Source organism: Ovis canadensis, chromosome 23, assembly GCF_042477335.2.
Source record: "Ovis canadensis isolate MfBH-ARS-UI-01 breed Bighorn chromosome 23, ARS-UI_OviCan_v2, whole genome shotgun sequence".
Lineage (NCBI taxonomy): Eukaryota > Metazoa > Chordata > Mammalia > Artiodactyla > Bovidae > Ovis > Ovis canadensis.
In genome coordinates this window covers 24240644-24529001 of record NC_091267.1, presented here as the reverse complement: position 1 = coordinate 24529001, position 288358 = coordinate 24240644, and the positions used below count along the sequence as shown (strand labels likewise).

Here is a 288358-nt window from a genome sequence, read left to right as displayed (position 1 = left end):
TATCTTAGGCAGGAAGTCAACAGGAAAGCATTTTGGCCTGGATTTTGTGGGCAGTTATCCTAAGACCACCAACAGAAACTAGTCTTGAAATGAGGCTGATGTGAACAGGAAAAAAAAAAAAGACAGAACAATGTTGAGTTCTAGAGGTCATTGTTGAAAGGCTCCACCTTCCAGCCCTGCAGGCTGTCATGTGAGATGATGGGCTTATTTGCTTTGAAGACTGAGGTTTCATGGTTTCTGCTACTTATAACAGAAGATATCTAAATTCAGACAGTATTTTAAATCAGCCCCTTATATTCTGTCTTATTCCCAGTTGCTTTATTAAAGCTACTTCATTTCTTTCAACTTTTTATCTTTTCCCCCAGTAGGCAGGACTAGAAATCTTGAAGTGAATCTTGAACACTTCCCTTCCTGTATCTTGTAAATCCTACTATACAAGGCAACCAAGTACTGCTTCCCCTTAAACATCCATAAAATGTCTTCATATCTGATCTTTTACTCAAGTAGAAGTTACAGAAAACCTCCTAGGTATGCAGTGTATTTGGGGTCTGTCTATCTTTACTGGAGTAATACGATGCTGCCTATAGAATTCTACCAGTCTGATCTTCTAATGTCCCTAACTAATATAATCCCCATTTACAGTTTCTATTTATTTCCAACCACTCAATTAGGACACTGTTAGTGGAAACAGAGTTAATGATGTGATCTTGGGAATGAGTTAGATAACAGGGCTCAGGTTCCATCAGACAGAACAGTTCATTTTACGGTTGTGATTCTCCTGAGCACTTTTCTCAATTTGTGGCAAACAATGAAAACATTTCAATATTTCTTTTGTGACTCTTTGCCTTTCTGGCTGTATTCTGGGATTTCTTGAAGGTTCAAACCATGGTCTACCTTTTGCTTTTTTTGTATCACTTATAACACTAGTGACCACATTACGTATTCATGGAACAATCTACATATTGAATAATAATGACAACTAGGAAAAAACATGTCTCAGTTTTCTACTACTGAGTAACAAGCTGCCAGAATAACTTGAAACACCATTTATCATTTTGTATTTCCTATTTGTTAGAAGTCTAGCATGATGTGTCTGAATCTTCTACTAAGGCTCTCCTTGGGCTAAAATCAGGTCGTCAGTCCAAGTCAAGGGTGCTGTTCTTGTCTGGAGTTCTGGATGCTCTTCTGGTGCAGTGAGTTTTGATAGAATGTATGTATTTCTCATATTTTCCTTGTGGACCCCTCCATCTTCAAGCACATCAACCACTTCTCTTGCTTCATATATCTTTAACTTTCTCTCCTGCTCTTAAGCACTCATGTGATTACATTGGGCCCACCAGAATATCCAGGACAATCTTCTTATCTTAAATTCAACTGAATTGTAAACTATATGTAGAGTTCCTTTGTTCAGGTAATGTAACAATTTCATGGGTTTCTCAGTTGGCTTAGTGGTAAGGAAACCATCTGCAAATGGAGGGGATGTAAGTTTGATCCCTGGATCAGGAAGATCCCCTGGAGAAGGAAATGGCAACCTGCTGCAGTATTCTTACCTGGAAAATTCCATGGACAGAGGAGGCTGTCAGGCTATATAGTCCATGAGGTCACAAAAGAATCAGACACGACTTTGCCACTAAGCAACAACAACATTTTCATAGACACAGCACCAGGGGACAATGTTACTGGGGGCCAGGATCCTGCCAGTGACAGCAGGCATAAAGCATATATCAGTTGAGCATAGCAGAATATAAAATGTTTTACAATATAATTGAAAATGTGTAAAAAAAAATATGGGCAGGCAGAGTCAGAAAATTATTCTAAAATAATAAGATTGATATAAATTTTTTTTCTATGTATAAAAGTCTTTCATCTTTTATAACATAAAGTAGAAGAAATATAAACACCAACATAAAATTTATGTTTAAAGGGTTAAGTGAAAAGTCACTCAGTTTGACTCTTTGCAGCCCCATGGACCATATAGTCCATGGAATTTTCCAAGCCAGAATACTGGGATGGGTAGCCTTCTTCTCCAGAGGATCTTCCCAATCCAGGGATCGAACCCAGGTCTCCCGCATTGCAGGCGGATTCTTTGCCAGTTGAGCCACAAGAGGAGCCTTTAAAGGGTTAAAAAATGCATCTAAATATTTGTTAGTGGCAAGCCTTATTAGTGAATTTTATCTCATTTTATTACATAAGGTTGAAATTTTTCCTTGATTTACAAAAGCTTATAGGTTATTTTTCATTTTATTAGGTAATGATAAATAACCTATATGTCAGAATCACCCAATACATCAAGTATCTAATTTGTGTAGCTGATGGAGGGCGGGGGAAAAAAAAGAATGATTACAGTGTTAATGGAAGAAATGCAATTATATATTAACTCAGCATATGTACCCTGGAAAGAGAATAGGTGATACTGTGGCATGTTCAGAGATGCCTGTGAGTAAGAACAGTTGCCTTTCATTCTAATCTTACGATTATGAAGCAAATTTTAAAATGAAGCAAGTACTCATATTAGGGTAAAAGGTATGTTTAACAACTATTGTGGAGAAACATTATTTTATTTTTATCAACTTTTAACATTTTAATCATTAGCTGTTAATATCTAATAGAGGGTATTATGCAAATACAGACAATAATCTGAGAATCTTCCAAATGAAACATGTCTGTACAGATGGTATGAAATGCTGAATTGTTTTCAGTGTCCTTTAGTTTAACAACTGTCCAAACAGAAGTACACTTACAGGCCTGCTCTCATTTTCACTGGTAAATCGTGAATTATTTTGAGACATATTAATTTAAGTTGGATTACACTCAGGAAAAACATAGCTGTTTCTACATTGTAAATAAACTTAGAAAATACACATGAAAAAGCAGAGAGCCCTTGGGATGTGTGTGACTGTAGATTTGTGAACATAGTTTTAAATAACATCTTTTTTTTAATAAATTTGAAGATTTTCCACATTTTTCTCCTCCCTTCCTCCCACTTTTCAACATCCAAATGCACTTGTGGTTTTGTGTAAAAATGTAATACACACCCCTTCCTGGTGGCTAAGGATGAAAAGACTGCATTGATCATGATAGATTAGTTTTATTCCCCAAGCTGCTTGGAGCTGTTGAGATGATCGCAGGAGTTGACAGGGTTGATACTGTGTAGTGTAACTCGAGATAATCAAGAGATTTTTTATACATTATTCACACATTGTTTCTCTCAATTCAACAGCCCTCAAAAGAGTCTATCCATTTTATAGCAATCTAGTTCTCTGACTGCAGGTAAGGTTAAGGCAAATATATTTCTATACAGTATAGAAGAAATTGTATAAAATTCATAGATTCATTTTTAATGGATCATGATTTAAAATTGTAGAATACTATTTTTAATTGTAAAAAATAGCCCTAAGTGAAGCATTTCTTGTTCTAAATAAAATAATTGTTCCTATTTATTTATTAAGTATTGTTTATCCTTATATTATTTTACCATAAAATTGATAAAATAGATAAAAATCATTTTAAAAGCAACATAAAGTTTGTGTCATTTGGTACTCTTTTTTAAAAAACTATAAAATTATCTTTATTCAGTTCCTGTCTATCAACTAAATCTTTTCTTATTTTATAACTCCAGTTGGAAGGTTGACAACAGGAAAAGCCAACACTCATGCTAAAAAGGTGCTGTTGAGAGCTCATTTGAAGAAACTGTGAGAAAAAAAGGAAAACATATATAGAGTAAAAAAAATTACTAATTTCCTAGGCAGCAATGTGATTAAATATTGGAATGGTCACCTATAATTAAGCCAAACTTAAAAGTAACTAGTGAGATAAAACCAAAAGTAAGAGTGCAATTGTGCAGATAGGTTAAGGAAACATTTTTCCCAAGTAACAGTATATCGTAATTGCCTTTGTCTACACTTACTATAACTCTTCTTCAATTCTTGATCTACTTCTCCATTGATATATATGTAGTTTATAAGAGGAGATTTTATTCATTCTTATAAACTTTTTATTTTCCCCTTTCCTCTTTATCGATGGGCAGATAGACAGATAGGTAGATAGATAAATATACATTAAAACCTCCCATATGCTAGGCACTAGGAACAGAGAGATGTGAAATCTAATAGCCATGTTAGAATAGGGAGTTAAACAAATAAATAAAGTGTTACATAAATATGGGAAGAGTTCTAAAGTGTAGAGAGTGAAGGAAATACACTAAGAGGCTAATAGGAAGCATCTAACTGCCTGGAATGGTCTGGGGGTATCAAGGATGAATGTGTTCACTAATGACCAAGTGGATAGGTGAGCAAAGTATCAGAAATAAAACATGTGCTTCACTTAGGGAAAATATGATTTGAAATATCCAAAAGAGACTGTGAGAACAATCCATCAGGTCAAGCATACAAAGATTGTGATTAAGATTTTTCCCCACAAATGACTAGGAGCTGCTCTGTCTTGACCCAGACCATCATTTAGGTTTAAGTGAGCTAAAATAACTGAACAAAACCTGTGTGTCACCCTCCCGATTTCCTTGCCCAGACACATAGGTAAAACATATTTGTATCTTGATGGATCTTGCATCCCATCAGCCTCCCAAACTAGATTGTTAGATTAAGATGAGGTAGTATATTTAAACATTGAGCCCTAGTGGCTCAGTGGCAAAGAATCTGCCCGCAGTGCAGGAGACACAAGAGACGTAGGTTCAATCCCTGGGTCAGGAAGATCCCCTGGAGGAGGAAATGACAACCCACTCCAGTATTCTTGCCTGGGAAATCCCTTGGACAGAGGAACCTGATGGGCTACAGTCTAACAGGTCGCAAAGCGTTCGACATGAGTAGTGACTGAACACACACACACACGGTATATTTAAAAGCCCTTGATTCAAGAAAAAATAGTAATATTTACAAGAGTCAATATATTTATAGTGGAAAATGTTAGCTGCTCAGTTGTGTCTCTTTGCGACCCCATGGACTGTAGCCCGCCAGGCTCCTCTGTCCATGGGATCCTCCAGGCAGGAATACTGGAATGGGTAGCCTTTTCCTTCTACAGGAGACCTTTAAGACCGGGGGATCAAACCCAAGTCTACTGCATTGCAGGCAGATTCTTTACTGTCTGAGTCATCAGGGAAGTCCTCAATATATTTATAGGGCTTCAGTTTACGCATTACGACACAAAATCTAAAGAGTAAATTCTTCCTAAATCCTAGCACAAATGAAAGATAAGTTCTCTCTGGGCTCTTTCATAGCATTCTAGAAGTTCTAAGTTTACAAGAACACAGCTAAGAAGCAGGCTGAACGAGTTAAGGGTGGTGAATGTGGCTTATATCCACAGGTGTGGGGCCAGGAAGCTAAAATGAATGATAAACCGAGGCTTTAATGGTGGAAGTGAACAATTAAGCACCAAGTAAATGTAAAAGTAGAGTGATAAGTTCTGGCAAAATGTATGTCGAGGGTCTTGCAACTCTATTTCTGCATTGTGGCAAGACAATTAATGAAGGTGGCGGGAAAGCCAGCAAGTAATGCATTATAATTATCAATCAATAAGTGCAATGAATGCATTGATCAAAGTCTAAATATCTCCTGCATTAAGTAGGGGCATAATGGAACTATAATTACTAGTATCGGTGGACTCCCAGAACAGTTTCTTCAAGGTCAGTCATAATACTGAAATGTGGAAATATTGGGCAAATAGCCCAATTATAGACATTTATAAGTTTGAGGTAAAGGAAGCTGAAAGACAGCTGAATCAGTAAAAGATAAGAAGAATTTTCCATGCTTAGTACTTGCTGGGCTTCTGATTAGCCAACTGAGATTAGAACATAACCAAAGGGGCAAAAAGTAATAGAATACTCTCATTTATCAGGATGAAGTTGTATATTATATATATACTGTGTGCGTTGAGAAATATACAAAATTACATGTTAAGTCATTTATCCCTCAAATGGGAAAAACAACAGCAAAATAATTTACTTGTTACAACTAAAGAGAACATGAAACTATATAAATATTACTTTAAATTCTATTTATCAGGGCTTTAAAAGGGCAAAAATATGATTCATGACAAAAATTCATATGATTCCTTGTTTTAAAAATCGCTATGTCCATCTCTTTGGTGTGTCAGTGTTATTGATTAGATTAGATTTGGTTTACTCAGGTTGCCTCAAACCAATTTAGCTGGCTAGCCTTAAGTGTTCTAGCTGACAGATCACTCTTCCCTGTGTCAGTTAGGGAATTGCAATGATTTTTTTTGAACTCCGTAAAAAGTGGCATTAAGGATTTCCTCCATGCCAGGCATGACTATTGCCTTCAACCCTGCTTTGACATATCATTTATTCAAGGGTGTCCTTGTTGCCTTTCCCTCCTCTAAACTCAGTAATTATGGTGCCACACTATTTAGCCTTAGAGAAAAATTTCCAGAACAATTCCAGATAGTTCAGAACTCAGCAAGCTGTCAGTCCATTTGCTCCAGCAATGATACAACCATTTATATTGCAGAAGAATTCTATAGCCTTATGAAGCAGTATGAACTCAAAATGATATTTTAAATGAAATTTAAAATATCCTCTTCCCTTTTGCAAAAATGTCTACCTGAACTGCTTTCAGTGATGTATCTCTTTAAATATTCATGTCAATATTTATTATAATATCAATTTTAAATGAATTACATGAGTGAAAGTTTTAATTCTGCATCAGTACAGACAAATGAAACAATAATCAGAGGTGTTAAATATTAACTGACGTAACTTCAAATATTTCTCTTCCATCTCCAAATAATTCTTTCTAAATTCTTGACCTTAGATAGTACCATTTGCTATTTTCATTCATTATGTTTAGCTACCAATCAACTAGTTAGACTGGTTTCTGTTCCACCACTTCTGGGATCATCCCTGACAACTTCAGCATCACAGTAGCAGAAGGTCTCTGTGGCAGTTGCTTTACTCCTTGATCTGTTCACCGTGTCGTGTAGGCCCTTTTCATGCTCACCTCTAATATGTATTTTCTCTACCTCCTTCAGCTACCTACTTCCTTGGGATTGGCTTAAACCTTTATATTACCAGTAGCTTCCTCTCCAAGTACAGCACATTACCCCATGTTCCTAACTCATTAACTCAATCATTCTCATGTCAAGGTTCCAGCACTCCAGAAAATTTTTCTTTTCCAAAAATCCTTGTATTAACTTTTTATTTTTTTTAAGTATCCAGTATTTTTTTTTTTTTAATTTTGACCTCTCTGCATATGAGATCTCAATCCCCTGACCAGGGATCAAATCAGAGCCCCTTGCATTGGAAATATGGAGTCTTAACCACTGGACTTCCAGGGAAGTGCCCAGAAAAGCTTTTTTTCCAGAGGAGTTTCAACTGAATGCATCACAGTTTTAACTGAATGCATCACAGTTTTGTTTTTTTTTTTTTTAAAGAAAACATATGTAAAAGGGGGAACTTTTAAAATCCTAAAGCATATTCTAATATACAAAAATACATTTTAAAAGCTAGTGAGGGGTGATTTATTTCTAAGGTTAATGATATGTGAAGGACTGGAGAGCACAATGATTGGGGAGGAAAGTGAGAGAAGCGCGTTTTGGTATTCTATGTTTTAGTTGCTTATTGTATGTCTGAATGAATCTATCAAGTCACCACTGCATTATATTGCAAATATACGTGTGCGTAATCTTAATATTATACAAATATTCATCATTTTTAGATTTCACTCCAGCTTCCATCCCATTTTTTTGTTTTCCTTCCTAGTAAAATTCTCCACAAGCTGCTTGCTGACTCTGCTTCCTTTCTTCCTTGGTCTCTTCTGCCCACTCGAGGCTGGAGGAGTCTCCCTGAGTCCACGGTGACAATCCATAAACTTTTTGTTGTTCAGTCGTGAAGTCATGTCCCGACTGTTTGCAACCCCATGGACTGTAACCCACCAGGCTCCACTGTCCATGGAATTCTCCAGGCAAGAATACCGGAGTGAGTTGCTGTTTCCTTCTCCAGGGAATCTTCCCAACCCAGGGATCGAACCCATTTCCTGCTTGGCAGGGTGGACTCTTTCTCACTGAGCCACCGGGGAAGATATACAAAGGTTGTTCACTATCAAATCAGTAGTGTAATCGCTGCAATTCCCTGGAACGCAGATGCATATAGTGCAATAGCTACTTGACAACTTTATAGGATGTTTTATAATCAGCCACAATTAAGCATGGCAAAACATAACTGTCATTTTCTCCCCAAATATTTTTCTTTTTAGTCTTTCTCATATTAGTAATTTTAATAAATCTACTATCATTGTCTATTTTTATTTAATTAAAATTTACTAAAATTTTATGTAAACATACACAGTATGTTGATTTGAACCAAGGCAAATTGGAAGTGGTCAAACAAGAGATGGCAAGGGTGAACGTCAACATTCTAGGAATCAGTGAACTAAAATGGACTGGAATGGGTGAATTTAACTCAGGTGACCATTATATCTACTACTGCGGGCAGGAATCCCTCAGAAGAAATGGAGTAGCTATCATGGTCAACAAAAGAGTCCGAAATGCAGTACTTGGATGCAATCTCAAAAATGACAGAATGATCTCTGTTCGTCTCCAAGGCAAACCATTCAATATCACAGTTATCCAAGTCTATGCCCCAACTAGTAACTCTGAAGAAACTGAAGTTGAATGGTTCTATGAAGACCTACAAGATCTTTTAGAACTAACACCCAAAAAGGGTGTCCTTTTCATTATAGGACACTGGAATGCAAAAGTAGGAAGTCAAGAAACACCTGGAGTAACAGGCAAACTTGGCCTTGGAATGCGGAATGAAGCAGGGCAAAGACTAATAGAGTTTTGCCAAGAAAATTCACTGGTCATAGCAAACACCCTCTTCCAACAAGACAAGAGAAGATTCTACACATGGACATCACCAGATGGTCAACACCGAAATCAGATTGGTTATATTCTTTGCAGCAAAAGATGGAGAAGCTCTTTACAGTCAACAAAAACAAGACCAGGAGCTGACTGTGGCTCAGATCATGGACTCCTTATTGTCAAATTCAGACTTAAAGAAAGTAGGGAAAACCACTAGACCATTCAGGTATGACCTAAATCAAATCCCTTATGATTATACAGTGGAAGTGAGAAATAGATTTAAGGGCCTAGATCTGATAGATAGAGTGCCTGATGAACTATGGAATGAGGTTCATGACATTGTACAGGAGACAGGGATCAAGACCATCCCCATGGAAAAGAAATGCAAAAAAGCAAAATGGCTGTCTGGGGAAGCCTTACAAATAGCTGTGAAAAGAAGAGAGGTGAAAAGCAAAGGAGAAAAGGAAAGATATAAGCATCTGAATGCAGAGTTCCAAAGAATAGCAAAAAGAGATAAGAAAGCCTTCTTCAGCAATCAATGCAAAGAAATAGAGGAAAACAACAGAATGGGAAAGACTAGAGATCTCTTCAAGAAAATGAGAGATACCAAGGGAACATTTCATGCAAAGATGGGCTCGATAAAAGACAGAAATGGTCTGGACCTAACAGAAGCAGAAGATATTAAGAAGAGGTGGCAAGAATACATGGAAGAACTGTACAAAAAGGATCTTCACAACCCAGATAATCATGATGATGTGATCACTAACCTAGAGCCAGACATCTTGGAATGTGAAGCCAAGTGGGCCTTAGAAAGCATCACTACAAACAAAGCTAGTAGAGGTGATGGAATTCCAGTTGAGCTGTTTCAAACCCTGAAAGATGATGCTGTGAAAGTGCTGCACTCAATATGCAAGCAAATTTGGAAAACTCAGCAGTGGCCATAGGACTGGAAAAGGTCAGTTTTCATTCTAACTCCAAAGAAAGGCAATGCCAAAGAATGGTCAAACAACCGCACAATTGTACTCATCTCACATGCTAGTAAAGTAATACTCAAAATTCTCCAAGCCAGACTTCAACAATACGTGAACCGTGAACTCCCTGATGTTCAAGCTGGTTTTAGAAAAGGCAGAGGAACCAGAGATCACATTGCCAACTTCCGCTGGATCATGGAAAAAGCAAGAGAGTTCCAGAAAAACATCTATTTCTGCTTTCTTGACTATGCCAAAGCCTTTGACTGTGTGGATCACAAGAAACTGTGGACAATTCTGAAAGAGATGGGAATAGGAGACCACCTGACCTGCCTCTTGAGAAATCTGTATGCAGGTCAGGAAGCAACAGTTAGAACTGGACATGGAACAACAGACTGGTTCCAAATAGGAAAAGGAGTACATCAAGGCTGCATATTGTCACCCTGCTTATTTAACTTATATGCAGAGTACCTCATGAGAAACGGTGGACTGGAAGAAACACAAGCTGGAATCAAGATTGCCAGGAGAAATATCAATAACCTCAGATATGCAGATGACACCACCCTTATGGCCGAAAGTGAAGAGGAACTAAAAAGCCTCTTGATGCAAGTGAAAGAGGAGAGAGAAAAAGTTGGCTTAAAGCTCAACATTCAGAAAACGAAGATCATGGCATCCGGTCCCATCAATTCATGGGAAATAGATGGGGAATCAGTAGAAACAGTGTCAGACTTAATTTTTTGGGGCTCCAAAATCACTGCAGATGGTGACTGCAGCCATGAAACTAAAAGACACTTACTCCTTGGAAGAAAAGTTATGACCAACCAACCTAGATAGTATATTCAAGAGCAGAGACATTACTTTGCTGACTAAGGTCCGTCTAGTCAAGGCTATGGTTTTTCCTGTGGTCATGTATGGATGTGAGAGTTGGACTGTGAAGAAGGCTGAGCACCGAAGAACTGATGCTTTTGAACTGTGGTGTTGGAGAAGACTCTTGAGGGTCCCTTGGACTGCAAAGAGATCCAACCAGTCCATTCTGAAGGAGATGAGCCCTGGGATTTCTTTGGAAAGAATGATGCTAAAGCTGAAACTCCAATACTTTGGCCACCTCATGCGAAGAGTTGACTCATTGGAAAAGACTCTGATGCCGGGAGAGATTGAGGGCAGGAGGAGAAGGGGACGACTGAGGATGAGATGGCTGGATGGCATCACTGACTCGATGGACGTGAGTCTGAGTGAACTCCGGGAGATGGTGATGGACAGGGAGGCCTGTCGTGCTGCGATCCATGGGGTCGAAAAGAGTCGGACACAACTGAGCGACTGAACTGAACTGAACTGAGACATAATCTTGATGTACATCTTTTTTCATTATACCCAACAGCAAGATCTGCAACTTTGTCTCCAAAACATAAATGAACTTTTCCTATTTTTCTCCATATCCACAGTTGTTACTGTAGTCCTATCACTCAGCTTTCATGGTTCCCATACAACAGCTAGAATGGCCTTTTAATATACATTAGATCATGTAACTCTACTATAGAACATTGTGCAATGATCTGTTAAGCATTCAGAATTAAATCCAAAAAAAAAAAAAAAGAATGAAATCCAGTATCTATATATACCGTGACTTACAAGCCTTTCATAACTTGGTCTTTGCTTATTACAACAATCCCTCTCTCCCCGAATACAACGCAGCCGCCTTGCACTTTCTGTTCCTTGTCCTAGCTATAGTTTGGACCACTCTGCATATGGAAATTTCCATAGCCAAATTTCTTAGTACTCCAGATGCCAATTAAGTCAGATAAGTTTTAGAAAGTGAGTGAAGAGCTACTTAATGTTAATTTGTTCAGAGGCTACATCTGTACCGCTTCTTAGTTTCATTGGTTTTGTAGAACTTGTGACTGCTTGAAGCTATCTTACTTATTGACTTGCTTTTTTTCCCCTCTTTCTGCCAACTAGAATTTATGCTTCAGGAGAAAAAGGTCATTGTAAATATCGCTCATCACCTGGAACACCCAGCTATCGGATAAGATCCATAAGTATTATATTTAATGAATAAACCAAACAAATGAACACAATTGTGAATATTTTCTCATTATAGAATCAAGTTAAAGTTTTGCTCTAGGCCTTTAACATCCATTTATCTTTGTCGTGTGTTTTTAATTTGATAAGCCCCTTTACATGTAAATGTATAGATCCAGTGTTTTCTATCATTCCTAAAGTCAACAAGAAAATGAGGAAATAATAAATTGTGGGTGCTCAGTCCAACAAGCTGGCTCTTCTCATTCCAACTTCCAAATATGACTCATATTTCCCGAGTTTCTTAACAATTATGTGATTTTTCTTTTCTGAAAAAAAAATGCCCTAAGGCATTAAATCTCGGCACCTGTTGGCAGCAGTGGCTCTCCACACCTGCTGTCCTCAGCAGCTCCTATTCCCGCTTCTGGCTCTGCTCCCCTGACCAGAACGCCTGTGCTTAGTCACTGTGGCATCCGTCCCTCTTGGAGTGCCCAGACAACGCGAGCCGTTCCCCTGGGGCGTCCTCTCTCACTTCGTTGGATCTGTGGCTCCTTTGTCTTCTTTGCGCTCCACTCTAGTGTCAGCCTCTCATCCTCAGCCTCGCAGCCCTTTGGAGTGGATGGTTAACCTGCTGTGACAGCCTTTCCTTTGTATTGTTGGATATTTAGCAGCATCCCTGGCCTCTTCCCACTAGATCCAGTGGCTCCTCCCAGCTGTGACAACCGCAGATGTTCCCAGATAATGACAAGTTTCCTTAGGACCCCGAGTCACCCGCCCACCCATGAGAAACACCGCTCTCATGGACAAGCCACTGAATGAGACTTTCTACGAAATATCTCTTCCCTTGACTTCCATGGACTGATTGTCTCTTATTCACTACCTTCTTGCTGCTGCTTCTTTGTCATTTATGAGAAATGATGTCCTGGAATTCCTAAGGTTCAGTTCTTCGTTTTTCTCTTTGCATTCTATATGTATCCTATAAAAGTTATGGGCGACCGGGGAAATCTGGTGGCCCATAATTTCAACATTACCTTAAAAGCTGTTTTCTCTGGCAAGAGCCCTAAAGTCCCAGTAGAGGTCCTATGTCTTTGTTAACACACTCTTTCAAGACTGTGGCATTCCTTCAGAGTGCTAATCTCAGATTGTAACACTTATGTAATGCATTCATAGTTTTCCTACTGTTTTTATTAATGTCTGTCTCCTACATAAGACTATAAGCTCCTGAGAGCTGGATCAGTTATATATTTTGTTTGCCATGTATTCCAATAAGGCTCAAAATACCCTCAACCGAATTCTAGGAACAACTTGGATTTCCCCAGGCTAGACATAAAATATACTCTTTGAATAGCTTTCTTAACTAAGATTATCTCTGACAATACCCACTTAGGTATTTTCAATAAACCCAGTACATTCCAGTTCTGTAGATTCAGTCTTCTCTCACTTACAAGATTTGTCTTGACATAAGGCTTTCAGTACTATCAATAACTTCATTCAGGAAAATGTAGTTACTGTCTGTTAGGTTTAACCGGGACATATGAACCGTTGCTCATTTGTTTCATTTTTGTTCCCTGGGAATACGGCACTTTTCATGCACTTTCTTTTTAGGTTTTTTATTCTAGTTTTTTGGGTTTTTTTTAAGAAGATTTTCTTCTTGTCTCTTTTTTTAGAAGCTGGTTTGATTTTGGCCAGTTTTCTTCTTTGGGCCTGAAGCCTTTGTTCGTGCTCTCTTGCCCGTGGACCAATAACCTTGTAGGCTAACGGCCAGTATCACGAGCATGGATCCTATCCTGACAACACACTTAACCTATTAGCAAACATTTCTTATGGTTCAAGCTGCGTGACATGAACTTTTTAACCTTATCTCAACATAAGCTGAAGTCAGGACATGGCAGCCCCCATTGGACCTTATAAGGTACAGACAAGTCTAAAACTGAGTCCTGAACCATGCCTGATGCTTTACTACAAAAAAGCACATACCCCCTCAAAAACAAGTGCCAAATATGATGATCATCTTCACGTATATGTTGTCAGAGATATACCATTATCAAGAAACAGAGATAGCGATGGAAATGCAGTTTAATTCAGCATCAAAAATATCTTACCCCTTCAGCAAATGTTAACTGAGGGATGATGCTTATCTGGCACTCTTCTAGACTTTCAGTATATCAATGCACAAAACACACACACACACAAAGTTCAAATAGAAAAATTGTTGTTCTAAAGGATTTTCTCCACATGTAACACACAGTGAGGATGTGGTTGAGTGATTTTTATTTTTAATTTCTGAGCTTCAGTATTCCCATTATAAAGAGCAGGTTGATAATATCAAATTAATCCTTGGAAAGTCTAAATTAGAAGGAGGACTGGTACAGTGCTTGGAATAAGAAAATATCAGTTGTTCGTGGTTTTTCTTTTTTTTTTTTTTTTAGATTATTCCTACAGTCTCTCCCAAAATAACACATGAAATTCTGAGCTATGCATTATCAATCTCATGACCCTAACTTTCGTATGTTCTAAATAGATATGATGCAAGCCGCCTCAGAAAACGTGGTATAATGATGATTTATTCAAACCTGATACAAACTAACTACAGTAATAATCATTTTACAACTGAAAATCTTTAAACTTTTTGTGTGTGTTGTTTTTTTTTCTTTTTAAAGGAAGAATTAAAGTTCAGTTGTAGGGATGGCTGTACTTCTGAAACAGAGGGGTAAATCCTAAAAATGATCCTCTCACAGTTACGTTCAGGTGCTTCCCTGTTAGGCACCCTCCTGCGGGGATGCTCGCCATCAGGGTCTGCACATGAGAACAGGGGCTGCCTCCTGACATTTCCCAACCTCGGATACTGTGTCTACCCCACCCACTCCTGATGTTCCCATTCACCTTGGTGCCTATAGTCTTGGCTCCAGCAAGGAAGCAAAAGATCAAGAAGAAAGTCACCAGGCAACTTGTGTGTATAAGAGAGGAGGGATTCAAAGAAAGATGGCTTGCAGAGTGAGTTGGGTGACAACAGTCAGTCTGTGGGAATTTCTTTTCCGTGGGTTACGAGATTTTGTCCAAAGGAAGTATTTATCCCAAAATTGGGAGCATGCAAACTACTAATCAGTTTAGCTTTGTGTTGTATGCTAGTTTAAAAAAGAAAATATAATGTTGAAAGAAAAGCCTTTATGATGGATTTTGTAAATAGATTGTCACAGGGTAACCTGTTCTCTAGGCTTTCTTGGTGGCTCAGTGGTAAAGAATCCTCCTGCCAATGGAGGAGCTACAGGACATGCAGGTTCAATCCCTTGGTCAGGAAGATCCCCTGGAGGAGGGCATGGCAACCCACTCCAGCATTCCCATGGAGAATCCCATGGACAGAGGAGCCCAGCAGTCCATGGGGTCACAAAGAGTTGGACACCACTGAGCAACTAAACAACAACAACCTCTTCTCCAGCTGTGATCTCATCACTTCATATGGGTGTAGTCTGTATAAACTGTGTATGGTAGATGATCAATAAAAGGATGTTTTAAGGAAAAAGAAAGAACTCACAAGGATTGGAAAGAGTAAAACTTTTACTTGCAGATGATTAATTGTGTATGATTCCTAAGAAATTATTAGGAATAATAAAGAATTAGATAAGGTTACAGACTGCAAGAGCAAGAAAATAATAGATTAATTGTGTAGTAAGCAAAAGAAAAAATGTCATCAATATTTAATGTAGGAGACCTGGGTTAGATCCCTGGGTTGGGAAGATCCTCTGGAGAAGGAAATGGCAACTCACTCCAGTATTCTTGCCTGGAGAATCCCATGGACAGAGGAGCCTGGCAGGCTACAGTCCACGGGGTCACAAAGAGTTGGACATGACTGAGCAACTTCACTTTCTTTCACTTTCACAAAATATAGGATGTGTAACAGCATTGGTGGGTACACTGAGACTAAGAGACATTGCTGAAAATTAATGAAGACAAAGAAATGGAAAACATGTCACCTTCATGACTGGATGACTTAATGTTGTCAGGTTAGCAATACTTTCCAAATGAATCTTTACTTTCAGTGAAGCGCCAATCAGTATTGCAGCAGGCATATTCAAAAATTAAGAGAGAAGTGAAAAGGCCCTGCTGCTGCTGCTGCTAAGTCACTTCAGTCGTGTCCGACTCTGTGTGACCCCATAGACAGAAGCCCACCAGGCTCCGCCGTCCCTGAGATTCTCCAGGCAAGAACACTGGAATGGGTTGCCATTTCCTTCTCCAATGCATGAAAGTGAAAAGTCAAAGGGAAGCCGCTCAGTCGTGTCTGACTCTTCGCGACCGCATGGACTGCAGCCGACCAGGCTCCTCTGCCCATGGGATTTTCCAGGCAAGAGTACTGGAGTGGGGTGCCATGAAAAGGCCCTAGACAGTCAAAATAATCTTTAAAGCGATGAACAAATTTGTGGAACTTGCTATGTCATTTCAGGACTTTCTCAAAAGCTACAAAAATGGGGAAACTGTGTAAGAATAGACAGATCAATCAATGTGATTGATAACAATTTAAAAAATAGAAAAGCAATTAAAATAGAAAAAAAAAACTATAAGGGCAAAAAAAAAATTTTTAAATAAGAGGCCTGAATTTTCCTGTTGAAAATAAGGGAAGAAATTCCTCCTCACTCTCTTTTTTTAAGCCTGTACTTTAGAAAACTTGCAATTATAACTTCTTTCTCAGTCTCTTTGAAATGTATGTAAATCTTTTCAAAAGCTAAATAAGTCTCTCACTAGCTTAGCAACATAGGAATATCTTTCTCAAAGAACTGGGAACCATCTCTTTCAAATGTCATCATCAAAGAAGTGAACACCCGGTTTCTGGGAGGTGAGGCTGCGGGAGGGGTGGTAGGAGTCTAACCTGGACCGAGGCTGAGGCCTTGCTCCAAAGCTACATACATCCTGTCATTAAGACAGAAGTAAAAGAAAGGAAAAGGTGAACTCCACTTAAAATCCTTCACCTAATACGTTAGGTTAAGAATTATGTCTACACAAGTATAAACTGCAAAGTACTGAGTTCTCCTAAGTGCACAATTGAAGAATTTAGACTTCCATTCAAATCCCACCTGTCTTAACCTCCATCCTTTCAGAAGTAAATTAATAATTGAGTAGAGCATGCAAGGGTCTCTCAGGTGAGACTGTAAAACCTTATCTTGTCTGCCGTGTGTAGACATTAAACATCCCGTGGCACTCTTTTACAAATATAGAGTTAATCCTGATATGACCTTGGTCAAACTCCTTTTTTCTTTTTCATTTGTAGGTTGTAGCAGGCTCCAACAGCAGCTCATTGAAATCTGTATCATGTGGCCATCACTTTCATGTAGTAATCTTAAGCTTTAAAAAACATTTAGATATCAGTCAGAATTTTTTAAAATATGTACATTATACTGGTTTCTTATACAGCATTTAATAAAATGCTACAATGTTATATATATGGCCATGCATACATATTATATTTGTATACTTACCTATGCTGTATGTAATAGATAGACATAGGTTTTCATTTGAGATTACTGGAGGGATGAGCAATGCATTAAATACCTGCTTAACTACAAATCAAATCAATGTCTCTCCATAAATGGAAATGGTTTCATAGCTTTATCTTGAAGGAAATTAATAACTAGCCATGCAAGTTTTAATAAGTGTTGTGTTAGTCACTCAATCATGTCTGACGCTTTGTGACCCATGGACTGTAAACCCACCAGGTTTGTCTGTCCATGGAATTCTGCATGGCAAGAATACTGGAGTGGGTAGCCATTCTCGTCTCCAGAAAATCTTCCTGACCCTGGGATTGAACCCGGGTCTCCAGCATTTCAGGCAGATTCTTTACCATCTAAGCGACCAGGGAACCGTATATGATGTAATAGAATAATATCCATATATTGAAGAAACATTAAGTCAAATCGCATAGAGGAATTGAGTATCTTTGTGGGAGGAGGGTTATGAAACGAGAACATTTTGAATAGTAAATGATCTATGATCACAAACCTGTGATTTTAGGCACTAGCCACATTTAACTTTTTCAGATTAAGAAAAAAATATAACCTATCTGCTTAAAACAGAAAAATAAATTTCCAAGAATATGCCTATGATCCCTGAAAGATGACACTTTGACAAGCTATATGTTGTTTAATGGCCAGTGAGCCAATAAAGTTTTCAGTAGTTCTTCCATTCACTTGTCAAATTATATTCAATTTTTACTTAATTTTATAGATACGGTACTGTGAGTAATTACTAATTCTATCCATAAAAGAGAAGGTACAACTTTGAAAAAAGTAACATCACTGAGCAACAGTTGTTAGTTAATTTTATTTGAAGCTATCACTAGAAATTGGAGGTTTGCAAATACCTGATTAAGCCTTTTCCAAGAAGTTACTTTATTAATGTTAATTCTATAATGTTTATTACATGCTTCTTTGGATTAACAAGTTGTTAATTTTGTTATAAAATGTAACCATCCTCATGATGAAATGTTCTTCTGGTATAGATGATAAATTATGGGCTCAGAAGAATTTACCTTTTCTTATTTGAAATATTGTTATTCATTACTCTTAATTTCTTTACAGTATCTTTATTCTCACTATAATTCATAGAAGGTGCTCCAAAAAGGCATATAGATGAGTTATCGAACTCTACTGGCAACTTCACAAGAACCTTTGCAAACAGTAATATAGCACAGATTCACACTTTATTCTGTTATAATCTCTATAATTTATACTAAATAACAAATTGAAACTATTTTGTATTAAATAAGTTGTACATGACATTTGTTCAAAGTAAAAAAAAAATCCTTCTCTAAGGTTTTATAATATTCTGAAGTGTCAGATAACTTAGTCTGACAGTTTGCTGCCGCTGCTAAGTCACTTCAGTTGTGTCTGACTCTGTGCAACCCTATAGACGGCAGCACACCAGGCTCCTCTGTCCATGGGATTCTCTAGGCAAGAATACTGGAGTGGGTTGCCAGTTCCTTCTCCAGTCTGACAGTTTGGGATTAGTTAAAAAAAAGAAAACTGAGTCATGACTATTTGTTTCCCATCCCCTGATGCATTCAGGATTGCACAGCAAGTTTTCAGGACCTAAATCTATGGATGTTCCAGGCCTATTTTGTAGAGATCATATTTGTTCTTCACTAACTAACCTGCTTTACATCAAATTCTGATGTGTATTATTGTAAATTGTAGCATGGCTGGAAAGGAATGACTATATAAAGTAGTTGCTTGGTGATCCCATATCAGAAAGGGAAGTCTGGGTGATAAAATGGAAAGCTTATAAACTTAAAATTAACTGAGTCTTCCGCCCCAAATATTCTTTCCCATGTAACCTGCTTTCACCATCAACTTGTCTTCCCTAAACTCTGCATTCTCTGTATGGCTTTTTCTGAGGTTTTAGTTTAAATTTAAACCATATCACTCCTTTTCCTCATTCTCTTCTCCCTCCCTGCTTTTTTTTTTTTTTTCTGTAAGCCATTTATCAGTTTCTAATTAGTTACTGTATCCTGCTTCACATGTAGCACACACGGCTTTTAACTGAGTGTTCTCACTGCTTCTCTGTAATCCCTCCTAGCATTGACGTCGTTCATTTTGCTGTCTATATGCTTCATTTATCCTATGCTGTAGTATGTTGTTAATATCAGTAGTTTAATCCAGTAGCTATCTCTTTTCTCTTGTCCAGTTCCCAAGTCGTGTCAGATTCTTTGAGACCCCATGGACTGCAGCACGCCAGGCTTTCCTGTCCTTCACTATCTCCTGGAGTTTGCTCAAACTCATGTCCATTGAGTCGGTGATGCCATCCAACCATCTCATCTTCTGCTGCCCTCTTCTCCTCTTAACCTCAATCCTTCCCAGCAGTAGGATGTTTTACAATGAGTCGGTTCTTTGCATCAGGTGTCCAAAGTATTGGAACTTCAGCTGCAATCCTTCCAACGAATATTCAGAGTTGATTTCCCTTAGGATACAACAGATGGCAAGGGTGAACGTCGACATTCTAGGAATCAGCGAACAAAAATGAATTGGAATGGGTGAATTTAACTCAGATGACCATTACATCTACTACTAAGGGCAGGAATCTGTCAGAAGAAATGGAGTAGCTATCATGGTCAACAAAAGAGTCCGAAATGCAGTACATGGATACAATCTCAAAAATGACAGAATGATCTCTGTTCGTCTCCAAGGCAAACCATTCAATATCACACTAATCCAAGTCTATGCCCCAACCAGTAATGCTGAAGAAGCTGAAGTTGAATGGTTCTATGAAGACCTACAAGACCTTTTAGAACTAACACCCAAAAAAGATGTCCGTTTCATTACCAGTTCAGTTCAGCTCAGTCGCTCAGTCATGTCCGATTCTTTGCCACCCCATGAATCGCAGCACGCCAGGCCTCCCTGTCCATCACCAACTCCTGGAGGTCACTCAGACTCACTTCCATCGAGTCAGTGATGCCATCCAGCCATCTCATCTTCGGTCGTCCCCTTCTCCTCCAGCCCCCAATCCCTCCCAACATCAAAGTCTTTTCCAATGAGTCAACTCTTCGCATGAGGTGGCCAAAGTACTGGAGTTTCAGCTTTAGCATCATTCCTTCCAAAGAAATCCCAGGGCTGATTTCCTTCAGAATGGACTGGTTGGATCTCCTTGCAATCCAAGGGATTCCCAAGAGTCTTCTCCAACACCACTGTTCAAAAGCATCAATTCTTCGGCACTCAGCCTTCTTCACAGTCCAGCTCTCACATCCATACGTGACTACTGGAAAAACCATAGCCTTGACTAGATGGACCTTAGTCAGCAAAGTAATGGGGACTGGAATGCAAAAGTAGGAAGTCAAGAAACACCTGGAGTAACAGGCAAATTTGGCCTTGGAATGTGGAATGAAGCAGGGCAAAGACTAATAGAGTTTTGCCAAAAAAATGCACTGGTCACAGCAAACACCCTCTTCCAACAACACAAGGGAAGACTCTACACATGGACATCACGAGATGGTCAAGCCCAAAATCAGATTGATTATATTCTTTGTGGCCAAAGATGGAGAAGCTGTATACAGTCAACAAAAACAAGACCAGGAGCTGACTGTGGCTCAGATCATGGACTCCTTATTACCAAATTCAGACTCAAATTGAAGAAAGCAGGGAAAACCGCTAGACCATTCAGGTATGACCTAAATAAAATCCCTTATGATTATACAGTGGAAGTGAGAAATAGATTTAAGGGCCTAGATCTGATAGATAGAGTGCGTGATGAACTCTGGAATGAGGTTCATGACATTGTACAGGAGACAGGGATCAAGACCATCCCCATGGAAAAGAAATGCAAAAAAGCAAAATGGCTGTCTGGAGAGGCCTCACTAATAGCTGAGAAAAGAAGAGAGGTGAAAAGCAAAGGAGAAAAGGAAAGATATAAGCATCTGAATGCAGAGTTCCAAAGAATAGCAAGAAGAGATAAGAAAGCCTTCTTCAGCAATCAATGCAAAGAAATAGAGGAAAACAACAGAATGGAAAAGACTAGAGATCTCTACAAGAAAATGAGAGATACCAAGGGAACATTTCATGCAAAGATGGGCTTGATAAAGGACAGAAATGGTCTGGACCTAACAGAAGCAGAAGATATTAAGAAGAGATGGCAAGAATACACAGAAGAACTGTACAAAAAGGGTCTTCACGACCCGGATAATCACAATGGTGTGATCACTTATCTAGAGCCAGACATCTTGGAATGTGAAGCCAAGTGGGCCTTAGAAAGCGTCACTACGAACAAAGCTAGTGGAGGTGATGGAAGTCCAGTAGAAATATTTCAAATCCTGAAAGATGATGTTGTGAAAGTGCTGCACTCAATATGCCAGCAAATTTGGAAAACTCAGCAGTGGCCACAGGACTGGAAAAGGCCTGTTTTCATTCCAATCCCAAAGAAAGGCAATGCGAAAGAATGCTCAAACTACCACACAATTGTACTCATCTCACATGCTAGTAAAGTAATGCTCAAAATTCTCCAAGCCAGACTTCAGCAATATGTGAACCGTGAACTTCCTGATGTTCAAGCTGGTTTTCGAAAAGGCAGAGGAATCAGAGATCAAACTGCTAACATCTGCTGGATCATGGAAAAAGCAAGAGAGTTCCAGAAAAACATCTATTTCTGCTTTCTTGACTATGCCAAAGCTTTTGACTGTGTGGACCACAATAAACTGTGGCAAATTCTGAAAGAGTTGGGGATACCAGACCACCTGACCTGCCTCTTGAGAAATCTATATGTAGTCAGGAAGCAACTGGTTTCAAATAGGAAAAGGAGTGTGTCAAGGCTGTATATTGTCACCCTGCTTATTTAACTTATATGCAGAGTACATCATGAGAAATGCTGGACTGGAAGAAACACAAGCTGGAATCAAGATTGCCAGGAGAAATATCAATAACCTCAGATATGCAGATGACACCACCCTTCTGGCAGAAAGTGAAGAGGAACTAAAAAGCCTCTTGATGAAAGTGAAAGAGGAGAGAGAAGAAGTTGGCTTAAAGCTCAACATTCAGAAAACGATGATCATGGCATCTGGTCCCATCACTTCATGGGAAATAGATGGGGAAACAGTGGAAACAATGGCTGACTTTACTTTTCTGGGCTCCAAAATCACTGCAGGTGGTGACTGCAGCCATGAAACTAAAAGACGCTTACTCTTTGGGAGAAAAGTTATGACCCACCTAGATAGTATATTCAAAAGTAGAGACATTTCTTTACCGACTAAGGTCCGTCTAGTCAAGGCTATGGTTTTTCCTGTGGTCATGTATGGATGTGAGAGTTGGACTCTAAAGAAGGCTGAGCGCAAAAGAATTGATGCTTTTGAAGTGTGGTGTTGGAGAAGACTCTTGAGAGTCCCTTGGACTGCAAGGAGATCCAACCAGGCCATTCTGAAGGAGATGAGCCCTGGGATTTCTTTGGAAGGAATGATGCTAAAGCTGAAACTCCAATACTTTGGCCACCTCATGCGAAGAGTTGACTCATTGGAAAAGACTTTGATGCTGGGAGGGATTGGAGGCAGGAGGAGAAGGGGACGACCGAAGATGAGATGGCTGGATGGCATCACTGACTCGATGGACGTGAGTCTGAGTGACCTCCAGGAGTTGGTGATGGACAGGGAGGCCTGGCGTGCTGCGATTCATGGGGTCGCAAAGAGTCGGACACGACTGAGCGACTGAACTGAACTGAACTTGTGCATGTTTCCGTGTGGGTTGGTGAGCGTGTGCCATGAAACATGACAGCACAAACACCAAACACTGAGTGTGTCCCCTCCTCGAGATCAGCCCTGGGTTCACATACACTGTGAAATCACATTTTGAAATGCAATTTGACAATCATTAATTGGGAACCAATAATTTTACTCTGAAAGTTTTCTCAATCTTTTTATTTAATACTTGAGTCATTACTGTGAAATTTTCCAAGTTTTCCAGATGGACAAACAGGGGTCTGATACCTGCATTGCTAGTTTCATTAAACTACCATTCTCCATCGTCTTAATCAAGTGAAGTCACTGAGTCCTGTCGGACTCTTTGCAACTCCATGGATTGCAACCTATCAATCAGGCTCCTCCATCCATGGGATTCTCCAGGCAAGAGTACTGGAGTGGATGCCATTTCCTTCTCCAGGGGATCTTCCCGACCCCGGCATCGATCCTGGGTCTCCTGAATTGCAAGCAGATGCTTTACCATCTTGAGCCACCAGGGAAGCCCTCTCCTCCATCCTCTTAGTAACACAGTAACATAAACATCAGTGGGCACATATGTGTGTTTGCATATTCTTAAACACTGTTTCCTATACTGTAAAGTAAATCTTTCCTAGGGTATTTATTTTGCAAAATGGTGCCTTGCAAAAATTAGAAGGTGAAAGTTGAATAAGAAATTGGTGTATTACTCTTTCCAAAAGCATATTGACAAAATCATCTCAAAATATTATTAGGAATAAAGTTTTGCTGACATGGCTGTTTTGTCTAGTTAAAATAATTACATTTTACTTCATTAAAAATAACCAAATGCTAATTTGGTTTTCTCTTTCTTTATTGAATTATACAAAGCTTTATTTTTCATTTTGTTCACCAGCATGTTCAGTGCTACAAGAAATTTCAAACCAAACAATTTTGCAAGTGCTAAAATTATTTTTTCCATTTGTAACTCCTTAATCTAATTTAGATGTATGCAGTTTAAAATGTGAAGATTGCAAAACACATACTGAATTTGGTCTTTGGAGCAAGACTGCCAGCTGAAAATGACCATAGACTGAGAAAAGTCTTTTTCTTTTCTTTTTTTTTTTTTTTGCATACTGATGAGAGTTTATGGTTTCTACTTCTGCAAATGGTAGTCTATCTTATTTCATAACCATTCTAGAGGTAAAGAAATTTTGCCATGTTTCTCCCTAGCACATATTTGTTAGACCAAGAAAAGAAATCCTAGCTCTATTTCTTACTTTTTCGCTCTTCACCTCTCTGGAATAAGTGGAGTATCTTTCTTAGGTGCCAAAAATAAAATTAATAACTCTACCTTCTTACTCTCATAGATGACAGAAACTTTATTGCTTCAGAGAAAGAAAAGAGTGTTACATTTGATTTCACTGATTTCATAATTTTCTAGTTACTGTTTCCAGATGTCTCTTATCAGACTGTTCTGAAGAGAATCCGGAAGGACTTAAAGGGACACACAGTCTGACCCCTGGGATGCTGGGCCACCTTCCCTCACAGAGAAATGTGGGACTTCTCTGCATGCTTCAGTTTTCATCCTTCGGATGCGTTATGGAATTCTGTAGCTCATTATTGGCCATAAACCATGACAAAGTGGAAAAGGAGCCTGTTGGCAGCAACAGAACCTCAGACAGCTTGGAAAAAGAACGGGAGCCTCTATAGCGCAAAATGCAGTTTGGGAACAAATAGCTCTCTGATTGGAAACTATCCTGGGAAGAATCTCAAGAACAAGGACAGCCCTCATATGAGCTTTTAGTACATGTGGATGTTTTGTTCTACAAGTGTTAGAAAGACTAATAATTGGACTCAGCTATAAAAGCATGTTTTCTAACTAGGGCAGACATATTAAGAGGTGTTTGGGGTCTAGATTAATATTCTGTCATCAAATGGCGATGTATTTAGGATTGTTGAATCGTTTTGAGGCCCAAGGGATTTATTATGTTTAAAAAAAAGCAACTCTTTCTTTCAAATGACCTTTGACAAATGTTGCTTTCTCTCATAATGAACTGAAGGAGTTAATAGCAAATGCAAACATATGGCAACTTTTAACCTGGCATACTGATTTTCACTTCTCTGAGTGGTCCTACAGAGCCCACTGGGATATTGATGTCTAGGCCAGCAATTTGCTAGCTTATGGAGTGTGTGTGTTAGTTGTTAAGTCATGTCTGACTCTTTGTGACCCCATGGACTATAGCTTGCCAGGCTCCTCTGTCCAAGGAGTTCTCCAGGCAGAATACTAGAGTGTGTAGACATTCCCTTCTCCAGGGGATCTTCCTGACCCAAAGGTCAAACCCAGGTCTCCTCCATTGCGGGAAGATTGTTTACCATCTGAGCCACCAAGGAGAGTGTTCATAAAGTCCAGGGCCCCATCAGTCAGAGCTTCCAGTGGAGCAGGACAGGTTTTGGGGTTTATTTGTTTTTTTGTTTGGTTGGTACATTGGTTTCTTGGGATTTTTTTGGCTGCACTGGGTCTTCATTGCTGTGTGCTAACTTTCTCAAGTTGTGCCAAGTGGGGGCTACTCTCTAGCTGTGGGGAACAGGCTTCTGAGTGGCGTCTCTTCTTGCAGAGCACGGCTCTGGGTGCACAGGTTTCAATAGTTGTGGCACATGAGCTTAGTTGCTCCACAGTATGTGGGATCCTCCCAGACCAGGGATCACATCCATGTCCCCTGCCCTGGGAGGTGGATTCTTATCCACTAGACCGCCAAGGGAGCCCAGGACAGTACGATGGGCACTTGTCTGCACCAGGTACCCGGAAAGTCAGGCTGCCCCACTCCAAGCAGCCACTCTGGGAGCCCCAGAGGAGTGTGGCACATGATGCTCTTGGTGTAAAACTTAGTAGCAACTGATCACAAGGGACAGAAGCCTGGCAGTGTGTGTGCACGGTGGTGTCCGACTCTTTGTGACCCCACGGACTGTAACTCTCCAGGCTCTTCTGTGCATGGAATTTTTCAGGCAAGAATAATAGAGTGAGTCACCATTTCCTCTTCCAGGGGATCTCCCCAACCCAAGGATGGCAGCCGCCTCTCCTGTGTCTCCTGCGTTGCAGGCAGATTCCGCTGAGCCACTGGGAAAGCCCTAACAGTCTGGTAGCTGCTGCTGCTGCTGCTAAGTCACTTCAGTCATGTCCGACTCTCTGCGACCCCATAGACGGCAGCCCACCAGGCTCCCCGTCCCTGGGATTCTCCAGGCAAGAACACTGGAGCTAGTCTTGGTAGCTAGTCTTTGTCAAATGTTCGCTCTTAGAACAAGCATCTAAGTGTTAAGGTAAGACTGAGCGACTTGACAAAGACAGAGTGAAACAACTTCCAAGTAATCCTGTAGGAACGAGAAAGAGAGCAATCTCTTCTGTTCTTTTGCTCAAATTCCTAACAAGTTGCGTGGGAAGCATTTATTCTTTGTGGTCTATCGTCTTCTAACATCTGAGGACAAAGTAACTTCTATATACACAAATTATACAATGTGGGGGAAAATGACAATAGTGTCAGGTACAGAGTGACAAGGACTAAGTAATTCAGAAACTAGTTTCTTTTCTTTCGTCTCCTTATAAAGTACTTTTGGCATGTGATTGATAGATATTGTGTTAAATCTAGGAGGAAAAGTTCCAAGAGAAAACTTAGATGTAAACTTTATCCTTTTTTTCATATCCAAAACATACATACAGAAAGCAGCAAGTGAAGTCTCAAGGTCATACTGCTCCAGCATTCAAAAGGACAGAGTTCAGTGTCCTGTAGGGCGCACAGGCTTTAAACCCAATTCATTATGTGAAGGGCTAGAAGGAAATAAAAGGCTTCTTCCATCTGTGTGCGTGCTAAGTTGCTTCAGATGTGTCCTATTCTTTGGGATCGTATGGGCTGTAGCCCACCAGCCTACTCTGTCCATGGGATTCCCCAGGCAAGAATGTTGGAGTGGGTTGATATGCCGTTTCATCTGTAAGTCATTCTAAGGCCTGGGTAGAATCATATGGTAAAGGCAGAGTCGTGGTTTTGAATTTAAAAATTTTAAAGCCATTTGTGTTTTATCCAAGAACATTTTTTATTTTGTTTAATTGGAGCCTGATTGCAGTTGCTAAGATTAGAAATACTACATTATTTGTACTCATGGGCATATTGCATCAATTTTCAACTAGTTTCTACATATGTGGTCCTTACAAATCCCCATGTTAATGTTTTTAAGGCCTCTCTCTGACACAAAAATCATATACAAGATGTGTTCAATAAACAATATCAATTAATAATGTAATTGCTCATCTAGAATTAAAATATCATTCTTATGTATATATTCTGTTTTAGTAGATACCATTGTTGTGAGAAGTAGAAAGTGTTACTTGATAGAAACTATATGTACTATTGCATTTTTTATTCTTTAAAGCCCCTAAGGGCTAAGAGCAGAAATGATATCATACAGATATTTGATTTTAATTATTATTACAAATGTTTCATATTATTATTTTGCCTATTGTATTGCATGCAATGGCTGTTACCAAAACTCTTGAACATCACTTCAATTAATGGTTGAATTGCTACTCTTGGCAAGATGTAAATGATGGATGCTGCTGGATATTAGAATGAATGCTGCAGATTAACTTACTGTTTTACCTTTGTCCTTTAGCTACATATATAGGTATACGTACGTAGCTACATAGGTAGCCTTTCTACTCATTTAGCTTCCTATGATAAATTTTTTAACCCAAGAGAATCCTTCTTTCTTTGCTCATGATTGTCCTTGTGCTCACCTCTGTTTCTCATATGGAAGTTGCCCCCCAATCTTTGATGATTGTTTGGTAGTCAATTAATGACTAATAATTAGCTATACAGGTACATAATATTACCAAGATCTTAATTTATATAAAAACTTAAGAAAATTCATAAGTGGGCCCATAGGGCTTCCATTTCTGCATGTCATAGCTCAGCACATTTGCCTTGCTTTCTAGCTAGAGCCGCCCTTGCCAAGGTGAGCTCCATCACCTGGGTCTTTGGGATAAGACTCTGCTTCTCCATCACTGCCGCAAACCTGCACTTCACCTCCCTGCGGGGGTTTCCCTATCCACTGAGACCCTAGATTGTTGCTGTCCTCACTCGATGATCTTACCCCAGAGGTGAAAAGAATTATAGGAGCAACTCTTCTGCTTCCTAAATACCAAAAAGATTTAGGAACCTGCAACATCGGTACGTTTTTAGGAATCCAGAAATTTGAAACACCCTTGAATATCTTCTCTGAGACAAAAGATAAAGTGTTGCTTCTCACATTCTGTCACATTCAGTTCAGTTCAGTTGCTCAGTTGTGTCCGACTCTTTCTGACCCCATGAATCACAGCACGCCAGGCCTCCCTGTGCATCGCCAACTCCCAGAGTTCACTCAAACTCATGTCCATTGAGTCGGTGATGCCATCCAGCCATCTCATCCTCTGTCATCCCCTTCTCCTCCTGACCCCAATCCCTCCCAGGATCAGGGTCTTTTCCAATGAGTCAACTCTTCGCATGAGGTGGCCAAAGTATTGGAGTTTCAGCTTCAGCATCAGTCCTTCCAAAGAACACCCAGGACTGATCTCCTTTAAGATGGACTGGTTGGATCTCCTTGCAGTCCAAGGGATTGTCAAGAGTCTTCTCTAACACCACAGTTCAAAAGCATCAATTCTTCGGTGCTCAGCTTTCTTCACAGTCCAGCTCTCACATCACATGACCACTGGAAAAACCATAGTCTTGACTAGACGGACCTTTAGGACTTAATGGTTTGACTTGGGTTTCCCAGGTGGTGCTAAGTGGTTAAGAACCTGCCTGCCAATGCAGGAGACATAAGAGACACAGGTTCGATCCCTGGGTTGGGAAGAATCCCTGGAGGAAGGCATGGCAACCCACTCCAGTATTCTTGCCTGGAGAATCCCATGGACAGAGAAGCCTGATGGGCTACAGTCCATAGGATCGCAGAGTCAGACATGACTGAAGCGATTTTAGCATGCAGGCATGCAATGGTTCTACATATATTGTCTCAGACCATGAAACTTTGTGGCAGATGACAACAGGACTCATTGGTCCTGTGTATTATTAGCCACACACACCCAATCTGGAAACTCAGCTCCAAGTGCCAGCTCAAGGAAAGTAATTTGCAGATTTGGGACACTCTCCTCCATCATGCGGTGTAGGCACTGACCCAGTGGCTGATATGAAGTACTGCATCCCCTTGACCTGCAGCATACAGGAACCGGCGTCTGTCACCCCTGAGCTCGGGGACTGAATTGTGAAACTTATGCTTTTCAGTCTACCATCTTAAACTCTGCCAGTTAGAAGTTCTGGCTGCTGGGGGCAGCTAGCTTCTGTCAGGTTCCGTTGAGTTGATTGCTTTGACCACCATCTGATCACTTTAGGATCCTCTTGCCAAAGTACCAGAAGGCAAGTAAGGGAGTTACAGGACCGGCAGGGATAATCAAATCAACTCTGATCATCATAAGCTTCCAGGGTGGCTGCCAAACAGGAGCCGAGAGGCGGAAGTCTGGAAACAAGTACCGTCACTGGGATGTAGCATGGTGCCCAGTGACAGCTATAAATAGTTCATTTCAGCAACTATGCCCCAACAAGGCAAGACAGCTAAGGACAGACCACTTCATGAAGAGACCGTTTGCTCATTGTATTATATTAGATCCTTTGTCAAAGATCAGTTGGCATATTGGTGACATATTAGTTGGGTAGGAGTCTTTTTCTGGCTCTCTATTCTGTTTCTCTATTCTATTCTGTTTCATTGATTTATTTTTCTCTTCTCCCACTAATACCACCGTGTCTTCACTACTTCAGCTTTATAAGAAGTCTTCAAGTTGACTAGTGTCAGTCCTCTGTCTCCATCAGTTTGTGTCTCCAAGTCTTTTTGCCTCTGCATATAAAGTTTAGAGTCATTTTGCCAATATTCACAAAATAATTTTCTAGGATTTTGATTGACACTGCATTGAATCTGTAGGCCAAGTTGGGAAGAACTGATAACCTGAACAATAGTGAATCTTCCCATTTATGGCCACAGACTCTCTCTTCCTTTATTTAGATTTTCTTTGAATTTGTTCTCAGAATTTTGCAGTTTTCCTCATATAGATCCTGTATGTATTTTGTTAGATTTATACCTAGCTATTTAATTTTGGCGGGTGATAATGTAAGTGGTATTATGTTTTTAATTTCAAATTCCACTTGTCTTGCTAGTATACAAGAAAGTGTTTGACCTCCCTCTTTGGGGAGTGTTTGTCTTAGAAAGCCTTTAATTATAAACTCTCAGTTCCTTTGACATGTATATCTTTTAAAAACCTCTTTCCAGTTTTATACCTCAGGAGTGTATTTGTCAAGGACATGGTAACCATCCTTTTGAAAGGTAACTATTAATATCAAGGAAGATAGTGCAGGAGCCTCACTTAGATAAGTACCTTGCTCCAAAGTGTAAAACTACCTCCTGTCATGAAGATATGAAAAGCTTACTTTTCCTTTGGGTAAAACCAATTAGTAAACACGGATGGTCTATGATCTCTCTTCCCATGAAATCCCTGTTCCTTTTATTTCACTCAGACTCACTTGTGGCCTTTCTCTCCTACCTCAATATCCTCAAACAAAGGCCTTCCTTGCCAGCTTAGCTTTGTCCAATGCAAATGTTTACTTTGAAAAAGATCATACTGTTTGGGGTAAAGAAGTCAAGAAAACCTCTCCTAAGAAGGTGACATATAATCAGAGACATGAATCATGTGAAGGACTAACTGTTATAAAACATCAGGAAATATACTCCAGGGGGAGGAGGAAGCAGATATTCTCCGGGGGCCGAAGTGGGCTCGGTTTGTTTTAGGAGCACCATAAGCACAGTGCAGTTAAAATAGATGGAGAGGAGAATAGCAACTGAGATGTACATGTTTCACCTAGGTGTTGAAGCCCTTGTAAAACATTTAACAAGGGCCATTTAAAACATTTAACACCTTGTCTTTATGAGATAAGAGGCCATTTTTCACTAGGAGAACTGGCATACTCTGATCCATTTGTAAAAAGAGATTCTGGAGTCTAAGCAGGGAGCAGACTGAATGAAAATCAAGAACGTAAGCATACAGACCATTTAGGAAGTGGTCCAGACAAGTGTCAGATCACGGAGGACTGTGCCAGAGTATTAGCAGTTAACGTGGAGTCTGATTCAGCTGTGGTTTCAAGTTAAATGTAGCAAGATTTGCTGAAAGGCAATGTTGGATGAGAAGGAAAAATGTGAACCTAAGACACTGCTTGGTCTTCTAACTCAGGAATTGGTCAAGTGGATCAATGATTTGGAACACAAAGCAACCTTTTGTGGAGGGAGCAGAGAATCAAGAGTATTATTGTGAACAAAACTGATTTTCAATGCCTGCTAGATATTCACATGGGATTTTCTAGTCAAAAGTTCCATCTATGCATCTGTGGAAACAGTGACAGATTTTATTTTCTTGGGCTCCAAAATCACTGCAGATGGTGACTGCAGCCATGAAATGGCTTGCACGGATGCTTGCTCCGTGGAAGAAAGGCTGTGACAAACCTAGAGAGCAGAGACATTACTTTGCCAACAAAAGTCCGTCAAGGCAAAGCTATTGTTTTTCCAGTAGTCATGTATGGATGTTGAGAGTTGGACAATAAAGAAGGCTGAGTGTCAAAGAATTAATGCTTTTGAACTGTGGAGTTGAGAAGACTCTTGAGAGTCCCTTAGATAACAACGAAATCAGTCCTGAATATTCACTGGAAGGATTGATGCTGAAGCTGAAAATCCAATACTTTGGCCACCAGATGCAAACAACTGACTCAATGGAGAAGACCCTGATGCTGGGAAAGATTGAAGGCAGGAGGAGAAGGGGACAACAGAGGATGAAATGGTTGGATGGCATCACTAACTCGATGGACATGAGTTTGAGCAAACTCTGGAAGTTGGTGTTGGACAGGGAAGCCTGGCATGCTGCCGTCCATGGGGTCAGAAAGAGTCAGACACAACTGAGCGACTGAACTGAACCGATGCACCTGTAATCAATGAGAGCTCATGACTGGAACATGCTGCTGCTGCTGCTGCTAAGTCACGTCAGTCATGTCCAACTCTGTGCGACCCCATAGACGGCAGCCCACCAGGCTCCCCAGTCCCTGGGATTCTCCAGGCAAGAACACTGGAGTGGGTTGCCATTTCCTTCTCCAATGCATGAAAGTGAAAAGTGAAAGTGAAGTCGCTCAGTCGTGTCCAACTCTGTGCGACCTCATGGAGTGCAGCCTACCAGGCTCCTCCGTCCATGGGATTTTCCAGGCAAGCGTCCTGGAGTGGGGTGTCATTGCCTTCTCTGACTGGTACATGAACTTGATGTAATTGGCTCCATGGCTTCCCAACAGTGGTGTGGGGCGGGGAGGGAGGAGGCACAGAGGCAGTGAGGTAGATTCAACGAGTTATAGGTAATGTGGGAGATAAATTATGCAAGGAGATTATCTAAAGATAAAGGAGTAACTTGTTAATTAGTCACTTTTTTATACATAAGTAGTCAACTCTAACTTCTTTTCTAGAACTCAGATATTTTAGGAGAAAGAAATTTAAAACATGTATTTAAAAAAAACACCTGAGATTATAACTGGAAAGAAAATAAGTGAATGACTATTAAACATCTAAAAGTCTGTACATTATTTTCTCAAAATGAAATGTTAGTGTATTAAAATTATGTGGTAAATATTGTATGATATATTTCATATATCCTCTAAGCAAAATGTCTATTTTCTAATCAAGTTTGAGCTTTTCCTTCCTTCAATATCCTCATAAACTGAATTGTAGATTTGGACACTAATAGCATCTTGAGTCTGTCCACTTAAATTACATTTAATATGTGAAGAAAAAGACTAAATCTTCCTCAGTCAATCAAAAAGGATATTTTCTAAATAGATGTCATGTCTCCAGTTATTTAGCCAGCTTGAAATCTGTATTTTCAAAATTATATACAGGCAGATCATTTTGGATTGAACATAAGATATATATCTGAAAAAATTTTTGTTCTCTCTTTAGCATATCAAGAAATGTGACCAATATGTTTAAATAGGATTTAGAATATTCATTTAAAAAATCTTTGTTTTTAAGAAATAGCCACCTAAAATCTAATTTCCAAGTATAATGCATTTTGGCTATCTTGATTAACAGTCTTCCTGTTTTATTCCCCACCAGATTCCATTAGGAGAAATAAAATATGAGAAATTACAGATTTTTATGATGTTTTAAACATTATTTATACTGATTAAACTGCTGCAGTAAATCTGCTTGGAGGATGAATCTTAAAAGTACTCATCACAAGAAAAGCATTTTATAACTGGTGACAGATGTTCACTAGACATTTTAGTGATCGTTTTGCAATAAATACAAATATTGAAACATTATTGTGCACCTGAAAGTAATATAATGTTATATGTCAATTACATCTCTATAAAAAGAAAAAACTCAGATACAATCTACATTTGCGTGTGGAATCCCTCTCACAAGCTTTCTGCACCAGCACCCTTACTCGACAGAAATCATAAATTCTGTAAAGTCAGTGCTCTGTTACTATCTTGTCAGAAAAGCCTTAAATAGATGTGACATTTGATAGTGATTATTAACCTGGCATTGAACCAGTAATTAAACAATACTGTCTGAGTGAAGGGGGGTGGGGTGGGGTGCATTGTCTGCTCTTGTTCAGTGGTCCTTCTGACTCTAGTTCCCTAATCTGACCTTGTTTAGGCTCATTATTATTTTCGGTCAGAGCTTAAGATCTAAATCATCACGTAGGACATTTCTTTCTCCTATATTCTTATTTTATTCTCAGATAGATTTGTTGTATTCTTCAGAAGTAATAAAATAAAAAGTAAAACAAAACAAAAACCAGATTCAATTCAGGTCTCAACTACCTTTATTACACTAGTTTGACAAATTCCCCAAATGGATTGGAATGTCAAATAAAACACGTTCTTTGCGTTTGAGTCCTTCCATGAGTTTTAGAGGCTTCCTATTTTCACTGTCAGTGTATATTTTTTTGTCTTGGCTCATTTAAGATATGCAGGTGATGAGGAGGTCAGGAGGGACCAGAGGGAGATTCATTAAGTGAGTGCATTTAAGTGCAATGCATTCTTTTTTTTTTTTTTGTCTTCTTTTTTTTTTTTTAATTTTTTTTCTTCTTACTACTTTATTCTTATTGGCCCACTTAATCCTCCTTAATACTCGCACTGTCATTTTCATTAAAAAAACAAAACAAAAAACTGAAGCTCAAAGTGTTTATGTCGCTCTGTCAAAATTACAGGTTCCATTTTACAATTCTGTCTCTCCAGGGACTTTTAAAAAAGTTTACATTCTGTAGTGGACAATGAGTGATAAAGCCAGGATTTGCTGGATGAAGAGAAACTAGACATAAATTACAACCTCACTATGAATATTTGATATCAGCTCATGAAAATAAAACCACCTAAAAGTACAGTAAATAATCATGATTTATTAAATAACTAATAAATAGTGTGCTCCTGATTTCTATAATTTAAATATTCTGAAAATCTACAATGATACACATTACCATTCGCTGACCCCCCAAAAATGCTGATGAAGTGCCTTCTGCAGGCCAGACCTGACACAGGAACTCGGGGACTGATAACGGCCCTTTCAGGGGGGTTGCCAAGTGTAGCACGTAAACATACAGGATGCCTAGTTAAATTTGAAATCCAGATCAAGAACATATAATATTTTAGTATGTTTCCTGAAATATTGGAACATTCTTACACTTAAAAAAAAAAAAGAAAATTCTGCATTCTTTATCCGAAGTTTAGCTTTAACTGGGCATCTCACATTTTATCTGGCAACGGTATCAAACGACCTAAGCTAGAATCAGGGAAAATGAGAAATAATAGAATAAATGTCAAATCCAAAAGATGAGTAAGAGTTAAATATGCAAAGACAGAAGGGAAGGGCTTCTTGGGAAGGGATACGAACAATGATGCTATGGCAGGAGGCATAGCGAAGAGAAGGCACTGCAAGTCAGGCAGGAATGGAGAGAGTGAGAGGGTGGGTTTTAAGGGGAACCTGCTAAGCAGAGGCGGAGAAGGCGATGGCACCCTACTCCAGGACTCTTGCCTGGAAAATCCCATGGACAGAGGAGCCTGGTAGGCTGCAGTCCATGGGGTCGCGAAGAGTTGGACAGGACTGAGCGACTTCACTTTTACTTTTCACTTTCACGCATTGGAGAAGGAAATGGCAACCCACTCCAGTGTTCTTGCCTGGAGAATCCCAGGGATGGGGGAGCCTGGTGGGCTGCCATCTGTGAGATCGCACAGAGTCGGACACAACTGAAGCAACTTAGCAGCAGCAGCAGCAGCTAAGCAGAGGGCTTCCCAGGTGGCTGAGCAGTACAGAATCCACCTGCCAATGCAGGAGACACAGGAGATGCAGGTTTGAATCCCTGGGATGGGAAGATCCCCTGGAGAAGGAAATGGCAACCCACTTGCGTTCTTGCCTGGAGAATTCCATGGACAGAGGAGCCTGGCGGGCTATAATCCCTGGGGTCGCAGAGAGTCAGACATGACTTTAACTGTGAAGGTCCATGGTAGGCCTGAGGTAGGCAGCCTCTAGAGGGCCTGCAGCGATTCCTGCCTCCTTGTGTTAAAGCCCTTGGATTGTTTCGATTGCTCATAAGGAATGGAATATGCAGATGTGACCGTGGGTCTCTTCTGAGATTAGGGACAAAAAAACTGTGACTTCCCTCTCACTGGGCCTTTCTCTCCTCTTCTCAACCCCTTCCCTCTCCTCTCCCTTCTCTCCCCTCCTCCTCCTTCCCTTCTCTCCTCTCTTCCCCTTTCTTCTCTGCCCAGCAGAACCAGTCCATCCCACCCTTGAGTTCAGTTAGCACTTGTGTTAACTTGCATACCAGCTCTCTTCTCAGGGAACTCTGCTTCTGGCTGCCAGGCCACCAGGAGTTAATGGTATTCCCAGAGCACATATAATTAGTTTGGAGGCACGTCACAGTCTGACAACTTACTTTCTGTAGATTTGACTTCCCATTTAGAGGACTGCTTGAACTAATAAAATTAGCTTGCACACATCACCTGAAAGTGCGAAGCAGGCTCTGAGATGACACAAGCATAACCTAGCAGAGAATCCATGTTCTACCACAAATGATCTATAAAGTATTCCTCAACCTTAAAAAAATAAAATAAAATAAAACTATCTTTCCCCTAAGTAGCCTTTTAAGGAATACTTTTTTCTCTAATGGCCTTACCCCATGAAATTTAGTGCCACAATATATTGTACCTCTGTTTACATAGCATGCTTGGAAGCTCCGCATACTATTGTCATATCTAAGTTTTTTTCACTCCTGCAAGAACTGATCTTTTATCTCACTGGAAACATTAGTCCCATTGAGTCTGTCTAATATACAGAGTGGTGACTCTCAATCGAAGCAAGCAAATAAAAGGCAGCAGTCTTTCAGTAAATTACACACTCCTCATGACAGAAACATTTCCACTGTATTATGTGTGCATGCATGCTGTTGCTTCAGTCATGTCCAGCTCTTGCGACCCCATGGATTGTAGTCCACCAGGCTCCTCTGCCCATGGGATTCTCCAGACAAAAATATGGGAGTGGTTTGCCATGCCCTCCTCTAGGGGGTCTTCCAGACCCAGGGATTGAACCCATGTCTCATGTCTCTGGCATTGGCAGGTAGGTTGTTTACCACAAGCGGCCCCTGGAAAGCCCCTCCATTGTATTATGCATGTACTTTAAAAAGCATTTTTATGATGTGAAAAGTAAAGTTATATTTCTGCCATTACTGCTTGCTTTAAACTTCCTGACATTATTTCCATGACATGAAGCCTTCACTGTGGCCAGGAGACTGTCATGATGTGACTGGGGCCTTTGGTCAGCCCAATAGAATAATTTGCTGGGTAAGAAGGATGAGATTTTATATATTTTATGTCAGGCCCATCCCTGCAGTGGAGGGAAAGGTTAATCTCATCCAAACTGTTAGATTGCCAGGGACTTCCCTAGTGGTCCAGTGGTTAAGACTCTACACTCCAGTGTAAGGGGTGCAGGTTCAATCCCTGGTCAGGGAACTAAGATACCATGTGCAGCACAGTATAGACAAAAAATATATTAAAAAGGAAAAGGTTGCCCTATAGATGCTGCTGGGGATTAGGAGTATCTCCTCTGGGTCACATTCTCCATCTTTGAGAGTCCTTAAGTTTGCTTATCAATGGATTAACCAAGGACCTGATACCGCAGACCTGCCCTGAGTCACAGCCTCAGAAAGCTCTCTTTCCACCTGAGGCCTGAGTCAGCCACTCCATCAGCTGGTGCCATAGGTAAGTTCCATGGGGAGCAGAGAATCCCAAGCTGAAGTTAACAAAAATTAACCCCTGCTGCCTGGAAAGTGATTCCTTACTGGAAAATTGAATCCTTAAATCTGCTAGAAAACAAAAGTTCATAACAAGTTCATGTACGTTTAAAGAAAACTGTTTGGAGAAACTCTAGATTCTTACCAAGTCATGTCCTTTAAGATAGACACTGTTTATTTTGTACACATTTATTCATTCAACTAATATTTATTGTGTGACTTCTGATTGCTCAGAACACTGTTGAGCATAAAGGATACAAAGAAGGGAATAAAACATTGGCCTCTCTGAGCTTGCGAACTAAGGCAAGTACAGATAAGCACACATCATTTGTGGAACAGAGGAACAGCTCAGTATCAGGGAGCAGCATCTGTGCCCGGATATCAGGCAAGACCTCACGTAAGAGGTAACAGTAAAGCTAAGAAATGAAACCTGACAAAAATAAACAAGGGGGACTACATCAAACTAAAAAGCTGCTGCACAGCAAAAGAAACAGTCAACAAAATGAAAAAGCAGCTTACAGAATAGAGAAAATATTTGAGAACTACCTATCAGATAAGACCCACTCCCAGTGGCTCAGACAGTAAAGAACCTGCCTGCAACACAGGAGAACCTATTTGGATCCCTGGGTCAGGAAGATCCCCTGGAGAAGGGAATGGCTACTCACTCCAATATTCTTGCCTGGAGAATTCCATGGACAAAAGAGCCTGGCTGACTACAGTCCATGAGGTTGCAAAGAATCAGACACGACTAAGCGACTAACAGTTTTCACTGTCAGATGAGGGGTTAATATCCTCATATACAAGAAACTCACACAATACAATGGTAGAGCAACAAGTAACCCAGTTTATTTATTTATTTTTTTTATAACCCAGTTTAAAACTGGGCAAAGGTCCGGAATAAACATCTTTTCAAAGAAGATATACAGATACATAGAAAGGTATGAAAAGGCAAACAGGTATATAAAAAGATGTTTAACATCACTCATCATCAGGAATTGCTGATCAAAATCAAAATCACAGTTAGATATCACTTCATACCTGATAAGATGGCTATCAACTAAGAGAGCAGTAAATTCTGGCGAGAATGTGGAGAAAAGGAATCTTTGTGCACTGCTGTTGAGAATCTAACCTGGTGCAGCCACTATGGAAAACAGCACAGAGGTTTTGGTTTGTTTGTTTTTGTTTTTTTAAATAGAACTACCGCACAGCCCAGCAATCCCAATGCTGGATAGATACACACACACACACACACACACACATATATATCTCCAAAGGGAACGAAATCAGGATTTCAGAGAGATATCTATTCCCTTGTTCATTGCAGCATTATTTACAATAACCCAAGTATAGAAATGCTTGTACCTGCTGGTGGATGAATGGATAAAGAAAATGCAGAATTCATCCTTAAAAAAGAATAACATACTTCCATTTGCAACAACATGAATGAATTTGGAGGACATTTTTTAAAGTAAAATATGTCAGATAGAATACTGCAGGGTGTAACTTTATGTGGAATCTGGAAAAAAAATGTTGAATGTATAGGCACAGAGAGTAGAACTTTGATTGCCAGGGCCTAGGGGTGATCGGAGAAGGCAATGGCACCCCACTCCAGTACTCTTGCCTGGAAAATCCCATGGACGGAGGAGCCTGGTAGGCTGCAGTCCATGGGGTCCCTAAGAGTTGGACACAACTGAGTGACTTCACTTTCACTTTTCACTTTCATGCATTGGAGAAGGAAATGGCAACCCACTCCAGTATTCTTGCCTGGAGAATCCCAGAGACAGAGGAGCCTAGTGGGCTGCCGTCTATGGGGTCGCACAGAGTCGGACACGACTGAAGCGACTTAGCAGCAGCAGCAGGGGTGATAGAAATGTGGAGAGGTGGGAAAAAGGTACAAACTTTCAGTTATAAGATGAATAAGGCCTGAGATCAAATGGTGACTTGAGTTAAAAATACTATTTTGTATAAATGAAATTTGCCAAGAGAATAGAACTTCACCTTTCCCAACAACAACAAAAAACACAGAAGTAAATGTATGAGGTGATGGATGTGTTAACTAACTTCACCACCAGAATCCTTTCACAATGCATGTTTGTGCAATACTTTAAATATATTACAATTTTCTATATCAATTATAACTCAATAAAGTTTAAAAAAAAAGAGAGCTTGAGTCACATTGTCCCTAAAAAGTGTGAAAGAGTCAAATATATACCAAAATATCTCCCATAGAGATTAGAATTCTCAAATTATCCATTCCTGTAAATAAAGATCTATTTATTTAAAGATTGTATGGCATTAAAATAGTATCTAGGAAATTACCCTGATTTAAATGCATTGATCACATCAGTTATTTAGCCACGTTATAAAGTCCAAGAAAAATGAGTAACAAAGTGACCTAGTAGAAACGCCTGGAAGGCAACTGGTCTTGGAACTTACCCAGATTAAGAGGCCAAGGGAGTCACTAAAATTGGCAATCCAGCTGCCTCACTGCTGTAGGGAGGACATAAAGAGAATTTAGACCTCTGTAGAAACACTGCTTCTTTCATTATTTTTCCTTTAACCTGTTCTGATCTTCTGTTCTGTTTCCTGGGCAAAAAGGAACTCAGTTCTTTATGTTTCCATTGCTTAGACTGGCTTGTACTGCTTTGCTACGCTCTGCTCAACTTCTCCCACCAAGCCAGGCTGATGAACGCTTAATTATCTTCTAAGTTATAAATGACATTTCCCCCTGCGGTTTAGTCTCTTCCATCCCTCCTTGATACAGGTACACGCAGTTCATCCTCCCGTGTAACATGAGAGGTCTTCATCAATATAGAGCACTTTACTTCCATGCATTGTTGATTCACTCATCTCAGAAACATTTAGTGACTGTTGCTTACTACAGAAAACATTTTCACGTGGGCCAGGAATAGGCACATTCAATGTAAGTTCTGCTACTGAGTATGGCAATTTATGTCTCAACAGGTATTATTATTTATTTTTTAATATTATTAACTTGAGCACTCAGAGATGTTAAGTAATTTTTCCAAAGCCACAGAGACCAGATATTGTACTGCCAATATTCAAACCCAAACCTATCAGACTCTAAAGCTCAAATGATTAGACCTTCACCACCTTCCTCAGGCTGAGCACCAAAGAACTGATGGTTTTGAGCTGTTGTACTGGGAAGACTCTTGAGGGTCCCTTGGACAGCAGGAAGATCAAACCAGTCTGTCCTAAAGAAAATCAACCCTGAATATTCATTGGAAGGACTGATGCTGAAGCTGAAGCTCCAAAACTTTGGCCAATTGATGTGAAGAGCCAACTCATTGGAAAAGACCTTGATGCTGGGAAAGATGGAGGGCAGGAAGAGAAGAGGGTAACAGAGGATGAGATGGTTGGATGGCATCACTGACTCAATGGACATAAGTTTGAACAAACTGCAGGAGATTGTGATGGACAGAGAAGTCAGGCGTGCTGCAGTCCATGGGGTCCCTAACAGTCAGGCATGACTGAGAGACTGAACGACCACCTGCCTCACAGTGCATTGTTGTGAAAACTGTAATAACTGTCATTTGTCGTCTGAATTCACTGTTGGTTTTCTCTAGGTCTGTCTCTTAAAACTCCTGGTAATATATAATTGAATGCTGATGTGTTTATTTCCCAAGACTGCTATAACAAACTACCAAAAAGTGGGTATGTTTTGCAGACGCCAAAAACAATGAAAAATTGTTCTCTCACAGTTCTGAAAGCCAGGAGTCTGATGTCAAGGTGTCTGCAAGGCTGTGGCCCCTCTGAAGGCTTCAGGGACGAACCATTCCTTGTCTGCCTCCGCTTCTGGGGGCTACTGGAGATCCTTGGTGTGCCTTGGCTTGCAGCTGCTCGATTCCAACCTCTGATTCCATCATCACCTTGTTTTCTCTTATAGTGTGTGTCCTCTCCTCTTCTCATAAGGACTCCAGCCATTGGATGTAGGTCCCACTTTAACCTAGCATGATGTCAAAGAAGCTTGATTACATCTGCAAAGACCCTATGTCCAAGAAGGTTGCATACACAGGTATCAGAGTTAGGGCTTGAATGTGTGTTTTTTGAATACACAATTCAGCCCACTGTAGCTGGATACTACATATGGAATGTTTTTGAGAATTTGATAATATTATTTTTCTTTAAAATGAGTTTAGCCTATTTTTTTCACACATACAAACATTTTCCAGATGTATTGCTCTACTTATTTTTTTAGTAGAGCCGAGACTGAGCTCACTCAAGTTTGAGTACAGTTTCTGTACAATTGTCCTTCTGATTAATCTCAAATATTTGGTTTTGTATACCACAGGTCCTTACTGAGAGCTGGGGATAGTATTTAGCATATTCTAGATTCCTTCCTTTCTAGCAGATTCTTCTTCCAACTTTTGTGTCCCTAGCACTGTAAGACTGATTAAAACACACACACACACACACACACACACACACACACACACACTGCTTTTTAGAGACTTTTAACTTACCATTTTATTTCTTTGCTTTATGCAGCTTAAGAAATTGGCATGTGTATCCAGTGGAAAACTGGAATGTCAGGTTGATTTCTCTATACCTCATTTTCTCTGAAATTGAACCCCTAAGTTCGGAGTTCCTTGGTACTTCCAAACTAAAAAATTTGTCTCTATAATATTGTGAGTTTGCCAGAAACTCTGATGATTTGTCTACTCTTGATGGCTGAAATGTTTTCAATGTGTTTTCAACAGCCCTAGCTTGTACCTTGTGGGTCAGAGATAAACTAAGTAGTTGGTCATTTCCTAAATTCTTCATAATTTTTTGAAAATTAAATTTGACAATCAAATGAAATTGTTATCCTAAACCACTAGATTCTGAGATGGCTTGTTCTACCATAGCAAAAAATAACAAACAACAAAAAGCAAAGGAATTGACGATGTTAATTCACTAAACATCTATTATCAACTTTCTTCTCACTTGACTTTTTTCACTGTAAGGGCTAGTAAATCAAATACTCCATCAAATAACATCCCTTCCAACTGGGGGTTCACACAACATAAAACTGTTTAACAAAAAAATATAGGTACAAATCCCTGAATATGGAGCTTCTGCCTAAATCAAAAAAAAAAAAAAAAAGCGAGAGAGAGAAGAAAAGTCTTGGTATATGGGAACTTTTTACCCCTTAAACATTCATTCTTTTCTTCCTTCCTGGAACATGCTCATGAATAGCAGAAATCTTACTTCCATTTCATTCACAAACATGGTGATAGAGGTCTCCCTGCTGTGAATAGCAGATATAAAAGGTAGAAAAGCTTGAATAGTCACACCAGCCCTGGACTCCCATATTTCAACTTATTTTTGTTCAGTCCTAAGTTGTGTCCTACTCTTTGCAACACCGTGGACTGTAGCCCTGTCCTCCATTATCTCCCAGAGTTTGCTCAAAGTCATGTCTATTGAGTTGGTGATGTTATGCAACCATTTCATTCTCTACTGCCCCCTTCTCCTCCTGCCCTCAATCTTTCCCAGCATCAGGGTTTTTTCCCACGAACTGGCTCTTTGAATCAGGTGGCCAAAGTATTTGAGCTTTAGCTATAGCATTAGTCCTTCCAATGGGTATTTAGGGTTGATTTTCTTTAGGATTAACTGGTTTGATCTCCTTGCAGTCCAAGGGACTCTCAAGAGTCTTCTCCAGCACCGCAATTCAAAAGAATCAATTCATTGCCACTCAGCCTTCTTTATGGTCCAACTCTCAACATCCATACATGACTACTGGAAAAACCATAGCTTTGACTATACGGACCTTTGTAGGCAAAGTGATGTCTCTGCACCTTAATATGCTGCTGAGATTTGTCACAGATTCTTTTCCAAGGAGCAAGCAACTTTTAATTTCATGGCTGCAGTCACCATCTGCAGTGATTTTTCGAGCCCAAGAGAAGAAAATCTGTCACTGCTTCCACTTTTTTCCCTTCTATTTGTCATGACATGATGGAACTGGACACCATGATCTTAGTTTTTTGAATGTTAAGTTTTAAGCCAGCTTTTTCACTCTCCTCTTTGATCCTCATCAAGAGGCTCTTTAGTTAATTTATACTTTCTGCCATTAGAGTGGTATCATCTGCATATGTGAGGTTGTTGATGTTTCTCCTGGCAATCTTGATTCTAGCTTGTGTTTCATCCAGTCCAGCATTTTATATGATGTACTCTGCATATAAGTTAAATAAGCAGGGTGACAATATACAGCCTTGTTGTACTCCTTCCCCAATTTTGAACTAGTCATTTGTTCCAAGTCTGGTTCTAGCTGTTGTTTCTTGACCTGCTTACAGGTTTCTCAGGAGATAGGTCAAGGGGTCTGGTACTCCCATCTCTTTAAGAATTTTCCATAGTTTGTTGTGATCCACACAGTCAAAGGCTTTAGCAGAGTCAATGAAGGAGGAGTAGACATTTTTCTGGAATTCATTTGCTTTCTCTGTGATCCAGTGAATGTTGGCAATTTGATCTCTGGCTCCTCTGCCTTTTGTAAACCCAGCTTGTACATCTGGAAGTTCTCAGTTCGTGTATTGCTGAAACCTAGCTTGAAGAATTTTGATACAGTTGTATAGTAGTTTGAACATTCTTTGGCATTGCCCTTCTTTGGGATTGGAATGAAAACTGACATTTTCCAGTCCTGAGGCCAAGTATGTATATACATACATATATATACACACACACATATATATATATATATATACTATATATATATATAGTAGGACTACAAAGAAAGCTGAGCACAGAAGAATTGATGCTTTTGAATTGTGGTGTTGGAGAAGACTCTTGAGAGTCCCTTGGACTACGAGGAGATCCAACCAGTCCATTCTAAAGGAGATCAGTCCTGGATGTTCATTGGTAGGACTGATGTTGAAGTTGAAACTCCAATACTTTGGCCACCTGAGGCAAAGAGCTGACTCATTGGAAAAGACCCTGATGCTGGGAAAGATTGAGGGCAGGAGGAGAAGAGGATGACAGAGGATGAGATGGCTGGATGGCATCACTGACTCAGTGGACGTGGGTTTGGGTGGACTCTGGGAGTTGGTGATGGACAAGGAGGCCTGGTGTGCTGCGGTTCATGGGGTCGCAAAGAGTCGGACAAGACTGAGTAACTGAACTGAACTGATATATGCCCTTTCCCAGTTTGTCATTTTTAAAACGTTCATTACGTTTCAGACTCTCATTAAAATGAATAACTGGCGAATGTGTTTCATATACTAAGGTCATTAGTTTTTCTTCAAAGAGAGATTGTGAATGTTTTCTCCACATACAGAGTCACCCACAATAAAATTACTTCTTGATAATTTATAAAATATTAGATCCCAAACCATACACTGACAAAGTATTGTGTTGTAGGCTACAGATACTTACTCTTTCAGAAACCTAACATATAACTATTTGAACTTGATAAGGTTATGAAGTAGTAACCTAATTTACTTTATGAAACCGTAACACTCAATCATAAAGAATTTTGAGGTGAAATAGAGTGAAATTCCTTTAGGCAATAAACACTATTATAAAACAGGAAGAGGAAATCAATTTTCTAAGATTAGAATCAGAGGCTCATTAAAATATTCATTATGTATATGAGATACTCTCGTGGTCCACAAGAGTACCAGACTGAGTGACAGAAAAGACACTGAGGCCAAAAACTTGATTTTATGTAAGTGACAACTCTCAGTAGCTCAAATCAACTTTTGTGTAACATTATGCCACATGCCAGAAAACCTCTGTCATATCACTCTTTTTTCTAAAGCTTCTTACTTAATCTTAATTTCATAGTAAAATCACATTGATATTGTGTGGAATAAGACAATTATCTATATGATCTATCTATAATTCATAGCAAATTTGCTGGAATCTGCTTAATTCACAAACTACATGATGCATATATAACTATGAATTGTGCCAAAAGATTTCTATCATCGTCTCTGTAGCAGAGAGAAAATTATTTCTTGAAGAATTTTTACTTTGTTTCTTAAGTTTTATTCCATTTAACATGCCTAGAAAAGAAATAGGGCTGACTGTATTATAAGGAGACAGCCTTGAGTGCCACTGGGGAAGAATTTTCTTCCACTAGACTGTTTGAAAAAAATCGATGTAATGGATCTTAACCAGAACCAATATAAGAAGCAAAGGAAATGATTTTCCCTTCTCTTGATAAAAGTCAATGGAAACATCCTATGAAAAAAAACTTAAGTTCTTTTTAAGAAATAGTGCTGGAAGAACTGGACATCCATATGCAAAAAAAAAAAAAAATAGCCATGAATTTACACAATTCAAAAGCATTAATTCAAGATGGATCACAAACTTACATGTAAAGTGTAAAACTAAAACTCCTAGCAAACAGCATATGAGAAAATTCAGATGGCCTTGGTTTTGGCAATGACATTTAAGATATAACATCTAAGAATGAAATAATTGGTGAACTTGACTTAATTAACATTAAAAAAATTGCTCTACAAAAGACATTGTCAAAAAAATAAAAAGACAAGACATAGATTGGGAGAAAACATTTGCAAAAGAAACATCTGATGAAAGACTACTATCTAACATATATAAGGCCTCTTAAACTTTAACATAAGAAAAAAACAACCCTATTTAAAAATGGGTTCCATATCATATGCCATCAGGAGAATGTAATTTAAAACAACAATGAGATACCACTACTAATGCATACCTATTAGAATACCAAATGCAGAGTACTGGTAATGCCACACGCTGGTGAGGATGTGGAGCAATAAGAGCTCTCATATATTGCAAGTGGGAATGAAAAACAGTACAGCCACTTAGCAAGACAGTCTGGTTGTTTCTTACGGAATGAACATACTCTTACCATATGATCCAGCAACTGTATTCATTGCTGTTTACCCAAATGAACTGAAAATTATGTCCACACGAAAACCTGCACATGGATGTCAATAGCAGAATTATTCATAAATGCCCAAACTTAGAAACTAGCAGGATGTCCTTCAATAGGTAAAAGATACATAAACTGTTGCTCATCCAAACAACAGAATATTTTTCTGTACTAAAAAGAAATGAACTGTCAAGTGAGGAAAAAACATGGAGAAAATTTAAATGCATATTACAAAGTGAAAGAAACTGATTTGAAAAGGCTATATACTGTATAATTACAACTCTAGACATTCTGAAAAAGGCAAAACTATAGAGACAGTGCTGGAGAAGACTTCTGAGAGTCCCTTAGGCAGCAAGGAGATCACACCAGTCAATCCTAAAGGAAATTAACCCTGAATATTCATTGGAAGGACTGGTGCTGAAGCTGACGCTCCAATACTTAGGCCACCTGATGCAAAGAGCCGACCCACTGGAAAAGATCCCGATGCTGGGAAAGACTGAGGGCCAGAGGAGAGGGGACGACAGAGGATGAGATAGTTGGATGGCATCACTGACTCAGTGGACATGAGTTTGAGGAAACCCAGGGAGATAGTGAAGGACAGGGAAGCTGGGCGTGCTGCAGTCCCTGGGGTCGCAATAAGTCAGACACGACTTAGAGACGAAACAACAAAATTTGCCATGAAGTGATGGGACCAGAAGCCATGATCTTAGTTTCTTGAATGCTGAGTTTTAAGCCAGCTTTTTAACTCTCCTCTTTCACTTTCATCAGGAGGCTTTTTAGTTCCTCTTCACTTTCTGCCATAACGGTGGTGTTATCTGCATATCTGAGGTTATTGATATTTCTCCCGGCAATCTTGATTCCAGCTTGTGTTTCTTCCAGCCCAATGTTTCTCATGATGTACTCTGCATATAAGTTAAATAAGCAGGGTGACAATATACAGCCTGGATGTATTCCTTTTACTATTTGGAACCAGTCTGTTGTTTCATGTCCAGTTCTAACTGTTGCTTCCTGATCTGCATACAGGTTTCTCAAGAGGCAGGTCAGGTGCTCTGGTATTCCCATCTCTTTCAGAATTTTCCAGTTTGTTGTGATCCACCCAGTCAAAGGATTTGGCATAGTCAATATAGCAGAAATAGATGTTTTTCTGGAACTCTCTTGTTTTTTCGATGATCCAAAGTATGTTGGCAATTTGATCTCTTCTTCCTCTGCCTTTTCTAAAACTAGCTTGAACATCTGGAAGTTCATGGTTCATGTACTGTTGAAGCCTGGCTTGGAGAATTTTAATGGCATCACATTTAGTTTATTCTAAACCTTTATATATATACAAACATACATATATATATATGGAGAAAAAGAGAGACTTATATGTAACCAAAGGAATAGAAAGAGATCATAATTAATACCATAGACTGAAGGCATCATGTTTCACCAAAGCACCAGCAAATGGTTTATTTCCACTTTTTCCGTTTATTGGAGTTGTGTGAAACAGATAAAGTAATAGGAAATCTAATATTTTAAAAAATCGGTCCAAATAATAATGATAACAGAAGCTATTATTTACAAAGCTCTATGTTAAATATTGGAGCAGGAAATGGCAACCCACTCCAATACTCTTGTCTGGGAAATCCCATGGATGGAGGAGCCTGGTAGGCTGCAGTCCATGGGGTCACTAAGAGTCAGACAGGACTGAGCGACTTCACTTTCACTTTTCACTTTTATGCATTGGAGAAGGTAATGGCAACCCACTCCAGTGTTCTTGCCTGGAGAATCCCAGGGACGGAGGAGCCTGGTGAGCTGCCATCTATGAGGTCCCACAGAGTCAGACACGACTGAAGCGATTTACCAACAGCATGTTAAATATTATTGTAATTGTTTTACTGTTAGGAAAACTGAGGTGTAAAAAGTTTAAATGGGTGTTCAAGGTTAAAGAGTCGGTAAGTGAAAGAACAGGGATTTTAACTTAGACCCCTGAAATATCACTCTGACCCCATGACCAAGACAAAGTGCATATTAATAGACTTCATGCAGACTATTATTCTCACAGTGTGCTTTTCTATTTCAGATTTCTTTGGTTATTCAAATTCATTACATCCTTCCAAATGGTATCCTTTATTTGTCTGTCCTTAAATGAAATCACTTTATAGGATATATTATCAATTATGAAGGTGATGAATTGCTGCATTACTTTTCAAAGAGCTGCTTCAGCAGACTGTCAAGTACAACATTTCTTCAACAAGCACTGAGGGTCACGAGTCGTCTTGTCTCAGCCCTAACAAGGACTCTTTCTTTGCTAGTGATGCAATTAATTGTCAGGTCTCATCACACGTTGTTTCCTCATAAGTAATTCAAGACAAATATCAAGTTGCATGGAAGCTCATTTTAAACAGGATTTCAGCAGTCTTTTGAGACTTACTCATTGAAGCATGCATAGATGGTGAGCAAAACTGGATGTCCAGTTGGTACTCCTCAACATATTTAAGTATATTTCATGAAAAATATTAGACAGAGGGAGTATTATGAAAATCTGCTTAATTAAAACCAAATAAGAAAGGAGCTTATGAAGAAGTTGACATAAAACTTATAATACCAAATATTGTTATAAACTTTGTATCTCCTCTTTCCTTTGCATGAATTTCTTCCTGAGATCTTTTTCATACCTATGTCCTTCTCATCGTTTAGCTGTAACATTTTTAAAAATATTTATTTATTTGGCCTCATCTGGTTTCCAGGGCTTCCCTGGTGGCCCAGATTGTAAAGAATCTGCCTGAAATGGAAGAGACCCAGGTTTGATCCCTGGGTTGAGAAAATCCACTGGAGACGGGAATGGCTACCCACTCCAGTATTCTTGCCTGGAGAATTCCATGGACAGAGGAGCCTGGCGGGCCATAGTCCATGGGGTCTCAAAGAATCAGACTCGACTGAGTAACTAACACTTTCACTTTTTATCTTTGGTTGAGGCCCAGGGATTCTCTGGTTGTGGCCAGAGGGCTCAGTAGTTGCAGCCCATGGGTTTAGTTGCCTCATCATGTGGGGGGATCTTAGTTCCCCAAGCAGGGATCAAACCTACGTTTGATCAAATCCCTCACACTGCAAGGCAAACCCTCAGCCACTGGACTGCCACGTGTAACATTTAATGCTCATTCTTAGGGAGATTTCCTTATCACCTTACCTAAAATAATGTTCCTTTCTCCTATTATTCTCTATCACATGACTCTTTATTTCATTCCTTATGTACCATTAAGGATGGAAAGTTTGTGTCCCCCTAAAATTCATGTGTTGAGATACTAACCCCCAATGCGATAGCATTAGGAGGTTGAGCCTTCTGAAGATGATTTGGTCATGAGGACTGGGCCCTCAGAGATGGGATTAGTGCCCACAGAAGAAGAAGCGACTCCGGGAGCTGGTTCATTTTTCCTGTGATGCACTGGGGAGCCAGGAGCAGGCCCTCATCAGACACTGAATATGCCAGCTCCTTGAACATGAAGTCCTCAGCCTCCAAAACTGTGAGATATAAATGTTAAGATGTATGATTCAGGGCACTTCTATTTCCTTCTATGATATCTGAATCTTAAACACTCTTTGAACTGATAAGTCATTAGCCAACTTGTCAATAATGTTCTGGTTTTCACGCAGTGTTGTGATTTTTATGTAATCTGTGTCCATATCAGTATTTCATGACACATTAGCAAGAAATTAAATATTTTTCCAACATGTTTATATGATTCATGCCACTTCATTAATTGGATTATCAAGCAATGCAAATCTTAGTCACTCAGTCATATCTGATTCTTTGCAATTTCATGGACTGTAGCCCACCAGTCTCCTCTGTCCATGGGATTCTCCAGGCAAGAATACTGGAGTAGCCATTCCCTTCTCCAGCAGATCTTCCTGATCCAGGATTGAACCTCGGTCTTCCACATTGCCGGCAGATTCTTTACCACCTGAGACACGAGGGAAGCCCCAAACAATGTAAAAGCCTGTGAATTATTTGAATCAAAATGTATTGCTTCCTTTAATTAGTTGCTGCTTATGGTGTGATCTGAAATCATTCTTCATTGCAATTAGTGTCTCAGTGACAGAATTATCTTAATTTATTATTTTTTGCTTTGTATTTTATTAATTTTACCTATTTTCCTCTCAGGTCTTTACTAAATGAATTTAATATTCATATGTACTTTGAATTCAGAAGTTTGCAGTTTCTCTATTTCAATGGTACTTTTACTATTTTTTTTTTCAAATTGTAGCTCTCCCAGCCTGTTTTCATTCACATGTTACTTTGGTCCATTCTAGTGAAATCCCAAATAGGAGGAGTGTCATGGAGGAAAGTCATAATGGAAGGAGACACCAATCTTGAATAATTTTGGTAAAATTACATAATTTTTTTAAAAAATTTTTAATTGTATATGACCACATGTATACATCAACAGGTTCACCTGAGGTAGCAGAAGCAAGAGGCCTGCAACTGAAGCTTCCTTAATTCTATGGAAAGTCCATTGCTGTCAAAGGTATTTTTTATTTATTTATTTATTTTTAATTGAAGGATAATTGCTTTACAATATTATGTTGGTTTCTGCCATATATCAACATGAATCAGCCATAGATGTATATATATATATATATATATATATATATATATATGTCCCCTCCTTCTAGAACTTTCCTCTCACCTTCTACCCCATCCCACCCTTCTAGGTTGTCACAGAGCGCAGGATTTGAGCTGCCTGAGTCATATAGCAAAATTCTCACTGGCTATTTTACGTATGGCAGTGTATATGATTCTATGCTACTGTCAACATTCCTCCCATCCTCTCCTTCCTCCTGGTCAAATGTATCAAAGAGAAAAACTACAGGCCCAAAACGGCATCACTTGTTCTATAGCGCATGATACCAAAACTAGATTTAATACCTACCTAATTGCAGTTCCAGCCTTCACCAGAAATGGAGTCTTAATCAACCAGTCTGGAATTTTCTGATCAGCACCAAGAAGGTAATCTGCCAGTGAGACCCTCTACTTCTCCTCTCAGGGAAAAGAGGCAGTCTACACAAATGCTTGTGATTCCTTCCCATTTCCCTCAGAAAAGGTGTCCTGCCCTAAAAATAACTCTTTATTTTCTTTTGCTAATAGTACCCTTGCCCCACCCTTCTTCCTATAAAAGTCTTTCATTTTGCACAACTCCCTGGAGCATCCTGCTAGTTGCAAGATTGGACACTGAGCAAATCATGAATTGCCTAGTGAAACCAACTAGATCTTCAAATTTACCTGGTTGAATTTTGTTTTTTTTAACAAAAGTAAAACTAAGACTAGCATCCTGTTCAGTGTATTTGATAGATAGGTATATGCTCTCAATGCTAAGCTTGAAAGAAGATAAGACACACACTTTATTTTTTTTTAATCTGTATTTTATAAACAAGTTGGAGAGAAACTTTAAGAAGATAGATCAGGGCATCCCCAGAGAAAGATATTCAGACCTGGCTTTCTTGAAGTAGGAGAACCCATTTGGCCTAAGCCATTTTGTGACCTGAGCTTAGCCACAATGCTCGCCCTTGAACAGGTGTTGGCAATTAATGATCTATGGTGATGGACAGGTAGGCCTGGCCTGCTGCAATTCATGGGGCCACAAAGAGTCGGACACAACTGAGTGACTGAACTGAACTGAACTGAACTGAAGGTAACAAAGGAATGTGGAACAGAGAAAAGGCAATGAAACAAATGCTGTTGTTGCTCAGTCACCCAATCATGTCCAACTCTTTGCAACCCCATGGACTGCAGCAAACCAGGCCTCCCTGTCCCTTACCATCTGTTTGCCCGAGTTCATGTTCACTGCATTGATGCTGTCATCCAGTGAAACAATAGTACAGTGATAAACAGGGTCCTATTTACCCCTCAAGGGATAGACATAAGATATCTTTGAGTTCTGCAGGAACGAAGGCCCCCACCCAGGTGGAGGATGGAATTATGTTGACCATCCTGGCTTCAAACAACAAAGACTTGGATTCTGTTGACCTTTACCCCAATAATGTGCTGAATTCTCCTCTGCTTACACCTCTTTATACATATGTATGTCCCCTTAGCTTAAACCTTCCCCAGTTTTGCTGCTCACGGAAACATTGCTTTAATAAAGATCCAGTGTTCTTACTGAAGACAAATTGTGCCTCCATACCCCAACACCAAATTAAATTGTTAGGTAGTTAGAATAGGAAAAAGGAGTCCAGAATGGCAATGGCTAAAAGACAAAGAAGGGAAAAGTCCATGAAAATAGGACAAAGGAAGGTCTGAGAACCAGAGTGAGGACTTCAGGTAAAACAAACAGCCCTTCTGGCTAGCCCAATTTACATAGGGCAGGCTCAAGAGGAGAAGAAAAAACATATAAAAGGAGGAGCCAAAATTGAGCCAAGGGGCTTGGCTTCTCTTTGCTTCTCTTTGCATCTTTTGGTTCACCCCACCCTCACTCCTTTGCTTGTCAAATAAAACTGAGCTGTAACACAGAACTGTAACACTGGTCCATCCGTTGCTTCAAATTTTTGCTGTGGCAAGACAGAATGAAGGAAATTACAAACTCCCCCAACAAAATCTCGGAGACAACAGTTTTGGCTAAAGTCGAAAAGAATAACATTTTGCTTTCCCAGGCAAAGGGGGCCACAGTGGGCTAGTGCCCTCAGAATTGTGTCCCAAAGGATTTAGTGAGAAGTATTTTAGAAGTGGATCAAGAGCCCATGATCAGCTCTTGGACATTCTTCTGTTTGGTTGATGGTGAAGTAATTGGAACATTATTAACTGGCTCTGCCAGCCAGTCTGGGGTCTACATGGGCAGCCTACAGTTAACTTCTTCCACCTGGTGGGGCTTTCAGTATCTGCAAAACAGCTCAAAGATATTGCTATTTATATCCGTTGAGCGGGAAGGAACCAGGACCCGCCCCAAGGCCACACTAATGTTTCTTTTGATTCCATCCCTTCTCTAATTAGCAACTGCTTGAACAGCCCCTTGCAACTCAGGGAAGGTTTTGGAGACTGAATAAAACTTATTTCCTGCAATCCAGAAATGCAGGACCCAGGAAGGAGGTGTGTCCAGGAGCCCCACAGGGTTCTGCTGGGTATCATTACTTGTTGCAATAAACTCTTAACAAATTTTGCTTAATTTATTACAGATTCTTAATGCCTACCATGCAGATGGAGCTCAATAAATATTTGTGATTGAGCACATTAATGAGTAAATGAACTACAGCATTTGAAATAATTAAGAATCTAACAACCTAATTTTTAATGGGCAGGAGGAGCAGACAACATGATAGAAGGAAAATATTCTCCTGATTGAGAAAAAATATAATGTGGGAATATAATATATTCACAGTAATATCAATTTTCATTTAAAATTTTCCTTCACATAAGGGAGGGATAATGATGTATAAAGTTGTGCTGTTCAAGAAAAGAGATTCAGTGCTGGGGCTGAATAATTCCAGTGTACAATACAAATAGAAAGCTATCAAAAAGCTAATCAGTGGCCAAAGCAGAGATGAAAGGTATCAGCATCTCTGGTAAACCAAGATGTCTCCATAGGAAACAGCTCTACATTTTTTCAATTATAGTAAGTCTCCTGCATATGAATGAGTTTTGTCCCAAGAGTGCCTGCATAAGTCCAATTTGTTTGTAAACCCAACAGAATTAGCCTATGTACCCAACAAACACAATTAGCTGTGCAGTCCTGTACAATGCCGTGCTCAGCTGCTCAGTCATGTCCGAGTCTGTTGCAATCCCATGGACTGTAGCCCACCAGGCTCTTCTGTCAATCCTGTTTGGATTCTCCAGACAAGAATACTGGAGTAAGTTGACATTTCCTTCTCCAGGGTGTCTTCCTGACCGAGGGATAGAACCCATGTCACAAATAATACATTAAAAAACAAACAAAAAATAAAACATTTTTAATCTTAGGTTATAGTACCTTGAAAAGTACAGTAGTACAGAACAACAGCTGGCTTACAGGGGGTGGCATTGAGTGAACAGGCAAGAAGAGTTACTGACTGGAGGAGGGAAAGGAGGTGAAAGATGATGGAGCTGAAGGATTATCAGCAATAGGAGATGAGGGGCAAGCTGCAATCTCACTCACATCTGTCTTTGATAGCACAGGTTCTAGTTCCTTACTGGATTCAATTCTGTCTACTCTCTTGAAAAAAGGATCTAGTGATATCTGAATAGTACTGTACCAGCTGCATCATCACTGCTTTCATGCTTGCTTCCAAACATCCTGAGCTTGAAATAAAGGTGCTGTACTACTATACTCTACACAGTACTGTACAATAAAGCACACAAAAGCACAAGCACTTGTAGAGGGTGCACATGTGTGACAATGTATGCCAGACACGTGAACTAACTTACATGATCGGACATGCAAAAATGCATGCTTGCTTCTTTGAAAATTTGCAATTTGAAGATTCATATGTCGTGGACTTACTGTACTGTGCTTCCCTTTTCTGAGGTATGTAAACCCATACTCCTTAATGGTATCTTTGCCAAACTATTTAACTTTGTAGCCACATCTATTATTATTATAGTCGTGTTTTTGTGTTTAAGGCATGAGTGCATGCATGCTCAGTCAATAAGTCCCATCCAACTCTGTGGGCCCCCATGGACTCTAGACCACCAAGCTCCTCTGTCCATGGGATTTCCCAGGCAAGAATATTGGAGTGGGTTGCCATTTACTTCTCCTGGGGATCTTCCCAACCCAGGGATCAAACCCACATGTTCTGAGTTTCCCACACTGGCAGGCAGATTCTTTACCACTCCACCACCTGGGAAACCCATTTAAGGCATAGTCACGTTCATTTTAAAATGGCAGCCACATGGCTAGGTCAAAGGGTTTATCTCCAATGCGCCAGCTTCAGGACTCAAGAGTGTGTTAATGTGTTTTTGTGTGACCCACTGTGATGGGAAGGGAGTATAGAGGTGATCTAAATCTCTCATTCTCTCTTCCTCTTCTTCTGAGCTCCATCTCCACTGGCACTGAGAGAATGGGAAAAAAGGGAAAAGGCAGTGAGTGCAGCCTCATTCTGTTAGTTCTTGATGCTTCACTGGTTAACATAATAACAGGAAGGAAGGTAGATTATAATTATTTTTAATATAAATTTATTTCTTTTAATTGGAGGCTAATTACTTTACAATATTCTGGTGGTTTTTGCCATACATTGACATGAATCCACCACAGGTGTATATGTGTCCCCCATCCTGAACCCCCCTCCCATCTCCCTTCCCATCCCATCCTTCAGGGTCATCCCAGTGCACCAACCCTGAGCACCCTGTCTCATGCATTGAACCTGGACTGGCGATCTGTTTCACATATGATAATATACATGTTTCAATCCCATTTTCCCACCCTCAGCCTCTCCCATAGAGTTCAAAAGACTGTTCTATACATTTGTGTCTCTTTGTCTGTCTCTCATATGGGGTTATCATTACCATCTATTTCTTTGCTGAAAGTTTCCTCTCACAGTGGGAGCTTGATTCTATTAGTAGCAGGTTTGATTTTCTGTTCACTTACATCCCTTTGAGTTTTACAGTCAACTTACAAGCCAGTAATCTTCATGAAAGTGTTAGTTGCTCAGTCTTTGAGATCCCATGCACTATAGACTGCTAGGCTCTTCTGTCCATGGAGTTCTCCAAACAAGAATACTGGAGTGGGTTGCCATTACCTACTCCAGGGCAACTTCCCTGACTCAGGGATTGAACCTGGGTCTCCTGTACTGCAGGCAGATTCTTTACTATCTGAACCACCAGAGAAGCCCAGTAATCTGCATGGTTGAGTGTTTGCCTCCAGTTGAGAGTTCAGTCATTCATTTGCAGGGGCAAGTATTGTCTGTAGTCAGGGCTTGAGTTTTCCCCAGAGTAAACAGGATGAAGGGACAGTACACAGAATATGTAAAATGTTAATGAGGACACCTGACTATAAAATCTAAGTTGGAGGGAGGAAAAGAGGTGTACAGGTGTTAGTTTCAACAAAGGAAAATTCTGTTGATGCTGAGAAATTATTCAAATTTGAGTTCCTTGCATGAAATTTTGAAAATTCTACTTTATAAGTAGTAAGTAAGGTCAACTAACACTTTCACTTTTCCAGTAAGGTCTAGAATCTTGTTCATCAAAATGCTGCTGGGGGCCCAGCATCACCTAGGAGCTTTTTATAAAAGTAGAATCTCCAGATGAATCAGAATCTTTATTTTAGCAAGTTCTGCAGTTGACTCAAATACACATTAAGTCTGAGAAACACTGGTCTAGAATAGCGGTTCTCAACTCTGGTTGCATAATAAAATCACTGGAGGAGTTTTAAAAGAACTCCAGATTTAAGTGAGAAAGTCTGGGGAGGCAGCCTTGACACTGATATTTTTTAAAACCAGAATTTGACCTTGACCATAGTTGGTAAGTAAGGAGTCATCAAGAGACAGAAATCTTCAAAGTGTTGGATGGCTCACCCACTTGGATTTTCAAGTTACCAAGTTACCACATTCTAACCAACTCCAGCCAGTTGCGGCCATGTGGAGATTGTTGATCTTGCTGTTGCTCTTGCTTGTTCTTGCTCAGTTGTGTCCACCTCTTTTATGACCCCATGGACTGTAGCCCACTAGGCTCCTCTGTCCATGGGATTTCCCAGGCAAGAATACTGGAGTGGGTTGCCATTTCCTTCTCCAGGGGATCTTTCTGACCCAAGGATCAAATCCAACTCTCTTGCATTTGGCAGGTGGATTCTTTACCACTGAGCTACCAAAGGAAGAACAGATTGTCAGAGGCAAGAAATCTGCTTTTCATAAGAAATATATTTCAAATTGTGGTTAAAATTTAAAAGAAAAAAAATAAGCTCACTAGGAAATTCATAGACAATAGGTTAGATTTTGACATGGAAAAAAATGGAAGTTTTGAGTCTTCTGGAGTGTCAGCACACCACAGCTGTCTCTCTTTTCCAACTTCTGAGTCACATTAAGTTTATAGTGACATAGAGTAGCAGTGAATAAAACAGCTGAGGATTTTATAGGGGTCAGGATAGTCACACTGACTTTAGCATTATCTTCGCTCTAGATATACAATGATCAGTGGTGATCAGGGGAAAATGTGGCAGAAGTTACAGGAATTCAGAGAAGACTCATGCTTCTGTCTTCAGCAGATGTAAAACTTTTCTGTGTTTATATACTTATATATATATAAATATATTTATATAATTTATATATATATATAATTTTATATATTAACATAAATAAGTGTTCATTTATATATTTGTTTGTATATGTTTGTGAGCTCCAGGAACATAAAAATGAATTATATACGAGATATTAGAGGCCAAATTTAAGTAGAATATGACTGCCTTCCAGCATTTAACAGACCAATGGCAACATAAATGTAAACAGGGGACAGTCCAAATTCCAAAAAAAGAATGATCAGTATTATCAAATGCCACAAAGACGTCAAATAAAATGAGGACTTAAAATTATTTAAGAAGTTCCAAATCAGAAGGTCAAAAGGATTTTCCTATAGTGATGTTAACTGAAACCACTCTGCAGTAGAGAGATGAATGGTGAGATGAGATTCTGGAGACAGGAATTATAGATTATACTTTCAGGAAGCAAAACTCTGAAAGGAAGGGGGAAAAATAGAGCCAACAATGAGATGGGAAAACAATGAATGCTTGAAGGATGGCTTATTTTCTTAAAATTAGTTATTGAACCAATAGGGGAAGATAAGTTAGACCACAGCCTTTCTGGCACCAGGTATCAGTTTTGTGGAAGACAATTATTCCATGGATCTGCAGGAGTGCAGGATAGTTTCGGGATGATTCAAACGCACTACATTTGTTATGTACTTTACTTCTTGTCTAATGCCACCGCTGATCTGACAGGAGGTACCAGTCCATGGCTGGGGGGTTGGGGACCCCCGAGTTAGACAACAGTGACTGACCGTATGTGCCCTGGATCCAGACAACAGAGGAGGGGGTTAGCCTTAGAGAGGGGCCAGGCTCCTTCTTCTTCTGGGAAAAGGAAAAAGGGAAGGCTGAGCAGGGGTGCAACTAAATTACCTGGACACTGAAAAGTACGTCAAGCAAGAGGCTTTTCTTGCCTCTATGTGAGGTCGCACTTGACTTCTTTTATCACCACCCTCGTTTTCACCACCATCACCTCCAACCTAGACTGTTGCAATTGTCTCATAACCATTCTGCTTGCTTTTAACTTCACCTCTCTTCTCTCTTTTCTCAATGCTGAATCCAGGGTAATGTTAAGCCTGATCACATGACCCCTCTGGACAAGACCCTCCAAATATTTTACTAAATAGAGTCCACATGGTGACCTATTTGATATGCCGCTGTTCTGCCCCCCACCCACCCCTGGCTCACAAACTCTCTGAGCCATCTGATTCTCTTCCTTGGCTCCCTGGCTCCAGCCACAGAGGTCTTTGTCCAGGCCTTCAGCTGTGCTCCACTATCATCCAGGACGTTGCACTTGACACTCCCTCTCCCTGGAAGGCTCCTCCCCAAGAATCATAGCTCAGCTTCTTCACTCCCCCAGATGCTGCAATCACTGAGGCCTTTTCAGGACACTATGTCTAAAAATTCTTCAATGTTCCTCTGTTGACATTTTCTATCCCAATTTTCTGAATCACATTTTCAGTTTAGGCTAGCTACTCAAGGAGATCAAACCAGTCAATCCTAAAGAATATCAACCATGAATATTCATTGGAAGGACTGATGCTGAAGCTGAAGTTCCAATACTTTGGCTACCTGATGAGAAGAGCTGACTCATTAGAAAAGATCCTGATGCTGGGAAAGATTGAAGATGCTGGGAAAGGAGAAGAAGGGGACAACAGAAGATGAGATGATTGGATGGTACACCAACTCAATGAACATGAGTTTAGGCAAACTCCAGGAGATGGTGAAGGACAGGGAGGCCTGGCATGTTGCAGTCCATGAAGTCTCAAAGAGTTGGACATGACTTAGAGACTAAGCAATAACAATGTGAACTATGTAACAAACAACTTGTTTTCCTAAAGTGCCTTGTGTTTTGTCCAACTCCACCATGAGAGTAAGGATTCCTATCTCTCATTCATGGGTCCATCCTCAGCTCCTACACTGGTGACTGGTATGGTTGGCACTCAGTACACATTTGTTGTGTCAATTGTGAATAGACAGTTGAGGGCTTGAGTTATCTGGGGACAAGTTAAAGGTTGTTTGAAGAGTAGTGATGGTCATTTTAGGCTAGAAATGGACATTTTAGGTAGAAATACACATAGTTGTATAATGTCTCTCACCAAGTTTAATGCTCAGGAGCTGACAGTGAAGGACATAAGCTCCTTGACAATGTTAATTAGCATTGCTCCAGCACACATATGATGCAGACCACACATGCAAGCTGTATATGTAATTTTAGTTTTTAATTTTTTTCCAGATTAATTGAGGCATTAATAAAAATGATTAATAAAATTATATGATGGTTATTAAAATATATATTTAAGGTATACAATATGATGATTTGATATGCGTATGTATGTATACATACACACTGTGAATTGATTATCACAACAGGTAATTAATGTGATTTTACATTCTTGTTTTATACTAAGTCAGTGAATTCTGGTATGTATTTCATACATACAGCATATTTCAATTCAGAGTAGTCATATTTCATGTGCCAAATATGGTTAGTGGCTGCCATTTCAGGTGATGTTGAGCCAGACAAATGTGGCATTGGAATTCGTTGATTCTAACTGAAAGATATGATATGGAGGCAACTAAGTATGAAAACAAGACAGCTGTTGGAATGATACAATAGAAAACCAATAGCATCAGTAGGAGAAATGAGTGGGACAGAGAGAATTATGAAAGGAATTCCAAATTCTGGCAAAGGACACGCCCATAGGATTAAAGCATGGGCGTCTGTGATCAGAGATTATCTGAAATGTGAGACAGAAATGAAAGTTTTTATGGACAAAAAGTATAATCAAATAGCAATGATGTCCAGGAGAATGAGAGGTGCTGTGAACAAGATTGTTGCTGAACTCCTCAGTGAATGTGGGTGGAGGCGATAGGCTTTCAAGTCAATGGATGACAACAGTGGAGTCTAGAAGACTTCAGCGCAGGGTGAAATGAAGATCTTTTATAAGTGTTAATGTGGGTTCTAGAGGTGACTAAGAGAATTCATCAAATTGACAGAGGGGGAGTGATGAAAAAGGGCAGAGTGTAATAGTAGGGGAGATATTAGAACAGCAAGACAATTAGCTGGAACAGTAATGGTAGCCCAGATTGGAAGACCAAAGCATACCTGTCGTTAAGTCAGAAGATGGGACTATTTGATTATATCTCAATAAGGATATTCCCTGGCTGGCTGTGAAGGGGAATTTTTCCTCAGATAAGCTGGCACTGTCACACTACTTTAATTTTTTCACATCATACGGTTCTTCCCAAGGGCAGAAGTACTCTCAAATAATGGCACTTAGATATCCAAGATGAACTACTTAAGTCTGAGAAGCTTTATCAAGGCAACTCTCTTGTAGAATTCAGAGTATATTTATTATCCTTGATGTCACTTTTCATATTACCTCTTTCAGAAGCTTCTTTAAAGGGATAAAGAAGGCCCCAACTGAGTCCTGAGTCTCAAAAGAGCTTGCCTGAGACTTTAAAGGAGAATCTTAATTCTTAGGACTCTAAAGCAAGAAAAAAAAAAAGTCATACTTGCATGGGAATATTTTCTTTATTTGCCTAAGAAGACTGAACTAGTTGTGAAAAGAATCTTAAATTCTTCATTCAGCTTGGTCATTATTCAATATTCATTCAATGAACATTTCCTGAGTTTTAGCTAGTTATCAGGCTCACTGCAAGATTTCACAGTGATGAAAAAGATAAAATCCTTCTCAATGAGTTTGCAATGAAGAAGGAGACTGACAATTAACTAGGGAATTAAAATAGAATGTGGAGGGACTGTCAAAGAGGTCCCTGGACGTGTGGGTGGTAGGTTCATAGAGACAGAACATCATCTCAACCAACATGTGGCCACCTCCCAAGTAACCAACACTGCAGAGCATGCACTGAGCATGAGAGCATAGCAGAGAGTGCCACATGGCATGTCAGCACAGAGGACTGCCTAATGCTCCTTTCTAATCTCTGTTTTTTGCCTGAAAATTTCCTCTTCCTGTATTTAACCATAAAGGTGTGATCACTCATCTAGAGCCAGATATCCTGGAGTGTGAAGTCAAGTGGGCCTTAGGAAGCATCACTTCGAACAAAGCTAGTGGAGGTGATGGAATTCCAGTTGAGCTATTTCAAATCCTAAAAGATGACGCTGTCAAAGTGCTGCACTCAATATGCTAGCAAATCTGGAAAACTCAGCAATGGCTATAGGACTGAAAAAGCTCAGTTTTCATTCCAATTCCAAAGAAAAGCAAGGCCAACGAATGTTCAAAATACTGCACAATTGCACTCATCTCACGCACTAGCGAAGTAATGCTCAAAATTCTCCAAGCAAGGCTTCAATGGTACATGAACTGAGAACTTCCAGATGTTCAAGCTGGATTTAGAAAAGGTAGAGGAACCAGAGATGAAATTGCCAACATCTGTTGGATCATTGAAAAGAGAATTCCAGAAAAATATCTACTTCTGCTTTATTGACTGCACAAAAGCCTTTGTGTGGATCACAACAAACTGTGGAAAATTCTTACAGAGATGGGAATACCAAACCACCTTAAGTGACTGAAATCTGTTTTTGGGTCAAGAAGCAACAGCTAGGACTGGACATGAAACAATAGACTGGTTCCAAATTGGGAAAGGAGTACATAAAGGCTATGTATTGTCACCCCACTTATTCAATTCATATACAGAGTACATCATGCGAAATGCCAGCTGGATGAAGCACAAGCTGGAATCAAGATTGCTTGGAGAAACATCACTAACCTCAGATATGCAGATAACACCACCCTTATGGCAGAAAGCGAAGAGGAACTAAAGAGTCTCAATGAAAGTGAAAGAGGAAAGTGAAAAAGCTGGCTTAAAACTCAACATTCAGAAAACGAAGATATGGCATCTGGTCCCATCACTTCAATGCAAATAAATGGGGAAACAATGGAAACAGTGAGAGACTTCATTTTCTTGGGCTCCAAAATCAGTGCAGATTGTGACTGAAGCCATGAAATTTAAAGACGCTTGCTCCTTGTAAGAAAAGCTATGACCAACCTAGACAGCATATTAAAAAGCAGAGACATTACTTTGTCAACAAAGGTCTGTCTAGTCAAAGCTATGGTTTTTCCAGTAGTCATGTATGGATGTGAGAAAGGCTGAGTGCCAAAGAATTGCTTTTGAACTGTGGTGTTGGAAAAGACTCTTGATTGTCCCTTGGGCTGCAAGGAGATCCAACCAGTCTATCCTAAAGGAAATCAGTCCTGAATATTCATTGGAAGGACTGATGCTGAAGCTGAAGCTCCAATACTTTGGCCACCTGATGTGAAGAACTGATTCATTGGAAAAGACCCTGATGCTGGGAAGGATTGAAGGCAGAAGGAGAGGGGAAGACAAGGGATGAATGGTTGGATGACATCACCGACTCGATGGACATGACTCTGAGCAAGCTCTGGGAGCTGGTGATGGACAGGGAAGCCTGGTATGCTGCAGTCCATGCAGTCGCAGAGTCGGACAGGATTGAGCAACGAAATTGACTGACTAAAAATTTCCTCTTCCTGCAGGAGTCATCACAACGCTGCCTCTAAAAAATTCTCAGATCCTCTCCTCCCTCCACCACACACCTCCTCAAAATCCAATTGCACTTACACTCCTTTCAGCAAGACAACTCTCAACTAAGAGAAGTAGTTCTCCAGCTCTCCTGCCCATTAGAAGTACCTGGGGAATGCTTGCAATGCCCTCTGCCTGGGACACACCCCAGACCAATTAAATTAGACTCTCTGGGGGTGGTATTCAGATATACGTTTAGCAGTTCCCCAGGTGTTTCCAGTGTTCTGGCAAGGCTGAGAGTCACTGTCTTAGCATGTTCAGCAAGCCCAAACCTGTTGTAATTCAAACCATGTCTTCTTGTGCCTCAAAATGACTTCTATAAAAAACTCAAATTCATGGATTCCCCCAAACAGTCCTGGTCATACATGCTGGTGTTCCAAGGTCAGATGAAGACAGAATTGTGCAGGTTTGAGACTAAGTGGAGTCAAAGCTGGTCTTGCAGTTTCTGGTCTGGGCAGCAGTGAAGAATGTTAAGTGCAGCTGCTGCTGCTACTGTTGCTAAGTCACTTCAGTTGTATCCGACTCTGTGTGACCACATAGACTGCAGCCCACCAGGCTCCCCTGTCCCTGGGATCCTCCAGGCAAGAACACTGGAGTGGGCTGCCATTTCTTTCTCCAATACATGAAAGTGAAAAGTGAAAGTGAAGTCGCTCAGTTGTGTCTGACTCCTAGCGACCCCATGGACTGCAGCCTACCAGGCTCCTCTGTACATGGGATTTTCCAGGCAAGAGTACTGGAATGGGGTGCCATCACCTTCTCCGAAGTGCAGCTAGTTACATATAATTCATAATATGTTTGTAACACCTAAGAGTGACTGGAGTACCTAACCAGAAAATGCCCAGGTTGTTTTAGAAACTTAGGGTTGTTTGTTTTCTCAGAAGAATGCAATCAATTTTATTATATTTTTGAAATGAAACAATCAGAGTTCACAGAATGCTGTGGAAGAATTATCAACCCTAATGGAGAAGGTTTCTAGATGATATTTAAATTGAGAGAATATTATATAGTATTATGCTCTATTTGGGGAGAGATTGAGATCAGACTGTGGAATAGACAGGTCATGTTCTCTTTTAAAAGATATCTTTTATTTTTCCAATTTAACCCCACATTCTTTTAACCATTGAATCTTCAAATCTCAGTAGTACTCTAAAAGGAATAATGCTTTCCCCCAAGCAATTTCATGTGGGAGCTTTAAACAAAAGCCAAAGAAAAATAATTATTATTTTGTATTTGAGGAGCCCGAGTGAGTTCCACCCTTCCATCAGGGTCTTACCAGCGTTCAGCAACACAAAACATGTTCCTCAAATTTCCTCACACTATAATTTTATGTACTTTTCTTTATTATTCCCCGAGATGTCTTAGAATTTCCACCATTTTTTTTTTACAAATCTTTTATGCATTTCTTCCCAATAAAGTTGTAAAATAAAGCCACTCTGATGCTTCTACCCATGTAGGATTTTTGCACCCAGGGCGTAAATGTAGAGCTGTGAGTTTGGCTTTAGCAAACAATGTATGTGTCGTACCTTGTAATTCCTTCGTGGCTTTGGTTTGACATTAAAATAGGAGAGGTGGCATACTCGGAGCTCCGTTACCTTTTACACCAGGCACGCAATGTTCTCCGAGAAGACGAATGACTGGATTCCATTCTGATTATTAAAGTGAGGTTTATAATGCTGTTCAACAAAAGTGCATTTAATAGCATTTTCATTATATTCAAATCATTCCCAGAGTTATACACTTAAAAAATAAATGAAGTGTAGTTCTGTAGAGAATTACTCCTGTGTGAATTCAGGCAAGGTAAGAATAGTATATTATTCTTAATGGAAAATCTTGAATACATATTTGAGCTATAAATACATGTAAAGATGAATGATATGTTTTCCAAGGGTATTTTACTGTGAAGTTAAAGGTGGTTAAGGCAAAAGTGTATAAAGAAATTTGAAAATTTCTTATGGAAAATGGGTGGCATACTCTTCAATTTCTGTAGCCTTATTACAGCCCATCCCTCAAGTCGCTCCATTTGCTCCACAAAACACCTGCTTTGTGTGTGCCTTGATGTTCATGTGCTCAGTGACGGCATTTCTCCTGCTTCCCTGGGGAGACATGTCATGTGGGCTCCCAGGCAGAGCTCCTCATGCATGTCTATGCATGTTTTCTCTTGCTTTTTGCTTTTGTTCTTTGGGACTAGGTAAAATCCTTCCACATGATCAGCCCTAATAAACCTAATAATCAGGTAACATAAAGAATTAAGGCTCAGTAAAGCTGGAGAAAAAAAATAAAATACAATGTAAATAAGAAAAATAGGATAATGAGAGAGAAAAGTTGTTTTGTTGTCTCCACAATATAAATTATGATATTGATCATCCAAAGATGGGAATGATATGAAAGAGGAGTTAATTTTGTAAATTTAAATAAAGGGATGATTAAAAGTTAACCTCAAATTAACAAACCATGTATGTTTTTCTTGTTTTTACAATTTAAAAGTCACCTTTATTCATAATTAATAGGTAAAAGTACTAACGAAATAAGATTTTCTGTGATTACTTAATATCCAGTGGCAACATGTGTTGCTCTGTCTTATCTGTCGATTCCTTCTGCTTAGAATTATGGCAGCATATTTGTAAGTAAATTTCAGTTTGTAGAATTATATGAAAACGTCAGTATTTTTCATTCTGGCTTCTTGCATCAGTCATGTTAACCTGTATTGACTTATAATCTGGAAGAAATTAGATCAGGCCACATAGAAGTGAGGCTGTTGGTCAGAAAACAAACTAAAGAAAGAATTGAAAATATGACCCACAACACTATTCTTTATAACACCAATGCCCTCTACCACTAGCTGTTTATAACTGTGAAACCCGCAAGACTATAGAAAATGTGTTTTCCAAGCTGAGTCTCTTAAGAAAGCTCGTTGCATTTTTTATTTTGAAAAGAGACTGAATTGTAAAATTGAGCCTGATGTACAAGGTGGTAAACACATGTTTGGTCAAGGAAAAATATTTACAGTAAAATAGTACCTAAGTGTCAGGATCCAGTATTTAATAAACACAGTGAAATAAAGATGCATTTAAAGTTTTTCAGTAAAAAGTTCAACAAATACATCATCTGAAATAACTTTAGCTTTATGTTAGTTTTTTCTTTAATTTTTAGAGCAATTTCAAAGATATACTCTACAGTGCATCTAAAGCTATAATTTTGTCCTATTTAAAAGAATGTCTTTGCCTTAATATTCCTCAGTATTATTTTTAATATTATTTATTACTCTGTTCATCCTAACAATTTTTTATACTACATTTGGGTTGTATATGATTGAACAAATATGAGCAGTTATAACCTGAAATTAATAGTTATTCTAACCCCATGTAAAACATGGATGAACTTTTGCTTAGGAATAAATTTTAGTTTTCTAATAAAAATATCAATATAATTTTGATAATTAGATCTTTTTTGGATAGCATTATTAACATTTAGATTATGAGATTACAGTCAGCCCTTGAACAACACAGATTTGACCTGGGAGGGTCCACCTATACTCAGATTCTTTTCAGTAGTAAATACTACATGATTCAAGGTTGACTGAATCCCTGGATGCCAAGGTTGATTGATCCCAGATGTAGGGGAAGCACATATTCAGAGGGCTTACTGTAAGTCATATGGGTTTTTGACTGCACAGAGGTTCAACACCCCAATCCCTGTGTTGGTAAACGGTCAACAGTAGTATTCCATTTCTTTCTCTTTTTTTTAATAATCTTGGGGTTTTGTTTTGTTTTTTGTTTGTTTTAGATCTCACATATAAGAGAGATCACATGGTATTTGTTTTTCTGTCTGGCTTATTTCCCTTTAGGATAATGCCCTTTAGCTCCACCCATGTTGTCATAAATGACAAGGTTTCATCCTTTTCTATGGCTGAATAATATACCACAGTGTTTTTTAATCCATTCACCCATTGATCAACACTTAGGTTGTTTTCATGTCTTGGCTATTGTAAATAATGCTGCAATGAACGTGGAGGTGCATATATCTTTCTAAGTTAGTGATTTTGCTTTCTTCAGATATCCGAAGAAATGGAATTTCTAGATGGCTGTTCTATGCTTAATTTTTTGAAGAACCTCCAAACTGTTTTTCATAGTGACTGCACCAATTTACATCTCCATCAACAGTACACTATGACTCCCTTTCTTCTTGTCCTCAACAACACTTGTTACTTCCTGTCTTTTTGATAATAACCATTCTAATAGGTGTGAGGTGATAACTCACATAAGACCTGAAACCATAAAACTCCTAGAAGAAAATATAAGTGGTAAGCTTCTGATATAGGTCTTGGTGATGATATTTTTCATCTAACATCAAAAACAAGAGCAAAAATCAATAAGTGGGATGATCTCAAACCAAAAGAGCTTCTGCACAGCAAAGGAAAGCATTTACAAAACGAAAAGACTATCTACTGAATGGGAGAAAATTTTTGCAAAACATATACCTGATATGCAATATCAGGCTAATATCCAAAATACATAAAGAACTCCTGCAACTCAATAACAAAACAAAAGAAAACAATTCAATAAAAAGTGGGCAGAAGATCTAAATAGACTTTTTTCTCAAAGAAAGTCAAACAGATGGCTGAAAAGTATACAAAAAGGTGCTCAACATTGTTAATCATCAGGGAAATATAAATCAAATCCATTTATTTCTAAGGTAAGTGATACTAGCAATTTTGAAAACTTCTTCAGATTCAAATATGCTAAAGTATGAATGTCTCATATATGTTCATCTCATTATATTACAAATTTATAAGTTATACTTTTCATATTGATTAGAAACAGGAAGGGCTAATCTTTTGAGTGCAGTTTTAATGGTTTCATTGAAATATATACTGAAAAAAGAAGGTATTCTATTGAATTTATTTAAAAGCTTTGGTCACTAAATCCTTTATATTTTTATGATATTAGAATTCTATTCTATATCAAATGAAGCTATATAGAATTTTTATTGCATGGTTAGCAGTAGCGAAAAGAAAAAATTAAATCACTTAAAACAATAATCTATCCAAGACCTGGTGAATTAAAAAAAAAAAAACAAATAGACATTATTCAAAAGAGGTGGCAGCATATCAAGCAAAGTAAACATAGTTACTGCAAAGATTTAGCATGCAATAGTAGGTTCCGTTTGAATTTTTAAAATATATTCTTCTGGTTGTCCAGTTGTATAAAGAAGCTGAAATCAATGCTGAAATTTACATCTCCCAGTACCCGGTTTGTCTGATAGAGCAATATGGCACTTTTAAAACGTGCATCAATACTCTCAGTCCACCAGGGTTTAACATATCATTTGGGCTGTGCAATGCATTATTCCCTAGGCTTGCAACAAGTTAATGCTGTTCCCAAAAAGTCCCCAACACTCATGGAAGGAATTTATGTGAAGGTATTCCCTGTATTTCAAAAGTTCATTTTACAGCACTTCACTTTTACAAAAGATCTACGTTAGTACCTGTTTGTGATAGCCAAAAGAAATCCAGAAAAGATTTTTGTTTTTACCAAAAAATTGGAAAAAGAGTAAATAGCATTAGGCGTTCGCCTTGTAGCAGCTGATGTAGGGGCAGTAGATACCCCAAACCCTGAGAGCGACTCCTCTAATCTCTTTCCCAAGGAACTGTACTCAGCATCTTAGTAACAGCATCAAGCTGCCATAGCTTTGAGCTGCATCTGTGAGCATCTATGCTTTATCTTGATTTATTTGTGTCTCCTAGTAAGATGTGTCCTAAGGTAATTGCTTCTTTGCTTTATGCCATTTTGGCTTATAAAAGGCTTCATAGAAACACTACTTTCAGATAGTAGGGAAACCCGTACTTAGAAAATCAAGTTGAATATGATTTTAGCTGTATCATTTTATTGAGCTATGGCTTTTTGGGTTTGATAACTTCAAGACCTAGAAAATAGGGGTCACTTTTACATGACATCTCATCTAACATTAAAAACCATGTGGAGACCTGGATCTGTGTTGCATGTCATGCTGTCTTCTCTGGAATGATGGGGTCCAATTTAGTTTCAATGGAGTCAGTTGAAACTTTCGATGGAAATTTTTCAACCTAGTAAAATTAAAGACTGAACAATTAACTCTCAAGTAAATGTATATACATATGTGTGTATGTATATATTTCTTAAACATTTGCTGATTAAATAAAATACATGTGAGTCTCAGTAATAGTGTAAGTATAAACTAAACTCAAAAAATAGTTTTCATCATTTTCCTCTATTACTTCCCTAGTCCCTGCTGCTGCTGCTGCTAAGTCGCTTCAGTTGCGTAGCCTAAACCTAATTCTAACCCAGTTTGCATTTTAAAACCCTCCTTCTCTTGCAAGGATTTCACAAACAAGAATTAATCTGATGTATTAACTGATGAAATTAATCAGACTCTTTATCACTAAACCAGAAGATGCGGTCATCCATTCATATCTATCTGTTGTTTAATTAGTTGCCTTGGAAATTTTAAGCACCTAATAATATACTTGGCAAAGATAATCATGACTTCCATCCTTCCACTGTGGTTATCTGTAAACCAAGATGGGTTGAAGGGGTCCCGTATCTTGGACTAAGTTTAGACAGATTTCTTCCTGACAATAAGCCCTTGACTCCCTTAGAAATTTTCGTTGAGAAACCTTGTGATTGTTCATTCTTTGCTCTTGTGAGATGGAAATCTTCTACAACCCAGAAACGTTTTGCCCAAAGACCTGGGAGTTATCCCTATGAAATCTAGTCATCTAAGGTAATGCACCTACTTCCCAGTCTCTGTGAGAAGGCAGCAGCCCGAGATTGTTCAGTTCAGTTCAGTCTCTCAGTTGTGTCCGACTCTTTGTGACTGGACTCTTTGTGAATCCATGGACTGCAATATGCCGAGCTTTCCTGTCCATCACCAACTCCCTGAGCTTGCTCAAACTCATGTCCATTGAGTCAGTGATGCTATCCAACCATTCATCCTTTGTCATCCCCTTCTCCTGCCTTCAATCTTTCCCAGCATCAGGGTAATGTCCAATGAGTCAATTCTTTGCAACAGGTGGCCAAAGTATTGGAGCTTCAGCTTCAGCATCAGTCCTTCCAATGAATATTCAGGACTGATTTCCTTTAGCATGGACTGGCTGGATCTCCTTGCAGTCCAAGGGACACTCGAGAGTCTTCTCCAACACCACAGTTCAAAAACATCCATTTTCGGCACTCAGCTTTCTTTATAGTCCAGTTCTCACATCCATACATGACTACTGGAAAAAAAACATAGCTTAGACTAGATGGACCATTATTGCCAAAGTAATGTCTCTGTTTTGTACTATGCTGTCAGGTTGGTCATATCTTTTCTTCCAAGAAGCAAGCGTCTTTTAATTTCATGGCTTCAGTCACCATCTGCAGTGATTTCAGAGCCCCCTAAAATAATTATTAACAAGATTCTTAACATGTGACAATTAGCAAGCACAGGAGGCCTCATCAGGTTGACCAGACTTCCCCCTAATGTCCTCTAGCACTCTTCCATAAACTCACTCCGGCAATTAAAATTTCTTCTTCCCTCCAGCAGAGTTGAGTTCACTCTTTCTTCTACTACAAGAATCTTGAGTAGAAGACTTGACCTTATTGAAATAGTCTTGAAAAAAGTCGTCCTTGACACTTTTAACAAATGTCTAGTGCAGTTTTGCTTTTGCATACTTAGTTTTTTCTCTCTCCTATTTTTGTACTATTTACACATACATTATTGCCTGTCTTCTCATCTATTTCAATATTTTTGAAAAAACTTTAATAAGAACTGTGACTTGCAGGTTGCATCTCTTGAAACCAAAATGAATGAATAAATACAAAATAAATAAAAGGAAAAGAGAAATGAGGCAAGTTCCCAGTGTGAGTTTTGCAAAGGATACAATATAGTAAGAAGTTCATTAAGTTATGATTACTAATTTAATATTCTCATAATCTAAAGGAGATGGAGGACAGAGAAGCCTGGCATGCTACAGTCCTTCGGGTAGTAAAGAGTTGGACACCACTTAGGGACTGAACAACAAGTAAAGGAGAGCTTACAAATTGGATGGTAGTAGGCTTGAGGATAGATTTTATCTGACCTGCTCAGTGCACCAAAAATCAGACAAATTTTCAAATAGTGAAGTGAAGTGAAAGTCTCTCAGTCATGTCCAGCTGTTTGTGAGCCCATGGTCTATACAGTTCATGGAGTTCTCCAGGCCAGAATACTGGAGTGGGTAGCCTTTCCCTTCTCCAGGGGATCTTCCCAACCCAGGAACTGAACTGGGATTTCTTGCATTGCAGGCAGATTCTTTAGCAATTGAGCTATCAAGAAAGCCCATTTTTTTCCTGTAAATTTCACATAAATTTTTCAGGTTTCTAGCATTTTAAGAAAATTGTGTAATCTCCCAACCCTAGATATTCATTCCAGGAAGGCAGAGGAATCAACTGAAGAAATAGAATAATGGTCTTCATTTAGAGGCAACTTATAAAAGATCTGGGGCTTCCCTGGTGGCTCAAGGCTTCCCAGGTGGCACTACTGGTAAAGAACCCACCTGCCAATGCAGGAGACTTAAGCAAAGAGTCGGACTTGACTGAAGCAACTTAGCACATAGCACTGGTGGCTGAGAAGGTAAAGAATCTCCCTGCAATGCAGGAGACCCAGGTTCAATGCTGGAGTCAGAAAGATCCCCTGGAGAAGGAAATGGCTACCCACTCCAGCATTCTTGCCTGGGGAATTTCATGACAGAGAAATCTGACAGGCTATAGTCCATGGGGTCACAAAGAGTCAGACATGACTGAGCATCAAGCTGTATCAAGCATGTAATATATTCATTGCTGCCAAATACTTAAAGTAATAATTGACCTCTGATGAAATATTTTGAGTTTCTGGTTTCTAGGAAATGTACACTTTATTTTTCTTGGATTTATAATATGTCAACAAAGCTAAGAAACTTTTAGACCACTCATATTTCATACAGAATATTAAAGTAGTTTTCCTTTTTTATTAAATGTTCTTGTCCATGTAACAAAGTACATTTATTAGCATAATTTGGTATCATATCATTTTATTCATAATAACCCTTATGTTTTTATACATTTCCATTTCCCTTTTATTTTGAGATAGGAGTTACTAAGGTTAATTCTGGACTTAATACTCGTTAAATAAGTAGTGAACACTTTTATAAACAAGATTGATTACAGTTGGTGTATGTGTGTGCTGTTTTCATTAGAGACAAGCTAAACCAGCTTGCTTTTAGCTAGCTTTTTATTCCTTTCACAGAACACTGGCTTCAAGTCAAGGTTCCACCATCATTAGTTGAATAAATTTAAACAAACTATTTAAGCCCACTCAGTCCTGTTTCCTCACAGTAAAATAAAGAGGCTGAAATACACATGCCCTAAATTTCCTCAAGTTCTAAAATAAGATCACATAATAAGGAGATTATGGCCATATTGAATGTTCATGTATCAGGACAAGAGAGAGTTCTGAAGTGAGGCAAAACCCTGGTTCCCGGCCCGCTGCCTGTGCGCTCAGTCACTGAATCACGTCGGACTCCTGGCGACCCCATGGACTGTAGTCCACCAGACTCCTCTGTCCATGGAATTTTACAGGCAAGAATACTGGAGTGGAGTTGCCATTTCCTTCTCCGGGGAATCTTCCAGACCCAGGGATCTAACCAGCATTTCCTGTGTCTCCTGAATCGGCAGGCGGATTTTTACCCCTAGCGTCACCTGGGAACCCCCTCAGTACCTGCTATGCTTCTAAAACTTCAGCTTGAAATATGATGTTTACTATTGGTTTTGGGGGCTTCTCTTGTAGCTCAGCTGGTAAGGAACATGCCCCCAATGAGGGAGACCCTGATTCACTTACTGGGCCTTCCTGGGTCAGGAAGATCCTCTGGAGAAGGGATAGGCTACCCTCTCCAGTGTCCTTGGGCTTCCCTGGTGGCTCAGATGGTAAAGAATCTGCCGGCAATTCAGGAGACCTGGGTTCGATCCCAGCGTTCATGAAGAGCCAGACACAGGTTTTTTAATTACAGAATTTTTGCTACCGATTTTTAAGATCATGTTCAAGTTTTTTTTTTTTCTATTCTGTATTTCTAAGAGCATTTATCATGGATAGAATCTGGTTTTACTAAATGCATTTTGCACTAATATTCTGTTAATGTAGCAAAATACATATTTCCTAATGTCAAATAATTTTTACATATTTTAACTGGGATAAGGAGGATGAGAAGGGGATGACATGGGATGAGATGATTGGATGGCATCACCAACTCGACGGGAGTTGGTGATGGACAGGGAAGCCTGGTGTGCTGCAGTCCATGAGGTCGCAAAGAAACCGACGTGACTGAGTGACTGAACTGAACTGGGATAAGTCCTATATAATGTGATTAGGTTTACAAATGTGATTTGCTGGCTTATATTTGTTAATATTACAATAGTTACAGTTTTTACACTTAATTTTTCTTGACCTTGGAGTATAAATTTTCTTTTTCCTACTGGTTTTGGTATAAAAGTTATACAAGATTCAGAAGGCAATTTGCAGACGTGTGTGTATTTGTGTGTGTGTGTGTTCATTCATAATCATTGCATAAATGCTACCACAATGATGATTATATGTTATTCATATTTTAAGGTTCAAATCACCTGTTTGATCTGTCAATAGAATTTAAATGATTTATCTTAGTTAACCAATTTTTTCAATGGTTATAAATATATGCTTGTTTTTTATTAAATTCTGACTCAGTTAGTATAAGCTGTAGTATCATCTTTAGAGAACTATTGCCCAAAACTTTTTTTCTTCTAACTAAAGTATAATTGACTTATTATCTTAGTTTCAAGTTAACAACACTGTGATTTGATATTTTTAAAGGTTACACTCAATATAAAGTTATTATAAAATATTGGCTATATTTCCTGTGCTGTACACTACACCCTTGTATCTCATATTATACCTACTAGTTTGTGCCTCTTAATCCTCTTCCCTTATATTGCTGCTCCCCACCAACCTTGATTCCTTGGGTTTATTTGCTTTAGTTTTTAGATTCCACCTATAAGTGAAAACATAAAGTGTTTGTCTTTCTCTATCTGATTTATTCTATTAAGCATAATACCCTTCATGCCCAACCATGTTATTGGAAATGGCAAAAATTTCATTATTTCTATGGCTCAGTCTCATTCCATTGTGTACGTATACCCATATGGTGATGGGCAGTTAGGTTTTTTCCATATCTGGGCTCTGTGAGAGACCTCATTATTACCATGAGGGCTGAAATACTTCAGAGGTAGTCACATTTTCTATCACATTCCCACTTACCTGTCAGTATTTGTAAGTACAGAGGTGGAGGAATAATGGAAAACAACTGTGGATTTTCTAAGGTTAATTCACTGATGACTCCAACTGAAGCTGGATACCATCTATTTTTACCAAAGCAAATAAACAGACTTCAGTATCTGGTCTGCAGCCAGTGATTTGGTGAATGCGCGTTTGCCGTTCTTGACAAGTCTTGAAACCACAATAGAAGGTGTTTGGGGTTTATACCTGGCAAGTCCAGCAGTACACTTTCATTTACTGTGCTGTCTCAGGCTCCCATTGATCTGTGACTATATCCACAGCTTAGTCCAGAAGAAACTGGAGTGTTTTTGTCGCTGAAATAATATGAAACCAAATCATTCTATTGATGATAACACATTGCTAGATAGTAGAGAGCAGAAAATATCAGAGGCTTAGAGGGGAGAAGTGAATCCCATGAAAATACTGGATCTTGCTATAGTTTCTGTGCAGAGAATAGGGTTACAATAATCTGGAATGATCTGGGTATTACTTTTATATTATAGAGGAAGACATGCCACTATCACTTTAAAAGTCATACATCTCTTGTGAGACCTTTTCGGATTTTAGAAGAAATAAATGCTAAAGTTAAAGATATTATGCATGATATGACATGTGGTCTAAAATGCTGTACTGTAATTTGAACACAGAACAAGAGAAAAAGCTAAAGTACCTATTGATTCACACTAGAATGTGAGCATTTTTCACATTTGGACCTTATCATTGAACCGATAGGATTGGTTGATGTGTGTTCAATGGATAGACTATCATATGCAAGTTTTGTCAGGGACTTATATCTGAACCCCAGTGACTGTACATAGGTTTGTATGGCCAAAACTATGGTTTTTTCCTGTAGTCAGGTACAGATGTGAGAGTTGAACCATGAAGAATCGATGCTTTTGAATTGTGGTGTTGAAGAAGATTCTTGAGAGTCCCTTGGGCTACAAGGAGATCAAACCAGTCAATCCTAAAGGAAGTCAGTCCTGAATATTCATGGGAATGACTGATGCTGAAGCTGAAGCTCCAATACTTTGGCCACCTCATGCAAAGAGTCAACATATTGGAAAAGACCCTGATGCTTGGAAAGATTGAAGGCAGGAGGGGAAGGTGTCAACAGAAGATGAGATGGTTAAATGGCATTACTGACTGGATGGACATGAGTTTGAGCAAACTCCGGGAGACAGTGAAGGACTGGGGAGCCTGGCATACTGTAGTTCACGGGATGGCAAAGAGTTGGACTTGACTGAGCAACAGAGCAACAACAAAGTGGCTGCACGTAGGATTTGGAAGCAAAGGCATGCCTTCTTCTCCAAAGAACTACTCTACTTTTGAGAAACATTCTTTGCATTTCTACTGAGTCCCCCAAATGATTTGCCTGTGCTGAGAAGCACTCCATGGCCCTTTCGAAATGGCTTAAATTGTATCAGTGATAAGTGAGTCTTAAAGCTGCACAAAGTTGTAACAGAACTCCCAGCTTGCCTCCTTCTACTGCAATTCTGAGTGACCACTGCTTCTACCAACAATCTTGGAATCTCCAGGGGACTCCCCTGTGATCTGTTTACTGAATGGGAAATATGTGAACCTGGTTTAGAGAGAACTCTGCCTCAGAGCAGGTACTCACTTCAAGACGACAGTAACAGAATGACTACCCCATTCAGGATCAGCCTTGATTAGCTCATTTAGTTACTCACCTCACTTGGAAAGAGAGATGACCTGAGCATGAAATGAATAGTGACCTAAGCTTCTGCTGGCTATTCAGGGATTTGGAGAAAGATTAGGTTCCAGTTACAAGGGATTTGAGGAAAGAGGAACGTCAACCCATTCAGAAACATGCTATTATATGTGTGCAGTGTGGATGCCTTCCAAAGGTCCCTGAGTACAGAGGAAGCACTTGATAATCAGCCAAATATGTGACGCAACTTATCCACTACTCCATGTAAGGAGTGAAAATTCAAACTTCAAAGCCAACAGAGATGTAGCTGTGGTTGTCAGTGTCTCAGGGAAGATTATTCTATTTTACTGTTTTTGAACATTGACATGCATGACTCAGTCAAGCTTTTTTTTTTTTTTTAATTTTTTGGCCTTGAGGCATGTGAGATTTTAGTTCCCCAACCAGTGGTTGAACCCATGCCCCCTCCACTGGTGTGCAGACTCTTAACCACTGGAACGCCGGGGAAGTCCCTAGTCAACCTTCTTACTTTGCCCCTGGTGGATGGATGTGTGAGTCTTTCCTCTGTAGAGTTAATACAACTCTTTTAGGAACCAAACGTTTCACAGAGGTTTCCATTTTAACCCCCCATCTTGCAATCGAGAGCACTCATGCCTTTTCTTTTCCCTGCTTGGGTTTTAAAATCCACTAATCACTTTCTGCATCCCTGCCCTTCTCCACCAAGACAGGATTACCTGCCCTCCTCATCAAGTTGGAAACCCACCATTCTTGCTCTCAGTGACCTCTTCACTGCTGATAACTCTCACTTCCGTTTCTTTGTGGCAAGCATGTGATTGTTGTTGTCATTTAGTCGCTAAGTCATGTCAGATTCTTTTGCGGCCCCATGGACTATAGCCTGCGGGGCTCCTCTGTCCTTAGGATTCTCCAGGCAAGAATACTGGAGTGGGTTGCCATTTCCTTCTCCAGGGGATCTTCCTGACCAAGGGATCAAAGCCACGTCTTCTTTGGCAGGTGCATTCTTTACCACTGAGCCACCAGGGAAGCCCCTCTGGCAAGTATCTTTGTTCAGTCACTAAGTCATGTCGACTCTTTGCGACCCCATGGACTGCAGCATTCCAGGCTCAAACTCATGTCCATTGAATCAATGATGCTATCTAACCATCTGATCTTCTGCTGCCTTCTCCTTTGCCTTCAATCTTTCCCAACATTAGGGTCTTTTTCAATGAGTCAGCTCTTAACATCAGGTGGCCAAAGTATTGGAGCTTCAGCATCAGCCCTTCTAATGAATATTCAGGACTGATTTCCTTTAAGATTAACTGGTTTGGTCTCCTTGCTGTCCAAGGGACTCTGGACAAGAGTCTTCTTCAGGACGACAATTCGAAGGCATCAGTTCTTTGGTGCTCAACCTTCGTTACGGTCCAGCTCTCACATCCATATATGGCTACTGGAAAAACCATAACTAACTATACAGAATTTTGTTGCCAAAGTGATGTCTCTGCTTTTTACTATGCTGTCTAGCTTTGTAGTAGCTTTTCTTCCAAGAAGAAAGTGTCTCTTAATTTCATGGCTTCAGTCACCATCTGCAGTGATTTTGCAGCCCAAGAAAACAAAATCTTTCATTGTTTCCATTGTTCCCCCATCTATTTGCCATGAAGTGGTGGGACCAGATGCCATTATATCAGTTTTTTGAATTTTAAGTTTTAAGCCAGCGTTTGTACTCTCCTCTTTCACCCTCAAGAGACATTAAAATATTTTTTATCAAATTAATATTTAGTTAGCATTTGTAGGTATTTTATAGAATTGTTTGAATGTTGCCCTGTTCAGCTGTGAGATGACTCATGTCTTTCCAATACATCAGACCTTTTTAATACTCATTTATATTTTATTGGCATTACTAAAGTTTACATGTAGAATGCATACAGCTACATAGTGATTCTGTGTCTAGATTTAAGGTATAGTGCATAAAATCATGGTGAATATAATAAAATCTATTATATAAAATTCTGGTTTTAATGCAGAACTTAATATGACTAATAAATTTTAAATTGCCAATTTAAATCCATTTAGAAATCAGGAGTCTATTGTCAAATCTTATGACTCTATTCAAAAACAAAGTATAACAGGATTACTTAGTTATAGCATATTTTCTTAAAACTAAAATTGTAGGCACTGATATCTATCTAGAGTTCGAAATGTATTGGTCAATGCATCTAACCTCAAATGCATGCTTAGTTGCTTCAGTTGTGTCCAACTCTTCATGACCCCATGCACTGTAGACCACCAGGGTCCACTGTCCATGGGATTTTCCAGCCAAGAATACTGGAGTAGGTTGCCATTTCATTCTCCATAATCTCAAAGAACTTAGCTATTTTGGCATATTGGTGTTATAAATTATTCCTTCTAATTTATTATAGGAGACCTGGAGCTTTACAGGCTATAGTATAACTGCTTGTAAAATCTGCAGTATGCAAGTACACAAAATAAATGTAAGTGCACACATATTATAAAGACTAAATGAAGGTCTCTTAGAGACTTTTTTTTTTCTTAAAATGATGTTTCCTGGAACTGTCTTGAAAACAAGATTCTAAACACATTAACCATGATTGGGCAGTTTGCAGAAGCACTAATAGTGAAGGGCAAATAAAGTGCCTTTTCTTTTCTAACTAAATATTAAGTTAGCTCAACTTCAGTGTTGCCCGAGTTGCAGTATGCATTATAGAATACAGAGCTAATTGCCTTAGTGTTTCAGCCCTCCAAGCAGTGCAGATGTTATGCGAATGTTTTAGTGCTCATTTTCAGAAAGTAAACAATTGTGGTAAATTTTGCAAGGGTATTTTCTTTTTTCGCATTAGCACTAAACTTCCCAAAATTGTTGTTAGCTACAATGTTAGTGCTCAAATAAATTGAAATTTTTGTGGGGCAAAAACCTGTCAGATATGGAAGGAAATGGATTTTTGTTTTCTAATTGTGAAATCCTGTTATGTTAGAAAGCAACGATGGAGTTAAACAGAACAATTAGTATCATATAGGCACCCTAATTTGATGAAACACATTATTGGTATCCATAGACAACAAGAACCCACTCCAGTATTCTTGCTTGGGAAATTCCATGGACAGAGGAGCCTGGTGGGCTACAGTCCACGGGGTCACAAGAGTTGGACATGACTTAGCGGCTAAACAACCACCACCATCATCTTTAATAAGTATATAATACACAGAAATTTATTTCTTCACATGAAAATTATACTTAGAAAGCTTTTAAGCTTTCTCATAATCCTGTGGTTATTTTGTGTTAACAACAAAGATGAATTTAGGAAAAACTAACATTATTACAAAATTCTTATAAGACGATTTTGGAATTCAGTAGCAAACTAATTTGTAATCATTTATAAGTATAGCATCTGTGTGGCTTAGAAATCTGAATCTTAACCGTTTATAAAGATTCCTCTCATAGGAAGGTAGAGTGTCAATATTTCTTGATTGTGGGAATTTGAGAAAGAGGGTATTATCTGTTTCCTATTGCTCCTGTAACAAATGACTACAAGCTTAAAGGCTTAAACTCATTATTTTAGGTTTCTGCAGCTCAAAAATTCCAAACTCAAGATGTCAGTGAACCAGTGTTCCTTCTGAAGTCTCTAGGAGAAGCTCTGTGTCCTTATCTTTCCCAGTTTCTAGGGGTCGACTGCATTCCTTGACTCCCAGCTCATTCCTCCCGCCTCAAAGCCAGCACAATAAATCTTCAGATCCCTCTCTCCTTTCTGTCCTTTGCTTCCACTGTCACGCTTCATTCTCCTCCTCACCCATTTCCTTAGGAGGGTCTTTGTGATTACACTGGGCCCATCCAGATCATCCAGAATACTCTCCCTATCCCAAGAAACTTAGGGACTTCCCTGATGGTCCAGGGACTAAGACGTTATGCTGTCAATGTGAGGGTCCCAGGTTCAATCCCTGGTCAGGGCACTAGATCCCACAGACCACAACTAAATGATGCTGCCTGCCACAGTGAAGACAGGAGATCCCACATGCTGCAAGCAAGACCCGGTGCAGCCAAATAACAAATAATACACATTAAAAATAAACAGCTAAATGAATATTATTAGGAGATTTAGCTTAGGCATATCTGCAAAGTCTCTTTCCCACGTGTAGTGGGTGGCCTCCTAAGATTTGTCTACCTGGAACTTCAGAATATGACTTTATTTGGAATGAAGATCTTCATAGATGTAATTAAAGATCCCAAAATGAGATCATTGTAGATGAGAGTGAGCTCTAATTCCAGTGAGAAGTATTTGTTAAACACCCAGAGCGGAAAGGGGCGGGATAAACTCTCCCTCAGAGACTCCAGAGGATTCAACCCTGCTAGTATCTTCATGCCCAAACTACCGAACAATTGCACTCATCTCACACGCTAGTAAAGTAATGCTCAAAATTCTCCAAGCCAGGCTTCAACAGTATGTGAACCGTGAACTTCCTGATGTTCAAGCTGGTTTTAGAAAAGGCAGAGGAACCAGAGATCAAATTGCCAACATCCGCTGGATCATCGAAAAAGCAAGAGTTCCAGAAAAACATCTATTTCTGCTTTCTTGACTATGCCAAAGCTTTTGACTGTGTGGATCACAATAAACTGTGGAAAATTCTGAGAGAGATGGGAATACCAGACCACCTAACCTGCCTCTTGAGAAATCTGTATGCAGGTCAGGAAGCAACAGTTAGAACTGAACATGGAACAGACTGGTTCCAAAGAGGAAAAGGAGTATGTCAAGGCTGTATATTGTCACCCTGCTTATTTAACTTCTATGTAGAGTACCTCATGAGAAATGCTGGACTGGAAGAAGCACAAGCTGGAATCAAGATTGCCCGGAGAAATATCAGTAACCTCAGATATGCAGATGACACCACCCTTATGGCAGAAAGTGAAGAGGAACTAAAAAACCTCTTGATGAAAGTGAAAGAGGAGAGTGAAAAAGTTGGCTTAAAGCTCAACATTCAGAAAACGAAGATCATGGCATCCGGTCCCATCACTTCATGGGAAATAGATGGGGAAACAGTGGAAACAGTGTCAGACTTTATTTTTTGTGGCTCCAGAATCACTGCAGATGGTGATTGAAGCCATGAAATTAAAAGATGCATACTCCTTGGAAGAAAAGTTATGACCAACCTAGATAGCATATTCAAAAGCAGAGACATTACTTTGCCAACTAAGGTCCATCTAGTCAAGGCTATGGTTTTTCCAGTGGTCAGGTATGGATGTGAGAGTTGGACTGTGAAGAAAGCTGAGCACCGAAGAATTGATGCCTTTGAACTGTGGTGTTGGAGAAGACTCTTGAGATTCCCTGGGACTGCAAGGAGATCCAACCAGGCCATTCTGAAGGAGATCAGCCCTGGGATTTCTTTGGAAGGAATGATGCTAAAGCTGAAACTCCAGTACTCTGGCCACCTCATGCGAAGAGTTGACTCATTGGAAAAGACTCTGATGCTGGGAGGGATTGGGGGCAGAAGGAGAAGGGGACGACAGAGGATGAGTTGGCTGGATGGCATCACTGACTCGATGGACGTGAGTCTGAGTGAACTCCGGGAGTTGGTGATGGACAGGGAGGCCTGGCGTGCTGTGATTCATGGGGTGGCAAACAGTCGGACACGACTGAGCGACTGAACTGAACTGAACATCTCCATTTCAGATCACCATACCCATAAGAGAATAAGTTTCTATTGTTCAGAGCCCCTCAGTTTGATCATTATTATGGAAGCCCTGCTGCTGCTGCTGCAGCTAAGTCACTTCAGTTGTGTCCAACTCTGTGCGACTCTGCCCCACAGATGGGAGCCCACCAGGCTCCCCTCTCCCTGGGACTCTCCAGGCAAGAACACAGGAGTGGGTTGCCATTTCCTTCTCCAATGCATGAAAGTGAAAAGTGAACGTGAAGTCGCTCAGTCGTGTCTGACTCCTAGCGACCCCATGGACTGCAGCCTACCAGGCTCCTCCGCCCAAGGGATTTTCCAGGCAAGAGTACTGGAGTAGAATGTCATTGCCTTCTCCTATGGAAGCCCTAGGAAACTAACATACTATTTAAGGTTACATAACACAGGATCTGGGGATTATAGGATGTGGATTTTTTTCAAGGAGCCATTGTTCTGTGTACCACAAAGTACAAACATCCTACCAAATTTGAGAAATTGCACTTACATCCTGGTGTGTTATGTTGTCCTGTTTCTGTCTCATCAGCAAAGATGGATGCTTAAAAGCAATGTCTTCGCATCTCCTCTCTTGGGTGATTATGATGTGATTGATATTCAAACACAACTAGTTTCCAGTAAACAATGTTATTCCCTATGAAACAGCTTGCTAAAGGGCTGATGATGACAAAAGTTTGGTGAGATCACATTGAAAGATACATATTCTGAAATCTTTGTATACTGGTTCTGTAATATAGAAATATTTACTCTTCTTTTTGTATTGGTCCTTAGCTGCAAGAACAATGAAATTCATGGAAAGTAGTTTATTAACTGAAATTCTCTGAACAAGACAAACCCCAGTACCATTTCCATGTTTTCTTTATGAGCTTGGATTGATTTAAGCAAAAGTCAGGCTTAACTGGACAAGGCAATGGCACCCCACTGCAGTACTCTTGCCTGGAAAATCCCATGGATGGAGGAGCCTGGTAGGCTGCATTCCATGGGGTCGCAAAGAGTCGGACACGACTGAGCGACTTCACTTTCACTTTTTACTTTCAGGCATTGGAGAAGGAAATGGCAACCCACTCCAGTGTTCTTGCCTGGTGAATCCCAGGGATGGGGAAGCCTGGTGGGCTGCCGTCTGTGGGGTCACACAGAGTCGGACACGACTGAAGCAACTTAGCAGCATCAGCAGCAGGCTTAACTATTTCTCCCTTTGTTTTCCAAAAGTTAATAGCTGCATCTAAAAGGCCTGAATTTTAGTTTGGCAGTAAGTTATTATGAAATCTTCCACAGGACCCCACAGTGTTAGATTTTTTTGCTCACAATTTCACTTTATTAAAAGTCTTAATGGTAATTATAAATCTCTGTTAAATCTAAGCATAGATCTTTTCCATACTATACAAATATATTTATTGACTAGTAGATCAAATAGAATGGATTTGAAATACTATCAATAACGAAATTACAGTTGTTATTTTATGTGTTGAATTTGAATAACCCCAAGTCAACAGTAAAAAATTACAGACACCCTTTGCAAAAAATGCTTAAACATTGGTTTATCCAGTTTGCCAATAGTTCACTACAGGTGTTTCCAATTTAATCAGACATCTTTTCACAACTACCAATTAAGTCTTTTTGTTGGGTTTACAAGATAATAGCTAAAAGCCAACCACTCCCGTAGCTATTCACATCCCCACTTACGTCTTCAAACAATAATGATATACATACATGTAAAATAAAATATGCTTTCTCACTGTTTAATGTTGGACAACACAAGGTAATTCAAACAGACATATTTAAGCACAGTTAGGTAATAAATACCACATACAGACATAGGTTGAGAATTAAGCATTTAATACTTGTGACTATAATTTCTTGCTGCCTTGAATTTCTTTTCAGAAGAGACATGAAGTATAAGGGTTTTCTGTAGAGTCTATTTATAGTTGCCTGTTACATGAACATATGGAATGTTATGACTAATTGAACTTAATTGAATTACAAGGGGCTCACTGTTTCTCAGAAACGTCATTATCTTTTGGTCATGTAGAAATAGATAACCGGCAAGAGAGTCATGAAAACATTCTGCCAAGACCAAATACTGCGTGTACTTCAAATAATACAGATTTTTTGGAAGAGAGGTCATCTTGTTTCGTAGAACAAAATTGTAAAATCTTAGATTACTTTAAAAATGAATGAAATAGACAAAATCTATGATGTCATTTTAGTTATTCTGTGATTTAGGACAGAAATTTTCAGAAGTACAGAACTATTTATACTACATTAAATCTCTTCTGAATATTGCAATGTTTCCCTTTTAAAAATTACATGAATCAAATACCATGCATATCCCTAGATCACTGGATTACATGCAGATGTTTTGATATGTTCATAGAAGTATAAACCTCTAGGTACTCACAAGGACAGTAGTACATACTTACACCTGTGTACACGATAGTACATATTTGATCACTTAAATGTTTTCATCTGTATTGTTATTCTAATGAGGATGACCTAATTTTCTTTGATTGAAATAAACTGTTACTAATTATATAGTGACTTCTTAAAAATGCATCTAGATGTATGCATCTTTTAAGCTAATAAGTCATCATCAAAGAAGAAGTTGATCCATGCTTGCTAATATAATTATTAATAAGTTCAAATTAGATATAAGTAACACCTAGTATATTACTCTTCAAAAATGCAGGGTAAGAAAAGTGAGTTTACATAGAATTTCTTATTTTACAGACATTATTTTTTAAGACAGTTCCTTTTTTAAAAAAAGAAAGAAAATCTTTTTATTTTGTATTGGAATATAGCCAATGTTGTGATAGTTTCAGCTAAACAGGGAAGGGACTCAGCCATACATATATTTGTCTCCATTCTCCCCCAAGCCCCCTCCCATCCAGGCCGCCACATAACATGGAGCAGAGTTCCCTGTGCTCCACAGTATACCCTTATTGGTTATCCATTTTAAATATAGCAGAGGGTACATATCCAGCACAGACTCCCTAACTACCCCTTCCCCTCATCCTTCCCAAAAGCAACCATAAGTTCACTGAGACACTTCCTTTTGAATATTACAAATATAAGGGGGTAAAATTAAAATAAAAGAAGCATGAAAACAAGAGCTTCCCTGAGGAAGAGGAGGAAAAAATAAAAAGAAGGACAGAAAAGACACTCATCTCACACGCTAGTAAGGTAATGCTCAAAATTCTCCAAGCCAGGCTTCAGCAATATGTGAACCATGAACTTCCAGATGTTCAAGGTGGTTTTAGAAAAGGCAGAGGAAGCAGAGATCAAATTGCCAACATCCGCTGGATCAGGGAAAAAGCAAGGGAGTTCCAGAAAAACATCTATTTCTGCTTTCTTGACTATGCCAAAGCCTTTCACTGTGTGGATCACAATAAACTGTGGAAAATTCTGAGAGAGATGGAAATACCAGACCACCTGACCTGGCTTTTGAGAAATCTGTATGCAGGTCAGAAAGCAACACTTAGAACTGGACATAGAATGACTGGTTCCAAATAGGAAAAGAAGTACATAAAAGCTGTATATTGTCACCCTGCTTATTTAACTTCTATGCAGAGAACATCATGAGAAATGCTGGGCTGGAGGAAGCACAAGCTGGAATCAAGACTGGCAGGAGAAATATCAATAACCTCAGATATGCAGATGGCACCACCCTTATGGCAGAAAGTGAAGAGGAACTAAAAAGCCTCCTGATGAAAGTGAAAGAGGAGAGTGAAAAAGTTGGCTTAAAGCTCAACATTCAAAAAACTAAGATCATGGCATCTGGTCCCATCACTTCATGGGAAATAGATGGGGAAACAGTGGCTGACTTTATTTTGGGGGGCTCCAAAATCACTTCAGATGGCGATTGCAGCAATGAAATTAAAAGATGCTTACTCCTTGGGAGGAAAGTTATGACCAACCTAGACAGTATATTAAAAAGCAGAGACATTACTTTGCCAACAAAGGTCCATCTAGTCAAGGCTATGGGTTTTCCAGTGGTCATGTATGGTTGTGAGAGTTGGACTGTGAAGAAGGCTGAACGCCGAAGAATTCATGCTTTTGAAGTGTAGTGTTAGAGAAGACTCTTGAGAGTCCCTTAGACTGCAAGGAAGTCCAACCAGTCCATCCTAAAGGAGAACAGTCCCGGGTGTTCATTGGAGGGACTGATGTTGAAACTGAAACTCCAATACTTTGGCCACCTTATGCGAAGCGCTGACTCATTGGACAAGACCCTGATGCTGGAAAAGATTGAGGGCAGGAGGAGAAGGGGACAACAGAGGATGAGATAGTTGGATAGCATCATCGACTGGGTGGACATGGGTTTGTGTGGACTCTGGGAGTTAGTGATGGACAGGGAGGCCTGGCGTGTTGCGGTTCATGGAGTCACAAAGAGTCGGACGTGACTGAGTGACTGAACTGAACTGAACAGAAAGATGAAGGAAGGTAGAGTCATTAACAAGAAAAGCAAGAAGAAAGTAATTCCTGAACCAGTACTGAGTGGCTGTGCTGTGCTTAGTCACTCAGTTCGTGTCCAGCTCTTTGCCAACAGATGGACTGTAGCCTGCCAGGCTCCTCTGTCCATGGGGATTCTCCAAGCAAGAGTACTGGAGAGGGTAGCCTATCCCTTCTCCAGGGGAACTTCCCAACCCAAGAGTTGAACTGGGTTTTCCTGCATTGGAGGTGCATTCTTTACCAGCTGAGCTACCTGGGAAGCCCCAGTAGTGAGTGGAGATTCCATTATTGCGTTATCCGTGTGCGCTTAGTCACTCAGTCATGTCTGACTCTTTGCAACCCCATGGACTGTAGCCTGCCAGGCCCCTCTGTCCATGGAGATTCTCCAGGCAAGAATACTGGAGTGGGTTGCCCTGCCCTCCTCCAGGGGATCTTCGCAACCCAAGTCTCCCACATTCAGGCAGATTCTTTATCATCTGAGTCAGCAGGGAAACCCTCATCATTATTGGATGTTTTTAAAAACCTGTTTAAGTATACAAATATTTCATTACTTTCTCCCTGAATTTGCTAGGGCTGCTGTAACAGAGTATGACAAACTGAGTGGTCTGATAAGAGAAATTGATTTTCTCATAATTCTGGAGGGTAGAAGTCCAAGAGGTAAGTATCAGCAGGGTTGGTCCCTTCTGTTTCAGGCCCCTCTTCTTAGCCTGTGGATGGCTGTGCTCTGCCTATGTCTTTACCTCTTCTATCTACATCTGTACGTGTCCAGGTCTCCTTTTCCTGTAAGGATACCAGTCATATTGGATTAGGAACCATCCTAATGGCTTCATTTTAACTTAATTACCTCTTTAAATATCCTATCTCTAGAAAAGGTCACATTCTGAGGTAATGAGGGTTAATACTTCAGCATATGAATTTGGGGAGACACAGAATTCAATTCATTTATATTTTCTCTGAAATCATGCAAGATGGCATAATGCATAATATTAATAATATGTATAAAAAGTGTAACATAAAGATTTAGTCCAATTATTTGGATAGTTTTCGGATGAAAAAGCCATACTGATTACTTAAAAATAATAATAATTAACTCACAAGTTCTAAATCAGTTAAAAACATGATGCAGTTTTTTGTTGTTGTTGTTTTCTTAATAACGTCCCTCTCTTCCAGTTTTCTCTGTTGTCGTGGTTTAAAGTCACAGGAAGTGCATGGAATAACATCAAGTTTACATATTTGTTGTTAAGTAAAACCTTTGTAAGAGTCACTTCAGACCTTTAGCAAATTATTGCTGAGCTGTGGCATTACAGGCACTGAGAAAAATTCAATCATTTTCTGCTCTATTCAGTTACAAAAAAAAGAAACCCTAAACTATCATTCCTGAATAGACTTGCTTGAAAGAATTCCATCCTATATAATAGTGTTATTGTTTGGCATTATTTCCTACAGAGAATTGGTTTGGATAGAAATAATATGAGCTAAAATACGAAGATTTTTCAATGATATTCCCTGTCATCAGTTGTTAAATGAACAGCATTATGTCATGTTTATAAAGTACTAAAAACATTTAAAAATACCTAATACCTTTAAATAATTATCATTTCTGTGAATAGAAGATAAGATACTATGGCATATTTTAATTATTATGAGTGAATCACTTTAACAGACTTATGTAGATCATTTCTAATAAGGGTTAAAAGAATATAGAAAACCATAATTTACCTTTGTCATCGACAAATAACACAAATGATCAGCCTTAGTATACATTTATTTTCTTATTTTCTGTGTTACATGATTCAAACCTCTTTCTTGTAAAACTTTTCAGAATCATAAAAAGCAGCTAATTGATTTAAGTAATTGATAGACTCGAATTTCAGATTTGGGGAGAACTGAAATCATGTAACCAAAAAAACCCACTTTTTTTTTTTAATTGCAGGATAACTGCTTCACAATGTGGTGTTATTTTCTGCTGTAAAGCAACGTGAATCAGCTATAAATATACATATATCCTCTCCCTCTTGAACCTCCCTCCACCACTTTTATTTTCAAATGAAGAAACCAAGGACTATACAGGTTGACTCCCTGTTCAGTAATAGAAGAGGCTCTATGAAAGACAGAAATGAGCATTTTGTATTATTCATCATTTCTAAGAGTTCATGCATAAAAAGACATGTGAAAGTGAAAGTCTCTCAGTCGTGTCTGACTCTTTTTGGGACACCGTGGATGACACAGTCCATGGAATTCTCCAGGCCAGAATACTGGAGTGGGTAGCCATTCCCTTCACTAGGGGATTTTCCCAACCTAGAGATCGAACCTAGGTCTCCCACATTGCAGGCAGTTATAAGTATGTTACACATTAAATAAGCAAACGTAATCATGGCAAAATGAGCAATTGCCATAAATAAGCCATTTTAAATAACACGTATTCTATTTGTAAGAACATGAATGGCACATATGAACACAATTTTCGTCAAACAAACCAAAATCTCATTTCTATACTGTTTTCTAAATTTCAGAGTTAGTGTATAACAGCATACTTTTTAATGCTGTCTTGGTTACTAAAGAAGTAAATGGCAAAATGTCAGGGATTTTTGTAGTTTAATCCAGCTTTACATTTGAAAGATATCAGATTATGTGGTTTATCAAAGGTCACTATATTGAAAACTCTCAGGATTGGAAGAAATCATTCAGGTCATCTCGTTACTCCCCACCCAGTTGCTGACAAGTTTCTCAGTGACTGAACTGCAAAAAGACCATTTGGGTTTTATTTTTCCTTATGACATGTATATGGGCGGCAAATAGTTGTTTGAATTTTGGAAAGATTAAATTAACTTCATCCAAAATGCCTTTCAACTTTGTTTCAGAATTCACTTAGAAACTCCTGAAATAAAATACATAGGAACTCCTTACTATCTTAACTCTTCTAGTTGCCATAACAACTTCTGAAATTTGCCCAAAAGTCTACGTCTGCTATGACAAATCTGCTCATTCTTGCAGGAGCAAACATTTGAGATGTGTGAGTCTGAGAGTCTGCTGGGTGAGTTACCCTTGGATCTCAGCTGTACCCTAACGGGATCGAGCCTTCTATTTGTGGCTGTGGATCATCATTTGTATAGGCTCCTCATTTTTAAGTTAAAAAGAAAGTCTTATACAGACTGTAAAATCCTGGGGCGGGGGGAGTAGATGAGCCAAAGATGCCTAGGAAAAAATTCAATAACAGAAATTTGGTATCAAAATTTATTGAGAGAGGTCTGCTGCTGTGCTTAGTCATGCAGTCATGTCCAGCTTTCTGTGACCCCAGTTACTATAGCCTGCTAGGGTTCTCTGTCCATAGAATTCCCCAGGTAAGAATACTGGAGTAAGGTTGACATTTCCTACTCCAGGGTATCTTCCTCAAACAGGAATCAAATCAGCGTCTCCTGTGATTCCTGCAATGGCAGGTGGATTCTTTATCACTGAGCCAGCAGGGGAGCCCAAGAAAGGTGTATGCATGCCTAAAAACCATAAGCTCCGCCATGCAGGATAGTTGAGCACTGTGTAATATTTCTGAAGTACTAGATAAACATTATTGCAGAAGACGGAGAAGCCATAGGCAAGGTGTTTGCCATGGAGCATCTTGTTGATAGAGCAGAAAGTGTTGGAGGATAGAAAAAGAAGATAAAACAAAGTGAGATGATTGAAAGGACAGAGTTACAGAGCAACTTTCAAATGACTTGGGAGATTTTAGTATAGTTCATGACTGTAACTTGAAGGTCACAGATGAAGCAACTTATTTAGAAAATAATACTACATCATACTTTCCTGGTAACATTGCAGACAGTCTGATTTGATGGAAAGGGCTGTTTGGAAACAAATGACACTTTTCTGATCATTTCAGATGACTGAAAGTACTGGCACCTTCAGTGCTCAAATAGTCTCATCCTTGCTCTACTGTAGAAATTGTGAAGATAGAAGCAAAACCTTTGTTAGTATATCACTCCCAAAACTCCCATCCCTTAAGTTAATGTTGAGAGGGTAATTCCTGTTGTAGAGTATTCAAATCATAAAGCCTAAATGAGAAAAGAGGTTACTTAATATTAGAGAAATTTGTAGCACAATAGGAAAATCTTACAAGTAGCATTCAGTGATAATATGCAACTCTTCATGAGTTTATTGATTTAGGGAGGAGTTACCAATCAATGGAGGGGCTTCCCAGGTGGCTCAGTGGTAACGTATCTGTGTGCCAATGCAAAAGATGCAAGCCCAGTCCCTGGGTCAGAAAGATCCCCTGGAGAAGGAAATGGCAGCCTACTCCAATATTCTTGCCTAGAAAATCCTATGGACAGAAGAAGCCTGGCGGGCTACATTCCATAGGGTCAAAAAGATTCAGATACAACTAAGCATCCACTGATTTATGGAGGTGACAAATGACTTGTTTGCTTCCTAATACATGATTAATTGAAACCTTTGGGACCAGATTGTCTTACAACCATCCCAGCATGTTCTAAGCAGTGTCTGCTTCAGGGTGCAGTGGGAATGATATGGATTCAATGAAGGATTCACAAAAGAGCTTTGGCATCGAAGAGACATTCAAGCTTGAAAAGTTTCACAGCAAAAAAATAGAGAAGGGCAGAAAAATGTTTTTACCATTTTCTTGCTGATTTCCAAGGTGTTTGGGTACAGTCTGACTGCTTCACTCTCAAAGGATTAAATATATCTTATATTAATATCTTCTGGAAAGGCCAGGATTTAGTGACCATTGAAAATGTTACAGAACTTCCAGATCCGATAATAAAGCATTCCCTCCTAATGTATTCATTTTCATGCTCATCACTGATGGGAGGAAGAGGAAGATAAGCAGCTATGAATACTAGATGCCAAAAATTTAGTTGAAATTTTAGGTTATACAAAAATAATCTTGTTAGTGAGCCTAATTATAATATGAGCAGATGTGGCTGTAATGACAAGTTGGTCTTCTACCAGGGTTCTCGGAGTTATCATCTTCAAGCATATGGGTTTCTTGGATTTGGTCATGGGTGAACCTTTAGTCAGCACGGTTTCCCTACCTCCTTCACTGGAATGAACTTTAACCGGCCGCCTGTACACAAGGCTACTGATTCCTTCAACTCTGCCCTCTCATTGATTTACTTTGCTAAGTAGCTTCAGTCGTGTCTGACTCTTTGCACCCCTATGGACTCTCACCCTCCAGGCTCCTCTGTCCATGGGATTCTCAGGGCAAGAATACTGGAGTGGGTTGCTATTTTCTTCTCCAGGGGATCTTTCTGATACAGGCATTGAATTCATGTATTCTGTGTCTCCTGCACTGGCAGAAAGGTTCTTTACCACTAGCGCCACCTGGGAAGCCCTGTCCAAGCCTCATTTAAACAAACCCTCTATTGATAAGGAGCAGTTTTGCTCCCTGTTATTTGAATTCCTTATCTGTTCTCATCATGATACTTTTATTCTTAACAACAGATTTGAATGACCATCCATCACAGTTTATGACTGTTGTCCTTATGTAATTTTAATACCACAACACTTACATTCAAAACATGGAGTTTGTGTCTTAAAAGACATAGTCATTATAGCTATAGCAAATATTTATTGCAGTTTAGAGAAAAATGGATTTGTGCTTGATACTGTGTACAGGATCATGTTATGCAAAAAATAATAATAATAACCACCAAAGTCCATTCATTGAAAAATAATAGTTTAATACGTGTTCAACTCCTCTGTGGGTTTTCATATAGCGATTTGACAATGTTCTCAAGATATGTGAAGAAATTTGGCATTTTGTATAGACTGGAATAGAGAAGGAAATGGCAACCCACTCCAGTATTCTTACCTGGGAAATCCCATGGACAGAGAAGCCTGGTAGGCTACAGTTCATGGGGTCACAAAGAGTCGGACACAACTGAGCAAACACACACACACACACGTACAGACTGGAAATGTATTATTATTTTTCCTATTTAAGTGAATGGTATATAAAAGCCCACTATCTAAAAATTCATCATCCAGTCTATTTTCAGGAACTGATTAATTATGATAAATGAGGAATATTTGGGCTACCATTTGGTAAGGAGGTGAACAAGAGATTGAAAGAGTATTCATTGATTTTTATATATTGCACAGAGCATTACTGAGTTTGTATTGTTCATAGAAACAAGATACAATAAGGAGAAAGTCTAATCCTTCTAATCCACTATTTCTGACTCAGCAGTAAAATTGCTGGTCAGCATCCTTAGATGAAATTGAGGAATGAATTATGTTTATATATCATCAAATTAGAGCAGTGTTTGTATTTATCTGATTTGTGTTACATACTATTTTCTCTTTTAATTACAGAACCAACAAGGGCAAATTTATTAATCTTCTTGGAAAGAAAATTGTTTTGTTTGTTTTTTAATCTGGCATAGATTAACAAGTCTACTTGTATGTCTAACAGAGAGATAATTGTTATAAAAATATAATGAGTTATCAAGATTAGTATTATTTCACTACCATCATACGCTGACACAGCTTTCACTTAAGTGCACAGAATAAATGAATAGATCTCTTCTATGAGCGAGATTCAGCTGGGCTTTTATTTGATCATTCTGTTGCCTGTAATAAACCAGGGCTTATTCAAATAGAGTGAGCCAGCTCTTCTCTTTAAAGCTGAATTAGGAAGCATTTGAGCAGTGGGTGAAAGCATGGAGATTGCATCTAGCATGCGCTGCCTCCATTGATGGGAAAAAAACTGATGCCAACTGAGGACATAGATAAGGAAGAGCTGGATGACTTTGAGAAATTAACAACACTTCTTCCTTTTTCTTTAAAATAGAGATTTGAATTTTGATTGTAACAACATTCACATTTGAGATTGATCATATAAATGTTGAATTTTTTCAAATTCCACAAGTATTTAACTGAGGAAATAATAAAGTGTACTCATCACATTAAACAAGAATACAAGTGATGCTTCATAGGGGCCAAGTCTCAAGAAGTTATGGCCAATTTGTGATCCAATTTATCATTCATTTCTCTTCACATTAAGTGGATATGTTCGTAGATCATTCATATGTATCAGGTTCAGTACAATACAATAGATATGTATTTGGTTCAGTTCAGTCTCTTAGTCATGTCCGACTCTTTGCGACCCCATGGGCTGCAGCACACCAGGCTTCCCTGTCCATCACCAACTCCCAGAGCTTACTCAAACTCATGCCCATTGAGTTAGTGATGCCATCCAACCACATCACCCTCTGTTGGCCCCTTCTTGCCTTCAATCTTTCCCAGCATCAGGATCTTTTCTAGTGAGTCAGTTCTTCGCATCAGGTGCCCAAAGTACTGGAGCTTCAGCTTTAGCATCATTCCTTCCAAAGAAATCCCAGGGCTGATCTCCTTCAGAATAGACTGGTTGGATCTCTTTGCAATCCAAGGGACTCTCAAGAATCTTCTCGAACACCGCAGTTCAAAAGCATCAATTCTTCAGTGCTCAGCTTTCTTTATAGTCCAACTCTCACATCCATGCATGACTACTGGAAAAACCATAGCTTTGACTAGATGGACCTTTGTTGGCAAGGTAATGTCTCTGCTTTTTAATATGCCGTCTAGATTGCCGTCTATGGGGTCGCACAGAGTCAGACATGACTGAAGCGACTTAGCAGCAGTAGCAGCAGCAGATTGATCATAGTTTTCCTTCCAAGGAGAAAGTGTCTTTTAATTTCATGGCTGCAGTCACCATCTGCAGTGATTTTGGAGCCCAAAAAATAAAGTTTCTCACTGTTTCCATTGTTTCCCCATCTATTTACCATGAAGTGATTGGACTGGATATCATGATAGCAAGGAATTATCTTTAATATTAAAATATAAGACATCCAGTATTTTCTTAAAATATAGCCTATACCTAAGCTATAATTTTTTTTCTTTGACAAGAATTGATGACTCATCTATTAGAACAAATCAAATTCTGGCATGGAGTGCCATTCATACATGATTACCAAAATGCTGTCTTCCCACTAAACCAATATGCTAACATTGATCAAATAGATTTAGTGATCAGGCATTTCAAGTTTTGAATTGAAATTTGTTGAGTTCAAATAATTTGTTACAGAGTACAAATGGGGATAACAAACCACTGTTTCCTCTATTTCTTTATAATTATTTTCCTTTAACCAGTAAACCTATTTAGAAGAAAAGGCATTTTACAAGAGTTTGGATAAACTCCAGGAGTTGGTGATGGACAGGTAGGCCTGGTGTGCTGCAGTTCATGGGGTCGCAAAGAGTCAAACACGACTGGGCGACTGAACTGAATTGAATCAATTTTTAAAAGTCATGAGGACGGTATTAAATCTGTTCATGTAAATTTATAAAACAGAGAAGAGGAGAAATATTAATTTTATGGTGTTCTGTTTTCTAAACTTGAACTTATTGGGGCTTCCCAAGTGGATCAGTGGTAAGGAATCCTTCTGTCAATGCAGGAGACATGGATTGGATTCCTGGATCCAGAAGATCCCCTGGAGAAGGAAATGGCAACCCACTCCAGTATTCTTGACTGGGAAACCCCATGGACAGAGGAGCCAGCTGGACTACATGTAGTCCATGGGATCACAAAAGAGTCAGGCATGACTTAGCAAATTAACAACAATGTATATATGTGTTAATTCACTTACTCAATTATATGTTCAATTATTCATATTACTTTTCAGTGAATATCTGGTGACTGCTACCATGTGTTAGCTATGGTGCTATGTTTTTGTTCAGTTGCTCTGTTCTGTCCAACTCTTTGCGACCCCATGGATGGCAGCATGCCAGGCTTTCCTGTCTTTCACCCTCTCCTGGAGCTTACTCAAACTCATGTCCATTGAGTCAGTGATGCCATCCAACCACCTCATCCTCTGTCAGCCATTTCTCCTCCCGCCTTCAATCTTTCCAGCATCAGGGCCTTTTCCAGTGAGTCAGTTCTTCACATCAGGTGGCCAAAGCTTTGGAGTTTCAGCTTCAGCATCAGTCTTTCCAATGAATGTTCAGGACTGATTTCCTTTAGGATTGACTGGTTTGATCTCCTTGCAGTCCAAGGGACTCTCAAGAGTCTTCTCCAACACCACTAGTGAAGCAGAACATGTTTAAACATGTTCTTACTGGTCATATATAGTTCTTTTTTTTTTTTTTAATTGCTACTTGTGGCTGTTTTCAACTAAAGGTAGAAACTTGCAAATAACTTATAAAAATACCTTTTATATGTACCCCTTGTTAATGCATGCATTTTGCACATTTTCCTTCCCAGTTTGTAGTTTTCCTTTCAATTTTGTTTGTGATGTTTTTGACGTTCACCTTCTGGGGTATGCCACCATATCCGCTGGCTCTTCCCTTTATATACTCAAGCTGGTTATTTTACATTTGGTACTGTACCTAGAAATCCTGTACCATCACAATAGCATATAACCATCTACATTTTCTTTTTAATATGTTTTGGGTTTGTTTTTTTTTTTTTTCCTTTACATTTCAAGTCTTTGATCTCACTGAAACTTATGTTGGCATAAGACGTGCAGTAGGGTCTCTTTCTCCCTCTAATGATTAGCCAGGCCTTCCAGCACTATTTGGCAAAAAGCAAAGAAGAACTAAAGAACCTCTTGATGAAAGTGAAGGAGGAGAGTGAAAAAAGTGGCTTAAAGCTCAACATTCAGAAAACTAAGATCATGGCATCTATTCCCATCACTTCATGGCAAATAGATGGGGAAACAATGGAAACAGTGAGAAACTTTATTTTCTTGGGTTCCACAATCACTGCAGATGGTGACTGCAGCCATGAAATTAAAAGACATTTGCTCCTTTGAAGCAAAGCTATGGTCTATCTAGACAGCATATGTAAAATCTAAGACATTACTTTGCCAACAAAGGTCCATCTAGTCAAAGCTGTGGTTTTTCTAGTAGTTATGCATGGATGTGAGAGTTGGACTATAAAGAAAGCTGAGCAATGAAGAATTGATGCTTTTGAACTGTGATGTTTGAGAAGACTCTTGAGAGTCCCTTGGACTGCAAGGAGATCCACCCAGTCCATCTTAAAGGAGATCAGTCCTGAACATTCATTGGAAGGACTGATGCTGAAGCTGAAACTCCAATAATTTGGGCACCTGATGCAAAGAACTGACTCATTTGAAAAGACCCTAATGCTGGGAAAGATTGAAGTTAGGAAGAAAAGGGGACAACAGATGATGAGATGGTTGGATGGTATCACCAACTTCATGACCATGAGTCTGAGCAAGCTCTGGGAGTTGGTGATGGACAGGGAAGCCTGGCGTGCTGCAGTCCAGGCAGTCACAAAGAGTCTGACATGACTGAGTGACTGAACTGAACTGAAGCAGGCACAACTTTTGACCTTAATTTTTGAAGTGGAAATCAGAAAAAAAAAAAAAAGGCGATCGTGTGTTTCAGAGTGATTCCATGGGAGCTGCACACAGGTTCTGCAGCCAGACTTGCTTGGCAAGAGCCCCCCTCCCACACTCCCACCCCCTACACACACACACACACACACACACACACACGCACACCCACACACACACAGGAGTCCCGGGACTCTCGTGCTATGCATGGTGGTATAAACGTAAAGTATACTACATGCTTGACGTTTTGGATTTACTGGACTCAGGCAATGTAACAAATAGGCAATCTCAATATAGGTACTCAATATAGATACTAATATAGAGGTGAACTCTGAGTAGGAAAGTACCAATTTCCCCATCATCAGCCCATCATGGGTCCATTGGGCTAAAATCAAGATGTGAGCTAGGCTGTTTTCTTCTGGAGACTTTAAGGCAGAATCTATTTTTTTGTTCTTTCCAGTTGTTGACTGTGAGATCTCCATTTCCTCCGTGGCTGAAGTCATTTCTCACCTTCCAGAATCCACCCACGTTTCTTGGCTCATGGCTCTCTCCACTTCAAATCAAATAATAGAGTCAAATCCTTCTTTCAGCCCATCTCTCCTGTCCCTTCCATGACCATATCTCTCTGACCAACCCTTTTGCTTTCCTCTTCCATTTTTCAGGATCAAGGTGATTATGTTGGGCTCACTTGGGTGAGTATAATGTGCCAATCTTAGCTGACTATCAACTTTAACTATCTTCAACCTTAATTCCCTTTGACCACATAGCAAAATGTATTCATAGATTTCAGATATTAGGTCATGATATTGATATCTTTGCAGGGCCGTTATTCCACCTATCACAGTATTTCTATTCATTTCAGCATATATACTTCTAGGCAGATATAATTATTTACTAATGCTCTAATCTAAAAATTCTTCTGGAGATTGACAAAATTTATTTCAAAATAGTCCCTCCAACTTCATTGTAGATTGTTCTCCAACATATGAAATAATTCTGTTTTGTCAATTATTTTGTGTCAATAATTACTTTTTGGATTTAAAGTTACTTTTCAGAGCTTCTTCTCTTTGTATTGACCTTGAAGTAGTGTTTATTGGATTATATTTTATAGTACTACCCTACAACCTATTCATATAACTTTTCATTTTTCTACTTATTAATGGAATGATTTTTTCATTATAACCTTTATTAGTATGTGTATTTTTTATCTTCTTTATAATATCAGATGTTTAGAGTTTCTCTTTCACTTTACCATTATTTTTCATTAGTAATTAATTATTCAACCTCATATGAACCCCCTCAAAGAGACTGAAAACAGTACTTTCTATCAACAACAGCATTCTCTTTATCATATAACTATTTTCTACCTTCCTTATGGAGCTTCTAGAAAACCACCCTACCCTAAAGCTGTTCTTACTTGAGGTGGAGACATTTTGACAGGGTTTAATCAGTGCAGTGATATGACTAAAGAATGTTCTCAGCATCTTGACCTTGTGGAGAAGGAATGGTGTGGCTCCATCTACTGTTTGGAGACAAGAGAGTTTTCTATTGCCATAGTCCTGCTGAAAAGTATGAAAGGATCCAATAAACCTTTAGGGATCAAGGTGCTGCTGCTGCTGCTGCTGCTGCTCTGCTGCTGCTGCTGCTGCTGCTAAGTCGCTTCAGTCATGTCCGACTCTGTGTGACCCAATAGACGGCAGCCCACCAGGCTCCCCTGTCCCTGGGATTCTCCAAGCAGGAACACTGGAGTAGGTTGCCATTTCCTTCTCCAATCCATGAAAGCGAAAAGTGAAAGTGAAGTTGCTCAGTCGTGTCCAACTCCTAGGGACCCCATGGACTGCAGCCCACCAGGCTCCTCCATCCATGGGATTTTCCAGGCAAGAGTGGTGGAGTGGGGTGCCATTGCCTTCTCCAAGAGATCAAGGTAGGAGGAGTTAATGACTTCAATCATGATAAATGGGAAGAAAAAGAGTCAAAGATGATTTTCAGGTTAGTACCTAACTCACTGATGATGAGTCCTCATACATAAGATAAGAGGAAAAGCAGGTTTTGGGGGGTTGGATAAATTCATTTGGGGACATACCCAGGTTGTAATATGAATGAGAAATGAAAGAGTTAAGACATGAATTTGAGACTCTATAAATTCTGTCCATAAAAGCAATTAAGATTACTCAGGAAGAACAAACAGAGGAGGAAAAGAAACAAAATATTGCAGAACACTAATATTTAAAGTATGGGGGGGGGAAGAGAATATAAGAAAGCAGATGCACCATAAACGCTCAGAATGGCATGTTATAGTGGAGGCGAAAACAAATTCCAATAGACAGGATCGTTTTTCTGTCAGGTAGTTCAGATAGGTCAAGTAATTTGAAAACGGAAATGTAACTGTAGGAGTTGGTAGAGCTCAGGAACTAGTAGATTTTATAATCCATAGTAGAAGGTCTTGGAAAGTTTAAGTAACATACTCAAGGTTGCATAGCCAATAAATCAGGGAATATAATTTTAGTGAACATTGTTGAATCTTTTTAGTGAACATTATTATCGAAACTTTTTGTCTTTGGACTTTACTTTCACCACCAGACCCATTCACAGCTGAGCATCTCTTCCGCTTTGGCTCAACCCCTTTATCCCTTCTGGAGCTATTTCCCCACTCTTCTCCAGTAGCATATTGGACCCCTACTGACCTGGGGGATCCATTTTTCAGTGTCATATCTTTTTTTGCCTTTTCATACTGTTATAGTAAATAAATAAACAAAACAACCAAATGAACAAAAGTAAAGCAGGGAAGTAACAGATATTTATTAGTTCTTGTGGGAAGACTTTTCTAAACTTGGAAGCTTTAGAAGGAAACTAGAGAAAGAAAGATATATTTTCATAAAAATTGATAACATTCACATATAAAACAATAATAGCAACCTAAGAAGAAACATAGTATCTTTAAATGATATATTTATAGCATCTAAATTTTAATTTAAAATATACTAAGCTCCCACCAACTCTTCTTTAAAACATCTATGATGACTCACAAACACCAAATCTCACAAGAACACTGAAAACTACAAAACATTGCAATAATCTGAGAGGAAGTACAAGACCTACGGGGCTGAACTGAGAATCACAATTGGCAGCTGACATGAGCTTTGCCAATTGGAGCAGATGGTATGAATATGATTTGGTTCTGTGCCACAACCTCCCCCTGGTAAGAGATCAGAATCAATGCCAACAAAAAACTTGGAAACCGCCCTCCTACTGCATAGATATAAGATTTTCTGGGGATCATGGTGTACCTGCTTACCAGTTGCTGCTCTGTCTCAAGTACCACTCATTATGCATAATGTAAGATTTTCCACGGAAGAATGAAAACAGACACTAGAATTGATAGATTGTATCCTGTGAGGTGTTGAACCAGCATGTTGTGCTTCAAGCTGTACCTTACTGGGGATTAAAGTTTTTTTCTGAATTCCTTTAGCCTAGTGACAGAAAAAGATGGCATACGGTTTTTCTGAGACTATTGTACTTCAATCAAGCAGCATTACACTATGTAAATATCTCCTAGCCCAGATAATGGATCTAGTGATCCTCTCATCAATCTAATGTATACAAATGGAGAAGCTCAGGTTTGCTTGGTTTTTTTGTTCCCTATTAAACTGGGTGGTGTGAGAGCTTTCTGTTTAGAACACAAGCAAATGCTATAAACAGTCTTATGCTAAAACAGTCTTCCTTACTCCATTGGCTTGAGCCACACAAAACTCCGCCAAATTGCCGCTTGAATATAAAAACGTAAGGCTTCCGTCCAGCAATCCTTTTCTGATGCCATCTAAGTGTACCCAATGGACAGTGAGTAAACACAGGGTAAACCATGACATTTTTTTTTCAAGAAGCACTAAATGTTTTAGACAACTCTTCATTCCAAGACAAGTAAACAGGATCAAAAATCTACGAGACTCAAAATCAAAGAGCAATAAATAAGGAATAAAGCAGTTTTAAGATTTAGAGAAAGATTTTGCCTACAAAATTTGCTTAGTTTTATGAAGTCATAAAATCTGTTTTCGTCTATGATCACACAGTCTGGTTACTCCAATGTTATGAGCCATTGTTGCCTCAGCTCCTGATTTTCACCACCGAGACCTCAAAACTCTGATTTCCTCTCCTTTCTTCCTGTAACCCCTTTTTTCAATTGTTACTTCTTTTCCAGCACAGAGTCCAGGGTTTCTTCCTTGAGCTTATTCTTGTGAAGAACTTCAGCTCTTCTTTTTTTTTTAATTAATTTCTATTGGAGTATAGTTGCTACACAACATTGTCCCAGTTTCTATTGTACCATAAGGTGAAACAGCCGCACATATGGACACATCCCCTCCTTTTGGATTTCCTTCCCATTTAGGTCACCACAGAGCACTGCCGACAGTTCTCTGAGCTATATGTAGGTTCTGATGAGTTACCTAATTTATACATACTATCATTGCATATATGTCAGTCCCAATCATCTTACCACCCCTTTTCCCCCTTGTTATCTATGTATTTGTTCTCTCCATGCTTTGTAAATAAGATCACCTGTACCATTTTTCTAAATTCCACATATATGTATTAAATATAGTTACTCTTTATGATATATTTCACTCTGTATAACAGTCTCCAGGTCCATCCACTTCTCTACAAATGACCCAATTTCATTCCTCCATATGGCTGAATAATATTTCATTGTATATATGTATCACACTTTCTTTATCTACTCCACTGTTGATGGACATTTAGGTTGTCTCCATGTCCTGACTATTATCAATAGTGCTGCTGTAAACACTGGTGTGCATATGTTTTTTTGAATTATTATTTTCTCTGTGTATATGCCCCAGTGGGTAACCTCAGTTTTCTTTCTCACTAGTTATAGTGACCTGGAATAAGTTCAGAGTGGACTAGACCCAACAGCTGCATTTTTTTAACCCTAAACTAGGTCTTCAGAATGGTTTTACAAAATACTGATTGCAAAAGGCCTAAAAATAAATCACATGTATCTTGTATCTACATTACATATAAATAGATCATATATGTGATCGTATACATGTATTACATGTATGTATGCATTTATTTTCATCCTGTTTTCTTTTTATTGCTTCTTCCACACAATAGAGTGGTACTGTATGTATCTTCTCCACTCTTACATATCTCTCAATTTCCCCTTCCCTCTGAGCACAGGACCTTGCTTTACAAATTAAATTGTGCCCATCAGATGGAAACACATTCCACTTTCTATCACCAAGCTTAAAAAGCATCACTAATGTTATGAGAATGCATTTATTCCTATAGTAGATGGCAAAGTATCTTTTCTGTCTGAGAAATGACAGACAATATGAGCAGGGCCACACCCAAGAGGAACTAGACATTTTAGAGGGTGGCCATTAGTTGTTGTGGGGATGGATGAATGTCACCAGCATCTGCTGGCTGGAAATCAGTGAAACAAGAAGTTCAAAAATGTTCAGGGAAGTCCCTTCATTGAAAATATCTCATCTCCTACCACAACTTTCAAATGTTTCTCTGGAATTCAAATATGTGAAAAATCTTTTTCTAATGAGGGGAGTGTGGAACATAGGTTTAGGTGTAGCCCATCATTTTTTGCAGCTGTGTAATTTGCTGAGCATTCCAGAGGTGAAGCTACTATAAATATCAAGGGAAAATTTAATTTCTCATTTTAAATATGCATGTGTGTGTGTTTGCATGCTCAGTCATGTTCAACTCTTTGTGACCCCTTGGACTGTAGCCCACCAGGCTCCTCTGTTCATGGAATTCCCCAGGTAAGAATACTGGAGTGGGTTGCCATTTCCTTCTCCAAAGGATCTTCCAGACCCAGAGATTGAATCTGCGCCTCTTGCATCTCCTGCATTGGCAGGCAGAGTCTTTACCACTGTGTAACCTGAGAAGTCCATAATAAGTTTTTAGTATGTGAGGAAATGATAAAGGCTATAGAAAAATCTAATACAAAGTAAGGGGAGCGAGGATTCTAGACAGAGACTTGTAATTTAAAAAGGTTGTCAGCAAGATACAACAAAAAAAGAAAACTACAGGCCGATATCACTGATGAACATAGATGCAAAAATCCTCAACAAAATTCTAGCAATCAGAATCCAACAACACATTAAAAAGATCATACACCATGACCAAGTGGGCTTTATCCCACGGATGCAAGGATTCTTCAATATCCACAAATCAATCAATGTAATTCACCACATTAACAAATTAAAAAATAAAAACCATATGATTATCTCAATAGATGCAGAGAAGGCCTTTGACAAAATTCAACATCCATTTATGATAAAAACTCTCCAGAAAGCAGGAATAGAAGGAACATACCTCAACATAATAAAAGCTATATATGACAAACCCACAGCAGACATTATCCTCAATGGTGAAAAATTGAAAGCATTTCCCCTAAAGTCAGGAACAAGACAAGGGTGCCCACTTTCACCGCTACTATTCAACATAGTTCTGGAAGTTTTGGCCACAGCAATCAGAGCAGAAAAAAAAAAAAAAAGGAATCCAAATTGGAAAAGAAGAAGTAAAACTTTCACTGTTTGCAGATGACATGATCCTCTACATGGAAAACCCTAAAGACTCCACCAGAAAATTACTAGAGCTAATCAATGAATATAGTAAAGTTGCAGGATATAAAATCAACACACAGAAATCCCTTGCATTCCTATACACGAATAATGAGAAAGTAGAAAAAGAAATTAAGGAAACAATTCCATTCACCATTGCAGTGAAAAGAATAAAATACTTAGGAATATATCTACCTAAAGAAACTAAAGACCTATATATAGAAAACTATAAAACACTGATGAAAGAAATCAAAGAGGACACTAATAGATGGAGAAATATACCATTTTCATGGATTGGAAGAATCAATATAGTGAAAATGAGTATACTACCCAGAGCAATTTACAAATTCAATGCAATCCCTATCAAGCTACCAGCCATATTTTTCACAGAACTAGAACAAATAATTTCAAGATTTGTATGGAAATACAAAAAACCTCGAATAGCCAAAGCAATCTTGAGAAAGAAGAATGGAACTGGAGGAATCAACTTGCCTGATTTCAGGCTCTACTACAAAGCCACAGTCATCAAGACATTATGGTACTGGCACAAAGACAGACATATAGATCAATGGAACAAAACAGAAAGCCCAGAGATAAATCCACACACCTATGGACAGCTTATCTTTGACAAAGGAGGCAAGAATATACAATGGAGTAAAGACAATCTCTTTAACAAGTGGTGCTGGGAAAACTGGTCAACCACTTGTAAAAGAATGAAACTAGATCACTTTCTAACACCACACACAAAAATAAACTCAAAATGGATTAAAGATCAAATTTAAGACCAGAAACTATAAAACTCCTAGAGGAGAATATAGGCAAAACACTCTCTGACATAAATCACAGCAGGATCCTCTATGATCCACCTCCCAGAATACTGGAAATAAAAGCAAAAATAAACAAATGGGATCTAATTAAAATTAAAAGCTTCTGCACAACAAAGGAAAATATAAGCAAGGTGAAAAGACAGCCTTCTGAATGGGAGAAAATAATAGCGAATGAAGCAAAAAACAAAAAAATAGCGAATGAAGTAACTGACAAACAACTAATCTCAAAAGTATACAAGCAACTTATGCAGCTCAATTCCAGAAAAATAAATGACCCAATCAAAAAATGCGCCAAAGAACTAAATAGACATTTCTCCAAAGAAGACATACAAATGGCTAACAAACACATGAAAAGATGCTCAACATCACTCATTATTAGAGAAATGCAAATCAAAACCACAATGAGGTACCACTTCACACCAGTCAGAATGGCTGTGATCCAAAAATCTGCAAGCAATAAATGCTGGAGAGGGTGTGGAGAAAAGGGAACCCTCTTACACTGTTGGTGGGAATGCAAACTAGTACAGCCACTTTGGAGAACAGTGTGGAGATTCCTTAAAAAATTGCAAATAGAACTACCTTATGACCCAGCAATCCCACTGCTGGGCATACACACCGAGGAAACCAGAAATGAAAGAGACACATGTACCCCAATGTTCATCGCAGCACTGTTTATAATAGCCAGGACATGGAAACAACCTAGATGTCCATCAGCAGATGAATGGATAAGAAAGCTGTGGTACATATACACAATGGAGTATTACTCAGCCATTAAAAAGAATACATTTGAATCAGTTCTGATGAGATGGATGAAACTGGAGCCAATTATACAGAGTGAAGTAAGCCAGAAAGAAAAACACCAATACAGTATACTAACACATATATATGGAATTCAGAAAGATGGCAATGACGACCCTGTATGCAAAACAGCAAAAAAGACACAGACGTGTAAAACGGACTTTTGGACTCAGAGGGAGAGGGAGAGGGTGGGATGATTTGGGAGAATGGCATTGTAACATGCATACTATCATGTAAGAATCGAATCGCCAGTCTATGTCCAACGCAGGATACAGCATGCTTGGGGCTGGTGAACGGTAATGACCCAGAGAGATGTTATGGGGAGGGAGGTGGGAGGGGGGTTCATGTTTGGGAACGCATGTGCACCCAGGGTGGATTCATGTCAATGTATGGCAAAACCAATACAGTATTGTAAAGTAAAATAAAGTAAAAATTAAAATTAAAAAATAAATAAATAAATAAATAAATAAATGGGTTGTCAGCATAGACCTAATTGAGAAAGTAACTTTTGATCTAATATTTGGGGAAGTGTTAGATTCAGCCATTTATTAATGAAGGGATCCTAATGAAGTTAATCCTAAATGAAATGAGTCCTGAATACTCATTGAAAGGACTGATGCTGAAACTGAAACTCCAGTACTTTGTCCACCTGAAGCAAAGAACTGACTCATTAGAAAAGACCCTGATGCTGGCAAAGATTGAAGGCAGGGGGAGAAGGGGACGACAGAGGATGAGATGGTTGGATGGCATCACTGACACCATGGACGTGAGTTTGAGCAAGTTCCAGGAGCTGATGTTGGTGGGAAGCCTGGCATGCTGCAGCCCATGGGGTCACAAAGAGATGGACATGATTGAACTGAACTGAACTGAACTGAATGAAGGGATGTAAAAGAAGGAATAACTACTAAGAACAGCCTCACACCATGCTGTCTAATATCTAAGTGATGATAGTCGTGAATAGCTCTTATTCCTAGTATAGTACAGTCTTCGTGTGGAAGTAGCATGTGCCCTAAAAGAACCTTTACAATGAGACTATTTGTCACAAGAAAGATGATTTCTCTGCAAACCTGAAAACACTTAGTCTTTAACAGTGCTGTGCTTAGCAGCTCAGTCCTGTCCAACTCTTCATGACCCCATGGACTTCAGCCCTCCAGGCTCTTCTGTCCATGGGATTCTCCAGGAAAGAATACTGGAGTGGGTTGCCATGCCCTCCTCTGGTGGATCTTCCCAACCCAGGGATGGAACCCAGGTCTCCCACACTGCAGGCAGATACGTTACCATCAAGCCACCAGGGAAGCCCAAGATTACAGTGAGCCGATCCCTTCTCCAGGGGATCTTCCCAACCCAGAAATCAAACTGGGGTCTCCTGCATTCTTTACCAGCTGAGCTACTAGGAAAGCCCATCTTTTACAGTAAAATATACTATAATAGTGAAAGTTGAGAATAATCAAAATATCCATTCAAAAGTAAAATGTTATAAAGGAACTATAATTTTTTAATTCAAGGTTGTTTAATAAAGTTTAAATAGAATATAAATGTTAAGCAACTTTCCTATAGTTAAGTGTTAGAAATTGTTGTTTTAATGTAAAGAGCAATAATAAAATATTTCTAGATATGCATTCAAAATTTAATTTATAAAGTAGCTATAAAGTATTCCTCTTATTTTTCTTTTATATAGTTCAATATTTATATTCTATTCATATTTTTAAATTTAATTTTATGTTTTGTTTTATTATATATTATAAGCATAATACATATATGACATTATTATGCATCATTGTACTTTAGTTCTTAAGTATGTAAGGACTGTGAATATCTGAAATCAAATGTTTATAGACACACAGTTGAAATTTTCATTAATCAATGGGATTATTTCTATTGTAACACTTTTATTAAAAAGGAGAAAACTAATCATTCATTTAAATAATATATTTGCCAATTGCAGAAGATTGAGACTACAGAATAAATCCAATATTTATAAAGATTGAATTTTAGATTAAATCTTTTTTTTTTCAAGTTGACTGTGGGTGTGTTGAGTAGTGACATAAAGAATGGGGAGATGGCACCATTCTATGAAGCCTTAAAAATGAGAAGTAGGAGAACTATCTGTTTTGGAGAGGATTGCATTTTACCCATCAATTAAATGTTTGTAAGCATTGCAAAACTTTCTCAAAGGATATTTGTGCTCCTCACAGTATATGTCATTTATGAAGCAATCAAATATAACTATTCATAAAAGAAATGTGTGGATATGTACAATTTTGAATTTTTTTCTTAACAAGACCTCAAAATGAAGCATTGTTGAAAGAATAGCAAAATGCAAAAGGAAGAAATGTTTGATTGTCTATTATTTAATGGCCCCCAAAGAGAGGCTACCAATTTGAATACTCTCTTTTATCATGGCAGCAGAATTTTTAGTAAATAAATAAATAAGATAAAATTTTTTGTGAATCTTATAGGCTAATTAGTGTTAATCTTAATTAATATAATTAATGTTCAGGGAGACATTTTACAGTTTGCCTACCAATCTCAAGCAAAGTTGCTTCTTTAAAGATAAAAATAGTAGCAAATATATTTGTGATTGAGATGAAGCTGATTATTTACTCATGCTAATCAAAATTATTTTCTTTCAAAATGAAAGCATATCTTTTTTTATAGTAAGTGATATTTTTATTAATATTGTCTGTAGAACATCAGACCTCTGAAGGAAATGTCTCAAATCCAATAGTTTGGCTTCTTATAGAATAAAATATGGACATGACTGATTACATTGTTCAACGTTCATTTAAATATTTCACCTGGGGCTTCCCTGATGTCTCAGTGGTAAGGAACTCAATCACTCTTAAGTTACTGAGAGTGGTATCCCACTGCATATGTTGTCTTTAAGTGGAGTTTGAATTTTTTTGTCTCCAAAATATTTATATTTTCCCAAATTATTCCAACATGACATTATTATATTTTACTTGCTAATGTACAGTGTACACACTATGTATTTAAGCAATACTTTTAAGTAGTCTTTTTTTTTTGCAATAGTGCACCACACTTAATAATACTAAACATAGATATGTTCTTCTTGATCATGTTAATACTTTACCATTTCACTTTTTAGTCACCCTTTTTTTTCTTAGTCACATTGATTAAACACATTTCATTATTTAATTTACTTAACCATTTCATTCACTTAGCAAATGCAGTTCTTTTTGTAAAATATTTTCTAAGTATAAGAATAATTGATCACATACCATCTTGTTATTGCAAAAAGTGTAGGGTCTTAAATGAAGAGAACCCTTGAAAGGACAATGGAGGCGGTATCTGAGTAATTGTGTAGCTTGGGCTTCACAGGCTTGTGAATTTAATGAGTTCCTTGTGCTCATATCAACAATAAGAAAAGTGAACCATTGTGTATTTCCATAGGGGTTCATCTATTTGGGCTGAAAAGCAGTTTAACAATGTTTAACACAGACTGTGACTTACATCTTAATCATCTCTTTCACAGTCTTATCTATTTTAGATATGATAATAGAATTTGTTGTCTAAATGGACTAAACCCATTAAAGAGTAGGCCTTTTTAACATGTAAATTTATTTTTCTATTGTTGGTTCCTCTTTATTTTTAATGTTATTTTGAATAAAAATGGTACAAAGCTAGAAATTAGTAATGTCATGTTGAGTGCTTTAAAAGAATTTTTGATGAATTCCAATTATTTTGGATATAGACTGATTATCAATTTTGTGGTTGTTGTCCACCACACATCTTAACATGTTAAAAATATTTTGGAGAAAAGTTTTTTATAAATTCTAATCATTATGTATGCAATAAATGAATATTTATTTGAGGAAATGGTTTAAGTGTATATATTCAGTTCTTTGTCACTATAACTTACTTCATTTACAAATAAGACAATACTCATATATTAATATTTGCACATAGTTTAGGAAATACTTATGAAAGTTTATGTGAATTATGAAATTTGATATTCTTTTAAATAAATGTAAGATGATTTCAAACTGGAACAAAGTATTTGGAGAGGGAGTTAGTATAAAAAATAAGATTTTTTATAGACTATTCAGGAAATAAATATCAGTATTTTACGTTGTAAAATGTTGGTCTTATGTTATAAAGTTGATCTAGACACTTCCTATTTATTTCACAGGAAATCTCTTTTTTGGATTGGCTTCACATATTAGATAGAAAAGTTTTCACTCCTTCAAATGTAACCTTCTAAATGAGAAATATTCATTAATAGTAAGGGAGTTTTATGAATGGATGCTAAAATAAGGTAGCTTCAAAATTAGAAAAAGTAGCATGCAAATTCCAAGTAATTGATCAAAGTTTTATTGGCTTTATAGATTTTTTATATAGTCTACAAGTGGCTAAATAAAATGGAGGAAATCAATAATTACTCAGTTGGCACTATTTCCTTCTGAAACAATTGCCTGGAGAGTCCCCAAGGACAGAGGAGCCTGGTGGGTTATAGTCAACAGGGTTGCAAAGAGTCAGAAAAAGTGAAGCGACTTAGTACATACACATGCCTTCTGAAACAAGGGAAAGGTTCAATAATTCAGTAAGTGGCCCTGATAATCGGCCACACTCTACATAGTCATTATGTTGATTAATTAAAAGTGGACAGAAGTTCCGCCAAAAGTGGTGGGTTTAGAATGATTTAAACTAGTTAAATGCTTTGAAGATACAATATTGGAAGATAAATAGATTCTAGACATCTGCTTACATCATTGTGCTGTTAGCAGTGATATATTGTGCACTTATATTTTTTCCCAGAAGGTAGGTCTCATATTAAGTGTTTTTACCACAATAAATAAGTGAAAAACAGTTATTTAATGAGACTATTCAAGATTGAAAAATTGCAGTGATTCAGGCATTTCTTTCCACATCTCAGTTTCAGTTTCAGTTCAGTTGCTCAGTCGTGTCCGACTCTTTGCGACCCCATGAATCGCAGCACAACAGGCCTCTCTGTCCATCACCAACTCCCAGAGTTCACTCAGACTCACGTCCATCGAGTCAGGGATGCCATCCAGCCATCTCATCCTCAGTCGTCCCCTTCTCCTCCTGCCCCCAATCCCTCCCAGCATCAGAGTCTTTTCCAATGAGTCAACTCTTCCATGAGGTGGCCAAAGTGCTGGAGCTTCAGTTTTAGCATCATTCCTTCCAAAGAAATCCCAGGGCTAATCTCCTTCAGAATGGACTGGTTGGATCTCCTTGCAGTCCAAGGGACTCTCAAGAGTCTTCTCCAACACCACACTTCAAAAGCATCAATTCTTCAGAGCTCAGCCTTCTTCACAGTCCAACTCTCACATCCATACATGACCACAGGAAAAACCATAGCCTTGACTAGACGGACCTTAGTCAGCAACATAATGTCTCTGCTTTTGAATATACTATCTAGGTTGGTCATAAATTTTCTTCCAAGGAGTTAGCGTCTTTTAATTTCATGGCTGCAATCACCATCTGCAGTGATTATGGAGCCCCAAAAAATAAAGTCTGACACTGTTTCCACTGTTTCCCCATCTATTTCCCATGAAGTGATGGGACCGGATGCCATGATCTTCATTTTCTGAATGTTGAGCTTTAAGCCAAACTTCTCACTCTCCTCTTTCACTTTCATCAAGAGGCTTTTTAGTTCCTCTTCACTTTCTGCCATAAGGGTGGTGTCATCTGCATATCTGAGGTTATTGATATTTTTCCTGGCAATCTTGATTCCAGCTTGTGCTTCTTCCAGTCCAGTGTTTCTCATGATGTACTCTGCATATAAGTTAAATAAGCAGGGTGGTAATATACAGCCTTGACATACTCCTTTTCCTATTTGGAACCAGTCTGTTGTTCCATGTCCAGTTCTAAATGTTGCTTCCTGACCTGCATACAGATTTCTCAAGAGGCAGGTCAGGTGGTCTGGTATTCCCAACTCTTTCAGAATTTTCCACAGTTGATTGTGATCCACACAGTCAAAGGCTTTGGCATAGTCAATAAAGCAGAAATAGATGTGTTTCTGGAACTCTCTTGCTTTTTCCATGATCCAGTGGATGTTGGCAATTTGATCTCTGGTTCCTCTGCCTTTTCTAAAACCAGCTTGAACATCAGGGAGTTCACGGTTCACATATTGCTGAAGCCTGGCTTAGAGAATTTTAACCATTACTTTACTAGCATGTGAGATGAGTGCAATTGTGCGGTAGTTTGAGCATTCTTTCTCATTGCCTTTCTTTGGGATTAGAATGAAAACTGACCTTTTCCAGTCCTGTGGCCACTGCTGAGTTTTCCAAATTTGCTGGCATATTGAGTGCATCACTTTCACAGCATCAACTTTCAGGATTTGAAACAGCTCAACTGGAATTCCATCACCTCCACTAGCTTTGTTCATAGTGATGCTTTCTAAGGCCCACTTGACTTCACTTTCCAAGATGTCTGGCTCTAGATTAGTGATCACATCATCATGATTATCTGGGTCGTGAAGATCTTTTTTGTATAGTTCTTCGGTGTATTCTTGCCACCTCTTCTTAATATCTTCTGCTTCTGTTAGGTCCATACCATTTCTGTCCTTTATCTAGCCCATCTTTGCATGAAATGTTCCCTTGGTATCTCTAATTTTCTTGAAGAGATCTCTAGTCTTTCCCATTCTGTTGTTTTCCTCTATTTCTTTGCATTGATCACTGAAGAAGGCTTTCTTATCTCTTTTTGCTATTCTAGTAAGTGTATAAATGGGTATAATTTTGTGAGAAAATTATTTGGTAATATGCCTAGAAGTTTGGGGCTTTCCAAATGGCATAGTGCTAAAGAATCCACCGGCCAATTCAGGAGACACAAAAAACAAGGATTCGATCCCTGGGTTGGGACGATCCCCTGGAGTAGGAAATGACAACATACTCTAGTATTCTTGCCTGGAAAATTCCAGGGACAGAGGAGCTGGCAGGCTACAGTCCTTAGGGTCTCAAAGAGTTAGACACGACCAAGCACACACATACACACGTGCTTTCAGCTCAGTAGTTAAACTGCTAGGATGTTATCATGGCATTAAGTGATGTGAAATGATATACACCCAATAGTAATTATTGCAGAATTATTTTGATAATAAAGAAAACATTAAGAATCTGATTTCTAAAAAAAAAAAATTGTTGACATGACCTTGTAGAAGATTTAACATTATGGGGAAACACAGTATGATTTTATGTAAATATTAGATATGCGTATTATATTTTTAAAATAAAAGAATAAAAACAAACTTGGTTTTTAAAAACACAGGCAAATATTCACTTCTATTAAATGTTTTAAAAAGTAATTTGTCCCAAAAGCTCTCTGTGTTTTTGTAAAACCAGGATTATAGCACTTGGTGTTGGAAAGAGCAAGCAGAGTGTGCTGAGATTCAGATAATGAAATGATAGGCATGGATGGGACAAAAGTTAGGAGCAATCAGTGTCAGACCCAGGGTGGGCAGGAGGGTAGAGACTCCTGTTCAATGAGAACACAGTTACCAACACAGAGACACAGTATCTGGATAGAACTTTAAGGCACTGTCATAGACAAGCAGGCACTGTTGTGTATGGGGAGACAGTTTAATCAGTGGTTTAAGGGTAAACAATATGGGGCTTGTCCTCCAGACCCAAGACATAACATAACCATATAACTTAAACCAAAGTGTGATGGGATGGGATTCTTTCCTTGATGATTTCCCTGAGCTCTTTGTATCCTTTCACATGGACAGTGTGGGAGGTCAAGCATTTGGGGAGAGAAAACTAGAATTGAAGATTTTGTTCATCTTTTTTCCCTTCTCTCCTTCCTTTTTTTATCCTTTTAACTCTCTAGCCTTTTTTCTCTCCTTCCATCTTTTTCCCTCTCTTCCCTTTTTCCTTCTACTTTTTAATATTATCTTCAAAATCGGTGTGTTTTACACTTCAGTTCAGTTCAGTTGCTCAGTCGTGTCCAACTCTTTGCCACCCCATGAATCGCAGCATGCCAGGCCTCCCTGTCCATCACCAACTCCCAGAGTTCACTCAGACTCACGTCCATCGAGTCAGTGATGCCATCCAGCCATCTCATCCTCGGTCGTCCCCTTCTGCTCCTGCCCCCAATCCCTCCCAGCATCAGAGTCTTTTCCAATGAGTCAACTCTTCGCATGAGGTGGCCAAAGTACTGGAGTTTCAGCTTTAGCATCATTCCTTCCAAAGAAATCCCAGGGCTGATCTCCTTCAGAATGGACTGGTTGGATCTCCTTGCAGTCCAAGGGACTCTCAAGAGTCTTCTCCAACACCACAGTTCAAAAGCATCAATTCTTCGGCGCTCAGCCTTCTTCACAGTCCAACTCTCACATCCATACCTGTCCACAGGAAAAACCAAAGCCTTGACTAGATGGACCTTAGTCGGCAAAGTAATGTCTCTGCTTTTGAATATACTATCTAGGTTGCTCATAACTTTTCTTCCAAGGAGTAAGGGTCTTTTAATTTCATGGCTGCAATCACCATCTGCAGTAATAAAAGCACATCTTAATTTGAACCGTCCACGTGTTTCATGCTAAGAGGCCTGTGACTGGTGGCCAGTGGCTACCGTGTCGGTCAGCACTGACGTGTCAGTCTGCTCTGTCTCTATGTGGCACTTCTTTTCCTCTGCCTGATAGCTCTTAGTCATGTTCCTGAAGAGGATTTAAAGCTATGCTTTGGTTTTCGGTTTTGTTTTGTTTTGTATTCTTGGCAATGCCATGCAGCAGGTGGGATCTTAGTTGCCCGACCAGGGATCAAACCCGTGCCCCCTGCATCAGAAGCTCAGAGTCTAAACCACTGGACCACCAGGGAAGTCCTATGCCTTCCTTTTTAAAAGCTCCTCCTTAATATACCATTTTATGGATGGTACAAACTGGGCATAAATGGTTCTCAGTGCAAAGGGAAAGATTAAGGAAACTTTCTATGTTTTAAATGAGATGAAATATTTCCACTTTATAGATGAGGAAATTGAATTTCAGAGAAGTTAAGTAACTAGAATGGATTCACAGGACATCTTAACAGATCAGTACACAAATCCTTCATATTTACTTGAGAATTCGGATTGGAAATCCAAACAGATTGACTGATTTCAGTCCTAACTAAAAAAGGTTTGACATAATCACCATCCATATCTCTGCTGGTGATTTATGAGTCATTAGGTTATTCTGGCAATTACTACTTTCTCATAAATGTTAACAATATAATATCTCTCTATATAAATATAATATCTCACAATATTAACAATATATTTCATATGAAGTACAGTTATTTTCCTCAGAAATGCTTCAGATTTGGTTCTGATACATTTGGGTTAATTCATGTACTCAGCATTGAAAAGCGAGAGTGGAAATAAATTATCTGCTAGAAATGCAAATTAAGTGCAAAATGTATGCTGAGAGATACACCAAATGCAGAATGATTAGATAAGCCACACGGTGCAGTCTACACCATGACAAGGATCAACGAGCTGCAGTCACTGAGGAAAATGCTGGCTTCAGACCAGAGGGCTGAGCTGGCTTGAACTGCTTCTGCTAAGGTTCACCAACATAAGACTTATCACTGCTCCGCTTCTGTGGTGGGCTAAGCACCAGTATCCACAGAGGTACACATGTGTCCTCTACTGGGTCAAGCGCTTTGCTCTATTTGAATAGACAGGTTTCCTTTCACAACTCTCTATTATTGTTAATAATAACTATTAATTATAGCTAATAACTAATAGTTATTAGTAATAGCATAATTGCTTTTTAAAAGCTGAATATCTGAAACTACTTTTTCATATAGAGAAGAAAACTTTAGGATTTCAGGGAAGATTGTGCTAGGGGTTTTGTAATACCCTTTTTATTCCTTTTCTGAGTACATGAATGTGCATGTGCTTATTTTACAAGCAATAAAAAAGGGAAAATCTAATATAATGAGGTGTCTATTATTCTGCCAGACACCAAGGTAAGATACTAACTGGTAACTTCACACCGTTATTCTTCAATCAGGATTCTGTTATGTACCTCCAAGAATGGCAAACAGCTGATAAGACTAATCAATCCCAAAAGTATATCAGAACAGACACTCCCCACCCACAAAACTCCAAATTCATGGAGTTGCATTTTAGTAGGAGCCTTTTGTTGATGGAGCCTACAGTTACTGACAAGCTCAAAGGAATAACTGAAAGTTTGAAATCTGTGGACTTGGGTAAGAAAAATCTTACAGATGAAGATGAAATCCTTTATGGTCATAAAACTCATGAAAGAGTCTACCTGACTTAAACATTGCCTTAGCCTTTAAAATTATTGCAGTGTGCTTTTAATGTTAAAAGACAAAAGGAAAAGGTTTTATACAATAAAAGTGACATCAGTCAAGCACTGAAAGTTTTCAGTTTATAAATGTTTTAATATCAATCATAATATCACAACAATTGAGCCTCAGTAAAATGTCGTATATTATATATGAAGACTTCAGAATGAAAAGATTATGTTAGTCTAGAGATAGTGCTATCATCTCTTTTTAATAGACATCTATTATAATTACTGATTTGAATCTGGAAAAGCTAAGGCATAAAGTACTCTTTCATTCAAAAGTCAATGATATATTTATCAACAGTGTCATGATAATGCAGTTTTCATTTTAATCTTTTATCAGTTGAACAACTTGTAAAAAAAGTTTAAAGATGTGTTGTATTATGTACTCAGTTCAGTTCAGTTCAGTTGCTCAGTCGTGTCCAACTCTTTGCCACCCCATGAATCGCAGCATGCCAGGCCTCCCTGTCCATCACCATCTCCCGGAGCTCACTCAGACTCACGTCCATCGAGTCAGTGATGCCATCCAGCCATCTCATTCTCTGTCCTCCCCTTCTCCTCCTGCCCCCAATCCCTCCCAACATCAGAGTCTTTTCCAGTGAGTCAACTCTTCGCATGAGGTGGCCAAAGTACTGGAGTTTCAGCTTTAGCATCATTCCTTCCAAAGAAATCCCAGGGCTGATCTCCTTCAGAATGGACTGGTTGGATCTCCTTGCAATTGTGTTCAACGCTGCAACTGCATGGACTGTAGCCTACCAGGCTCCTCTGTCCATGGAATTTCTCAGGCAAGAATACTGGAGTTGTTTGCCATTTTCTACTTCAGGGGATCTTCCCAACCCAGGGATTGAACTCAGGTCTCCTGCATCTCCTGTACTTGCAGGCAGGTTCTTTACTTAATTTGAGCTACCTGAGAAGCCCTTAAGATACATTTCTCTAAAATGGAAAATTATTATTTGATAATATTTAGAGTTTCATGGTACTTGATAATTCAGTACACTAGTCTATGTATAGTATGGTGATATTGAAAGTGGATGTGAAATTATATTTAATAGACAATAAACTAGAAGCAAACACTTCATGACCAATTCAGTTTAAGACCTGATTGTGTAAAAAATGGCAAGGCAATTAGCTTTATAGATTTATTCCACAGTGAGAAATATTGAATGGCTGATTTTTCACAAAGAGCAGTGTTGTAAAAACTAGTTTACAGAAATCATGAAACACTCCATTCTCAGTAAAAGTAAGAAATAAGTAAGATTTTTTAAAATGTTGTACAAGATTTAAAGATAAATGTATAAAGCAATGATAAATCTGTTCAATTCAGTTCAGTTCAGTTCAGTTCAGTTATTCAGTCCTGTCCTAATCTTTGCAACACCATGAACGGCAGCATGCCAAGCCTCCCTGTCCATCACCAATTCCCGTTACCCAAACTCATGTCTATTGAGTCAGTGATGCCATCCAACCATCTCATCCTTTGTCGTCCCCTTCTCCTCCTACCCTCAATCTTTCCCAGCATCAGGGTCTTTTCAAATTGAAGTCGGCTCTTTGCATCAGGTGGCCAAAGTGTTGGAGTTTCAGCTTCAACATCAGTCCTTCCAATGAATATTCAGAACTGATTTCCTTTAGGATGGACTGGTTTGATCTCCTTGCAGTCCAGGGACTCTCAAGAGTCTTCTCCAACACCATAGTTCAAAAGCATCAATTCTTTGGTGCTCAGCTTTCTTTATAGTCCAACTCTCACATCCATACTTTACCCATAATTTGTAAAGATATACTTTGTGATAATAACAACATAGAGGAGAGCAGGAAGACAGAATTGTGCAGGCACATGGATGTTGTGTGCTATTGAAATTAAGTTGGTATCTATTTGAACTGGACTGTTACAACTTTAGGATGATAAATATAATTCCATGTAAAGCACAGATGAAATATTTTTAAAATATGCACAAAATTAAAAGAGAAGGGAAACAAAAGATTTACTAAAAAAAATCAATAAACACAAAAGAAGGCATTAATATAGGAAATGAGAGGTTAAAAAAAACACAAAGGACCTAGATGTCCATCAGCAGATGAAGGGATAAGAAAGCTGTGGTACATATACACAATGGAGTATTACTCAGCCGTTAAAAAGAATACATTTGAATCAGTTCTGATGAGAAGGATGAAACTGGAGCTGATTATACAGAGTGAAGTAAGCCAGAAAGAAAAACACCAATACAGTATACTGACACATATATATGGAATTTAGAAAGATGGCAATGACGACCCTGTATGCAAGACAGGAAAAAAGACACAGATGTGTATAACGGACTTTTGGACTCAGAGGGAGAGGGAGAGGGTGGGATGATTTGGGAGAATGACATTCTAACATGTATACTATCATGTAAGAATTGAATTGCCAGTCTATGTCAGACGCAGGATACAGCATGCTTGGGGCTGGTGCCCGGGGATGACCCAGAGAGATGTTGTGGGGAGGGAGGTGGGAGGGGGTTCATGTTTGGGAACGCATGTAAGAATTAAAGATATTAAAATTAAAAAAAAATAAAAATAAAAAATAAACACAAATAAACTATGACATACAGAAAGCAAATAGCAGCATTGCCGATGTATTCCTTCCTTATCAAGAATTGCTGTAATAGAAATGAATTAAACTCTCCAACCAAAAGGCAGAGATTGGTAAAATGAATGTTTTAAAAATTGATTCAAATATATGCTGTCTATGCTGTCTATATGGAGAAGGCAGTGGCACCCCACTCCAGTACTCTTTTGCCTAGAAAATCCCATGGACAGAGCAGCCTGGTGGGCTGCAGTCCATGGGGTCGCTAAGAGTCTGGCACGACTGAGAGACTTCACTCTCACTTTTCACCTTCATGCATTGGAGAAAGAAATGGCAACCCACTCCAGTGTTCTTGCCTGGAGAATCCCAGGGACAGCGGAGCCTGGTGGGTTGTCGTCTATGGGGTCGCACAGAGTCGGACACGACTGAAGCGACTTAGCAGCAGCAGCAGCATGCTGTCTATAAGAGGGTTATTTTATATCCAAAGACACAAAAAAATAAAACTGCCAAGCTGGAATAACATATTATATGCAAATAGTAACTAAAAAAGAGATATAATGACTATACCAATATCAAGCAAAACAGATTGTTAGGAAAAAGGTTACAAAGAAGGATATGATATGTTGATAAAAGTGTCAATTCATCAAGAATATATAAGGATTAAAAACATATGCAACAGGAAGATTATGGGAAGATGGCAGAGTTTAAGCACCAGAAAACTGTCTCCCCACCAAGATTTTGGAACAATTTTGGAACTCTGTAGTCTGTTGAAGCTTTGAAAATTTCCAAGGGAAGACCTCATCATTTACGATAGGTATAGATTCAACCTAGAATTACTCTCAGTCTCTGGGACTTAGTATGGATGATGTGTGTTAGGAAATCAGAAGTATACTTATTTGGGGGGCTTCCCAGGTGGTGATAGTGGTAAGGAATCCACCTGCCAATTCAAGAGACATAAGAGACACAGGTTTGATCCCTGGGTCAAGATCTCCTGGAGTAGAAAGTGGCAACCCACTCCAGTATTCTTGCCTAGGAAATTCCATGGACAGAGAAGCCTGGTGGGCTACAGTCCATGGGGCGCAAAGCAGGTACCTATTTGGCAATAGTATCAATACTTCTGTTTTCCCACTAAACCTTGGCTTACCTCTACTCTTACCCTCTCATAAACAATGCTACTTACTTTTCTTTCCCTCAGCGTGACACCAGACCTTATGGGGTACAGGAAGTGTCTTTCCACTACTAAGGACCAAGTCACAAGTTAAGACTACAATTAACTCTTTAAAGACTGCATGAATGCTTAATTGAATGAATGGATAAAGGAAAATACTTAAGAGGAAATACCACCTCTTCTTGTGAGATTTGGAGATAATACAAGTGTCCATGTTCTGAGAGGATTTCGAAGAATGGCAACTAAGAATATTTTATGCATTTACACTGATGAATAATTTGTCATCTTACAGACTTCATGCTGGCATCCAAGACACTTAAAAGGAGAGTCTATTCCTTTTATTTCTAAAGTTTGCTAATGTAATTGCTGGCTTGCCATATAGCTCAGATGTAAAGAATCCGCCTGTCAAAGCAAGGAGATGCAGGTTTGATCCCTGGGTCAGGAAGATCTTCTGGAGAAGAAAATGGCAACCCACTCCAGTATTCTTGCCTGGGAAATCCCACGGACAGTGGGGCCTAGCAGGCTGTAGTCTATGGGGTCACCAAAGTGTCGGACACAACTTAGCAACTAACAGCAACAGCAATGTGATAGCAATAATAGCATTGCTTTTATACTAATCTTAGTATTTAAATTTAAAGTATATTTTTAAAAAAATAATTTCCTAAATTGAGATAATATTGTAGGGAGCAACAATAAAAAAAAAATCTCTCACAGTAAAAAACAAGAATACTTTATTCACACAACTAGATATCTTATAGTAAGACTTCTTACATGTTCTTTCAACCCCTGACAAGATGATTATATCAACACAGTTTTTAAATTTACTATTTTCTTAAGGTTTTGTATTGATCATAAAATTAAGTCTGAGTTTGTATATGTACACATGGATGCATGTAAAAGACACACAAAAATACAGATATAAAATATTTTCCTATAATTTTTGTAAATATTTTACCTTTTTCCAGGTACTGTATTATTTACATTTGCCATTTTTCTCCTTAAATTAATGTATAAGCCAGGAAAATACAGCTATCCGTCTTTTAAAGGGACTTCCTAGGTGGCTCAGTGGTGAAGAATCTGCCTGCCCATTTGGGACACACGGGAGACGCAGGTTCAATTCCTGGTTCACGAAAATCCCCTGGAGTAGGAAAGGGCAACCCACTCCAGTGTGCTTGCTGGGAAAATTCCATGGACAGAGGGGCATGGTGAGCTACAGTCCTCGGGGTTGCAAAAGAGTCGGACATGACTTAGCAACCAAACAACAAAGATGTCTTAAAGATATGGAATCAGGGGTTAAACGAATTGTCCAAATTCATACAGTTAACATTGAGCAAAAATCCTTGGATCTGTACCCTTTTCCCTTCATCACCTTGTCTCTCCTGTCTTCCTCTCATCAGTCCAATCTCACTGGCCTAGCTGTGTGGCCCCTCTATGTGTGATGGGCGCACCGCCGACTTTGAAGGCTTCTTGTCTGAGAAAGCATCTGGTGGTTGCCGTGAAACTGCTGGCGCACCAGTGGCTTTGCCCCAAGGCTCAGTGCAGAAGGCAGGATCGCTGATGGAGACAGGAGCCTCCTGTACAAATGTCAGCCACGAGGAGAGCTTCTGCCCTTGTGTTTCTGGTCCCAAATCCTCCTGGAGGACTTCTCCGACTTTTGAGAACACTGGCTGTTTATGAGGCAGCCACTGACTGGGGCAAAAGTGCATACTTAGTAAGAGGATATTGACTTCACTGACAAGCATAATAAAGACAAAAGTGTTTGGCCAAGTTCATTTTTTGAAGCAAATTGGAAAGTTCACATTCAGATTTCAAGCTAAGGTCTCATTTTCATTATCTAGCATGCTGCTGCTACTGCTAAGTCGCTTCAGTTGTGTCCGACTCTGTGCAACCCCAGAGATGGCAGCCCACCAGGCTCCTCCGTCCATGGGATTTTCCAGGCAAGAACACTGGAGTGGGTTGCCATTGCCTTCTCCAGTTATTTAGCATACCTCCTCTGTAATGTTTTATTAATTACATATACCTTTATACATAATGGACTAACTGTAGCCCTCCAGGCTCCGCTGTCCATGGAATTCTCCAGGCAAAAATACTAGAATAGGTAGCCATTCCCTTCTCCAGGGGTTCTTCTTGATCCAGGGATCGAACCTAGGTCTCCTGCATTGCAGGCAGATTCTTTGCTGTCTGAGCCACCAGGAAAGCCCGTATACATATGAAAGGCACACACATACACACACCCCACACAGTTTAGGACTAGACATGATCATTCATTTGTGTAGTAGAATCTAGAATACCGAGTTATATTTCCATTTATAGTAAATTTTTTTCTCTAACAGATCTTATCTGCTAGGCATTTTTTTATACCTTCCTGAGTGTGTATGTTGTAATTCTGCTCCTATGGGGCAATTTAAAAAAATGATAGTTTATGGCATTTTCTCTCTAACTTCTGTTGCTTTGTGATTGTTATAGTTACATTCATCAAACAACCACATTCATATGCAGCAATATAATTGGGACCATTCAGTATCTATCATCACTTAAAGAGAATGAAGGGGAATTAGCCCTTAGCTAGAGTGTTTAAAGAGGGAAAGAGTGAGCCTTAGTGTTTAAAAACAGATGAGTCATTTGCTACCTTCAGATTTCTTGCAGGATTTGCGCCTAGTCTGATTTTTCTTTAGACTGGAGAAAATGCTTGTAACCATGAAGAATTTAAATGAGTACATTAGACAAATGCTATATTCAGGTGGAATATAGTATCATATAGTAGTCCATTCAAAAGATTCAATACCTGAAAATCCAGTACAATGAAGTTTATTTCCTTCAGATTTTTTAGATGTCTAGATGATGTGGAAAAATTACTTAAAAAAGAGTCTCACGTATAAAAGAAGGCCTTCCTTTTCCTGTATGTTTATAACAAGTTTGGAAGTAACTGAAAATGATAATATTAATACATCAAAAATGCAGTATGAAATCTAAAATCAGACTATTTTGTGATATTTCTAGATTTTTTTAAAATTTTGTGCTTTTCTTTTTATCAGAGAAGTAAGACTACTCTCTTTTAAATATGAAGAGAAGATACAGAGATAATTAAAGCATCCAGTTTGAAAAAAGAAAAGAAAGGTTGATGATATGTTTTCTTTTTTTACAATTTTCCTTCTCATTTGTTTATGGTCAAAAGTATCAGCTTTAAACAGCTTCCCTGGTGGCTCAGTGGTAAAGAATCCACCTGCCAATGCAGGAGACGTGGGTTCGATCCCTGGGTCAGGAAGATCCCCTGGAGAAGGAAATGGAGCCCACTCCAGTATTCTTGCCTGGAAAATCCCATGGACAGAGGAGCCTGGCAGGCTACCGTCCATAGGGTTGCAAAAGAGTCGGACGTGACTTAGTGACTAAACATCAATCAGCTTTAAGATGATGTATTTCAGCAGTCCCTTTAGTTTCTTTTTTTAAATTCTTTTTTTTATGATATTGGGATTTAGAATAACAGGATACATACACAGTGAGCAAGCAAGAGATCCAGCTTTTCCATATTCATCTCATTTTGCTTAAGTATGTTATTAAAAGTGTTGGAAAATAGGCAAAAATTGCACTGAGCAATCAGACATGCTGTACTCAACTGTTTTCCGGGTTCTATTGCAACAGAATGGATAAAGCAACACCTTAGCCTGATTATCCCTCAGTCTCATGACCACTAAGTAATCTCACAGTAACAATTTCGTGAGTCAGGATGACGCAATTCTAAAATAGAAACAAAATGACTCGTCCAAATATATCACAGAAATGGTGTTTCAAGACATGGGTCAGGAAAACCAGAAAACAAATGAGGCTTTAGGGAAATAATAATACTTAAAATCATGCAAATCCCATTTCTTGAACTATGTGCCTGGCCCTGTACTAACAGGTTCATATTCGTTATGTCTGGTCCCCATAATTCTGAAATACAGGTTTTATTTTACTTTGTAAAATTTTAGCAGGTTGGAAAGCACCAGAGTGGGAAAGTGCTGTTAGCCCAAGATTACTCAGAAATTGAGTGACTGGGGGAAGGTCCCAGAATGCATTTATTGTGACTATGAAATTGAAAGTAAGGAAACAGATCTTTTGTACTTGATCAGTGCCCTTTAGTTTACAAAGTGTCACCATTCTACCATTTGATTCCTTCAGGAACTCTGGGAGATACAAATATTATTACCCTGTTGTAGACATAAATAAATAGAAACTCAAAATAACAATAATCACATGCCCAATACAGGACAGAGCCTAGGGTAGGAAACAGTATCAGTGCTCTCTCTATCAAGTCAGACCACCTGACCTGGAGAGCTGGCTGAAAGTAAAGAATACGAATACATAGGGAAAAGAAAGACAGACATTCCGGAGGCCAACTGAGATGAGGATTCCTGGCTTTTTATATTTATCTTTGTTCTAGGGGTTACTCGAAGAAATGCACCCAGAGGGGAACCATGGGAAGAAAAATATTTGAAGAAATAAAGGCGGCTTACAAGGGCTCTCTGTGCCAGCAGAGTTTGGGAGGAAATAAAGCTGCCTGTGGTTAAAGGAGTCACAGACTTATGAGGAGAAGGGTCCTGGGCCTGAAGGCAGCTGCCATGGGTTCCAGGCAAGTCTCAGACACTAGCAAGTTAAAAGATCTGGAGGAAGAAAAAGATCAGCAGGGTCGGGGGGAGGGGGGGGCAGGGGGGCGGTCCCTTGAACTCTCTGAAACTTATTTCCCTACATGTGAAATGAGAAGGTTGAATTATAAGGTTCTAATGGATTTACCAACTCTAAAAAGTTTTGACCCTAGAATTTAATTGTATTTCAGGTCTTATTAGGAAACGATCATTGATAAGCTTCCTGGGCCTCCCAAATGGTGCTAATGGTAAAGAACCTGCCTGCCAAGGCAGGAGACATAAGAAACGCAGGTTCAGTCCCTGGGTTGGGAAGATCCCCTGGAGGAGGGCATGGCAACCACCTCCGGTATTCTTGCCTGGAGAGTCCCATGGACAGAGGAGCCTGGTGGGCTATGGTCCACAGGGTTGCAAAGAGTCATACATGACTGAAGCAACAGTATACACCCATGCACATCACTGCTAAGGGAAGAACCCATGGACTCTTCAAAGCAGGGAGAAGTCCCAGGCTCCATGCTGTTATGGAGCCTGTGCCAAGCCTTTGTCAACCTAAATCGAGAGATAAGCTGAGGCAAACTCCAATTGCCGGAAATTAAGTTTAGCTGGGAATAGCAGAGGAGTTGTCCTTTGGAAAATGCAAAATGTAGCAAGCTACAGACAAGTCTGTTGAGGGTTTGGGGTGGCCTGAATTTAGGGCAAGGTGTGCAAAGAGCGGCTGGACCAGCCAGATCCAAGCAGAAGTTCATTGACTTAAGCACGGGGAGAGATTCCCGGTGAGTGTCCACTGGTCAGGTGATAAGCTTTGGTCTAGAAACTAGGCACTTATAGGAAATCAGTCTTTCAGGGGTTTTTGTTTTCATATTTAATTTTTTGTCTGCTCACCATGTGCAATCTCACTTCCCCAACCAGGGGTGGAGCTCACGGCCCCTGCAGTGGAAGGGCAGAGTCTCAACCACTGCAGCACCAGGGACGATCCAGGCTCTCGGTTCTTAAGCTCTGCTTTCCTGCAGGTGAGTTTGTGAGAGTCCCCATTTAATATCCTCCAGTCTTATTTTAGACTGAAATTCTTTCATACCTTCAACATCACAGCAGGTAGTAATAATAGTATGAGGCTGTTACTTTATTCCGACTTATCTGCCTTGCAGTTAATTCACGTTAAAAAAACAACAAAAGAGATTCTGAGGAAATAGATCAAAGAAAAAAAATAAGATGGAAAAGACACCTCTTGATTTTAAAGCCCCAGGTTTTAGACTACAGATTAGAATGAACAAACAGGTAACAGTACATTCTTTAAGACAATTGAACTGTGTTTCTGGACATACTGTTCCCCTCCTGGATTTTCTGGTCATTCGAACTTTAGGAGATGCCATCCTCTCCAATTAAATGCTGATCAGCTCCCATCTCTGCTCTTAAATTTAACAAAAAAAAAAAAAAAAAGAAAGGACCCTCCGCTTTTGAAACCGACTCAATTGTTCATCCCTTTGTTTCTTTTGAGAGCAATAACAGAAACCAGGGACAAGTTTTCCAGATGCCCCAAAGAAACAATGTCCTCTGCCCTTCCAAAGCACATCTAAATCAGTGATACAGGCATTTATGTACTGAAATCTACATTCAGTTCAGTTCAGTTCAGTCGCTCAGTCATGTCTGACTCTTTGTAACCCCATGAATTACAGCACGCCAGGCCTCCCTGTCCATCACCAACTCCCGGAATTCACCCAGACTCACGTCCATCAAGTCGGTGATGCCATCCAGCCATCTCATCCTCTGTCGTCCCCTTCGTCTCCTGCCCCCAATCCCTCCCAGCATCAGAGTCTTTTCCAATGAGTCAACTCTTCTCATGAGGTGGCCAAAGTACTGGAGTTTCAGCTTAGCATCATTTCTTCCAAAGATATCCCAGGGCTGATCTCCTTTAGAATGGACTGGTTGGATCTCCTTGCAGTCCAAGGGATGCTCAAGAGTCTTCTCCCAACACCACAGTTCAAAAGCATCAATTCTTCGGCGCTCAGCCTTCTTCACAGTCCAACTCTCACATCCATACATGACGGCAGGAAAAACCATAGCCTTGACTAGACAGGCCTTAGTCGGCAAAGTAATGTCTCTGCTTTTGAATGTACTATCTAGGTTGGTCATAACTTTTCTTCCAAGGAGTAAGCGTCTTTTAATTTCATGGCTGCAATCACCATCTGCAGTGATTTTGGAGCCCCCAAAAATAAAGTCTGACACTGTTTTCACTGTTTCTCCATCTATTTCCCATGAAGTGATGGGACCGGATGCCATGATCTTCGTTTTCTGAATTTCACTCTCCTCTTTCACTTTCATCAAGAGGCTTTTTAGTTCCTCTTCACTTTCTGCCATAAGGATGGTGTCATCTGCATATCTGAGATTATTATTTCTCCTGGCAATCTTGATTCCAGCTTGTGCTTCTTCCAGCCCAGCATTTCTCATGATGTACTCTGCATATACATTATCTAAACACAAATTGGGCTTCCCTGGTGGCTCAATGATTAAGAGTTCACTTGTCAATGCAGGAGTTGCAGGTTCGATCCCTGGCTTGGGTTCAATTCCTGGGTTGAGAAGATCCCCTGGAGAAGGAAATGGCAACCCACTCCAGTATTCTTGCCTGGAGAATCCCCATGGACAGAGGAGCCTGGTGGGCTACCATTCATAGAGTTGCAAAGGAGTCGGACACGACTTAGGAACTAAATAACTGTTGTAGTTAGTAACATAAATTGCTTCATCTCCTTTATTTTTCTGTTGGGGCAATATATTGATTTTTTTTTTTAGTCATTATAAATGTGTAGAGGGGTTTATTATCTATGTTTTTTTTATTGAAGTATAGTTGATTTACAGGGTTGTGTTAATTTATTCTGTACAGCAAAGTGACTCAGTTATATACATATATATTGCCCATTCCTTTTTATATTCTTTTCCATTTTGATTTATACCAGGAGTTTGGATATAGGTCCTTGTGCTGTGTGGTGGACCTTGTTTGTTACCCATTCTTAATGCAAACAGTTTGCATCTACCAATCATACACTCTCAGTCCATTCCTCCCGTTCCGCCCTTCCCCTTTGGCAACCTCACACCTGGTCCCTATGCCTGTGAGTCTGTTTCTGTTGTAGAAAGGTTCATTTGTACCATATGTAGACTCCAAATATAAGTGGTATCATATGGTATTTGTCTTTCTATTTCAGATTTATTTCACTTAGTGTGATAATCTCTGGGTCCATCTATATTGCTTCAAATGGCATAATAGTTTATTATCTAGAACTTTATTTCAGAATATTAAATGGTCATTCTAAACCATTTAATATAAAAGGAATCTTCGGGTCTTACAGAAGTTTGGCCCACTGGTGTGCAATAACTCATAGTATTGACTAGGAGGAGCTTTCCAGGTTGAATGAGTGATGCCTCCCTTAGCTCCAGTGTTCCTTTAATCCTTGATTAACCATCTCCTTGATTTCCCAGGATTAGAAGGTCAATATTTTTTAATTATTCATAGACAGATTGAAAGCCCAGGGGCAAAAATGTCTGCAGTCAGTGTGGCTCCCTTTCCAATCCCGACAATAATCTGCTCAGCTAACATTTACTGAAAACACATGTGAAGAGCTGTGTCCCAAGTCTACCCACAGTCACTGTGCCAAGACGGCTGTCCTGATGGCTGACGGGGAAGGAAGGGACGTGGACATAAAGCACGGGTATTGTATCCGGGAACCAATGCCGTGCCGTGGACTCGCCGGAGAAAGGGTTCTTACAAGGGGGTTCAGAGCAGGGTTTATGAAAGAAATAACATTTGAACAGAGACTTAAAGGTCGCGTGGGGTTTTAATATAGTAGGAGAGCACACAGTCTGAGCAAAGTTAATTGGCATAAAAATGTAGCCACGTTCAGGGAATAAAAAGTAGTCAATACAGGCAGCGGCGTGTACTTGTGGATGGAGCTGCAGGGTGGGACTTGGCAGGGCATGGAGAGTCCTGAAAGCCACGGGCTAGGAATGCGGACCTGTCTTTTTCGACAATAAGGGCACCTATATGTTTTGAGAAGATATTGGCAACATCCAAACTAGTTTAGAAGAATGAGTAGCAGCAGGGGAAGGGATTAAAGAGAGGAGCCAAAACAAAGAACAGGGACAGTGGGGCTCGTGGAGAGCTGCTGCAGTCTCTCAGCAGTTAGATGATGAAGTTAGGGACCGAAGAAGGCAGATAGGAGTGAAAATGCTATTTTGTACTGCGTGTGGGCAGTGAGGGAAGTCTAGGAGATGTGCGTTTGATCTCCGAGTCCAGAATATCCCTGGAGGAGAGCATGGCAACCCACTCCAGTATTCCTGCCTGGAGAATCCCATGGACAGAGGAGCCTGGTGGGCTACAGTTCATAGGGTCACAGAGTCAGACATGACTTTGCGACTAAACCACCACCACTAACACTGCGCTATTTTTACCCTGGATTTCATTTTATCTCCTGATTATCTCTACTTGGGGATCATCACTGAGAACAGTCAAGCTGAAGTCCCCATGATAAGCAAAATGAGATGTCCAGGTTCTGACTTCATTTTCTGGAAAAGATTCCTCTGAGTGCACTTTACAGATGGAGACAGCTGCTATAAATCATGTGGAATCAAATATCACATTTTAAATTTCTTAAACTGGAATTAATTAAAGTTAAAACATACAAATGTGAGTGAATAAATATAGAAAAACAATTTTAGGCTCAACAGCAAATTCCTGATGCTTAAAAATCAGTTCCATATTTAAAGTTGCTTTCCATCACGATAGCAATGATTATATAAAATGTAATATTAAGATCGAATCCAAAGTGTAAAGCTCCAGTATAAGTGGCTCCAACAATGTAAATCACAGAGATCACAGACAAGAATTAAGTTGTGTACATGACATCTTGGCTTCTAACATCTTAACAGACACAATGATGTCTCTGAAATAAAGAGTCTTCCAATTTTAGTGACTTTTAACATTTGCCTAGTCCGGAGAAGGAAATGGCAACCCACTTCAGTATTCTTGCCTGGAGAATCCCAGGAACGGGGGAGCCTGGTGGGCTGCTGTCTATGGGGTCGCACAGAGTTGGACATGACTGAAGCGACTTAGCAGCAGCAGCAGCAGCAGCAGCAGCAGCAGCAGCAGCAGCAGCAGCAGCAGCAGCAGCAGGCAGCTTAGTCGGAGAAGGCAATGGCACCCCACTCCAGTAGTCTTGCCTGTAGAATCCCATGGGTGGAGGCGCCTGGTAGGCTGCAGTCCATGGGGTCACTAAGAGTCGGACACGACTAAGTGACTTCACTTTCACTTTTCACTTTCATGCATTAGAGAAGGAAATGGCAACCCACTCCAGTGTTCTTGCCTGGTGAATCCCAGGGACAGGGGAGCCTGGTGGGCTGTCGTCTATGGGGTCGCACAGAGTTGGACACAACTGAAGCGACCCAGCAGCAGCAGCAGCAGCAGCAGCAGCAGCAGCAGCAGCAGCAGCAGCAGCAGCAGCAACAGCAGCAGCAGCAGCAGGCAGCTTAGTGATGGGATTTTAAGAGCACCTCTGTCTAGTAGAAACAAATTTGAAGAGAAAGGACTTTAAAAAGGTGGTACTCAAACAAATTGGATAGGATGTATTTAAATTTAATGTTATTTGTATTTGTTATTGGTTAGGAGAGTTGAGGAGGACCCCTTTCTTGTGGGCCTGGGTTCTTGGTAAAGACACAAAGAAGAATCTGAGGTCTAACCCATGGCAAAAGCAAGTTTATTGAAGAAAGAAGACCTTAAGGGAGAAGTGGGCCAAGCCAAGTAAGGCATTACTCCCCACGTGATGACGTGTGGGGGTTTTCAAGACAGGGCTCTTGCATATTCATCTAGGTGGGCAAGGGCTGACGGTCTTGATTGACAGCTGAAAGTTACATAACATCAGGCTCTATTGGGCATGTCTTTCCCATAATTCAGTCTGTTATAATCAAATTTAAATATGTGTAGAATACTTATGAGCCCTTAATAGGCTCCAGGCTACCCAAGGTCACTTAAGGACACAAGTCACTTGAGGAGCTGGAGAAGTCCCTGTGATTAGTTTGTATCCACAGTGAGGCTAGGACACTTGCACTGGATTTAGAACAGTGTGGTTGTTTTGTAGCATATCTGTGAGCTCTTCAGGACTGTATTGGAGTGTGTCTAAGGTGGGCTTTAGAGGTCAGCTGGAATCTCTTTTGGCTATGCTACTCCTCATTGTTCATGCCTAACTTCCTATCTAATATATTTAATACACTTTCAAATGTTAAATTTTAAAAGTGAATAAATACACTTATACTATGCTTCCTTATAAGCTATTTAGAGATTCTGAGTTCCTATGAAAGAGAAACAGAACATGTGAAAATAAAAAATTGTTGATGCATTTAGGTAGGCAAATTGCAATGATGGAGAGAACCCAAAGGAAAACCAACCAGAAAGATAGAAGTCTACTTCTCTTTTAGGTGATGTTTCAGGGAGGATCAGCAGGTTCTGAGCCACAAAACCATCCAGTGTCAAAGACAAACAAGGGTTCTACCATGTCTATCACGTAGCTTCTCAGATGTCCCTGGACACAGTCTTTGCAGACCTGGGAAGGAGGAGGGCAGGGCAGTTGAGGCAGGGATTTCCTCTTGAGTAAGTGAGGCAAAATTTACACACACCAGTCCCACACACACTCCATCCAGGAGCATTTGGGATCTTGACCTTGTGTAGCTCCAGGCAGTCTGACAAATGCCCAAACAAGAGTAAGATCAATATTGTTTGGCAGTTACCAGTCTTAGCTGCATACATTATCACTGCAGATATTTTTCATCCTTTACCTGTATTCCTGTTATCATTATGATTCAAAAAAGACAAGTAAAATTTCAGTAACAATTGATAATTAACACTTCCAAAGAATCACCCTTTGGGCGGTCAATGAAAACTCAAGGAAGTTCTTTAAGAATTGAAGATAATGCCGAGTCGGTAAAGATCATATCTCTTCCATTGACATGAATAATTGTTTAGTGAGAAAAGAATGGGAGCTACCATCCTGAACAGAGGGTACTTTCCGTCCAGGGGCTAACCCCAGATGTTGCACTAAGAGAAATAAGGCTCCCACAACACAACTTCTTGATACTGTACCATGGAGGGGGGATGTCTTCCTGACCCATCTGGCGAGCAGTTTCTGCCTGAAGCATGAAGATGAAGAGCTGGTGTGATTCTGTCCAGCCAGTGGACTCTAGCTGCACGTGCTACTCCCCATACGAAAGTCTGATTACCTCTAGGATCATTTTCTCTTATTCACATCCTGTTGCCTAAAGTTACACAAGTTAAACATGCTGCCAATCCTTGAACGTTATTCTTAAAAAAAAGAAGAAGAAGCAGCACATGTGAGTGTTTAATATGTTGTTTTCAGGTCACCTGATTTCTTTTTAACTGTTTTATTTATGGTTCCTATTGCCCCCAGTGGTTTGAGAGTTTCATTAATAAACTATTTTTCCCCCTCAGATATATCCATTGGCTCCATTTCCTCTATGCCAAATGTCGTTGTTGATTTTCTGTGACAGTTTATGGTCAGGCACTAACTTCCTTGCTGTTAATTTCACTGTAAATTTCATTGTGGTACCAGACCCCTCTGGACTGCCCTCTAGCAGATCAATACACTGAATTTATATTTGTTATGGAGCTATTAGCACTAGTATCAGCAGAGTAATTAACTTCCCAAACCAAGATAGCATTCCCCATCTGCTTTATTAATAGCATGTATATCTTGAAGAAATAATTTCTATTTGCATCTAACCCATCAGAGGAAAGAGCGGCCAAATTCCAAAGTCCATGTGAATTTTGGACGTTAGGGACATAATTTCTTGGCAGGAGATAGTTTTAAGATATATTGGGAAAGGAGTGAGTTGCAGAATCTATAAATTGCCCATCAGGGGAAAGGCTACACAGAGGAATAAAATATAGAGGCCACATGGAAGAAAGAGTTCTGTATTAAATACCACTGAGAATTTAGATCATCCTTTCAGAAATAGGAGTCCATCCCTATTTAAATGACCGTGGAATTCACTTAAAGGTCAATGTTCACATTGGCAAAGCAAAGGCCAATGAGTTCTCACTAACAAAATAATTTGCCCCTTGTAATTTAGGACATGACTATCTTGTTTGAAAAGTATGCTATTGTATTTACGACACTGGACAAATTGCAGTCTTTCACATATTTGTATTTGTTTATTTTTGGTGATGTTTTACATATTAAAGTAGTATAAATTGATATTTAACCATAATTCATTTACTGAATGAGATCCTATGCTATGCAAAATTCTATTCTAAGTTCTTCAAATATAAACAAAGAATATTACCCGCTCTCTATAACTGCAGTTCTAGTGGGGATAAGAGAAGAAATACTCTGAAGCAAAATTTCTAACATGCAGAAATCTCACCACTACCTATGAATGGGTGGTCTGTGATCGAATGGGACTCAGGAAATAATTATCCTGAACTTTAACACAATCATACAGGTTGGGAACTTAAAAAATGTGGAATTGACACTTGTAATTTAAGAAATATAATTCCATCAAAGAAGAAAAAGAACCTCATCTATCCTTAAATAATGTTTGCTTGATATTATCTTTCTGAATGGACTAGGGATATTTTATTTTTAACATAAATATGGGATCTTTGAAACAGGTCCTTTTAAAAATTTGAAAGGCCCTGTTTAAAAATGAGAAAATCCTTTGTATCAATTCATGCTGCTTTTTGGGCTTCTTTGATAGCTCAATTAGTAAAGAATCTGCCTGCAATGCAGGAGACCCCAGTACGATTCCTGGGTCGGGAAGATTTGATGCAGAAAGGATAGGCTATCCACTCCAGTATCCTTGGGCTTCCCTAGTGGCCCAGGTAGTAAAGAATCCGCCTGCAATGTGGGAGACCTGAATTTGATCCCTGGGTTGGGAAGATCCCCTGGAGAAGGGAAAGGTTACCCACTCCAGTATTCTGGCCTGGAGAATTCCATGGAGTATCCATGGGCTCTCAAAGAGTTGGACACGACTGAGTGATGTTCACGTTCTTGCTGCTTTTTACGTAATGAATTTCTATTGTCATTTGAACCCATTTTCCTTTCCTGCTTTATTTTTAGAATAATTCTATCTTAGTAGTTTTAAACAACTCATATAATTCTATGCTGAAATCGGAAGATCATCTCTCGAGTTTTGCCTAACCATCACTTTGGTTCAGATCACTTCCTGGTTCAACGGATGTTTTGTTTAATAAATGTACGAGTCAAGTGCACCTGAGGATTCTGTTGTCTACCTAGGGGATGATGAGAATTCCTCAGATATCAGGAAGGCCATGGAGCAGGAAATGGCCACCCACTCCAGTATTCTTGCCTGGGAAATTCCATGGACAGAGGACCCTGGCTGGCTAGGGTCCATGGGATTGCACAGTCAGACAGGCCTGAGCAGGCACACACAGGAAGACACAGAAATATAGGGCCTTTGATAATTAGCTGTAACTTAATAAATGCCCAAGTTCTGTTTCCTTATTGTCACTCATAGCTATCTTGCAGTTTCTTATGTCATTATGGCCCACTTTTCAATACGACAGTGTCTTAATATCCAGTGTATCAAATCTAATCCTACGGTTTATTGTGGGGAACCCCAGTCAGTCTGCTTTGAACGCTTCCCTCCCTTCCTAGTGAATGGAAGTTATAGTTATGCCCCGCTGGTGGCCTGAATCACCTCAATTTGTTCTGGCAATCGGAGGCAGCTGCTCCGTGTGAAAGGCGTGAGGCCCGCTGAGGAGCGCGTTGGGAGTGACCTCGGGCTGAATAGACGGGCGCGGCCCTTTCTGCGCGGCCGGCCGAGCGTGAGCAAAGGGACCTGCTCAAGTGCAGACCGGTGCCGCGGTGTCAGGCAAGGCTCGGTCTCCTTTCTCTCGCTGGCTCTCTGTTTTTTCTTCCTTGAAAAATGAAACAGGATAGTGGACAGGCTGTTATAATCTTAGTAACATCTGTGGCCTTTCACAGGGGGCTTAGCTGGGGACAATAAGTTTCAAAAAGGGCCTGAGTTCCTGTTGACCGGGGGCAAATAAAAGCTCTCTGCTGAAAGGAGTGTGGACGTGTTGCCCCACTCACAGTTCAGGGCTTTTGTGTCTTCTGTCAGAACGGGTAGGAAGAAAGGGGTTTTGGGTTTTTTTCCTCTTCTTTCCTGACAAAACTGCCAGAAGAAAGGAAAAAAAAAAAAAAAACTTTCGCAATTAATGGACTTAAAGAATGGTGGAAAAGTTACATCTCTCAATACCTCCATCTTCAGCTCAGTTAATCAAAAGTGTGGGAAATGTATGTTTGGCATTCTTTTACATCTGTTCCTTTCCAGATTCCTGATTAACTTTTATACTAAGTCCAGACAGTTAGGAGGGCAATTGCTAGGTTCTTACTTTTTTTTTTGAAATGAGTATTTCACACATAATTTTTTCCCCCTTAAATTTGATCTGTTCATCTGACGCCGATTACCTGCATTTAGGCAGCAGGAAACATTCAATTTAGATAATTTATATAGGGACAGTTATCTGCTTTTTTTGCAAGATGCTTTTTCAGAGCAATTTTGTTCAATTTGAACCATGACATCCTTTCCAGCAAATGAGATGTGATGCAGCTGATATGTGTGTGCCTCCCAGTCTTGTTTCTTCAGACCAACAAATGAGCAGGTGAAAATGAATCCCAATATCTTAAATTTATTGATGGTATATGTCTTTGGAATCCTTCACATGATTTTGGGAAAAAAAAAAAAACTATAGAAAGAAAAATCTATAGATGTAGATTTATGCCTATTAAGAGATTGATAGATTTGGGTAGACTTCAATGACTATGATCCATGTTCTACTATAAGAAGGAAATGCTAATATTTCTGAAAATATCTGAATTTATAAACATTTGTTTAGAAAACATAAGGGGTCCTTCAATAATGGGTCTTGTACAAACACAGTACATTCATGCATGACATATTTAAGAGCTGTTTTAAATGCTCTTTAAATATATTAATTTAAATGGGTTTAATGTATCTTATCCCCAAATTAAAAATTTTATGCTTCAAAGACTTTAAAAATATTGCTTTTAGTTTAATTGCATTATTATACTTCCAATACTGTTTATAGATGTGTGAGTAAAATATAAAACTGTAGTGTTGTAACAATGGTTTCTATGACTCTCATTAATGTTTAACAAGTTTTCTTATTTTTAAGCCAAAAGTAAAAATAACAAAACAAATTCGGTATAAGAAGTAGAATTTAGGAATATAAAGATCATGTGTTACAAGTATGGAAAATTTTGTTGGACATAATTGAAATAATTGTATTTTTTGAAGAAAGAAATCCTTACAAATTGAGTATTAATTAACGTCTAAATCACTCAGTTAAGACAGGGACAGCTAAAGTTACTTAACAGTATTTCCTAACTAGTCTTCATGAAATAGAATAAGACATATTTTGTTATTCTTGCTTCTGGCGCTAGTTGTAAAGAATCTGCCTGCCAATGCAGGAGACATAAGAAACATGGGTTTGATTCCTGGGTCGAAAAGATCCCCTGGAGAAGGAACTAGCAAACCACTCCAGTATTCTTGCCTGGAAAATCCCATGGGCAGAGGAGCCTGGTGGGCTACAATCCATGGGATCTCAAAGAGTCAGACACGACTGAAGCGGCTTAGTACTTATTCTTGTTTTTAATAAATTTGTCACTCTAATAGATTTATCTAACTGCTGCTGCTGCTAAGTCGCTTCAGTCATGTCTGACTCCGTGTGACCTCATAGACGGCAGCCCACCAGGCTCCCCCGTCCCTGGGATTCTCCAGGCAAGAACACTGGAATGGGTTGCCATTTCCTTCTCCAATGCAGGAAAGTGAAAAGTGAAAGTGAAGTTGCTCAGTCGTGTCCGACCCTCCTCGACCCCATGGACTGCAGCCCACCAGGCTCCTCCATCCATGGGATTTTCCAGGCAAGAGTACTGGAGTGGGGTGCCATTGCCTTCTCCGTATCTAAATGCTAGATCCCATTTAAGCCAAGCATGGAAAGCCTTGATGTGTATGTGTGTGTGTGCTCAGTCACGTCGGACTCTTTCCGATCCCAATGGACTGCAGCCCACCATGGCTCCTCTGTCCATTGTATCTTTCAGGCAAGATTACTGGAATGGGTTACCATTTCCTACTCCAGGAAAACCTTGATAGTGTAAGTTAAAAGAGAAAAAAAAAAGAAAAGAAAAAAAAATCAGAAGCCATTTGCCAACTCACATACACAACCCAATGGGTGGTGCTGAGGTTTTCCAGGTAATGCAGGGATTCAGCTATGTAGCATGAGGTTTCCATTCACTCTGAATACACCATGTAGATAGCTTCCACGCATAAGAAGTACAAGACCTAATTATGTCTAACGGGTAAATGGGAAAAAAAAAAAATCTTTGGACTTTGGAATCTGCCTATCTGCATATCTTGCGCTATGGATTGGCTTCCCAGGTGGCACTGGCAAGTGGTCAAGGATCCACCTGCCAATGCAGAAGACACAGGGGATGTGGGCTTGATCCCTGGGTCAGGAAGATCCTCGTGAGGAGGAAATGGCAACCCACTCTAATCCTGAAAAATCACATGGACAGCGGACACTGGCGGGCTATAATCCACAGGGTTGTGAAGAGCTGACTGAGCACGCCTGCATGCACATGTGCTTTGGACTAAATGTTTGTGCTTCCCCCAAATTCATATGAAAGTGAAAGTGCTAATCACTCAGTTGTCTCGGACTCTTTGGGATCACCAGGATCCTCTGTCCATGGATTTTCCAGGCATGAATATTGGAGTGGGAGAGCTGATTCATTCTTCAGGGGACTTACCTGACCCAGGGATCGAACCTGGGTCTCCTGTATTGCAGACAGATTCTTTACAGTCTGAGCCACTAGGAAAGCCCAGGATGCATATGATGAGACCCTAATCCCCCGTGTGATGGTGTTTGAAGGCAGAGCCTTTGGGATACCACTGGACTTGGATGGGGTCTTGGGGTGAAGCCCTCACAGTGGGGTTAGTGACCACATTAGAGGATGAAGACTGACCTTTTCTCAACCATGAGGACACTGCAATTAGAAGGCCGTCTACTCCCAGGAAGAGAGTTCTCTCCAGCGCTGGACCTGTCCACACCATGATTTCAGATGTGGAGTCTCCAGACAACACAAGAGAAATTAGCCTTTGTTGTGGACACCACCCAGACTAGGGTATTTTCTTTTTTTAAGATTTTTTTTTTATGTTGACCATTTAAAAGCTTTTTATTGTATTTGTTACAATATTGCTTCTGTTTTCGTTTTTTGACCATGCGCCATATAGGATCTTAGCTGTTCAACCAGGGACTGAACCTGCGCCCCCTGCCTTGCAAGGTGAGGTCTTAACCATTGGACCACCAGGGAAGTCCCTAGGGTATTTTCTTACAGAAGTGGGAGCAGACTAAGACATCTTACCTTCAACAGTAGGAATTATAAATGTACACACCTATGAAGGCCTGACAATAAATTAATGAGTACGCTGACTGTGGCAAGATGGGGTGTATATGCTCATCTCAAGGCATCAGAAAGACTTCATGTTGCCATACTTTACAGTATGAAATTGTAGGTGTGATCAGATTTTCAGTGTGTAGAAGGCAGAGGGAATTCCCTGGCAGTCCAGTGGCTTGGGCTCCATGCTGCTACTACCAGGGGCCCAGGTTCAATCCCTGGTTGGGGAACTAAGATCCCTCAAGCTGTGTGGCACAGCTAGGTATATATTCAACATTTATGAAAAAATGAAGACAAGTCAGATACAGAGATATGTATGTATAATCTTCCAGTAACAAACACTGAAAGACACACACAAAAATAAACTCACTCTGTGGGCCCAACTTGACAGCTGGTTGGGTGTGATGAGAGGGGCACTGACTTGATCCACCTTGGTTAAACAAACAAACAAACAAACAAAAATACCTGAAACATTGTTTGCCTTGCTCTATTATGTAGTCATTCAAACATGACTCTCACATTAGGCAAATTTGCAAGGTTGGTTAAGGAGCTGTCTTTCAGAAATTTAGAAAGATATATTTTGTCTTAGTCTATAGGGATTATTTAAACATTTAAAGAATACCTAGTAATTTTCTAACAGGTAGTAGAGCTATTTTTATTCACGGTAAAGTGTCTGCCTACAATGCGGGAGACCTGGGTTCGATTCCTGGGTCGGGAAGATCCCCTGGAGACAAATGGCAGCCCACTCCAGTATTCATGCCTGGAAAATCCCATGGACCAAGGAACCTGGTGGGCTACAGTCCATGGGGTCACAAAGAGTCGGACATGACTGAGCGACTTCACTTCACTATGGTTTAAATAAATTTATGTAGCTGTTTAACTTTTGGGGGAACTACTTGATATTTCATTCAATAAAGGAACTGAATTATCCATCAATATAGATTGTAGCATCAAATTATTTTCTTGCCATGAGCTCATTTGACCTTATAGTTATCCAAAATATAGGCTTTTCACCATAAAGCAATGGACTCATTGAAGTCTTACTGTTCTAAGAATGAGAATGATGATTTACGTTAGTAGATTTACCTTACATTTACACCTTAAATAAAATTTTAAGGTGTGATATGGAAAGCCATGTCTACAGAATTATTTGTGAAAATACATTCCATTCATATCATTATACATCCACAACAATCCAAACTATTAAAAAATGTAAAATTAAAAGTGACAATGGCTACAACAAAATTATTTTTCCACTGCTTAGAAAAGCTATTAAATAACAAAAATCCTTCTTGGTATTTGAAGGGCAAAATAGCGAATAATTATGTCTGCATGTCTAGGATTTTTAGGAATCCTGCGTTAGATGTTGCCCTGTCGACCAACTGGCATGCTTTCTACTGGGTTTTGATTCTTTTCTTTTTTTGATGTGGACCATTTTTAAAGCCTTTATTGAATTTGTTACAATATTGCTTCTGCATTATATTTAGTCTTTTTTTTGGCCACAAGGCATGTGGAATCTTAGTTGCCCAACCAAGGGTCAAACCTGCACACACACCCTGCATTGGAAGGCGAAGTCTTTAACACTGGACTGCCAGGGAAGCCCCACGGGTTTTGATTCTTATTCACATACCTGGAGTTTGTCATGAGATTATGAACCAATATCCTTATCTTCCTGAATTTGTTACATCATTGATAAAATGAGGGAATATGCTTAAGTGTCATCAAACATGTCTTATTAGGTCATTTCACGCATAAGGTATTATCTTCTGTGACTGGTGGTAAGTCAGTTGCTTACTGAGGCTCCTTAACCCTCTCAGACCACAATTTGTATCCACAGATTTATTTGAAAGGAGATCTTTAAGTTCCTCACGATATGTATAACATTTTCCTGTCAGCATTAAATCTAAAAAGCCCTAACCAAATAAACGTGGCATAATGAGCATTGATTTCCGCTGCAACATCTTCTCACACAAACACACAAATGCATTAGAAAATATTGTGCCTTATTTTGTCCATAAGGACTGCATATGTTGGTCCTCACATATGGCATCAGTCTTGATTTAGTTTTCTTCTTTACTCTTTTGTAGTGAGAGACCCTCATTAGGTTGGGGTACAGAGTGATCATTTGGCCAGATGGGGTGAGGAAGTGAAGGAAAAATGCTGACTGTATTCCTTTTTAATCACTTAGTCCTGAAAGTGAAAAGGGAAACCACTTGCAGTTCACAGAGATAATGACTGCTTGAGACATCACCTTTGTCAATGGAATAGTTCAAGCTCATAAAAAGACTGTGCTTCTTAAGCACAAGTACCTTCTAGGGTGGCAGCTCTTCAGTATTTCATTAAGCATGCTCACCTGCCTTTGAAATAGCTGGCTCATTTCATCTCCTCTTTCTTCGTAAGGTATATTGTTTCCTCTTGTTTTCTCTTCCTGAATTTGCTTTCTGAATATGAGTTTAGTCTCAAAGTCACATACACCTGAGAGCCATACTTTTGGTTCCATGCAGTGGCTGGAAGTAGAGTCATTCCTCCACTCACATTTCATGTGTGTTAGGAGAGCACTAAATATAATTGAGTGGCACCAGCTATAAAGCCTGCAGAACCCAGGGCAAGCCAGCTCTCTGAGTCCGTACATCAGGTTAGTCAACAGGCAGAGAAACGGTGTCCCAGCCCAAGGTGAACAAGAGAACATATGCTTAGGGAGGCCTTTCTGTCTAGGCAAGCAGAGGATTCTGTGTAAGAATCTCATTTTATATAAAAAACAAACACCTGCTATTAAATCCTGTTGCTCCTTGGAGACTGTTCTCCAGGGGATCTTCCCAACCCAGGGATCAAACCCATGTCTTCTTGGTAGGTAGATTCTTTATGACTAAACCACCTGGGAAGCCTGGTTTATGTTTTTAGGACTCTTCAATAACAAATGTCTTCCTCCTTCAAATCTTGTACTTTGCAGCTTACTGTTCTCTTACTGCATTTAGCCTCATCTCTCCTTTTTTAATAGTTCTGAATGTGCCTGGAATATTCTGTGGGGACTCGACCTTACTTTCCTTTGTAATTCCTGCAATTTGTGGCATCAAACCTGGTACACAGCACATACGCAATAAATACTTTTGAAATGAGTTTGTTGTGAAATTCCACTTTTATTTTCCCCCAGAAGATTCTCTGGTTTATCACAGAGTGATAGAGCAGTGTTTAGCAGAAATTTGCATTATCACTTTTCTCTATGATGATTTTAGAAGGTTTTTATGGAACAACTATAATTCAAGAGATAACACAGGCCTAGCTATATTATTTCTGACAATTTTCATTTGAGATGCTTTTTAAAAAGTAATTTGTGTTCTAACTATTCTAAATCTAGAGATACAGCCACGGTATCATACACGACTTAAATAAGTAAGAGTTCCCTTGCCTTGGTGTTTAACACCAAATCCAGGTCAGATGTTTATCTGTTTGGGTTTGTTCCTCAGAAAGAAAATGTTGATAAATTTGACATGTAGCAGCAGAAAACTCTCCTTATTTAAAATGATAACCAATCACCCATAATATCTCAGATATTCTCAAACCCCATGAAGAAGCCTTCAATAGCTGAAGAGTTATGGAAAGATAGCCTGGACAACTTCCTTTGCCTAGAACAGGGGTAAAAATGAATCCTTCATCTTTGCTTTCGCAGCCTCCCTGTGTCATTTTCTTTCCATTTCCCTTCTGTTTTTCTAAGTAGGTGGGGTGAGGAGTAAACTACCAGTAATCTAAAGCACAATATATACAAGTAGGCAGATTTAAAACTCTAAACTTTTTGTTTCTGCTTTTCTGTTTCACCATTAGATCTCACCATTCTTTTTTTTTTTTAAAGGTTTTCCTTTTTTGATGTGGACCACTTTTAAAGTCTTTATTGAATTTGTGACAACATTGCTCCCGTTTCATGTATTGTTTTTTTGGCCACGGGGCATGTGGGATCTTAGCTCCTGGACAAGGGATCAAACTCGCACCCCCTGCATTGGATGGTGAAGCCTTAACCACTGTACCATCAGGGAAGTCCCAGTGTTTATGATTCTTGTGTGGCAAAGTTCTCCATACTGTATATTTGAAGGGAATGGAAACTTCAGTATTGGTCCATCCGCATCATTGCATCATCCTGGAAATCTGAGTACCACCCACTGGGATGCATCCAGCTTATCGTAGGTGAGTTTGTTTTTTTTTTTTCTTTCTCATTTTATTTATGCTATAAAGGTTTTTCCTGCTTGGGCTCTTTTATTGCTTAATATGAGATCTTAGACCACTCGGGCTGATGGTGGTTTTCAATGAGATCTTAGTCCTGTGTCCTTACTGTGGCTCCTGAAAGGTCCATTGGCCTCCTTCTCACCCTTGTTGTTGTTCAGTCACTAAGTCACGTCCGACTCTTTGTGACCCTGTGCACTGCAGCCAGAGTTTCCTGGCCCTTCACTATCTCCTGGAGTTTGCTCAGATTCACGTCCATTGAGTCGGTCATGCCATCCAAACATCTCATCCTCTGCCACCCCTTCTCCTCTCCTCACCCTGAAGAACATTTAAGGAGATAATTCCTTAGACCTCATTAGACATCCTTGCCTTCTATGCTGTCTCAGCAGCTCCCTTGCTCTGTGAATATCTTCAAGCCCCTTAACTAAATAGTATAGTTTCCAAGTATTCACTTTCAGACAGACTGCTTAAATAATATTCAAGGAGCCCTTGAGAACATCTTAAGCAGTGAAATTGTATCACTGTATACTTTGGATTTACCCTGTCTAGTACCTGTGAGGGGCACAGTCACCAGTGAGATGTTGTCAGGGGTGGGGGTGTGTGTGCTGATATCATGATGCTAATCCTAGCAAACATCTTTATCCTCTCCATGATCACTTATGCTTTTATTGATAACTGCATTCAAGATATCTTTAAATCTACTTCTATTTTCTGATTATATCTAAGGGTTTTTCATGCACTAATGCCACAACTAGGATCCAGGCTACTATTTTTCTCACCTGGATTTCTACAGTAATTTCCTAAACACTTCCTCACCTTCAGTGCCAAGCTGACCTAAATCAGCTGCCAGGGTGTTGCCTTCTTGTGCAATTATCATCACAATTTCCCGTCATAAAACTCCTCATGCTCCCGCATTGCTCTCAGGGTACAACCCAAAGGTTGGCTCTTCCCATTCGAGACTTTTTGTTCATGTCATGGGCTCCCACGCCCGATACTGTCTTCACCTCATCACGACACTCATCGTGGTGTAGGGAGATGCCCACCTTCTTATTTTCACAACAGGTTGGAAGGTTCCCGAAGATAATAACTGCCCCTTCACCTTTGTGTTCTCAACCTCTAGACTAAGGATCACACAGCAGGGATTCAGTTACTACTTACCAAGTTAGTAAAGGACAACAGAGATCTAGGAGTCTGTCCTACTTAGTCCTTTCCTTTCTAGAAAATGCACGTAAACCTAATTAGATGAACTAGATTGATGAATACAGACATACTCAGGGAAACTCTAAGCATCACGTAATGAAAAGATACATTTTTATGATTATCCACACATTTATATTGGGGAGAGATTTTTCACAGGAAACTATGAATGATCTTTTTGAGAGCCTGCCTTATGTGAGAGCTTCTTACCTTCTGCCACATCTATGTTTTCCTGCCCAGGGCTCCCCAGAATTGCTGGAAATGTGCAGACCTCATGATCAGCTCTTTTCTGCCCTCAGCTGCCAGATACTCAAGCCACATCTCTGGTTTTAGAGTAAGATCAGGATGGAATGAATATGAATATAATTGAACCATCAATCTTATCAGAAACCTTGTACTTTTGCACTGAATTTGCTTTGGGAAATAAGAATTGTAGGGAAATACTTTCCAGAGCAACAGGAATTATGGCAAAGTACTCTTACTTCTTCTGATTCCTCCTTCTCCAAAAGAGAGTTTTATTGATTTATTCAAGGGTGAAAGTACATTGAAAGTATTTTTTTAAAGTAGGAAAGAAAGGGGGACACATTGATTTGTGTACATTATATGACAGTAAAGAAACAAAAACTTCAACTGAGAGGATTTTTAAAAGATTGTTATATATTAGAATATAAATATTAAAGCATAAATTTGGAAATAATGGAAGCATGACATTTCATAAATAAGCATCTGCAGTGATGACTTGCGTTTGTATTTCATAGAATCTTAAACGTTTGCTATCATCTTGGGATTTATCTAGTACACTGTCTTTTTATTTGTGTTTCTTAGGAAATGAGGTTCTCTAATTAACCAAAATTTATAGGAAAAGGAGAAAGGATCTAAAAAACATGTCCTTGGACTTGACCACAGTGTAAACCTGTGGAATATTTCCTTTATTTATTGTTCTAATGTTGGGCTTCCTCCTAAAAATAAAACACAGACACCTTCCAGGGACCTAGAAGACGCTACAACATTTGTCTCTTGCCCACCACTCCAGCATAACCCATCTTGACCCTCCCCCTTGCGTTGTGTTTTCCGTTTCTCAAATACACTTGCCTTTTTCCTTCTCCAGACCTTCTGCAGACCTTTGTCATTGTTTGTTCTGCCCAGGCCATTTTCCTTCAGAGTTTCTCAAGTCCAACTTATTCTCATCACCATGTCTCAGCTTAAGCGCCTCCTCCTTGGAGAAGGACCTTACCAGATGAATAGATGTCCCTCAGTTACTGTCTGAAGCACCCTGTGTTCCTACCCTTGCCTTCTACACTGCACTCGACTGGAGAGGAACCTAGATCTTCCTCGATGAGGAACAGAGCCGAAACTAGTATTCTGGGTAACTCACCCCTTCTAGAATCTAGGTCAAGGTTACAGTTTGTGTTAGGGGAAGCACACTGACTGAAACCACCCACCCTAACCAGGCACCATCATGACTATTTCCATAAATTATCTTACGACAGGAGATCCTAGTAAGGAACACAGAACTAAGAAGCCACCACCAACTGGAAGAGTTCAGGAAAGGTAAAAAGATGACGTCACACGTCCTTCCACCTCCCAGAATCCTTCTCGCTGGCATCCATCTTGGCTGAGCAATCCATGTGCCCCCAGGAAGGACCCTGAGTCAGAATGATCGGCCAGAGACCACCCAGAAACTAACCCCATCACCAAGAGACTGGAGACTGAGAGCACTTCTCCTGGCTTCCTTTACCTCCCGCTCTTCGCCCGGGGCCCCTTCCCAATAAAGTTTATTGCTTTGTCAGCATGCGTGTCTCCTCCGACAATTCATTTCCGTGTGTTAGACACTCTTGGGCCCTGGAAGTGGTCCCCTTTTCAGTGCCAGTTTAAGGGTATTTTTTAAAAAGAAAGGCAAGGAGTCTGGAAACATCTGGTTCAGGATGAAAGCCCAAACTGATGATCAGTATTTATGCAGAGGACCAGAAAATAAATAATCGAGGACAATTTTAGGAAAAGTATGACCAAAATAACACCAAAAAAAACCCCACTCCATTTCCTTCCCTTTTCATATGTGGTGGCCGTTGATTAAAATAAGCAAATAAATATATATGGTATAGTACCAAATTCCTGATCCCACATTATCCCTTATAGATGAAAGATCCAGGCAGTCAATGAGCTGGTTAAAAACTGGCAGGTGGGCTCAGATTTGTGTTAATACTGGATGGGATACAACCATTCACTTCTTGTATTCAAATACTTGCTGTGGGTTAAACATGTGCTGTGTCTTAAACATAGTGAATATTCCTCTTTGCTTTCCTGAAACGTTTGGTCCAGAGCAATTGTAAGTATAGGTCCCATCCCAGAAGCAAATTCATTTACACAAAGGAAGGCCACCAGAAAAATGTAAAGTTCTAGACTGTGAACATTAGCTGGAATAATTTAGGATTTCACAGAGAAAATGCTGTCAAAGTCCTTCAAGATGAAGCCAAGGTTTAATGTCTAGCTACCAGGAAAATGATGATGGTGGAGCTGAAAGAGAAATACATCTTGGGAAAGTCAAGGCGGTATCTATGCAAGGTATAAAGAGGTCTGTTCTAAAGGTACAGAGTTTGAGGGATGGCTGACAGTTGAATGGAAATGGACCGTGAAATGGTCCTCCAAGCATAACAGGAGCTGGAGAGGTTTGGGGCTGAAGACACAACTTTTAAAATGAAGCAATTGTAAGTAAATAGCATAGCGAGCCGCGGTATTTGGAAATGAATACGCTTTAAAAAGGTTTTCTGTTAGAATGATTAGCACAGAATTCAGTTTTAAAGACTTAAGTAGAGGAGAGAGAGAGAAAAAAAGAAGCAAGCTAAGCGGACTGGAGGAGCTGGACTGGGGGGAGGGTAAGTGTGCCTGAGGGATACAGGAAGCAGAGGTGCTTACACCGACGAGCCAAGCGCACAAGCCGGGTATCTGGAGAATCACTGTTAGGCATGGATGGGAGACGCAGGGCCAGTTCCATTGACCGAATGAGAAAAATGAAAACGAACGCGCTTGGAAACGACCTATTCACCTTCCTCACCCCTACGACGGAGCAGCTAGGCATCAGACCAAATCAAGCACCAGAGCAGACGAACACGAAGCGTGCTCAACTCTGCCGGCAGCGGCGCGTCCTGAAAAGACTAGACCCCCTTGCCCACCTCGCGAGGGTCCTCTCTTCCACCCAGCGCGTAAATCACACACCTCGGAAGTTTTGCATTAGCAAGCCCAGCAGGGGAGGAAATTTTCTGCAAGTACAGAAAGTAGAACTAGGGCAGGCCGAGGAGATTGAAAGGGCAAAACTATCACGCAAGAAAACTGTAAGTTCTGATTAGTTTTATGACTTTGCCTTCATGCCTCAGGAGCTCCATTGATCACGGCTTCCGCGACAGGTTGGGGGTGGGGAGGGGAGGGCGCTGGAAAAAAAAAAAAAAAATTCTCCAATCTCTCCTCCAGCGCGGCGTTTTCAGATGCAAATACCTAGCCGGGAGATGGATGGGCTGCTGCCCCTCCTATTTCCACCGCTCTCCGGGCTTTTCCTGCGAAGGACTCGGTCTGCGCGGAGCTGTCGGGAGGGCGGTGGAGGAGGGGCGCGTGGGGGTGCGCGCGCGGGGGTGCGCGCGCGGCGGCGGAGCGGCTGCTGTGCCAAGAGCCCTCACTCGGGCTCCGGGAGGTGCCGGAGTCTCGGCGGCTCCGGGTCCCGCCACGCACAGCGCTGTCTGCCGGCGCCGGCCGCCCGCCCACCTGGCCCGGCCCAGCGCGCCCTCTCCGCCTCTTCTGCGCCCGCCCACTCGCCCCCTCGCCCTCTCTCCGGACGCGCGCCCGCTCGCTCTCTCGCTCCGGACCCAGCATCTGAGCCGCCCCGGGGAGCCGGCTGAGCCGGCGGGACCGGGACGCTGGGGGCCCGCGCGGGGTCCCCGCAGCCCGCGTCCCGCGGAGAGGGCTGTGATCGGAGCGGGCGCCGGCCGCAGCGGGTGCCGAGCGGGCGCCGCGGGTGCGCCCCGTGCGCCCCACCGCGCGCCCTGGGTCTCCAGGAGCCCGCGGGCGCCCGGCTGCTGAGCGCGCGCCCTTTCGGATGCCAACGCCCAGGTGGCTGGCGCGGGACGCCGCGGAGAGGGCAGCGAGCCCCCAGGTGAGTGAGTGCGCCTGCGGGGGGCCCGGGGAAGACGCCGCGGGGCATAAGTGCGTCCCCCGGTGCGCCCGGGGAAGCGGGACTCCGTGGCAGGCGGAAAGCGGGCGGGGAGATCCGCGTGGAGTTTCCCCGGCGTCCGCAAGTTACTGCTCGGTGGCCCTGAGCTGCGTCTCTGCCGGGCACGGCGGGCGGGCGAAGGGAGCCGGGCCCGGCAAGCTGGTGCTGACGGACACCGGGGGCGACGCGAGTTGGCGAGTTGAGCGAGCAGATCCCGGCGTTGTCCGGGTGCCTGGGAGCACGCAGTCCGGTCCGCTCTCCTCCACCGGGAGCACGCGGGGCTGTTTTTGACCCGGGATAATATATGCGGGCCAAACTCCGCGCTGGCCGGGCGGCCGGCTTCTGCGGCGGTCTGAGACTGCGAGGGGGCGTGTGCCCGCGCGTCCATCTGACTGTCTGCGTGTACTCCGTTTACCTTTCTGGACGGTGGAGCTCCTCTAAGGGTGTTTGGCTTTTTCTTTTAATTAGTATTCTGCTGGTGCCCTGCATCCGCAGGGCTGGCCTCTGCGAGGCATCCCGCCTCCGCTCCGCCCCGCGGTACCCTAGGTGCGCGTCGTTCTAAGGGCGCCCTGCTTCTCTGACTGTCTGGTGGACTTCGTGGGCGCACCTGGTCCACGGCTGGTTGTGGGTATTGAGCCTCCCGGGGTGGATGCACGAGAAAGGACCTATGGTCTTTATTGGTTTCACCTTTTAGATCGTTAACCTCAAGGATTTATTAGATATAGTGCAGGTGAGTGGAGATTGGTACTGAGTTACCCAGCAGTGGGCAGGTGGGAACCTGTGAAGAAATCAGCAAGGACTGGGTAGCTTTGGAGATCTGAGCACTGAAGCCCGAATATACTTAAAACGCTTTCTCAAGAAATATCTTCTCTTGATTGGAGCACTTATTAGCTGAAACATCTTTACGTAAAGACTCTCCCTTCATAATTCCTGTAACCCGGCAGGTATTCAGATTATTTTGCATTAAAAGTAGACAAGCAGAACTTTATGGGGAAAAATAGAAAAAAAAAAAAAAAAGAAAAGTAAGTTATATGTTAATATATGGCTTGAGGTAAGTGACAATATGCATTAAAAAAATTCAGGTTAACAGCACAAAAATGTATATTTTAAGAGTTTGGGGGAAGCAGTAGCCTTTTGTTGTTGTTGTTTTTTAAAGGAAAGTTCACATTGATGCACTGTCCGGCAGCGATATCAGAAGTGTTTTAAGTGTGTCTTTATAAAGACAAGTTGGTAGTGAGGAGCTAAGGAAGAAAGTAATTGTATTGGAAGCTTTCAGTAACTCACCAGATTTACTTCTTTACAGAAGAAACTAGTTAGATTTTGTTTACACAAGCTGTTCTCTTGTTAGTACATAAAGGGCAATCCATTAACAATCCTTTTCTTCATTTTGGGGCTCTTTGGAACAGTATGGATTAAAATGCTAAAGAATTGAGACAGTCAAACTGGCAACTTTGTAGACATCTGGCTTGTTATGCTAGTGTTTCATATGGAGTGGAGTGGCAGAAGCAATTAGGTATCATCCAACCTTAATGGTCTTATCTGGTAAAACTAGCTGTGAAAGTCTGTCTGTGGAAAGAAAAATAAAGAAAACAATAATCAGTAGTGTATTTCATCACCCTGCTGAAGCCATTAAGGTTTGCAGCCTTAAGAAAAGGGCATTGTGCTCTTACAACCTGAGATAGTATTGTGATTAAGGGCTGCAATCGGTGATTAGAATTGTGTTAACAATTGGCTGACAGGCTCACACCTCTTCTTAAGTAGACTTTTATTGATTTAATAGCACAGCGATTTTCCCTTTCTTATAGAAGGGTAATTGTAAAACATCTGTATTATTGTGGTTTACCCTTGAATTGACTCTAGTTTTTAGTGTCCAGTGAAGGAGAGAGGATTGGGTGCATTCTGAGTGGGTCACTGTTCTGCCTCCCTAGGTCTAAAAATCCACCCACTGTCTCTCCTCCTTTTTAGTATTTTTGAGGGCAGAGCTGATAACAGCTTCTCAGAATGTATGAGGAAGTGACTACATCTTTGTAGTCAAGTTCAACACTTTGTCAGTCTTTTATAAATCTTTTGTAAAGTATCATCAGTTGTTCAGTGTTGTTAACATGTATGCTTCAGTGATTTCCATCCTTCTTTGATTTTATACGATTTTGCATTTACTGCCTTAGTAGCTCCTATCACATCACGATTCCCTCTCTCACACACAAAAAGGTTTTTTTACTGGCTTGGAGGCTTCATAGCCTTTAGCTGAAATTGGGAGTCTCAGAAACTTCTAAAATAGCTACGGCACCATCGTTGATTGCAAAAGGACAGTGATGGGAGCTTTTCTCCTTTGCATGAAGGACTCAGTTGCTTCTAAATGGGGTGATGAAGGGGAGCTGAGGACAAGGAAGGCATGTGATCAGAGTCCTGTGTGTGACCATCTCCTCAGCCTCTGACAAGCAGAGCTGATCTAGCTGTAACTAGCAGTACTCGAGTGCCTCCTCTGGGAATTTGCTGGTTTTGCAGAAAGATACCCCTGCAAACATTCCCCCCGCCCCCCCTGGTTCTGCGAGACTCCTCACGGACAAAATTATCAGTGCAGATGAATATGCAGGCATGCATGTCCTTACGTTCATTTCAGATTTTCATTCTAGCAGAAATTTCTTTTTGACTGTTTTGCAGACTGCTTATTGAAACATGATGCCTTTTATTGAAGTCATGTAAACCTCAGTGTAAATGCAAGGGTAAATTAAAAGTGAAAAATTGATCCCACTGAGATATGTTGTAAAAGTACAAAGAAACAAACCCTGTAAGTATGATTTGACCATTTTGATACTATATAAAGAGCTCAGAAGGACTGTGCTTTGTCACTTTCTTTGTAATTTACATAGGCTGCTTCTCGTTAATTGTAAACAGTTGTTGTTTTCTCTTTTTCATTCCTTTCACCCATGGCAGAAGTTATTTGTGCTTCGTGGAAATTGACTCTGTAAGCCTGCTTCTCGTTAATTGTAAACAGTTGTTGTTTTCTCTTTTTCATTCCTTTCACCCATGGCAGAAGTTATTTGTGCTTCGTGGAAATTGACTCTGTAAGCCACTTAGAGAAGTTTTCATTCCATGTCTGATAACCAGCGGCAGACTACCGGCTGTGTGATTCATTTCCAGGGCCCCTGCCTGAATATTTAGGCCAGTTAACGGTAGGAGGTTGTGGTCTGTGGTTGTAATGTTATCTGGCCCAGGGAGCTAATGGGTTTGATCACAGTTTCTTTATGTGAGAAGTCACATATCACAGAGGGTCCCCAGCCTCACTAATTAAAATGTAAAGAATTATACCTTTTAAGTAGAAAAGAAGGCTGCTTTATCAGTATTAAAATTATTGAAGTTAATGCTAAACTTTAATGGTATAGAGATGAAACAAATGACAGTATATGTCTATCCTAAAAGCTGAAGATGGAGTATTAAATCTAGAATGATTATAATGGGTAGTTAGGAACAGAGAAGCATCTTGAAATACAGTATTTATAGTAACAACCAACTAGCCATCCATCTACATTCTTATATCTGAAGAAATCAGACTATACCCAGTTTCTAAAACAGCCAATGGACTATTATTCCAGTGTCAGTACAGACAGTAACCACCATAGCATTACAGCGCTGTAGGAAGTTATTATGGATGCTGGAGTTGCTTCGGAGGGAAAAGGCAATTTTAAAATCGGGTACTGCTCACTCTGTTTTTGGTCATACATAAACACGCAATCCTGAACAAGAGATCTCTTGAGTATCCTACATTCTGCCTCTCTCCTGTCCATTCTGAATGGAATCCTGATGGTCCCCTACACTGAAAATTCAAGCTCATGGTTATAGTAAAAATTTGAGTAAATTCTAAAGGTAATAAATTAGAAAGATCTTAATGATCAGATTGAGAAATATTTGACAAATACTTTAAATGATCGTTGCATCTCAGTCATGCCCAATTCCATCTGTAACTAGCTGTGTGACCTTGGGCACTGCACAACCGTAGACTTCATTTTCATTAGTAAGGAAAGAAAAGACTGCCTTAGGTTCTTCTAATGTGTCTTCTATCAATACATCTGTGGTTCTACCTCTTGAGTGGGTTGGAGATTTATTTATTTTTCCCCAACGTGAATGCTCAAGAAAAGCAAGTGTTTACCTCCTTCAGCACTAAATGACCCTCATTCTCTCTCTCTCTCTCTTAGATGTCATCTCTGAAAGCTCTATTTGTGTGTGATAGTTGGAACTGACGCATGGCCATAGCTCTTGAAGTGCTCCTTGCCCTTGGATTACTTTCTGTTGTAACTCATAGCATCTGCTCACTGATGAAGGGGAGGTTAGAACAGATTGTTCCCTGCTTTTGCATTCCCCAAAATATATTCAGTGGATCTATCGTAAAAACAAGTGAACTTCACTGTGAACAGTATGATCCTTTTTACAAAGCAGCCCACTCTACCTTTGTGGCAATAGTGACGACCTGTGTGGAGACAGGTGGCTGCAGTCCTGGGGAAAGCAAGGGCCAACGAAGGTCTTTAATGGAGACGTGAAATCAGGAGGCAGTCTTTCCTTGTTGAGTTTAAATAATGCCATTTAATACCCAAGGAGTATCTAAAAGGGAGCAGGCTTCTTTTGCCAAACTACAGAGCTCATTCATGAAGGTTGTGCTTAAAGCAATGGTGATATGGTCACAGTAGCCTCTGACCACTGCTGTGAAGTGGTGTCACTTCCACTTTTAAACATGGATGTTGTTTAGTCTTCATACACATTTATGAAAAACATGTTGCTTGTCAAAATGTATCGGGTTGGCCAAAAAGGTTGTTTAGGTTTTCCCATAAACTGAACAACATTTTTGATCAGCCCAGCAGTTCGACTTTAAAGCAATCCTGGAAATGACAGTTTCCTCCCAATAGGCCAGCAGCAAGATTTTTTTTCCTCTCTTCCATTTTGTTATTGTTACAACTGTGATTTCTTGTACTACTGTGTTTTATAAACCATCCAACAAAACGTCTCAGGGAATGTTCTAAAGGTGTTTGGCGGTTACCTGTTAGGGATTTCTGATTCTCATGGATTATTTTCTATCAAGTTCACTGCTCCTGCTGCTGCTAAGTCACTTCAGTCGTGTCCGACTCTGCCCCACAGATGGCAGCCCACCAGGCTCCCCTGTCCCTGGGACTCTCCAGGCAAGAACACTGGAGTGGGTTGCCATTTCCTTCTCTAATGCATGGAAGTGAAAAGTGAAAGGGAAGTCGCTCAGTCGTGTCCGACTCTTCGTGATCCCATGGACTGCAGCCTCCTCTGTCCGTGGGATTTTCCAGGCAAGAGGACTGGAGTGGCAGTCCTTAAATGTCATTCTTACTTTTGTTTTTATAGAAAGTGCAAATTACTGAATTTATTCTGAAACTGTCATGTTCCATGTAATTGTAAACTGGACCATGTTTTTTATTTTTTTTTCCTTGTGGCTGAGCTGTGCTGCCTGCAGGATCTTAGTTCCCCGACCAGGGATTGAACCTGCACCCCTGCATAGGAAGTGTGGAGTCTTAACCAGAAAGTCCCAATTCCCTCCCAAACTGGACCCATTTTTAAAAGAGAGGCAGGCTGTCTTCTAGTTTTTAGATTACCAGTAGGTAGTATACTACCTGTTAGTGTGTTATGAAATAAGTATATTTCACAACAGTTGCAGAAGATTTGTATCTGATGCAACTCCAGACTCACAGAGGTTGAGCATCTGTTGTTCCTTGCCTGTGATTGAGAGAAACTGATCGTATAGAGTCTTAAACTGAGGTAAGACATTGGTTTATTCATATTGCACTGCAAAAAACACTTCCAGTTTAAGTGCCGGAAAACCTAAACTAGCAATATATCTCCTTTTAATATAATTGATAGTCATAGTTTATAGCTCCTTATTTCTAGAAGGCAGATAGTCCTGTGTGTTTTTTAAAAAGCAGTTCAGCAAATATAAATTAGTTGGTAATTAGGCATGTGCTTTAACTACTCTTATGGTTATATATTAATGTGAGTGGTTGAATAGGATTCGTTTTATGCTACTTGTGTTTTTAGCATACCATCTTTAATTTAGATGGAACAGGCTCTGTAAGATTTGCCCTTTTGCTCATTGATGCATTAAAAATACATTTTTTGTTTTAAAGGTGTTTTTTTTTTAGTCATTGTTTTTAAGTCTGAACAAACATTTGATTAAGAGCATGATAGTCACTTGATCTGATTTTTGAAAGTAGTTTCACAGAGGTATTAGTGGAGCAGAAAATCCAAGAAAATTTTATAATGATGAATTCGTTTGGGTAAAGTATTATTAGGTATTAAGGTTAAATGAATAATAAACTATCTACTTGGAAATAATTTTTGCCACTTAGTTGAACAAAAATAATTGGAACAAAAAGGTAGCATGCTAAAGTGATTTCAGGTCAACAAATGATGTTGATTTAGTAAATAGCACTTGACTGATTCTTACCTCTATCTCTTTTTTTTTTTTCTTTTTTGCTCCAATCCTTTTAAGATTTCCATTGTGAGGCTTCATTTTGCATTCCTTTGACTAAAATCACAGTATTATTTGTGGTGATTTTCATGTATTTTTTGGTTTGTCCAAAAAAGAAAAAAGAGACCTAACATTACAAATTTTAAAAATGACAAATTTTAGCTTTAAAATATCAGAGACAAAAAAAAAAAGTTTTAAATGTTACCCAGAGTTTTTAGATTTTGGATTAATTACCAACCCAGTAGCCATCTCCCCTTTGGTTTTTGAAATGTCTGTGCTTGGCCTCTATTCGGTTCTTCTCTCCTCAGATATAACCTATTCCTGCTGTTTTTCTCCTCAGTGTTGTAACAGTGAACATCTGTAACTGTCCAGAAGTTGGCGCAGATCTGTAAAAGTTACCTAACTGTATACCAATATATTATTTTTCTGCACTGTCTCTTTTTTCCTGAGTTGGTCGTAGTGACCCGGGCAGCGGTCCAGACTTCCAGGGGGCCATCCTTTTAAGTTTTCCCTCGGGACACAGGTTGGCACGTGACACCGCTTGGGTGCAGAGGTCTCTGCTTATTTCTTACGTAACATCCCCCTGGTCAACTCCTGCCTGTGCAGGAAACTGAGATAGGGGAGGAGGCAGAAGGAAGGGAGAAGAGGGCACAGAAGTCTGAGGAAGGAGGTTGCAGAGTTCTGTTTTGGGACACAGATTTGTGAGGCCTTGTTTAACCCGTTGTGCAAAAAGTCAACAATTGAAATGTGTTGGGTGTTCAAGTTCATTTATGTGGAAAAGACGTTACTGTGGTTGGTGCCTTTAGACGTGTTGACATTTGTGTGAAGATGGGAAGCCTGTATGATGAGGTTATGGACAGGAAATCTCAAGGTCAAGTCTCGATGACTTCTGTTTGATGACCTCAGATAACTGAAGGTTTTTCCTAAGGGTTCAGGGCCCTTCCTGTCTTTCATGGTAACCCAACTCATGCAGGGAGGGTGAGCTGTGTTGAGCTGTTGTTCTGGCCTTTACCTCGAAAACCAGATCTGACCGGAAAGCAAGGCAAGGATTTGTGGGGGACAGGTGAAGAAAGGGGACCTCTGACCCTTGCCATTACCACTTCCTCCTACTGTTATCAAGTGTATGTTCCTGGCAGGGTTTGTAGCTCTCCAAAGTATTGATGTACATATCATGAAACACCCTACTCAGATCACAACTCTTCATGTGTGATTTTCCGATGTTTACCAGCGCACTGTACAAAGGGTGTTCTAGAGGCATTTATTTGCTTCCTGAAAGAGAATTTCATCCTCTAGGAATGTATGCGATGCCCATTGAAGTATCTTTGTCCTCTCTTGTAGACCTTCAAGAAAAGTAAAGGAAATTTGGCTTAAGAGACTGGCAAATACTTCAAATCCTGCAAAGAAATGTAATGGAATTGTTCTCAAAGTAATTGTGACTTCTGAGCATGGTAGAGTAGTCAAGGATTTCCATGTGGACTTCTATGGTTAAGTTTTCATATTAAACATTAGAGTGATTATAATGGAAAGAAACATTCCATAAACATTTTCTGCATGTCAATTCCAGGGCCTACTTCAGTTCTGGGTGCTAGGATCCAGTGATAGGGTAAATCATCCCTGTTCATCAAGGTTTCTGTTAATACTAACTGCTCTTAAAACCCTTGATTTAAATAGGAAAGTACAGAATTCTCAGGTATCTTTCCTCTGCAGATATTATCATGTCAATGACTAAAATAACTCATGGCATTTTCTGTCACTCTGTTGTTTTATGGGTTCTAGCTTGTTCCATCACTCCACAGTCTTGTATGGAAAAGAAACAATCAAGAGGGAAAAAGAGTAATTTAAACATGTCTTGTTAAAATTCATGCTCAATTTTGTAAATATGTCAAATGCTTCCTTTATATTTCTGTGGCTTTCCTTAATCGCTCTACCCTTTATCTTTAATTATTAACAATGTGTACTTTTTCATAACTGAGAAAAAGACAACAAAAGCAATTTTATATAATTAAGAGCTGTACAAACAGACTTTATAAAATGATATAGCTCAGCTCCCACATTTTGCACACGTGAAACATGAAGTCCCAAAGGGATCCAAGGTCATTAGAGGAAATGATGGCGGGTCCTGTGATCTATTTCCAGTCCAGATTATGTTTGTTTCTTATCAGTGAACATCCTGAGTGAACTCAAAGTTATCCAGTACCAATACCAGTCTTTGACTTATAAGAATGACAGAGAACGTGGCTTTAGGAAAGAAAACATTACATTTTTTTGAAGAAAGTAATTTGTTGCCATTGTTTGTATGCATCTAGATGCTTCCTTTTATAATCTAGTAGTTATCTGGGCACTGACTAGAACTATTAAGAATGTTTTCATTCAATTTACCTTCAAAACAGAAACAGACTCTCAGACGTTGAGAATGATCTCATGGTCGGGGGGAGCAGGGAGGTGGAAGGATGGGGGAAGGAAATGGCTAGGGAGTTTGGGATGGACATGTACACACTGCTCTACTTAATGTGGGGAACCAACAAGGACCGACTGTATAGCACAGGGAACTCTGCTCAATGTTATGATGCAGCCTGGATGGCGGGGGGGAGTTTAGGGGAGAATGGATACATGCATATGTGTGGCTGAGTCCCTTCACTGTTCACCTGAAATATCACAACATTGTTAATTGGCTCTACCCCAGTACAAAATAAAAGGTTAAGAAAAAATGTTTTCACCAAGTGTTGAGTTTTCTGAAACATTTTATAGATAAGATGAAAATGAAAACGTTGCGAACTAACTTTTATTTGAACGTAAGTAGTATCAAACTTTGGAGAAGGCAATGGCACCCCACTCCAGTACTCTTGCCTAGAAAATCCCATGGGTGGAGGAGCCTGGTAGGCTGCACTCCATGAGGTCGCACAGAGTCAGACACGACTGAAGCGACTTAGCAGCAGCAGCAGTATCAAACTTAAAATGTATATATGTATATAATTTTTGATACTACTTATGTTACATATATGTGTGTGAGTGTATATATTTAGTGCTTTTAGTTTTTGCCAGGCACTATCCTTAGCTTTTTATGATCTGCTTATTTAATCCTATGACTTAGATGCAATTATTAACATTTTCATTTTATAAGTGGGAGGCTTGAAGATTCATCTCTGGAACTTATTTTCTTAGAATTTAAGTATCTTGTCCAAGATTGCGTAGCTGATACATGACAGACTCAGATCTGAGTCGCTCAGTTGTTTTCCACTCTCTGCAACCCCATGGACTGTAGCCCTCCAGGCTCCTCTGTCCATGGGATTCTCCAGGCAATACTGGAGTGGGTTGTCATTTCATTCTCTAGGGGATCTAACTGACCCCAGGGATTGAACCTGGGTCTCCTGAATTGTGGGCAGATTCTTTACCATCTGGGCCACGAGGGAATACCAATTTAATTATAAGAACTCCCCAAATCTAGTGTTCTGAAAAAATTCATTTGCTGTCTAGTTTTTTAGAGGTTGGGTACAATTTCACACAGAAACAATGTTATCAAGTTCCCTTAATTAAGAGTAGCCTAAATTGACACAGAATTGAAACAGAAGAACTATACAAAAAAGATCTTATGACCTAGATAATCACGATGGTGTGATCACTCACCTAAAGCCAGACATCCTGGAATGTGAAGTCAAATGGGCCTTAGGAAGCATCACTACAAACAAAGCTAGTGGAGGTGATGTAATTCCAGTTGAGCTATTTTAAATCCTAAAGGATAATGCTGTGAAAGTGCTGCACTCCATATGTCAGCAAATTTGGAAAACTCAGCAGTGGCCATAGGACTGGAAAAGGTCAGTTTTCATTCCAATCACAAAGAAATCCAGTGCCAAAGAATGCTCAGTTGCACTCATCTCACAGGCTGCTGCTGCTGCTGCTAAGTTGCTTCAGTCGTGTCCAACTCTGTGTGATCCCATAGATGGCAGCCCACCAGGCTCCCCTATCCCTGGGATTCTCCAGGCAAGAACACTGGAGTGTGTTGCCATTTCCTTCTCCAATGCATGAAAGTGAAAAGTGAAAGTGAAGTTGCTCAGTCGTGTCCAACTCTTCACGACACCATGGACTGCAGCCCACCAGGCTCCTCCATCCATGGGATATTCCGGGCAAGAGTACTGGAGTGAGGTGTCAGTGCCTCCTCCGCATCTCACGCTAGGAATGCTCAAAATTCTCCAAGCCAGGCTTCAGCAATATGTGAACCTTGAACTTCCAGATGTTCAAGCTGAATTTTGAAAAGGCAGAGGAACCAGAGATCAAATTGCCAACATCATGGGTCATCGAAAAAGCAAGAGAGTTCCAGAAAAACATCTACTTCTGCTTCATTGATTATGCCAAAGCTTTAACTATGTGGATCACAACAAACTGTGGAAAATTCTTTGAGAGATGGGAATGCCAGACCTATCTCTTGAGAAATTTGTATGCAGGTCAAGAAGCAACAGTTAGAACTGGACATGAAACAACAGACTGGGAAGCCTGGTGTGCTGCACTACATGGGGTTGCAGTGTTGGACAGGAATGAACAACTGAACTGAACTGAAATTGACGTCATTTGTCCATATCACATTTTAAAACATTTGGTCATAGGGACCAAAGTATTTCTGCCATAGTTTTTAGGCGCAGTTTCCGTCTTTCTTGAGGAAGGAGAGCAGTGAAACTTGAAATGTCCTTTGGCCAAAGGGTTCCCATGCTGTACTCAGTCTGGTCACCACAACCCTAGGTTCCCCCCTCCCCCATCACCAGGAACCTGGTTGTGAAGGAGGTCCCTGCTCTTCCTACTAAAGGCCACTCACCAGGAGTGCCTGGCCCCAATTCCCGGTCGGCATAAACAAATCCCTACACAAGCACACCATTTCCTTGTTCAAGTGTTTGCTACTGCTAAGTCGCTTCAGTCGTGTCCGACTCTGTGCGACCACATAGACGGAAGCTCACCAGGCTCCCCCATCCCTGGGATTCTCCAGGCAAGAAAACTGGAGTGGGTTGCCATTTCCCTCTCCAAGGCATGAAAGTGAAAAGTGAAGGGAAAGTCACTCAGTCGTGTCCGACCCTTGGTGACCCCATGGACTACAGCCTACCAGGCTCCTCCATCCATGGGATTTTCCAGGCAAGAGTACTGGAGTGGGGTGCCATCGCCTTCTCCAGTTTAAGTGTTTACTTGTCTTCTTTTAACTGGAGGTAACTTGTCTCTCAGGTGGATTAGCTCAGACCAGTGTACAAAGAACTTCCAACCTAGCTGAGGGTCATTCATCCACCAGAATATCAGTAAATCGCCCCAAGTTCCTTCTTGCTTGTAATTCTAAGTGAAGAACAACTCGCCTTTCTAGAGTGATTTTCAAATGAACCAAGTACATTTTTGATCATCAGATGGGAGATCTGGATTCTGGGAGATGGTATTCAGTGCACAGACTGCAGTTAATATGCTCCAGTAATAGTTTATCCTTCCTGGGGGTTCTCAGAACATAGCAGTTAGCTGTATTTGGAGCTATTCTGGAATATCCGAAATTTCAAAACTTTATTGCAGTATCTTAATAGTAGTATGTTCATTTGACCAGAGCTTCAAGTCCATGCAACATGTTTTTTCAGTTGTGTGGACTATTTCAACACGTTTAATACAGTTCACCTTCCTTCTACTATATATGACATGTTCTGTAATCAATTTGACTGTCAGAAATCATCTGATGATTAGCAGACATTTCTGTTACAGGAGAGAAGGGAGAAAGATGGAAAAGTTGGCACAGAGAGTATTTTCTGCTTTGATAATGAGATATCTTGTGGCTTCATGTTGTTAAGACTATTTTTCTCCTCTCAAAAATTGAAAGCAAATCTTATTTGCCTTAATTATCCTATTGTTGATTTATTTATAGTTGCCAAATGAATTCATAACCCAAAGTGCAGCAGTGATTTAAGTGAGCACTTGATCATAAATTCTCATTCCTCTGTGTTTTGGGGTGTGTTGGCAAGTTGGCATTGTAGACTGATTATATCTTGCATAATCAGAATTTGGTAATGAAATAACTAGACCTGAGGATAAAAGATTTTTGCTGCTGCTAAGACACCTCTTAGGTGTGTGGAACCGAGAATCAGTCTCACATATAGAGTCGAATTTGCTCACCCCTCTGATGATCAATATAATTCAATCCTGTCATTGTTGACAGAGAAAGGCCCTACTATGCACAAACAATGCTGCAAGGGTTCAGTAAATATTTGTAAAGCGGCAAATACCTTCAGTGCAGTAGAATAACCAAACACGCTCCACAGCATACATGACAATAAGTTTGAAGGGTAGAAATTGGAAACCACTGAGCTTTTCAGCTGATCACAATCAAATCAGAACATATCAAAACAGCTGGTGTTCGGTGGTTTAGAATCAATCAACCGGTTTTGAAGCATCTCATACTACTTTCTCTTTGCGGTTTCACAGGAGAGATTTAAACTAGCATATGTCCTTTCCATTTGGTTAAATCCCTGCTTTGAGCTGCTTGGCTTTCATATTCTAATACCAACAAATGAAACTGTGATAGAAAAGGACAAAAAAAAAAAACCCCACAAAACCAACAAAACACCTAGCATTAAAATGATTTTTTTCTTAACCAGTGGGTTGCTCCATTTGTATTAAATAAACCATATGCTCCCAATGAGAATGCCCTAGAAGAACGAGGAAAATTTTAAGGTTGTATTATGGAATCAGGATAATTCTGCATCAGCAGTATTTATGTTATTTGTGAATATGGCTACAGCTTTTGCAGTTTTCTATTTTAAGTTTATCCTTATATTTTAATGATAGTGCAGATAATGATATCTTGGACGGTCCAACAGTGTGTTAGTACCAACAAAGATCTACTGTAGAGCCCAGGGCAGCCTGGGGTGGAGTGGAGTTTTGGGGGGAGAATGGATACATGTGTGTGTCTGGCTGAGTCCCTTCACTGATCACCTGAAACTACCACAACCCCATTAATTGGCCATACTCCAATGCAAAACGTTTTTGGTGTTAAAAACAAAGTAAAAAAAAAAAAAAAAGAGAATGAGTTAGTAAGTGCAAGTTAAAAGGTATTTCTGTGTTTCGCTTTCTGACACCAGCTCTTCTCTTTGTTCTGGTAGGTACCTATTACACCATTCTTGGGCGAAGGTTATTCAGCACTTGTGACCTCTCCCCTTCGAACTCTCTACAAATTATTGTCTCTGCACTCCCAGCTGACACCCTGCCGGAGGCAAGAGCTACTAAGCCAACTGGAACTGTGCCTTCTCTCTTGTCAAGGTTTTTTTCTTACACAGGAAAAAGAAAGAAAAAAAAAAAGATGAAGTTGGGCAAAGTGGAGTTCTGCCATTTTCTTCAGCTGATCGCGCTTTTCCTGTGTTTCTCGGGGATGAGTCAAGCGGAGCTCTCAAGGTCCGGATCAAAGCCGTATTTCCAATCAGGGAGGTCGCGCACGAAGCGCAGCTGGGTGTGGAATCAGTTCTTCGTGCTGGAGGAGTACATGGGTTCAGACCCGCTCTATGTAGGAAAGGTAGGGTATTTGGCTTTTCCAAGTCGCAAACGATTCTTGTGAATGTCTGTGGTTGAATAGAGAACGGCTCCTTTTTCTTTGGAGATTAGAAACACAAAGCTGTCATGAGGTTTCTGGCATTGGTTAGCCACGCTGGCACAGTCATCCAGGTGTTACTCATCCTGTGAAGCCACAGTTCAGGGAGTGATGCTTTATTCCAAGATACAGGCGAGACTCGTACTCACGCCTCGTTTAGCATGATGGTGGCGTGTTAGTAAAGCTGTCGTTTCCAAAATGAGAGCAGGAATGCTTACTCAACAGCAGTCCCCAGCGTTTTTGGTGCTTGGAACCGGTTTCGTGGAAGACAGTTTTTCCTCCCGACAAGGATGAGGGACATGGTTTGGGGATGATTCAAGGGCATTACACTTATTGTCTGCTCTATTTCTCATCTAACCTGCCACTGATTTGACAGAATGTACTGGTCCATGGAGCAGAGGCCGGGGACCCCTGCGCTAATGAATGAAGACTGGTGGGTTCTATGAGCCAGTAGATTTTTGAGATTTTTTTCTGGGAGTTAACAAGGCTAATAATGCTTATACTAACTTGAGGCTTATGTATCCTGTTCTGATACTTGGCAGTTGAAAATGGCAAAAGTGTAATTATGGGGACTGTTGTTTCTAAATCAGGAGCGGTTCAAATCTACATTTCTAAGTAGTGATTTTGTTTTAATGGACTATTAAAATTTCCTTTTTAAAATTAACATTTTGGTTAAAAATGAGTGTGAACAGAGGCCCACGAGAAGTGATGTTAGACGAATGGTGGGCAGTTTGGGGTGTATTTATTTGGCGGCCAAGTGGTGCCCAAGGGGAGGTTCTTTACCACTGCCTCTTTCTGTCTGCATGTTTGGGTAGCGGTTTCTGTTCAAGCACCTTCTGAACTGAAGGGTGCACTTCAGGGCACGTGGCTTTTCCCCATCCTGGTACCATGTTCCCAGTTCCTAGCTTGATGCAGGTTTGGCTGTGTTCACGTCTGTGAAGATGTCCTGAGATTTTCAACTTTGTGCTGAGCCCTGGTGAAGGGTTTCTATAAGTAGAGTGTGTTTGCAAGACATCTATACATCTGCATGTCTGCTCTTTGTCGGTTTTATGCATCTATTCCTGGTAAAGTGAAGCTCAGCACACTGATGAATTTATCCCTGAGTGTATTTTCAACTATGAATGATTGAAGGAGAATCTTCGGTATTCGTTTCAGGGGTCATTGTTTCATTTGAATAGACCTTGAGTAAGAGTGAAAAATATGTTTTTGTTGGTAGTTGTCTACCTAAGCCAAGATGATCTTTATTATGTATATCTTCTTACTTTTCTTTAAATGCCTCTACATTGTACAAATACTGAAGCTGTGTTGTTACAAAGGAGTTCAGATATGTGAAAGATTTCTAGGGACATGGATTAGGAAACTGTCTAGCCTATCATAGCATGTTCCTGTCCTGACGAAAGATGGGCATGCACGTGTGCTAAGCTGCTTCAGTCGTGTCCGACTCTTTGCGACCCTAGGGACTGTAGCCTGCCAGGCTCCTCCGTCCATGGGATTCTTTAGGTGAGAATCCTGGAGCAGGTGGCTGTGTCCTCCTCCAGGGGATCATCCCGACCCAGAGATCAAACCCATGTCTCTTGTGTCTCCTGCATTGGTAGGTGGGTTCTTTATCACTAGTGCCACCTGGGACGCCCGAGAAAGGATGTACACAAGTTTGTGTGTGTGTGTGTGTGCACATATGTGTATTTTCAGAGCCCGTCTGGTTTTATCAGTAGCACCATCATTTATACTTACTATGTACTAAATCTTTCCATCTCTCTTATTTTCTTGTAAATCAAGTGAAAGCATTAACCTTTGCAATGTTAGTGACCTCGATTCTAGCTCATAATTTCATTCATTTTTAATGAACATTTGAGAAATTCATCAAATTTGGTTGAATGGATAGGGCTATAATAATTCATAAATATTTCATAAAGGGCCAGTGGAAAAGTGAAAGTATTAGTAGCTCAGTCATGTCCAACTATTGGTGACCCCATGAACTATAGCTCGTGTGGCTCCTCTGTCCATGGAATTCTCCAGGCAAGAGTACTGGAGTGGGTAGCCATGCCCTTCTCCAGGTGATTTTCCCAACCCAGGGATCAAACCAGGTCTCCTGCATTGCAGGCAGATTGTTTACTGCCTGAGCCACCAGGAAAGTCCAAAGGATCAGTAGTTATCCATTAATATTATAGTAGTTACTACTACTATCAGTAGTTATCAGTAGTGAAAGTGAAAGTCACTCAGTTGTGTCCCACTCTTTGCGACCCCACGGACTCTCTAGTCCATGGACTTCTCCAGGCCAGAATACTGGGGTGGGTAGCCTTTCCCTTCTCTAAGGGATCTTCCCAACCCAGGGATCGAACCCAGGTCCTCTGGCATTGCAGGTAGATTCTTTACCAGCTGAGCCACAAGGGAAACCCAGTAGAAATCACACTTTTGCACAAATGTAAACTTTTCTAAACATGACTAAAATATTCCCACTAATTTGGTTTTAAATGGAGTTGCTTGAGTGAGATTGACATTTGGAAATCAAGATAATTTAAAATAAAAAACCCCTCATGTTTTAATTTTTATAAACTTCACCGTAACAATTCAGACTGCTTCTATCAAGATAATCCACATTAAGACAGTTTCAAGTTATGAAGGCATGTCTCTAGGTTACTTAAATTCCAAATACATGCAAAAGTACTGGACAATGCCATTGTTATTTTTCTATTAATAAGAGAAATTGTGTGATTCCTTGATTAGGTAGCAAATATTCTGTGCTTTCCTTTCAGTTAATTAGAGACAATCGTCTAGCAGACTTTATGTGGCAGGAAACAAGTTTGTGCTTATCTCTTGAAGGCTGTGTATTAGGAGTTCAATAGAGCTCTTCATAGTAAAATGTTCAGGATGGAAATAGGTTTTAAAAAACACTTAACTGATTAAAATACAGAAAAAGGGCAATAAAACAATTTGAGATGGAGAGAAATTTATAGAGAGAGACAAATGAAAGGCTTTAAAACATGCATTTTACATTTGCTTGAGAAAAGGGGGTAGAGAACGTGAATACTTGAGGCTTTTTGTCTGAGAAAATAAAATGAGTCGTTTTAGTTTGGTGTCCTGAATGGGCAGAGTTAAAGGAAAATTTTGACCTCAGTACAGTTTTTATCACTTGGATGTGTACAGTAGATATATATACTCTTTTCATTTTTTTCCTTTTTTTTCTACCTTGACGGAGGCTATGACCAGAGTTTTCAAAGACAGGATAGAAAGTTCTAGATTAATATGCAGAATAGATAGGCAGATAGTGCATTTCACAAATGCATATTTAACGTATGCTGGTTAGATGGCTACACTTTAAGTCTTCCTGAGAAAATTGAGCTGTTTAGGTAATTTGGAAAATGTAAATGATGACCTTGCTAAACTTGATAGCTTAATTTAATCGCAAAATGAATATGTATTGTATGCATCAAATTGACTTCAGTCTTACTGCTGACTTGGGCATTTCCTACTAGTTGTATAACTTAGGTTAAGTTGCCTAATACTACTAAATTATAGTTTCCTCATCTTTAAAATAGGATTAATTATATCTGTAAGTCAAGTTTTTGTTTGTTTTTACTGAGAAATGAGATAAAATATTTGGAACATTAATCTAGACATCATATTTATATATTTCACTACATATTAATTATAAATTAACCAGGTTGTGGATAATCTATTGTGTTGTATGTCCAGTTATATGTGTTATAGTTGTGATCCTTCAGATGAAAGTAGACATTATTTTATGTATTAAATAGTATTGCAATTAATTATAGGAATGGTCCATATTGGATGTACTTGGCGATACATGTCTTGTATAGGATTAGATTATGGCATACATATGTGGCTGAATGATTCAGACCTTAAACATGTGGACTTCAAATGTCAGATCACATCTAAAATTTTTTTACCTTCAAAGTTGAAGACCATGTTAATGGCTGATGCCCAACAAGATCAGCTAAATTAGTCTACAGTTACATAAAATTTGGTCTTTAAGGTAGGACACTGAAGTCACAAGATGGCTATCACCTTTTATTTTAGTCAATTTCCTGAGTTTGATAACTCAAGACAAAAGGGACCAGGAGTTGAAAGGGATCAGGAGTTCCTCCAGATCCTCTGTAAGAGGCCTCCAGGACACACTTCTAGGCTGAGTTAGAATCTGACCTTTATCATGAGCATCTCACTGTTTTCTTGGGATTCAAATTGACAAGCCGCTGAGTCATATGAAAGGAGTCATTACTCTGATGGAGCTCTTTTTGTAAGTTAAAGTATAATTGATGTATTTGTTCTCCGTCGTGTCTGACTCTTTGCCACCCCCATGGACTGTAGCCTGCCAGGCTCCTTTGTCCATGGAATTTTCCAGGCTAGGATACTGAAGTGGGTTGCCATTTCCTTCTCCAGGGAAATCTTCCCGACCCAGGGATTGTACCTATGTCTCCTGGATTGGGAGATGGGTTCTTTACCACTGGCATCACCTGGGATGCCCCATAGTTGACATACTACATTGTGTTATTTTCAGGTATACTACATAATGATTCCATATTTGTATAAATTGAGAAATGATGACCACAGTACACCTAGTTGACATCCGTCAATCTACATAGTTACAAATTCTTCTTTTGTGTGTTGAGAACTTTCGAGGTCCACTCTCTTCCCAACTTTCAAATGTACAATACAATATTATTAACTAGAGTCACTGTGCTGTATGGAGCTCCGTTTTAAAGAATAGTAAGTAGTACACCTTTCCTTAAGAGGAGTATTTTTTTGGCTGTGCAGCAAGGTACATGGGGTCTTAGTTTCCCCTGCAGTAGAAGTGCAGAGTCTTAACCACTAGACTTCCAGGGAGGTCCCCAAGAGTATTTCTTAATTACAACTGTGTCTGCTTCTTGTCCTTTCATGGGAAGGATGAAGTAGAGATGCCCTTCTTTTCTCTTCTTCCTGTGAATTTACATCACCCTGACCTGGCTCTTTGAAGTGTGCGTGAAGTAGCTGTGTCTAGCCATCTGATCGCATCACACTGCAGTTTTCTAGTCCCGTCTTTTCCTCGCCTCAGCATTTCTCACTTAACATCCCCTAACCATCTGACAAAAAAAATTTGTCTGCAAAACCACTGAGCCCGAGTCTCAGGTATTAAGTGTTTTTCGTCTCCGCTCAGTGTAATGGGCTGCCAGGCGTTCGCTTTCCTCCGGGCCATCACTTTCACTGAAATGTGTGTTTCGTGCTTCTTACTCAGTCTGCTTCTCGAGCTGTTAACATCACTCTTACGTTTTCTGCTGCTCCCCTTTCGTCCCCCCTCATTCAGGGAGAATTTATGCCTCTTACCCTAGTCAGAATCAAAGACATAAGAATGTAATATGGGATTCACTCTGCTCTCAATTTCACCTGGCTTGGAAGCATTGCTGAGCATCTTTGATGCATTTAATTACACCTTACAGCCATATCTCTCACTGAAAGATTTCGCGGGCTCCTGATCCCTGAAGCTCTGCTCACTGTTCCGGAAAGGAAACTTTCCTCTTGAAGGGGGAGGTTGTGTTACAGATCAGATTCCTTCATGGGGGTAAGTTTATATGAGATACACAAAAAGAAAATAATCCCAAATATTAAGTTAGGGAAGAACATGTAAGTTCACGTTGGTGTTTCCATAACACCTTATTGAAAGACCCGAATGAACTTTTTGGCTAACCTAGTATATCATGGTAAAAATTACCTTTTGTAGATTTCAGAGGGAGAATAGCAAAAGCATCCTCTAAATATGTAGATTTCCTGAAATTGGCTTCCATCTTAAAATAAAACAAATAGTTTGTTCTGTGTATGCATAGGAAACCCATTTTCATAGTGTTTTTATAACCAGAGTGGTTGTGAAGACCCTGATTTTTATCTTCTTGGTACTTCGCAGGTAGAACTGTGGAGCTCCTGGTGGCTTCAAAAGAAATTTGGACGTGGACGAGCTCTGTGGGATGCAAATGAGTTCAGTCTCTTAGAAATATTTTTTGGCAGTTATTTTTAGCTCTTATAAAACTCTGGTATAACTATAAAGTAGTAACTGTGTTTTCTCCACATAAAATCAACAACCTGAAGGGTTTGTGTGTTCTTTGGAAACCATAATGAAAATAATATATATCAGATTTTGCTACTAAAATGCAGAAACGTACCATTAATTCAGTTTAATATTGCTTATTTTCTCTTCGAAGTTACCTTCGGTTAGAAATGAAGGTTGTAATTAGCTACCAAGTAGTTTACAGGTGAGACGACACAGCTAGAAGTTGGAGGATAGGGACCTGCAGTTATAAACCTAATTATAGTCAAACTTGGGCTTCCCAGATGGCTCAGTGGTAAAGAATCCACCTGCTGATGCAGGCGATGCAGGAGGCGCAGAATATCCTTGAGTCGAGAATATCCCCTGGAGGACGAAATGACAACCCCCTCCAGTATTCTTGCCTGGAGAATTCCATCGACAGAGGAGCCTGGCAGGCTACAGTCAGTCCATGGGGTCACAAAGAGTTGGACACAACTGAATGACGGAATACACACACACACTCAAACTAGATAGTATAGATTGGCTCTACATTTTCATTTTTATGTTGACAGTTTATGTTGATCAAGATCATTTAAAATGCTGTCTTCTTCAACGTGTGTGTTTGTACACACTTGTCACCCATTTGGTGAGAGTAGGAGCAAAAATTATGAAAAGCTAAATTCAGTGTATGATAGTTGGGTTTTTATATTGATGTTGAATTTCTAAATGCAAAGACAAAATTCCAGCTAAAAGGATGATATTGAGCTTTTCTATAGAAAAGTGTAACTGACCAACTGTATATGCCATGCTCACTGATACACAGTCAGTCTCTGGGACTCACCAAGATAAATGATAGAATTAGATAAGCACAGGCCAGGCACTGAAGCTTTGCTGGTTTAAGCATACATGGATGAGTGCTAGTGTGGGAGGAATGTCATCCTAATCGTTTCATCTGATTTATATTGATTATCTGTCATGGTGATCGTGATCACTGGAGAGAAACAATAGTTTGTAGAACTATGCTTAACATCTTTGGCGTGCTGGGCAGCCTGTTATGTGTTTTCTTTCTTCCCCTCCCTTCTCTTCTTTAAATACTTTTTAAGTACCTGCTCTATGTTAGGTACTGTGCTAGATAAGAGTTAAAAATAAAGCCTCTCCATCCTAACATTGCCTGGTTGATAAACCAAGCAGGTAACAGGTGGCAATAGAGAGGAGTCAGTTCTGCAGCTGATCTGTAGCTACAGAGGTGGGTAACCAGAGGCACAAATTCATGGATCCGAGAACAAAGGCTTGCACGAGGATACCTGGAAACACTCCGATTTCACGATTCAGTCTCCAAATCAGAGGCGAGAAAAAATGAATTATCTCCTTAGAAAGTAGGACAGAATCTTCTAAAACTATATTGGGGGAAGCTTTATATAGTGGAAAGACCAGTAAGCAGAAACCCTGGGTTATACTGTCAAGTCCCTCATTATTTTGAGCAGTGCTCTAGGATGCATACATTTCAGTCTGCTCATCTGTAAAATAGAGATCAACTAGGTAAAAATTTGAAACCATCTTGAAGTCATTTCAGACTTATACATAGGTTGCAAAGTAGGACCCAGCTTCTCCGAATGACAGTATCATACATGACTAATGGCTACGTCTATTGGGCTTCCCTGATGGCTCAGCAGGTAAAGAATCTGCCAGCAGTGCAGGAGACACAGGAGATGTGGGTTTGACCCGTGGGTTGGGAAGGTCCCCTGGAGAAGGGAATGGCTACCCACTCCAGTATACTAGCCTAGATAATTCCATGGACAGAGGAGCCTGGTAGGCTACAGTGCACATGACTGAGTCCCTGAGCTTGCACGCCTGCAGTGACTACACCTGTTATTTAAACTTAGAAGTTAACATGGCTGCAGTACTCTTGACTTACCAGCAGGTCATATTCAGAATTTTCCAGCTGCGACAGTCGAGTGACTTTTCTGGTAGAAGCCAATCCTGTATCGTATCTTGCATTTGTCTTGTCTCTTCAGTCTGTCGTCCTTGACTAGTGATTTGGTAGAGTCTCTCACAGTCGGGGTTAGTACATGTTTCTTCCTAAGGTAGGCATGTCAGGAGATGTAGTTTGGGGCAGGAATGCCACAGAAACGGTATGGTGCCCTGCTCACTGCTGCTTCTCAGGAGACACAGGCTGCTAACAGGGCTCATTCTTACAGATACTGACTTTGATCTCTTAGTCAAGGTGGTGCCTGCCACGTGCTTCTACTGAAAAAAAAAAAAATCTGAAAGTTTTGAAATCTTGAAGGAGGTATAGAACTACCTAAGCTGCCATTATAGATTAGGATAAATGTTACTGGTGATTTGAGGGATATGCACTGAATTGTTCATTAAAGTCCATCGTCCATTTTTAGGATAGGGTTGTGGGTTTATCTGAGACGTGGATGAAATTTAAATCTAAAATGCTGTCAGGTAATAGCCATACTTTTATGTAGTAATTGATTTTGTTTCTCAAAAGCACATCAATTTAGGATGTCTTGGAGAAATTGATTTTGTTTTTTTTTATTCCGAAGCATGTGAGACTGCTCTCTGGTGTCAAGATTCCAAGAAGATGTCTACTAATCTATATTTAAATAAGAACTTTCTTCCTCATTGCTTACAAAATATAAACTGTTTTATACTGTAGAGTGTGCCACAAGTGTTTAACCCTCATGATTATAAATAAAACATTGCTTTGGAAAATAATAGGTATAGTTAGCTAAGGGTAAAAGAGAAAGCAACTGAATGTCTTAAATTTTAATATATTCACAAGAGAGCTGAGGTCTAAACAATGAATGGTGTTCTGTTTAATGTTGGAAAAGATTTAGTAATGATTTCTCCTAATGATTCTTCATAGATCCAATAACATTTCTGATTCATATTCAGTACTGATTAAATCTTCAGAAAGGCCTTGAACTCAGGGTTCTTATACTGGAGATGAGGTAATAGATGCATTTGGAAGTACAATAAGTAGAGTAAGGGAGCAATCATTAGAGTTACAATTCAGAAGTGTTAGAGGGCCAGTCTGAAAAGTAAATTTCTGGAAATATATTGTTTTACTTCTATGGAAATAATTTTGTTTTCCTTCAAAGTATCAGATTTAGTTGCAATACTATCAAGGTCTTTTGGCATGTTTTGCAAACTTTTTCCTTTAAAAGGGCATATATTCAACAGAATAGATACATTTATGTGGACTTTCAAATTATTAATATTACATGCTATTTCCTAAATTTTACTAAATCTTGAAACTGAACATTGGATAACAGGGCATGATAATTAACAGAGACATTAAAATGGTATTTAGCTGGGACACAGAAGTATTAGAAATGAACCCTGGAACAGAAATTTCCAAAATAGAGTATGGAAAAATAATGAACTGTTGAGAGGCCAGAAAGAAAATATTTTGGACTTTTATTCAATTAAAAATAAACTCATGTATAAAAAATTCTAGTTTTTGGTATATGAAATACACAATACACTCAAGGAGTTTTAACTGATAAAAGTGCAGCTTCAAACAAGTGGGGAGATCATTAGCCCATCCCTGAAGGGGTTATATAGACATTAGGAATGTTTGTAGCTGGTTGGCTGTACACTGCCATAATCCATTGAGCTGGTGGGAAAAGATGGAGCAATAGGGTCAAGCATCAACTTAGCCTACTTTTGTACATCATGGCTTTTGTTGTTCAGCCTCTCAGTAGTGTCCAGCTCTTTCCAAACCCATGGACTGCAGCACTCCAGTCTTCCCTGTCCTTCACTATCTCCCAGAGTTTGCTCACATTCATTTGCCTTGAGTTGATGATGCCATCCAACCATCTCACTGTTCTGTCGCCCCCTTCTCCTCCTGCCCTCAACTTTTAGCAGCATTAGGTTTTTTTTCCAATGAATCAACTGTGCCTGAGGTGTCCAAAATATTGGAACTTCAGCTTCAGCATCAGTCCTTCCATGGCTCAACATTCAACATAAGAGAAGGCCTGAATTCATTTCAGCGAACAACAGTTAGGGAAAAGGAACTGGCCAGGAAAATACTTGTGTCGGCCTCAACCAATCTTAAATCTTCTCAGACCAAAAGCCTGAGGATTTTCATCTCTCCTGTCACCACACAAATAACATAGTGTCCAAGAGATGTGGACTCTTACACAAAACTGGGGAAACAGACTCTTGGAGGGCACAAACAGAACCTTGTGAGTACCAGGACCCAGGAGAAAGGAGCAGTGACCCCATAGTAGACTGACCCAGACTTACTTGTGAGTGTCCAGGAGTCTCTAGAGGAGGTGTGGGTTGGAGTTGGCCTGCTGCTGGATCGGGGGCACCCAGTGTGGCATTTGATGCACAGGACCTTTTGAAGGAGGTCACCATTATCTTCATTACCTCCACCGTAGTTTGGTCTAAGGTCAAACAAGAGGGAAGGAACAGAGCCCCGCCCATCAACAGAACTGGATTAAAGATTTACTGAGCATAGCCCTGCCCATCACAGTTCAGTTCAGTCGCTCAGTCGTGTCTGAGTCTTTGCGACCCCAAGACCCTTTTTCCTCCACATTCAGTCTCTCCCATCAGGAAGCTTCCATAAGCCTCTTATCCTTATCCCTCAGAGGGCAGACAGAATGAAAACCGCAGTCACACAAAACGAATCAAGCTAATCGCGTGGACCATAGCCTTCTCCAACTCAGTGAAACTTTGAGCCATGCCGTGTACGGCCACCCAAGATGGATGGATGGGTCACGGTGGAGAGTTCTGACAAAACGTGATCCACTGGAGAAGGGAATGGCAAACCACTTCAGTATTCTTGCCTTGGGAACCCCATGAACAGTATGAAAAGGCCAAAAACATAGGACACTGAAAGATGAACTCCCCAGGTCGGTAGGTACCTGAAATGCTACTGGAGAAGAGTGAGGAAATACCTCCAGAAAGAGTGGAGAGGCAGAGCCAAAGCAACAGCAACACTGAGTTGTGGATGTGACTGTTGATGGAAGTAAAGTCGCATGCTGTAAGGAGCAATATTACATAGGAACCTGGAATGTTAGATCCATGAATCAAGATTAATGACAAGTGGTCAAACAGGAGATGGCAAGAGTGAACATTGGTATTTTAGAAATCAGTGAACTAAATTAGACTGGAATGGGCGAATTTAATTCAGATGACCAGTATGTCTACCACTGTGGGCAAGGATCCCTTAGAAGAAATGGAATAGCCATCATGGTCAACCAAAGAGTCTGAAATGCAGTACTTGGATGCAATCTTAAAAGTGACAGAATGATCTCTGTTTGTTTCCAAGGCAAACCATTCAATATCATGGTAATCCAAGTCTATGCCCAACCAGTAATGCTGAAGAAGCTGAAATCGAATAGTTCTATGAAGACCTACAAGATCTTCTAGAAATAACACCCAAAAAAGATGTAATTTTCATCATAGGAAACTGGAATTCAAAAGTAGGAAGTCAAGAAACACCTGGAGTAACAGGCAAATTTGCCCTTGGAGTACACAGTGAAGCAAAGGCAAAGGCTAGCAGAGATTTGACAAGAGAATGCACTGGTCATCACAAACACCCTCTTCCAACAACACAAGAGAAGACTCTACACATGGACATCACCAGATGGTCAATACCAAAATCAGATTGATTCTATTCTTTGCAGCTAAAGATGGAGAAGCTCTATACAGTCAGCAAAAAACAAGACTGGGAGCTGACTGTGGTTCAGATCATGAACTCCTTACTGCCAAATTCAGACTTAAATTGAAGAAAGTAGAGAAAACCACTAGACCATTCAGTTATGACCTAAATCAAATCCCTTACGACTACACAGTGGAAGTGAGAAATAGATTCAAGGGATTAGATCTGATAGAGTGCCTGATGAACTATCCACAGAGGTTCATGACATTGTACAGAAGGCAGTGATCAAGACAGCCCCAAGAAAAAGAAATGCAAAAGGCAAAATGGTTGTGAGGAGCCCTTACTAATAGCTGACAAAAGGAGAGACGTGAAAGGAAAAGGAGAATAGGAAAGATATACTTATTTGAATGCAGAGTTCCAAAGAATAGCAAGGAGAGATAAGACAGCCTTCCTCAGTGACCAATGCAAAGAAATAGAGGAAAACAATAAAATGGGAAAGACTAGAGTTCTTTTCAAGAAAATTAGAGATACCAAGGGAACATTTCATGCAAAGATGGGGTTGATGAAGGACAGAAATTGTATGGACCTAACAGAAGCAGACTCTTGAGAGTCCCTTGGACTGCAAGGAGATCCAACCAGTCCATTCTGAAGGAGATCAGCCCTGGGATTTCTTTGGAAGGAATGATGCTAAAGCTGAAACTCCAGTACTTTGGCCACCTCATGCGAAGAGTTGACTCATTGGAAAAGACTTTGATGTTGGGAGGGATTGGGGGCAGGAGGAGAAGGGGACGACAGAGGATGAGATGGCTAGATGGCATCACTGACTCAATGGACATGACTCTGAGTGAACTGCCGGAGTTGGTAATGGACAGGGAGGCCTGCCGTGATTCATGGGGTCGCAGAGTCGGACACGACTGATCAACTGAACTGAACAGAAGCAGAGATGTTAAGAAGAGGTGGCAGGAATACACAGGAGGACTATTCAAAAAAGGACTTAATGACCCAGATAACCACGATGGTGTGATCACTCACCTAGAGCCAGACTTCCTGGAATGTGAAGTCAAGTGGGCATTGGAAAGTATCACCACTAACAAAGCTAGTGGAGGTGATAGAACTCCAGTTGGGCTATTTCAGATCCTAAAAGATGATGCTGTGAAAATGCTGCACTCAATATGCCAGCAAATCTGGCAAAGTCAGCAGTGGCCACAGGACTGGAAAAGATCAGTTTTCATCCCAATCCCAAAGAAGGGCAATGCCAAAGAATGTTCATACTAGCTCACAATTGCACTTATCTCTCATGCCAGCAAAGTAATGCTCAAAATTCTTCTAGCCAGTGTTCAACAGTACATGAACTATGAACTTCCAGATGTTCAAGTTGGATTTAGAAAAGACAGAGGAACCAGAGATCAAATTGCCAACATCCATTGGATCATTGGAAAAGCAAGAGAGTTTCAGAAAAACATATATTTCTGCTTTTTGACTACCCCAAAGTCTTTGACTGCATGGATCACAACAAACTGTGTAAAATTCTTCAAGAGATGGGAATAGACCACCTTACCTGCCTCCTGAGAAATCTGTATGCAGATGAAGAAGCAACAGCTAGAACCCGACATAGAACAAGAGAATAGTTCCAAATTGGGAAAAGAGTACATCAAGGCTGTATATTGTCTCCCTGTTTCTTTAACTTTTATTTGAAGTACATCATGAGAAATGCTGGGATGGATGAAGCACAAGCTGGAATCACGATAGCTGGGAGAAATATCAGTAACCTCAGATACGCAGATGACACTGTTCTTATGGTGGAAATCGAAGAACTGAAAAGTTTCTTGATGAGTTAAAGAGGAGAGTGAAAGAGCTGGCTAAAAACTCAACATTCAGAAAAGTAAGATCATGGTACATGATCTCATCACTCCATGGCAAATAGGTGGAAAAACAAGGGAAACAGTGACAGACTTTATTTTGGGGCTCCAAAATCACTGCAGATGGTGATTGCAGCCATGAAATGAATAGATGCTTGCTCCTTGGAAGAAAAGCTATGACCAACTAGACAGCATATTGAAAAGCAGAGAAATTGCTTTGCTGACAAAGGTCCGTCTAGTCAAAGATACGGTTTTTCCAGTAGTCATGTTTGGATGTGAGATTTGGATTATAAAGAAAGCTGAGCACCGAAGAGTTTATGCTTTTGAACTGTGCTGTTGGAGAAGACTCTCAAGAATCCCTTAGACTGCAAGGAGATCAAACCAGTCAATCCTAAAGGAAATCAGTTGTGAATATTCATTGGAAGGACTGATGCTGAAGCTTCAAAACTTTGGCCACCTGATGTGAAGAACTGACTCATTTGACAAGTCCCTGAAGCTGGGAAAGATTGAAGGCAGAAGGAGAAGGGGAAACAAAGTCTGAATCGTTGGATGGCATCGACTTGATGGATATGAGTTTGAGCAAGCTCCAGCCATTGGTGATGAAAATGGAGGCCTGGCGTGCTCCAGTCCATGGAGTCGCAAATAGTTGGACACGACTGAGTGAACTGAAGAGATGTGGGGGGAAAGTCCAAGAGAGTATAAGGAGGCCATCTTCATTTCTCGTTCAGCTCGAATTCTGTCTGCTGTAAGATAAATGCAGAAGAGTAATTTCTCAAGATGGGGCTATGTCACAGGAATGGTAATTACTATAACCAAAATGATTAACATCATTCCAGCAAGTTTTGTGTGTAAACAGTGCACAATTATCTGATAAGAATGCTTCCCTTAGGATATTTACTTATCTTCTTAGTTAAACTGCTGACATGTTTTAAGGTATTTAACTGAAAACACACAATCAGGATTTGGACAACACATACATAATGCTTAACAGATGCAAGTTTGAAAGATTTGTGATGATCACTGGTGGAATTAGTCAAACCAGGCTTAAATTAGATTTTTCTGATTTGTGAGTCTTTTAAGGGTCCACATTGGAGCAGAATCTTCGTGCAGTGTAAAAGATTACACATTCGATTCTCTGAAGTGAAGAAATGAAAAAGTCGGCATTTTCTTTTTGATAACATATCTGAGAAACTCAGGTTTGTATTTCATACACTCTCCCCTTGCCACAGTTTATGTAATTTTCTCAACTGAATCCTAACAGCTGATGATGGCTAACTGATTTTGCTTATTCTGCAGAAGCAGATAATAGTGAGCTCAAGTCAGTGGGATTCAATGTATGATAATTATGTCTAAGAAAAGTGAAGATGAGATGGTTGGATGGCATCACCCACTCAATGGACATGAGTTTGAACACACCCAGGAGATAGTGAAGGACAGAGAAGCCTGGGATTTTGCAGTTCATGGGGTTGCAAAGAGTCAGACATGGCTTAGTGACTGAACCACAAAGAAGAGTTAAGTTGCAATAGTTAAAGATCATTAACCATCAATAGTTAAGGAAACAGATGAGAAATAATCAGATGACTATAGAACATTGAGAGAGCTTATTTGTAATGCTGAAATCACACATGTGCTGCATCTAGAAACACAGAGCCTTGTCTAAAATGAAAGTAACTTGAATTGTGGAGTAGATACGCAACCTTGGAAAAGTGCTTTTTACAAAGATTCATGTCAGATGATGGGATAGTATTGTAAAGCTTGACATGGAAAGTAAAAATACAAGCCTTATTACAAAGGGTAGGTGTCTTGTTGGCTAATCATTGTAGCACCTGCACATAGACTTCTGGCTGTGACACAACAGCTGTGTTTGTGCATTTGGGAGAGTGGTTGTGGAGTGCAATGACCTGAAACAGGACTGTTTTTTCCATTGATTAGATCATTCGTTGGAAATGTGAGTACAATTGATGATGGCAAAAACACACAAATGAGTGAGGATTAAGGGTTAGTGTCAGAGGAAGAAGTGCGTTTTGTTTCAGATCCAATTAAGATTTCACAGTGGGATTTATGATTAAAAGCAAAAGGGACTGATGTTCACATGACTAATATCATATTGTGTGTGTGTGTATGTGTGTGTATTTTTTTTTCCAGTGCTACTCTCTTCACACTGTCTATGGCTTTTGACTTGTGTCTAAGTTTGATTTCTCTGTAAACTCTGGGCACACTGATCAAGCTAGTTTTTCACACCACTCTATTTTTAACCTCATATCTAGAGTTAAAGAATGTATAGGAGAAATAGAAACTTAAAATGGGGGAAGGAGTTTAAGCAACTCCAGAGGCTTCAACAATCATGCAGTAGCTCTTTTTATTATTATTTCAAGCAATGCCTGTGGAACCCTGTACCAAGGTTACAGGATAAAAATCTCTGGAACTGACCAAGCCCCATAGCAACTGTTGTCATGGGCAGGATTAAACCTCAATAATTTACAACTGATCCAGTCAGTGAAAAAGAAAAAAACCAAAATTTTTGTTCCCCTTACTATGAATTGTGTCATAACATGAGACATGATTGCATTACCCACTGGGTTGGCCAAAAAGTTCTTTCGAGTTTTCATACGATGTTAAGGATAAATGCAAATAAACCTTTGGCCATTCGAATGTTATTTTTGTTGTTGTTTTTATTAGCATTATTATCTCTTGAAAATAGGAAAAAAATGAGGGTTTGGACTAATAGATGTGATCAATAACGTAAGTAGTGAATATGCTAAAAGGAAGCTGTAGTAAAACTGCATGCTAACTAGGAAAGCCAAAATCAATTTCTCCAAATACTGTTTTCCTCAGGTAAAAGTGGTAAATAAGGGGCCTGTTCGCTCTTCTTCAGTACACACTGAAGGCTTCCTGCACATTCCACTGGTATTTGCTTTCTCTTACTTGTCCCTTCAAGTCTTTCAGCGTTCTGCTCTCATTTTAAAAGTTAAAGTAGGCTTTTTCTTAAATATTTTGTTTGTATTCTAACAGAATATTTACTGACAATGTCATTCTAAACTTTGGATAAATACTGCCTATATAACTATAGAGTATCACACACTGTTCCCATCAGTTCAGGGGCACGTTTAGGGCAGGGTTAAGAAATCTGAGAACTGGCCTAAGCAGGTCTCCAGGCTGAGTGCCTGTTGCATCCGTAACCCATCTCACAGCTGTGAGGCCTGGACGTGGCATTTTCCACATGTTTCTGACTCTGGAGCATCCCAAGAGTGCACAATTTCCTCAGGGCTGTATTGGGAGAGTCTAAAGCTACTGCTGTTTCTGAGTTATTTCAAGGATACAGGCTAGTCCACTGGGAACACATGGGGCACAGGAGATAGACTGGATTTGACTGATAGTTACCCCACCGTGATGAGCCCAAATCACAGACTTGACCTTCCCTAGAATTCCTGTGATGGCCACAGCCCTGTTTTAAAGTCTGCCATAAACTCGGCTGAAGCAAATCGATAAAGCGAAAAGGAAAGGAGGAAGGAAGTAGGTTATTTTGGGCTTTCTTAAATGTTCAGTGCAAAAGAGAACAGGAAGATTTCAGTTGGCTGCCTGGTAAGAAACATGCAGAGAATAAAAGGGAATGGGAATAGAGCTGCCATATGACCCAACCATCCCACTGGTGGGCATACACACTGAGGAAACCAGATTCGAAAGAGGCATATGTACCCCAATGCTCATTGCGATATTGTTTACAATAGCCAGGACCTGGAAGCAACCTACATGTTTCATTAGGAAGTTGTGGAACATACGTGCAATGGAATTATTACTCAGCCGTAAAAAGGAACACGTTTGAATCAGTCCTATTGAGGTGGATTAAACTGCAGCCTGTTATACAGAGTGTAGTAGTCAGAAAGAGAAAGACAAATTACTGTATATTAATGCGTATATATGGAATGTAGGAAGACGGTAATGAGGATCCAACATGCAGGGCAGCAAAGGAGACAAAGATGTAAAGAACAGACTTTTGGACTCAATAAGAGAAGATGAGTTGGGATGATCTGAGAGACTGGCATTGAAACATGTGTATTACCATATGTAAAATAGAGGACCACTGCAAGTTCCATGCATGAAGCAGGGAACCCAAAGTTAGTGTTCTGGGACAACCCAGAGGGATAGAGTGGGGATGGAGGAGGGAGGGGGGGTTCAGGGTGGGGGCACACATGTATCCCTGTGACTGATTCATGTAGACATATGACAAAAAACATCACAATATTATAAAGTAATAATCTTCCGATTAAAATTTAAAAACAGGAAATAGGGATTAGGTCCCATAAATAAGGGCTTTAGAAAAGGAAGCTTTTGTTCTGTTTTGTTTTGTTTTCCCAGGGAATTGGAAATTATGTGACAGTTTTCATGCTCTCCTTAGGGTATATTACCTAATACAAATGGTAGTGAATTGGCACATTATGGCAGTGCATCTGGAGGAAGTTTAGCCTAGTTAGTTATTAAATCCTAACAGATTCATAAATCAAGGAGATGCGAACGTGAACCTCACCATCACTGCTTGGGAATTATATCATCCCTCAGCATCTGCAGAGGATTGGTTCTGGAATCTCCCTCCCCGCTTCCTGAGGATTCCAAATCTGAGGGTGCTCAAGTCCCTTACATAAAACGGCCTAGTACAGTTGGCCCTCCTTATTTGTGGATTTCAAAGCTGCCTGAATCCCTGGGTATGTGAGAGCTATGGATTCAGAGGGTCACCTGTACACAGCTTGTATCAACTTAATCTCTGTAAAATGGGTTTAATAATTTGTGTGCTTAGTTGCTCAGTCGTGTCCTACTCTTTGTGACCACATGCACGGTAGCCCGCCAGGCTCCTCCGTCCAGGGGATTCTCCAGGCAAGTATACTGGAGTGGGTTGCTATTTCCTCCTTCAGGGGATCTTCCTGACCCAGGGATTGAACCCGTGTCTCCTGTGTCTCCCGGATTGCAGGTGTATTCTTTACCTGCTGAACCACTGGGGTTTATTAATAGGTCTTACGTAATACAGTCATTGGACTAAAGATAATCTACGTAGAGCACCTCATCTTTGCCACATAGGAAGCACTCATGAAGGGTTAGCTGTTAATAGTGATCCATATTTTTACTTTGTAGTCCATTTCTGTGATTGACCTGCATGAGGTGTCATAGTTTCAAAGTAACCTGTAGTCGAAGGAGTAATTCAAGCAAGACCCCTCACGTTGGCCCACTTTGTGACCACAGACAAGTCCTTTGAGTGTCCTTTCCTGGTGTGCTCCTCTGTCACGAACAGATGCTTGTTGCCAGATCTCTACCGAGCTGGGGTCAGGACCTCCAACAGAGGAAATGCTTTGAAATGTGTTAAATGCTAAACAACAGTTATTTTTTGATGGGAAAAGCAGTTGTGAGTTACATTTATAAAATATTACAAATGACTTGCAACACATATATTCATTTTTGGTCATTACTGATGAAGAATACTTGGACAGTGTCTTTTGATTGTCATTGATGAGTCATACTTGATATATATCCTAAAAACACTTCCAGGATTTGGCTGCTGTTTAAATTTTACATATTCAGAATCAAATCAGATTTAAATTTCATAGGACAGCTTTTCAAACCACAGATTTGAAGAAATGGCAGGACACACACACAGGATTGTTCTATTCTCAAATACTTTCCAAAGGGCAGGACACACACACACACACACACACACACGCAGGAGACACACACACACGCAGGAGACACACAGACACACAGACACACAGACACACACACACACGATTTTTTTATTCTCAAATACTTTCCAAAACTAGAAAGCTAATGACATCTTTGAGAATTTCCCAGGAGGTAAGAGATTCCAGTGCTATTAGGATTTTACTGAAGAAAATTTATGCTTAATGGAACTAGATAAAGCTTGTTAATCTCTCAGTTAATTTTCTTTCTTTCCTTTTTTTTTTTTTTTTTTTTTAAGATTACGTCTTTAGTCTGAGGTTTGGCTCAAGCCTCCCATTAAGGTTTACCCAACCTACAGTTCATTAAGTTCTGAATTCAGAAATGGAGTTTGATTAATTTGATTTTGTTCCAAATACAAGTAGCATTTAAGCACCTCTAGCTTATGTGTTGAGAATTAATACTGTTTGCCTAACATTTTTGGAGTAGTGAAATTCTGATATTTTGAGGGAGGAGAGGGGATTAAATGTATTGATATAATTTGATATTTGGAGAAACTGGTATTTTTGGTATGTGTGTGTCATTGGAAAGATAAATCAGGAGAAACTATCTTGTATTTCTGATGGGCTCACACACAGATGGAGGGACACAGAGGTTACATGTTGATAAGTATTGCTGGTCTTCTAGGAATTGCCACTGGAGAGGAATCAGTTCAGGTAGGCAGGTGTTCTTATAGTATAATTAAAGTCCGAGGGAAAAGGAGGACCGGAGGTTATTTTCCTTCTTTTAAAAAATAAAAGGCAAGATACTAAAATAAATCATGCAAAAGGTATGTGGTACAGAGGAAGAGGGGCTTCTTGACATGCAGTTCTATAATTTCAGTTCAGTCACTTAGCCATGTCCAACTCTTTGAGACCCCATGAATCACAGCACGCCAGGCCTCCCTGTCCATCACCAACTCCCGGAGTTCACTCAAACTCAAGTCTATAGAGTCGGTGATGCCATCGAGTCATCTCATCTTCTGTCGTCCCCTTCTCTTCCTGCCCTCAATCCCTCTCAGCATCAGAGTCTTTTCCAATGAGTCAACTCTTCGCATGAAGTGGCCAAAGTACTGGAGTTTCAGCTTTAGCATCATTCCTTCCAAAGAATACCCAGGACTGATCTTTAGGTTGGACTGGTTGGATCTCCTTGCAGTCCAAGGGACTCTCAAGAGTCTTCAACAGCACAGTTCAAAAGCAGCAACTCTCCCATCCATACATGACCACTGGAAAAACCATAGCCTTGACTAGATGGACCTTTGTTGACAAAGAAATGTCTCTGCTTTTTAATATGCTATCTAAGTTGGTTATAACTTTCCTTCCAAGGAGTAAGTGTCTTTTAATTTTATGGCTGCAATCACAGTCTGCTGTGATTTTGGAACCCAGAAAAATAAAGTCTGCCACTGTTTTCCACTGTTTCCCATCTGTTTCCCAGGAAGTGATGGGACCGGATGCCATGATCTTTGTTTTCAGAATGTTGAGCTTTAAGCCAACTTTTTACTCTCCTCTTTCCCTTTCATCAAGAGGCTTTTTAGTTCTTCTTCACTTTCTGCCATAAAGGTGGTGTCATCTGCATATCTAAAGTTATTGATAATTCTACAATACAGAGCTGAAGAAATGCTTCTGTCACTAAGTATCTCTTCACATATGAAAATAATCAAATCAATTATCTATATCCAAATGAAAGCCACATGAGTTTAAGGGCAAGCTATACATATGAGAAGGAAATGGCAACCCACTCCAGTGTTCTTGCCTGGAGAATCCCAGGGACAGCGGAGCCTGGTGGACTGCCATCTATGGGGTCGCACAGAGTCAGACACGACTGAAGCGACTTAGCAGCAGCATACATATGAACATGAAACCCCTCAAGATTTCTAGATAAAATGAATGTCAAACTCACCCAGAAGCTCATAGGCGGCTTATTATAAAGTCTATGATGGGGCTTGTCTTTAGGTGAAAAGAGAAAAACTAAAACACTCTTTAGCTTGGAGCAAATCTATCCATCCAAAGAGAGGTACCTAGTAGAGTGGAGAGAATACATATTCTGGCTTCATAGACTTCACTACAGTTTGATCCTATAACTTAGGAGTAATCTTTTGCCTTTTTCCCCTGTGTTATATGATGTGAGAATGCTAATAAGAATTCATACCCTGCTCCCACAGACCACCAAAGCATAATTAAATATTATTCAACCTAGAAATGTATATAAAATATGGTACATAAGTATATCATAGTCTTATGTTAAAAAACAAATGTACATAAGGATATTATGAATACTGCTTTGTTGGTGGTATAACCGTGCCTGCATAGAGAATTTAAATTCTCATAGTTTCTGCTTTTGATCATGTCTCAATGGAAGGTGTCATTAGTCACTTAGTGATTTTAATCTGTATGTTTCTGGGAGTCAGTGACTTTTCCTTTGTATTTACTTCATGCTGAGCTACAGCATAAAGTATGCTAAGCATACTTAAGTGTCTACCAGTATTCGTTTTTTGTTTTTTGTTTTTATCAAGAACTGGTTCCATGCTGATTCAAAAACTTACATCCTGAACTCAGAATGTGATGGATTAAGTTATAAGACCCAAATAGGAAAAATTACATGAAGAAATTGGTGCATTTTAATTCCCAGCTATACATACCATCCTTCATATTTTTCTGCCATCAGAACTTGCACGAGTAAGAACGAGCCACCACTTTAAATTTTGTGCCCTGAGCACCTCACCCTTACAAAGGCTCTTCCTCTCAGGGAAACACAAGATCAAGGTTAGCACTTGCCTCAACTGAGAATGCGTTTGTCTTTAGATTTTACGTCCTCAGTAGTCTTTCTTCTGGGCTTCCCTGATAGCTCAGTGGGTAAAAAATCCTCCTGCAATGCCAGAGATCCTGGTTCAATTCCTGGATCAGGAAGATCCCCTGGAGAAAGGATAGGCTACCCACTCTAGTATTCTGGCCTGGAGAATTCCTTGGACTGTATATTCGATGAGTTAGACAGGACTGCACAACTTTTCAGTCTTGCCTCTAGTCTTGGCCTTTTGGTAGATAAAACAATATGGTTTTCCTTCCCAAATCTCTGACCCTGATCCAGCTGTATTGGGTTGGCCAAACAGTTCTTTTGGGTTTTTTATAAGATCTTATAGAAAAAAAAAAAACTGGAACAAACTTCTTGGCCAATGCAGTGCTAGTTATGGTTCTCCATTTGAGCCACACATAGACCTCACCAGTGCTTTTTGGAAATCAGTGGGGCTAGAAAATAGAGAGAAGTAACTGGAGAAGGAAATGGCAGCCCACTCCAGTATTCTTGCCTGGAGAATCCCAGGGACAGAGGAGCGTGGTGGGCTGCCGTCTGTCGGGTCGCACAGAATCAGACACGACTGAAGTGACTTAGCAGCAGCAGCAGCAACTGCCCCAAATGGAGATAGAATGGGAAGAATTGACAATCTCTTCAGTGTTTTAGAGGACCATCTGCCAAACTTGAGTTTAATTCTGTCTTATGGTGACATCATTGTCATTTTCTTAGAGAATCGATTCTGAATGCTCAGGTTGGTGGTGCTCACAACCCTTTGCTTAGATTGGCCTTGCTCAGCCTTTCATTTGGTTAGCTGTTTCAGATGTACTAAATTTTATGTCAGCCACAGTTAGTAGATAATAAAAAGTCATTGAGAAAAGAAACGTTGATTTACATAAGAAATCAGGTGAACAATATTTACATTTTTCTCTAAAATGCCATGAATGTAATCTGACCATACATATACATTTCATGAAAATACACACAAATATACATATAATAACTCTTTTATACTATAAGCATTTTATATACTTGAACGTGGATTCTTGGTACAAATTTAGAGCTATTTAACTTAAGAAAAAATAATTTTGTGTTTACAAGTTGATCTTTTAGATATTTTAGAAGGTTGTGTTTTCAGAAGGGATTGCAAAACAGCATATGTGTGATTCTGGTCCTTTTAATTTTTACCTTTCCCTGTCCTGTCCTCTCTCTCTCTCCCTTACCATTCCTCTGTCACATTTCAGTGTCTCTCTGTCACTTAAGAGAGAGAGGTACTGTCATAAAAAGGGCAAACAACCTTGGTACCTACGGATCCTAGTGGTTGATTTCTGCTCATAGGTACAAGTGAAATATAAGGATGATGAAAGTGTTAAAATGGAGCAAAATTTTCCATTGATGGGTGGCTATGTATGGGTAGTTGATTTCAAGTACTTATTGTAATTATGTTCTGCAAAGTTGCCATGGACACTGAATGAGCAAATACTGAACCATTGATCTTGGGGGAACACACGGAGTTAGGTTCTTCTGAGCCTATGTCATTTCCATCAAGTGGTCAGCATATAGCCTTATTTTGTATGTGTTTCTGTTTAAAAACACCTTACTTTATATATAATAAATAACTTTTATGTGATATATATGGAGATATATAGTTGATCATTAACATTGAACTCACAGATAGCAGCTCTAACAGGAGTTAGCTGACACTCATATTTTTTCCCCTAAAGCACATCACAGCCCGCTTGTCCCTATGAACAGTAGCTAGCACTTCAGCACGGCACTTGGGGACCACTTTAAATAGCAAAAACACCAATAGAAAGTGCAAACATACGCACAAAAAAAAGTGACACTAAAGAGACAATAAGATAAACATTTTATTTACATTATAAGGGCTGAAACGAAAGCCAGAGTGTCTAACCTTAGATGGGAATGGGGAAACCGGGAGATTCAAACTTTTTGCTGCTTGGCTTATGCCCACAAATGACTACAAACGAATAAATGGCCAGCAGTTGGCAAATTCATGATGAATCCGTGGCCACAGAATCAGGAATAACAAAGTTTAACTGTATCTATGTTAGCAAAGATGTAGAAATTCTGAGCAGAGCCAATTTGGGAGTAGGGATAATGACTGAAACTGAAGAGGGAGTGAGGCACCAAGAGTAGATTGAAGCTTCTGTCCTCTGGGGGGACCCTGGCGAGAGCAAATAACTAAAAATAGAGTGGACAGATGCTGACAGATTGTCTAGAGGTAAATGCAGAAGCGCATGGATATAAAGAGTGTCCATAGAGGGGTTGTAAGTTTTTAAAGGGTGGTCAGCTTCACTGACTGTGGTATTTTTACAGAGTCCAAAGGGACATATAGACTTTACCAACCTGGGACAAGTAAATCCAAGCAGAGGAAACAACAAAAGACAGACATGAGTCATATTTTGGACCACAGTGAGTGGGCACTTGAACGTCCAATTACTAGGCAACTAATCTCCTTAAATAAACAAACCAGGGGGAAAGTAAATTAATGATGTTGAAGGTAAACTAACAGTAGGATCATGACAAAGCAAGGACAGCAATAGTTGAAAACTCTGAAAAGCTCCAAATGTCACAGATGATAAAGCATCCTCTCTGAAAACAGCAGAATTTTCTATTCATCGCATGTGCATATATGCTATAGCAAGTTGGCAGAAACACTGCTCTGTGTCATGGCAACCAGATTTCTTATAGAATGTTGAGTTAGTCTATAAATGATAATTGCATCCTAGCTTTTGCTTATGAATACCAAATTTAGTCAGGTACCAGCACCAGCCCTTAGTATGGTGCAGAGGGTTTCTATGGAAAATGTTGTGGTACAGATGGAAATTCTGACCCCTCTCTTCATGGACCCTCAAGAGGATGTTGGTGGGTTGGAGCAGACATCTTGAGGATCCCTGACTTAGACTTTGCAATGAGTGATGGCACGTGTGAGAGGCCGCATTTTATCAGTCTTATTTTATTTGGTGGGAATTCTGAGCAGAGCCAATTAGGGAGTGGGGATAATGACTGAAATGGAAGATGGAGTAAGGCTCCAAGAGTAGATTGGAGCTTCTGTCTTGGGGGGAAACCCTGGCAAGAGCAAATAAATATAGGGTGTGACAGATGCTGACTGATCACCTAGAGAAAAATATGTAAGGGAATGGATATAAAGAGTGTCCATAGAGAGGCTGTAATTTTGTAAAGGGTGGTCAGCTTCACTGAAGGTGGTGTTTTTTACAGAGCCCGCAGGGAGGTGTAGAGTGGACCAAGTGCACAAAACTGGGGAAAGTAAATCCAAGCAGAGGAAGCAACCAAAGAGTCATTTAGGGGAGAGGGGTCTGATACGTTTGAAGCAAAAGAAAGGGCAGGTGTGGGTGGTGAGGAGTGAATAACATATGAGCGCAGCGAAGAAACTGGGGTCAGCATACCTGGCCTCCTTTGTCACTGCTCTTAGTGAAGTGTTCTTTGATGTAATGGCAATGCTGTTGACATACATATATTGAAAGAAAAAAGTCATTGGAAACATATCCCCATGACTGCTGTAGATATACTGCTCTTGACCTCTCAAGATGTGTGATTTCTTGTCCAGTAAAACCAACAGGACAAGAAGTTCTGGTAGCCTCTTTTGACTTCCTCTTATTACTAAACCTTTTTTTGCGTTGCCGTATTTTTCTTCTTCTAATATATTTTCTTTATCTTCTAATATATTTTTAATTTTTCTTGGAGTATAGTTGCTTTACAATGTTAGTTTTTGCCATGCAATAAAGTGAATCAGCTTTAAGTGAATCAGCATATAAGTATGCATATACCCCCTCGTGTTTTAGATTCCCTTCCCATTTGGTTGCCACAGAGCAGTAAGTAGAATTCCTTATGCTATACAGTAGGTTCTCATTAGTTATTTATTCTATGCATAGTATCAATGGTGTATATGCCACATTCATTATTCTAATGTTGCCCTTCATTTATTTAGTATCCTTATAAGCTGTCATAAATCCCTCTGGAACAAGGCATTCAGTAGACACATAGGTGGAGAAACAGATAATAAAGAAATTGAACTTGTACTCTTTTATGATATTTGCAGCAACCACAGTTCAATGAATGGCTTTTGAATTGATCTTCAGTTAGCTAGAATTTGGTAACTTATTGCATCAATCCACTTAAAAGCAGTGCATTTAAATCACGATTTTGCCAAATCCAATGTGTTATATATAACATAATTTTTAGGCAAGAAGTTATTAGAGACCGTGGTGTGCACAAAACAAGCATATGTGCTGTGTGAAATATGTCACATAAAAATATATGTATTTGTATTGGCTAATTCTCAGACCAAAGGGACACATGTAGCATCCAGTTCTGTATAAAGACAGCGTGAATACTGGATAGTTTTCTTAAAATATGCTAGCGGTCTGGCAGAGATTATATACTGTGTTCAGTGCAATTTAGTAAAAGTACATCTGGTAAAAGTGATAGCGTGAAATTCATTGTGTCATTCTTGCGGCAAACTGTGGTCAGTTAACTACATCCTCTAACTCAATACTTGTAGAAGATACGTTAACAATAAATTCTTAGCCAACATTCCAAGACAGCTCTGCCCAATGTAGTAGATGCTACATAATGTGTGAGAGAAAATCCTAAATTTTTGGAAAGAAGCTCAAATGACAAGACTTGGTGGAAAAAAACCCAGTTGTATTTAGTGAACTTAATATATGTCATTTTCCTAGAAGCATTGGTTTTAGAGTTCATTGTATATATTATTGAGAAAATGTTTATTAATTTTACTCTGATTTTGGTACTCTGAGAAGACATGAAAATTGTAATTATAAGGTACTTTGATTTAAAAGTTATTTTCTATGCAAGGAAACAGAACCGAGGTTACCACAAAATTAAACTTTTAAATATAAGAAAATGTTTGATCATAAACAGCAACAGAATTTTTTAAAGCAACATAGTACACGTGTCTCTTTCAATTCTGGTTTCCTTGGTGTGTATGCCCAGCAGTGGGATGGCTGGGTCATAAGGCACTGGGACGACCCAGAGGGATGGTACAGGGAGGGAGGAGAGAGGGGGCTTCAGGATGGAGAACACGTGTATACCTCTGGTGGATTCATGTTGATGTATGGCAAAACCAATACAATATTGTAAAGTAATTAACCTCCAATTAAAATAAATAAAATTATATTAAAAAATAAAAAGCAACATAATAAGGTACTGAGCATTCAGTTTAAAATGTGTTATAGGGTTCATTGCAAGTACATGATTCTCCTGCATTGATATGTAGAGTCTAGTTCCCTAGGCCCAGAGATACCACCCGGATTTAAGTAAATGGTGGTGCTTCCTCGATGGCTCAGCGGGTAAAGAATCTGCCTGCAATGCAGGAGACACAGATTTGATCCCTGGGTCGGAAAGAACCCTTGGGGAAAGAAATAGCAACCAAATCCAATATTCTTGCTTGAAAAATCCCATGGGCAGAGAACCCTGTCAGACTACAATACAAAGGGTCCCAAGAATCGGATAGGACTAGGCAACTGAGCACACGAGTAAATGGTGAGAGTAAATCTGAGTTAATGCTTTCCATTAATATAGCTATAACATGAGTTGGTAAGGATGGAATTTTCACTGTCGCGTTTAACACATATCCAGGCTGGTGTTTTACAGTGATTGTACCTGATGGTAAAGCAGAGATGGATGAGGAAGTATTTTTCAAACTCAACATTGTGACATGATATATGATGTTTCTGCAGCATACCTAGCCTTGAAAAAGATGATAACCAGAAAGAGATATGAGTTCTGTGGATTCTAAAGCTTCCCAAGGTCGGGGGAAGTAACAATTGCTTTTTGGGTGTTTCACAAAATTGTAATTGTTCTGCTAAGTCTTTCCCCTCCCCCGGTCCTGGATCTTAGAAATGGCCTGTACAGGTGTGCAGCCTGAAAGCTTAGGGTACATTAATTTCAGAGTAAACCCACCTCTGCATAGCATAGCAAACCATACATCTTTACTGGAAATGTTTAATTGAATATATTAACATAATGTCTCTAAAGGGATTAGGTTCTTATTCAAAATGATGCTGTAAAAGGATAGCTTTCAGGACTGATAACTCTGTGGGTCAGATAATTTTCTTGGTTTCATGCCCATGGATGAAACCTCATTATTCCTGACCAAAGACAGTTACATTTTAAGTGTTTTTATCAAAACAAAGATCATTATCATTAGCAACATTTATTGACATATGCAGATTGAAAGTCATGCATGAAAACATTTGGGAAATTTTTACCAAAAATTGTGTTTTTAAGTAGAAATCTGATGTATCTGTATGTATATGCATGCTTATATAAATAGAAAGCTTTTCTTGCAAAATATTTTATTAGTGTTTTAAATTCATTGAATTATGTGACATATTTAGGTGTTCAGTGGGATAAGGAAGATTACTAACTGGGGGAAGTAGTTATTAACCTCTGAGCTGTTGTTTCTGTTGTTGCTGAAAGTGCGGTCTGGCTACTTGCTGCTCTAAAGCCAAGACTTGAGAGGCAGTGTTGGTGACTGCTTTGTTCTGGAGACTGGCCACCAGAGGGGAGAGGACAGACTTTGTTCCAAAGGCTGACTCCCCCTACAGTCAATGGGCAAGAGCTTTCAATGGGTTGTTTCAGGGATACTTCAATGGAGGGAGGGGGCTACATGCAGAAACAGCACAGTCAGCTCTGACAGTCTTTAACTTGCTCATCGGTGGTCTGATCAGCGTCTTCTTGATTGTTTTGAGTACATTTAATCTTTAGTTCCAGAGTGGATTTGTTCCCATGTTTTTAAGGCCAGTTCTTGCAGCTGTGGCAGCTACAGCTACACTCAAGTCATCATGTAGTTAATTTCTTCCACCTGGTGGGGGTTTTAGGCTATACAGAACAGCTCAAGGACATGGCCTGTCTGTAGCCTTTTAGGAACTAAAGGTCCTTCATTTTACTTAATGACTAAACTATTATTATTTTGTCCTATTTGCCTTCTTTGCTTTTGTATTTTTTCTCACTTCTCTGATTAAACTTGTTCTCTGGCTAAAGTTTTTCTACAAAACAAAAGATAGGCGGAGTCCACGGGGCAGCGAGGACCATCGGGTCCTGCTCTCTTTCACTGGTGGAGATCATTTTGGTGTAAGTTCAGTGTAATTTTACAAGGCCATTCATTCCACAAGATACAACAGAAATTTTCTTACAGGCATGAGGATGTAGAGTGATTATCCAACACAAGTCACACATTTTAAGGAATTCTTAGTCTAAATTTCAGGAGATTGGGACCAAGTGATTAAGAGTGTAGATAGAAGAAAATCAAAATTAGAGCTGCTTTAATTTTGAATTCTCTACTGTAAAAGACTGGATGGGCTGTCCTGATACATAAAGGCAAGGAGAGTAGTGTAAAAAGCCAGAGGTATAATTCCCTGCTTACTGGACTGGCTCTTCTCTTGGGTGGGTTCTTTCAAGGAAGAACTTTGTCTTTCATTTTTGCACTCTCAGCCTTGAGCAGATGGTCTGATATGTTTCATGAATGAGTATGGCTAAGAAACTACAGTTTCTGAGTAGACTGGGTCTAATAGGACTCTGCACTCAGTAGGCATGTGGGTGACGTATTTCCTGAGTAAGTTGGTAAAACTCAAGGCAAAGGAAGTAATCAGTTAGTGTGAAGAATAGAGAAAAGAGTCACGTTGGCTCTTCAGGGGGATAGACCTTGGTGAAATGAAAGCACTAAAATCGTGCCTTAAAATCTTAAGCAAGAAGAAAGGTAGATATTAGCTATAAGGATGTTTGGTTTTTTTCAATATGTTTCCTGAACTCTGACCTTTGAACAGACAGGAAACGAGTGTGTATAATCAGGACTTGATTCAGACTCATAAAGTATTAAGCCGTCTGGAATATGGCTGGTTTGGTGCAGAATTGGGTATAATATAAGCACCTGAAATAGCATAATCTTCTTCAATGAAGATTTATTAAATACCGCTTATGCACATGGCTTTCACCCCTCATTCCCTTCAAGTGCAGTGGAATTTTTATTACTTAGAGCTATTTCTGCTAGACTATATACCAAATTCTACCTTGTTGGCTCAAATCATCAAAGAGGTTTAAATACCAAACAGAAAAGCACTGGGGGTCATTAGCCCTAAATTTAAGCTAATGTTGGGGTGATTTATCAAATCTGCTCATCTTGGATATGATGGTGGTTTAGTCACTAAGTCGTGTCCAACTCTTGTGACCCCATGGACTATATATAGCCCCCCAAGCTCCTCTGTCTATGGGATTTTCCAGGCAAGAATGCTGGAGTGGGTTGCCATGTCCTTCTCCAGTAAGACACACCAAAATGTGAAATTAAAGAAAGAGAAAGAGGGGGTAGGGTGGGTAGAGAAGAGGGAAGAAAGGGAGGGAGGGAAGAAGGAAGGAATAAACCCCATTTGCCACATTGTGTGTAGTGTTCACTTTGGCAGCTGTAAGCCTTGGTGAGTGGTATGAGTAGGTATATTTAGAGATAATTTAGTTCAGAACTCATCGGGGCCATTAGTCGGTCTGCTCAATTAGCACAATGCTCAAGTTTCTAGTGGCTCACAGATTCCTGCAAGTCACTGCTCCCCTGACTGGATAGACCTTTCTCACAATGCTGTTTACCAGACATCTGTGTAATCTACGGAACAGCGTTTGTCTTTTGGTCACTAAGTTATGTCTGACTCATTGTGACCCCAGGGGCTGCAACATGCCAGGCTTCCCTGTCCTTCACTATTTCCTAGATTTTTGCTCAAACTCACAACTCATATCCATTGAGTTGGTGATGCCATCCAATCATCTCATCCTCTGTTGCCCCTTTTCTCTCCTACCTTCAATCTCTCCCAGCATCAGGGTCTTTTCCAATGAGTTGGCTCTTTGCATCAGGTGGCCAAAACCTGTTGGAGCTTCAGCTTCAGCATCAGTCCTTCCAATGAATATTCAGGGTTGATTTCCCTTAGGATTGACTGGTTTGATCTCCTTGCTGTCCAAGAGACTCTCAGGAGTTTTCTCCTGCATTGTAGTTTGAAAGCATCAGTTCTTTGGTACTTAGCCTTCTTTATGGTCCAACTTTCACTTCATAGTGAGTGCTATTTCTGTGTGTCCTTAGGGAAGAAAGAGAAGCAGAGTTAGACCTGCTTTCCTTAAGATGGAAACCATCTCCAGGTGGTTAGCCAGTTAGGGAGAGTCAAAGTTTTTAACAAGAATCTGGACAGATCCACTTCTCTTGAAGTTCAGATTTTACATGTAAGAAAATCGGCCTGGTTGAAAACCAAATTTGATACTTAAGATATAGAAAAGGAGGAATTCATGGTCTGTAATGGTCCTGTAAGAAGTCATGTCGTCATGAGTATTTTTCAGGATGTGCATTCATTTACTCTTGGGTTATTTATGAAGTCCGTGGGCTGTGCACCCTGTGGTTGGCTATGTACTGGGGATATAAATAGGCAAAGAGTAAAGAATGGTTCTTGTCCTTTCTGTAGGTCACAGCACAGTGAGGAAACTTACAGATAATCTAAGTGTTGTCTGGTTGTGGGTTTTATAGTGTGGAATGGACGATAAAGGAAAGAGCAGTAAAAGAAGCCTGGGGAGATCAGACAGGCTTTAAAGAGGAGATAATATTTTAGCTGAGCCTTGAAGGATGAGAAAGTCCCTGAATAAATGGGACGAGAGGAAAAAATTTCTTGTCTCAAAGGAGCAGCCAGTGTATAGGCATGGAGGTGTGAGAAAATAGTTTGTTATAAAAGGTCTGTGATTGATTTAGATGGCCAAAGAACAGGGCAAAAAGCAGAATAGATGCAACCATGAATTGAGAGCCCTATCATTAAAGTTTAATATTCTCGCTAAGAAATTTTTTTCGTGTTTTTTTGTTTTTGTTTTTTAGTACAGGTGGGGGATGGTTGTGAGCCTATTTGAATTTCATAAATGCCATATTAAAAAGCAGAGACATTACTTTGCCAACAAAGGTCCATCTAGTCAAGGCTATGGTTTTTCCAGTAGTCATGTATGGATGTGAGAGTTGGACTATAAAGAAAGCTGAGTGCCAAAGAATTGATGCTTTTGAACTGTGGTGTTGGAGAAGACTCTTGAGCATCCCTTGGACTGCAAGGAGATCCAACCAGTCCAACCTAAGGGAGATCAGTCCTGGGTGTTCTTTGGAAGGAATGATGCTAAAGCTGAAACTCCAGTACTTTGGCCACCTCATGCAAAGAGTTGACTCATTGGAAAAGACTTTGATGCTGGGAGGGATTGAGGACAGGAGGAGAAGGGGACAACAGAGGATGAGATGACTGGATGGCATCACCGACTCTATGGACTTGAGTGTGAGTGAACTGCGGGAGTTGGTGATGGACAGGGAGGCCTGGTGTGCTGCAATTCATGGGGTCGCAAAGAGTCGGACACGACAGAGCAACTGAACTGAACTGCTCGTGTCAAAGGGTTTTAGATTGAAGAGGTCAAGAATGGAGGCAGAAAGTGAGTTTAGTGATGGTTAGGTCTTCCAGCTAAGAGGTGGTAGAGCCTGAAATGAGGTCCTGGGAGGGAGGATAAAAAGGATAACCTGAAAAACAGTTGTTTGGAAAGTGGAGTCATTATGAGACGTTTCCAATTAAGTGTGGTGTGTAGAAGGTTGGGAAAGATACAGAAAAAGGAAGAGAGGTAGCCTTTTTCACTCTGAATATTCATTGGAAGGACTGATGCTGAAGCTGAAGCTGTAATATTTGGCCACTTGATGTGAAGAGCTGACTCACTGGAAAAGGCCCTGATGCTGGGAAAGATAGAAGGCAGGAGAAGAAGGGGGTGACAGAGGATGAGATGGTTGGATGATGGCATCACCAACAAATAACATGAATTTGAGCAAACTCCAGGAGATAGTGAAGGACAGGGAAGCCTGGCATGCTTCAGCCAATGGGGTTGCCAAGAGTTGGACATGACTTAGCGACTGAACAATAACAACATCTACAGCATCAGCACAGTGCCTTCCACATAGTGCTGTATTGTGCACGAGAAATCCAGTGTTTCTGGCTCAAGACAGGAAATATCAGGCTAAGTTGCAGTTTGAACGTGTTGAATAATTTGAAGTCCCCTGAAGAATATCCACATGGAGATATTCCTTCATGAATCACTCAAATCCCTAAGCTGGAAAAGTGAGTGAGAAAAACAGTTTATTGAACCTGGTTGATGGGGAAGCAAGTAGGATTGATGACTCAGTGAAGAAGCAGCTGATTTTTAAGCTTAGTTATTAACAGGGCCCTTTGGGAGTGAAGGGCAAAAAAAAAAAAAAAAAGTACAGTATACCAATTTTTATTTTCTCTCCCATTTCTTCCTTCTTTTTCCCTCTCACCCAAGTAGCCAGAAGTACTTTGAAAAATACGGCACTAAATTATCTTAGTGCTCTCTTAATAAAAAGCCATTATTGTGGGCTATTTATCAGCTCAAAATGTTCCCACATAATTACAGATCATCACATAATGTAATGAGTCACTGTGGGTATATGTAATAGTGCATTATTTAAAAACATGGAACAGAAAAAAAAGTTTAGAGAAAGGCTTTTGGAAATGTGAAAAAATGTTTGAAGATTTCAGTTTCTTGCTTGAGCAACAAACCTTATAAGTTTGTAAAGTGCTTTAAGAAGGATTTAATCGTAAACCAAGCAATGACACTTCTGTCTTTAGCCCATGTGCTTATCTTCTCTCTTGGAAACATAAAACACGTTTGAGTACACGTATTTCTATGCATGTGTATGTGTGTATATACATGTGTGTACATGCATCTGTATTTATGTGTATATTTCAGTGTTGCACATCTAATCAGTTTCCGCCTGGCATACATATAAATTAGTAAAATAATTTCATCTGAGACTCCATCCTTTCTACATGGTATTCTTTTTATACTTTTTCAAAAATTAATTTTTATTACGGTATATCTGCTTTATTTTACATGGTATTCGCAATCCGATAGTTTGTGTGTTAGACGCTCAGTCATGTCCGACTCTTTGAGACCCCACAAACTGCAGCCCGCCAGGCTTCTCTGTCCATGGAATTCTCTAGGCAAGAATACTGGAGTGACTTGCCATTCCCTCTCCAGAAGTCAAATAGACTACTAACGTAATAAAAACTGCTACCTATTTAGTGTTGTGTGGTTTGTAAATCACTTTTCTTTTAATATTATCTCACTTGAGTCTCACAGAAGCTCTTTGAGACTGGGGCAAAAATTATCATTAGTTCACTTCTTCATAGGGGGAAATTTAAGGTGAAAGAAAGTTCTATAGGTAAGTAATAAGCAATGGGGCCCTGCCTTGACCCCAGGCATTCTGCTCACAGACCACGTGCCCCTCTCAGTGTTGGTCACTGTCCATTTAAACTCATGCCAGACATTGCAGTAGAATTCTTAGGGGCCACGTTAAGTGATCTAATATATAATAATAATTTAATGTTTACTTTGGGATCCTGTAAACAAGTTCATAATTTGTTTACAATATGACAGAATTACTGGGAAAGCAGATACAACTTAACTAGTTTGGATTCCTTCTGTGCCAATAGCTGTGTGTGCGGTCAGTCGCTCAGTCATGTCTGACTCTTTGTGACCCCATGGACTGTGGTCCGCCAGGCTCCTCTGTCCATGGGATTCTCCAGGCAAGAGCACTCGAGTGGGTTGCCACGCCCTCCTCGGGGGATCTGCCCGCGTCTCTGTGTCTCGTGTCTTGGCAGGTGGATTCTTTACCACTTGCGCCACCTGGGAACCCCTCATAGTTGTCTGTATGCTCAGTTCTCCTCATCCTTGTCTGTTTCTCTTTGGCCTTTATTTTAAATTGATTTTGCTGAGTTTTAATTCAGTGGCATTTGACTGAAAAACCGTTCTCCGTTTAGTACACTAATTTGTTTATAGGGCACTGGATATTGAGTTTTGAAAACGACATTGACTGTTCTGTGGAGGTCTCTTAGCCAGTTTTCTTATGTGCTCCTGAGGCTGACATTCTGTGTATGAGAAAAGGGCTTTTAGAAGTTCCAGCTGCATTCCACAGAGCACCAGGATGTTTGCTCAGGCAATGCGTTCTCAAGAGTGGCCAAACATATGGAAGACATCTTAGAGAACTGGAAAAAACAAAAGGCACAGAAAAGGGAAAGGAAGGGCTTTCTGGTTTCTATCCTCTAGAGAACTGAATTGATGTGCCCTCTGGGCTTAAAAGGAAGTCAGTGTCTGTAGAGTACAGAGAAAGGAATCAAATACCTCAGCCTTGAAAAAGCTCTGGTGTTATCCCCTTCGAGAAGCTTGTAGGTAAAACAGTAGGCAGTATTCCACCCTACAGCTGTGTGTCATTTATGTTTTAGTTTTCTTGCTTTGTATTAAAAAGCAAGTACTCACAATGCAGATGGGAGAATATGTGTATCTTCTTCCTAAGGGGATAAGCATAGGAATAAGATTGTATACTGGAATGATACATTTTTCCAGCTTTGTGGCAGCAGTGTTGCATTGTAATCTTGTAGCTCTAAGCCCTGCAGAGCTGTGGATAAGAGAGCATTCTTCACTATTTTCATACCCTATTTCCAGAGGCTCTCTCATCTGTGCAGACTGATTCTGTTTGACCTGTACCAAAACTCAGCTATTTACTGATTTCTATTACAACAAAATCTGTAAGCATTTTTTTAAAAACTATGAACAATATTAAAAAAAATTATTGCATTTAGGTGAAGCCATGGGAGGAGGCATGCCGTTCAACACTGCCGCGAACCAGTCCTCATCTGAAACTCTGTCCTTGGCTAACCCATGTCTGAGACCCTCCTTGAATGGTTTAATAGCTTTCCCTTCCTCCCTGAATCATTCGTTTCTGGTTTTTCTTTCCCTTTCATGTGTACTGAGGGATTTAACAATTATTCTTCACAACTTGAGTGTTTGTAGGGAAGGAAGGGGTGGAAGGTCAGTTTCCATCCCACAAAGTTTTGAGACTTTTTTTTTTTTTTTTGCATTAAGTATACACATGTAGGTAGCGCTAGTGGGGAAGAACCTGCCTGCCAGGGCAGGAGACCGAATGATGAGGGTTTGATTCCTGGGTCAGGAAGATCCCCTGGAGGAGGGCATGGCAGCCCACTCCAGTATTCTTGCTTGGAGAATCTCATAGACAGAGGAGCCTGGCAGGCTACAGCCCATAGGGTCACAAAGAGTCAGACACCACTGAAGTGACTTAGCACTCACATGTGAGAAGTTACAGTGAATATACTTATTTCCATGTAATTAAAAAAATTTCACTGCATTAAAAGCCTGTCTAACAGTCTTAGTCCAATCTATAGATTGATCCTGCAAGAATTAGACAAGGTTTTTGCTGATGGGGGTAATGATAAACTGCTTACAACATTTGATCACACGACTTGTCACCAGAGGAGACTGTCACTCAGCGGGATTGCAACGGAGACTTGATTTTGTAAAGAAAGTAAAAATAAGATCATCTTAAAAGATGTTCTGGAGAAAATGCATGCCTTGGCGGTACTAAACAAAATCCTGTCACTTATTGAAGCTTGTGGCACTGTGTTTTCTTGAGTAACATAATATTCAATGCATCATGTGCTCTTTTCATTTTTACTTGATGTGCCTTGATTTTCATGATAGATAAACGCAAAATAGGAATAATTTTGGTATGAAATTTGATGGATTTGATTGTAGAAAGCCTTAGGCAATGTGTTCTTGTCTGTTGCATTCCAGGGCAGAAGGGGGTTGGTGTAGGAGATTATGGGAGAATTACAAATAGGAAATAGAGAAGAACCAAAGAAGAGCATATTCTCTCAATTATAAGGTGCATTCCCCCTACCCCTACATTTTGCCTTCAGAAATTGGGACACCTCATGCAAATAAGGACATCTTAAAGTGATAACATAGAGGTTTCTTGTTCTTTTGGGGCATGATACGTGATTATGCTGCACCTTATGGTCATTGACTTTATGCCATGGTAGACCTTGATACTAAGCTGGTCTTTACTTTGGAAAGTATTAGGAAGCCACCCATGATCTTGAGCTGGAGAGCAATGAAACTGTTAATATTCTGTAAGATGCAGGGGACAATCACCTAATAATACATGTCAGATGTTTTAAGAGGGGAGACTTGTTGAGAGTCTGTGCATTTTGGGGATGGTATGACTTGCTTCACTGGTAATGTGTGTGAGAAACAGTGAAATCCTGATTCAGTGCAGTGATGGGCGAGGGAGAGACAATAGGTGAGGTGGCTCTTGAGGTGGGTAGGTCCGGTCTGTCATGCGCTCTTAACTACTGTCAACCTTTTGGAATACTTTCTTACTTTTATAGTTGTATTTATATAGTGATTATGTAACCATAATATATAATCTTTTGCTTGCTTAGCATTTTCCATGATATTTCTCATCTGTGAACTTTTTTCTAAAAATCCTTCAAAAGCATTATTGAATGGATGCATAAAAGATACATGATTGAATGTTTAAATTATTTTCAGTCTTTGCCATATTAAAGGGAATGATTCAGTGCAATGCTTGTATATAGAACTTTGCATGAATGATGCTTTTCTTAAGATAGACTACAAGAAGCAGAATTAGTTAAATATTTAAAGCTCTCAAAAAAAAATTGGAAATTGGCAACTGTTTGGGGGTGGGGCTGAAAGGATCAGGAGGCATCAGGGGAAAAAAAAAAAGAAAAGTTCAGAAATTCAGTAGCTAGAAACTGACATTTTGCCTTACTAATAGTTGGGTTTTTTTGTATCGGGGAATACAAGAATCTAAGATCTCTAAGGTCATTCAGCTCTTATGGTGGGAGGTGAGGAGCGGGCAGCGTGGTATAGATGAGATCCGGTAAAATACAGACTTTGCTGCTGGCAAGATCTAAGAGTGAAATTTGACCGTTTTAGGTAAGTTTAGACATAGCACTCAATCCTATTTAAAAACACTTTCCTTCTGTGTAAAATTAGGCCAATAATGCCCAGTGCAGAAGTTTGTTAGGAGAATTAAAGGCCCTTTGGCCATGTGTCTGGCACATAATTACACTCAATAAATATTAGCTCTCACTATTAGCGTTTGAATAAGAGAGCTATGAAACAATATGTGAAGCGGGGTGGATAGAAGTCTGGATTGCACATATAAAGTGATAAAGTAAGTGTTCAGTTCAGTTGCTCAGTCGTGTCCGACTTTGCAACCCCATGGACCGCAGCACGCCAGGCCTCCCTGTCCATCACCAACTCCCAGAATTTACTCGAACTCATGTCCATTGATTCAGTGATGCCATCCAACCACCTCATCCTCTGTTGTCCCCTTCTCCGCCTGCCCTCAATCTTTCCCAGCATCAGGGTCTTTTCAAATGAGTCAGCTCTTCACATCAAGTGGCCAAAGTATTTGAGTTTCAGCTTCAGCATCAGTCCTTCCAGTGAACACTCAGGACTGATCTCCTTTAGGATGGACTGGTTGGATATCCTTTCAGTCCAAAGAAAGTGTAAGAATACACAGAAAGAAACAGAGGATACAGTCTTTAACAGGAGTAATGGGGTTTTGAGTTAGTCTGGATCTGATGGTCAGCAGGAAAATTTTCTGTCATTAAAATGGTCTCTCCACATAGTATCGCAGTCAGAACCCACTGGTCGGTCACAGTGATTACTAATAATTGTTTTATGTTTGACATATGACCATACATGTTTATTCCGGTATGGACTTCTTTTTTTTTTTAAATACATTTTTACTTTATTCTCAGTGTTCAATGAGCTTGACCTGCCTGATAAAGGCATTCCTATATTTCTTGCATTCTTTTTTTTCTTTTAAATTTAAATTTATTTATTTTAATTGGAGGCTAGTTACTTTGCAATATTGTATTGGTTTTGCCATACATCAACATGAATCCACCATGGGTGTACATGTGTTCCCCATCCTGAACCCCCCTCCCACCTCCCACCCCGTACCATCTCTCTGGGTCATCCCAGTGCACCAGTCCCAAGCATCCTGTATTCTGCATCGAACCTGGACTGGGACTTCTTTTTTATTTAAATCACAGATAATATTAAAAAAAAATTCAGCTGGCACTTTTAAAATTAATTTTTTGGATCAGTAGCAAAGGAAGTTTTTAATAGAAGCAACATAGAAAACGGGGGGAAATGCCCACCCCTAATGATGCCCTCCAGAAATGTTTCCTTGTATTAATATCCCTCAGTAGCACGCTTCTACCAGAAAATTATTATCATCACAGCACTGCTGCAAGGAGTTTGGGGTGATTCAAGTTGAAATAGAATAATACATCTAATCCATGTATCTGTAATGTGATGTGATAAAACCCAGAGAAAATGTACAACATTTTAAACATCACGGACAGCAAATGGGTTTTCTTAGTGTGTATATTTGTAAGTGATACTAATTGAATTTGTGCATAAGATATCAGACAAGTTGTAAGTATTATCAACAACACTTCCTTTAACATACGCACCCCTTCCTGACAGTTGTGTTTAGGTTAGCAAACTGTGTAATGTTACTTTCGGTAAACTTAGGACATAGATTTTTAAAATAAAAAGAATTAGTTCTGTTGAGTTCGTTAAACCAAATTGCAAGCTGAGGTCAGGAGAAAGAAATTTCCCTCTCCCCCTTTAGGTTCTTCTGGCTGGCCTAAGCACTAAATTCATATAGACCGATTGACAGGAGAAAATTAGAAATTTGAAATAGAAGGGAGAGACCCAGAAGGACTTACCACAAGGGCTCAACCCCTCACCCTAACTACCATCTCAGTTAAAGGCAAAAGAGGATGTTGAAGGTAGTGGTTTGGGACTTCAAAGGGGAGAACTTTTCCATAAACATGCGTGTTTGGTGAGCAGATGTTTGCTGGGCCAGGCAGAAGGGCTGGGGAATAGAGTGGTCTTTGGACTGCAGGTCCCGTCGAGTTCCCCCCACCACACACCCACCTCATTCTTTGCAGGCATGTTTGGTTATAGCTATATTGGGGGAGCAGACCCCCCATCTGAATTGTTTTAGGCAGTTAGAGGACAGGTCAGAGTTTCTTCCTGAGTATTTTCTGTCTAGTTTTCAGCTCAAAATAATCCTCATGACAGAGAGACACTTCGGGCTGCCAAGTTTTTCTCCCTTATGTTCCTATAGCTTTATTAACTTTATTACATTTCTTTACAGACACTTTTATCTCTAGGGCATTAAACACAAATCCAGACTCAGCTGCAGAAGGGTAAGGCATCCCTTGGTTGCTTTGCGTGCTGAGAAGGCTCACAAGAGACTTGACTTTTCTCATTTATTTTTAAATGATAATGTTATTTAGAGCAGGAGAAAATGTGTCTTCTCCTTAGGTCACCTGACTCAGAATATAGCCTTCTTATTTCTTATACCTGCTATGTTTTCCGTGAGACAATTACATACCCCGTGGCGGGTCCTGACTTGGAAAATGGGTTTGTTTTTTATTTATTTATTTATTTGTGTTTGTTGAAATTATTCCAGGAATTCTATGAAGGCAAATTATTGCCTCAGCTCTGCAGGCATGCTTTTTTTTTTTAATCTAATTAATGAACCTGTGTGCCTTTCAAGATGATGTCATTAGTCAAATGGAAGAATATTTTCCTCAGCTTCCTCTGTATTCCTTTCTTCCCTTTTGGTGTGTAAATCTTAGATTGGGTGTATAATAGCATGGTCTGGAGATCTTTTAAAAGTAATAATAATGATAAAGCCCATGGGCACATACTCTAGTCGAACTATTCTGTGGTGTGTGTGTGTGTGTGCACCCTCAGTCGTGTCTGACTCTTTGCCACCCCATGGACAGCAGCCCACCAGGATCCTCTGTCCACAGGATTCTCTAGGCAAGAATACTGGAGTGGGTTGCCGTTTCCTTCTCCAATTCTGCGGTGGGTCTGGGCGTCTCACCACCTGGTTGAAGAGAAGATGCTTGCCCTGGGCGTGGAGGACTTGAGGGGCTTGTGTAAAAAGAAGCGCATTGAGCTTTGGCTCCTGGGCTCAGTGAGTTAAGGCCCTTCTTCTTCTTCTTCCTGTTTTCCAAATAAAACCCCCCACAGAGAATCCTCCTTACACTTGTGACTGGTTCATTCACAGTGTCAAGTGTCCAGAAATTAAAGGGTTTGGGAACATGGGAAAAATAAGATTGCATCAGGTGTGGATGGAAGGGAACAAGCGCCATTCCGCCCGGGGAAATGTCTTTTAAGAACTGTGCCTCCTGCAGCTTCTTCCGAGTGTCTTCCCCTTCTGGTCTCTGTGTGCATCTCTCTCACCAAATTGTGCAAATGTGCTTCTCACCTGCCTGTGCCCCTGCGGGAGGAGGCCTGGGGTGTGTGAGCACAGATGTCCTTGGAGAGCCAAGTGCTGCCACTCATTAGTCGGTGAGTGAGTTACCTGCGCCCGGGGAACAGACGCTGAGTCAGGGATGTGCCTTTCGGGGATGCATTGAAGTGGTTTTCACAATCGAAATTGGTGATGAAGGGAGGGAGGTAGGGCTGGGCAGCGGGAGGGGGTGAACTGCGGTGCATTTGCAACCTGGAAGGGGCTAGTCTCCGGGGATGTGTGCAGTTGGCAAGGCTCTTCAGAGTCGACCTGGATCAGGGGAGCAGAGGGAGCTTGAAATCAGCCAGTCATTGCCTGGGGGATGCCCCCGAGAAGGAAGTATTACCTTCAGCAAACTGGCTCTCTTGTGCCGTTTTTTGCAATTTGCCAGATTCATAAATATCCCCTAGGTGAGTGACAGTTTTTAGGAAGAACTTAGCTGAGAAGCATCAGCACCTGGCACTCCTAGCATTTCCTGGGGTCAGGTAGGAAGTGGACCTGGGAGGTCACTGCCATGACACCCCATGATGACTGCCAGAGGGGCCCCGACCCCAGGCTTGAGGTCGTCAGTTCAGGGGGCAGCTCCTATAGCTCATATTTGACCTCTTTTCTTGGTGGGATTTACAGGAAGGTCAGAAAGATGAACTACAGCCCCTGATGCTGTAGGTGGTCTCCAGGTTCCAATCAGTATGCACCATTTTCCTCTCATCACCCAGCCTGCCTCAGGCTGAGGTTCCTGCACTTGTAGCATCAAAATGGGGCAAGAGAGTATCAGGAGTGACCCAAGGGCCCGGATGCTGAGCCTGTCTTCCTGTCTCCATCGTGTAACAGAAGCCTGCCTCCTCCTGGTGGTCAAAATGAATTACACCTACCAGGATGCAATGCTTCTCTTTGCTTGTTGGTCCCTTGGTGCAGGGAGTCCAGGGGACAAGGCAGAGAGCACTTTGAACCTGGTGGAATCACCTTGCTCTTGAAACAGAAGCATCAGTAGGAATGAGGATAACACAGGCATTCCCATTATAATTGTAGTTCCTGGTCTTGTGTATTCTACTTGCCCCAGGAAGCTCTGTGATGTTTAAGGAGGCGTCTCCCTCCAATAGAGGGTGTTTTCCTACAGCAAGTGGTAAGGGCTGAGAGAGACTGACTCCAGCACTTCCAGTAGTTGAACTGGGTGCTGCAGCCCAGCCTTTGGGATGAAGTGGGATGGGATGGGGGTGACCCACTGTGGATCCCCTGCAGGGGAGTCTCGAGTGTGAGAAGAACCTCTGAGGTTTGAAATCATAAGTATTTTCTTTCCACTCCCAGTTTGTTTTCTTTGTTGTGGTTCAGTGGCTGAGTTGAGTCTGACTCTGCGGAATTTCTGATATTTTTATCATAAGCATATGGCAGATGAAATTGTTAATTCTTTTGAGTAGACATGCAGTGTTTCTGTGGGAAAATTCTGCTCAACCTCCACTTCAAGAAGTGAAATTTAAAGTCATCCTCCTGAGAAGAGAGCTGAAATCTTCCAAGGGTTTGCTCTCTAACTGCTTCTGTTTTGTGACTTGGCATTTAGGCGGGAGCCAAGAAGTGGAGAACACTGCGCTCTCATGATGAAATTAGGTGACAAGGACTTTTGATCAGTAAGAAGCTGACTCCAGGCAGATTTTTTTTTCAGTTGGTTGAAAGGTATGGATATGTGTCCTGGAGACAGCAACTGAGAGATGATGAGATGTGTGCCGTGGAGCTTTCTCTAGGGAGTGGCATGTAGCACGTGGAATGAAAATGCTTCTCTGAGCTGCTTTCACTCAGTCCCTGGTGAAAAAGGCAGGGCTCTTTACATGAAGCTCCGAGTAACCACACCATAGCCATGAGCGTAGAACTTTTTCAAACTAACGCAAGATCTCCCCCACTAAGGAAGGCAGGTACTTCATGGTACAGCTCTATGTGGATGTACATGTATGGATAGAAAGTGGCATTTTACAAAATACTTACAAATAATTACTTCATTTTATCCTCACTTCAGGGTTTAAGGCTAAGTGAACACCGAGGATGCTGACTGGTTGTTGCTGTTGTTCAGTCACCAAATCGTGTTTGACTCTTCACAACTCCATGGACTGTAGCCTCCAGGCTTCTCTGTCCCTCAGCATCTCCCGAAGTTTGCCCAAGCTCATGTCCAGTGAATCGGTGATGCCATCCAACCATCTCATCCTCTGTTGCCCCTTCTCCTCTAGCCTTCTATCTTTCCCAGGATCAGGGTCTTTTCCAGTGAGTCAGCTCTTCACATCAGGTGGCCAGAGTACAGAAGCTTCAACTTTAGCATCAGTCCTTTCAATGAATATTCAGGGTTGATTTCCTTTAGGATTAACTTGTTTGATTTCCTTGCTGTTCAAGGGACTCTCAAGAGTCTTCTCCAACACCAGATTTTGAAAACATCAATTCTTCAGCTCTCTACCTTCTTTATTGTGTAGCTCTTATAAGTGTACGTGACTACTGGAAAGACCATAGCCTTGACTGATCTATAACTAGCAATAAACTGGGATTTAGGTGCGATCAAGGCAGCAAGACAGCAGATTAAAAAGCAGAGACATTACTTGCCAACAATGCTCCGTCTAATCAAGGCTATGGTTTTTCCAGTAGTCATGAATGGATGTGAGAGTTGGACTATAAGGAAAGCTGAGTGCCAAAGAATTGATGCTTTTGAACTGTGGTGTTGGAGAAGACTCTTGAGAGTCCCTTGGACTGCAAGGAGATCCAACCAGTCCATCCTAAAGAAGATAAGTCCTAGGTGTTCACTGGAAGGACTGATGTTGAAGCTGAAACTCCAATACTTTGGCCACCTGATGCAAAGAGTTGACTCATTTGAAAAGACACTGATGCTGGGAAAGATTGAGGGCAGTCAAAGAAGGGGACAACAGAGGATGAGATGGTTGGATGGCATCACCGACTCAATAGACATGAGTTTGAGTAAACTCTGGGAGTTGGTGATGGACAGGGAGGCCTGGTGTGCTGCAGTCCATGGGGTTGCAAAGAGTCGGACACGACTGAGAGGCTAAGCTAAACTGAAGGCAGCAAGCTAAGATGCAGAGATTCAGTAGACATACCTCTGGTTCCTTTGCCTGGACCTATCTGTTGATACCACTCTGCTGCTTAGTATGGACTGAACCCCAGAATGAATGTCTCTTGCCACTGCATTAGGGTGAACTTTTCCTGAGGATAAAAATTCATAGTAGTCCTTCCTTTTCAAAATATACTGTTTGTGTTTTTTTTCTTTTAAGAGCTGTTCTAGCAGATTTTCAGTTCAGTTCAGTTCAGTCGCTCAGTCGTGTCTGACTCTTTGCAACCCAATGAATCGCGGCACTCCAGGCCTCCCTGTCTATCACCATCTCCCGGAGTTCACTCAGACTCAAGTCCATCGAGTCAGTGATGCCATCCAGCCATTTCATCCTCTGTCGTCCCCTTTTCCTCCTGCCCCCAACCCCTCCCTTTTCCAGTGAGTCAACTCTTCGCATGAGGAGGCCAAAGTACTGGAGTTTCAGCTTTAGCATCATTCCTTCCAACAAACACCCAGGACTGGTCTCCTTTAGGATGAACTGGTTGGATCTCCTTGAAGTCCAAGGGACTCTCAAGAGTCTTCTCCAACACCACAGTTCAAAAGCATCAATTCTTTGGCGCTCAGCTTTCTTCACAGTCCAACTCTCACTTCCATACATGACCACAGGAAAAACCGTAGCCTTGACTAGACGGACCTTAGTCGGCAAAGTAATGTCTCTGCTTTTCAATATGCTATCTAGGTTGGTCACAACTTTTCTTCCAAGGAGTAAGCGTCTTTTAATTTCATGGCTGCAGTCACCATTTGCAGTGATTTTGGAGCCCCCCCAAATAAGGTCTGACACTGTTTCCACTGTTTCCCCGTCTGTTTTAATCTTTCCTAAATAGTTCTGTGTCATATTCTCCTCCTTTATTACTTTATGAGTGTGTGAGTGAAGGTCACTCAGTCATGTCCAACTCTTTTTACCTTCATGGATTATACAGTCCATGGAATTCTCCAGGCCAGAATACTGGAGTGGGTAGCCTTTCCCTTCTCCAGGGGATCTTCGCAACCCAGGGATTGAATTCACATCTCCCACATTGCAGGCGGATTCTATGCCAGCTGAGCCACAAGGGAAGCACAAGAATACTGGAATGGGTAGCCTATCCCTTCTCCAGCAGACCTTCCCGACCCAGGAATTGAACTTGGGTCTCCTGCATTGAGGTGGATTCTTTACCAACTGAGCCATCAGGGAAGCCCTTTATGTGTAGTAAAGAAGGGCTTCCCAGGTGGCGCTAGTGGTAAAGAACCTGCCAGCCAGTGTAGGAGACAGAAGAGCCATGGGTTCGAACCCTGGGTCAGGAGATGCCGTGGAGAAGACAATGGCAACCCACTTCAGTATTCTTGCCTGGGGATTCCCACAGACAGAGGAGCCTGGCGGGCTATAGTCCATAGCAGTGCGAAGAGTCGGACGCAAATGAGGCGAGTTAGTGTGTATGCACGTAGTAATTAATACCTATGCTTCTTAAACCACGCATCTTCCTCAAAGATGCCTCACAAGAAAATTGTGTTCCATTACCCTGGATCACAATGATAATTATAAATTAGGAATACTTCAACCAGAAAAAAAAATGACTCTTGTACTTGTTTTCATCTGTAATATTTCTTCAACAGCTTGATAATTACATCGTGTCCAGTGGTAAGTGGAAAATATCTATTTAAAAGCATAATGAGAAAAGAAAACTTGAACGTAATGTGTATATTCAAGCAGTTTTTTTTCCCTGCCAATTATTGTTTAAAGCTGCCCTCCATACTTATTATTTTAACCTTGTGAAAGTTTAGCAAAAGTAAACTGCATGAGTTCTAACAATCTGTAACACAGTTTTAAACTTAAAAAAAAAATAACTAGAATAAGTAAATCAGCAGTAGAAAATTTACCTTAGAAATCTTTTGCCTGATGTTCAGTATATAAATCATTCTCTGATGGGTTAACATGCTGTTCAAAGGAACATATGCATATTTTGTGTTCAGCCATCATTACTCCATTTTTGAACAGAAATGTAGCAGCATAAACTTTTGTTTCTATATGCATTTTGCATTTTTTATACAAGTATTCATTACAAAAAAATTAAATATAACATTAATTATAATTAATTATAATGTTAAATATAACATTAAGTATTTCCATCATTGTATTTCATCATTGAGGATCACGGAGGCTTTCTTTTTTAGTTTTATATTTTTAGTGTCAAAACTTTCATGATAAACATTATCTTTCATGATAACATTCTCAGTTTCATCTGATGACTATATTGGCCTTTTTTATGATATGAAAGTGTAATGTTTTCAAAAGCAAAACATTAATAAGTACAGTCCTGACATTATAGTAATTTATAATCATACCCTTCTACATCATCTCAAGTAGTTGTCACAGTTGTTCAGTGAAGTTCAAGTGCAGGTATTTTATAGAGGAGGGGAACCAGGAGAGTAAAGACAAGATCAACAGTCGGGTCAGAAACAAGCAGAGTGGAACGTGTTCATAGAGGGAAGAAAAGTGGGTCGGTATATCGAATTGATTTTTTTACCTCACTAGATTGAGGAATATTTTCCATTTTCAGATGGATCACAGTGATAGATCAGGTAGTTTATATCAGGTCCTAGTTGATTAAATAAATGCAAGAAAAATGTTAGAATGCAGTGTATTGATCTGTTGTTCTTTATAATCTTAAATTGAAAACATAGTGTTATTTGCTCAGTGGTGTTCAACTCTTTGCAACCTCATGGACTGTAGCCCAGCAGGCTCCTCTGTCCCTGGAATTCTCCAGGCAAGAATACTGGAGTAGGTTGCCATTCCCTTCTCCAGGGGATCTTCCCGACCCAGTGATCGAACCCAGGTCTCTCACACTGCAGGCAGATTCTTTAATCAAAAACATGGTATTCTGCCATCTGAGAACATCCAACAGTCTATAAACCCTCTTTATGCATCTGTGTCTGTGTGGAGTACTGTATAAGACTTAGGGAAGCAAGAATAAGAAAGCATGCCTGTCCCTGCAGGACTCTGCCTCTTGGGGAACACAAGGGTATCAATGTGCAAGTATTACCCTGGGCATAGAAAACAAGGTGTCTGAATTCCCTCTCCCTGGTTTCAGAGGATTAGCGAGAACAAACCAGAGACACGGGATGTTATTTGTTTAGTCTCTTTTCTTTCTACTTAATGCTATTAAAACTTAAAAGGATAGAAATGGAAATAAAACAGGCACTACTGTTTCACAAAGTGAATTATAAATTTACAAAATTTACTACAGTGGTTTGTTAAGTATGTGGAATATGATGATAAAGAGAACCCAGCTCTTAGAGTGTGAAAACAGCTAAACCAGATTTTCAGTAGAAAGCAGAATTAAAGGCATTTTGTCAGAGAAATGCAAACAACGTGTCTTGGGGGGGGGGGAGGAAATAGGATTGTTAACATTTCAGTAAAAGGGACCTTTCGTTATGTCGACCTGGGTGTCAGATGCTGGATGAGACGATGGAGGCTGGGTCTATAAAGGGATGGACATACTTGCTCTGCTCCGGCCGCAGTGACTGATCCCAGGTGCCTGGGGCATAGAGAGCCCTCTCGGATGCGGGAAAGAGACACTGGGGGGATGGCCCATGGCCACATGGAGCCTGTGCTTAAGATCTGGGGTTAAACCCAGAGACCATGGGAAGCAATTAGATATATTTGATGAAGGCTGTGACACACCCTATACTATACTTTAGTGTAGTTTTAGGAAGATCATTGCTGACATGCAATGTAACAGCGTAGATGATGTGAGTTATTCAACGTGAATAGTCGCCGGGGAGTTTTGTTACAGCCCAAGTGGAAGATTTTAAGATTCCAAGCTGGGATTATTGTTCAGAAAGACTGAAGAAAGGGTTAATGGGTTAGAGGTGATGAGTGCGTATTCCATTGAGTGTGGGATGATGGAGGCCTAGTGGATTATTATTATTGTTTTTTAGCTGGAGAATAATTGCTTTACAATATTGTGTTGGTTTCTGCTGTCCAGTGTGAATCAGCTCTGTGTATACATATATTCCTCCCTCTTGGGCCTCCCTCCCACCCCTCTAGGTCATCACAGAGCGCTGAGCTGAGCTTCCTCTGCCTGACAGCAGCTTCCCACTAGCTCTCTGTTTTATACGTGGTAGTATATCTATGTCAGTGTTCATCTCTCAATTTGTCCCATCTTCTCCTCATAGTGGATTATTAAACAGATTATACTTCAGGCACATGTGAAGTGTGCTTTGCATCCTGACCTGGGTAGATTATGATGGAATCCAACAGTTTCATGTTCTTACATTGTTATCCAACACAGTGGTGACACAGAGACACTGGATTCGCATCATACTTGGTTCGCCTCTATGCTTGTTTGGTAGCCTTATCATGAGCTGGACTCAGCTAAGAGATGTGTGCCCCTCACTGTGTGCTCATTTGCCAAAAAAAAAAAAAAAGAAAAAAAAAAGAAAAATGTAAATATTTACTTTTGGAGCCACAACAAATATTTTGAAAAAGATATAGAGATGCAGACAGTAAAAATGAGGTTTTATTTTATTTTATTTTTTCTGGTGAGAAATCAAGATTTTGTTATTGCTTAGTTGAATCAAAAGATCAGGTTTACGGGGATATTGGCAAATGAAACAGGCAAAACATCATGAGTTCAACTCTGCTCCAAATTGAGTACAAATCTTTGTTTTTATGGTGTTTTTCATTTATTGCTAATTTGTTCACTTACCGTATTGGGACCATAGAAATTTCTTTTTCCCTGGCCAGAGGTCTTCACTGTAAAGCGTCCTACTCTAGTCTGTAATAGTCCTTTACAAAGACTGTGCAGCCGTGTTTGTGTGTGTGTGGAGGAGGCGGGGGAGACTGCGTTGACACGCATCTTAGATTGCCATTCTGTAGTTTCTCAGCATTTTTCTATGCTGAGCATGCTTCTTCATCACAGAAGGGTATTAGTTTTCCCCAACAGCATGGGTTCCACTTCACCTATTAAGGATAGTGTAGTGGGTGAAGCATTACAGATTTAGTGTGGGAATCATTGATAATTTCATCTCCATCTTAATGTTTCCTGGTTGATCATTTACTTTCAACCACAGATGCCTCTACTAACCTTGCAAATACACCAGGTTAGACTCACAGTGTTTTTATGCTTCTGAATTTTGGCAGTGGTTACAAGCCTAGCAATAGTCCCAGCTAGGAGAAAAATGTCAGTGATGGGGAGGGTGGTGGATTTCAGGGCTCCTGCAATAGATGTGTGCGTGTGCATGTGTGTGTGTGGCGGGGGAGGGGTTGGTGATGGTGGTGGCAGTTAGATGTGGAAGAGAAGAATGCTGATCCTTGAATGACTGGGAAAACAAGAAATATGAGCCGTTTTTACCTTTCAGTTCTTTCGCTCTCAATAATGGAGAAAACTAACGATATCACATAACGTCAAATATGGCATCAGAGCTCAGGCTGAAGGTCAGTCAGGATTTTGTGGAGAGGAAGGTGTCCTCCCTTAACTGAATACCCCGAGAACATCGGATCACCATGCTGTGAAGACAGCCATCTTCAGTTGATAGGAATTAGTTAAATGAATCACAAGGGCTGGTCCCATGAATGGGAGTCCATACCTTTGGTTAAAGATGCAGCCTGGGTATTACGTATGTATTTCCATGGTCAGAAGCTCTTTCTAATATTTCACACTACCATCAGCAATAGTGTAGAGACCCTCTGCTAATGCAGAGAGGAACAGATGAGGCAAGGAGGGGTCGAGAGAGTGGCTGTGAGAGGTGTGTGCAGCGGGGGACTCTGCTCCTTGCTTGTGCTGTCACTCCAGTCGTGTTTGACTCTTTGCGACTCCGTGGACTGTGGCCCACCAGGCTCTTCTGTCCATTGGATTCTCCAGGCAAGAACACTGGAGTCGGCAACCATTCACTTCTCCAGGGGATCTTCCCAGCCCAGGGGCTGAACCTGCATCTCCTGCATTGACAGACGGATCCTTTACCACTGAGCCACCAGGGGAGCCCCGCTTTATTCTCACCTGTCATCTTTTGTCTCTGGACTCAGGTCTTTATATTGTTGAATGTGGTGGAGTCTACTGCTGTTCTTTGATGTCAGAAAGGTCCCTTCTGGCACATTGTGAAGGGTGTTGATGTAAACCCCTGGAAGCATTGAGCATCTTTAAGATCTAGGGGGGCGATCTGGTGGGGATGGGTTGTTTATTCTGCCCTGGGTTGAGTTCTCCTTTGTAGCAGCTTTTAATGTCCTCCCCTCACAGGACACAGCATGTCCACCAGAGGCAGGATCCCAGTGCAGGAGCAGAGGACGGGCTTTCCACCAGGCTGTGCGTGCTGTGCGCTGAGTCCCTTTAGTCGTGTCCAGCTCTTTGCAACCCCGTAGACTGTAGCCCGCCGGGCTCCTCTGTCCATGGGATTTTCCAGGCAAGAATACTGGAGTGGGTTGCCATGCCCTCCTCCAGGGGATCTTCCGGACCTGGGATCGAACCCACATCTCTCATGCCTCTTGCATTGGCAGCTTCTTTACCACTAGCGCCACCTGTAGGGATGCAGCTGCAGAGGGGCCACGTGACCGCAGGCCTTTCTCTACCTCAGTTTCCTAATCTGTTAAAAGGATGATGAAGTCAGTTAGTGTGAGCCTGGGATGGGTTACTCTGTAGAGAATATTAACAGTAGTTCCTGGAACACAGGGAGTACTCAATAAGTCAAACTTTAGGGATTTTTAGCTTGTCTCATACAAGCTATTACATATGTATGTAATAGACACCCTGAGAATGACATAAGAAAATTAAATAATTCATTATATTTCAAGAACACATCTTCTCCATATGCTGGATAATCTTGCTGCAGAGTGATTCACTCGCTAATGCAACTCTGAACAAAGCTAAATTAAAACTTGTGCCAGAAATTAATTTTTTGGTATCATTTTGTCCTGGCCGAAAACTACAGAAACAAAAGCATGAATCAGGTACTTAAGTATTCCAAAGCCGAGTATAAACACAGCTGTTACAGTGCAATGGAAGGATCACTCACAGAAATTCATGGTACAAATGCAGTATCCTCAACAGCTAAAGATGGAAATGGACTGGGTACCTACTTGCCTGAATAGTTTCTCATATCCTATATTTTTCGCACTTGGTCTTTTTCTTGCGATGGCAGGTGGATTCTTACAATGAATCCACTCAGTGGATTCCACTGAGCCACCTGGGAAGCCCCATGCACCTTGTCTTTTAAAGAGTGCCAACATAGTTTTGAGTGCCAACATAGTTCTGCAAGGCAGCCTTGCTATTTGGTAAATTGGGTTTTCGCCTTTGTATTAATTGCAGTCCAGAATCACAGCAGTTCCTGAGGATAAAAGATTGTTGAAATTCCGGATTGGGTGCTGCATTTCTCAGGTTATGAAGTTCAGGGAAAGATGTAATTATTTCCGAGTTTCCTCAGGTTCCTCTGTTCGACATAATGTTCTGACATACACAGAAGGGACAGCTCCAGATATGAAATGCAAATCAGTAGGGGCTGCCCCTGCAGCCAGAGCCGGGGTTAATCATGCAAATCTAATGCAGTGCTTGGTATTTCAAGAAAGGTTTTAGTTGAAGTCTCAAGCACATATTGATTTAAAATTCCTACTTCAGAGAGCAGTGTAATTTTTTTTCCAGCTTCAAATTTTAAAATATAGAAGGATTTGGAGACTCATTTAGTGACTGGACAGCCATCCATACTTAATAATCATGAGAAGTTGTGGGGGTGCTAGGAAAGGGTACCCGAAAAGGATGTGATGATTTCTAAGCACTTTACATAATGTATCAGATCTAAACTTATGAATGCTTTCGAACAAGTCCCTTTGCTTGGAATATGATTGAATTGACTGGTTGTACATGTTTACTGAATATCTGCTCTGGTCAGTGAAGATGGCTAAAACTGGCAAAGATAGACAAGTTTCTAACTTTGGGAATGATATAAAATTCCTTTGGAAGTGAGGCTGGGTACCAGAAGAAATGCAATTGTCTTGCTCACGAGTGCAAGCTGACACATTCTAAATAGCCTTTTCCACTGTGCACAATACGGGCCCGCTTATCTTTCCAAGAACAATAAAATTTCATGTGCTGCTGCCTGACATTTAGAATTATTTTTACGTATCTCCGTATCGCTGACTCTCTTGTAAGTTAATCTCATCTCACATGAATTTTTCACCAGCTTCACTCTGATGTTGATAAAGGAGATGGTTCCATCAAATACATCTTGTCAGGCGAAGGGGCAAGTTCCATTTTCATTATTGATGAGAACACTGGGGATATTCATGCTACCAAGAGGCTGGATCGCGAGGAGCAAGCCTACTACACACTTCGAGCCCAGGCATTGGACCGGCTCACCAACAAGCCCGTGGAACCCGAGTCCGAGTTCGTCATCAAGATTCAGGACATCAACGACAACGAACCCAGATTCTTGGATGGCCCGTATACGGCAGGGGTTCCCGAAATGTCGCCTGTGGGTGAGTAAGCGCAAGTTGGTCTGGCACTATCTGATTTGGGGAGGTTTGTGTTTAAAATTAAATCATCATAAGTACCAGAAAAATATCACATTAATATTTGTATAGAAATTACTATTTTGAGTGAGGGAATGTTTGAGATGTGTTAGTGGCCAGTGTCTAAATTCTACTTTTTGACACATTATTTTATTTGTACGGAAATTTGGAAATTCTTCTTTTACACTGCTCAGTGTCTTCAAGAAATTACGTAGGTCTTAGCATCCCTTTTCAATTTAATATTTAAAATATAAAAAATGAGGGAAGCCCCTGGCAGACCAGTGGTTAGAATTTGGTGCTTTCACTGACCAGACCCTGGGTTTGATCCTTGATAGGGGAACTAAGATCCTACAGGCTGTGTGGTACAGCTCACCAACCCCTGCCCCCACCAAAAAAAAAATTAAAATTATGCTTAAGAGGTTTAAAAAAAAATCTTCTGAATAAACTTAGTATCAAACAAACAAACAAAAAATCCAGACACATTCTTGTGATGGTTTAGTTTTCTTTCTCCCCATGTTAGGATAATAATTCACTATTCTAAGCATGTCTCTAGGGCCAGGGTATCAGGTAGACTATCAGTGTAGCCAGGCTAACATGTGGTCTGTTTCTTGTAGAGTGTGCTTCAGCCCATAAATGTCCATTCACCTGCCACCACTAATCTTTTTGTAATTTCTCCAGAAATTTAGATGCATGAGAATTTATACTCAAATGTATACTGTTTATAATGATGGTAAGGTGATGCTCAGTGTGAGATATATAAAAGAATAATGAAGGCTGTTATACCAACAGGGCTTCTGACCATTGCCCCATGACTGGAAAAATAGAAAGTAGATTACCTTTAGTATATACTGTATTTCAAATACTATTAAATTCTCTTTTAAATTCCACTTGTTTAGCTACCTTTGGAATAGTTTTCAGCCAGTATGTAACTTAGATATGGATGATCTTACAAGATAATAAAAAAAAAATTGAGGCTAGAACAGAGACCAGTTGATTTATATATTTCATTTCCTGTTGTTTATGGTACCAAAGGAGGAAGTTTATTTAAAATAATAATGGAGCTTGTATTTTTACACCTATTTCAACTCAGGTCTTTAACTCGAAAGTTTTGTGTATATATGCTCAGTCATGTCTGACTCTTTGAGACCCCAGGGTCTTTGAGATCCCAGGTTCTTCTGTCCATGGGATTTCTCAGTCAAGAATACTGGCGCAGGTTGCCATTTCCTACTCAAAGTTATCTTCCTGACCCAGGGATTGAATCTATGTCTCTTGTTTCTCTTGCATTGGCTGGCAGGATCTTAACCACTGTGCCACCTGGGAACCCCTGAAAATGTTACCAATGTGATATAATACTTGACTGATTGTGACTTGTTGTATTTTATTGATTGATTGTGATTTGTTTTACTTGAAATAAAGGTCATTGCATTCATTCCAGCTTTTCATCTGTACATCTGCTATGCAGGGAACTGGAATTGCAAAGATGTGTATTGCTGCTGTTGCTGCTAAGTCGCTTCAGTTGTGTCCGACTCTGTGCGACCCCATAGACGGGAGCCCACCAGGCTCCCCTGTCCCTGGGATTCTCCAGGCACTGGAGTGGGTTGCCATTTCCTTCTCCAATGCATGAAAGTGAAAAGTGAAAGTGAAGTCGCTCAGTCGTGTCTGACTCTTCGCGACCCCATGGACTGCAGCCTACCAGGCTCCTCCTTCCATGGGATTTTCCAGGGAAGAGTACTGGAGTGGGGTGCCATTGCCTTCTCCATGTACGCTTTAGGGAAATCACAATTTAGAGACCCTGAATTTCTGTTCCTATCAGATGGGAGCTAATTGCTAAGTCACTTCAGTCGTGTCCGACTCTGTGCAACCCCATAGACGGCAGCCCACCAGGCTCCCCCGTCCCTGGGATTATCCAGGCAAGAACACTGGAGTGGGTTGCCATTTTCTTCTCCAATGCATGGAAGCAAAAGGTGAAAGTGAAGTCGCTTAGTCATGTCCGACTTAGCGACCCCATGGACTGCAGCCCACCAGGCTCCTCCATCCATGGGATTTTCCAGGCAAGTTACTGGAGTGGGGAGCCATTGCCTTCTCCGAGGGAACATTATTTTGGGACTGTGACTCTAGCCGCTGAAGAAATAACTGAAAATGAACCAAGGGTGCTTGTGGTCAGGAAAAGTTCTAAACCACAGTGGCAGCAGCTGCCTATAATTATCTTCTGTGTAAACATTCTTTGACCAAACAGGCTTATTCACACCCTTTCAATACCACCCGCACCTTCAGAATGCTTCCTGCTGCTCTCATTTAATGACAAAAACAACAAATATGATGACAGCAACAATAATGAGATTTGGGAGGTTTTAGAGAGTCCTCCCCAAAGTAGTAATGTTTAGAGAAACAGGAGGTTTTGAAGTGTGTGTAAGCAATTCAGTTCAATGCTGCAATTCTCCTGGGCATTTTTGGTAGTTTTTGTGGGCTTGATAAGGCTTTCCTCTCCTAAGCAGAAGATAGCAGTGAAATTGGATTAATGTGAGCTTTTTGTTCTAGAGGTTGAACAGCGCACTGTAGTTTTAGTTCCAGTGGTACCACTCTGAATCAAACAATACGACTATTATACACATGTGTAAGTTATTTTAGTTATTTGATTGATTCCCGCAGGGTCAGGACTTTTTAGAAAATGATTTTCAAATGTCTTCCGGATTTATTTGACAGTGAGAGAGTTCACTGGATTAAACATCCAAACTTGAGCTAAGCACAGTAAATGCTTATATAAAACATATATCTTATGGATTTATCATGACTCTTTATCAAAGTGTTTACTTGTAACCAAATAGTTATAATAGCCACTAAATAGTGTGGTATATACAACACAAGTTTGCTCTGTTTATTGTTCAGGGCTATTTTTTCTTGTTCATTGTATACTAGCATAAGATTTGAGACCCTCATAGTCACCTAGGATTGCTTATTTGTTGTCAGAAAAGCATAGATAAGCACAAGAATGGGTGTGTATGTCTGTGTGACTGTATGTGTGTGTCATAAATTATTTAATGAACACTTAAGAAAAAAAATTCCTGGTGACTTCCCTGGTGGCTCAGATGGTAAAGTGTCTGCCTACAGTGTGGGAGACCCAGGTTCAATCCCTGGGTCATGAAGATCTCCTGGAGAAGGAAATGACAACCCACTCCAGTATTCTTGCTGGGAAAATCCCATGGACGGTGGAACCTGGTAGGTTACAGTCTATGGGGTCACAAAGAGTCGGATACAACTAAGCGACTTCACTTTCAGAAAAAAAATACATACGACAAAATTCACTGAGGTATAGTTTTCATTATTTTGTTGCAGGTTGTTTTCCAATGAAGTAGGAAATGGGTACTTAAGCATATCACCAGAGTAAATATTCCTGTAAAGATGGTGAATTATAGAGGAAATTGAGAATATCAAAGTCATTGATTCTAACATTTTAAGATAGTCAAAATCTAGTTGTTAAAAAGATTTTTAAATATACATCATTCACCATTTGGTCCTGCCAAGCAGCCACATGGCACAATCTCCTAAGTCTACCAAATAAAAAATAAATCTTCAGAATGTAAAAAATGACACTCAGAATTTTTACCCAATTTGAAAGGAAATGGAATCAGTTAGGGAAATCATAATGTGGAAAAGAAAATAGATTTGTAGTACGATCAGCATTTAATGACTTATTTAAGGAATTTTGAAAGGAAGATCTACATAGGAATAGATCTAAAACAGATGTTAGATGAAAAATGCCATGAATTTCAAGAATTTATTAGAAACCAACTTGAGCCTTGAATGAATACTTAAAGGGAGTTGTCTCATGCCCATCAACTAGGACATAAATGCTAAAATATCCTGTGCTTACATATTTAAACTAAGCAAATATGGGTAGCTAATATTTTTAAGATGAGATTCCAAGTGGAAATGAAAACAACAGATCACACTAAATGCTTTCTATCTGGAATAAGTGAATGCATAGTAGAAGGAAGAAGCAATATGACATTCTATCATACAAAATGTAGAAAAGCAACCAGTGTTGTGATTTTTCAGGTTATCATGTTTTTTCTCCTTTGGAAGGGTTTGGTTTCAGTGTTCATTTCATACTTTTGTTATAAGTCAATTAGTGAAATGAAAAAGACTGCTAAGAGATAGACTAGCCACCCAGTATCCAGTTAAATGTGCCAATCAAATATTCTTTATTAACTTAGTCAGTTACTGAAGTTCCCGTTTCTGTTGCTGCAGCAGGAGGGTTGCCCCATGATTTGAGTGTCAAGGTGCTAGAATCTGTCCTGCTGCTTTTTAGACTGTGATTGAGACTTAGAGGTTGCTCTTATAGACCTTGATGGATGAGATGCTTAAAAGTTGAGTCCCACCCAATTCTGAGAATATATCCCTGTATAACTTGGCATTGTCAGTCCTATTTTTTTTTTAACCAACATCTTTTCGTATCCCTTAAGTATTTCTGAGGAATTATCATTTATCATCTTTTGGAGTTTGTCTTAGATACAAAAATGTATCCATTTTTCACATAACTGAGAAAAAAGAATGAAAACTGGAAAGCATCTTTATATCTTTACACTAATGTAGCATCTTTAGTGTTTGGTGATTTCTCATTTTATGGCATTTGGGAGTTTTTAATTCATTGATTTTTGGATTGTCATGTAGGGACCTCAGTGGTACAAGTGACAGCGACGGATGCTGACGATCCTACATACGGCAACAGCGCTCGAGTGGTCTACAGCATCCTGCAGGGTCAGCCATACTTCTCAGTGGAGCCCAAAACAGGTAAACATTGACATGTGACTCTCCTTGTAAAGTCATTATTTCTTTCTTGGCATGGAATTAATAGTTTTTTGATTCAATGTGGTTGAAACTGATGACACTCTATTTTTATTGTGCCTTTCTCAAAATGTGTACCATGGTAATAAACGGCATATTATTTATAGAGCCATTAGCACCTTTAAAAAATATTTTACTACATTGATCAGAATTTCTATCAAAATTAAGCAAAATATGAGCTACTGAAAAGTTTTTCAGCTGCTGTCTCTTGACTATAAGAAAATGTTGAATATTTACGTCTGCAATGTTTCAATTTGTTTTCTTTAATTAACTCACATAGGAATTACACACAGTAGAATTTTAAATCTTCAGCAGAATCTCCCTGCCATGTAGTAGCATATATAGTAGTTACAGCTTCTCCTTCCAGAGGCTGGCTTTCTCAGGGAAATTAGCTGAAACATAACAATTAGGATGATGATCTGCTAAATCAAAAACTAAATTAAATGACTTTTTTTTCATTTTAGAAGGAAAAAAAAATGGGTTGCAAAACTGTCTGGATAGAAAATGTGGTTGTTTGGCTAGATGTTCTGTTTCGCTTTGAAGATGAAATGGTTCATATTCAGTAAGGGTATAATTTGGAGCACTGTTTTCTTGATTATAAAATAATATTTTATCTATTATGTGTCTCTGGCTGTTGGTATAGGGCAGTGTGGATGGGTGTGAGCCATTGCTTTTCTTCACTGCTGAAAAAATCCGAAATTTCTCTGTATTTTAGTAATTTAACTTTATCATGGAGAAGAATGCCTCTTCAAGTAGCCAAGTTTATGATCTTGAATCATTGATGATACTTATGATCCTAAATGAATATTTTAATGCCACTCACCACCCTGTTTTCCATATTATAAAAAATGGCAGTATTCATTCATTCTCAAATCACTGTGTGGCAGGGTACATATTTTAAATGTCTTTTGAAAATGACAGCTGTAATGTGAAAAAACAGATGAATTCAAGGCCAGCTCATCATTCATTAGAATGTTCACAGAGGCCGCACTGCGTGTTTTATACCAGTGTTGTGATGAAGTTTGGAAGCTGCCTGAAGAGTCTGACAGAGGAGTAATAGTTCTGATTGAGCAAGTATTGAAGGGGAAGTAAATGAAAGTATCTGCTTTATGATCTGAATCCTGTGAATGTAAAGTTGTGCTCATGGTTGATTTAATGATAGATCTGAGAACCTCAATTCAGACACCCACCCATTCCCTTATATATCTACACTGCAGCCTGGAAAGACATTGACAAGCCTCTGGCAATTTGCTCACAAATTATACACCTCTCGCATTATATAACTGGTCCAAAACTAGCATGTACTAATCCCAAGGGCTAAATATTCTGCTGCTACTAGTGACTGGCTTGTGAATTTAGCTGTGCTGTAAGATAATAGGTGTCTCATAGTCCCTGTGTAGGTAAAACCTCACCTGTGGGCAGCTGGACAGTAGTCTGTATCCTGGCGTCACATGATTAGAACCTCAAACTTCATTTTAACTTTCAGTCTCAAGGATCGTGTATTAGAGGAGATAAGCTTTTTGCTTAATTTTGTTTTGTTAGTTTTTAATGCTCTAGTCATGATAATCATTGGGACTTCTGTTTCACTAGTCATCAGTGCAGAGATATTTAAGGACTATCGAGAATGCATTTTTTTCCAAAAAAATCTGTTTTTCTGACAAAAATGAATGGAAATCTTTCATGCCTTATACGCACGAAGAGCCAGGTTAGAGTTTGAGGTAGTCTTCCTCAGTTAATGTATGATCCTTATCTATGTGAGAAATAACATTCTTTTCCGTATCTTTAGATATCAGCATTTTTGAGAAGCACGTAAAACTTTAGATAGGAAAAATGCTGAAAATATGCCAGATCAACATTATGTAAAATAGGCCTAGGAAATCACTATTAAATGTATCTCTGAAAGTTTAACTTTTAATTTCTTTTTTTAGAAAGGAATAATATTAGTAATATTAATAATATCCAGTTTTATTTGTTAACCACATATCATTAACTTAGCCTGACTAAAATTTCTGAGCATGTATTTCTTCTGTAACTCTACTTACAGGCCAGATAACCAGAGGATAAGTGTGTTTTCTACCTTAATTTTTCTGTCCACAAAACAAGAATGTGAATAGCTGCAAAAAACAATGTTGACAGTTCAATAAGCAAAGAGAATGGACCTAGGAACAAGATGATATAGCCTTAAAAGGACCATTCAGGTTTCCGTCACCTGTCTTCATAATGGCCCCCAATTTACTGGGAGATTGCGGATTATTCTAATGCGTTTATCTGGTCCAAAACCTGCAAGCACGTAGATCACATTTTTAAATGTTTCATATATGGCAGGACTGGCTACCTGATGTGCTGTTTGAAATAAAACCACAGGCTTCCTGTTCTAACATTAGTAAGATTTCCAGTGCCATCAGAAGAGCAGAAACCAAATATAGGGCCAGTGTGACTGCACAGAACACCAAAGCTGTAGACCTTGGAAAATGGTTGGAGAGTTAAATATCACTTAGGATTTCTTTGTTAAACCTGGAGGTGTGACTACATGGTGCCTGCATCAGGCATTGCCTGTGTCCTTGGTCTGTCCTAGTTTTAGGTAAGTACTACAGTCATAACCAGAGAAGGCAATGGCATCCCACTCCAGTACTCTTGCCTGGAGAATCCCATGGATGGAGGAGCCTGGTGGGCTGCAGTCCATGGGTTGCTAGAGTCAGACACGACTGAGTAACTTCACTTTCACTTTTCACTTTCATGCATTGGAGAAGGAAATGGCAACCCACTCCAGTGTTCTTGCCTGGAGAATCCCAGGGATGGGGGAGCCTGGTGGGCTGTCATCTATGAGGTTGCACAGAGTCGGACACAACTGAAGTGACTTAGCAGCAGCAGCACAGTCATAACAGTAGGCTTCCCTGATAGCTCAGCTGGTAAAGAATCCACCTGCAATGCAGGAGACCCCAGTTCGATTCCTGGGTTGGGAAGATCCTGCTGGAGAAGCGATAGGCTACCCACTCCAGTGTTCTTGGGCTTCCCTTGTGGCTCTGCTGGTGAAGAATCCTCCCGCAATGCGGGAGACCTGGGTTTGATCCCTGGGTTGGGAAGGTCTGGAGAAGGGAAAGGCTCCACTATCCACTCCACTATCCTGGCCTGGAGAATTCCATGAACTGTATAGTCCCTGGGGTCGCAAAAAGAGTCAGACACGACTGAGTGACTTTCACGTTCACCTTCACAGTCGTAACAAGAGCTCCTTCCGTACACACCCCTTCTGGGTGTTCTGTCTGTGTTGCGGCCCACAGCATGGAGGAGCCTCCCTGCTGTCAGGGCTTTCTGAGGGTGTCCCCTCACAGCTTACAGCAGTCCCTTCCTCAGTCCTTTCTGCTTGATATGATGCCAGCTCTGAAATCCTTTGATGTTCCAGAACCTTCCATCTTCACTACTGTTGCCTCTTCTCCATCTTTTGATGGTTCTATTATATGCTTCCATGAGTTTGAACAAGCTCCGGGGGTTGTTGATGGACAGGGAAGCCTGGCTTGCTGCGGTGCATGGGGTCACAGAGTCCAGCACGACTGATAGTTTCACTTACAGGGAGATAAGCCAAATAATACAAGTCTTAAACAGAAAATTAAGGGAAAAAAATTCATTAGGCAGAGCTTTACCTGAACACCTAATGTAAATGGAACCCACACAATGTGAAAAGCCCAGCCCCCTGTTACCAGGCTCATGTGGTTGCCTAGATTCCTGAGACTAACCCAGAGCTTGACTGAGTAGGCTGCATGCATCCATAACTGTTTGGTTCCCTAAACCAGGGCAGACTTCAGAAATGGCTCTTGTCTGTTACATGTAGTATACATACAAATTCTTGAGGAAATTCCATGACAACAGAACATGCTTGAAAGAAAATTGATGTCTGGTAGGACATCAGAAAATCATCTCAAAATTTATTCCCAAACTAAAAACCAGACAGTTGTTGAAAAATAGCAGTGATAAATTTGCTTCATACATAATACATTTTGTGAACATTAATTATAAAAGTAAATGAGAAGCTCTGGGTTACTGGGTCAGATGATATATCCACAGAGAAATGATTATTCAGAAAGCCAAAAATCTGGGCCAATCTCTTTTTCTAAAGAGATGCAGAGTATATTCTTTTCATCATAAGTGGCTTAAAATTATTGATTATTAAAACAATGCTATTATCTCCCATGAAAGCCTCATAGAACTGTAAGGCTATGACTAGACAAGACTGGCTTTTACCACTTTAGGGACACAGTATAAACAATTTTCTCTGTGAGTGTGTGTCTATATAATATTCTCCAAAATGCAGATCATATCCAGTTTATGAGAATTCTTTTCCAAATGTAGACAGCTTAGACTCAAAAGTAAAAAGCCCACAAAAGCCATAGAACTAGAAATCTATTATGTTTGAATATTCTTATTTAAATTCAGTTCTCACCTAGTTATTTCTCTCTTGTAAAAAAAAATGTTTAATAGTTGAGGTATTTGGAAATTACCTTTGCCCCCTGCATTTCTTTGCAAACTGTGATGATTTTTGCTTTGGAAAAGTGTTATTTATACGATCACTTGCGAAGAGACAATTAGAAGTGTGAAAAATAAATGAGTAACTTTGACTACCAGACTTCTCCCCTGATAATTCTGTGTTTTCTTTCAAATAATACCACTGAGCAAAACCGTGAGAAGATAAGGCAGCTGTATTTTCTTTGCTGGTTAATTGAGATGCTATGGACCTTTTTCCATTACAACTGTGCAGGATGCAAACTCACTTAAACATATTGAGAAATTAAAAATCAAAACTGAATGGGTAGGAAATTGTTTTAGAATTTTATTAATATTTTATCATCTGTATGAAACAATTATGTGTTTACTGTGAAACACACTCTTAAATATCATCTTATGAAATGCACTATCAAATATTCAATTGTCAATGCTTAATTTATTTTAAAAATATTATAAATACAGTTATGATAGGAAGAAAGAAGAAGAGAAAGAAAAAAGGTAAGAAAAAGAAGAAAAGTGAGGAAGACATAGATAAGTAGAGATATGTAAGTCCCAGGAATCTTAGAGATTGTTAAGCTTGGTAACAGTGAGTCTTATTGTAGTCAATACTCAATGTCTTCAATATTAGCGTTAAGGGAAGTACTGAAGAACAGACACGAAATATTCATAGAATCATTATGGTTCTCAGAAGAATATCTACATCTCAGACAGTTCTCAGTGAACCAAATGGGTATATGACTCTGCTTCTTTCGATGATCATTGTGATGTTTTAGAGATTCTCTATAAGCAGTGTGCAGATAACTAAAAGAGTTCAGGGAAGGAGTTAAAGAGACCTTGTATTGGTGTGGTTATAGCAGCAGCATCCAGTGTAGTATATTAGAATAAGTGATTGTTAAAACAGCAGTGACAATAAATGGTCTGCGTGCTAAGTAGCTTTAGTCATGTCCAGCTCTTCCTGGACTGTAGCCCACCAGGCTCCTATATCCATGGGATTTCTCCAGGCAAGAATACTGGAGTGGGTTGCTGTAACCTACTCCAGGGGATCTTCCCAACCCAGGGATTGGACCCACATCTCTTATGTCTCCTGAATTGGCAGGTGGCAATAAATGGCCTACTCAAATGTAACTTAAATGCTTAAAATATTGATGCCTGTAGGTGTGTATATGTATATATATGTATGTGTGTGTTTGTATTTGATAGGTACTTCTCAGAACTAAATAAAAATGTGGCTTCTTTAGATGGTATGAATGTTATTTAACTAGGAATCTTAACGTACTGGGACCAATAACATATTGTTTAAATTACTCTTAAATTATTGAAAGATATTTTCATCTCTTTCCCACTGCTGGAGTAGTTACCAAAGCGTAGGATATTGTGATGAAAAGGGCAGACCAGGTATAGCATAAAACAGGCTTGTAACTTATACTTAGGGCTGAAATATACACAGACCATTATTATGTGTGTCACATGAAGAGTCAGCATTCAAATAATTTAAATTGGCAACTTTAAAAAACATTTTATAAATTTGGAAGGTATAAAGACATTTTTATGCTGAACATGAACAACATTTTAAGATGGCAGCTTTTAAAAATATTTTATAAATTTGGAGGGTATAAAAACATTTTTGTGCCAAACATGCAGAAAAAAGAATGTTTATTCCAATTTGTTTATAATCATTTTCTTCCTAAAGAACCATCCTCTATCAGACAGCCCAGTTTTGCTCCTGAGAAGTCCATGTTACCACAGTTCCTGTCCCTCAGGACTGAGTCATTGGGAATTTAAATTCTGACTTAAATTCTGAAAGTTAGCATCTTTTAACAAAATAGATAGATGAACAAAAGAGTTCCAGTTGTGTAGGTAAAACATTATCAGAAATGATTAAAGTACAAGAAATGATTAAGTAGGATTCTAGACTCCTTACTGTATCTAATTAGCAAAGATGACCTCCTGTTTGTAGTTCAAGATCTGTATAGAGCAATATTGAATAGATGCGTTTTCATTTGTTATGATCTCTATGTGTGTATACTGAGTCTGACTCTTTGCGACCCCATGGACTGTAGCCCACCAGGCTCCTCTGTCCATGGAATTCTTCAGGCAGGAATACTAGAGTGGGTTGCCATGCCCTGCTCCAGGGGATCTTCCAGACCCAAGGATCGAACTTAAATCTCCCTCATTGTGGACAGATTCTTTACCATCTGAGCCACACAGGAAGCCCAAGTATATTATATTAAGTATATGTATTATTTTATAGATGTGTGTGCTTGCTCAGTTGCTAGGTAGTGTCTGGCTCCTTGCGACCCTCTGGACTGTAGCCTGCTTGACTCCACTGTTGGTGGAATTTTCTAGGCAAGAATACTGGAGTGGGTTGCCATTTCCTCCTCCAGGGGATCTTCCTGACCCAAGGTTTGAACCCACGTCTACTGCATTGGCAGGTGGATTCTTTGCCAGTGGGCAGCCACAGCAAAACTAAACTTTACTCATAATTATTCTATTTTCTCATATGTGTATATAATAATTGGTTATTAATATAAAACCACTGATTTGCTGCAGCAGTGATTGTTGTTCAAGCTTTCTTATCACACAGCATGGAGTTCTGAAGACAGTTTCTTATACCTCTGAAGTCTTCAAGGTTCTCCTTATTAAATACAATTGATTAGAAAGAAACAGCAAAACACATTGATGTTTTTACTATCTTGATTTTCATGAACACAGTCACTCTCATAGTTAATACTTTTTCTCAGGTTTTTATAATAACAGATACAACCTAAAGTCTATCCAGCATCATAGTTTGCAATGGTGTTTTGTTTGTTAAGCATAAACGACACATTCTTTCATGTATAGAATACGTAGTTACTTTGCTGGGAGAGTAGTAGCAACAATAGCTGAAAGGGTTTATGGTGATTTCACCTCACTGGGAATTAAGATATTGGAGAGGGTGAGAGACAAAAAGATTCATTGTCATGTATTTTACAGGCAACGGCCCAGTCTTCTAGAGTAGATTTTATTTAAGCTGGTATTTTTTGAGTCATATTTCTGTAAAACTTAGGGATAATGCTCTCTTTACCCTGGTCTTCTATATTGCAGTGTTTTCTGTGTTTTGTAATGTTTATATAGTTGTTATATCTCTTTGGTCTTTAATGTGCTTTAAAGTTATTAAAAGTAAACAAAACAGCAGAAGGCAACCACTTGAGCTATTTCTACATTTATCAGTGTTCTTCGCTAGTATAAATGCAGTGATTCATGATGCATTTTACTGGGATTTGAAATTTTTCAGGAGTCATCAAGACCGCCCTTCCAAACATGGATAGAGAGGCTAAAGACCAGTATTTGCTTGTTATTCAGGCAAAGGATATGGTTGGTCAAAACGGAGGGCTCTCTGGAACCACGTCGGTCACCGTGACCCTCACTGATGTCAACGATAACCCACCTCGCTTTCCTCGAAGTAAGCTGTTCTGTGGCATGTGGCAAGCATGCTCCCTTTCCTTGCCAGATTATAGGAATGTCTTTAGAAAGGAATTTTCCCAAATATGTCTCAAATAATTAATCTCAATTACATTCTCCTCCAATTTTGTTTTATCAGGGACTTGATTTTTAATTCAGTAATATGAAATAATAAAGGTATTAGAAGCAAATAAAAGCAATTATACCTTGTATTCTGTCTTAAATGTAATTTTTTTCTTTTAGTACACTTTGAATACTAGACAGTTATTAAGTTTGTTTATGTATTAGTCTTTTTAGTCAAAGACATGCTGCCCTTTACATTCTGTTAACTCTGAGGTTGTTCCCAATTATTAATAGTAACATTCAAATACACTTCATGAATTCTGTATACTAAAAGCACTGCTTTATTTCTAAAGATTAAAAAAAGAGTACTGAACTTTCTCATTCCACACTTTTTTTAAACCAGTTCATGAACCTTGAATGTTCCTTTTGCTACCTACCACATCTGTTTTAATGCAAACACTCAGTGTTTCAAAAGAAACCAGTTCAAAGAACCAGAAAACCACCTTCCCTCTGTTTAGTTTCTTTGAGCAAAGTGGCATTTCTTTTAACCAAGTAAAAGGAAAAAAAAAAGAAAATTTTTCTTAGGTAGAGGTGTCCTAATTGTAAAAAAAAAAAAAAAAGAAAAGAAAAAGCATTTCATCTTATTCTCTTAGTTGTCCTTTTTTCCAAGTATACGTGGTATTCTTTAGAACACTCAAGAAAGCAAGAAGAATCGTGTGGACTACAGTATCTTTAAAGGCTTTTCTGAGGCTTATGTCAAACAAGGACAGTTTCTCTGGAGATATGATGGTCACCATGTTTTCCTTCAAATACTGCTTCTTTAGATGTTTTAATCTTATTTTACATATTTTTAATATTCAGGCTATTGTACAACAGACATTTTGATACCTCTTGGCAAAATAAAGTTATCCTAAGTTTTAGTTACAAAAAAAATAATCTAGCCTTAATTGTGTGCTTAACTGCTTACAGTGGGGGAGGAGAGGAAGACGGAAGAATACACAAAACAATGTGATTATATTTGGCTCATAATAGAATTAACTGTTTCTCTTTAGAGAAATAAGAATTGACATAGATTTTTGTGATTTCAGTTGTCATGATTTGATAAGATAGAGCATGAGTTTTCTAGCTTATTCAACACTCTCCTGGAGAAGGCAATGGCAACCGACTCCAGTACTCTTGCCTGGGAAATCCCATGGATGGAGGAGCCTGGGAGGCTGCAGTCCACGAGGTCACTAAGAGTCGGACACGACTGAGTGACTTCACTTTGACTTCTCATTTTGATGCATTGGAGAAGGAAATGGCAACCCACTCCAGTGTCCTTGCCTGGAGAATCCCAGGGATGGGGGAGCCTGGTGGGCTGCCGTCTCTGGGGTCGCACAGAGTCAGAGACGACTTATAGTGAAGAAAGCCAAAAATATATCATTAACTTTTTCATTTTGACTGGGATTTTCTTTGTCTACCCTTTAGGTACTATTTTAAGCTTGAAATTTTTGGATTTTCCTAAGGAACTTATAGATATGTGAAAGGGGTCACTCAAAAATGATGTTGTGATTATTTTTTAAAAATCAGTAACAATTAACAAAATGTATAGAATTGCAAACACCGAGGTTCTTATTCTAGCATGTAGCATAATTCATGGGGTTGCAAAGAGTCCGACATGACTGAGCAACTGACCTGAACCTTCATTTGGATACAATTTCCTTTCTCTGTTTCTCTTAAAGAGTATCCTTTCATTTTTCTTCATAAGAAAGTGCAGATGCATCACAGTTAGCAGCCAAAAGGAAACAGAAAAGGATGAGGAAGCGGGGAAAAGTAGATGATTAAAGGGAAATGTTGAAGGGGCATTTCCTGGTTTCAAAAGGTTCTTCATCTGCCTCCCAAGCTGGTTTTCTTTCTTTCTTTCTTTCTTTTTTTTTTTTTTAGTTGAGGGATGGTAAAGAGTTTTTACAAAAGAAAGTTTGAAAAAGTTACTCTTCCTTTTTTGCTTCTCTTTCTTCCTGTTTAAATAACATAGTCTCTGTTCTTGTGCTATTGTGCCCTGAGTTTAATGTACAAGTCATACTTAATATTGCATTTTATCAACTTCCTTGTCCAGTTTTCTGAAACTTTTTCAGTAAAAGATACTATTGTGGAAATCCCAGCATTAAGGAATTGAGAATTAGGCTCATTTTTTGTGCATTTGAAGTCTAAGCTATACTATTTTAAATTTTAAATATTTATAAATTACTTGCATATTAATTATTTATAGTCGACTCAGTGTTAATTCTGTTTACAATTTAAGTTTTATTTTTATCATTAAAAGTGGTATATTTCTCACGACTAGAAATACTGGTATGGAGTACTTCTTATGCTTTTCCCCAGGCTGTCTTTGACATTGATTATTATGTAATCATTTCCTTGGAATTTTTAAAGCTGTATGAAACTTATCATTTGTCTCATATTGCCTTATCATCTTATTTTATAAAGACATAAAAGCAAATTAAGCAAAGAGGGTTCAAGATAGCCAGATAATTAAATTTTATTGGTTAGTTTGGTATAAGGTTTTGTTCATTTCTTGTTCTTAATTTCACAGGGTCGTACCAATATAACGTCCCAGAATCATTGCCAGTGGCTTCTGTTGTGGCCAGAATTAAAGCTGCCGATGCAGATATAGGAGCTAATGCTGAAATGGATTACAAAATTGTGGATGGTGATGGATTAGGGATTTTCAAGATTGCCGTTGACAAAGATACACAGGAAGGAATCATTACCATACAGAAGGTAATATTTTCTTTATTTCTTGTGAGGATGATATCATAGAGAATTACTGAAAAGCCAAGTCCGCTTTGATGGAATGATGTAGTAGACACATTGAATGGGAGTTTGGAACCATTATTATTTTATGTTTAGGGGTAGAAAGCTACTCATTTAGTTACAAGTGTTGGCACTATAGAGAAAAAATTGGGTAACATTTGTAATTAAGGTCTAACAGTTCTATTCTCTGAGTAAACCCACAGCCCTTATCCATAGCTCTATAACAGTAGGACTTACTGGCCAAAGTGCTATTTAAAGTGATATACTTGAAGAGATGAATATTCTTCATTGTTGGCTGATAATGAACCCTAAAATCAGCCAAAGGGGCTTCCCAGGTGGCTCAGTGGTTAAAGAATCTGCCAGACGATGTAGGAGACACAGGAAATGTAGGTTTGATCCCCAATACCCTGGAAGTGGAAATGGCAACCCACTCCCATATTCTTGCCTGGAAAATCCCATGGACAGAGGAGCCTGGCAGACTAGTCTGTGGGGTCATAAGAGTCAGACACGGCTTAGCAACTAAACCACCAGTTGTATTGTCAGCTATTCTTTTTTAATATTTATACTTATTAAATTATTTGAAAAATTTATACAGAGCATGGAAAATTTATGAAACCTATCATAAAAATAAGTGCAAAGAAGATTTTAAAAAATCATTATAATCCAAAATAAAAACTATTTGCAAATTAACTCCCAACTCTGATTAGATATGGGGTAAAATGAGCCCCCTCTTTTCTGTATAGACATGATCTTTGACAAATCTTTAAAAAAATAAGTCAAAAAGGAATTGTTCCAGAATATAGTCATATTTTCTAAATGTCTGAAACACTAAAAATTAAAGCATGTATAAAGAGCCTACACTCAAGACTTGGATTCTATGCCAGTGTGACAACCCAGGTGTATAACTGTGTAATTAACATCTCTCAATAATTAACACACGTCAACAAAGAAAGTTATGTTTTAGTTGTTATAGGAAAACATATGTTTGATTTCAGGCCAATAGGCAAAACATTTCTGCAATTATTTCCAGTGGACAGCTGCTGTTTCAGCTCAGCTGGTGACAATCTGTGTAAAAAAGTTTTAATAACTAGGATAGGCCAACTGTTGGTAAATGTTTTATTTGTTGTCTAAAAGGGAAGGAATGCACTGGGATGCAGTCATGTTCAAAGATTTCAAAGACTCATCTGATATCAATCTCATATTCAAGAAGTTTTAAATATATATTGGAATTGTTTTATTGAATACATGCATATATTTCATATGATATGATTCAAAATGATATGCTATCATATTGAGATAGCATAAATCATTGAAGAAATAAACACAAATACATGTATTTGATATGAGATATTTGATTCAGTAGTTGAAAAATTTTATACTCAATTTCTTAATATTATTTCCAGAAGTTTTAGAGAATTAATTAAAAGAATAAAAATTAAAAAACCTGTAAGAAAACTGTACAAGAATGCATTTAATCTTAAAGCATAAAATTCATTAAAAACCTACAAGGTAAAACTTACTGATAACTTACAATGATGTAAAAGTAACATGATTGGTTATTACCACTGTTCTAGATAGTGGTTAGTATCTGCTAGGATTCGTTTTGGGTAGTTTAAAGGCTTCATCTTAACTTGCTTTCTCAACGTCTCATGAAGGTATTAAGTACAATGAACATATGGAATCAGTATAAAATGTGGAACAAAAGAATGTACAGATAATGTTTGATATTTCTGAATTACAGAATCTTGTGTATCATCAAAATGATGCGATATTTTCTTACTATATTAGCTAATATGAGAAACGGTTATATAAAATATTACATAAAAAGCAGTATCCACAATTTTACACACTCTTTGTTTCAAATTTTACTTCATTTTTATAGAATACAGGATTGCAGGAAAACATTAAAATGTTAACCATAACTGTTTCTGGATCTTCACTGTTTTTCAATATATAATATGCATTAGTTATTGTTATAATTCCAATGTTATTAGGTTCATAAGAATATTAAATAGCCAAATCAAAATATGTTTCATGATAGCACTTTGTGATCTACTTTGAGGCTTGATGAAAATTCCTGTCCAAATGCAGTCATATGTCACAGAGATGTCAGATAGTAGACTAAAATGTAGTGTATTGTTGGAGTTATCTAAGGTATTAAAAAAGACATTGTCCTCTGTCTAATGAATTAAGACTCAAAAGTATTCCAAATTCTATAAGCATTTCGATTCATGGATTTTTTATTTTTGATACAGAAGATTTCCTACCCATGCACTGTCAATAAGGAATGCTTTATACCTAATAAATGCCCAGTGATTGATAAGGATCTATCAATTCATCATATGAGATGTTAGCTAAATGCTTCAATAATTTCTTACGCTAAACATGGAATCAAAATTATGTTATTTTCAGTTTAAATGACTGACAACTAAAAATGAATTTTATTTACTCCAATGACTTCTAATATATGGACATTGTCTAATTTTTATTAGACAACTTTTATTAGTCTAATTTTTTTTAATGTTTCTCTTCCTTTGTTTTCTGATATAATGTCAGTGATTGTCTTTGGATAATTAAGCACATTCAGTATACAGGATAATCTTGAGAAATAATGATGGTGGAACATTTTATAGTTTTACTGTTGTGGCATAGATGACCAGTAAAATATTTAATGGTTTAATAAAGAGAATCTTGTTCATTTTTGACTGCAAAGTGTAGAACCAAGTCAATCATCTAGATATCAAGGGTCAAAAAATCATATTTAGGTTAAATGCAGAGCTTCTTAGAAAAAAGTCCTTTGAGAACTCAGGTATAGAATCCTAACATGATGTTATGTATCATATTGGGTCTAGTAAAACAGTGTATAGAAGCGTTAATGTAGACTAAGAAATGAGCAGTGGTGTATTACTTGAGATGGTTGGTTAAGCTTGCTCTGCTTTACTAATGTGAAAGATTGATCTGATGTTGTTTCATCCTCAAGCAGAAGATGTATTTTCCACATCTTATTGGGGTAAAACCATGGTGTTTAGAAAAAAAAATAGTCTTCAATAACAGATAACATGAACTGTATAGTTTTGTGACATTTTAATGACTATTAACTCATTATAAGATAATGTATGTGTATTAAGACAGGGTATCCAAAGCCTTGTATATGAAAAAAGTAAAATTTAAATAGATCTATAGTGTTTATAATGGAGAAGGCGATGGCACCCCACTCCAGTATTCTTGCCTAAAAAGTCCCATGGACAGAGGAGCCTGGTGGGCTGCAGTCCATGGGGTCACAAAGAGTCGGACACGACTGAGCAACTTCCCTTTCACTTTCCACTTTCACGCATTGGAGAAGGATATGGCAACCCACTCCAGTGTTCTTGCCTGGAGAATCCCAGGATAGGGGAGCCTGGGGGGCTGCCGTCTATGGGGTCGCACAGAGTCGGACACGACTGAAGTGACTTAGCATAGTGTTTAAAATGTGCAGGTAATATCTACATAGAAGTAATTGGCAATAATGATCTCTTAGTTTTCTTCATGCTAAAGATCTTTAGCATTAGCAAATGTTGCTTGATGGGGCTTTGCTTGTGACTTAACCTGCCAATGCAGGAGACACAGGTTTGATCCTTGGGTAAGAAAGATCCCTGGAGAAGGAAATGGAAACCCACTCTACTATTCTTGCCTGGGAAATCCCATGGACAGAGGAGCCTGGCAGTCTTCAGTTCAGTTCAGTCTCAGTCATGTCTGACTCTTTGCAACCCTGTGAACTGCAGCACCCCAGGCCTCCCTGTCCATCACCAACTCTTGGAGTTTACCCAAACTCGTGTCCATTGAGTCGGTGGTGCCATCTAACCACCTTATCCTTTGTCGTCCCCTTCTCCTCTCGCCTTCAATCTTTCCCAGGATCGGGGTCTTTTCAAATGAATTGGCTCTTCGCATCAGGTGGCCAAAGTATTGGAGTTTCAGCTTTAACATCAGTCTTTCCAATGAACATTCAGGACTGACTTCCTTTAGGATGGGCTGGTTGGATCTCCTTGCAGTCCAAGGGACTCTCAAGAGTCTTCGCCAACACCACAGGTCAAAAGCATCAATTCTTTGGTGCTCAGCTTTCTTTAGAGTCCAACTCTCACATCCATACATGACCACTGGAAAAACCATAGCAGTGACTAGACAGACCTTTGTTGGCAAAGTAATGCCTCTGCTTTTTAATATGCTGTCTAGGTCGGTCATAACTTTTCTTCCAAGGAGTAAGCGTCTTTTAATTTCATGGCTGCAGTCACCATCTGCAGTGATTTTGGAACCCCGCAAAATAAAATCTGGGGTTGTAAAAGAGTTGAACAAGACTTAGTGACTAAATAGCAACAGTGTTGCTTCACTCTTTCCTCCTACCCTCTTTCTCCACACAGTTCTGCATAAATAATAGATAATCAGGATAATTACCTGGTATACATCAACTTAATTTTTATTTCCAAAGTTCCCTCCACCCACAAATTCCTTTTTAAAAATTATAATTTTCACTGTCTGCTAATGCATTCTAATGCCTAACCAACCCAACACAGAGTTCTTACCAATACTGAAATAAACAAACATGAAACATGACTCCTCTAAGAGTTAATTAAAAACAGTTGAAATGGTGTATTTACTTTGCATGTCAAGCTTAGTGATCAGCAAACTTGTTTCACTTGACAAAATTGCTTATGGTGTTATATATTAATCTAGTTTTTAGATGAAAATCTATGAAGTCATAATTCTTTTTTCATTTTGAGCAGTTACTTATTCAGAAATGCAATTCACTTTTTATGTGCAGTGACTACACTTAGCACTGTAGCTCAGCATTAGTTTTGCATTAATCCAGGCCTTCTCCTTTCTCAAAACCTCAAATAAAGCTTATATTCTGACTGCTTACTTGGACATCAGAGGGCTATTTTTGGACCCCCTAGGCAATGGCACCCCACTCCAGTACGCTTGCCTGGAAAATCCCATGGGTGGAGGAGCCTGGTAGGCTGCAGTCCATGGGGTCGCAAAGAGTCGGACGCAACTGAGCGACTTCAGTTTCACTTTTCACTTTCATGCATTGGAGAAGGAAATGGCAACCCACTCCAGTGTTCTTGCTTGGAGAATCCCAGGGACGGGGAAGCCTAGTGGGCTACTGTCTGTGGGGTCACACAGAGTTGGACACGACTGAAGCGACATAGCAACAGCAGCAGAATTATTTAGACTTGTGTTTGCTAGACGCATGTCCCACTACTCCTAGTTTTATATAGTGGTCTGGAGTAGACACTAAGCCACTTAATTCCTAGAAGCAACGTCAAGTTTTTTCTGGGTCTTCAAATATTTCTTTCTGCTATTGGACTCTCCTGTGCTCAGCCTCCCCTGCACACTTACTCTTCCTCATCTTTCAAGACTGGAAAATCACTCCCATTCTTCCTTCTTTAAACTAAATAGGTAAATAGAGGTTGTAAAATTGTCTGTACAACTATTTGTCTTTCTAGTTCAAGGAAGGGTGTATGTGCACACATGCTTTCCACTGTTGGGCACTGGTCTAGTAAAAATGTAATACTATGGTTTTTGTTTGTTTGTGTGTTTTTTGTAGATGTTAGCTATGGTCATAGTGATTTGGGTAAATAGCCAAGGTCCTGTAGAAGTGCCCAAGCAAGCCCAGGCCCCATCTGCCAGCCAACTGGTCAGTCCCTGCTAGTCACTCAAAGATTTGAACATGACCTAAGGAAGATGCTACACAGTGGATCAGTAATGTTATTCTGTAGGTTAACAGGGGAAAAGAGGACTTTCTTATGAAGGTAACCACCTATGCAGAGGTTATCCTATGAGATAGAGGATATCATATGAGCATGTTAAGCTCAGAGAGCAAAAGTAGGGCAGATTTCCTGGAGCATGGTGTGGAAGGGGGTGTTGGTACCAGATGAAGCGTAGTGTATGTGAAAGGGCGTCTTTATGCCTCCTTTGCAAGAACCCTGTTATATATGTACAATGGTTTGCAAACAAGAATGGCTTACAAATAATAAATAATAAAAGGTATTTTACTTTTAGCTATTATAAAATATACTATGGAATAGAAAGTTATATTTTCTAATTTCTCTGAACCCTTATCATTGGAACAGTTATTCTAATTCATTGAGCATCTCTCTCCTTTTCAAAGCACTGAATTGTAATGGTATTTATTTAAACATTTATTAAAAATGTTACCACTTTTCCTGGCCTGTCAAGTAGCACACTTTTTTTTTTAATTTTCATTAAATTTAATGAAATTCAAGGATTAAAATTAATCCTTGAAGGTTTTCTAGTCTTGCCCTTTCTTGATCCATAATAGATCTGGTGTATATGTTTGTTTGTTTCTATTCTCTTTGGCATTCCCCTGAGGTTGGTTATCACTGCTTCACTCTGAAACTATTTTTTATTGTTTCTGAGCTCACAATCTGAATTCTAGCTTCTTAATGTTTAACTCTGACCTTTTTAGTTAAATTATTCTTTAGAAATTGCTATTCAAAACTCAACACCATTTTATTTTTATTATTCTAGTTAGTTTGTAAAGAAGCTACTTTACTATAAAGTATTTTATTCCTTATATAGTATAAAATAGTATATACTTTATATAGTATAAATACTTTATATAGTATAAAATAGTACTTTACTACTAAGACAGAGGGGTAGAACAGATTGAAAGGAAGTGGTAAAATAATTGTTTATAAAGTTTTAGATTTAGAAAATTCTAAAAGAATGCATTGAAAAAGTATTAGAACTCAGGAGAGCTTTTACTAATGAGAACTACAAAAGTAAATTTCAAATCAGTAGCTTCATTATAGTGCATGAGAACAGGTGTATGAACTCTTGTCTTCAATCCAACCACATGGATTTAACCCTCCAGGGGCTGCATGTGGAATATCCATCCTGCTTGTCTGTATCCCTAAACTTTCTGTGTTATTTTTTATTATTTTATAAAATTTTATAAACTACGTGCAGTGTGAGCTCACAAAGGCAGTCTTTACTCCCAAATCCAAGTGATTTTCCATCGTGAAAGTGTCCTACTCTTTGCGAATTCTCCAGGCCAGAATATTGGAGTGGGTAGCCTTTTCCTTCTCTAGGGGATCTTTCCAACCCAGGGATTGAACCCAGGCCTCTCACATTGTGGGCTGATTCTTTTCCATCATGAAACCAACACTATTTTGGTTCTCAATTTCAGAAGCATATTTTATATATATATATATATATATATTTTTTTTTTTTTTTTTCCTTTTCTTTTTAAACTAAAGTCTCTCCCTCTTTGGAGTGGTTTTCTCAGAATGAAGAAAGTCTCTTCTTAAGATATGATGATTCTCTCTGTCAAGAAATAGCAATTGTTCATGGCCCTCAAGGACAAGATTTTGACTTTCAGCTCTGCTTACCAAGATTTCAGTAAAATGGGAGTGTATATTCTGTTCCAGGTAAAACATTTCCAGAGGCCCCCTCAGAGTGATCAGAGTCTGAGAAAACGTCTGAGTCCCATAAATTCACTATTCTTTTCATGACCAGATAATAGTAGAATCATTTGTGAAATTTATAATGGATTTCTGAATCTGAGTCACAAGAGCATTCTGACTAAAACCAAGAAATTCTGCAAGAAGACAAAGCTTTCTTCCATTGTTCTCAGAATATGTTAAGATTTTCAGAGATAAATAAGAAAATGCTACAGGCAGTCCATAAAAAATGAATCATTTGTTGAAAAGTTTTCCAGGCTCTCCTAACTTTAGGAAAAACATTTACAACCAGGGACTGCTAGGATGTCAATGAGCACTTTGTTCAAGATGTATTTGTTCTGATTATTGTGTGTCTTAAAATACTACCTCACATTTGGATAATAGTGTTCTTATGTCCATTTAGATAGAGTCATTTCTATTGGAATTAGGTTATTTTGTACCTGTGAACCACGTTTGATAATCATCTGAACCTGTTTTCTTTCTCCTCTATAGTATAATAAAACTTTAGTCCATTGCTTTTTCATAAACAATGCACCATCATAGTTACAATGAGATTCATTCTAGTTTGAGCAAGTTATTATCCTATTTTGAAATATCTATGAATACTGTACTTTGCATATGGGTAAATTTTGGAGCAGGGAGAAAGAAAAACGGTCTTTTTCTAAAGCATACGCTAGTTAGAAAAAGAAAAATAAGTACAGAATTATGAAAGACTACCTTCAGTTATATGGGATTCCCTGGTGGCTCAGTCGGTAAAGAACCTGCAAGAGACCTGGCTTTGATCCTGAAATTGGGAAGACCCTCTGGAGAAGGAAGTGGCAACCCACTCCAGCATTCTTTCCTGGGAAATCCCATAGACAGAGGAGCCTGGCGGGGCTACGATCTATGGGGTCACGAGAGGCAGATAGATGTGAGTAGACCATCACCACCAGCACCTTCCGTTATGCTATTATTGCTCTAATGTCAGATACAGAAAATGTTTATTAGTGTGATCAAATATGCAGAAACCACAAGGCTAAAGATTTATATAGGTACTACCAGATAATTATTTCTTTTTTAGAATTCAGTGATCCTTTCTGTACATTTAGACATGATTATATATTTTCAATATATTTTAGACAACAACAGAACCATAGTGTTAAATAGTTAAAGCAAAGTAGAGTCTACTTCTGTGGCCATTTATGAATGATTTGATGATAACCTTTATAACCAGTTACCCAGGACTTCAACATCCACAAAGCGTGAACATAAGTGTTATCCCATGTTGAGTGAAAACCATCTTTCTTTCCACCTACAATTCTTTCTGTTTATATTTCTCCATCATAATTTACAATGTAGGAACTTTAGTCTTTCATTTTTCCTTTGAGTATGGCAATCTTACCTCTAATATACTTCAGTTTTCAGTGTAAAATCTCAGCTGGGATTACATATGGGTTTTGCTTGTATAAAATAGATTACTACATAGAGTTACAGTACAGTAAAAAAATGAGCATACAAGCCTAGGGATGGCTTGTTTGGAGGCTCATATCGTACTGTCAAATAACATATTTAAGGTTACTCAGGCCCATTCTACTGTTCTGTCTTCATAATCTCCTCATATTCACACCGTCCAAAAGGCTGAATGAAGTAAAAACGATCAAATAACAGAGCAGTACTGGGGAAGAATTGACACCATGGCTGGCCTCCATTCCCTGCGGGGGAGGAAGGGTTGTGTCCTGTTGCCTCACTCAGCTGCACAGATTTCTGAGCTCTGGGTTTGCTGTCTTGTTATTGAAACGTGTCCTTGTCCGCTGCTTGCAGTAATGAGGGGCTAATGCTCAGAGTCAAGTGTGTATTTCAGTATTTCATAAATGCTGCTGATGTGTGGTGGAGAAAAATGAAACCAGCAACATTTCCAATTTATTTTTCTTCTTTTCATTACGTTTTTTTTTTTTCTTTGAAAGATGTTATTTAATTAAGCCTGCTGCTGTGGATGCACGTTTCTCAAAATGCAGCAAAGATCTTCATGCCCTTTGACTGTGAAAAAACATACATTTCGGGTTTTAGTTTTGAAGGCTGGATGTGATAAGATTAATACAGTTACTAATTTAGTGAATGTCTGATTTTCAGATTAATATTTTCCAATTTGTTCAACCCATTGTTGCCGTGTATCAGAAGTCAATCCTAACATCATTTTAATCTTTATGAACATGGCTGTATGCATAGAGACTGTTACCTGCTTATTAAGGTATAAATGTACTTGTTTTTGAATAGTCAAGATTAGAGATGAAATTAAGGTCTTAAAAAATAAGAAATCAACTGTCTTTGAAGAAAGTTGATAGTAATATGAAAGTCAGCACATGATAGACTAAGGGACTAAGACTCTTCCTTAGGAGTCTTTTCTGTTTTCTTTGATTTTGGCAGTTATCTGAGTAATCTTTTCAGAATATGTGTATGTCAAAGACATTTTTCCAGTGAGCCTTTTATGTTTTGTTTTTCTTTTTTTGCTTAGGACAAGTCACAGATAAAGTACAATTTTCCTTCTTTTCCCCTGGTGGTTGTTCCCTAGATTAGTTTCAATGGGTAGGATTCCAAGAAAAAAATATTTAAGAAATACATAAGAGAGGACTTAGTGATTATGTAAGGAAAGTTGGAGAGAGAATTTAAGGATAAAATGAATGATTCTAGTATGGGAAACTAGATGAAAAATGTGCTGCACCTTCAGAATGGGAGTGTAGAGGTGATTGAAATGTAATATTACATTTGCGTTACCTGTGACATCTAGGTAACTGTTTCTAGAATGTCGTGGATAAGGGTTTTATCTCAAAGGAGAAGTGTAGAGTACAGAGTTAGGTTTGGGAGCCATAGCATATCCATGGCAATTAAAATGAAGGTGACAATTGGGAATACCATAAAGAATGCATATAAAATGAGGAAAAGAATTTTTTAGTTATTACTTGGTGAAACTGACAGACTTCGGTTAACAGGGCAGAGAAAGATTCAGAAAAAGTATTTTTTGTAGTCTTCTGGGATTCAGGTATTTTAAGAGAATTTAAAAATAACTGATCAAGAAAGGAAATAAAAACTCATATTTAGATCAATAAAAGGATTTGCATATATTATCAATAGAGGGAGGTGATTGTTGGATCCTGGAGTCTGTGTTATATAGTAAAGACAGGGCATAATCTGTATGGCAATGATTAGAATAGAATCATATATGGATGTGAGAGTTGGACTATTAAGAAAGCTGAGCACTGAGGAATTGATGCTTTTGGACTCTGGTGTTAGAGAAGACTCTTGAGAGTCCCTTGGACAGCAAGGAGATGCAACCAGTTCATCCTAAAGGAAATCAGTCCTAAATATTCACTGGAAGGACTGATGTTGAAGCTGAAACTCCAATACTTTGGCCACATGATGTGAAGAACTGAGTCATTTGAAAATCCCTGATGCTGGGAAAGATTGAGGGCGGGAGGAGAAGGGGACGGCAGAGGATGAGATGGTTGGATGGCATCACTGACTCGATGGTCGTGAGTTTGAGTAAGCTCTGGAAGTTGGTGATAGACAGCGAGGCATGGCGTGCTGCAGTCCATGGTGTCGCAAAGAGTCAGACACAACTGAGCAACTGAACTCAACTGAAGAATAGAGGGCCTTGAGTTCATGGAAATTTCCATGTATAGATCTGACCTCTCTGCCGTTAGTTTATTTGGTTAAGTCTATTTTTGTTCATTTTCCCTTTATGTTTGGCCATCAGATGTCAAAAAGTGAAATCACCCACTCTTATTCTCTTCTTTTTTGTGGTTGTATCAGCTGCTACCCAACAAATTACCCCAAAGCTAGTGCTTTAAAACAGTGTTTTTTAGGTTGTGATTTTATGAGTCAGGATTTGGTGGGGTTCAGCAGGGTGGGTTTTTGGTGGTCTTACGTGGGCTTCTCTGTAGAGGTAGCTGTCTGTCTGCTGGGATGATAAGAAGGGATGGAAGCATGCCTCCTGTCAGCCAGTAGCTAATCTGGGTTTGTTCCATGAACAGCAGAAATAAAAGCTGCAAGTTCTCCCCAAGCTGATTTCCATAATTACTACATTACATAATTCCTACATTACTTCCACTGCATTATATTGACTGAAGCAGGGCTGGGTGGCTCAGATTCAAGGAGTGAGGAGGTGAAGCACATGGAAAGAGAGACGCTATAAAATATTGTAGGGACCTCTCATGGCTCACTGGTTAACACTTCACCCTTCCAATTCAGGGGGTATAGGTTCAGTCTTGGTCAGAGAACTAAGATCTCACATGCCATGGACTACAGCAAAAACAAAAAACTACTGTAGATACTGTGAAAGAAGAAGAAAGACCTTGGGTCCCAGTTCTTCTCCAGAGAAACTAACAAACCTTCAGGTTACATTTACATGAAATGGAAAAAGTAAGGGTGACTCTCAGGTCCGCTGACTGCCGCTGTAACCTCCTCTCCACTGTCAGCATGACTCAGAATAATCGTGTGGATCAAGATAGTTTAATAGTTGCCATTACTTTCATAAAGATCCCCTGAGAAACATGAACTGTGTTTGGGTCATAATCTAGGTTTAGCTTCCCTGAAAGTGATGGCGATCCTTTACCGAAGTTTGTGGTCCAGTCAGTAGTGCATGCTGGGAAATATGGACATGAGCAAGGAGGGAATCAATCTGAGCTGTACTGTGAATCAGGTTTTGGATGTTGGGCAGAAATACAGTCATTTTTGCAAGGCTTGTTTTCTAACTTTGTAAAATTCAAACAGCCTACCTAAATTCGCTCTTAGAACTATACCCTGCACAGGCTAAGGACTGTATAAATATGCATTGGTTTTGGGGAATACATTCAGCAATTTACGGTACTACCTCTTTTTAGACAGTGCAATTAGCAATTTGAAATGTAAACACATTTAGTTGATAGTCAAAGTTTTTTTAAAAAGGTTTTACAAAATAGAGATGTGTTAGGTATACTTGCTTGAGTTGCTGTTTAAAAAATATTCAGTGATCTTTAAATCTAGGTTAAAATGTTAATGTAAGTACTCATGGAGGTCAGAGGGCACTTGTGAAGCTAGATAATAAAAATAATAATTCTTGATATATGTATACTTATTTTATTCCTAATATCTTGACACAATTTAATATCTTATGCTTAAACATTTCTGCATCTATTCATAATAGCATTCTCAGGGTCCCAATTTACCTGTAAGCACTAGATATTTTTTAGGTAGTGTAAATAATCTTATAAAATATGACTGTATCAAGCACAAGAGAATTAGCTGTTAACATATGGAGTTTTTTGAAAGTTAAAATAATGACGCTCATGAAAATATAAAATGGACATAGACCTACCCATTAATTTTTTACTGCTTATTCTGTATTTACTTTTACGTATTTTGCTATAAGGGGCTTCCTCAATGGCTCAGCGGGTGAAGAGTCTGCCTGCAAAGCAGGAGATGTGGAAGATGCAAGGGAAAGGCTACCTACACCAGTTCAGTTCAGTCGCTCAGTGTTTGCAACCCCATGGACTGCAGCATGCCAGGCCTTCCTGTCTATCACCAACTCCTGGAGTTCACTCAAACTCACGTCCATCGAGTTGATGATGCCAACCAACCATCTCATCCTCTGTCATCCCCTTTTCCTCCCACCTTCAATCTTTCCCAGCATCAGGGTCTTTTCAAATGAGTCAGTTATTCGCATCAGGTAGCCAAAGCATTGGAGTTTCAGCTTCAGCATCAGTCCTTCCAAAGGATATTCAGGACTGATTTCCTTTAGGATGGACTGGTTGGATCTCCCTGTAGTCCAGGGGACTCTCAAGAGTCTACTCCAACACTACAGTTCAAAAGCATCAATTCTTTGGCACTCAGCTTTCTTAGTACTACTCCAGTATTCTTGCCTAAAAAAAATCCCATGGACAGAGGAGCTGGCAGGCTATAGCACAAAAGGTGGCAAAGAGTTGGACATGACTGACTGACTAAGCACATTTTGCTACATTTCAAATGATTTGTTCTTTTTTTTTTTTTTAGTTATTTATTTTTTAAATTTTAAAATCTTTAATTCTTACATGCGTTCCCAAACATGAACCCCCCTCCCACCCTCCTCCCCACAACATCTCTCTGGGTCATCCCCATGCACCAGCCCCAAGCATGCTGCACCCTGCGTCAGACATAGACTGGCGATTCAATTGTTCTTAAAATTTTTTTTTTCCCTTCATTCAGCAGGCAGTGAATCTCTCTTACCTGTCTCAGACAACTGTTACCTGCTGGACAGATGTAAGATTTTACATTTGGCTTCTATCATAGATCTCAAAATCTAGCACAGTGAGACAGGAAAGGGTCAATGCTTTGTAGAGGACACCCACAGAGCTGGAAAAACTTTCAGAGCTCTTCTTTTTCTCCCCCTTAACGCCTGAACATCTATGAAGGCATCAACAATGACATAGTAAAGAATGCGCCCGCCGGCACAGGAGACACAGGAGATGTGTGTTTCATCCCTTGGTCGGGAAGATCCCCTGGAGCAGGAAGAGGCAACCCACTCAAGTATTCTTGCCTGGAAAATCCCATGGACAGAGGAACCTGGCAAGCTAGTCCATGAGGTCGCGAAGAGTCAGACACGACTTGGCGACTGAACAATATATATATATTGTTGTTATTGTTGTTCAGTCGCCAAGTTGTGTCTGACTCTTTGCAACCCAATGAACTGCAGTGCACCAGGCTTCTCTGTCCTTCACTATCTCCCAGAGATTGCTCAGACTCATGTACCTTGAGTCAGCAGTGCCATCCAACCATCTCATCCTCTGTCCTTCCCTTCTCCTCTCACCCTCAATCATTCCCAGTATCAGGATCTTTGCCAGTGAGTTCACTGTTCTTATCAGGTGGCCAAAGTATTGGAGCTTCAGCCTCAGCATCGGTCCTTCCAATTCCTATTCAGAGTTTATTTCCTTTAAGATTGACTCGTTTGATATCCTTGCTGTCCAGGGGACTCTCAAGAGTCTTCTCCAGCACCACAGTTCAAAAGTGTCAGTTCTTCGGCACTCAGCCTTCTTTATGGTCCAAGTCTCCCATCCGTACCTGACTCCTGGAAAAACCATAGCTTTGACTATACAGACCTTTGTCGGCAAAGTGATGTCTCTGCTTTTTAATACACTGTCTAGGTTCATCATAGCTTTTCTTCCAAGGAGCAGGCGTCCTGGCTGCAGTCACCGTCTGCATTGATCGTGGAGCCCAAGAAAGTGAAATCTGACCCTGTTTCCACATTTTCCTCATCTGTTTGCCATGGAGTGATAGGGCTGGGTCCCATGATCTTCATTTTTCTGAATGTTGAGTTTTAAGCCAGCTTTTTCACTCTCCCTTTTCACCTTCATCATGAGTCTGTTTAGTTCCTCTTTACTTTCTGCCATTAAAGTCGTGTCATCTGCATATCTGAGGCTGTTGATATTTCTCCGAGCAATCTTGATTCCAACATGTGCTTCATCCAGCTCGGTATTTCACATGATGTACTCTGCATATAAGTTAAATAGAATTATTTGTTAATTATTAGTTCAATATATTTATTATTATATATAATAGCTTGGAACACACCTTTCCCTTGATGCCTTCTCTGTAAAAAATAACAGTGCACGAATCTGGATATAGGTTTTGTAGTTCACAGACATTTTAAGACCAAAGCTGTGTGTAGTGGTGACAGTCACTTGCAACTGTCAAAGCATAAATATCACTGGACAAAGGTAAACATGTAAGGCAGACTTCAAGAATATTGTAGTTAGGGAAGAAAGATTACAGAGACTTGGAGAATTTTGAAGGGCTGGAGTATGTGTGTGTGGAATGGGGTGAGTGTAGATTGCACTGCATTTGTTTTACACGAAGGAAATGTACATTTGCTTGTGTTTTCATTAGAGCAGGTAGTTTTATAACTTGGAGCAAGACTCCTGTTGAAGGTTTGTTCTAAGAAAAGGGAGGTCAGGAGTAAGGAAACGTCTTGTCTGCATTTGGTCAACCTGAGGGCACAGTTGAGGGAAGGGAGAAGGGAAGGCTGCAGTGTAGTTGTGCATAATAATGGCATGTTTTGCTTGTGGAAAAAGGGAAAAACTTTAGAATTCGTAAACTGTTTCAATGTACAAAATTAAATGCACAAAATTGCTGAGAAAGCTCTTCCAAGCTAAGTTCCTGAGTAGTAGATTAATTTACAGTCAGATAATCATCAAGGGCAGGTTATGATTGTGGGTTCTTTTTCCATTGGTACGGTCTCATTGAAGCCCATTTACTTAGTAAAAATGATTTATATTGATTTGATCAAGAAGTAGGGAGGATATTGAAAACAACAGAGTCTAATGCTTTGATCCAAAGGACAGCTGAAAGTACCAGAGATAGAAATGCTTTCAAGGATGATGAACGGTCTCTGTGCTTCTGTACAAAATCTGTATTAAACATAAGACTCTAAATATATAGACAGGGATACATGTGTACAATAACACACAGAACAGCCCTGGTGGAACCATGTGATGGCTACAGGAACAGATTGAAGAGTTTCCAGAAGGATGTAACTTGGATCAGTTCCTAAAACATCAACAACAGGATTGACCAAAAGTACAAGCCCTAAAAGAAGGCCATTGAGTTTCATGAGAGCGTGTTTGGCTGTAAACCAGAAACCAAGCGATAAAAAGAAGAAGAAAAACTCAGTGCAGAGATTTTATTAAGTGAATTCAAGATGCTGTTTTAACTAAGGTTTTACTGTTAAGGAAGCTAACAGGGGCAGGGAGAAATTGATGACTCCACTGTTTATGATAGTTAATGATTTTTAATTCAGAAGATGAATATTATAAGCTAATTTTGCCAAAGACAGAGGCCTAGGTGTCCTGGGGAAAAACAGAAAGAAAAAGACGTGGTCTTTACTTTGCATTTGATTTGCTCATAATCTAGCAGGAAATAATGGCACTAATAATAGTACAGTAGTAACAGCAAATGCTTATGCAGTGATTGCTCTGTGTCCATCACTGTTGTAGATGCTTTACATTGATTAATAATTTACAGCAACCCTTCTTACTTGGTGAGGTAGGCAGCTACCAAGATGTGATGATATCATCCAACACAGGGTGCTTATTGCTCTTCGAGTTTGGAGAATGCCTGTTTGTTCTAGCAGAAAGGGAGTGGGTGGTGGGCAGACATGGCTTAGAATTTACATCGTGTGTTTGCCCCTGCTGCTACTGCTAAGTCACTTCAGTCGTGTCCTACTCTGTGAGACCCCATAGACGGCAGCCCACCAGACTACCCCGTCCCTGGGATTCTCCAGGCAAGAACACTGGAGTGGGTTGCCATTTCCTTCTCCAATGCATGAAAGTGGAAAGTGAAAGTGAAGTTGCTCAGTCCTGTCCGACCCTCAGCGGCCCCATGGACTGTAGCCTTCCAGGCTCCTCCGTCCACAGGATTTTCCAGGCAAGAGTACTGGAATGGGTTGCCATTTCCTTCTCTGGTGTCTGCCCCTAAGTACACATATAATCTTGGTCTTTCACTGGAGCTTTCTGCTAGTTTCAATAGTAGCAACTTTTACTTAGTTTCAGTAGTATCAACCTTGCATCAACCTGCCAATGCACGAGACACAGGATATACAAGTTTGATCCTTAGGTTGGGAAGACCCCATGGAGTCGGAAATGGCACCCTACTCCATCCAGCCATCTAGCGCTCTTGCTTTGAAAATTTCATGGGCAGAGGAGCCTGGAGGGCTACAGGCTATAGTACACACAGACACACACACACAGACACACACACACAATCTCCAAAAGATTCCCGTAAGAGAAATGGCAGACAGAGTTCCATGAGAAGGAGGGAACAGCAGATGATACACACTGGAAATGTACCAAGTGCACTGTATATAATGAATAATTCATTTTACTTGGAGTAAAAAGGGTGGGAGGAAGAGGTGTGAACCTCTAGTCTGGAGAGAGAAGTTTATTATCTGGGGCTTCGTAGACCAGGGATTGGCAAACAGTTGCCTGCTTGGTTCGAGACAACTCAAGAGGTAAGGATAGTTTTATGTTTTCAAATGATTGGAAAAAAGAATCAAAAGAAAAAGGAATGTTGCATGAAATGTGAAAGTTACATAGAATTCAGATTTCAGTGCCTGTAAATGAAGTGTTACTGGCACACAGCCAAGCTAGTTCATTTTCATGTGGCAGAGAAGCTTAGTGCCTACAAAGTCTAATTATTTACTGTCTGGTCTTTACAGGAAAAGGTTGCTGACCACTGTCTTAGTTATTATGCTTGCTTTTTCATCCCAAAGTTCATCATCTTTTGATGGCAATAAATTTACACAATGCTGTTTCAATGGCAGCCCACTCCAGTGTCCTTGCTTGGAGAATCCCAGGGACGGGGGAGCCTGGTGGGCTGCCATCTATGGGGTTGCACAGAGTCGGACACGACAGAAGTGACTTAGCAGCAGCATGGCCAACAAGCAGCTTTGTCTTTCAGTGTCTGACATAGATGACACTTGACAGATAAAGCTTTTGTATGGCATTGCTAATTTGGGTCTAAGTGATGTAATTTTGAGTTCAGATTCTTAGGAATCCTTCATATTTCTTGCTCTTTTGGGCTGAAGCTTGAACAGTGTTTTGGTCAAATTTCCAAATATATCTAGTCTCCAGTGGTATGTAGTTTCAAATATTGAATAGACTGTGTTTAAACAGTACCTTTATCTCCTTCCCTTTCCTCTTCTTTCCCTGGTTATTATTTTAATTTTCATTCCCCAAGTATAGCTTTGCTCATGAAGTTTAATCAGTTGCTCAGTTGTGTCTGATTCTCTGTGACCCCATGGACTGCAGCATGCCAGGCTTCTGCTTCCCTGCCCATCACCAAGTCCTGGAGCTTACTCAAACTCCTGTCCATCGAGTCTGTGATACCATCCAACCATCTCATCCTCTGTTATCCCCTTCTGCTGCCTTCAATCTTTCCCAGCATCAGAGGCTTTTCAAATGAGTCAGTTCTTTGCATCAGGTGACTGAAGTATTGGAATTTCAGCTTCAGTATCAGTCCTTCTAAAGAATATTCAGGACTGATTTCCTTTAGGGTTGACTGGTTTGATCTTGCAGTGCAAGAGTCTTCTCCAACACCAAAGTTCAGAAGCATCAATTCTTTGGCACTCAGCTTTCTTTATAGTCCAACTCACACATCCATACGTGACTACTGGAAAAACCATAGCTTTGGCTAGATGGACCTTTGTTGGCAAAGTGTAATAGTTATGGGATATATTGCTTATGTACAAATCAATCAGAAGGAGAAAGCAGGAATTAACATTTTACTGCAAAAGTCATTTCTTCAATTTGCCATCTATCACACCACACCCCTCTTTGAAAACTGGCTTATTGTGATTTGCTCTGAAAATCATTCTTTGTGGCAATTCCTTCTGTCTTGAATCTTGATTCATGGGCTCTCATAAGAATTCTTTTATGGTTTTATTTTCATAATAGCTTTTAGGCAGCCAATCTTCATGTGTGATCCTGTGTTTCTTTATGACTTGGCAGCATCCAGATGTCTTTACTGCATCTTGTTGCCTTTTAGACACATTAAAAAAAAAAAGTTGCCATAAAATAATTGCATTCATTTGTGCAGGAAATGTTAAATTATTCTTTCATGAGTCAGTCAAACTTTTACTTGAATACAGAAAGACTTGCTGTCCCTTTTGGTAAACCTGCATGAATATCTTAAAAGTTGTGGTTTTGAAGTGATTGAAAAGCAGATGGTAAACAGGCTTTTTTCTTTCTTGGTTTTTTTTTTTTTTTTAACCTCGTCTTGTCTTACATAGTCACAGAATATATAAAAATAAGATTTTTCTCATAACTTACCAGTTTTGTAAGTAATGTAAGAACAAATTGAATAGGTTCATATCTAAGCTATGTGTATGTTGAGAGTGTCTTAAGTAAATGTATTTGGGTAGATAAGAATGCTTTGTTTGATTTTTAGCAGAACCCAAATTAAATATTGGATTGCATGTATGGGCCCAAGAAAATTTTAATGAGGAAGTCAAGTTTCTTGGGCTTCTGTCATATCTCAGTCGGTCAAGAATCTGCCTGCAGTGCAGGAGACCCGGGTTCAATTCCTGGGTCAGGAAGCTCCCCTGGAGAAGGAAATGCAACCCACTTCACAGTATTCTTGCCTGGAAAATCCCATGGAAAGAGGAACCTGGCAGGTTACAGTCCATGGGTTTGCAAGAATCAGACAGGACTTAGTGATTAAACCACCGCCGAACCATCAAGCTTCTTAGAAGAGTATTTGCATCACAATGACCTGAAGATAAAATACGTATGTTTGTGACTCATCCTGGATCTGCTGAATCAAAATCTTGGAACGGGCCAGGAATGTATTAGGAAGTTCTCTGAGTGGTTCTGATTCTTATCTTTGGCTAACAACCATTGGGCTAGAAAGATTTTTGGAGAGTAGACCAAAAAAATGGTAGCCTCAAAGAATGGTTTCAGTGCTCCATGGCCTGTGGGATCTTCCCGGATCAGAGATCGAACCCGTTCTTCCTGCATGGGCAGGCAGATTCTTCACCACTGAGCCACCGAGGAGGTCCCAGCATTCATGGGCAGGCAGATTCTTCACCACTGAGCCACCAAGGAGGTCCCAGCATTTTCATGTGAAACCTCAGAGAAGAATTAGAGTTTGGTTTTCCCATAGTAATTATATGAAGTTTTTCTGGTCAAGAAAACTTGACGCAGGATACAGCATGCTTGGGGCTGGTGCATGGGGATGACCCAGAGAGATGTTATGGGGAGGGAGGTAGGAGGGGGGGTTCATGTTTGGGAATGCATGTAAGAATTAAAGATTTTAAAATTTAAAAAATAAAAAACTGAAAAAAAAAAAAAAAAGAAAAACAGTATACCTGGCTATTTCTTCCCCCCATCTTGCACTTCAACCTTCTGGATTCTCTGGCGCAAAGATTCAGTTCATTTTCAAGGCTCTTGAGGTCTGGATATCTGGATTGTGTCTTTTTCTAATTCATTAAGAATTTATCAACGCTTTTCAACGTATCAAATTCTGAATAGGCACTAAGTATCCTAGTGCCGGAAAAAACAGTCTGGAATTTACAGTCTACTAGATGAGACAGATGTTAAGCAGAAAATTCAATAAATGCTATCTGGCCTAGATATTATAAACCTATTTTTTGTATTGGTTTAAGTTATATATATATGTTAATATATTTATATAAGTGGTATATACATTTTTATGTCTCATATAGCATATACACATAAACCTAGAGCGTGTTATTAAGTGTATATACATTTTATAGTTATATATTGCCATCACTTTAATTAGCCTCATATCCTTCTGGAATGAATTGGAATGTATACATACCTATAAGTGTATGCACACATATGCCCATACACATGACTATGAATTTAGACTATAGTTCCACAGCAATACATTTAGCTAATTTTTCGCACTGCTTTTTTAAATTAAATAACATGTAAAATGATAAATATATTGGTTTTTTTAAGGTTGATGGGTTTTTTTCTCAATTTGGGGTATAGTTGCTTTACAGTGCATTATTTTATATATGTGCTGCGATTTCTGTTACTTTCTTTCTAAAATTTTTGCTTTTATAGCATTAAATGTACCAGTTATTTTGGGACAGTGTTTCAGTGACGAGATAGATCGAAAGTCCCAGCAAGCTGGAGCTCTCTATACCTCTCAAAGAAAGAGAAGCGCACTATTATCACAGACAGCTTCCACGTGTCGGGCATATGATTCTTTTTTTTTTTTTTTCCACAGATGGTGCTTTACACGTACACCTAACTGCCCTTAAAACTTTTTTAAAGCTACCATATGGTTTGACTTGGGTCACTGTATTTGAGGAAAATGTTGGCATGTTAATCCTGTTGAAACATTGTAGGAGAGAGATTGTAACTGTCAACCGTTTAATAGAGACTGTGTATAGTGATGGTGGAATATTGAAGGAAGAAACAATGGGTGCTTCATCAAGAAGAATCAGCTGTGTACACACTTGTATATTTAAAATAGATCACCAATAGGGACCAAGTGTATAGCACATGGAACTGTACTCTGTTATCTTGCAGCCTGGATGGGAGAGGAGTGTAGGGGAGAATGGATACAGGTACACGTATGGCTGAGTCCTTTCAACTGAAACTATCACAACGTTGTTAATTGGTGTACCCGAGTACAAAATAAAAAGTTAAAAAAGTAAGAATCAGCCATGTTTTCTGGCTGTATAACTACAGTATGCCGCTTCTGCTTCCGCTGCGTTCGGAACACTTGAAAGTTTAGGACGGTCAGTGTGTGTGCTAAGTCGCCTCAGTCTTGTCCGACTCTTTGCAACCCTGTGGACCGTACAGGCTCCTCTGTCCATGGGATCCTCCAGGCAAGAATACTGGAGTGATTCCCACCATGCCCTCCTCCAGAGGATCTTCCCGACCCAGGGATTGAACCCACATCTCTTATTATATCTCCTTCACTGAAGGCGGGATCTTTACCACTAGCGCCACCTGGGAAGTCTTAGGATTGTAAAGGAGTCCCCTAAATCAATGAAAATGACCTTGTAAATGAGAAATTCAACTGAAAGTTATCTTTTTCCCCCTTTTCAACGTGTACTCCTGGATAGTGCAGTGAAATTACATGGTAGATGAATACTACCTGGAGGTCCCTGCTGGAAAAGATTTTTATATCATATCAGTTATTGTTCCAGTAATATTCTAAAGACCTGCATTTACTTATGCAGTGTACTACACAGAGTGGATTAAGTTAGCTCAAAAGCACTTACCATTGTCTGTGAGCCAGAAAGCCACAAGGACTCTGATTGGCATTATTATTTATTGTTTTTGAATGCTGATGGTACATTTTCCTGGTAGAGTCCGTACTGTGCTTATTGACATGCATACGTGAAAAGGCTCTGCTTTTCTGAGTATTTAATGGGCAATTTAATTTTCCTAACAACTTTCTTTACAGGACTTGGATTTTGAAGCCAAAACAAGTTACACGCTACGGATAGAAGCTGCAAACAAAGATGCCGACCCCCGTTTTCTGAGCTTGGGGCCCTTCAGCGACACGACAACCGTGAAGATAATCGTGGAAGACGTGGACGAGCCCCCTGTGTTTTCCGCACCCCTTTACCCCATGGAGGTGTCGGAAGCCACCCAAGTTGGGAATATTATTGGCACCGTAGCAGCTCATGACCCAGATTCTTCCAACAGCCCAGTGAGGTAAGAGCTCATTGCTGTCCTTTTCTATATTTCTGTAACAGTGTGCCCTTGTTGACAACTCATGTATGTCTCTACATTATGATGCTTTGGGATCATGAGTGCTCAGCTGCTTTCTATTGTGTCTGGTTCACTCTTAGCGATCCTGTGGACTGTAGCCAGCCAGGCTACTCTGTCCATAGGATTCTCCAGGCAAGAATAGTGGAGCAGCTTGCCAGGCCCTCCTTCAGGGGATCTTCCCAGCCCAGGGATTGAAGCCACATTCCCTGTGGTTCCTGCATTGGAGGCAGATTCTTTACCACTGAGCCACTGGGGAAGCTTTGGGGTTATAGCAAAGAGAAACCAGTTATATATATATATTGAGCCATCATGGCAGAAGTGAAACAGGATCAGAACCCCTCAACATTTTACTAATTCCAAAATATGTCACCTGATTATCCAAGGCCATTATTGTGTGGCAATGTTATATCTTTTTTTTTTAACATTTATTTGTTTGCCTCTGGCAGGCCTTAGTTGTAGTATGTGGGATCTTCAGTTGCAGTGTGCGGGATCTTTTAGTTGCAGCATGTGGGATCTAGTTCTCTGACCAGGGATCGAACTTGAGCCTCCTGCAGTGGGAGCATGGAGTCTTAGCCTCTGGACCACCAGGGAAGTCCTGCAATACTGTATCTTTAGGAACCATTGTCATCCACACGCAGAGCTAATGTTCCTGTTCAGCCCATTATTCTGAGCACTTTTTCAGCACAAACTGTGATCAAAGAGAAAGTGATGCATGTCCTCATTGCAGGATAAGTGTTTTATGTTAGAAAACTCATTTTATAAACAATGTAAATTGGGGATTAATTTCTCAACAGATCCTTTTTTATATTGGTCTGTATGGATAGTATGTGTTTGTTAGTCTAATCTACTTATTAAAAATAAAATAATACCTTATTTATATACAAGGACTATTTTAAAATGTTCTTTCAATAGGCCTGTATAGAGAGAAGAAACATTGTTATAACCAACTCTGTGGGACTAACAGAACAATGATATGTAAGCGTTCCAAAATATCACAGCATTACAGTTCATACTTTTTACCTATAGTCTTATAATCTAAGAGCTACATACATATTTTTTATAAGCATGTGTTCACATGTATACATATGATAAAGTATGTTTTTTCAAGTAAATAATATCTAAGTGATTATATAGAATATACTAGAAATTAGGTTGTATTTCATGTCTTAATTTGGGTTCATAACACATTTTTATTTCATGATTTGGATTTTGATTATAAAATCTATAAAGTGGGCTTCCTTGGTAGCTCAGCTGGTAAAGAATCCACCTGCAATGCCAGAGACCCCGGTTCAATTCTTGGGTTGGGAAGATCCCCTGGAGAAGGGATAGGCTACCCACTCCAGTATTGTTGGGCTTCCATTGTGGCTCACCTGGTAAAAAATCCATCTGTAATGCGGGAGACTTGGGTTTAGTCCCTGAGTTGGGAAAATCCCCTGGAGAAGGGAAAGGCTACCCACTCCAATATTCTAGCCTGGAGAATTCTATGGACTGTATAGTCCATGGGGCCCCAAAGAGGCAGACACAACTGAGCGACTTGTACTTTCACATTTCACAAAAATTAGTGAAGGTTTTATATTGAGATATGTTCAGCTAACCATCGATTGAACTTCTGGTGTAACTGATATTTAATAATGCTAAGTGCTCTTGAGGTAACTTATGAACGAAGTCTGGACATTGACTGCAGAGTGTCATGAAAAACATCTACACATTAGACAATGATTTTTAGTTAAGAAGAGCTCATAATCCTCTGTCTCCCTAAAATATTAGGTTTAGGCTTATTATTTATATAAGTAAATTATTACACACATTTAATGATATTAAATATCAATTTATCATTTATATACAAATAACAATCAGCGTATATATAGAGAGAGGTTATATGTAATTAGTGCTCTCTTTTCCTTTTGTTTGACATGAGTATCATAGTCTAGTAAAGAATTGTATAACTTATTTCAAAAGTTAAATCATACTCATTTCTTCTCTGTCCATATAACAAATTCAGGCTATGTAGTAGCTGTATTATTTTTAACATAGTGATCATAAACCATTTCTAAGAATATAACCTTCTGTACACTAGACTATCTATGAGTTCCAGATGCACTCAGATGGAATAAGCTGTCTCTTCCCTGTAAAAGCCCAGCCTGTATTGTCAGAAAGTTCCCTGACATAAGTTCAGCTTCATCCACTAAGTCCTCTTAATGTGCACAGACGTGAATCTGGGCTTTGTTATAGTATCACAACACTAGTGGCATACTAGTCTTCTTCCCCTATGAACAAACAACCACAGTACAATCGTTGTCATAGATGAGGTGCTCAGGAGAGCCTGACTTCTGCTTAAATCACTCAATTTAATGGGGAGAAAGAAGGCTTTCATGAAATTGAGGACTGGAAAAATAGACACAGTAAGATACATGACAATTCACTACTTAAGCTAGTGAGAGATTTAAGAAAATTTTGGTTTACTGGTATAATTTTTTTCTTTATCCATTTCCTTGTGTATCATTCTATTAGAGCCTTTCAGAGTAAATATTTCACTCTTAATAATATTTTATTTGAAAAAATGCAGTATAATTTGGGGAAGGAGAAAGGAGAGTAGGACCAAGTGGGTAGTGACTTGAGTTAGAGATGAAATGAATTCCACGTCTGTTCCCTGGGACACAGAGAAAGAAAAGGCCAAAGGGTGAACTCTGCTGAATTTGGAGGTAAAGACTTCTGTGTCCTCCATCAGCTCGCCAGCACTGTATTTTTACCTCAGTTTTAGTTTCTTAAAACTAATAAAGGTGATCCTGAAAGTTCAGGTCAGTGCTTCTTACATCCTTTTCTAATCTCTAAATCTCACAAATAAGCATTTTGTTCAAAGTTGAATTAAATGTTGAATTAAATATTATTTTGTGTGTGCCTGTGAATGAATATATCTTTTGCTTTTTGAAAAATAATTTGACTTAGGTTTATGCTTATATTCTTGCAACATTGCTTTGCCTTACTCTTTTTTTTTTTTTTTAATGTCAGCACAATCACTCATAGCTTATTTGTTTCTGGACTTCTCTCTCACATATTTCTCTTTCCTGGTCCATTTATGATAGTCTTTAAGAGGCCAGTCTTCTCATTGTGTAGTTCAGTGAGTTGAGGGGAACTTCCAGAAATAATATTCTCTAGAAAATTGGTTTTCTTCTGCTGTTTGCTGAGTGCCTTTAGGGGATATTTCCATATAATCCAATAAAAAGGAAAAGCAGCACTTTCAGTCCTTGCCCTACCCCAAATATTTTGAACATTAAGGGAGAAAGGGAAAGTAACTGATGCTTTTAAACTGTCAATCATTACTGCAATATTAGGAAGTATTATCCCTGTACATTACTATTATTATAGTTTATTGTTTTCATGCCACTTTTATTTCAAGGTAAGTAAAGTCAATGAAGGGAGACATATTTTACAAGGAAATATATTGGCAATCTACTGAAGGTTCTGTTGTATTCATATATTTTCCAAGATATTGTAGTAAATATTGCATAGTTGTTTAATGGACATAAACATGTATTTGCATTGGGCACTCAAGGAACTATCAAAATATAAGCCCTTCTGCAGACGAGTAGATTCCATAGTCTGCTGAGATCCTAGGAAAAGTGAATCTCCAGGTTGAGATGGAAGCTGAAGACTCTTACAATTATGAACTTTGTGCTCCTGTACCTTTAGAAATATTGTAGTTCTCGGAGGAATGGAAAAGCAGGATTTGTTTCCTCATAATTGTTTAACATTAGGCCAGATAATATTTGAATTGTAAAAGAGTATGGGAGAGTGGATAATTAGTGTTTGAATTCATTGACATTCTTTGCAGCATAATACTGAAATCTAGCATATGCTGTTTGTGTTTGGAATATTTTCTGATATATGGGGCAAGAAATTAGAATTCTAAAAGGAAATGCATTCACTTGCCTCCAGCAAGGTAAATGGAGGTCTTCTTCCCATATGATCCATGCCTTACCCAGCATTTTTTTTTTTTAACTACTCCACTAATGTAGCAACTTAAAGCTCTGCACATCTGCCCTTTCCTTAAAAGAATATCAGGGCATCTATGTTACTACTGAAACCTTACCATTCTAACTGTTTAGAAGTATAATAACAACAGGGTGAAAAACTAAATCAACCCAGAGCCCAGTGATTCGCTAGAGTACAACAGCTTTGTGAATTGGTACGTCTGTTACAGCTTGCACACCATCCAGAGGGCTTACCCGGCCCACCATTGCGTGCATACTTTGTTTCTCTTTCCTGATATGAAAACTAAAAGCCATTACTGGAAATTAGGTGATTGAGATTACTTAGGAAAAAAGAGAAATTTTGAAAACAAAAGTGGGTAATTGAGGGCCAGAATGTTTCTGACTTTTTTTTTTTTAATGTAGTGTCTTACCATTTCTTGTAAATTTTGACCCCAAGTAGCAAATATCAGGCTTTATCTACTGAATTTGAAAAGACTGATTTGTGTTCTGCTGATTCTGATCTTTTTTCGGAATAACAAAAGCTTCGCTTCTGTGTTTCTCATCAGTAAGATGGGAAAAACTGTAAGAGCAGTGTAGTCTCTAGAGGACTATTAATTCTTCATGTCAGCATTCACAGACTGATCAATGAATCACATACATTGATTAAGAACCTGCTTTGTGCATGACACTGGAAAAATACAGAAAAAAACAGATGAATAAAACATTTCCTCTGACCTCAAGGAACTTACAATCTGGTTGAAGAAATAAGATACCATAGAAGTTAAATAGTACATGGTGGGGAAAGTGCCAGAGCTCTCACAGGGCAAATTGTGAGAAAAATACTAATCACCCCAAGTTCACCGGACATGAGACCTCATTTGAAGGATTGATACCCTACGCTGGACTTCGAGGGGTGGCAAGATTTGGACAAGCCAAAAATATTATGTAAGGTCTGTTTGTGTTTGAGGTATGCATTTGTGTGTGTGCTCAGTTATTCCTGAGTCTTTAGGACCACCCACCAGGCTCCTCTGTCCCTAGGATTCTCCAGGCAAGAATACTAGAGTGGGTTGTCATTCCCTTCTCCAGGAGATCTTCCCAACCCAGGGATCAAACCTGTGTCTCCTTGCATTGGCAGGTGGATTCTTTACCACTGGCCCACCTGAGAAGTCCATGTTTTAGGTAGCTAGATTCTTAGAGTCTAATGCTATATTGTGAAATGAGCACACTTACTGCACAGGCAGTTCAGCAAGCCCCAAGTCCCTCAGCCTAAAATAGCCAATGAATTGAAACATGATATTACAAAGAACAGATGCAAAGAAGCGTGATTATGGAGTAATGGATGACAGGGCAGGGGCATGAATTGGGAGACGGGGATTGACGTGTGCACTACCATGCGTGAAATAGCTAGCTAGGGGGATGCTGCTGCTCAGCTCAGCTCAGCTCAGCCCTCTGTGATGACCTGGATGGGTGGGATGATGAGTGGGTGGGAGGAGGCGTCCAAGAGGAAGAAGGGAGACACATGCACGTTTCATTGTACAGCAGACGAGCATAATATTGTAAAGCAACTATACCCCAACTTAAGAAAAAAAGTACTGGGGATCATTTTTGGCATTTCTAACAATCCAGATACAGAACTAGAGTGGTATTTATGTTCAAGGATCATAATGATACTTACCAGCAGGCTCTTTTGGTATCCCTCCAATGAAAGGTGATAAGATAGTATCAGATATTACAGTGTGTGGTGTGACTAGTCTGAGCACACGTTGGGTGTTTGAATAATTCACTGTGTATTTTTTAGTGGCTTGTATACATGCCTATATTTGTACATATTATTTTCATCTAAATTACATGTGAATTTCTCACAGGATTAAAGGGAAAGTTGAACAGCCAGTCTTTAGAAAAGAGAGGAGGAAGGTTTCTCTATAAATATGAGTAGCAAGAATGTGCGGACAGGCTCTTATGAATGTGACAGAGGATGAAACATTGGCCACTTTTTTTTCCTTCTCATGGCTCTGTTTAAGAAAGTTTTTATGGGGGCTTCTGTCTTAGGACACATGTCCTCTTACCCGGGAAGTCCTGGGCCTCTTCGCTGTGAGTCCCATCAAGGCTGCGTGAGATTGAGAAGGTTGAAATTCCCAAAGGAAAGCTGAGTTACCTTTGTTAGAAAATGGGGATGAGGCTGCAAACAGTGGTGTCACTAAGTACTGAACTCAACAGCTTATCTTGAAGTAATTTATTTCTCATTAAAGCCCTAGAAGGCAAGCATTAACATTTCAGTGTTTATAAATAAACATGACTCCAGTCACAGAGTTAGAAAATGTGGTTCTAGGATTTTAGCAGGTTCTGTATCAAAACCTGTACATTGCTGGCAGCTAAACACACACACACACACACACACACACACACGCACACGCAAATTACTTAAGAGATTAAGGTTTCAGCTCAAATGATTCAGTTATTTCTATTGATCAGGTTTGTCGATGCTTATTTATTATGTTACCTTTTCCACCTGGGAGGTAGCACTGAAGCCTTGGTGTTCATCCAGCCTGCTCACCTGCATACTCCCTTTGTGTCTATCAACATGCATATCAGTAGCTAGGTGACAAGCGTGCTGCTTGTGAACGTGGAGAGGACCATTTTAATCAATCTCCATAGCTTATTGAACAGCAGCGCCGATAACTACAGGCATTTTTTAGGACTGATTTTGTTGCAGATGTGCAGAACACTGGGATATTCAGATAAAGAAGACACAATCCCAGCCCACTTGTTATCTAGCAGGAGGAGAGATCTTAGCGAAAACTTCGAAAAAAATTCCAGTGTTAAATCTGGAAATGAGAAATTGTCTTGTAAAATATTCTCATTTTGCAGATAAAGAATACAAACGGTGAATGAAAAGTCTAACTTGGTACGATAAGTTTGTGGCAGGGTCCTGGCTATAAATATTACCTTTTAAATGCCCAGTCTGTGGTTCATGGTGGTATATATAAATAGCACAGAGAGCTTTTAGTGAATCCCTGAGTCATAAATACCACAAGCCTTAAAAAGGCGTGATTTCTGAAGTATTGGGTTGGCCCAAAAGTTTGTTTGGGTTTTCCATAACATCTTACAGAAAAACCGGAGTGAACATTTGGCCAGTCCAATAACTGGGATGGCTTGGTGCTTTACTGCCAGAGGACTGTCATCAGGGAATAGTAGGAGTACAATAATTGGAGGGAGGAAAGATCAGAGTGAAAAAGGACCAGCACAAGGAAAGTCACCAAAATGGAGATACACGCTATATTGTCATTTATTCCATTAATACATCAGTGTGACTATCTTAGAATTTTAGATAGAGCAGTGGGGAAAAATAACGTAAAGCTGAATTCTAGAAATGTAGGTAGCAGAGACTAAAAGCTCATCTATAGGCAATATGGTGAATACTGGAAAGATGGTACAGACAAACACCATTCTAAATCTTGGCTCCATCAGCAATCAGCTTTGAGACTTTAAAGTCCAGTCCTTAACTACAGCAATAATGGTACCTGCTTGCCTTAGAAACTGTGCTTGGCTGGTAGGAACAAAGCTTAACACTAATGACTTATCAATGAGAAGTCTGGTACCAGACAATCAAAGAACGGCAAATTGGCAGGATAATGTCATCAAGGGCTTGGCATCTTATACCAGGCACTCATCACCTTCTATATACAAGATGCTTTTTGGATTGCTCTCTAGTGTGTTCGTATCCCAGGTGAGATAGAGGGGAAGGGGCAAAATCAAATGCCAGGTGAATTAGCAGTTGTATCCTATCCTTAAGGGAGTTTTGGAATGATGCTCAACCTGTAAATTTTCTTTTGCATCTCATTTGCTAAGAGTCCATGGAATTCTCCAGGCAAGAATACCGGAGTAGGTAGCTAGCTATTCCCTTCTCTAGGGGATCTTCCTTACCTAGGGATAGAACCTGGATCTCTTGCACTGCTGGCAGATTGGTTACGGTCTGAGCCATGGGAAGCCCACAGATGTAAGGATACTGCATCTACAGGGAGGCTAGCTAGTGTAGTTTTTCAGCTGGACACATGCCTGCCTCTGACATAACCAGGTTTTATGAATAAGAATTAAGGGCAGGTGAACATTAGGCATGCAAGTGAAAATGTGTTACATGACCTTACATAGCTGTTTGAGGACTAGGAAACAATGTATATATTTAAATTCTTAGTATATTTAGGGGGAGGGACTGTCGGGGGAAAGGTTGATGAATCTGCTTTTGGATATACTGACCTTTAACAGAAGATGTTGCCAGTATTTGGGGTAGTTTACGAAATCTCAGGAAAAGGATTGAGACTGGATATTGAGATTCAGAGGCATCTGCATAATAAATACAGAGAGCAGAAACCTTAACTGCTGGTGCTGCAAAAATATGGAAGCGATCTCTTTAATTGGTCGCTCCAACCTACAGTGAAGGAGGTCAAGTATTTTAGGCTGTAATTTATAGAAACTAGAAGGATCATTGCGAGTGTGCAATCACCACTAACTGCAGCAGAAGTTGCATTAAAGATAACTTTGGGTCATGATTAGAGAAACACCAGTCCTTTCCTTTCCTGTTCAGCCTCTAATTGGCAATTGTATTTCTCTGTCCCCAAACCAGTAGATCCGGAGCTACAAAGAGCGTGCGGCTCTGAACTTCTTCGTAGTGTTTTTTTTTCTCTCTTGGCCTCACTCAGGCTTCCCAGACTAATTCAGAGACAGTTTGTACCACTCACTCTAAAAAAAGCTATATTTTCTTTATTTCTCCTGGTTAAGGAATTTGTTTTCCCCTTAGGTAACTTTATCTTTAACTAATGTCTCATGCAGAAATGCCTGCTTTTTGCATGTCCAGAGGGGCTGGTAGAAACTAGGGACCCCTTTAATGCTGGGGATCCCAAGTCCTTGTGATTAAGAAGTACAATAACTTCTTTGTCTACTCTTGGTCCCTGCCAGAGTCTTCCATCTCTTCTCAAGTTAATTCCTCTTTCTCTTCCCAGGTATATATAAAGAGAGAATATATTAATAATATGAAATAATGGCAAAAACTGGTTTGACTAATGCAACATTTCAGAGAAGATCTGGACTTTCTATGTAACAGAAAATTTATGTCTGTTCTTTTTTTTTTTTTTTTTTTGCATGCCTCTTGTGTGGAAAGTAGATTCTAAGAATGGAGGTACGCTGATAAAAAGTAGAATAATGAAGAATCTAAGCTCGGATGTGGTAGCTTGGAATGACTGCACTTGAGAGTAGATATTGGCAAATTGATGCAGGGACAAGAGAGAGAAACAAATCTATGTTTTTAGCTTGAGCATCCACGTGACAGGTGATGTCATTTTCTCAGGTGGAAAAGAGGGAGGGCGGAGGTGGTGTGGGAGACCTTAGGAGACAGGACAGCAGCCTGAGAATGTCACATTTCTGTTCACATTGTTTATTTATGTGTGCAAGTAATTCAGTAAGTCAGTCTGGTTGGCCCAGGAGAATTTTATATAAATGTAGGGCTCATCAAAATTATAGAACTGAGTTAATCTACAGGGCCATAGAAGATGGAAGGAAAAATGTTTTTTTCAAAGAGAAGGGGATCTGTGGGAAAGATTTGGGGGGAAGTAATTAAAGATTATGGAGGAGAGGGTAAAGCAACTGAGGTCCTGAAAAGGGCAGGCAGTAATGTAGGAGAAAACCAAAGAATACATGATATTAATAAAGGCAAAAGGAGAATGTGTTTTAAGGAGTTGTCAGTAGTCAATTGTGGGAAACTTGGATGAGATAGAAAGTAAGAAGAGAGAAGGGAACAATAGTTTTGACAGAATGGAGGCCAACAAAGAAATTGACACAAATGGAAGAAATTTGGTTTTTTAAAATGAAAAACACATGTTTTTGATTCCAGTAAAGCTTTATAAATAGAAAAGGATCCAAACCCAAGGAAAAATGTTCTTGAGGTCAACAGATAGGACAGACAGGTTAAACAGAATGTCTTGATTTGATACTTAGCTGCAATAAATAGATGGTTAAGTAGAGGGTATAAGGACATTCAGTTAAAATGCATTTTTCCTCTCGTTTCATGTAGCACAGATCCTGGAGGTGAGGGTGAGTACCCTTTGTACTGCCATTACCATTTTCAAAGTAGTTTTCCTTTCCCTTCCAGACTCTCAACTCTTGGCAGAATGTGTCACCACACTTGACTCAAAACCTTTCCTGTTGCTCCCCCGCCACCACATATACAGTAATCACACTGATGTGTTGAGTCTTTAGTACTCAGATTATTTTGTCTTTCCCTACCATCACTTTTGGCATGATGATTAGTATCTAGCCTGTCACTTTCTTAGTCTTTTTAACCTTAATGATCTGTTTCTTTGCCCCAATTTTGTCATAGATGCTTACGAACATACCCTTGTCTTGTTAACTCTGAGCTACTGTGGAAAATCTAATTCAAGTATCTACTCTCTTATCTGCTACCTCCCATTGCAGCAGTTCTGGATCCTGGGAAAGTCCTCCTACTTGGTGATGCTACCATGTCATGTCAATCTGCCTTCTCTTACTTCCTCAGTTCTTTCTTACAAGCTTAGAGACCATGGGTCTTCTTTATCATTCCTCCTATGCAGATGTCCGAATCTACCCTCCTCTTCTTTGATTGTCCATAACTGGATAAACCCAACCCTCTCCTTTACGTACCTCTTCAAATAAGCAAGACAGATGAATAGGATGACTGTCTTCACATTAAATTAATGGACATAAGTCTCAAAGGAGCAAAATCCACAATGTGTAGCTTATTCCTTTATACTCTCCCTGCTGCTGCTGCTGCTGCTGCTGCTGAGTTGCTTCAGTCGTGGCCAACTCTGTGCAACCCCATAGGTGACAGCCCACCAGGCTCCCCTGTCCCTGAGATTATCAGGCAAGAGTACTGGGGTGGGGTGCCACTGCCTTCTCCGATACTCTCCCTATATGTATTTTTGGTCTCATCTAAAAAAAGCAATTCTCTCTCCTCCTCAAACTACCTTTTCTTTCCTCTCTCAGCTGATAATCTTGTCTCCTATGCCATCAACAGAACAAATCCCTTAGATGGCTTTCTAATATTCTGAATACCCAAATACCTGTCGCTGCACAAAGACAGTAATGTTTGCTGGTTTGTGGTCAATTGTTTGGTGACATTTTTTGATGTCTTTCCTTTTTATGTTCCTTGCATCTTGTTACAGAGCAGAGTAGTACTATATGATTCTATTTAATAATCACCAATAAAGTACTCAGGAAACAGAATACTTTCTGAAATTGGGTGTGTGTTTATTTGTTCATTCATTTGTTTTTAAATGACAGTCCTTATTTCACCTAAGTAGAAAGACTATGAGTGCATTTGAAGATAGTCATTAATGAGGAAAGGATAAAATTTGTATATGGAACAAAAAATAGCATAATTGAATAAGAATGCAAGTAGAGCAGTAGTTTTTCACTAATGTTTGGATAGCAGATATTTTGAGAAAAGGCTTTAACACACCAAAATGTTTATGTAATTTGAGGTATTTTTAAAGATTTTTATTTTATATTGAATTATATTTGATTTACAGTGTTGTTTCAGGTGTATAGCAAAGTGGTTCAGTTATCCATATATCCACTTTTTTTTCTTTGGCTCCTTTTCCCGTGTAGACCATTACAGAGTTTTGAGTAGAGTTCCCTGTGCTATACAGTAGGTCCTTATTAGTTATCCATTTTATAGTGTTGTGTATATATCATTCCCAGCGTCTCAATTTATTCCTCCTTGCTTTTCCCCCGGAAACCATAGTTTGTTTTCTATATCTGTGACTCTACCTTCTATTTTATAAAAGTTCATTTGTACTTTTTTAGATTATAAGCTATATCATTTGATATTTGGCTATCTGACTTCACTCAGTATGACACTCTAAGGCTCGTCCATGTTGCTGCAAACGGCATTATTCTGTCCTTTCCTGTGGCTGATTAATACTTGATTGACTGTATGCAGCGCATCTTTATCCATTCCTCTTTTGAGGGACATTTAGGCTGCTTCCATGTCTTGCTGTTATAAATAGTGCTGCAGTGAATATCGGGTATATGTATCTTATCAAATTACGGTTTTCTCCATATACATGGCCAGGAGTGGGTTCTTTTTTTTATTTAAGAAACCTCTATATTGATTTCTCTAGTGGTTGTACCAATTTACATTCCCACCAACAGTATACCAGGGCTCCCTTTTCTGCATGGTGCAGGGTTCTGCTTGGAAACATGTCTGTGGTCCCTGAGTAAGAGATAACAAAAGGAAGAAAGGTTACGATCAGGCTGGAGTTACTAAAACACAAGATGTTACTCAGTTTATGTGAATGGGTGAGTTGTCTACATACATGTCATTTTAAAGGGACCTCTAATCGTAAACAAGGATACTAAATATGTTGTAATTGTGTTTTAGGAATCACTATTTGGAGTTTATAATGGCATATTCAAATCTAGTTTGAAGATAATTTTGCTAATTATACGATTGTTTTTATTTTGTACTGTTGGACAGAAAAGCAGAGGTTACTGAGAAGCAGATGATGAATCAACTAGAACCCTGGTGCAGTTTTAAACTAGGCATATTCTATGTTAATGTGACTCCATAGATCATGGAGTCAGCAGAATTTGGTGATTTTTATGTGCAATTAATGAAATAAATAGAGCAAATTATAATCAGACATAAATATTGAAGTGCTTTTTAATTTTTTTAAATACTAGGTATTCAATTGACAGAAACACAGATTTGGAGAGATACTTCAATATCGATGCCAACAGTGGAGTTATTACAACCGCCAAATCTTTGGATCGAGAGACGAACGCTGTTCACAATATCACAGTCCTTGCAATGGAGAGCCGTAAGTTGTAAGGTTTAACATTAAATTAGGATGGAGGACATTGAAAGTGGAGAATGGGCTGCCATGAGTTTATAGTTTCAACTTGAATTTTACTAGATACTTGTTTGAATTCAGTAAAATTTTGGAACTCCCTAGTTTCAAGGTGTGCAATATATTTACATTTTCTAACTTGGTTTGCTAATACTTAGAAAGTTAATGGAATGAAGTGACCATAAAATGATGGGCCTGATTTACTCACAGACGCTTTCTTCTTGTCTTGTGGTCACAGTTCATGTGCTGCATCTATGCTGACATGGTTTAGTCCAGTAGCTTACAAAAATAGTCAGTTGATCTCTAACCAGACACTCAAGTTTGTGTATTCTCATATTAAACTAATTTTGGTCCTTGATGAGAAAACCTTCGAGAACAATGCACAGTTACATTGTATGCATGTTTATAATATGGTATGTGTGTATATATATATATATACACACAGAGACATGCTGCTGCTGCTGCTAAGTCGCTTCAGTCGTGTCCGACTCTGCGACCCCATAGACGGCAGCTCACCAGGCTCTGCCGTCCCTGGGATTCTCCAGGCAAGAACACTGGAGTGGGTTGCTATTTCCTTCTCATATATATATATATATATATATATATATATATATATATATATACACACACACACACACATATATAGGTAATATGTATATATTATAGACATATTCATACAAAAGGAGCTCTAACATCAGATAATATTTAAATTCATGGCTTCTTTGTCACTCTGTGTATATGACATTTGGATCAGAATTTCTGTTGCTCCCTTCAAAATCTGCAGTGTATGATTCTAGATTTTACATGAACCATGGTCATTTCCTTATTAGATTTGTGCTTTAGAGGCAGACATTTTTGATTGATTCTAACTGTTCATAATATAAATTTCTTAAGAAAGATGGCAGTGGAGTAATAGCTTTAGTCTAAGCACAAGCAGAGATCAGAGGTTGCAGGTTCAATGCCAGCCACCTGCACTAAAGTGAGTATTACAGTGATGAGTCACATGTTTTGTTTTTTAGTGCATATGACACTTGTAATCTCTGAAGTGTGCAATAAATAGCATTATGTCTAGAGAAACAGTGTTGACACCTTAAGGAATATTTTAATGCCAAAGACTGCTGTCATCTGAACCTTCAGATGTAAGAATATTAGGAACATCACAGGTCACCATCAGTTCAGTTCAGTCACTCAGTTGTGTCCGACTCTTTACGACCCCATGAACCATAGCACACCAGGCCTCCCTGTCCATCACCAACTCCTGGAGTTTACCCAAACCCATGTCTATCGAGTTGGTGACGCCATCCAGCCATCTCATCTTCTGTCATCCCCTTCTCCTTCTGCCCTCAATCTTTCCCAGCATCAGAGTCTTTTCAAATGAGTCAGCTCTTCACATCAGGTGGCCAAAGGATTGCAGTTTCAGCTTCAACATCAGTCCTTCCAATAAACACCCAGGACTGATCTCCTTTAGGATAGACTGGTTGGATCTCCTTGCAGTCCAAGGGACTCTCAAGAGTCTTCTCCAACACCACAGTTCAAAAGCATCAATTCCTCGGCGCTCAGCTTTCTTCACAGTCCAACTCTCACATCCATACATGACCACTGGAAAAACCATAGCCTTGACTAGATGGACCTTTGTTGGCAAAGTAATGTCTCTGCTTTTTAATATGCTATCTAGGTTGGTCATAACTTTCCCTCCAAGAAGTAAGTGTCTTTTAATTTCATGGCTGCAGTCACCATCTGCAGTGATTTTGGAGCCCAGAAAAATAAAGTCAGCCATTGTTTCCACTGTTTCCGCATTTATCTGCCATGAAGTGATGGGACCAGATGCAATGATCTTAGTTTTCTGAATGTTGAGCTTTAAGCCAACTTTTTCACTCTCTTTCACTTTCATCAAGAGGCTCTTTAGTTCTTCACTTTCTGCCATAAGGGTGGCATAACACATAATAAATATGAGTTTTGAAATATTTTGAGAATTACCAAAATGTGACAGAGACATGAGGTAGGTGAGCCGGTATTATTACAGAAATGGGACTGATGGGCGTGCTTGATGAAGGTGGCATACACCTTCAATTTGTAGAACACACAATCTCTGTGAAGCACATTCAAGCAAAGTGCAATAGAACGAGGTGTGCCTGTAAATGAGAAAATCTTTTCCTCTTTACTAGAGAATCCATCTCAAGTGGGAAGAGGCTACGTAGCAATCACTATCCTTGACATAAATGACAACGCCCCTGAGTTTGCCATGGACTATGAGACCACTGTTTGTGAAAATGCCCAGCCAGGCCAGGTAAGAGGCTTTAGAATACCAGCCTCCTCATTAATGATTTCTTTAAAAATACCCAGCGGTAGTTGCTTTTGATATCCTGCCAGCTTTAAGATGAAATATCATCAGCATGTTTCAGCAAAACTAACACTTTGATGTATAGCATAAACTAATATTAAAGGAACTTTCAAATTCTGGTTTAATTGGGATGATGAAAAAATTCCTCCAGAAGAAAGGTAAGCATTGTAAAAGCTATGGTAGATGTTAAGCACTTAGGCTTTTTTAAAGAGAAATATAGCATTGAAGCTCGATTGGGCCATTTCCTACGTTACACAGCAGGGCTTACATACTTTAAAGTTCCACAGATTTAGTGGAGTGTAGCCTCCTTGTGGTTTGGTCTGCTTATCCATATTGTCAGTGTCTTGTGATGTCTGATAATGTATAATCAGTTGGTACAGCTTATTTCTGAGGTTCACAAAAGTCAGTTCAAATACGAATTTTGAAAAGAACATGATTTGATTTTCAGAGCCCTTTTTAGATTGCATTCATATCAGTATGTGTGTTAGTCACTCAGTCGTGTCTGACTTTTTGCGATTCTGTGGATTATAGCCTATTGGACTTCTCTGTTCATGGGGTTTTCCAGGTGGGAATACTGGAGTGGGTTGCCATTTCCTTCTCCAGGGGATCTTCCCCAAACCCAGGTCTCCCACATTGCGGGCAGATTCCTTACCATCTTAGCCACCAGGGAAGTCCTCATTTCAGTACACCTGACCCTTCCCCAGCTCATTGCACAGGATGGTATTTATCATCAGTGTTAAGCTGCTCTATCCTCTGCTCAAAACAGAGCGCACAGCATGCTGTCGTGTTTTACATTATCTGTTCCTAGGTTATCCAGAAAGTCAGTGCTGTCGATAAAGACGAGCCAGCCAATGGCCACCAGTTTTATTTCAGCTTAACAACTGATGCAACAAACAACCACAACTTTTCACTGAAAGACAACAAAGGTAAGGTTGAACTATTGTCACCAGAGGAGGCAACAGGTAGGAGCTTTCTAAACAAGAGAGCTTTTTCTCACTCAGGAATGCTGATGGGGATTTTCTTTTTTTCTTTCTTTCTCATAACAGCAAGGACATTAATTAAAGGGAAATGAGCCCCTCAAGTAATTTTTATCTATGGATTTTCTGTCATGAAGAAACTGCTACTTAAATCATTTTAGGCCTAAATCCAAAGAGGGGAGATGACGGATTCATCTCTGTCCCTTCTTTCTGGCTATTTGCTTCCTTATTTGTATACAAAGCTCTTTATTGAGAGTATCTAATCAGTTGAGGGTCAGCTAAATGCCTTAGTAAGGATTATATTACCTAGGCATAACTTGAGACATTAGAAAAGTAATTGGACTGAACACATTTCACCCTAAATAACCTTTGACGTAGTATTTTCAGTGTCAACATCAGTTACTGTTTCATTTTTAGAATAAAAGTAATCCATGGAAATAATATACTCTTGATGCCAAGAAATACAGAATTTAAAAGGAATAACGAATTCCCTGTCATTCGAAATCTCATTTCTCTGCTTCAAAGAAAAGCAGTTTTATAAAGGTCATTATAGAAACATTTTTCAAATATATGTAGCTAGTTTCTGGTTTTGCTCAATTGTATAAACACATACACACACTCTTATAGCCATATGGATAGTGTATTTAGTCACTAAGTTGTGTCTGATTCTTACGTGATCCCATGGACTGTAGCCCGCCAGGCTCCTCTGTCCATGTAATTTTCCAGGCAAGAATACTGGAGTGGGTTGCTATTTCCTTCTCCAATAGATAATATATAGACAATCATAAAAACTTTTCAAGGAAGTATGAGAACTTGCTATTTATCATCTAACTTTGATGTGTGTGTGTGTGTGTGTGTGTGTGTGTGTGTGTGTGTGTGCGTGCAAACAGAGAAGATTATCAAAAGTTCAAAGTGTTAGTCGCTCAGTTGTGTCCAACTCTTTGCAACCACATGGACTATAGCCTGCTAGACTTCGCTGTTCATGGGAGTCTCCAGGCAAGAATACTGGACTGGATTGCCATTTCCTCCTCCAGGGGATATTCCCAACCCAGGGATTGAACCCAGGTCTCTCACATTACAGGCAGATTCTTTTCCTGTCTGAGCCACCAGAGAGGAATATATACCCCAACAATACAGAAAATGTAACTTTTCAGTTTTAATGTGTGAATCAAGTTTCAGAAAAACCAAATGTAGAGTGTGTTAGCCCAACCTGACTTAGTAAAAAGACTTGCTTTCAGACAGTGGATGTTGCAAGTGCTTGTACCTGAAGCCGCCAACTATTTTACTGGAGAAAATTCAGCTTTGGCCTCAAAAATTCTATCTGAAAATAATATTTTTTCTGATGCTACTCTCTGCTTAATGAGGATACTGTCTTTTCCTGTTAGCAACATAAAAGGAAGCATATTCTCTGTGTGGGTAATCCCAGACTCTCTGCCTTCATCATAGTTGGAAAAGACCATTCTCAGCGCTTGCACAAAGGGGAGTTTAGGCTTCAGAGGGTCTTGAATAGTCCCCCTACATGTCATCAGCCAGTACCACCATGATTGTTGCACCAGCACAGAACTAAAATTGTTGGATTTTCCAGAAATTCATCCAGCCATACACTTAAAAGGTTTCCCAAGTCAAGCCCTTGCTTGTGGGAATCCTGGAGGAAAACATAAGGACCAGGAAGAAGGAACAGCAGTTCATATGTTGGCTTCCGTTTTAGGGGGTACATAGAGAACACGGTGAACTTATGATCTCTTTCCCAATCATAGGAACATTACTATAAATTTAAAAATCACATATCAGATATTGGACATTTTAGCATATACTCCCCAATTTGGGGTGTGTGTGTGTGTGTGTGTGTGTTATTTGATGCCAGGATCAAGTAACATCTGATCAGTTGGGAGGCAGACTAGAGGTGTGTGTGTGTTAAGTTACAGAAACATGCTGAACATAATATCCTTCAACTCCATGTGTAGTTTTTAAATGAACACTCTTGAATTCATACATTTTAAAATAAAAGATTTATTTATATAGAAACCTACCATCTGAACACCAAACACTTTTCTTCCTGCTACATTTGTAATTCCGGTCTCATGAGTGCATACTCTTCTGGGCTGTTAGAGATAGTAGATGTCAGCTGACTCTTTGATTAGAGTATTGTTAATTCTTTGATAACACTGTATATTAAACCACAGTAGATAAAACTATGGTCCTGGCCTTCCTTCTTTTCCATTGTATTTTAATTAATTGCTATAAATTTTAAAATCACAGAAATTCCTTTGTTAATTAAGGTAAGGTAACTGAACAAATTGTGAGCAGATTAAAAAAAGTCTATTTCTGATATAGAAATTAAAGCTATATCATACAGCTATGTCATTCAGACTTACCACTGTTAAAAGTTTCATAGTAACTAATTGTTTAGATGAAATAAAATGTTGAATATAAGTTAATTTCAAATGGCCTAATTTATGACTGATAAAATGTTTATATACATGATATTTTGGTAATGCTATGGCCCGTAAAAATTTTTAAAAATTATATAACATTCTTCTTTTGAATATCTTTGCATACTCTTTTTAATTAAAACAAAAGTGGCTTATTTTACTTCTTTCTGTATTGGGCTTGGAAATTGTCAAAGGATGGATTAAAAATTTCACCTCTCTCTCCAATGACGTTGCAAAAATATTTAACCTGTTAATTATTATTATCCTTTCTATAAGCATATGGTTTGAAATTTAAGATTGTAAAAATTATATCTAGTATACACTTTTTAGTATGATAAATGATGTATAAACAGTTTTCTGTTCAGTTTTACTTTATAACTGTTTCTTTGGTCTTAACCATGTAGCACGATATAAGTTTTTAAAAATGTATCCAAATGAACCAGTATTTGGAAATATGGCTCAAAAGAAGCTAAGGAGAGTGACTTTAAGTCAGATGAAGTTTGGTGGGACAGGGTCCATCAGAAATCTTGTATTCTATATGTTTGCTCTCTTCACCCTAGACAACACAGCCTCAATTCTCACCAGGAGAAATGGTTTCCGGAGGCAGGAGCAGTCTGTCTATTACCTGCCAATCTTCATCGTGGACAGCGGGTCACCTTCACTCAGCAGCACCAACACCCTCACCATCCGCGTCTGTGACTGTGATGCAGACGGGGTTGCCCAGACCTGCAACGCCGAGGCCTACATCCTTCCTGCCGGTCTCAGCACAGGAGCCCTGATCGCGATTCTAGCCTGTGTTTTGACCTTACTGGGTAGGTACCATTTGCGTTGCTTTTTCTGTAAGAGCAGTCACAACTGCCAGTGTTCAGAATTTTTCATACATTCTGAGACTACATGCAGATATTTTAACCCATGGTATTTGGCTCACAGAGGAATGACCATCGGCTACATTTTCCAGTGATATGTTTAAAACTGAAATTGTCAATTTTTATTTTGTAAACATCAGTGAAGATAAATGGCTTCTGTTTAAAATGTTTGGTTTCTTTTAAGATTTTAAAAAACATTTACTGTATGCTCCAGCCTATTTCTTTTAGAGTTCAGGAGTCTCTATTAAACTAGAGAGAATCTTTTCTATGTTATTTTGATAATATGCTTATTTTAGAAACCATGGCCTTCAGTGGAATCTAATACTTAACTTCTTAAGACGTGAACATTCTTTATGTTAGTCTCTATCCTTGCCTGTGTGTTTGAAATACATCATAATTTTTTTTAAAAGACCAATGAATAAGAGGGCATAAAAAAAGACATGATGACTTTACATCCTGCCTCTTTTCAGAAAAGATTTAAACTACATTTTATTATTTGCAAAGCTTAAAAGATTGCAATTTCAGCAATGCAAAATTTCCCAAGAAGAATTTACATATGTAATTGTACTTTTCCATGATTACTTTATTATGTGGTTAAGCTTGATTTATAACTCATATTAGAATTCCAGTTTTATAAGAGATTATGCAGCATCCTTTTGAAAATTGGAAGCTGTCCAACATGGGCATTGGGTAATGGGTTTATTCCTTTACTTTCTGTGAAGGCAAAGTATAGTTTCCTACAGCGAGGACAATAAGCATTTGATATTGCATCTGAGGCTGTACTCTTGTGTTTTCTTGGGGTTTAATATAATTTGTAAATTCATTTATAGTTTTGTAAAAGCAGAATTTAGCAATGAGAATCATAATTGTATGATATTTAAAAGCAAGATTTATGAAGTTAGGTAAAACCTAGCTTTTATGCCTGCCTCCAACGTGTACTATGAGTTTGAGCAAGTTCTGGGAGTTGGTGATAGACAGGGAAGCCTGGCGTGCTGCATTCCATGGGGTCGCAAAGAGTCAGACACAATTGAGTGACTCAACTGGTTGATTGAACATATACGAGCTCTTCATCAGGGGGAGCATTAGTTCTTCTAAGGCTAACTTCTTAATCTCAAAGGAGAAAATAATATAGGTAAACTCATAAGGCTGTTGTGAAAATTAAATGATAATTCATGTGCCAACCATCTAGTGAGCATTCAGTAAATTTTAAGTATAATTGATAAAGCAAGTTCTCAACCTATTAACCAAGGTAAGACCTAATTACTAATATACTGTGGAAATAATCTCATGAAAATGGAAGTTATTACCTTCAGCTAACCAAATCTAGAAGGGTATTAGCTATTTTTTTCATATAGCTTCATACAGATGGCTAAAACTTAGAAATTCATTAGAAATGGCAAGTAATCCCCAATTAAAGTCTGAATATACTGTAAAGGACTAGAGTCAGTTTTGAAAAAGCTTGGACCATTGCAACCTGCTTATCATTTCTTACCAGATTTCAAAACATGTTAATAAGAGGTAATTTGTATATTTATTTTATAGTAGCTGGATAACCTAGAAGATAAGTACTTTCCTTCGTGTGTGTGTGTGTGTTTAATTTTATTGGAATATTGTTTTTTTTGACTTACAATGTTACAGGTGTATAACAAAGCGAATCAGTTTTTATGTCTATGTCCATTCTCTTTCACATTATTTTCCCATATATCTTATTACAGAATACTGAGTGGGATTCCCTGTGCTATACAGTAGGTCCTCGTTGGTTCTTTCTTTTATCAGTTCAGTTCAGTCGCTCAGTCGTGTCCGACTCTTTGCGACCCCATGAATTGCAGCACGCCAGGCCTCCCTGTTCATCACCAACTCCCGGAGTTCACTCAGACTCACGTCCATCGAGTCAGTGATGCCATCCAGCCATCTCATCCTCTGTCATCCCCTTCTCCTGCTCCCAATCCCTCCCAGCATCAGAGTCTTTTCCAATGAGTCAACTCTTCCCATGAGGTGGCCAAAGTACTGGAGTTTCAGCTTTAGCATCATTCCTTCCAAAGAAATGCCAGGGCTGATCTCCTTCAGAATGGACTGGTTGGATCTCCTTGCAGTCCAAGGGACTCCCAAGAGTCTTTATAGTGTGTGTATATTAATCCCAATCTCCTATTTTATCCCTTATTCCTGTGTTTCTCCTTTGGTAATCATAAGTTTTAGTCTGTTTTATAAACAAGTTCATTTGCATCATTTTAAAATTAAATTCCACATGTAAGTGCTATTACTTGATATTTGTCTGACTTACTTTCATGCTCCTCTTGGCCATCTGTATGTCTTCTTTGGAGACATGTCTATTTAGATCTGCCTATTTTTTGACTGAGCTGTTTGGAGATTAAATCCCTTGTTAGTTGCTTATATTTATATTAAGTTATATGCATTTATATTAATTTTTGTTCTTTCCATATGTGGATCTTTAGGTCCAAGAAACTCAAGTTCTATAACATCCCTTCTAGCTCTGGTTCTTCAGACACAACGGAGATTAGTTAGACTCACCCACCTTTAGTTTTTAGAAGGCATTTGTGGAAATCACAGTCCACTTCATGAAATTAGTGCTCTTCCAGTGTGTCCAGGTTGGGCAGCTGGATGTTTAGGTTTCCTGCTTCTTTTCACTTTTCTTCCCTGAAAAGACCTTAACAGTATTTTTCTCTGCTCTTAACTGTGGAGACCATTCATGATTTAGTACAACAACAAGAAAATATTTTCCTGGCTTTATAAACGGTAGTAGTACTTAAGTAAAAATATTAAATTGTAAAGAAAAAAAATGAGAGTATGTAAAAGATGAATCTGCATTGTGATCTGTAAAGGTAAAACATAATAACATAGCAGACTTAGTGATAATAACAGGCAGATTCCAGTGGCTCACTTAGAGTAGCAGCTGTATTCCTCTTTCAAACAAGTGCAAACATACTAAAAAGAGAATCGCATTGAATGAGATGGTACTAAGTGCTAGACGTTAGCTATCATTCGTAGCTCAGTCGGTAAAGAATCTGCCTGCAATGCAGGAGACCTAGGTTTGATTCCTGGGTGAGGAAGATTCCCTGAAGAAGGGAACAGCAACCCACTCCAGTATTCTTGCCTGGAGAATCCCATGGACAGAGGATCCTGGCAGGCTACAGTCCATGGGATCCCAAGAATTGGACACAACTGAGCAACTCAGCCACCACCATGCCTACATTTTGCATGAGAGAAGTCTTTATTAGAGGAGACATGCACAACATTATAAGGTGTCAGAGCCAAGACCTAAACACAGCCCAGACTTCCTTGGGGATGTCCTTTATAAGGTATTTTTCCATAAGTATTTTCTAGTTTGAAACACTTGTGTGCGTCTGGGAACCACCTATTGATCTGTATATACGGCAGATCTATCTTAGATTTTTTCACCTAGTGGCTTTAGGACTTCTTTGGTGAACTCTGTCCAATTTAAAGTGTCCTCCACTTACACAATCCTAAATGTGTTCTCTCAAGCCTGGGAGTATGTTTAATGTGAGCTTATTCTTCATGGCAACCAAAATACACTAGCTGTCTTTTGGCTTAAAATAGTCATTGTACTTAGGTCAGTTTTTCTGTCTCACATGAGCCTTAAATGAAATAATTCTAACTCACATATTTAATGGAGAGGAACATTAATGATACTCATTTTAGGGAAAGGAAAGATAATTTCAGTTGCAATTAAACTTCTTCCTGTCGTGAGGCATGGAAAGCAGTATCTTGTGTATGCAGATGATTTGCAAATCTCTGGTTTGTATCTTAAACAGAACTAGAGAGGTACAGTCATTGTTCTGTCAGACTGCTGACATGAGAAGTCTGAAATTATCATACACTGAACAATCTTCCTGCGTCCCTGCCTCTTCTCTTGATTTGGTCCCTACTTGTGTGTTTTTTGAGTGGAATTGGTCAGCCTGCACTCTTCTGTCCCATCCTCTGTAGCCAGTCAGCCCCTAAGTGCTGTTAATTTCACTTTGATTCTTGAATCTGTGTCTTTCGCTCCCTTAATACTCTATCTGATTTTGGCCAGGGTCCATCTTTCCCCTCCTGAATTAATGGCAGTTTCCCCAGTCTCTATCAGCTCCAATCTCATGGAAACACAGAGAGAGTAAGCTTTTTAAAAGCAAATGTGTTTGCAACACTCCCAGCTTGAAATTTCTGTGGCTCCCCATTGCCTACAGACTAGAATCACCTTCTTTCTATGACCTGACTGCTCATTTTCAGGTGAACCTTCTCTCTCTCCACTCACAAGTGTACTTCAGTCAGATTGCAGAGTAGCACTTTGTCAGAGTCATCCTGCTTTGTTTTTTATCTCTTCTTAAAAGCTTTGTTCTTTTGCTTGGAATACCTCTCCCAGAATCCAACAAGTAGTAACTCCTTTTTGTGTTCAGCACTTAACCTCCTTTGCTCCTGAGTCCAAGTGGGGTGCTGTTCCTAAGGTAGCAAAACAATCTTAAAGCATCTTTCCTGGCTGATTAATCCAAACCAGGTTGTCTACTCATCTATCTTGTCTGGTGGACCCCTGATTTTGGAGGCAATGACTGAGCAGTATTTCATCATTGTATATATGGAGCATCTCAGAAAATCATGATCTGACGTAGACAAGGCATATATCATACATGATACTGAATGAATCCGTGAGTGTTTGGGTGTACTCAGCAGTAGAAAAGAACATTTGATTTTTGTCATTATCCCTAACTTGTATTTCTGTTGGACCTGAATATTCCCATTTCAAAATATTCTACAGTTTTAGGCCTTTATTTGAGATCCAGCCTAAAGAGAAAAAAAAAAAAATTATTGGAGTAGAGATTTCAAAGAAGCTTTGCTAAAATGCAGTTTAAATTTCAGTTAAAAATGCTATATTTGATATCTATCTGAATCATATACTTGGATTTTATTAATTACAGCTCTTTATTCTTTGTGAGTATAAGTAATAGGTGACTCTGCCTAGGCTCTGCGTATGCGTATGCATGCAAGCTCAGTTGTGTCCAACTTTGCTACCCCACGGACTGTAGCCCACCAGGTTCCTCTGTCCTTGGGATTCTCCAGGCAAGAATACTGGAGTGGGTTGCCATTTCCTCCTCCAGGCGATATTCCTGACCCAGGGATCGAACTCGTGTCTCCTGTATTGGCAGGCGAATTCTTTCCCACTGAGCTACCTGGGAAGTGTGGGTTCATTAGTGCAAATCCAAACTTGGGCCCTCTTTTACTAGGAATCTGCACATATCTGATTACACAGCATGTAGATCCAGACAAAGTGGGAAGCTGACTTCTCTCGTCCTTTCCGTCTTTTCTTAGGTGTCATTTCCAATGACATCTCTCTGTGATCACAGCCTGACTTCACTAGTAGCCCTGTATTTTTCCTGTCATTTCACTTTTTAAAACAAATGATTTCATTGCTTGAAATATCTCAGAAGCATTAAATATACTTTCATAAAATCCAGATGTCCCTCACGGCCCACAAAGCAAGGCACCTTCTGACACCTGCTCATGTCTCAATGACGTTAGACTGCCTGGTCCCTCCCTCACTCAGCAGGAAGAACCACGTGGCCTTTCTTTCCATGAGCTTCAAATGTGCCACCCTGTTCCTGAGAACTTCTTCCAGCTTCCTCTACCTGTTGGATTCTTACTATTCTTAGTGCCCCAGTTCAGTATTACCTTGAAAGAGGGAATGTCCTGATTAAATTAGGTGCTCCTCATGCCCACAGTTCTTTATTACAAAACCTGTTTCCTTTGTAGTGGGTATCATAGTTGGTAAATATTTATCATGCTCAAATATAAAAAAACCTTGAAAGTAATGATCTTAATCTCTCCCTTTTGTAAAACCATTATGTTCTCAAAGCCTAGCACAGGGCACCCAGGAGAAAAAATATTTTCGGGTAAACTGGTGAATAGTACTTATTGCATTCTACTTATGTTACTACGTTTGTGTTACATTTTATGCTTTTCATGGATAGGCCCAGTATCTGTTATTCCACTAAATGGAAGAGAGTAGATAATCAAACACATGATCTAAATTAACTAGGGGTTATCAAAATCATATGCGTGTGAATAGTAAAGTGTATGTTTCTTTCTGTGCATCAGTTATATGATTCAAATTTTAGCAAGACCAAAGAAATAGGAACTGGAGTGTATAAGAATTTATTACAGAAATTCAGAAAAATGACATTTTAAATGAAATCAGATAGTGCTTACTTTATGTAGCACTATTTAAGTATGGTGCAAATATAAATTCACTTAATTTTCATAAAGTTACTGTGAAATACATTCTTTCAATATTATCTCCATTTTGGAGAGAAGGAAACTTGAAGTAAGGGGAGGCAGAAGTTATTAAAAAGCTAAGTTCTGCTTGCCCACTGATGTGAATAATTATTTATGCTTAATTAGTGAACTTGTATTCTGATTATGCTAATAACAATTTTTCATTTAGGTTGTTTTTCACTTATACGTAATAGAGTAATAATTGTAGTGTGATAGCTGTTTCACTATTCAATGTGTCATTTGGTAATTAAATCCTCTACTATAACCATAAGACCATATGCAATTATGATTTTTCTGGTATTTTCAAATCTTTTAAATCGACTGTCCAGAAGAAACACATGTGAATCACGTGCATAATTTTAACTTTTCAAGGGAACCTCATTAGAAAAAATAGTTTTTAAAGTGAAATAAATGCTAAAAACATATTAAAGCAGTCTGAACAAACTATTGTAATCTTAACATATAATCAGTTATTATTATATTTTACTTAAAAATTGTCTTTAACATCACATGTACATTTTACACTTAGAGCAGTCTGAAATAGTAATAGCCGCATTTCAAATGCTCATTCACCACCTGTGGCTTCCGCATTGAGTAGTGAAGATTTAGACAGCCTTTTATGTCTAATACATTCTGAATGTTTATAAAGACATAGAGCAAATAATATTTCTTGGTGAAGCCTGGCTCATCCATCACCTCTTACCTTACTGTCATCTCTTCTGTGAGGCGTTCTCTGAGCATCCTGGCTAAACCTTCCCATCCATATATTCTTAGCATATGTTATAATGCTCTGTAACTATTGCATTTATAATAATTGCCTTTTCTTATTTAAGTTATTGAACTTAATGGCAAGAGCTATCTGCATATCACCATAGTACCTTACCTGTTTGTCAATTTAACAAACATTTATTGAATTCATACTGTCAAGTATTGTTCTTTGTGCTTTAGGTATATCTGTGTGGAATAGCATCACTGCCCTTCTAGGGCTTATAGCTTTGGAAAATCTGTGCTCTGTAAAAAATATTATTGAATTAAATGATACTCAGACATTTACTTTTTGGAAGTAGTCTATAAACAATGCGGTACACTTAAAGTGATAGTTAACTGGTTTACATATGCACCTTAAAAATCCTTTACAGATCTTTAAGGATGAGGAAAACTGACTGGAAGGTAATTTACATGACTGTGGTTTAAAATTAGCACCAGACTGAATGTTTAAAATATGTTAATACATGAATGGAAAAAGTTGTTCTTTAATAGAAGTAACCTTATTTAGAAGTTAGTACCATTTTGTGTCCATCAGATTTCATCTGCAGAATTCTATCGAGTTCTGGGTAAATAATTATGTTGTTAGCCTGTGGGAAGTGGGTTAGAAAAGTAGGACCAAAATACTGCCAAGGTGATTTAGTAAAAACCATGTTCCAGGTTAAATGTCCAGATGTGTATCTGACGCACACCACAGTGAAGGTTGGAGAAAGACTTCACTGAACGGAGAGTTAGGGAGTTTGGGATGGACATGTGCACACTGCCGTATTTAAAATAGAGCACCAACGAGGACCTACCGTATAGCGCAAGGAACTCTGCTCGATGTTCTGGGGCAGCCTGGATGGGAAAAGGGCTTGGGGGAGAATGAATGCATGTATATGTATGGCTGAGTCCCTTCACTGTTCACCTGAACTATCACAGCATTGTTAATTAGCTATACCCCAATACAAAAAAAAAAAAATTTAGAAAAAGAAGAGTTCACTAACTTACAGTGTGAACTTCTAAATTTTTCTACATCTTTCCTTCCACTTCTCTCGAGTTTGAGAGACTGGTACTCTCCCGGTCTGCCTGCTTCTTGGCATCCATGCACGCCTGTATTTTCTTACAGCGAGTCGCATGATGATTTGTACTATATTTATATGTGTATATATAGCCTCCACAGTGAGCTGCTGGGATGTGGGAATCGCTCTTGCTATATTTGGCCCGTACCCAGCACTATTTCCTACACACTGGGATACTCGGAAAATGTTGAATCGAATGTTAGGAAACTGAATTCTACAATCAGAAATGTAGGTCAACATTATGCATTTTCTGCTCTAAGAGTGTTCCAACTTCTTTTCTCACGTCTACTCTTCCCTGCCTCCTTAGTCTAATCAGAATGACTTTTCTTCTAAAAACAAATCTGATCATACCGTGCTCTCCTTAACCCTTGCTAGTGCCTGCGTCTCCTGGCTTCCCTCCCATGTCTCTCTTTCCTCTTCACCCATGTCGGTCTCACACTTTTGTTCACTGGTTGTACCCAGAATACTCTTCCATCTCACCTCTTGACCCTCAGGCTTCAGTTATCCTCAGTTACTTCTGCTTCTGATCTGTTTCCCCTGATAGGTTAATATATCCTCGGTGGGAGTGGTGGAATCACTAAGCTGTGTCCAACTGCTGCAACCCTGTGAATGGTAACCTGCCAGGCTCCTCTGTACGCGGGGTTTCCCAGGCAAGAATACTGGAGTGGGTAGCAATTTCCTTCTCCAGGGAATCTTGGCAACGTAGGGATCGAACCTGGGTCTCCTGCATTACCAGGCAGATTCTCTCCCAACTGAGCCACGAGGAAGCTCTGATATATCCTTGTAAGATCATATTTTCCTCTTTTGGAATAATTATCACTGTTTTTCTTTTACATACAGTTGTCTTTATTTGATGAATATTTGTCCACTCCATTTAATTCTAAGGACTTCCCTGGTGGCGCAAATGGTAAAGCATCTGCCTACAATGCAGGAGACTTGGGGTTCTATCCCTGGGTCAGGAAGATCCTCTGGAGAAGGAATTGGCAACCCACTCCAGTATTCTTGGCTGGAAAATCCCACGGACAGAGGAGCCTGGTGGGCTGCAGTCCATGTGGTTGCAAAGAGTCGGACACGACTGAACGACTTCACTTTCACTTTAATTCTGAGTTCCATGAGGAAATGTGTGTTTACCTGTATGTGCAACATTGTATAAGTATACCAAAGTCACGTACTAAATGGTTAACTCATATTTGTGAAGTGGATATATAAATTCACGAGCACGCACAATACATGGGCATGTCTAGGCTCCAACTAGGCCTAAATCTTTTGTCTCCACTCAGACGTATAGCCCATATGACAGAAAGACATGTGATAAAACGTTTTAAAATATATAATCTTGTGCTTACTTAGGCAGAAAATATTCCTTTTAATACAGGGATTATCTCCATAGCCACTGAAGAGCAGTTAATACTTGTTCTCCGTAAAGGTTAAAATTTATTTTTTATACATGCTCAAGTAGTTAGAAATTAATATTCTCCCAAGTCATTGAAATGTTAAACTGTCTAACCTTCTAAAAGACCTCACATTTATTCTCAGCCCCAGGCAAGATTGGGAAATAAAACAAACTTCATAAGATATTAATATCCTAAATGGGTATTGTCCCCATGGGCTGATGCACCCATGGATTCTCAGGTTTCACTTTTCCTAAACACTGTAATTGAAGGTCAGAAGGCACGTATATTGGTAGCTTGAAACTACACTTACAACAGAGCATACTAAATAATTGTGAGATATAGATAATATATGACAAGATCCATTGTACTTATATGAAAGAAAGAGAATTGAGAATTTTGAAATGTTTTGTCTTAAGATACTGACTTAAATGAAAATAACGTCTAATTCTTACATCTAATTCTACCCTTCTTCATACCCTCATTACTCCTATGCCATCACTTCTTCCATCCTTCTGTGCTCAACTGAACATTTGCTCCATCCCAGCGGTCCAGTTTTTGCTCTTCACTTTGTGTGGCATATTTCTTATTTTCACCTGTTTCCGCCTGTCTACCCATCACAATTCTTTGGATACTCACCTTTCCTTTCTGTGTCTTAACTCGGTTTGACTTCTTAATGAGAAGTCTTTGTTGGTTAAACTTTCTGCTGCTGTTCTTTTATTTCTAGCAGACCATAGACAAAAGTTTCAGAAACTAAAGTATATAAATCTAAATTTCCTGATGTGTCCTTCTGGGTTCTAGCAACTCTTACCTGAGTTCTCAGCTTTTATCTCTATTACCTTCTATGAAGTTCTAAGCTCACAGCGTGAGAGAAAGTGCAAAAGCTTTGAAGACAGATGGGAGTACAACTCAACCCAGATTATTATGTTGACCGCAGAGAGATTATTTTGTGTTTGAGATAACCTGCCAATGGGAAAAGATTTACTCCAGAGAATTACTGGGAAGGTCAGCTGATCTTCTGCATTCAGACCATCATCTTACTTTACTGCTTTTTTTCTCTCCCATTTCATCTTTAGGCATAGGTCTTGCCATAAACTTGATATGCCTTCTACTTTCCTTATTACCTAACTTCATTCTTGGTTTTCCCTCAGGGGAGAAACACAACATCTTCACTTGCTGTGTTCACAGAATTTTTCATGAATGTTCTTGTAGGTCACATGATAACTATGAACATGTCTCTGTTGGACAACAGCAAGTCCCTGGCCTGCTGCTCATCTCCCTACATGATTCCCAAATTTCTTTGATCTCCTTAGTCCCTGCTGTGAGCACACAAGTTGGCTATAACTATCATATATGGCTAGGTTCAGATTAACTGACTTGCCCAAGTAGTAACTACTGGGCAAATATCATGCAGCTAATATCAGGAAAGAATGGACTTTTATCAAAGGCCTGCTTGACATCAAAGCTATATGTTAATTTTCAAGTTTCATATCATAATGTTACAACAGAAACGTATCAGTCTTTTGTAAACATGTTTTTTGCTGTAGCATTCTGGCATGGAGCTTGAAAACTAAAAGGCTTTGGAGTGGTGGACGTGCTAGTTTTCAGAAGACAAAAAGGGACAGGGTTGGGAATCCACTTAGCAAAGAGGGTAGACACATAGCAGAGTATTTATGGGAATAGACAGGAAATGAATGACGCCTCATTCATTTTAAAACCATGGGTTTTGGAATTACACATCTGCTACTTTGATGAAGCCAGTTGAAAATATTCAAGTGTAGTAAATAAGATGAAAGAAAGATGAAGAGAAAAGCATTTATGTGCCATGGCAACAGGAGAAAGTAGGCAGAAAGCTCAGAAATGTATGTCAGTTCCCAAACTGTAGGTTGCAGATAAAGCATGTCGGGGAGCAATAGGCCAGGGTCAAATAGGAAAGAAAATTAAAAAGTGCTGCAATAAACAATTGGCTTCCCCCTATTTCTAAAGATCCCCAATAAAATTATTTTGGTCAGTCACATTCCTACTGATGATGGAAAACAAATAGCAGACACATGCCTAAGAAAGCATATGCTTTTCACTGATGATAACAAAAAGGTTTAAAATTAATTCATGTTAGGTTTTGCTTTTTAAAACAAATTGAGGTGAAGGCTGGAATATGCTTCACCCCTACTCATTACCTTTAATTATTCCAAATTACTTTGATGTCTTTCTTAGTTTTATATTTTTGTTCTCAAATGTGTTCTTAATGCCAAAGAAAAACCTTAAAGGGTATTTTAAATATAAACTTCTTTTTAAACTTTTGAGAGTAATATACCTCAAACAGTAATCCACTCAGTATATATTTTGGGACTTCTAGAATTTCCAGGAAAATAGTTCTTGTGATTAAAAATTGTTAAAAGGATATCTTATTTGTAGCCAAAGATAATTCACTGATTTTCATTAATGATTATATATTTTTGAATTCTAAAATTCAAGAATACCTTTCTACTTCATTTTAATTTGTAGGCCATGAAATCTAATATGTTCCCAAGTCAACCAGCATTCAGTAACTTGTAGCCAGAGCAGAGCAGAACAGTCATCATCTTATTTGTGCATACAGTTGTCCAACTGTATCTGTGGGGATGTGATTCCCTAAGTCAAGACTGCTCAAGTCCTTTATGTAAAATGGTATAATATTTACATATCACCCATGTGCATCTTCCCCTATACTTCAGATCATCTTTAACACCCAATACAATGTAAACGTTATCTCAATAGTAGTTGCAAATTCAATGTCAATGTTGTATAAATCATAGCCTATGTGAAGCAAATTCAAGTTTACTCTTTGGAACTTCCTGAAATTGAAAAACCAAAAGTTTCAATCCAAGTTTGGTTGAATCTTTGGATGTGGAACCTGCCGATCCAGAAGGCCAACTGTATTTATTAAGAAGCACAAAAGTGCATATTCAGTTAGAGAAAAGCGAGGTAGATGATCTTATTTGCAAAGGTTGCAAAGGAGAGAGAGGCACGGATGTAGACTAGAAGTGTATGGACGTCAAGGGAGAAAAGGAGGATAGGATGAATTGGAACTGGCGTATACACTACTGATACTATGTATGCTGCTGCTGCTAAGTCGCTTCAGTCGTGTCCAACTCTGTGTGACACCATAGATGGCAGCTCACCAGGCTCCCCTGTCCCTGGGATTCTCCAGGCAAGAATACTGGAGTGGGTTGCCATTTCCTTCTCCAATGCGTGAAAGTGAAATTGCTCAGTCATGTCCGACTCCTAGGGACCCCATGGACTGCAGCCTACCAGGCTTCTCCGTCCATGGGATTTTTCAGGCAAGAGTGCTGTAGTGGGTTGCCATTGCCTTCTCCGGATACTATGTATAAAATGGATTAACTGGCAGGAACCTACTGTATAGCACATGGAACTCTGCTCAATGCTCTGGGTTGACTGAAATAGGAAGGAAATCCAGAAAAGACCAGATATATGTCTATGGCTGATTCACTTTGCTATACAGAAGAAATTAGCACAACATTGTACAGTGACTAAACTCCAATAAAAATTAACTTACAAAAAGTATATTCAGTTTATTTAACAGTATAGCCAGTGTAGTTGTCTCTCTTTTCCAGTGCAAACATCTGCTTTATTATGTATGTTTTGATAGAAGAAAAACGCCTAACATTAAAAGAAATGATTGATTTCTTCCATCAATCTTTGACTACTGCTAAAACCTTACAACCTGTAGGCATAATACCTGTAGGCATAAAACGTTAAAAACCCAGTTCAGTGTTTCATTCTGAAAGTGGGACTCTATTAGAGGGAAGCTTTTAATGTTCGTATAGGATCTGACATACTGGATTTTATTGAACAGCTGAGTTTCCTAGACAAGTACTAGGCATTTCTTCAAAGAACCCAGCTAAATGCTATAATCCATTTCCCTCGGAAATGGCAGTTGTTAAATTAGACCCCAAACGTTTATGAATGTCGCTTTGCCTTTCCAGCAATTAAAGAGTTCCAAAGGAAAAAAAAAAAAAGGTCACTTTGTGTTTCATGGCTTTGAAATTATTATGTTAATCCTGAGCTGGTCCTCCCATCTGCTCTGTCAAATGCTTTGGAGGTTACATTCAAGAGGGTGGCATCAGTTCTGAACAGGTGTGGGAAAGGGTTTCTTGATGTGTAAAAAGTGTTCGATATTAAAGGCGTTTTAGCAATTTGAGCGTATCTACTGCTGTGAGTTCCTGCGTTAAGTAGGCAGCCCATTCATTTCCCTTTACAGGACAAAAACACCTGTAAGCAACACCAGAGACCCACCTTCCCCAGGATGGAGGGGGTAGCCAGTGAGTTGACTGAAACTGTCCCTTTGCTATCTCCCTGTCGTAGTGCTGATCCTCCTGATCGTCACCATGAGAAGACGGAAAAAAGAGCCCCTGATTTTCGACGAAGAGAGAGACATCAGAGAAAACATCGTCCGATACGACGACGAGGGTGGGGGAGAGGAAGACACGGAAGCCTTTGACATGGCTGCGCTGAGAAACCTCAACGTCATGAGAGACACCAAGACCCGGAGGGATGTGACCCCGGAAATCCAGTTCTTGAGTCGACCGACTTTTAAAAGCATCCCGGATAATGTCATTTTCCGGGAGTTTATTTGGGAGAGACTGAAAGAAGCCGACGTGGATCCCTGCGCGCCGCCTTACGATTCCTTGCAGACGTACGCCTTCGAGGGGAATGGCTCGGTGGCGGAATCTCTCAGCTCCCTAGATTCCATCAGCTCAAACTCTGATCAGAATTATGACTACCTTAGTGACTGGGGACCGCGTTTTAAACGCCTCGCAGACATGTACGGAACCGGCCAGGAGAGCTTGTACTCATAGCCCTGGAGACCTTCATTTGAAAGGTACTGATGGAAAAGTAAAGGCAAAAGAAAAAAGAAAAAAAACAGCAACACAAACAAATGACGTACAGAACACAAGAACTCCGCTTGCTAAAGGGAAATGGTTGTAAATATTCCTCCATTTCTAACTGTTTAGGTTTCTGCCTTGGTGAAGCAAATCTTCATTAGACTTGTCCAAGGGACTGCACTGACCACAGACTCTGAGCATTTGAAGGATTTTTTGATTAAAAAAAAAAGAAATGCTCAGTGGTTTGTGAATAGACAGCAACTCTCAGATACCTGCAAAGGCACCCAGCCTTCTGAGTGAGTAGTGCAGTGATGGTATCCGTAGTGAGGCGAGTAAAACACCATTTGCCAGGAAAAAGTCCTAGAACTTCTTGCATATCAAAACTTGGGACAAATTTAATTTACAGTGATGCTTTCGGCTTGCTAGATTAGAGCATCCAGCAGAATTTTATTGCTGTGGGTTAGCAAATATATTTTATTTCGCAGTATAAAAATTCTCAGAAAATCCTCCCCAGTCCAATACAAGCCAATAAAATTTGGTTTAAGGCAACATAAACCATTGTTTAGCAGATAAATCCAGAAGTGTTCCAAATAAGCAACAGGTAAATCATTCTTAAAGTTGGCAGTGTTTTTGAGATGCTTGTGTAGGTATGAAAAAAAGTTGCTGTCTATTCGTTGCCTTTTTTTTTTTTTTTTTTACTATCTCTTCTGATTTGTACAGGAGACTACCTTCTCTTTTTTTATTTGACACATGGTGTTATATTTATTTTGGAGCTCCAATCTCCACTCAATTCAGGTCCATCTTCCTGCCTTGGAATATTAAGCTCATCAGAACATGTTGATTTTTTTTTCCACTCTGAACTACATGAAGGAAATGAAGCATAGAAATAGAAAGAGAGAAAAAAATAAAGTTGAGCAATTGAGCCCTTACTACTGTTCACATCTCAGAGAGGAACACAGCTACAAGGACATAGAAGTTGTCTGTCTGAGCCATTAGAGTTTAGAGAACATTGGAAGAAGTGTATTATAGAAAGAAGATTTCAGAGAGAATTGAGATTTTCTTTGATGCAAGATTTATTTTTCAAGGTAACAAGTTCTAGAAGCTCCAAAAACTTTTGAGAATTTGTTTTCCCCTCCTCCTTTGCTATAAAAATATGGACGGATTTTTTAAAATATATCTTAAACAATGTAATGTTATAAATTTCAAAATCCATCTTTCAGTTCTGATGCAAATATGTTCCTCAAGAATTATCCAAACAGTGTATACTTTCTGTACCAGTTTAGATGTGCCAAAGTGAGCAGAGGAAATTCAAGTGATCACATGTGTTTGAGAAAAAGAATTTTATGATGAAAATGTTATTTCTACCTAACATTATTTTCTAGGTTAATACTAGTTTAATGTGAATATAGTCAAATAAGAATGATTTTTTTTCTTTTTACCTTTTAAAAAGGGTTTATTGATGGGTTCCTAATAAATCTACAGATAGTGGACATTGTATAGGAAATTGTGTTTCTAAAAGTGCTTTCTAAAAGACAAACACTGGAACCAGAGTACCAGTATTTTGATTACATGAGGAGAAACTCTGTAGGATTCTGTAAAATTGCAGCCCACCTTTAGAAATGAAGTATGTGAAAGTGGCCTTCAGCTTCATCAAAATAAATAATTCAATAAATACGATTATCTGTAAACAGTTCTTTCATTTGAATAGCTTTATAGACATTGTTTCATGACTAGACATGCTTCTTGCTGTATTAATACACATATGCATATGAAAAAACAATTTTATAACAGAGTAAAGGATACTGTTCATGACTTTTAATCACATATGTCTTTCAGATTACAAAAGTAAAGCATAGTACATTCACCCAAGTCTGTAAAATCAGAGTGCAGTGCAGGAATGATATAGGTGTTAAGTCAGCAAGGTGCTGAGAACACGATTGTGTAATAATCCCCTTGTTGTCCTCAAGAAGGTAAAATAGTACATTTGGATTATGATGTCACAGCTGCTGATTGTTGCATAAATGGAAGTTTGAATGTATTTTAGAAAAGGAACATCACACCATTCACCTTGCTTTCTCTCCTTTTAAAGTATATGTATTTTCTTTTTTCAAAAAAAATTTCATATTTGCCAGTAAATGATTGGGGGGGGCTTTAATTTAAATAAAGATTTGAAATTCTTGCATATATTCAATTGCCATTTTCTGTGTGAAAGATGATAATAATACAGTATGGTACTTGATTCATTGGTGTTTAAAAGAAATCTTGAGATGGCTGCAAGTATGTCCCTAATAGAGATGGAGTTTATATGAAGTATTCTAGCTAAGCTTCTTTTAATGATGGTGAGTGTTATTTTAGTTCTCTTTTTTTCTTCTGAAAGCTAGGGTTATATGTGTTTATCTGACATTCTGGAGAGAGAGGCTCTGTTGTAAACCCAGAAAGTAGTCGATGAACAAAAATCAGTGTTAGAGCTAGTTAGAGAATTCTCCAAAAGTGTCTAAATAAATACCTATTATATCATCTAACCACTAAAATTCAGTGGTGGACTGGTGCCAGCTCAGGACAACTCCTAAGTACCTTACTTCTTTCTTTCCGATTCTGCTTCTAGTGATAATATCTTTGTAGGTCAGCCATGGTGGTAATACTTAGACCTTCACATAAATCAGCAAACACTACCTTTTCTTTTTCTTTTTTTTTTTGAGAACTGTTAATAGTGGGTAGCTGTTTACTAACACGTCACTGCTTACTTTATAAAAGGAAATCCCCTAGTTGTAAATACAGTATGAATGAATAGAATATCAAATAATGACATGAGAGTAATATGTGCCCTGTTCTACTACTAAATACAGATTCATGTAGTCGTGACTCCTAGTATCAGATCCTTGGAGCTACAGGTAGAAAGGGACGGGACCCGCTTCATATGGGATG

At 39.5% G+C, this 288358-nt stretch overlaps 1 protein-coding gene across 3 annotated transcripts; it reads left to right on the top strand.

The window, feature by feature from the left end:
• Positions 1–145777: 145777 nt before the first annotated feature.
• CDH7 (cadherin 7) lies at positions 145778–287110 on the top strand. Of its 3 annotated transcripts, XM_069569163.1 has the most exons (13): positions 146004–146299; positions 149018–149144; positions 159944–160350; positions 212917–213211; positions 217916–218035; positions 225861–226028; positions 228663–228850; positions 251272–251525; positions 264266–264402; positions 266598–266719; positions 267582–267699; positions 270743–270994; positions 284913–287110. In XM_069569163.1, the coding sequence occupies exons 3-13, from the start codon at positions 160141–160143 to the stop codon at positions 285404–285406; spliced, it is 2358 nt and encodes a 785-aa protein (XP_069425264.1). In that variant the 5' UTR covers positions 146004–146299; positions 149018–149144; positions 159944–160140; the 3' UTR covers positions 285407–287110. The 3 variants fall into 3 exon arrangements, with proteins under 3 accessions (XP_069425265.1, XP_069425263.1, XP_069425264.1); XM_069569162.1 differs by lacking the exon at positions 149018–149144 and having other exon boundaries at positions 145870–146299; XM_069569164.1 differs by lacking the exons at positions 149018–149144; positions 159944–160350 and having other exon boundaries at positions 145778–146299.
• Positions 287111–288358: the final 1248 nt, after the last annotated feature.

Coding starts and splice junctions, on each gene's coding strand:
- CDH7 (XM_069569162.1), top strand. CDS start 160,141: ATGAAGTTGGGCAAAGTGGAGTTCTGCCATTTTCTTCAGCTGATCGCG. Junction 251,526..264,265: donor TCTTCCAACAGCCCAGTGAG/GTAAGAGCTCAT, acceptor TTTAAATACTAG/GTATTCAATTGACAGAAACA. Junction 270,995..284,912: donor CTGTGTTTTGACCTTACTGG/GTAGGTACCATT, acceptor TCCCTGTCGTAG/TGCTGATCCTCCTGATCGTC.